This window comes from Aythya fuligula, chromosome 2 (genome assembly GCF_009819795.1).
Source record: "Aythya fuligula isolate bAytFul2 chromosome 2, bAytFul2.pri, whole genome shotgun sequence".
Classification (NCBI taxonomy): domain Eukaryota; kingdom Metazoa; phylum Chordata; class Aves; order Anseriformes; family Anatidae; genus Aythya; species Aythya fuligula.
The window spans coordinates 136,907,606-137,178,681 of NC_045560.1; the positions used below are offsets into that span (position 1 = coordinate 136,907,606).

Below are 271,076 nucleotides of genomic sequence, written 5' to 3' on the forward strand. Positions count from 1 at the left end.
GCTTCTTTGCAGAGATTTCAGGCAATGGGTTTGTTTCCAATCTGTGGCTTTATCCATTCATTCAGTTAGTTTTGATTAAATCACTTAAGCTCTCCTGAGGAAAACAACCAGAAAAGCTCCTTAAATGGGAGATTAGGAGCTAGTCAGATAGGAGCTTGGCTGAGTTACACTGGGGGACAGAAATGGGCTTCTAAAGAAACACAGAAAGCAAAAATTAAGCCATCGCATCTTCAGGCTCTGGACAGGATAACTGCTTGTTTATCTAGAGAGCTCATGTGATCCTCTACCTTCTATCTGAAGCATTGGGATGTTGGTCAGCTGGGCTTGAAAATGTCCAAAGCCCTGAAAATTTCTGTAAGAGATGAGGCTTGGGGGGCAGTTCTTGTACCACCTGCTACAGCAGAGAGTTTTGTCCTGCTGTTACGTAGAAGAAATTGGATTGATTCTTGGTTCCAGTGTGCCTGGTGGTCCTACCATCAGTGAGATGCATGAGGAGAGAAGAGAACAAGACAACAAGCAGCAGAGGAGGCTGGGGAGTGAGCTTCCAGCAGACAAGGAGGTATTATACCTAATGGACATAAGCAGCAGCAAAGTTGACTGCAGAGAGACAAATGAGGATACAGACTCTCAGTATGATTAATGTATTTGAAAATGGAAGGAACATGTAATTACAGGAAAGAAACTGAAGTTAAATCAATGCTCTCCTGCTTTGCTATATAAACAGTACCTGTGTTAGCTACAGGGATGTTATTTGGATTCAGCCAGAGGTGAGCTGGGATATGGGAGAGGCTGAGGTGGCAAGGACAGTCATCTTCAGTCAGATGATGGTATAACACCGCAAAATAGGAAACTTTGCCTTATAACAAGAAATGTGTTGTTCGTGTGTGCGGTCCAACTTGAAGTACCAGTTTCTCTGATCACAACTCCAGTGAGTCCTCTGTAAATACTGGAGCTAGCTGAAGCCGCATATACATAGGTACACTGAAGGGGAAAAAAAAAAAAAAAAAAAAAAAGCTCCAATATTTCATGGCTATGTAAATTGCTGCAGACTATTTTTACAGTGTTACGTAATTATTCTCTGGAGTCTAAGCTTACATTAAAAAAAAAAAAAAAAAAAAAAAAGTTTCTAGGCAATTTGGGTTATGGTTGCAAAAAAAAATCAAAAAAAAAAAATCTTTAAAGTGGAACTGGAGTGTAAACTGCCGCAGTGATATTTGCCCAGTCTAGAGAGAGTTGAAACAATAGCTCAGAGGGAAGTGTGAATGGACCCATTCTTCTAACTGGAGCGCTAAACTGGAAGTCTGCTGACAATTTAAGTGTCAACATCAGCTACTTCAAGGCGGATCATTTTAGCAGAAACACCAGGCTAATGTTCTTATTTGTCATCCTCAATTTGCACTTGTTGGATAGCAGATCCTGGGGAGAGGAGGAAAAGCAGCAACTGGTTGTCAAAGGTTGCTGGTCTGAGGAAAGCTCTCCCATTCCTCCATCACCTACAGTCACATCTGCTCCAGCTCAAAATGGGGAGAAAAGAGGCTGGCACTTCCCCAGGCCAGGGTCTGAAACCTTCTCTGATGGCCACGAGCCACAGTGGTCCCCACCAGGCTGGCAGTGACCTATGCAGTATGGTCCTCCACTGCCAAAAAATGCACAAACTGGTAAGAGATCGAAAAGGAATCCGAGGGGAGTGGGAGGAAGGGAGCAGCCCAAAATATCTCTTGGGGATAGTTCTCGTTGTTTTGCTTCATTCTCGTTGGGTCGCTGCCTAAAATACAAATGTGACTGTGGTTTTCTCTTGCATAAGAAAGCTATTGGAACAGGTTTTCTGTAATGCTGTCTACGTGGAGCCCTTGTTGAATTGCTTTTGAAATTGATCTAGCAGTGATGGATCGCTGTTCTGCACTGGGTCCAGACATGCCCACTCTGTCTAAACACTCCAGGGGCCCTTATGGCATGCTTTATTTATTAAAATCTCAGATTGTCTTGCATATATAAGAGCTCAAAGTTACTCAGATGAATTCAACCTTTCTTTAGGTTTTAAGCCAGCCCTAATAGGAAAGTAAACAGCATTTTAGAAGCTATTTCTGCTCAGTTACAACCGTCCATTAGTAAAACCAACTCAGTATGTGCATAGGTCCCTGTACTTGTGCATTGCAGATTTCAGGCTGCAAGTGATACTGAAGTGATGGGCATAAAGGTTCTAAATCCCTTGGGACCGATGCTCAAGGTAGTCTGAGGAAATGTTCCATGGGGTGGAAGCAGAAGGCAGGATCTGTGGGATGTTGTGACTGAGAGCATCATTTCCAGCCTTCAGTAGAGCTCAGCTGTGCTCCAAGCTTCTGCTCAGAGTTGAATTCTCTTTGAGAGTCCTTCCATGCAGGTGTCTCCTCTGCCTGGTGAGCAGCTAGAATAAACTAGAGCCACTGCGATGCCACACACAAAAAATATGAGTTGTTTTCAGTGGGCTCCACAATATGTTAACAAGACAGCACAGCAGTGATCTGGCCTTGGAGTGAGACAGGGTCATAGCACCAGGGATAATGCACAATGTGTGATCTCCTGCATGTGTATCTTCAGGTTTTGTCCTGATTTTGTGGGGAATTTGGGGTAACTCAAGAAATACCTCAGGGAAAATATCTTTAGAAAGGTGACCTGTCTTGCTATTGCTGTCTCTGTCTTTACCCCAGGCAAAGGCAAAGAGCAGTACAGGTTTGTGTCTGGATGGTGGCTAATCCGCATCAAATCAAGCCAGGACTGAACCACAACTTTCACCAGCTCTCTCCACAGCAGACCTGTGAAGAAGGAATAGATGCTGCCTGAGTTGGTAGCATTGCTACAAAATCTCAAGGATTTTTAAACCGAGCCATGTGCAGGACGGCAGTCTTTGACAGCTCCCATTCTGTTGCCAGTCATTTTGGGGTAGGAGAGAAAGGGTTGCACAGCCTGGGAAATGACATTCAATTTCTCTGTTGACTCTCACCAACCACTTGGGTTACTTCCGAGCAATGAGCACTTCTAAGTGCAAGAGACTATTGTGGGTTTTAGTTGCACGACTTTGCTTCCTTGGATGCTGTATTTCTATCTGATATTCCTTGGCCAACCATGGGTCTCTGTTAACAGAAGATGGTGTTACCCTGTTGGGTCACAAGGCTAGTCAGACTGCAGTGGTTACTTTGTTGACCTCAGGTCCAGGCGATCTGGGAAGGTCTTGATTCCTGCATCTCCCAGAATTTTGGCTTGTCTGATACTGAGACCGCATGAACCAACAGGGCCATCATGCTTCAGTTTCCTACCTCTGGTTGCCTTAGGCTCTTTCAGTCACCCATGGATAACTTGACCTGACACCTGGGTCATTTCGGGCATGCAGTGCACTTGGGTGTCTGAAGAGCTTTTGCAAGAAAGCTTACACTTCATCACTGTAGATGAACTACATTCTTAGCTAAGAAGAGAACACATCCTTCACTGTTGGGTTTTGGTCATAGCTACAAAGACACCTTAAGCCAGAAAATGATAGAGCTTATGGTTTCTTCTTCTGTCAAATAGGAAAGCAGCCCTTCCTCCAGGGTACATAGGTGTTCCTACACCCATCCGCTCTCCACTGTGAAGACAGAGCCCTGATGATGGGAAGTTCACTTCTGGGATGGGTGGTCTCAGCTGGGTAAAAAAGGAGAAAGTCTAGCCCTTGGCTTTGACCTGCTGCTCAGAGGACATTGCTATCAGCAGAAAATGTATAAAACTTGTTCAGGATAATCAGAAATGTTTCTGAGTCAATTGTCCACCAGAAGGCTTTTGCTGTGTCAGTTAGTGTGTGTAAGGTGGTACCTGGAGACCTGAGCCTATGAGCTGGGGTATCTGCCCAGTGCAGGTACATGGTGCAGTATTAGCATAGGACATCTTCTGTAAGATGTGGGCAGACAGTCCACTGGTTTTTACAAGCATCTTTCATCCCCAGCACCTTTACAAGTCCATGGTGTGAGTATGTCCCACTCCAGATGTTGTCAATTACTGGAAGTTACTTTCCATCCTGAAGTCTACAAATGTACGAAAAACAGGAGTCCTGGAATCAAGATGTACATTACAGACCTTGGAGAAGGCTTTTGTCCTTCCTTTCTGGATGGTGGATCAGTGGGAGATTTGTAGACTTTAGACATTTTCATTTTTGCCTTTTAAACCCTACCAATTTAGGCTTAATCCTGATCCTTTTAGAATCAATGGCAAAGTTCCCACTGACTTCAAAAGACATGGCCTGAGCGCTCAAATACTTTAAAGAACAATTTAAAACAAACAAACCTAAGATGTATAAGAACTGCATTTTCTCTCTCTATTAGGCATGCAACTTATTTTCTCCAAATGTAAACGTTACCTGGAGAGCTAAGCAGTGATGTGTTTTTTATTATTTCTTTAGGAGGCTACAGTACCCAAAGTATATTCCATACATACTTCTTCATTTAGGAGCCAAACATAGCTATGTAAAGTGAGCAGCTTGTTTACAGTAGGCCCTTATGGCTTGCTATCAAATTAGTGGCAAATCAGGACTGTAGTAAACAGAGGTCAAAGATCAAACCCACAATTTCACATAAAATTCCAGACCATGTACACAAAATTTAAAATGCAAAATCTTCAAATCACAAGACCATCAACTGCTCTTAAAACTAATCAAAAGCAGGATAAGGACTGGAGGAAATGAAATTTAAACATGATTTTAATCCAAATTTTAATGGAACAGCTACATCGTGGATATCTTTTAAACCATGACAGCTGACTCCATGCTACTTATTCTCACTTGCCATGAAACAAGGTTTTGGTACATCTCACTCACTCTTCATACATGTTGTTTGCTTCTTTTTCTCCAATTTGAAATAAAGATAAAATATGTGAGAAGTGTTTCTGCCTAAGAGCTTACAGTGTCTGTTCCTGCTCATGCCCATGGTAGTTTTGCATCACTTGGTTTTAGTGCAGTGGTTCTCCATGTTCAGAAATGGCATGATGCCATTTGCTCCATTTTGTGCTGGAATGACTGTGTCTGAAGGCGAGCAGGTCCCATGTTGGTGCTGCCTTCCTCACCGGGTGGCCAGTGCCCACGTAAGTTTCTCACAAAAAATCCAGGACTATGCCAGTCCTGTAGGTGTGCATGAGACTAATCCCCAACCTGAAACCATCTGAGAGGAATCCTTGCTTTCCTGACCCAACTGAATGAAAATAAGAATGCGCACTCTTTCAAGCCAAAACTTATTTGTTTAATAAAGATTTGGTTACTGAATGCCACCAGATGTCAGCATACACTATATGATTGAAAGCAAGTGTCTAAGACCTCTTAGAAAGGAGCAGTGATAAAACTGCCTTCTGTCTCGTGAAAATGATGTACCGGGTGTACAGCTTTGCTGTGGGGAAAATAATGGCTGGGATTAGCTGGAAGAAGTTGTCTGGGAGGTTTTGCTTGAGGATCTGCTCGATTCTTCCTTCCTTAGGGGTGCCCACCCGCCCCACACAGCAGGGTGTTGGTCCTGCCTTCCCTCACCCCTTCTCCCCAGCTGCGGGCCTACGACAGGTTAGTCCCATCTTCAGGCCCATCCACCATCTACAACTCTTCCCAGGGTTTCCCAGCACAGCTCCAAAAACCTGCATTTTCCTCAGATCCAGGGCAAAGGGAGGAACTTGCTGTGGATCCAGAGAATTGGTTTTTGTACCCATTGTGAAGATCCACCTCAGCCCTGAATACCACAGCAGTATCTGTGCTGGCCCTGTAGGAACACAAGAGCCCACCAAGGAGGTGGGAACAGAGAGTGACGAGTGACAGCTTAGGGAAAAAAATAGGAGTAGCAGGAAAATTGCGCTGTGATTTTTTTTCCCCTGACATACTCTTTCCAACTCTGGCAAGTGCCAGTAAACCAAAGCTGTCCTCTGCATCATCCGGTTTAATGCCTGAGCAGAACAAGTTATGCTAGTTTTAGACTCTAATTTTTGTATATGAGGGCTTTATTTTCTCCTACTGAAATCAACACCAAAGCTCTTCAGAGTAAGGGCAAACCCTCGGGAACCTTCAGCCATGCTTCTTCTGTGTCTTTTTCTTGCCTGTCTTATGACAAGACCTGTAATAAAAACAAATGTGCCCAGTCTATGTCCTGATGACTTGACGATTTAGATTTCTATGCATTTTTTTAATGAAGACGTACAGAGCTGAAGCTATTTTTCTGCCACCTTAGATTTTGCCCTCACTCTGCCATTGACCACACACGTCCCAAGCAGTCAGAACACTGATCTATCCAAATGCACAAGTCCAGATAACATAGCCAGAGCCCAGGGGGCAGCTGAGCAAGGTTCATCTGGACTTGGCAGTCATAATGCCATACAGCTGGGCTTCCCAGGACGTAGCCTCTTTTTCTCTCTTGGAGATAAAATTTAGTTGTGAGGATTTTCCTGTGTTTGGCTGATTTTCTGGGTGTGCAGCAGCTTCAGCTGAAGGCCAGTACAAAAACCCCAAGAGCATTGGCACCCCTCCAGACTTTGCAGCCGTGGCTACCGTGCTGCAGCAGATAAATCCTGCCGCAGGCACATGCTGTTGTCACCATGCACCGCCACAGCAGGTCTGAAGCTTTGGGGCAGCTTAGAGGTTGCACGTTTGTAGGGAAGGCACGAAAAGCACGGTGCTTCTGGACACTATCACCACTGTTGCCTACGTGCTGTTCAGCTGCTTTGCTCCTGCTCAGTCTGGTGCATCCCAGAAGCATCAGATGTCCATAGCAGAGGCATGTGTATGCAGACCATCTGTGCAGCAAGCTCACTGCACGTGTGCAGGCATTTACATCATGGATACTCAAGCAGTCCAAGGGCAAAAGATCCATCAGGTCTTTCAGTCTCACCCACAGCATGAGCTAGAGGAATGTGAGGATGGCTCTGTTCACATCAGTTAAGTCTCACCTGAAGAGGCACATGTTCTGCATATGTCTTATGTTGGTGGCCTCGCAGTAAGGCTAGGGGACATGTAGTCATGAGATTGCCTGTGAGAGCCTCAGCGACTGTTTAAACAGGCTCTAGCTATGGCCTGGGGAATTCCCCCACCTTTGGAGGGGATCAGGCAGGCACCTCGCTTCAAATCAGCAGAATATCCTTAAACAGGATTTGGGTGCCTATGTGCCTTTGAAGATTTAACCTGTGCCTTGGTAACCTTATTCCACTGAATAGCCCATTGACTTCAGAGGAAGGAAACTGCATATTATAAAATCTGTATTCCAAAACCACAGTGAAACCAGCCCTGGAGCCAGATACTTTATATATTATAGCCTTGACAACACTTACATATGGTGGCAGTGAACTGAAACACAGTATGATAAGGTCTGATCTGGATTGGATATATCTGGGGAAAAAAAAAAAAAAAAAAAAAAGGCAATTTAAAAATAAAAATTATAGCATTTTGGTAAATCCATAAAATCCCTGCAATATTAAAGATAAAAAACTAGACTAACCTGAGGCAACCTCCAGGAGAACTGGATAGAGAAAGCACTGGTTTCTTCCCTCCAAGAAATAAATTGTTAACATGAATATCACATATGTATGTACATGTGTGAGTGTGCTGGGAGCACGGGAAGAGTTCAAACGTTTAAAAATGAGTCAATTGATATTGCAAAGCTTGTATATACACAATATTGCTCGTTAAAATATTTGGGGAATTGGAAACAAGCTTTCTTCATAATACAAAGAACAAAATCATTTTATGCCTTTGCATTTTAAATTAAGATTCAATAAGTTGATTTCCTTAGAAGTTCTGATTTCATAAATGTACCATTTTGCCTTGTAAAATTAGATAAGATGTCCCGATTATAAAATAGATTTTTTACATGCCAATGATCAAAGTCCAATGTTTTTTACATTAACTATAGAAATACTCACTGGAGTGTTTTGGAAATGCTGCTTTAATCCTTGTAAAACCATCCAAGCAAACAAAACCTGTACACATCCTCAGAGATGTGGATAAACTCAGATTATTTGGACAGCACAACATTAAATAACAATAAATCACAAGCATGGTGATAGATTTCTTTCTCAGAGAGCATCCTCACCGAGGTGTGTCGACACAGATGTTTCCTGAAAAAGCAAGTAGAGATCCCTGATGCATTTGATGCAGAAGTGTAGATGTTTACTTTGGTGAAGTTTACACCAGGTGTAAGCAAACAGGGCTGTCAGATGTTGCAGGGGTATCTGGGGCTGGGGGGGGGGGGGCTACATTTTCTCCAGGCAAATGATGGATTTTAAGTACTGCACAGAAGAAGAAACTAACTGCATTAGTGCAGAAAATATATATTTTGCCTGGGATTTGGGGTTTCTGTAGACCTAGACAGTTTTATTAAAATATGTATTCACATTCTTAAAAAACAACTTATATAGAAAGTACCTCCATCAGGGCTGCTGTATGAGATTTATCTTCTTTGGGGGAAAGCATTTCTTTTCTTGCCAGAAATATAGGCCTTTATTTAGAGTCTGTAGAGCATTCCTCCTTGTATTTATTACATTTTTACTATATTATAATAATTTTAAGATGAGCAGATCTTTTTTCTTTTTTTGCACCTCAGTCTCTGTGACAGTGTCCCTTTTTCAATGTAGTCATGAGGAATTGATCTTTCTTTTGAAAATAACTTTTTTTTATTATTATTAGAAAGCCATTTGTGATACAGAGTTTACAGACTGTTTATGATAGTTTTGAACATGATGGAAAGAAAAAAGGGACAGTATAAATTGAAATCAAGCTGTACCAGACAAGGAAATGCATTATATAAGGAAAAGATTTACAGGATTTCAATCAAGAGTGGCTTATGTGTGTAACACATGGAGAAGTTTCAGTTTGGTCATTGCAGATCTTCCAATTCCTCATCCAGTCCTTGCACATGTGGAATAAATGGATTCCACCCAAATCTCAAGTCTGCAAGGTTTTCCTTTGCCCTATAATATACTCTCCTAAGCGGAACAGGTTTTGTGGCTTTCTCCTAAAGGTCGGTGATCCAATCCCGCATGCACGTGTGGGTGGAGAGAGCCCATTTCCAGCCCATGGTGGAGCTGTCTTTTCCAACTATTACCAGAGTTTCTTGCAGAAACCCACTCATGCCTTTATAAATCAAATGCAGCAATTTCTGTTGTTTAATAAGCACAGTTTCAAGTGTGCACAGATATCTGTACTTATTACCACAGTTATCTAGGTCAGTGTTGTATCCACTGGTTTGCTAGCTCAGGACGTGTGTAACTGAGCTGTATGGCAGAAACCGTGGTGATTGGCTTTATAAATAGCTGAGATATACATAGAAACTATAAGCCGTGGGGATTTGAGGGCTCTGACATTTTGAGGAATTTTGATTTTTTTCCTTATTTCCTTGAGGGTGATTTAGATTCTCTGTGAGAAATGGTATTTTAGAGTTTGAAGGCTATAACAGGTTTCCTCTAACTTTTTACATCAGATGCAAGCTGCGTTTGCAATTTGTGTAAGGTCTTGTCTCATCCCCCTGACTTTTCCATTTATATATTTCCCTTCAGGATGAATCCTTCATATGAGCATATCCTCCCTTTTCCCCTCTCTCCTGAAACATGGGAATGGTTAGGCAGGGGTTATGCCATTAAGCCTGTGGTGGACTTCTGAGATCACATTTGCTTGACTTGCACAGCTCCTGAGTGTGCTACTTCTGGAAATCTAAATGTAAAGACTGCTAAATAATCCAAATAAAGACTGCTAAATAGAAGAAGAAATAAAAGTATTCTATTTTTTGCTAAAAAGATCACAGGGTTGGCTTGTGAGACAGAAAATCCTGGTGAACAGACAGGCATCAGTGTTGCAGCCCAGCCCAGATACAAATGTCCATCCCTGGTGGTGGGAGGAAGGGGGGTTTGGGGCACGCTGCCTTCCAGCTTCTGCTGCTCTGTCTGCCTGCCACACTGCAGATCTGCACAGCACTGGCAGGGATCAGGGCAGCAGGCTGCTGGGTTTCACCCTAACCTTAGCCGGTTTTGTGGTGCTGCACAGACATTCAGGACAAAGCGGTCTAAAATAACCATCAGCTATTTTTGCCTTACCTACCACTGAAAGTGAATTTCCTACTGTTAGCAGCATTATCACTGAGAGAGCTGCTTGGAAGATGCATATTTGTTCTTTTGCAATTATACTTTGCTTTTTTTAAAACTAAATAAAAAGCACGACTCAACCTCAGTTTTCCAAATGAACATTTGAAAATTGTCCTGTAAAGACAGGTTTGTTACCAAAAAAGAAAGAATAAAGAAAAGCAAACTTTTCATTCGAAAATTTTTGATGGAATATATATTTTTCAGGCATGTTAGCTTTTGTAGGTCACTCATCTGCCTCAGGTACGGCTTGCAAGTATTCCCTGTGTCGACATGTCAGTGTTTTTAAGCAGCATGTTGCAAGCATCAAGCTCTTGCAACAAATGACTTCAGTGCTGGTAGCTCAATCTTATGTTGTCTGGAGATATAAATACAGATTCCACTAATCCCACTGTTTTCAACAATAAAGGGTGTATTTTGTGTGTGCTATTGCTAATAATTTGCATTCTGGTTGTACCTACAGTTCCCCAGCACGAAGACTCCACCATACAAACACAACAAGATGCTAATGCTTTCCCCTAATAATTATTATCACATGGGGAAGAACAGCAACTTCTATTTGCTCCGTGCAGTTTGATTCAATGCTCCAAGGTACTGAAAGCAGCTACTTTGAAATCATGTTAGATCTCCGTGTGCGGCCACATTATAGCCAGTTTGTTTGTTTAGGATTCCCCATGTGTAGCACATGGCCTAGTGGTGCATGCTTAGTTTCCAGCACATGCTGGTGCTGCTGAACTGTCAGAGACAAATTCCTTCCTTTGCAAATGCATCGTTATCTTTGAAGTGGTTCTTTGTGAGCTTCTTCCCAGCAGAATTGTGTGCGAAACTAACCACAAAGGGAACAACACATAGGAATTGAAAGGAAGGTGTTTTTGAATTAAATAAAGAAAAAAGTTTCTCTAAGAGATAGCTTAAATATTGTGTCCCTGCAAGGCCTAAGCTCTTACCCACAGTTTCCTACTTATCATGCCAATGGAGAATAACGATAGACAAAGACTTTCAAGTGGCTAGAAGTTTTGTAAGTTTTCATTCTGCGTAGTTCACATAGAGTCCCAGAGTGTCTGAGGCTGGCAGGGAGCTCTGGAGGCCACCCGGTGCCACCCGTGCCCAAGCAGGGACACCCAGAGCAGGGTGCCCAACACCACGTCCAGGCGGCTGCTGAAGGGCTCCAAGGAGGAGACCCCACAGCCTCTGGGCAGCCTGTGCTCAGCAGTGAGCTATAGCAATGCTGTGTGGGGACCTGGCTTTGTAGGAGCTTTGTACTCTTCGTCTTGAAAATACTGTCACCTCAAGGCACTCCATTCAGATGTTGAGGACTGAAGTCACTCTCTGCTCTCCCTGGGACCTTTAGAGCCACAATGTAGAGTTAAGTGACAGAGGTGTATAGCAAGCCCAAGTGTTGTGCTGCAATAGGAGAGCCTTCTGTCCAATGTGGTCTTCCTGCCATCTCAGAAGTCAAGGCCTTCTGCCCCACATTTACCACTTTCCAATGTCTGAAGGTTTTTCATTCCAAAAACGACCCAGATTTCCTCTGCTCATCTCTTCAAAATCTCCAGGCTTTGTCCTTGAACAAAAGTTGATTCTAAAAGTTGAATCTATCTGACTGAAGACTTTTTATTATTTTATTTTATTTTATTTTATTTTATTTTATTTTATTTTATTTTATTTTATTTTATTTTATTTTATTTTGTTTTGTTTTGTTTTGTTTTGTTTTGTTTTGTTTTGTTTTGTTTTATTTTATTTTATTTTACCAGGTTACTTTTTCTTTTTACAGTTATCCTTACCTTGATGTAAAAAATCTCCTGCTTCACCCTATAAATAATGTACACACCACAGTACACAAAAACAACATGTTACTTCAACTTTGCCCAAGAATCTGTGTGTGAGGTCCCACAACCACCACCCCTCACCAAGGCCCTGCTGGGAGTGATGCAGCACGTGCGCAGGATGCAAGAAGAGAAGTGAACGGGGCCTTTTGCATGGCTTTGGAATGAATAACCTAACCTAAAATACAACCAACTGTCCTCTGGTGTTTACCTTTCCTAGTCCATAATTAAACCATAGGTTCCCAATTAAATTTGAAATTAGCAGTTCATGTAGGTGCTATTTTTATATTTGTCATAGTTGCCTAATGGCAGGGAGACAATGAACCCATGTTGTTTTGGAGCAATTGAGTTTTAAGTAGTGGAGCCGTGAAGCCTGCACAGCATTTTACCACATTTACCATTGCCTAAAAGCACTGACACCCTAATCAGTCACAGAACAGAGCATGCACAGCCTGTTCATCAACACTTTCCTTGGTCGCAGCCTGCCAAAGTTATCAGCAGAAGGTTTTGCTTGCTTCAAGACTGAAAAAAAACACGCCATAAATAAATAAAAATGCATCTAGCTCTCTGAAGGCTATTAAAAAAGAAAAAAAAAAAAAAAAAAAAAAAAGAATAAAAATAAAAGGAAGAAAAAGAAGCTCATAGCCAGCAAACCATACTGAAGAGCATGCCTGCACCATGCTGTTGGGGTGATGCCATGGGCCGGGGCCAGGCGCTGCCCAAGGAGCTCAGGCTGGGGCAGGATCAGCCCAGCCTGCTGGTGCTCGGCCTCCCAACAGCTGTCTCCCAGGCCTTGTTTATGACGGGAAATTACACTGTGGTAGTCACCAGGAGTCCCGAGCAACATGTTCTGACATGATGTAATTTCCCAGTGTAAACCATCCCGCTGGTGTCTCTTTCCAGTTGCAAGGCCAACAAACAGCACTGACACTGGGCTCAGCTGCTAGCGTTGCAGAAATGTCCAAGAATGCCCGTGCAAGGAGGTTACAAGCTCTTTTCTTTCATGCTTCAAATCAAATTTAATGTGACTGTAGGAAACACAGGTGAGACTTCACACCTGTTGTGCATGTACAGGGATGCATGAACTTAATTATGGCAGCTTTGAGTGGATTCCTTTAAACACTTTCTCGGCACCAGGGCTGCAGACTGCCCTTTTGGGTGTAGCTGTTAACACTGAAGGACATGTGAGCACCCCTCCCCTCCAAGCAGTCCAGTGTTTTCTACAACTCAAGTCATCCTGGGTGACTTACAGCAGATACAATTGCTAGTCTAAGCTCTTGATGGGGTTAGGCCACAAAACATGCACCTGTGTCCCTATGAGCAGGCTTTGGGGATGAAAAACAAGGACCCCTACCAAAAGCATCTCTGCCAGCAGCACAGCTGGACTAGACCCTGGAGAGGACATCTGTCTGTGCTGAAGAGAAGCAACTTGTGCTGGGCACACACAGAGGTGCCAGAGTGAGCAGCAGCAGGGACTGCAGCAGCAGAATCTTCCTGCACAGTGGATGTGCTCACACAGTCCCACAGTTTAAGATTTATAACGTGTACATCAACTGATAGTGACATTCCCCCTGGCCCTCTCACTGACCAGGGGTGCTTAATGATTTCCTACAGGCACACGTGGATACTTCAGAGCCATGAAATCTCAGCTTCAGATACAATTCGACATTTACACATGACAAAAAGTGCTCTCAGGACACTGTGGGGAGGGACGGGAGGGCATAGAAGGAAAGGAACATCTCAAAAGGCTTCAATATCCCCAGCACAGAATCACAGGATGGCTCAGGTTGGAAGGGAACTTAAGGATCATCTAAACTCCAACCCCCTGCCATGGGCAGGGATAAAACACTGGAGAATGCGGGCATCGATCCCGCTACCTCTCACATGCTAAGCGAGCGCTCTACCACTTGAGCTAATTCCCCCTCTTTTTACCTAATTTCTCCCATCTCACCACACAGATGCACATTGCAGGAAGAAAAAGGAGATTATGATTATAATCGTAATAATATTTTGCATTTGATGTGTTGCAAGGGCTAAAGCAAGCACAGACCTCTCACGCTGTCAGCAGGGAGACCAAGGAACTTTCTGATCCCGTGGGTCTTGCTCGTGACATTTTTCCTTACATGAAGCTCCCTTGGGCACAACTGCTTTACACCTGAGTAAGTAAAAGCAGAAGCTGTTGTAATGCCCTGCTCCTCAAAGCATAGATGAAAATCTATAGTTAAGAGCCTGGTTTAGGAAGCTTTTCTCTCTCCTAGCTAATTGATGGGAAACCAGCATTTTCTGTCAAAATGAAGTCACAGTAACATGGCAAGAAACATTTGCAGAACTGGACTCCTCCCAAGCTAGATGGATCACCAAGCACATCCTCAGGAGATAAGAAATTAATTTATCCTTCTTCTTTTAGAGCTGGCAGGCAGAGTCACAGCAGCCTGAAATGCTGCATCTCCAGGGAGAGCATGGAGCTCGAATACAGCCATGATCTCAGCTGGAGAACGCAGGAAACCTAAATTGCCATCCTGTAGCATAGACAGCAAGCACAGGAGCCACAGGTGGTGTTTTCCTCTCCAAAGGCACGTTGATACTTCAGAGCTGACAGCAATGATCTCTTTCTTCAGCAGGTATCAGCAGGAGAGAAGGTAAATACACACAGAGGGAAAGTCATCCACCTGCAAAATCCTCGGTGCTTGAATTATGTTTGAAAACCTCTGCACAGAAATGAGTTTCCTCTGTAGAAAGGGCATCTTTTCAACAGCAAAGGCAGTTTTAACACAGCCACTTGCCAGCACACAACCACAATCCACTTAGAACAGCCAGTCCTGTTATCATGAACCTGAGTCTCTCTGGGTGACAGCCTTTAAGATACTGATAATTTAGATTAACTAAACACAAATATATAAATACATGGTAAAATATTGTCTCTGTTTTGCCCCAACAGCAACATGACAATGACAAAAAAGTGCCATTTTTTTGAGAAGAGGATGGATTTAATACTGAAATTATTTGGGCTTTTGGTGGAAACTTTTCTTTTAATCAACTGCCATCCCTGAAAGAGAAGGCATTAGGTGCTGAGTGGCCACAAGTGCACATTAGCATCAAGATCTTCAGCTTGTTTGTGAAATAAACAGCAATTTCTCAGAGCTTAGAAATGTAATGGTATGGTAGCAACCCAAGTGTCCTGTGTAAAGCCACAGATCTCCTCGGGATTTGCCTGTGTACCCACAGAAACAGCACTAAAACTGTACGACGCTGGAGGCTGTGGTGCCCGGGAACAGCATGCACACTGAAGATGGCAAGAGTTGGCTCAGAGTTAAAACAGTGAATTTATATTTATTTTCTTTTATTGCTTACTCATTTACTAAGAGGGAGAGAATTTGTCACTTGCTCAGTTTTTCCAGCACTGCATCGTCTCTCCCTTCCTCTCTTTCTGCACATTCTTCAGCCGGTTTGTGTAGGACTTACGCGCTCTCTCCTACACCCACTTAACTCCCAAGGTCTCTGAAATGCCTACACCCTTTATATCCACAAGAAAGCTTTTTCTTATAAATGACAGGAGAAGTGGAGACCCCACACACAGCATGGGGGAGGCAGAGGTCACTCTGTCTACAAAGAGCACATCCTTCAGCTGCCTCTACAAAGCCTCCCATTTTACCCCATGCTCCGTGCGGACCAAAGGAGCACTGTTAGTGACAACTGCTTTAAAAACCAAATCAGCCCACAGGGAGAGCTCGGTGACATCTACGTTGGTCCAGCACCCAGAAGTCTGGCTGCCCCGGGGCTGTGTGCCAGCAACCTGGGAGGGTCGATCCTGAAGCCAAAACCAACACCATTAAAACAAAGCTTTATGTCTTCATTCTCCCAGAGCTGCAGAGCAGCGGAGGAGAGTGAGACAGCCCTTCTCCTGCCTCCTTGCTCAGCCTCTTTCCTCCCCGGGTGGCAGGCTGTCTGGCAGTGGGTCTTTCCAGATGTCCCTGCCCACACCAGTATCCTCCTGGCCTGAGGATCTCCTTGGATCCTGTACCAGGATCCAGGCAGAATTTGGTGGCAATAGTGCCTTCCCCCAAGGAAATGAAATCTCCCTCCAGCAATAACTATCACATGCACTCAGAGCCATGGAAAGGGCCATTTTCCCATTAGCAATTCCCATCACTTTTTGGGGTACTCCTGGTATTCTCCATGATAGGACCTTATTCATTTATGCTTACTTCTACCTTTACATCGTTTCATTTCCTGCTAGTTTCCCCCTGACAGCCTGCTTTGATTTAACTCCATGTGGCCAGGCAGGATATTATCAGCTGGGAAAATTGAGAGGCTCTTGATATTGATATTGATGTATTGATATTTATGGAGAAAACAAAAGGCATATATATTTTTTTCCTCATTCTTTGCTCAAGCGGTTTCCAAATGGACCTTAACTTATAGCAGTAGCACAGTAAGGAAGGGTCCCAGTGCCAGGAGAGAACAAAGCTGCCCTTTTGCCCTTTCCCTGTCTTTTAGGAAATGGAAACGTAAAAACTTCTGTGATCTTTTGATCAGGTGGAAAGTTAAGGCTGAAGCCTTAGAGGAGTGCTCATTCACTACCTGACACTTTAGTGGCCTCAGGATTCATGAAAATTGGACTGCAATTTTACATGTAAGTCCTTTCTGCTCAAAAATTGCCTTACTTTTAGAAAGAGACATTCCTGCATCTATTTTGTCTTGGTGTGATAGATTTTTCCCTTCCCAAGTCTAGGACTTTGTACTTGCCTTTATTGAATTTCATCTAATTGATTTCAGACCATTTCTTAAATTTATCAAGATCATTTTAAATTCTTCTCCTGGCCTCCACAGAGCCTGCCAGCATGGAGTCATGTGCAGATTTCACAAGCATGTCTCTTCTTCCATCATTCAAGTCATTCATGAAAATACCAAGCCCAGGACAGATTTCTAAGAATTCCCATGCACGCCACTTGTCCAGTTTGTCAGCAAATTCTTGAGAACTTCTTTCTTTTAATTACATTTTCCAACCATTTGTGCGTCCTCCCCACAACAGTTTCAGCTGGACCTGACTGCTGAACCTCTGCATGAGAACATTTTATCCAAAAATGTCAAAAATCTTACCAAAGTCAAGATAGATCACATCTAATTCTGCCTTTTCCATGATGTCCATTTCTTTTCAAAGAGGGAAAGTAGATTGCTTTGACGTGATCTGTTCTTGACAATTGCACGTTCCTGTTTCTTACCATGTATTTTCTGTCTAGTTTCTCCTAAATAAATGCATTTATTTGAATAACTTTAAATCATCACGAAGTTGTCTAAGTTATACATTTCCAGACTCTTCCCCTTCTCCTCACCCCTTTTAAATACAGGCATCTTTTTCTATCTTAACTCTGGGATATTGCCACAATTCAAAGTCAGTTGCTTCTGATTCAAACTTTGGTTTTGATAATTCTTTGTCTCTCAAGCTTTATTAAGCCCTTCTGTGTGAGATGTCTAACCCAACAAAACAGGCTTCTTATGTTTCACCTTGCTTTCTCCCAAGGCACTGTCCTCTTGTTGCTATTAATTACATTGTGCATCTGTTTACAGCTTCTTATTTTCAGTTATTTTTTGGTAGAATTTCCTCACCTGCATCAGGTGCATTCTTCGAACCCTTTTCTTTATGCTCTTTTTTGCTCTTTTTTTTTTTTTTTTCTTCTTTTTTTTTTTTTTCCCTACATCTCTTGCTTTTGGTTACTGCGTTGGGGTTTCTAAGTCCCTCTCATGGTTATTTTGTTCTTATGCTGTAGCTTCTATTCAACTTAGGAGCATGCCCTTGCTTTCTTTGGATTTCCAAGTGAAGAGGAGCTCTCAAGTGCAGTCAGGAGTCTTCCTCCACTGCCAGACTGCCCTGGTGCCTTTGAACAGTGTTTGTTCAGTGCAGAGTGCTCTTTCCTGTGGTTCTTGTTAGAGCTCGTGACCTATTTGCATGGGGAGAAGAACAACAATTTGAGTTGTAAAGTAGTAAAGGGCACATGAAATCCACCTCCTGGAGCTCCCACAGCTGCTGGCCCCCACCCTGCCCAAGACCCTCACCCCTTGAAGAACACGGGGTTATACACAGGCTGCTGCAGGGCACCTAGCATGGGGGCAAGAAGGTGCAGGAACCCCAAAGCAAAGATTTGGGTGAAGCTGGGGAGGGTGATGCTCTGAAGAATGGTCTGATGCTGCCCACAAGAGAACCTGGGTGTGGGAGTTTGGATGGTGGTGGTGGGGAAAGTTGCTGGGTCAGGAAGGACAACTTTTGGGGGCCTAGTGATGTCTTTTAAAAAGGAAATTGCAATTCAGGGCTCCTGCAGTGACATGCAGGAGGCTCCAACCATCTATCCAGAGGGGCTGTGGGGTCTCCTCCTTGGAGCCCTTCAGCAGCCGCCTGGACGTGGTGCTGGGCACCCTGCTCTGGGTGTCCCTGCTTGGGCACGGGTGGCACCAGCTGGCTCCAGAGGGCCCTGCCGGCCTCAGCCCCTCTGGGATCCTGCCGATCTCCACCAGTGTTATTTATCCAATCACTCCATTAGGAAAATACAAAACTTGGTCTGGATCAGGGAACTGATCCGGTGGAAGCAAAAGCATACTTTTGCAGAGCCTTTCCTCATTTTCACTGATCTAGTTGAGAGCACAAGTACACAAAACACTGAGCCAGTGCCACAGAGGCAGCAGTAGCGTAGCTGGAGGCAGGGAACAGCAGGAACCTCTTAACTCCCTTCCCCGGTGGGGACAGGCCAGCTCTGAAGGGGAGACCAACTTGCAGATCTGAAGCAAGCGCCAGCAAAATGCCATGCGGAGCAGAGCTGGTCAGGATTTTTTTTCGCTTTAATTACTTTTCCCCACACACACACAGCACACAAAAGTTTACGTTGCAGCTTTTGGCAGGAAGAGGGCAATGGCCAGAAACCTTCTTTTTGTAATGTTTTGTAAATAATTGAAATAGGATAGTTCAAGGGGTTTTGGTTCAAAGCCAGCTTTTTTCAATTGTAAGTTAATTTATAATTTTAAAAATATGATATCAACATCAGAGCTATTTCTAGATTATTAGCTAGACTGTGCAGATGAAGGGGGCTCTGTGGATTAATGGCTGTTCCCTGAAAAAAGCAGCGCGGTGCCTTTAGGATGGAGTTTCCATCTTCTTCTTCCTTCCCCAAACACTAAATATTTATCCCGTTTTGAGGAGGAAACGTAGGACAGGAAGGAGTGATTGCTGTGGGGCACAAAATGCAGCAGGGTGAGCTGGATCAGACTCCAGGAGCTAAACCTTGCTTCTCTGGGCTGCACCCTGATGAAGTGGGAAACCTTCTGCTGGTCGGTGATTTTGAGATGAATAATAATAAAAGCTTTAACTCCAGGCAAGGCTGCCTAAACTTGATGCAGCAGAGAAGGGGACCGAAGTAGAACTGATCAGCTGAGGGGGCTGAGCAATTGGTGACTTACCCTCGCAAAAAAGCGAATTATAAATACACAAGGTAGGTGTTCTGGTGAACAGCATCCTAGATGGGGACAGTGAAGGTTTACATGTGTCCTATGTAGCATCAGAAGGCTCAGCAAACTCCTCAGATACGTGCCAGAGAAGGAAAGCAGGGTCTGGCCCTGCTGGAATGTGATGACTTTTAAGAAGTATAAAAGTCAAACGCATTGTTGGTAGTGAAGATATCTTCCCAAGATGTAATCATGGAAAATTCCTTTCAAGAGCTGGTGTTTAGACCTCAGAAAATGCACAGCAAATTGCATTGTGATTTATTTGTCAGTGTCTTTATAGGTTGGGCGTTACTTTACCCCACAGCTGGAGTCAATTTTTAATATTTAAAAGTGGAAAGAAAGCAAAACCTAAACACATACAGATCTGTCTGTTTTAGATTGTACTTTTCCCAAACATTACTGTTTAGAATTGAACCCTGAATAGATTTCTGCAGAGGCCAGCTGGCAACACAGAATTAAAATAACTGGGATTGGGTAGACTATAGAAAGACCTCCTAAACTGCAGTTAGCTGATCTGGTATTCATAGTCACTCCAGGAATAAATCTAATCTTTCCCTTTTTCTGATAAAGGACACGGGATTTTTTTTTTCTTTAAAAGGTTTTTAGCTCCATCTCTCTCTCCCTTTGTCTGCCTTTCTATCTTTCTGCCTTTTTCTTTCTCTCTCTCCCTCTTCCATAGCAAAGCACTGTGCAGAGTAGGTGTGGTGCAGCGCATTCTTTAAATACAGTAGTTGCTGGTTACCATGAGAGCCTGCTGAGGAAACAGATAAATAGAGTGAGGTGGCAGTGATGATTTACATCACTCTTGAATCACACACATTCGGAGCAATTAATGGAGAAATACACGATGAAGAAATTTTCCGGTGCCCATCAGCTTTTCCTCCTTTAGCCAGGAAAGGCTAACAAAATAGCAGCTGCAGTAAGAAGCAGATCCTATTTCAAAGCCCGTACTGTACCTACACGGGAAAATTCAGTCTGCTGTGCTTCATGCTCAAGCTTTGTTACAACCCTGCGCCTGTTTTGCTGCAACGTTAAATGAACAATGCTCAGAGCGCAGCTCTGAGGACCAGGATTTGGGAATTGTATTGCCTGTCCTGCCAGGTGATTTCAAAGCTTAGATGCAAAAGTGAGCTTCTGCGATGTAGCAGATAGCCAAGCCACCTGTCCATGAGGTTGTAACCTCAAACTCTACCTCCGAAGACAGATCAAAACACATACACATACGTTACCGTCAGCCTTGTTACAGTCTCAGAGACTCTCAGAGTCACGGACATGTTCCTGTCACTTTATTATTAAATGTGGATCCACCGTATAAAGAACCCAAAAGTCTGGGTCTGTTCCCCACTTCTCTGCTTTGTTCAGGGTGAGGTACCTGTGGAAGGACCATGGTGCAGGCTGCTTCCAGCTGCTGAGAGTCTGTGCTCTGTGGCAGTGCACAGATGGAAACGAGAGCATCTTTGCATGGCATGTTGGACTTCATGCACAATTTCAGTCTCAAAGTTGCTGGTGAGTGGCCCTGGCACCCCTGCAGGGAGCCATGGATATGTTTACCAACAAAAGGGCTCTGTAATATGCAACATATGGAGATAGGAAAAACAACTCTAATTGGGAAAGGCACAATCCCATTTGGTAACATTGTTGTACCTCCTAATAGTATTTTATTTATTCTCTCTTCCCTACTGAGTCATGGCGGATGCCAAAAGCCAGGACCACCAAGCAAAGCTGGCCCCTTCCCAAAAATATGCCTTGCCTGAGTGGATTTTCTCTGTGAAGGATTGCAGGGAGATGTTCTCCTTCAAAGATTTTTATATGATTGGAAGGGATGTTGTGAGATAGGCAAAGAATGCTTCCAGCTGAGAAAGGTTTTAGCTTCCTGCCTGTCTAGTCCAGAGCAAGAAACTTTTTGGCTGTTTTCATGGAGCTGCTGTCTGCAGACCACAAGGCTCTTGGTTCAAGCCTCAGCTGTGAAAACGTGCACAAAAGGAGCATTTATTCAGCAGATGGGGGACATGGCTGCTTGAGGAAGGCAGCTTATTCTGCGTCTGGCCAGCAGCTGGCAGTCCTGGCAAGTGATCCATTTTTTTAAAATATCGGCTCTCGTGGCTTGTCGTCTCCACCATGAATTTTCACGTTGCTTCTTTGAAGATCAGCGCAATTACAAAAGGTTTCCATTACAGGATCAGAAGGGATCCCGAGAGCCACTCCTTGCTCCTAAGGGCATCTGGTCTGAACTGGCCAGGCTCCCTCATGATGGGATTAGTTTTTCATCCAGAAATCTGCAGGAGGCGAGAAAGGTAATACAGATTGCTGTAGTGGCTAATAGGAAACACCAGTGAGCAGGGCTCGTTGCTTCTTATCTCAGACTAATAAAGTGTATTCTTTGAAAAGAAGCATCTCACCACCTCTTGGGGCTGCCTGCAGTCATAGGAAACATGGCATAGTTTTCCCAACAGAACTATACTTGATGACCAAATCTTTTTTTTTTTTTTTTTTTTTAATCTTTTTTTCAAGCTTCCACCAAACTGAACAAGCAAAACCCAGCCTCAGGTGGAGCTGCCTGCTTCCCAGCCTCACAGCCCAGTCCCTGAGGACTGAGACAAGCCCCGGCATTTCTGTCTATGGGACACATAGTAGGGTGGGACTGATGCAGCTCCCGAACTTAAGTAGGAAAGACAGAAAAAAAAAAAAAAAAAAAAAAAGATTTCAGGCCAGTTTGGCCCAAGCCAATTTATTTTACAAGCTTTTCTCAGATCAGGCACTCTGGTTTTGGACCACCTCTAGTGACACAACGAAACTCACATGTTATAATGGCTCGCAGCACTGAAGTGGGGAATCTTGTCCAAATTGAAGAGGCCACCTAAAGGAGGCCATCTCCTTCCCTGGCATACATGCACTGTTATTATGGGCTGTGTTTGAATCTTACACACATGAATTACATGTTCAGCTATCTGAATGGAAATGAATAGATTTGTACTAGATTTGCCTTGGTGCAAGAATGATCCAGTACTTACCCAGCCTTTGCAAAATCTTCATGTCTGTACAAATACTCTCAAAATCAGGGAAACTAAAGAAAAATACTTTGAGATATGTTATTAGAACTCAGGAGAAATAAAAGAGAAATATTTAATATACAAGGAAAAACACACACGCACAAAAAAAAAGTCAGACATAGAAGGGTTCTCTCTTTTAGATTCCAACCCATTTGATCCACTGTGAGCACATTAATTTTCTTCACATATTCAAACCATCTTTATCTTTGGGGTAAAGAAAACACAGAAGTGGAGTCCGGGGATAGAAGGATACCTGAAAATCATGTAACTGGATCTCTTGTCACACAGACAATACCTGGGCTGATGTCTGCATCATTTCTCAAACTTCTCATTGAACACATCCATACCCAGACTTGACCAACAGAGAACCTGACACATCCCTAAATAAACTGATCCAATGTTAAATTTTTCTCAGTAGTAAAAATGCATGCTGTCAGGTATTGCTACTCTGCACGTATTCTGCTAGTGAGGGGATCTGTTTGAAAAGTTATGTGACAAAGGAAGAGATTTAAAGGAAGTTACCAAGTTTTGGTCAAGATTCAGCTATAATGACATTCTCAGCCAGTTGGGGTCTGAGGAGGTTTGGCCTGGGTACGTTTCTCCAGTGAAACCAGATGTGTTTAGATGGCTTTGCATAGCCCCAGGGCTGAGTGCAGGACACTGTAAATGTAAGCCAGGACACCATAACCCTGCCCATGTTTCCTCTGTTCAGTGTCACTTGAATGCGATGGTCTGTCTTGCTGTAGTCACCTCAGTATCTTAGCCATTCTGGTGTCCATGGTGTTGACATGTCTCTAAGCTGAAGAAAGCAGTCTCAGAAAATCCACTTCTATATCCTGTGGTGAGACCTCACTTGCCAGGATCATGTATACTGATGGAAAGGAGAGAGAATTTCCCTTCATCCTGTTCTAAGCAAAGCACTTCTTAACCCTGAGAAGGTACTACCACCAGTGACTACAAAATCAGTGTGCAGGTAAGCTCTGCCCAGTCTGAGGAACTTTTACAGAGGCCCTCTGAAAAGATCTCAGGGCAAGAAGCTATGGACAAGAAGACAAGAACAGTCTTGTCCTCCCGACAAAGTGCTCAGACAGATCAACAAAAAATGTGATTTATAGGAAAAACCTTAATGGAGGCTCCTGTTGGCTTTACCCCCGGTTGTAAATACCTGCCATGTGGCACAGGTGATCCTCTCCAACAGGCAAAAGACATCTCTGTACAAGAGAAGGCATCCCCCAAAATATGTCCTCATCAGCACAGATGATTCAACAGCATGCAGGGTGGGAGCAATTCCAGCAGAAGCAGTGAAATCAGCCTTCCTAGTCCTGGCAAAATATGACTGAACTACTCTCCAGAGCGGCTTCTCCAAGCAGTACAGCACTGCACTGTTGTTGGGCATGAAGGAAAGAACATTAGCCTTCAGAAACAAATCCTTCTGCTTCTCTGTGTCAGATTTTTATAGCACAAATGAGGAACATGCCCGAAGGGTCTTAGCAACACTCTGATACTCCCTTTCAACAGTTTGTTTTTAAATATGCCCAAACAAGCTGTTGTCCAGCTCTCTGAGTTGTCAGGAAAGGAAGCTATAATGCTGTAACACTTAAATTCCTGGGTGAAATCTTGGCCACACTTAGTCATTGAGGTATTTGCTATTTACTTCAACAGGGTGAGAACTGCACAGCTCTTACTTGCCTGAAACCACAGAGAGGGACTATCTGCAAAGTTGGCTGCAGGAGGCTTTCACAGAGCCATTTCATGGGATTTTGAGATTGCTGCCCCAGGAGATGGATTCTTTATGGTTTCTCATTTGGCAATTTTGTGCTGCTTTTAAATTCTGCTATCAGATACACAGGAGTAATCTCCAAAGTGTGAGTTGTGAGCGTGTACCCTGGGGCAGAAATTGCTTTTTTTGATTAAAAAAAAAAAAATTACACACGTTTTACGTGAATTCCTGGACTTGAGAGTACTTTTGAGCATCTTGGTACACACCCAAGTTATGTTCCCCTTCTATACTTGGGCAAGGCCTTCTTACAGATGATTCCTGCATCCCCCAGAAGGACACAGAAAAGGGACTAGGCAGAACCCAGAGTGTGCCGTCAGGTACCTGGTGTGGGTAATCAGTGACTATATCTGAGTTATATCACAGAGCCTCTTAGGTAACGCATGCATAGATGACCGGTGATGCTCCTTTGCACTTTGCCATTTCATTATTATTTATGTCTCAATCTATGGGGCACCTCACGTGAATGCAGATGTGGTCTGCAGAGCCTTCAAAAGCGAGAGGTCCATTTTTCTACAGTATGAGTTATTGATTTACTTTTGGACTGAGTTGGTAGTTATTGATAAAGAAAATAACTCGTAGCTTGCATATAGAACACTCCAACAATTTATCTCAAAATGTTTCATGAAGTTACACAAATCCCTTTTATTTCTGTTTTCCTATGGTATCTCCATGTTCCTAATTTAGCTCAATCCTTTACACAACCTGATACATCTCAGGAAGAAAAGGCAAATGGGGAGGCCTTTACTTGCTGCTGTTATCCAAGAGAATGTCACTGGTGCTACACATGCAAGGAGAACCTGCAAGAAAGGGTAGGTGCAAACAGGTTAGTGCAGAGGGAGCCAGCAGCCCCAGGGTCTTAGCCCCACACTCACGCACAGCTGCACTGAAATTGGCCTCATCTTTGAGCAAGCGTAGAAAAAACGCTAGTCTAAATGTCACCTATCTCCTTATGGCAGTGGGAGAGCCTCAGGGAGTGAGTCATAGGACCTGAAGGAGGCAGCAAGCAGGCAGCTGCCTGGAGCTGGTCACCAGGAACACGAGGCACAGCAAATGCAGATGAAGTTTAGCCCCAGTGGTCTAATACAAGAGATCTGCCAGGGACCAACCCACTGCTTGGGTGGTTCTTCGAATGGCAGTTTGTGGTTTTGGTTATTACTTTCAGCAAAAGAATGAGGATAATAAAGATTTTTGAGTCTAAATTAATCTTACGAGGCTTGTAAAAGTTATATACTGTACCAGCATTGTGTTAGGCACAGCCCAGTGGCTTCTATTTGCCTGAATGTCCTCAGCTTCTGAAATGTGCACAGTACATAGAGACACCACATTCAGCAAGAAACACAAGGATGAAATTCATATTTATTCTGCATTGAAACACTCGGTGTTGAATGTCAGAGGCCTGTCAGGAGAAAGTGTTTCTTGCAAACAAAACACCTCAGATAGAGTAGAAGCAAAGTTTTACCAAGAATTTAGAATCAGATGCTGTATTTTCAAAAAAAAAAATAAATAACTATGCTCACATGACTAACAAATAGGCCAGAACAAAATGGGTGTTTTTAGATAAATTATGCTCTTATGCCAGCTATTGTGAAACTCTGAAAACCTACGCATGCTTGTAAATAGATCACACTTACAGGGAAGGAGATCTCTAAATACACTGTGATTCATGCAGTTTGAATATACACGGGTGGATCGTACATTGCATAGTGTTGGAGTTTCTTTCAGCATTATGTATTACCAGACTTGTGGTATGCAGCATTACAAGGAAGAGCTCTGCGGAATGAGAGTGGCTGTTTACCTGGCAGATTCTGAGGAAGAAAAGTCTGACCATCATTTTGCTTTCCCTCTCAGTAACTACTCATCATCCTAATAATTACCAAAAGGATGTTGTAAAAACTTTGGAAGGTCTCATTTCACTCAACGAGGAAGGAAAATATATGGCCATCTGCAGAGCATTGTACTGCAGGCTTACGAGTATGCTCACCAATGTAATATAGGACTTTTTTTCTTTCTTTCTTTCTTTTTTTTTTTTTTTTTTGATTCCTTATAGTTATGAACACTCAGAAATGAATTGCTTACAGGCTTGAAGTTAAGTGCATGCTAAGTGCTTTGCTGGACTGCTGCTTTGCTTAAGTGCTTTGCTACATTCTCAGTAGACTGTGGGCTCAAATCCTCATCTGTCTTCCCTGTGATTTTGGCATTTAACCTCACCCTCTATGCCTGTGAGGCTCCACAGGATGATGGATTCAGCAGCCTGTGCACCTCCAAGTCACCCGATGGTCGTGGTGACCCCCAGCCAACTCGGTCTGCAGGACCTCCTGATGGTGGGTCAGTGTGCAGCTCTAGCTGGACACATTTCCCACATCTCCTGGTGTGTGTGTGCGGGCTGTGCCAAGGAGGGTAGGAGCAAGGGTGGCTGGCACAGCCCCTCCTGATGGGGGTCCTGAGGCTGCTGTTCGGAGACAGCCGAGACTCAGTCCAAGACACGCAGATCTTGATTTGAAGCTTGTTTGAGCAGGGAGGAATCTGTCCATGGCCTTCTGAGCACTCCGAGTCTCAAATGAGCTCCGCTTGTCAAAAACAAAGGCTCAAAGACAGCACTGACATGTTTTATACATTTTTCACATTATTCCGCAGTAATGAGGACTATAAACATCCTTTATTCAGAACTGAAAGATGAGATTTTGGAACGTAAATCTTTGGCAAATTTGGTAAGGAAGTTGCCTGGAGCACTGACTTTGGCTGATGAGTGTACTTGCAGGGTTGTGAGCCAGAACGGGGCAGCGTCAGCAAACACAAGAGGGAAAAGCACAGAGCTCAGCTTCGCACACATCTACCCTGGGAACCTGCTTTCGGCCCCGTCCATCGATCAGCACATGCTTGAATGCTTCCTTTGACTGGTGCACTGAAACAACGCAAACCATGTGCTCCAAGGGAGGAAAGGAACTCCTGAGACTTCTGCAGCCTGAGTTTTGGGCATCAAACACTAACATCATTAATTGCTTCCAACCGAGCTCGCAAAGCCAGAGCGATGCACAGACATCTGTGCCTGAGCAGCTCACATTGAATGCATTTAGGAACACTGGGGCAAGTCTCTTTGGAAGGCCAGCAACATTCGCTAGGCAAATCAGCCGCCACCAATTATTCAGCGTGCTGTAATTCAGAACACCGTCCTTATGTTACAGATTTCATGATTGTGGCCCCAGTTCAGAAAGCCTTAGAAGCACAACGCACTCTGCTTATGGGCTCTGGCTTCTGCACGGGGTTTCTGCATGTGAAGGACACCTATTTTCATTGGAAGAGACTCGCCAGCAGCAACTGTCAAATTTTGGCCCCGTGAATTTTATTTGTGAAAGGAAAATTTTAAATCCATTCTTTGACTTGGAAAACAACTGAGTCTGAGTTTGTGATTCATCTTGCCATTTGAAGAGACAAATTAATGAACCCTAGAAATACATTAGTACAATCACCTCCTTTCTCCTGTTGAAAAATAATAATTAAAAAATAATAATAAAAAAGATGATAAAGAAAGAGGTTAAAAAATGTTGTCTTCCTGAGTTTCTTGAGTTATGAGGTGCATACATTATGAGCCTGCAGGGATGCAGATTTCTGAGTGCATTTCGATGCCTTCCATTCTCTTTGCCATTGAGATGTTTGCTGACAACCTAAAAGGGTGGAGGCACCTCTGCAGTTCTCTCTGGGGGCTTTTAAGGTTTATTTTATGTTTGTGTTGTATTCCAGGCTCACAGATGTAATTTTTCTACTGTCCATTTGATATTATTTCTGGCCATGAGTTCATTTCCTTACCCAAACAGGCTCAGACCTGTTTGTAGCCACCCCATTCCCTCACCACATTTAATGCCTGAAGAGGGATCCCACAGCCAGTGTCTGTGTGGGAAACGCTCCCCCAGCAGCCCCACTTTCCCCTTGTCATGGACAACTGTCCTCTATAACCCCAGGAGGACCATGCAGTCCAGGGACAGTGGTGATAGCACTTAGAGATGAGAAATGTGCCTGAGAGGCAAGCAGGACCACCACCATCTTCTCACATGGAAGGAAAGCTCCAAAAGACTCTCTTAGCCCAGGCTGTCCACTCAGCCCTTTCCCACTCTCACTTTTCTCCATCCCCAAGGTCTGATGTGAGCTCCCAGCACACCACATGTGCACCAGAGAGGGTACAAGGAGGAACCAAATTTGGTTGGGTTTGGCTTCAGCGAGGGCCACAGCCAAAGCAGCCACACCCTGGCCTGCATTCAGCTGGCATGGACCTTCTCCCAGCCACCCATAAACACAGATGATAGCTTGAAAACAGCAGGCAAGCAAAGCCTAACATCCCTTTCACCTGGGCTGGTGGGAATGTCCACTACAACGCAGCTCCCTAACTCAGTTTCTCATTTATTTCCACCTGGTATCTTGCCAAAGTATCTGAATAGCCCAAAGCTGTCGAACACTCAGGAGAAATGTCTACAAAACATAAATCATGAAGCTTGTGTAAGACAATCATGAAGTTAGTTTATGACATTTTTTAACAGATCAATCAATGCCTTCACTATTTTTTCTCCCTGTCTTCTGAGGCATTAGGAAGTGTGTGCATCATATTTTGAGTGAGTTTTTCTTCTACTGCCCTTCCTTCTTTAAATATACCCTAAGTTTCTCACTCAATTACTTTTCTCCACAGCTCTAAGAAAAAAACCATAAATAAGATGACACTTGTGTTAAAATCAGTGTTGGCAGCACTGTTTCTCAAGCTGAGTTTTCCCATGGCAGAACATAACTTTGCCCAGAACATGGAGCTACGTATAGTTGAGTACAAGAATCACAGTCGGGTAGCCAACTGCCCCTTAACCTAGGGTTTTGTAATAGTAGTAGATAAGTTCCTCTGGCAAGTTGGTTGTCATAGATGAAGAAACCAAACCATGTGCACAGCTCATGTGAAGAGATAAGCCATCAGCAGACATCAGCATCAGGTAAGAACCTGTTGTGACCCCTCCAAACCTCTCCCACAGCCCTCACATCACACTCCCAGCTGAAGAAAAGCTCTCAGCACTCATCAGAGTGCTTCTGCTCAGAGCTGAGGTCCCAGAAGAAGTAGCATGTTGAATTCATGCATACATAAATATCCTGTACTGTTATCATGTAGGTAACTCATCCTCTACTGAGGACAACATTCAAGGCTGAATGTCCTCTGTCAAAACCAGTAATTTCAGACTTACTATGAGGGGGGAATATTTTGAATTCCCCAGTCTTTGCCAACAGAGAGATAACCAGCCATGGTGTAAAATATCCATACTTTAATGGTACCTATTTTATATTCAGGCCCAGGACTTAGAATAATTGAGTTAGTGTGGTTTCTGTTTATGGCTGGTTTTTGCTCAATTTCCTCTCCTGCTTTTCCCGCAGTAACTCAGCGTGGCGGGGCTTGGGCTGTAGACTGTGCAGGAAGATGGTTATATCCAAGTTAAAATCTGTGTCACTAAAAATACACTCGCAGTTCATACAAACCTATTTATTGATCCCATTTTCAGAAAACTTTACCTGTGACCTAACTGAACTTAACTACAACCCTCTAAGCTTTTGATGATATGAATTTTCCCAGATATTCCTTACTGTCTGTTTCTAATTCATATGCATGTTCCTGATCTATGACAACTGGCTGGTTTATTTTTAATATCATTTCTGCACATGAGCAATAAAGGGTGACACTTCTTCAGAAACCCACAAACTCGCAATGAGCTTCTTCAGTTACAAAGGAAAAAAAGCAGAGCCCAACCATCAAGGAGAAAACACTAAATCTGGGGGAGAAGTTGCAAAGAGGAGGAAAAGGTCCTCATGTGATTTGCAACCCACATACATTTTTTTGGCCACTCATATATTTTATTTTTATTTTTTGCAATTGCCAGTCAAATATAATGCAGGAAATTCCAGCTCCACTGGTGCTATCAGAGCTGCTCCAGCTCTCTGAAGTTAATCTAAAGCTGCCCTATGTATTCAGGTGTGTTTTTCCCCATCCCTGGGGAAGGATAGAGAAGGTCACCAAATGGTCACCTGCAGGGCTACCATAGCCTGTCTAAGGCTCCCTGGCTCTTGGGAAGGCATTTCACACGGAAGAATCAAAGTGGATTTTCAGAAGAGGCAACCACTGGTGAGAAAGGGGCTCACCAGTGATCTGGTGATCGTGGGGCTAAGCAGACACTTGGAGGACAGCACCAGACTGGCCTAAAAAAGCCATTTTTCTTCCTCTTCTCTACCTGAAATGAATGTAACTACAAGCTTTGTCCCCAGTAGCACCACCTCTCCAGCCTGTTGAATCTGACTGGAACGAGCAACACGAGTCTGAAAGCTATCAGAGTTGTTCTTGGATGAGCTGTGGAGGGAGAAGCTGAGCCCTCACACTTCCCTTTTCTAGGTCTGATCATGGTTTATTCAGGGAGTTCATAAATACACACTGGTAAAGATCAGTTTTTTCCCAACAACCCTACTTTATTTTTCTGACAGCATCACATCTTTGCTTGGTAAAGGCAAATCTGTGTAAATAATGCATTTCCACCTCTGCAACGTACCAGACCTAGTGTTACACAATGCTTTGATAAAAGCGTTAGAAGATATCAATAAAGTGAGCATTAAGCTGATGAGGAACTGACATATCATAATGACAGCTATTATCAAATCAGGCTGGCTTTATTAAGGCTCTGTCAGGGTGGGTGCTGAGCCTGGCACTGCTTGATATCTTCACCAGTGATCTAGAAGCAGAAAATCATTGCTAATAAGATATTTGGTAACAGAAAGGTAAATAATTGCAAAGGCCGGACAGTTATGCAAGACTGAGACTCTGCACTGATTCTAAATACCTTTAATACAGGTAAATTCTACATGATATATTACTGAACAAGGAATGGAGACCAAATCTTTGCAGAGGGAGGGGATTTTAGCCTTGGATGGGTGACTTGGACTACAATGTAGGGGTCCCAGTAAACAAATACCTTACTGGAAGCTCCCCGTGCAACAACATAGAGGAACTCATGGAGAGCAAAACTAAATGAAATCTGCCACTGAGTATGAGCATTAAAACCATGGTACTGTATATCAGCAGCATGTTCTTTCTCAAGCTTTTTAGAAGGCTTTTGGGAAACTAAAGATGAAGCAAAGACAGAGAAATACTAGAGGACTGGTGAAAAGATCTTATTTTGGTATATTTAAAGAGCTCAGTTTGCTAAATTGGTTTTAAAAAAATAGATAAAGAACTAATCTGTAACCACCTTAATGAAATATCTGATTTGAAGGGGTACTTTGTTTTCATGGAGAAAAGCATAACAAGAACCATGGATGAGAGATGAAGCCAAATGAATTCACATTGGAAATAAAGTACAGATTCTTAGCAGCGAGAACAATTAACCACTGGGAAAAAAAGTTGGAAGGAATATATTTTCCATAATTTTCTCATAATGTCCCCTGTTCAAGTCTGGATGCCTTTCTGCATGCTAAATTTTAGTTAAAAAGCAAAAAAAAACAAACAAAAAAAGGAACTATCTGTTGGACTCAGAAGCAATGGGAAGTAATTGAATAGCTGGAGATACGCAGGAGGCTGGGCTCAGCTGGCAGTCCCTCCTGGGCTTAAAAATCCCCTGAATCTACGAGCTGTGTTTCTGAAAATTTGCCTCATCTCATAACAAGTGTAATAGGCAGAGAAATGTTCTTGGAATGGGTAACCGTCAGCTTTGATTGGCCAGTGATACATATCACTTAATGAAATCTAAAACGAGGTGACAGATACTATCAAAAACATCACTGATAGAAATTGTTCAGATGTTTGTTGTAAGCCTCTGTTGTTGTATTTCTTTGTTTGTACATTTGCCGAAGGATTTCTTGGCCTGCAGAGGTGATTATGTGCCTTATTGTACGGATGGGAAGAAAGCACTCTTTTCATGTGGATGATGCAGACCATATTGATTGCAGTAGTCAATTTATTAGAGAAGCAAGCTCCAAAATGCATACCATTTAGTTGCTTGGGGATTATAGTCAGTTGCAATTTTTCTGCTAATTTAAGTTATTGTAGAAATAAAAATATTTCCATGTTGATTTTATTTCAATAGCAATGAGATTGCATGTCTAGTGCGCAGCTTTATTTGACAGAGAAACTTGCATCTGTATTATATCACTGACAGCTAGAGCATTTGCCTGCAGAATACTACGGAAAGGTCATGATTACCAAGAGAAGCATAAATGTGTATGCACTTACTAGCTTATTTGACTTGGAAGCTTACAGCTAGATGTAGCTGAACAGAGTACTGCTATAGGTAGGGATATTTCTCAGAGAAGGGTGTAATCAATTCGTAATTTTTAAAGAAAGCCATGAATGTGCAGTCAATCTACTGTTCTTGCCTTCAATGGGCTTGTTGGTCTGTGTTACATTATTTTAAGCAGCAGCTGCCTATTACAAGATTTGTGAAGGTCCTGCTGATTCTGAAAGAGCAGGTTTCATGCAGACAGATTGAATAATAATACTGTGTTAGGTACTTTGCTTCCCACTCTGGTTGTGATCAATTTAAATTCTTCAGGAAAAGAACATGTTCTTGTCTGTTGGTATCTCGTGCCTCTCTCCTCCCTCCGTGGATAATAACAAATATTTCCCCAAAGCTGGCTTTGTTTAGATTTTCAGAAGATGTAGCAGTGATTGCACTGAAAGGCTAAAGCTCTGGAGAGGGGGAAAGTTCACCTCCCTTGGTAAAACTCAGCACGCCTCTGAAATCATCCAGGCTCCCAGCTCAAACTGCCTTTCTCTCCCCCACATCACAAAAATAGCCCTTGAGTTCAAAACGATCACATACTCATCTTACATAAATGCACGGGTTCCCAAAGAAGCTTGTGTCCTATTTGCTGAGGTGTTTACAGAATGATTTCAATCCCTGCACATGATGGAAAAATTCAGGGCTTGTGCTACTGTTTCATAGCTAATACATGGCTGGTGATGATGAAAGAAGGAATATTATAAATAATAAAGGGAGCAGTACTCTTACTGGTTGTCCTTCGAAAATAAGACTGACAAAATTAATATCTATTTCAAAAGAAATCTGGAAGCGTAGGTTTTATGCCTATATTGCTCACCAAGTCTGATTATAATACTGTGTTTTGGGCCCAAATCACATGCCATATAGATAGCCTGGACAGATACCTCTTCTCAAGTATGAGCTTTACGCAATCAGTGGAGAGCATTTGGAGCTGTCCTGTCTTTGAGTGTGTGGGTCACACGTGAATGCCTGAAACATGTCCATTACTGTACATTTATCCCAAAACTGTATCCCATAGCTGGCACCAGGTGGAAGCTCTGTGAATAACCTTTCCTTTCAGCTTGCAGGGAGCATTAGAGGGAAATCCAAATCCATCCTTTTCTGCCCCGCTCCCTAGTAACTCCCTAGCAAGCTGAAAATGGCCTGGTTGGGCAGTGCTGACCCTTGAGGGTGGAAATCACATATTTTGCTCATGTTGGTAAAGAAAGTGAAGAGAACAAGCCACGGTGAAAGGTAACACCTGAGCCTTCACGCATCGTCTTCAAACACTCCAGGTCTCTAATTTTTTATGTGTCCCAGGACGCCAGAACATCTCTCTTTATTCATGAGCACAGGATTTGCCATCAGATTAGACTTCCCAGTCTGTCTTCTGCTGGTAAAGGTGCTCCTGCAAAACACCTTGGACCAGGGCACTGCTGGTCACTTAGCTGCATGGGGCATGGAGGAAACCTGTCCCTGCAGTGGTTGTCTTCTCTTCTGCCTGGTCAGGGTGAGCTGCTAATCCTAGCTCTACCAGAAGGCATCTCAGCCAAGAGCCTGGCTCTGTGGTACAGCTCCTGGAGAATGCTCAAGGAGCCCACAGAAGGCCCGGTGATGATGGGCAGCACACTGTTTGACGGCACTCTTTTGGTGGCATACCGTGTGGTTGTGGCTCAAAACCATCAGGGTTTTCAGGGTTAGGACCTCCTGGTTCAGCTTTTCCAACTCACCAGCTACAGGCAGTGCCTGACCCCAGGTGCCAGCTGGCTCAAAGCCTGTGTCTATCTGTCCAGGCAGGCAGGCATTGCCATTGCTCTGCATCCACCCTGGTTTTAGGAAGCTGATGCTAAGTTCCAGCAAGCATTTCTACCTTTCTTGCAACTTTCCCAGAGGACTAAGGTATCTGCAAAATTAGACTGAGCTGTGGACTTTGTTCTGGGGCTGGGTTCTCCAAAGGACTTGGATACACAGGTCCTGCCTGTATGGATCAGCCAAAGCTAGAGCACAAAGTATGGTTCACAAAGTCTCCTTGATGGCCTTTCTGGAGACCAGGTGATTTTCCAGCTCCAACCCAAGTTAGTACCCTGGAGAGGCATTTGTCAGTCACAGACTGAGACTAAACACAGCTCCCATCTGTTGATAGCATTATAGGTTTTTCAAATTTTCCAAGGGAAGGAAAATCCCCAAAGCCTAATAACCAATGCAATGTGCATTAAATGCAACACACTGAAGTCCCCCTAATTTAACCAGGAGAGACAGTGTCAGTGCCCTGATGTGGTTCGGGAATTTATCCCAGTATGTCCTAGCAGGAGGCTGTTTAATCAGCAGGGCCCAAACTCAGAGTTTGCAAACAGACCTTTAAATAAAAAATGTAGAAGTGGGTTAAACTGAACAGGCGGCTTGGCATTCCTTAACACAGAGGCAATTTGTTTTCATAACTTCGGTAACTACAGCCTCTTGCCCCTAGGCACATAAGCACCAATCAACCTGCAGGGAATCATTAGCTTAAAACAATTACCAGCAGATTTCTTTCAGGTCTTGGGAGTCCTGAGGACTGTAAAGCTTATCATTTGGCATTCACTGCATCCTTAACCTTTCTGCAGGCAGCTAGAGAGAGCAGAAACCAACAGAGAGCCTTTCAAAAATCTTTTAATAGCTGCTTTCTCCGTTTGTGTTTATAGCGACCATAGCTGTTGCAAAAAGCTTTCTAAAGCACTCCAGGCCTCCCTGGAGCAAAGTCTGGCTGGTGCTGGGCATTGTAATAGCAGCACATTGTTTTGCAGGTGCAAAGTCACTCTAAACCCTTCCCTTTTCCTCTCTCCAGAGACTTGAGCTAGCCATAATTTTCCACGCCAAGCTGTCCAAGTCTGGTGTCATTACTGCAGATGTGGTTTCGGCACAGTGCGTGGGGCTGGGAATTGCACTGGCAGCTCACTAACCCAGTGCCTCTGCACTGGGGACCCTCTGGAATCACCATGCTGACTGAGGAGTAACATCCTAATGACTTTTGCAGTTCAACTTTATTCAAACCATGGGTGGCTTTACCCTTTTAAACGTTGCACTTAGGTACGTGGCTTGGTGAAACTGATGCTTTGTGCCTTTATAAGCACAGTCATTGAGAACATTTTTCTCATGAACAGAAAAGTCCAGATCCTCCAAAGCAGCTGAGACTGCTTAGTGAAACTGAGGAGCAAGGACAGCAGAGACTAGTTAGTGACTTCTAATCGTCTGTTGTACTCTGGCTTCAAACTGAGTTGGAGGAGCTTAGTACCATTTAATGCTTTTAGCTCTTAATGGATTCACTGCAAGACAGAGCACTCCATCTATTCCCTTACCCTAGTACACTTATTCCTAATAAAGGCTTAGGTGGAGAATAAAGCTGAAAATCTGGTTCCTAAAAGTATTGGAAATATGATTTCTGCACTGTTATTCCCATGCTCTACAAGAACCAGGGCCTCTGTACAACATTTATGCTTCCTGTGCCAAAGATGAACAATTCCTGATCTCTCCATTCCTCAACAGGTGGATAGGTAGCTACTGCTGTCTTTGGTATGTGTGTTTTACATGAGGCTGACAAAATCACCAATAATCTCCATTCACAAAAGTAATTTCTTCAGACTGCAGCCCTTACCATGGGAAGCATCCTTACAAAAAGCAGTGACACCTAGGAACAAAGCAAAGAGAGGTCCATGAGTCACTGAGGCTTTTGCATCCATATATTTCTTTATATACCTGCTATTTTTCCCTGTATTTTATTTCTAAAACATGACTTTTATAAGGGATTTCGCATGCTGCTTTGTGTCTGTTAAGAACTGTTATTAGAGAAACAGCCCCTGACCCAGACCTCCTGAGGACTCTTCCTAGGGTATGATCAGCCCCATGGGTTATGAGCAGCAATGGAAGGGCTCTCCAGTACACCTTATAGTCTGAGGGGGTGGTATGGGAATTATTTGGGGATGTTTAGAAGGACCACAGGTAGGGAAATGACGTGACAGAGGTTGTCTTGGAGGGATAAACATGGGAAAAGAGAGGGACAAGGAAACAAAAGAGGCTGCTTGCATGCAAACACATGGCTGGTCAGTGTGTTTACTTGGCTATGGCTTGTGCCTGGTCAGCTCAGTCTGTCCTGTCTTCTCATTAACCCCCATCTCTATTTTGCAGCGTGAATGGACTCTCTTCTTGGCATGTATGAGTGTGTGTGGAGGTCTAAGTGCCAGCAACTGGGTTTGGACCACAAGCCATAAGGGACTACATGCTTGGGGGGCCAGCGGCTGGGTAGGTTAGTGGCTGGGTAGGTTGGGTGCCTGACCTTGCTGGGGATCCACAGTGTGCTTTGGGGAACGTGTGTCTGTGAGTGATGGAGTCTGTAGACCCTTGGGATTGGCCTTGGGGGCTCATATATCCAGCTGCCAGCAGCTGGGGAAACCTGGGATCTGTGACCCAGCTACCAGAAAGACAGAGAGTCTCAGGCCAGCTACTGGGGGGATCCATATCGTGTATATATTTGTGTTTGCCACCAGAGGACTTTTATCTTGATCAACCAGTGAAGGGGAACTGGATAGGCTTTTGGTGCTGTTTCTGTTTCTGTAAGTGCTGAGAACTTCTGCCTGTGTTAATCTATGTTAATATATCCTTGTGTCGGGGTGTGGGTGTGTATGTGTTGCATATGTGTGTTTGTGTGTGTGCCTGTTGAGAATACGTGTTCAGCCCAGCAGCTGGCAGGACATGGTAACAGGGAGCTGTGGTAAATTTGTCTCCATCAGCCTGCTGCGTTCAGTCACTCTTCAAGGGGTCTTTCAGGGTCCTGGCTCCCAATCCTGCCTTTTGCTGCCTTGTCTTGCCACTTCTTTCTTGTTTCCTTCCTAGGTCTTGCTCCAGGATTGCCTGATCCTGAGGCCCTGCCATGCTGTTTGGACTCCATGGTGCTGACCTTTGCTCTAAACCTTGGCTTACACTCTATCCTGTCCCTTGCTGCCTTGCTGTGTATAAAGCATCATCCATGTAAGTAAATTAAAAAGCACCAGAGACCGTTCCTAGGCACTGAACTCTTTCACAGTAACTGTAAGGTTGTAAGAACAGCCCTTGTCATGCCTTGGGGATGTGCCAAGAAACACTCCTAAACAGTTCAAAGGCGTGATTTGGGATGTAGATCAAGTCAGGGATTGCACGCACTCATCCTTTTTTGGAAGCTAAGCGAGCTAACAGGCATAAATAAGGCCCATCCTGTGCCAGTTAACATCAGTGCCAGAGATTCAGCCTGCGTGCTTTAATTTACTGAGTTGTCAGTGCAGAACCCTTCATTAGGTCCTGTGCCCTCTACTTGACCACTGAGCACGGTCCCCCTGTACGGAAAATCTCCTGGCTTCTCCCATCCTTGATATCATCCTGCCTGGGCTATGGCTGCTGGCCCTGCTCCCTACCCAGCTCTCTGCTGGATCAAACACTAGGTCCTACCACGCATCCCTCACACTCAGCCTTGGCCCACACCTCTCCACCCACACCACCCCTTTTGAATACCATCATTGGTTCTCCTGGTGTAGAAGTTCAAGATTTGTCTTTACTATCTAACAGTTTTTCTTACTCAAGATACAGATCTAGATCAAGACCAAGGTATATCCCTGTACCCTGCTCAACCTGAAAGCCCTCTTTGCAAACCCTCTGCCCCAAAGCCTATGCTTGCAGCAGGTAGGCAACTAACAGGCTGAGACTACCATTGGACAGGTTGACCAAGACTGTTTTATTGTTTTGTTGTGCTTTCCCCACCCTGTCCACCATCTGTATCCAGCTCATACTGTACTATAATGACATAGTTTCCTCCCCCAGACTCTTAAAACAGGGGGCACTTTAAAAGTATCACAGGCCAAAGCCTCTAGAGCAGCAAGGCAGGAACCTGCTGTTGGCAAGCCATTTCTACTCTTCCAAATGATCTTTTGGGATATTGTCCAGGGAGAATTGGGCCTTTTTCCCACAGATCTTTGCCCACTAGTGACCCATTGTAAGGGTACAGGAATTGAGGGAGGTCAAGTGTCTCTTCACAAAGCAGAGAATAAGAAAGCAGAAAATGAAGTAGCAGAGAAAACCAAGAGCACTGAAAGACTTGAACTCTGCCCCTAAGATAACGGGCAAGAAGAGATTGGCAAGATGTTGAGATATCTTTCTCCTGGAAATAAATGAGTTCTTGACATGCTTTTCTCAGAAATGACGGAATTCAGAGAAATGAAATGTCCAACAGCAAAATGGAAAGCTTGCATGGTATTTCTCCTCATAACTGCATCAGTGATGTTAATCCCCACATGCAAGATCTCAGCAATTCCCATCATTGCCTTCTCTGCACTGACCTGTATGACTGAGCCACAGCAACAGCCTGCTGTGGAGCAACAAGGATAAGAGTTGAGGTGCAGCACCTCCTGTTCCCTAATACTGCCTTCGGAGACCAGGTTTCTGCAGTCATATTGCATTGCAGGTCCAACCACAATGTGCAAAGGACATTGGCTCTGCTGGAGATGACATTTTAACCACGAGTCTTCCTCCTCTCTGCACCCTCCTTGATCAGTCACAATTTGTTTCTCATAATATGTCAATGACAATCTCGTTCCTCTTCCTACAAATTCAAGGCCTTCCTAAGCAGATGGATTAAATATTTGCTTGTAAGAGGCAGATGATAGCCAGCATGGAAGAGCAACTGAATGGTCATCATGACGCATATATTACACTCTTAAGGGACTGGATTAGTAAATACAATGGGATTAATGCATTCAATAAGCAGTGGGGAGCACAGGAAAATACCATACTGGTGGAAAAGGGAATGCATGCCCTATCACGAGTGATGGTGCATTTGCTTAGCATCAATGTGAAAGTCATGCCGGAGAGTCAATAAAGACTGAATTTTGTAAAAAAATATATATATATGATCACTCCTTTCTTATTAATTTACAGGACCAAAAGATGAAGGGAATGAAGACCAGCCTACAGCCAGTTCTGAGAAAAGCCTCAGCTACAAAACATGCCTTGAAAATGAATGCAAGTTGGCTGGGAAGTTAGCACTGTCACAGAGATTGAACACAGGCTGTGAGTCCATAAACAAAGAGGGATGAAAGATAAATATAAAGAGCCGATGGGAGAGTATCTGGGGCATGGATTGGGTGTGGGGAGGGGAGGGGAAGAGGGCTAGAAATCTGCTCTAAGTCTGGTTTTATTTAATGTCTATTAATGATCTGGAAGGAAGCAGTAAACACCACATTCATTCAATTTATATTTGATGTAACGACTCCTATGAATTAGAGAGGTGTTGTGTAAACCAATGGGGACAGACACAAAACACAAAGAAACCTAGACAGGCTGGAAATAGCAAAGTGAGAGCCAAGTGGATGGGCAAAAGCAATGGTCTGCAGGAGGAAGCACAGCCTCAAATACAGACATGAAGCGGAGAAATGTGCTTAAGGAAGGGAGACAGAAGGTCTTAATAATGGCAGAGACCAACAAACTGGCTGTGAGCTTGTGGAACAGACTCATCCCAAAGGAAGCGAGAGGGTAAGTATCTGGACCTATTGATTTATGAGGAATTAAGACAATGAGATGAGTTTGGCTGCTTGACAGCTGAGCAAAGAGATCAGAGTGTGCTCAGGCGTTAATGCTGAGACAATCTGCCGGAGGTGAGGAACCACCCCGGGGACCTCTATCTATTTGGACAGTGTAAACACCACAAAAGAGGAGGAGGACTGATTTATGGAGTGGGGAGGAACAAGGGTTAGGAACAAGCTAAAAGAATTATAGGCTAGCTCAGTGACAGTGTGAGCTGTAGTGCCCCATGAGACAGCTACCTGCAAAGGGGTCTGACATTTCTTCTTTCTGAATCCCTTAAAACTAGGCTGCACAAAGACACATGAGAGAATGTGCTTTAGCAAACAGAGCTTTGTCTTTGGGAGGATGGACTGAATGAATATACAGGGCAATGGCAGCAAGGGTGACTGCAGTCCAGATAAAAGGGTTTGTGTACAAATGCATCTCATCTGTTGTAAAACCCTTAGAAGTAAGCCTTTCTCTCCCCTAAACTGTCCACACAGCACAGTTGTCTGGGAAGGCAAAAATAATAAAACCTGTGGACAACTAATGAAAACACAAGGATGAGAGAGAGGCCAAGGAACTAAAGCGCCAACAGGTAGCACCGAGAAAAAAAGTCAGGTTCAGATCAGAGACTTTGACACCTCAAACCCAGGGGCTGGACTATTCACACAGAATCAGAGAATCACAGAATTTCACTGGGGACATGGGAGCCCTGAGATCATTCCCCCTTTCACCAGGCTGAATTTGAGCCCACATCTCACAGCTCCTCAGAGTGTCCTCACCACTCAGCCTAGCAGAAGGAATGATGGTTACCATCCCTTCCATTGATGCTTGTATCCCCTTGAGGGTTTACTGGATGAGAAATGAAAATGATGTTCTCATCATGCAGGAGGCCACCGGTCTGGCTTTCAGTCCCAATAAAAATATTCCATCATTCAGCAGGAGAGACTGCTCTAACAGCAGAGCTAGAAGAAAGCATTCACACCATCTCTTCTTCAGGAGAAGGAAGGAGGCATGAAAAACCTTAAAGAGAAGAAAAGGCAGGGTGGCAAGAGTAGATTGTGAACTTCCAAGCTGGCTACTCAGTGTAATACAGGTTTGGATGGCTCTGGAGGCAGGACCAGAAGCAGATGATTGAGAGAAACTTGGCTGACAGACATGCAGATGGCTCAGGAATTTAGGCAATCTGAGGGTGAAGTGGAAAGGGCATGGGAATTTTGAGGTTTAGTTTTACTTATGGTGTAGGTTAATCTAGTACTAATATCTTACAGGATCAGTGTTTTAAGACATTAAACCTCTTACGTGCACCACAAGAATGTTCAGAATATACTGGAAAATTGCCCTTCATTGAGATAACTCCTTTCCCCAGACAAGCAGCTATAATGCATTATAAAATGAGATCTCATGCTCTGTGCTGAAGGGAAGGGAAAGTAGAAAATAAAAGAAGAAATCCATTGAAAATAATGTCTTCAAGCATAAGACACTGGGAACAGGCTTCCCAGCTGTCTGAGGAAGATAAGGACAAAAGCGAAAGTGAGGAACATTTTAATGTGTCACTGGTGATAGGAGCATTAGACTTGGCAGCAAGCTGTATTTCTTTACTTTAGCAATACTTAATGTTTTTGAAAAAGTACACAGGGATGGAAATTAATTTTAAAAAAATAAATAAAAAATTACGCCTTTCTGCAGAGAGCTGGGAAGGCACCCAAACTCCAGATCCTCATGAGCAAGGGAGGAGTCTCACCGTATAGATTCATAAAAGGCATTCAAACATTAAGTATCTCTACTTTGATTCTCCTTAATGTACAGGCTGCCCATGAGTGAAACACCTGTCTCCAAGAACAGCTTCTCAATACCTTCAGTTCCTGGGAGGAACTGCTCACACAGGCTCGTGCTTTCTATACACTGCTGTAGTCACCAAACCATGCAGTGGCTGAGGCTGGCAGGTACCTGTTCACCTACTCAATCCCTGCCCAAAGCATGGTCAGCTACAGCAGATTGCCCAGGGTCATGTCCTGTCAGGTTTGAATGTCTCCAAGGATGGAGACTCCTCAACTTCTTTGGGCTAGTAGTTGACAACCTTTGCACTGAAGATATATTTTCTGATTTCTCAGTGGAATTTCCTGTGTTTCAGTTTGTCCCCAAGGGCATTGCTGAGAAGAGACTGGTCCTATCTGCTTCACAACCCCCTCCCTCAAATATTTATACACGTTGATGAGCTCCCTCCTTCAGGCTAAACACTCCCAGCTCTCTCAGTGCATGCTCTTACATCAGGTGCTTGAGTCCCTTAAACGTTTTAATGGCCCTTCACTGGATAAACTCTATTATTGCCAGGTCTTTCTTATACTTGGGAGCCCAGAGCTTGGCACAGCACTCTGTATGTGTCCCCTCAGTGCTGAGCAGAGGGGAAGGATCCCCTCCCTCAACCTGCTAGCCATGTGCCACCTAGCACAGCCCAGATCTGGGTCTGGATGGGCCTTTTCTGCCAAGCTGCTCTCCAGGCAGTCAGCCCCCAGCCTGAGCTGTTGCAGACCATTGGTCTGGGGCAATATTTAAAACCCATTGGAAATAAAGGAAGAATCTCATTTCTTCGCCCTTTTACATGTAGACGGTGAGGCTGTTCCATAGGGAAACCTTCTTCCCTCTCCCCCGAGGACTGGGCAAGCAGCAGAGGAGATTACAGCTAGCTGCTGGAAAAGTACTTTTAATGGTAAAGAAAGTAAAGCAATGGAAAATCATGCAAGGAGATTATTAAAATACTGTCACTTAGACAAGTACCTAACAGGAATGTATTAAGCCTAAATGATACTGCTCTCAAGCAGAGGACTGGATTAAATGAACTTTCAAAGCCTTGCCATGGATCTCAGCTAATTCTCTATATGAAAATAATGGCCTGAATATTTGAAAACAAAACAAACAAAAAACAACCCAACCCAAAACACTGTTATTCTAAGTATGGCACCTATCATCTGACACAGCACTGAAACTCAGCTACTTATTCCCCAAAAGTCATTTTATGGTCTTCTCCTCTGCAGTATCCCAGTGTTCTGCAAACACTGATCATTTATCTTCCCAGGGCTCCTGAATACAAGGAGGAAACATTAACTTCCTTGTTTACCCATGGTAGCTGAGGTGTAAAGAAATAAAAGTCAAAATTGTTAAAAGAAACCATAACTTTGGTTTCTGACTTGAGGTGCTTAAAAGAAGAGATTTTTTTTTTTCAGGATCTACAACATATCTTCAAAGCACAGCTCCCATAACAGTGAGAATTCGCCATATCCCAAACCAGGTTCCAGCTGACAGGGTTTCCAGAAAATCAGTTAACATCTGTGAAAAGTTTTGAGTTAAGTGACTAGCCCAGCATTTCATAGGAATGATGTTCAAGATAATAACAACAAAATCCATAATAGCAACAAAATCCAATACCAGGACAACGCTCAGTTTCCCAAACCACAGTACAATCCTTTCCTATCTTGAAATCCTCTGCCATCACCCTCCAAATTCCAGTTTCTGCTATGAGGTAACCATGATTCATCCCACAGCAGGTCCATCCTGTGCAGTGAGGAAAGAAAAAAAAAAAAAAAAGAAAAGAAAAGAAAAGAAAAAAAAATAACAGGCTGTGGTCATGCATTTAGAAATTGGAAGACAATGCACAGAGTGGACCTGAATTATAGCAACTTTAGTTCTGGCATTCTCTGTCTTGGCTTGACAATTATGGTGTTCTTTTATGGGCTTATTTTTTTACTGTTTCAAGTAGTTTCTTAGGTTTTTACAAAACCTAACTGGAAAGACAAATTCGTCATATGGAACCAGCTGATCCACAGCTGGGTAAACAGCAGAACTGAACCTTTTCTATCCTCCATGCTGCTCAGTGGTCTGTGGAGATACACTGGCAGAGCTGCTAATAACGATAGGCTGTTATCTTCAGATGGTTTTTGCATTTGCATATTTTCAGGTGTGGCTTTGGCATTCCAGAAGGAACTAGTGATATGTCTTCTTTTCTTGAAAAATATTCCTCCAAAAAGTTTACATCTCCTTCTGTCACTCCAGATTCTTTCCTTCAGGTTTTGTTAATTTTGTAGGTATAATGGTATGCTGGCTGCCCTGCAGTTATAAAAAAAAATCAGAGCCGTATTGTTAAAAGAAGGTCAGTTGGCACATTTGTCTGTATCAATGTCAGGGACAGAAAACACACTGTGGACTTCTAACTGGGTAGGAAACCTTGTTACCTTCCTCCTGAAGCTGCGCATAGTTCCTGTGCTGATTTTTGAACCCAAAGAAAAGTTGACAGCATAGATCTCACTTCTGATCTTCCACAAGTTTTATATACATCCAATTACACTGACTCCTGTATAGTTGTTTCCAGATAAGTAACACCAGCAAGTAACGATAGTGTTATATAAATACATTTTATCATTTAAGTGTGACTGCTTTCCCATGTTAAAAATTCAAGAATGATCTAGTACATATGTCTACACATAAAGGCGCAATTAATTTCTTCTTGGCAATGGAAATCTCTTACCTCAATCAAAGTCAACATAGAGGCACTAATAAAACAATTAGATTTGAAGTACCTCTGATTGTTTAATAACTTTAGACCTGCATACAAATGAGTCTTCCAGCTTTAAATGTATAGAATGACTGAAAAAGTCTAATGCATTTCCCTGCAGAGGAAAAGAAGCCAAGGCTGGAAGGATTGCATTTGGGATGTAGAAGCAAGAACCATGGAACCACTCATCCAAATTAAATGACATTGTTATTAATATCACTCAGAAGCTGTGTGAAAGAAGACAAGCTGAAAGGATATATTTAAACATGCCAAATGTGTTAGAGATATCTTACATGCATTTCACTGTCCTCAGGTATGCACTAATTGGCTTGTATTTAGGGCTAGCTGACCTGCAAAACACTTTAGTCAGTACACTGGGAAGCCAGAAGAATATATCAGAGAAAAAAAGGACATATTTTTGCCATGATCAGTGCTACTTACAAACGCAGTGACTTACAGCATAAATCTGGGGAATATTAGATTGCTACTATTAGATTAGTTTCTTTCTAATGACTGGGCAAAATCCCCAAATGACACAACTCTTCAGGAAGTCTTTGAGCCAAGCTGAGCTGATGTAGCCCGTGAAAGAGCAACAACAAGCAAAGGGGCCAAAATCGAATGTCATTGATAAGGCTCAGTGATAGGGCAGGAACATCAGTACTTGACCAGTAGTAAATAAAGCACAGCCAATTTGTATTTGAAACGCATCCCTACTAGCTGATAGCCATGCGATGTACCTTTGTTCACGTATATAATATCAAACATGCTAGTTCTGTTGTTCCACTAATGATGCTTGATCTGTAATTTAGGCTTAATGTTTGTCTGCTCAACAAAAGAGCAAAAGCCCCAACTCTCAGCCTTTCCTCCTGTGTCAGGTACTCCAGTCCTTTAAACATCCTAATGGCCCTTCACTGAACTGGTTGTAGTTATGTCCACATCCCTGGTACTGGGGAGCCCAGACCTGCCTGACTGCTCCCCTTAGGAAAACTTTGCTGTCCTGGTCTGTTCCGTCCTGTTCCAGGTCATTCTCACTCATTCTGCACCCAGCCAAACACAAAATTAATGTCTTTGACTTTGGGAAATAGTTAGCTTCTTCTACATGTTTACGTTTTATTCCTTTCACAGGTAGAGAGTTGTAAATCTTTCTGAAAATCACCGTGTGGGATAAATTCCCTTGCAAAAGAGAAGGCCAAAGCAACATACCTGTGTTGAAGGTAGGCATGCCAGCTGATTGTAGTTGAGCTGATGTTAGCTTTAACGAGTGGTCACAGCACTGTGGTCACATTTACATGGATTTGAGTATAAAACAGCAGTTTAAGTACTGTTCTGGGAATGTATACGAGTTGCCAACATATGCTGAAGTCCAGCCCGGTCTGTATGCTGTCATTATCCATAAGAGCCAGAGGACAGTGTGGGAAGGCCTCTCTGCACAGTAATCCCATGTCCATTTGGCTGTGTAGGCAAGCTCCTTGTGTCTTATTTCTTCTTCTGACCTATACTCTTGGGAAAACCTCCAGGAAAAGCCCATGTCCTGCACAGGGAAGCCTCACCGCTGTTGTCCCTCCATCTTTCCAAGGTTGTGTCTCTGATACAAATCTACCCAGATTAACACAGGAATTTAGCGAGGGGAAATGGATCTGTAGATAAGAGAAATTTTCCTGGCTTAGCTATTTGGCTACATTGCAGTAAGAATACCTATCTAGAAAGCGTTTCCTGTTACTAAAGGCATCATTGAGGAATGTTTAATTCTTAGCAGAACTGCAGTTCTTGTTCTACACAATCCAGATGATATAAATAAATAAACCATGAAATGTTCAGAGAAGACAAATCACCAGTCCATCAAAATGCCTGATAAATTAGTTCAGCAGACTGGACTACAGGCATGTTCAATGAATCATCATCACCGAGAGTAAATAAATTCAGATTAAGAAAAACTTGATTGAATCATGCTGAAGTTTGGCACTTAACAAAATAGATCAGTCTGAAGTCTTGCATTAGGAACACATAATCTCTTAAGATTTATGAGTGTTATTGCACACCACATATGTTTCTAGGTTACTGTTTGCTGTGTTGAGAACTGGATGCTCTGAGCATTTGCCTGCTATTACACATCTTAAACTCCAAGAAACTGTTCTCCTTGCTCTCCTCTTTGGGGTACAGAATGAACTTTTACAGTAGTAAACTTCCTGATTGCTTCCTTTCCCCCAGTCAAATTCCCAGTCTCTCCCAGACAATTTTTGGTTCCATCTGATTATTTAATGCTGTTTGCTAACAAATCTGCAGTGTGTTGCCACATAGCCAAAATGTGAATGGACTGCAAGCTGAACTCAGTCACTTTGGTTCAGCCAGTGGAAAGAATCCTCAGCTTTTTTAATCCAGTGACACAATTCCCAGACACTGGTCATTTCATTAATCTTTTTTTGGTAGCTGTATATTAGGAACAACACATGTCCATGGAAATCTTCTAAACCACAAATCAAGACAAGAAATGTCCACTTTTTTATCAATAATTACTTTTGTTTAATGTTTATGTTATGGCAATATCCAGAGGTCACAATCGGGGTGGAAATCCAGATGTGCTGACTGCTGTGGAGATGGGAAGGTAAAGCCCTTTACAAAGCAAATTTAAAAATCATAAACACTTGCAAATCTGATGGCAAGTTTTTCTTTGGTGTAATAGCATACAAACCTCAAATATCTTTGCATTTAAGGTTTTCATTGTGCTGCAGATACTGGCTGGGGATAGAGTTAGTATTATCAGCCTTATTATATGTACCAAGAGGTATGATATGCAGTTTGAGTTACAGACTAACACTGTGGGGGACTCTCCTCTCAGCCTTGGATAACAATCATATTTTACAGAATGCTTGAAAGAGCAAACTGGGATTTACAGCTAGCATTAGGGATTGTAGGTTGACATTGTCAGAAGTTGATATTTATAACCTGAGTGTTATCACACAGGCAACAAAGCCTCATGTCTTTATCCAAGTAACCAGGTGCATTTTCATCTGGAAATACTGATCTTCCCCATACCCTCCAACTCACATTTTAGTGAAGGAAGTGACAGAGTCTTTGGAGGGCCCAAAACTGCATTCCAAGAGGATGCAGGATAACATGGCAGAATTTTAAGTATGTTCAGTGCAAATCAAAGTGTGATCAGCGTAAGCAACCTCTAAAGCTACAGAAATAAACAAAAACTCATAAATACTAATTTTGTACCAAAGCCCTGTCCTAAAGACTAATTAATATTGATGGATACCATAAACATTGCAGATACACACATACACATATACACAGATGCATGCACACTAATAATATTTGTCGTATTATGACCCGCTTCTGAAATGAGTTTCTTCTGAAATACAAAAGTAATATTCACCAAAGCAAACATTTCCTTGGTTACCCTGATGCTCCAGCCCATTTGTAGGGCAGACAGGACCGCTGTACAAAGCAGCCTCTTCTGCAGGCTGCAGGATATGGCTCAGTCAGATGTTCTCTGTCTACTGACATGATCTGTGTGATGCTCAGTTAACACTTTAAATCAACTCCAACAACACTGAGAGCTACCCTAACTACCCTGCTACTGAGCACTAACCCTACTACCATGCCTTGGCTGGCTGAGGTACATCTAAGCAAATATTTTGTCCAAGGAACTGCAGAGAAACAATCTGCAGAGCATGAATCTATGACAAGTTCTCTGTGGAAAATGTGGCCTAAGGTGGGACACGCAAAAGGAAGCATGGCTAGTGTGTGCACTTGGCAGGGGGACTGGGGAAAAGTGAAGGGAAGAACAAGGAGCAAACTGGAAGGGAAGAAGAACCCCTGTAAGAGCATAACAAGTACCGCTGCATCTCAAACAGCTCTCATTCCCAGACACAGCAGCAATTTATCTGCTCTACTTGGGGCAGATTGTGTGAGTCACAAATAGGATTTCACAGCCAGCAGCAAACTTGTGAGCCATAAAACCTACTCCCTACAATTACAAAGCGATCACCTCACAGTGATGTTGTAAGGCCTGATCAACTTATATTTATATAGCACTTGGAGATCCTCAGATGAAAGTCGCTATAAAAAGCTAAGGATTTTTCATAGTGTTCATAGACCACCTGCTCAGACCAGAAGCATTCACTTTTAACATTGCTTGAGCCAGCTACCAATCTGATATCTCCACGGGAATTTCCTAAAACAGATGTGGCTGTCACATTTAATCTCTCTTTTACTAGGAACTCTGAGAAAAAGGAACTCCTGGAAAAGGAAATAAAACAAATCGCATTAAAACTGATGGTGAGAAGAAGCCCCGTAATTCTGTTCCCACAGCTCATGGATTCTCCATCTGTACCTTTCAGAAAGCTGCCATTAGTGACTAACTCCACTAGCTCCACAAATTAGACCTGACCTAGATTCACTGAAGTCTTTGTTCAGCAGCTGGTTAGTGTAATGTTCTGACTGCAGCAAAGTTCAGAATTGCTCTACAAAGCAGTGGTTTGAAAAGAAAAACAAATAAAATGGAATTCATGTTTCCCTGCGCTCACAACACGCTAGCCCCACTCGACTTTATACCAAATGTATGTCAGTGAGCTGAGTGGTGAGGTTTAAATGACTGCAGTATTCTCATAACTCCATAGCATGCTCTTGAAAAAAAAAAATACTGCATTATTTCCTCTTACTCTTTATTATAGAAATAACAAACTCCAGGAGACCAAAGAAAAGCATGGTTCTGAAAACCAGAGGTGGTTATAATTAAGCATATCGTTAAGTGCTTTGTTGAATTAAGGTTAAAAAATCTGAAGTTTAAAATCATGTTAGCAAAGGATAAAACAGTTCAGAGGGTTTTTTAAAATCTGATCTGAACCATATGAAACTTTTCTGAGCATGGATCTGGACTGGCATCCCTTCAAAATAAGGTTTCCCATGATGTTTTGGACTTTCTGCATTGTGTGTAGAAACTGAGCACAGATGTCCCGACATGTTTCAGAGACTTTAAAACCTTTTGTTTCACGATAACAGTGGGAAACATTAATTAGAATCTTATTTAGTGATCCAGTTTGGTGGTGTTTTTGTTTTGTTTTCTTTTTGAATTGGCTTGCTCTTATTTTAAATATAATCCAAAAATATCAAAATGAATCCAAAGGAAATAGCTTCTTGATCCTTCATCCACTAGTGAGAGATTTCTTAAATATTCTTTGGGATATTTGGAGAGATAGAAGAATGTGCAAACTCCCAATCACACCCTCAGATGGGCAAGTCAAACCTTTAGGATAAATGACAGCCCAAACTGCATTTGAGATACATTTCAGGAAAGGCACTACCATGGTAGAGTTACAGGGGGTGAATCAGAGATGGACCACTGCTGCAAACAGTTCAGTATCATTATTGAAGGGGCAGGGGGTGCTGTCCCATTCGATATGGTCACATAAGCTTTAAGCAGGCTATGGAAAAGTTTTTAAATTCTGTTTGCTGTGTAGGCAGTTATTAGAAAGTAAATGTTTGAAGTTGACTCTGTTTTCCACTAAGCAGATTTTTTTAATAGTCTGTAGCAATCGCAATATGGCTCTGTGTGTCACGAAATATTTCTCTTTCTGCTTTAGTCTGTTACTAAAAGAGGAGCAATCGCTGAAGGCAATACCATTAGAGAAACATATCTTGTTGGCTGAGCACAATGGTTACTTATCTCCTAGACAGTGCCCTTCCAGGCTGTGTGCTACAGACAGCTCAGGGAGAGAGAGATTTGTCTTAAATTGCCAGCTGGCAAATTTTGCACGTGGTGGTTTATGAGGCAGTGGTGAATGGTCCACAGGACAGAAACTGGGAGAGAGTATTCACAGCAGCTGTCCTGGGAAGCTTCAGGAAGCTGGCATGCATGACAAGCCTTTCACTCACTCCCTTTTGGCAAGGCTGGGCAGTGAGGATGTACATGTCCCTTTCTTGTCAGGCAGTTACTTCTTTAGTCACCCAAGGCCCTTCACCTTCTTCACTGTCAGGATGATTTTGGAGGCTACCTTTGCTCTTCTCTTGGTGGAGCAGCTGGTGCAACCTAAATAGAGACTGAAGAACTGTGAACTCCAGAGGCCATGATGTACCAGCTCAATTCCTTTCAAGGAATATGAAGATAAAGCAAAGTCTCTGATTCTGGGTAGCTTCATAAAGAGCAGACAATGATGGGGTTTCATACTGAATAAGCTGAGAGCCATGCGCAGGAGACAGGAACCAGCAACTTCTGATTCTGTGCTGAGATGGACAAAGGTTAGAGGTAGAAGTGCAGGAGCCTCTGATGGTCCTCTGTGATCAGAGCTGGGTCCCAACACTTGTTATCTCCCAAAAATCTTTCTACCCAAATCTCTATGACCTCAACCACAGAGGCATCCAAGGGCCTAGGTGAGCATTCTCTCAAGGCAGCATTTGGTCTCTCCTTCTTTCCTAGGAAACAGAATTGACCTACAAGAGCCCATCTGACACCACACAAAATGGGCAGCTCTTCTACTGTGTCTGTCTTGAGATAACTCCTCCTGTTCATGGGAATTAATGATGCTACAGAGGACAGAAAGCATTTGTCTTTGGGGCTATACAGTGGATAATGTAGTGGGCCACTTAAGGCACTCAGAAGGAAACAGTGCCTCAGTCCAGGAACATTGCACCCCTATCTGCCTTGCTCCATCCATATGGGGCAGAAATTACAGGCTGCTCACAATCGTTTACCTTCTTTGTTTCCAAAATTGCAGCTTTCAGGTGGCACCTAGTCAAAATAAAAACACAACGTGAGTCACTGACAGGAAATAACAGTGCAGGGGAATGCAGATTTTGCCAGGTTTTATGTGGCAGATTAAAGAGTAGCTCTGGAACTTCCAGCAGGCAGAGGTTAGGGAGCATCAGGCCGTTGGGGTAGCTAGTGAGGGATCATGGTGGCAACCCAGGTGTGGCACATGTATTTTCTGCTCTCCCTCTGCAGAAACACTTTTGCAACGTGCAGGGAATGTCACGCGTGTGCCTGCTTTCCATATCCGTTCTATCATAGAACGGAGTCATACCATAGAACGGCTTGGGTTGGAAGGGACCTTAAAATCCATTTAGTTCCAGCCCCCTGCCATGGGCAGGGACACCTCCCACCAGCTCAGGTTGCCCAAAGCCCCATCCAGCCTGGCCTTGAGCACCTCCAGGGATGGGGCATCCACAGCTTCTCTGGGCCGCCTGTGCCAGGGCCTCACCACCCTCTGAGTGAAAAGTTTCCTCCTAACATCTAATCTAAATCTTGGACTTCTTCCAGTGCAACATCTTAAATCTAAACCTGCAGTCCTGAAAACCCTTTTTCCCTGTTGCTTATTGCTACTGGAAATGGTTTGCAGTTCCAAAGTACAACCATGTCTCTCCTTTAACATAGAATACCTATGGTACAGATACCTACACCTGAGCTAGGCATTGGTTATATATACACTCACAACTGGTGTGGCTCATTCAGAGCAGCTCAATAAAATGAAAAAACTTGGTGCTGAGGATATTATGTGCAAGCCATAGATGAATCAGGGTTTAGTTGGAGTAGCTCTAGGTTAGTCTTGTGGACTGAATATTCATTTGTTTTGGACTGCATTAGACATACTCCTGCAGCTTAGCTTTCGGGACATTTTTATCCAAAAGGAGTACAGTTCTCAGCCTCAGTGTAAACCAAATCACAGCACTGGCGCCAATCAGGAGGATGACTTCAAAAGCACAACCCTAATCCCAAGCAGAATGCTCACGTAAACATACCCACTGCAGCTCCTCTAATATTTTTCAGTTGGGTTTGTAGGCTTGGTTCATTCAACCCATCTCAGACTCCAGTTTTCAGTAGGGTACAAAAAGCTGAAATTCCACAGTCTGTACTAAGTGGAAGCCAGAGATCCTTTCTTGCCTTGCACACCATGACTCTGGGGTATGGTGATTTCCCCAAGGAAGACAGCGCTGCCTGCCCACAGGGCTTGCAAAGGTAAATATTATCAAGTGTCCCTTGTAGTCAAGCATCAGGTGCTGCAGGCACAGCGGTGACTAAGCAGGTCAAGTCTCAACAAAAGGCAGGGGACAGCAGAGTCATCACAGCAAACCTTCATTGCTCATGCAGTCTGAGCACCGCAAATGATCAGGATTTGCCACTGTAGAGCCACTGTCAGGCAAAATGAAATGCAGGCTGCGTGGTTCATTTCCTTTGGCAGCCAGATGGCCTTTCTGTGGTCCACAGGAGTTTCACTTTGTCACATCAGAGGTTTGTTTTCAGACATCACTGCCACTGCCTTGTGAACTTCGAGCTTAGTAATGCATTTGACTCACCTCCCTCCCCAGCTTTATACTGCAAGTGCCACAACAGCTCGCAGAAAGCCTTTGCCTCCCAAGGAAAGCAGGACTGCCTGTCAGGACACTTACATAATGAGCAGGTTCATGAGCAAATGGCACTGCACTTCTGCCCAGGGTTACAGGAGGGAGGTTTGACATCGTTCTTCCAAGAACAGCTGAAAGATCTTACAGATGGGCTAGACTTGGCTTCTTTAAAACTTCAGTTCAAAAAAGCTGGCCACAGATAATCAGCAGCTAAAAGTTATGAGATTGACCACCTTGCTGACATGAGAGGGTAAGAGCAAGGCAGATTTGGACCAAACCCTCCTCTTCATACCTCCTGTCAGATGGGGGCTCTGCCAATTCTGGCTGTACTCACATCATCTGTGTAAGCATCCAGAGAGGGATGAAATTCTTTAAATCCCTCATCAACTTATTCATTCTTTTTGACTTGGCAATATTCTGTAACACTCCTTTTCCAGTATTTAAATGAGCATTATGTGCAAAAATATATGCGTAAATAAATATTTATAAATATATTTACCAGTTGGCCACAGTCAATGGTTGAGGTAGGAGGAATGATGTCAAGAAAAGATCTTAGCTTTGCTCCCAGCTGTCTGTGAGGCTTTGCAAAGAAAATCAGATTGTGTCTATTGATCTTTAATACATCAAGACTCCAGGATTTTCCAATCTATCTGGTGCAAAAGGAACTGGTCAGCAAGAACGTAAGTTTCAGTCTGGTTCCAGGACCAAAGGGGGATGATCTTCCAGTAAATCTTAATTTCAGACTTCCCACCTCCAGCCTAATAGATGTTTGTGGCCTTACGTCCAAAGTGAATCTATCCACCAGCCAGTGGAAGTGCTGATTAAAACACTGACTTAGGTCCAATATCTTCATTTAGATCCTATTCAATATTTAATTAAGGCTGCAGAAGGAGCCATTTCACTTCTTCCAAAGCTGACAAGGCACCCAGGTTATCAGTGCCACACGCCCCTGTCAGCATTAAACTCCCTGCAGGGTAGTGCAGGTGTGGGGCTGCCAACAGGGCCGGACGGGGACATGGGCAATGTGTCCAGGTGGCAGTTTCTTACCCCCAGTTTGTTGCCAGCATGGCAATAATTCCCCATTTTGTCACAGTTTGGGTAACTACAAGTCCAAGGCAGGGCATATAGCCATAGGAAGCATGCCACAGGTGTCCCAGCCAGGCACCAGCACCTTCACGCCTTCACATAGCGCTGGCATTTTTCTCATGTTCCTTAAATAACATGGTACCATGTGTATCAATAAAACAGACCCCGTCCCTCTCACATGGTCTCAAACAGCTTATGCCAAGTCAAAGCCATTTTTTGTATTTATTTGATTTATTACTAGTCCTTCCTGAACATCACTCTTTTCCGATTCATCACTAGCTCATCTTCAGAAAAAAAAATGACATATCTGCTTCCTTTTGACGTACCAACCTAGATCATTTGCCTTAGATTCCACCAATGTGAGCGTGTCTGCAGTGATTTGTCCTGTTCTTAGGGCTGGAAAAGGCAAAAGCACTGTGTCAGCGATAGCGGGTGGCTGTGGAGCAGAGTGCATGCCTTGCAGGAACGTTCAGATCAATTTTGGATTACTACCTTGGGTGCTAGCAGCATCTTAGCCTTATTATGAAAATGCTCCGGCTGAGCCAATTAGCCCTAATTACAGGAGCGGCTATATTAGCCTTGGAGGAGTTGTAGCCTTACACAGTGATATTACTTTGCTGTTTAAGTTATTTCCAGCATCTCTGCATGAACTTCTCTGTGCCATTTAATGAGAAAATACAGAAATATCCCAGGTTAGAAATGGAGAGTGACCAGTGACTTTTCCAGGGAAAGGATAAGAACAGAGGTGGATAAATGCACTTCCTGAAATGAGTATGAGGCTGCCTACATATATATATATTTAATTTTTTTTGTAGCCAAGTAGCTTGAAAGGAGAGGACACTGCAAAAGCTTGAAAATCCTTTAAGCATATCTCCACTCAATTTCTTCTAAAGCAGCATTAGGGGGCAAAAAATCTAATTTAAAACTAAGAAAGAAAGTAATGAAAAATACATCTTTTTCAAATTCAATATGTTTCAAGCCCCGCGAGATATCTAGGATAGTGCAGAGCTGGTGAAAAGACGTTGCTTGAATGCACTGTCAGCAGTAGCTCACTATTCCTTGCAACATCACTAAGGAACATGAGTTATTTTTGTTCTAATGGTGAGTGGGAAACTGAAGCAGAGAAGTTCTGTGATTTAGCCAAGCCCTGGGGAGCAAGGGGGGGACATCCAGCTCAGAAAGCCCGACATGGTGGTTCCCAGCCCTGTGTCCTGCCATCCCTGCTCCTGGGCATTAAGAGCCGGTATAATCAGTGCTTCCCCAGTGATGGGTTAATCAGCCCTGAGACGAGGAGGCTGTCACACACGGACTTAACTGTGCAGCTGATGGGAAGCAGGAGAGGTTCGTGAAACGCCACCGGGCATGCGGTGAAGCCTGCTAGGACCCAGAGCCCAGCCTTGGGGCATCTACAGCAAAAGGAGGGACACCCAGGGGAGAGGGGGGTCAGCAGGACAGCCTCCATCCCAGGCACCCACCAGCAGGAGAGCCAAACATCAGCCAGCAGAAGGCAAGCAGGGGCAGTGCCTGCAAGAAGCAACATCCCTGGGGGGCTGAGGGTGCTATGGCCCTGTGGGAGTGTCCCCTGAGGCATGAGTCTCCAGCCACATACAGTGTCAGTGGGACATGGTAGGGTGCTGATGGCACCCCATGTAGGAGGTCCGAACAGGCTCTGGAGAGGCAACTGATGGTAGACACCATCACTGACCTGTCCCACCCCATATGTTTGAAGTTAATTGGGCTCTTACAGGGCTGTGCTTTAATACCAAGGGGTGTCTTGCGGGTGGGGCTCAAGGGAATGGCCTCATATTGTGCCAGGGGAGGTTCAGGGTGGAAATGAGGAGACATTTCTGTCAGAAGGAGCAGTGAGGTGTTAGGACGGGTTGCCCAGGGAGGTGGTGGAGTCCCCGTCCCTGGGGGTGCTCAAGGAGAGGTTGGACGTGGTGCTTGGGGACACGGTTCAGTGGTGACACTGGTGTTAGGGTGATGGTTGCACCAAGTGACCTCGGAGATCTCCCCAGCCTCAATGACCGATCCCAATGCCTCCTGGGGCTGAGCTCCAACCCCAGCCACAGGCGGTGGGCGGCGGCCAGGGGCGGCGAGGCACACCCGTACCCCAAGGCATTGGGGGTGTGTGTGTGTGTGTAGGGACGGGGGTGGGGGGGGGAGGCTGCAGAAGACCTCCCCCCGTCCCCACAGCCGGCCAGGCAGCCTCACAGCCACCCCCCGCCCAGGGGCGGCTGCGCCATGCCGCCCCTCCCCAGGCGGTGAGGTCGGAGCGGCGGGGAAGAAGGGAGGAGAGGGCGGCCCCCGCGGGGGGTCGTCGCCATGACGAGAGGCAGCGCCGCCGCCGCCGCTGTCCCTTCAGCACCGCGGCGGGAGGAGGAGGCGGCGATGGCGGGACGCGGGCGGGGGCCGTCAGGGCGCCGCGGCCGCTGAGGGAGCACGGTAGGGAGGGAGCCCCCATAATGGGGTTAATGGGGGCGGTGGGGACCGGGGGGGGAAGGAGAGGTGCGGGGGGTGAGGAGGGAGAGGGAGGTGTGGGGGGAAAGGGGGTGGTAGGGGAAAGGGGCTGCGAGAGAGCGGGGCGCGGAGACAAAGGGGGAGCCCCGGGGGGCTTCGGTGGGAGAGGGAAGGGGAAGGGGAGGGAAGGGGGAGAGGGGGGGAAAGGGAAGGGGAAGGAGAGGGAGGAAAAAAAGGGAAATGCAAGGGGAGAAAGAGAGGGATGAATGAGAGAGAGACGGGGGGAGATGGAAGGAAGAGATGAAAGAAAAAGAGAAGGAGATGAAAGACAGATGAAAGAGGAGGAAAGAAGGAAGGAAGGAAAGAAAGATGGAGATGAAAGGAGAGGAAAAAGATAAAGATGAAAGGGAAGAAAGAAAAAGATGAAAGAAAGAAAGAAAAAAGATGAAAGAAAGAAAGAGAAAGAAAAAATGAAAGAAAGGAATGAAATGGAAGGAAGGAAGGAAGGAAGGAAGGAAGGAAGGAAGGAAGGAAGGAAGGAAGGAAGGAAGGAAGGAAGGAAGGAAGGAAATTAAAGAAAAAAGAAAAGGAAAGAAAGAAAAATAAAAGGAAAGAAAGAAAGAAAGAAAGAAAGAGAGAGAGAGAGAAAGAAAATAATAAGAGAGAAAGAAAATATCTGAGAAAGAAAGGAAGAATAAAAGAGAAAGTCAATGGGTGAACATGCTGTAGATTTGCCCATTCTGCTGATTTTTTTGTGCAATTGTATCCTAGGTTTTTACTCCCTGTACACCCCTGGAAGGAGCTCACTATGACAGGGCAGAGTCTGAAGGCTTTATCTGAGGCAAATTTCGAAGACAATGAGATCAGCATCAACGTTGGAGGCTTTAAGAAAAAGATGAGATCCAACACATTGCTAAGGTTCCCCGAGACCAGACTGGGCAAACTGCTGAGCTGCCACTCGAAGGAGTCGATACTGGAGCTCTGCGACGACTATGATGACACCAAGAACGAATTTTATTTTGACAGGAACCCTGAGCTCTTCCCTTACGTGTTACACTTTTATAACACTGGCAAGCTCCATGTGATGGGTGAACTCTGTGTGTTTTCTTTCAGCCAGGAGATTGAATACTGGGGAATCAATGAATTCTTTATAGACTCATGCTGCAGTTACAGCTACCATGGGAGGAAAATGGAGCCAGACCAAGAGAAATGGGAGGAACAAAGTGACCAGGAAAGTACCACATCGTCTTTTGATGAGATCTTGGCATTCTACAATGATGCCTCAAAGTTTGACAAACAACCCTTTGGAAACATCAGGAGGCAGCTCTGGCTGGCTTTGGATAACCCTGGCTACTCAGTCTTAAGCCGAATCTTCAGTGTCCTTTCAATAGTGGTGGTGCTGGGCTCCATCGTGACCATGTGCCTGAACAGCCTCCCAGACTTTCAGATTGTTGACAGCAACGGGACCCCCGAGGAGGACCCTCGCTTTGAAATCGTGGAACACTTTGGTATTGCATGGTTCACTTTTGAACTGGTGGCGAGATTTGCAGTAGCTCCTGACTTTTTAAAATTTTTCAAGCATGCCCTGAATTTGATTGACCTAATGTCTATCCTACCGTTTTATATTACCTTAATTGTCAACTTGGTGGTGGAAAGTAGTCCGACCTTGGCAAATTTAGGCAGGGTTGCACAAGTCCTGAGACTCATGAGGATCTTTCGCATCTTAAAGCTTGCTAGACACTCAACAGGTCTCAGGTCTCTTGGAGCCACCCTGAAGTATAGCTACAGAGAGGTAGGGCTTCTTTTACTTTACCTCTCTGTTGGCATCTCCATTTTCTCAGTCGTGGCTTACACCATTGAAAAAGAAGAGAACGAGGGGTTAGCCACCATCCCTGCTTGCTGGTGGTGGGCTACGGTTAGCATGACCACGGTTGGCTACGGGGATGTTGTGCCAGGGAGCACTGCTGGCAAGTTGACGGCATCTGCATGCATCCTAGCCGGCATCCTAGTGGTAGTGCTTCCCATTACACTGATCTTCAATAAATTCTCCCACTTCTACAGGCGTCAGAAGCAGTTAGAGAGTGCCATGAGAAGCTGTGATTTTGGCGATGGCATGAAAGAAGTTCCATCGGTCAATTTAAGGGACTACTATGCTTATAAAGTTAAATCCCTTATGGCCAGTCTTACCAATATGAGCAGGAGTACCCCCAGTGAGCTGAGCCTGAACGATTCACTGCATTAGTGTACAAGTTTGACAGCAGTTTGCATGAGAGCTATCAAGAGCTATGTTTATGAATGTTTTCCTATTTGTCCTTTTTTTTTTTTTTTTTTTTCCCTAGAGGGTAATGTTGCTGACACTGCACTAACTTTGCACTTGAGAAACTAAAGAAATTTATATTACAAGTTGACAGTTTGCACATCCTCATCCTGTTGCATCGGTACTGAATGCTGACCTTTTCATACAAGTGTTACCACTGCCATGGCATTAGTGCTAGCAGTATAGTGATGATTTGCTACTTTGTGCACTTCCTCATTTGAGCAGAGAAATGAGCGTACCCAAGTGGAATAAAAATTCTCAGCTGTGAAACTAGGGATGAACAAATCACCTATCACCTATACTGGTATCTGTACTAGTTCAAGACCATCACGAGGAAAGTGCAGGACTTCTGATGCATTTTATAACCATTTTTAAAGAACCACCTGTGAATCACTGACATGGGAACACTTTTCCCCTTCTTTCTGACTGGTAATTCTGCTCGTCATGTGTCTGAACACACCTCTGAGCTTCACATTTCAGTGGAAGTTTGCTTACTCTTTAGCACACGTGTTAAAAACTGGGTGTTCTTGTTTTGAAATGCTGTGTACAGTAGTACTTTTTAGAAGCTCCTCAGCATAGACCTACCTCTGTTTCCAACATTAGGTCAACACCGAGCCCTCTGGAGAAGCCCAACCCTCATTTTCAGATAGCTGCATATTCAAAGACTTCCTCAAGTGACTGTAGGTGCGGAGGGGCATGAAGACATCTCAGGTTTCTCTTTTCAGAGGGCATGTGCTCACCACTTGGTTCCAGTGAAATGCTCTGCGTTTCAGCCCATCAAAATGGTTCTGAGATTAGCCACACAAAAACGTGGGTTTTCAACAATTAGGAGCTCCAGTGGAAAATCTGGATTTGTTTAATGAAGAGAAATATTCCCACATGAACAGTACAGGCAGCATTTTAGGAACTGACATTCATATACTGCAAAAAGACTAATTATAAAGTTGCCATATGTGATGCCGAGATACAAAATCTAATTTTATCAGGAAAGCTTGAAAGCAGGTGTTGATGGCAGCCAATTCCATTACGCTTTCTGCCAAGGAAACTCTAAGGGGGAAAAAAAATACCCTGCAAGTCACATTTTCCCTCTGAAAAGAACTCACAAGTTACAGCTAAGACTGTAAGGGCCTAAGAAAAGAACAGATACAGAAAAAGAGCTTAATACTGCACTCACTGTGGGCAGATCCTCCCACCCGGTTTTGTGACGTAGCCGGTTTAAATCCTCTCAAGGGCTGGCCTGTACTTTTTCAAGTCTTTTTCTTCTAAGAGAGCAGATCGTCTGGGTTCTCAAGAGTAACCATGAATCTGCATAAACTTATTTTTTGAGTGATCAGCCTTTTCCCTTACGTAATTGTACAGAGATCAAACACTTGTAGCCAGCGGGTAGAGCCTTCAGATTGCTGGTATGAGCTCTGCTATGAAACAAACTCCTGGCACTCAGAGGGCAGAGCGGCATTTCTTTTCAAGTCCTGCAATTTTTCTGCCTCATTTATTACACATTTTGCTACTTTTTTATTTATATTTTTTCTTGTGAAGACTAGAGATGTTCAGAAAAATTAAAACTGGTTAGGACAGAAAATACTAGAGCTAAATTAGTCCTGTTTGGAAGCCTGTGCTTACATACCATAACAAGGAGTGGCACCCAAATTAAAGCCACCCAACTGGCAGAATAAAGCAAATATGGTATGGATACATCCTTTTTTTTGGACTGTTAAAGGTTGCTGTCTGGTCTGGATCTTTTGGTGGTGGTCTTGTATCAGCTCCACCTAAAACCAAAAAGCCAAGCACCCAGGATCAGATTCCAGTGATCTGTCAAAGGATACGCAATGGGAAATAACTTACACCTCACCCTTCTCTCCCCCAAAAATTCCCTTTGAACACCCTCCCTGGAGGTCAGCAAGCCAGGAATTGTGAGGAAAACAGGTCCCTTCTAGACTTAACAAAATAAAATGTGAACAGATTTCAGCACAGCCTGTACAAGCCGTGAAGTCAGTAGGCAAAAAGTTGCTCGGTATCTCCAAACGTCAAAAAGCCTTATACATGGCCCTGAAGATTGACTTGGATAACACAAATTAGGCATTCAAACTTGAGGTTTTTGGCTAAGATTTCTTACTTCTGGAAGGCTGGTTCAAGTTCTGTACTGGGTCTTCACAGGCACAAATACAATTGTCTCGTCCCTTCTTCGTATTGCATGAGTCTAAACTATCATACACCTACAAATACCCACCCAAAACATGGCACAGCACCTGTTGGATTGAAACTCTGTGAAAGAAACAAGAGAAGGAAGAGAAGGGTTTGTGTAGCACATCCACCCACTCCAGGCAGGTTAAATACTGCCAGGGAGGCAAAATCTCCCATTGGTGTTGAGACCAACACGGCCCCCATCGGGTCTGTTGCTTCGGGGCCTGCAGAGAACCTCACTAAGGTTCTCTAAACCCTAAGCAGTGGGTTTATCTCAGTTTCACGAGCAGTAGATTCACGGAGTCCAAAACCAGTGACTTTCAGGGAAGTTATTTGAGGAGACCTGTAAACTTGCCAAAGAGTCACAAATTTCCTCAGCTGTTGTGAGTTTAGCATTGCACAGGTTGATTCCAAATTTTGCAACACATCATTTCAATAACCTATAGCTTATCTTATGTTCTAGATTTATTACTCGTAGGGCTGATGCTCTGTCATTTCTGCAAGTATTGAATGGAATGTGTCCAAATTGCGTTTTACTAAAGAAAATGAAATACCCCAAGGAATTATGACTTTTATTGTACCGGTTGAAAGGAATTTTCATTATTGCTTTTTTATATAAGTGCTTTGGATCAAAGACACTAAATAAATAAAGTACTGAAATTTAATATGTTCTCATTATCATGACAATGACTTTATGCAGGACGCAGGAATTCCCTTCATAAACTTAACCAGCTCCATGTTAGAAGTAGTCAGACGTCGCTCCCATTACTCTGGAAGTGCATTCCAGAGCCGTGCTGCTCTCCAAGGCTTGTGCAACTTTTAGCATAATTTTATTAAGAGCTGCTTTATATGAGGCCTTTCTCATGCCAGCACTCTTCTGTAGCTTAAATAATTCCTCTTCCTCCTAGTGGTTGCACGCGTGATGTATAGATAGACAGCCATCAGATGCACTTACAGGCTTATTTTCTGGGGGTGATACCTGCCAAGATCCTTTTAGCTTTCTTTTTGCAAGCCTCCTTCCTCTGATTATCCTAGGGGATGTAGCTTTTTTTTTTTTTTTTTTTTTTTTTTTTTTTTTTTTTTTTTTTTTTTTTTTTCTGCCTTACTTCTGCTTAGATTTAATCTGAGCTGGCACTGCACAGCATTGTATCTTGAATGAGATCACTTTATACACCACTATCAATATTTGCTTAGGCTAACAGATTTTTTTCACTGAGGAGGATGACAATTATTCTGAGTAAAGTAATGTCGTTGTCTTAACTCACCAAAATTACCTAGGTGCTAGGTCCAAAATTATGAGGCCCATCCTTCCTGCCATTTTATGAATTAACCTATTGCCAGTGCTTAGTCCAGTCTGTGGTGGAAGTCTTCATTTCTTATTAAACAGAAAAATTTTTATATTTTAAGGAAGACTTCAATATCTCAAAAGCTTTTATGAGAAGAGGAGTGCTTTTTGAGTAACCAGTACTTGCCCCAGGCATTTTAAATCACTGGTTTGTAAGAGCAGGGCATGTTCAGGTATAAAACTACAGGTCAGAATCAAAGTATTGGTGGACTAATTGGCAACTTTCTCCAGTATCTGAAACTTGAACATCATTGTGGTCAACAACCCGCTTACTGTGGGTGTGCAGTTTAGTGAAAACGTTGCTCGTGGCTTGTGCTCCTCCTGCCTGTTGATGGTCACCTGCCTGGCAGCAGTGAAAGTGCTACTACTGCTCTCCTTGGGCTGAAAGTCCCGAAGTGCTTAAATGAGGATTATGGTAATATTCCAAATGAAGACACTTACTTTATTGCCAGGAATGAACTGTTAGAGAATCTTGATTTCTCGTACAAACCTAGGCTATCATTCAGAGATGTCCCCGAGAAGCAATATGTTGCGTTATTTTCCCGAGATGTAAAATCTATACATAGATTGTGATTAAGCTTTTTATGTGTGTTCGGATTTTGTATTACTGCCTGTTTTACGATTCACATACTTCCATCACTTGCAAATTCTCTCTCCCTGCAGACTACCTTACCCACTTTGAAAGCAGACTGTCTTTTCTTCACATAGCACAGCATGGTCTACTTCACAAGGAAAACTTAAGAACAAAGAACTTTGCATTTAATTTTCCAACTTGAATACCTTCGGTATGGGTACCCATTTTTTTGTACAGGACTTTATGAGATGGCAGCAAACTACAGTATCTGGTGCTCTTTGTACTGCGTTTCTTGTCCCCCTAGTGTGCTACTCACTTGAGATCTCAGCATTGTGCCACCACATGGAAATTAAATGCAAAAAATATGTATATTAACACAGAGATGAAGACTTTATTTACATTTCAGGACATTGTTAGTATATATTATAATAAAAGAGAAGCCTTCATTTTCTTGTTTTCAGGTTTATTTTAAATACAGACATCAAGCTAAATTTCTACTTCATAAATGCAGTAAATTGGGGGGAGGGAGGGGATTGAAACACATTTTTTAGATGAGCAAATAGCACGAGCTTCTTGCTCTCTACCTCACAGATTAGGGACTAAGCAGCATACCAACAGCACTTGTAGGTGCTAAATCAATTTGACACGACCTTTCAACTCTTCCAAACCAAGCCCTGTCCTCGGAGGCCCCAGCTGTGCACATACAAGCAGGAGGAAGCCCCTGGAGTAACTGCTCTTGCTCGTATCCTGTGGTGAGGTGTTGTACCAAAACTAGTCTTTTCTTATAATTTTCATTTTTTTGTTTTTGTTTTCTCCCCAATTTATGCACCTGGCTTCCTCCTTAGTTACACCAGAAATTAATTTTAACTCCTGTAACTTATTTTTAAGCTGCCCCACTATTTAGGCAGAGCTAGAACAGTATTCCTATCTGGTTTCTGAAGCATCTTTTACAGATTCTGCCTTTTCCTTTTGGGGAAAAAAAATAATAATAATAAAAAAAAAAGATAAATAAAAGCACTAAGCTTTTCACCTGAGAATAATCAACAGGGTTTCCAGTGCCACAAGAGGCAATACATTACTCAAAGCACCAGTTCTCCACCCACTTGATTCGCGGTCATAATGGATTTGCAACTGAGCAACTGCTGAGCTTGTATCGCCCTCATCAAGGTTTGTTAATCCCTTCACCTCTCGTGCATAAAGGGATGGGTCATCAGCTGGAAGAGGCAACCTCCAAGCAGTCTCAAAAGTATTTCCCAAAATAGCGCGATGCTGCTGGCCAAGGTCTGGCTCTGGTGCTTATTTCTGCTCCTAGTACAGCAAATGGGGAATCATCTCAGCCTCTGGTTGAGAGTCAGACTGACCTCCCACTAGACAAGGAGCAATTTGTTTGCCTGACATCATCTCACCCCTTTCACACAACCCTAAATCATGGAAGTCTTCGCTTTGATAAACGCATGCAGCTGGCTGGAGGAGGCAGCGGCACGCAGCCAACCCTTCAACTTCACAGAAGCGTGGAAGAAACATCAGCACCTCCAGCTCTTCTTCCTTCCAAGGTACAAGCGGGGTTTGGCTTCTCACTGAACCCTATTCAGAGATAAACAGGGCTCAGTTGTTTTTTTTTCAGGGATTTGACAAATTCTGCTACAAACCTGCTGATTTGTTCTACTAAGAGTGCTGCTCACTTGCAGATACCCAGGCCAGTATCTCTTGGTGGTCACCACCAGTGCAGGTGCTCTGCGTGGTGCACGAGTCTGTATTTCTGAGCAGACTGATCCACCGCTCGCACTGCTGGCCTTCAGAGGAATTGTAATCACATTTGGAAGGTTGGTGATGCTCTAAAGTCACGGTTGGCTTACCAGCAGCCACTGCTCTCCCCACTGTAAGCCCTGCCCTCTGGATTCACCCTCTCTATCCGTGACGTGGCCGTGCCTGCAGCCCCCCGGCGTGTGACAGAGGGGTGATGTGGTGGGGTCAGGTCAAAGCACAGCAAAGCGAGTGGTCAGAGCTCCTGATTTAGGAATACGAATCCCTCCAACTTCCAGTGGAAATCCTCCTCCTACATTACCGTGCTATTTTTGAAACTCACAGCCTGTCCCATTCCAGGTCATGTTCTGAACATTTATAACTCAGCACAGACCCGTTAATGACCAGCCTTTTAATTACCAAGTACGTTCTAATTCGTTTCCATTGTACCAGCACCTAAGCACCCCAGATCTTGAGCCAATGCTCCTGTACGTTGGGTTTTCCAAGCATGGCAAAAGATCACACACCGAAAACATAATTTACTTTTAGGAAAAGCCCATTCATTGTGTTGCTTTACTCTTCCTTCTTCCCAAAGCAAGGCACAGCTTCTGACTGTCGGTACAGACCTTTCTGAACTTCTTGATGCCCACCTGAAAGGGGCCCCAGATGCGTTTTACCCTGGTGCAGTGCTGTATTCATTGCAGGAGCACGCCTTGCAGAAAGCTGAAAGCTGGAAAGAGGCTGGCGATGCTCGCATGCACCTGCAGGAAGAGCGGGGTCATTGCCACCTGATTCCCCCACTACGATGCCCTCTTGCAGCACCAGCCAACAGGAAAGGCCTGCACCACCACAAAAACATCGCAAACTGCCCAAATCACCAACCCCCTACGTTCAGCCAGAAGGTGAGCTACCTACGGGGCTGGACAATTGCTTTTATACTCCTTGAGGGTGAGGACCTCTGACAGACACAGACCATGTAGCAGCAGCACCCCCAACTCCTGCAGCTCCTCTGTGGGCATGGTCCAGAGCCCTGAGCCCTGGACCATCCATCCTATACATTGAAAATAAAAAATAAAAAGAAAGAAAAAAAAAAGAAAGAAAAAAAAAAAGAAAGAAAAAAAAAAAAGAAGAAGAAAAAAAGAAAAAAAAAAAAAGAAAGAAAAAGAAGAAGAAAAAAAAAAGAAAATAAACCTGAATGGAAGCAGCTTGAGGAGGGTTTGGTCTTTCCCTACTAGGTGCACGGGACAGCTGTGTCTCACAATTTAATTCAAAGATCTGGATACAAACATCCGAGACCAGCTTTCTGAAATTTAGGATCCCACATGTGAAAGCAGAGCCAGAGGTGCAAGGATACCCTTCCCTCGCTCATGCCAGCAACAGGGAGCTCTAAACGTGAAGGTGGCAGCCTCACAATATTTTGGGGGAGGCAAGTTAGCCTCTGTTGCTCGCTGTGATGAGGGAACCCAGTAGTTTGGGGGGTCTGCAGCACTGCACACGTTCAATCCTGAGCAGCCTCGTTTCCACTGAACAGTACAGAAGGCGGAAGATGGCTCAGGAACACGAGAGTAATCTCTTCTTAAACATGACTTAATCACCGATCCTTGTTCTGGAGCAAAGAGCTGAACTAAACACTTCGTCTCAGCACGTCTGTCTACAAAATAAATTATTAGTCAAACACTTTGCTAATAAGACTCCCTCCTACTTCAGCGGCACGGTAAGGCCTAACTATTGTGCTTTTTGTGGAGGCAGTAGCTGAAGATAAGTGCTATGAGATGTATAAAAATTATGTCAGTCGATAGGCTGAATAAATCAATGTTAACCACATTTGAAAGGCTTTGAAATTGTACTCGCTCTTGGATAAATTTGCATTAAGTCTTGGGATGTGGGGCTACTGGTCCTATGATTGGAGAAATTCTCAGTCCTTTATTTATCCCAATAATCATATACTTGAGGGCTGCTTAAACAAAACACAACTACACTAAACAGGAGACATAGGTTGCTTGAATCAAACACAACATTATTGCCATTGATTTCAGACACACGAAATTGTGGACTACAAATGACCCCAAAAGCTAATGGGCTTGTATGAAAGCCGAGCAGTCGGTGCTGGCTGCGCTTCCTTGGCAGTAAGAGGTTGCTGAAAAAACCCAAGAGATGCGGAGTCCACCAGCCCTTTCTAGCACAAACCCATAGGGGGCTACCAAATCCCTTCTGGATGCATTAGGGTTTCTAATGGGATCAAAGGGATTCTTGGAATACGAGCAGCATTTCAGAAGTACAGCTGTATTTATTGAAATACAGCACCAGTACTTACTGCATCCGAGACTTCTGCTTACTTTTCAGAGGTAAATCAGATTTGGGTTATAATTAATTAGATGTGTGCATAAATCAGTACAGCGTTGAATATTCATCCAGTCACCCTGCTATTTTCTGGAGGCTCTCAAGAACTTTATTCTGCAAAGATCAACTAACAGAAAAAAGAATAAAACAGGATTTTAAGAGACTCAGAAGTTATTTTATTGACTGCATTTATAAGTACAGAGTTTGGTTTGTTTCTGCGTTTTTTAATGCAAAGCACTTGAGAAAATCCGTCCTTCTTCCACAGTTTCAGCAGGGAAAGGGTATGTGGCAAATAAATACGACTTATCTACAAGCCGAATTAAGGCCCACATTTTAAAAAGAATCGCATGCTTTTGGATATGGTTGCTAAGAAAAATGGTAACTCTACTTAATCCTTCTTCAAATAATCTCTGACCTACATAATCTCTGGACTATGACACCTGTTTTCATGTGCTGTGAGAGATCAAAAGGACACCTCTTGCTGTTAAGTCTGTATACCCAATTGTACTGTAATAAAAATGAAATATCAATTGATGCATCACACTAAAGGCTTAGCGTCAGATAAATCAAATCAAAAGCTTTTGGTCTTCCTCTTTGATGTATTTGCTGTGCGTTTTTCCTTAACAGTAACCATGCAGGCTTTGGAAGTCCAGGAGAAGTGCAAAGCAGCAGAAAAATCTCAAGAGGGAAAGGCGTCGAGCCGTAAATATCCAAGGGCCAGAGACGTGGAGTGACCAGAAGCGAGCGAAGGAATGAGCTGGGGGCAGAGGGTGTGTGTTTGTGTGTGTGTGTGTGTGTGCACACCTGTGTACAGAGAGAGAAGGGTTACATCGATTACACCGGGCAGCTCCAAATATTGTCTTTGAGGGGAGAAACGTGATTAGGGGGCTGTGTTTCCCTTTGGGAGAGAAACACGTTGTAGGGTAGGGTAAGGAACTGATCCGTACTTGATTCACAAGGAACTTTTCCCTTTCCAAAGATTAAACATCATTTTCTAACACCTTTGACAATCATGTGGGCTTACCGACATCTGCACCAGGCCAGGTTGAAGCCCGGCCACCAAAATTGCATCAAAAGCCACTTGCCACCACAGCAGGGATGTGCTCACCCTAGGATGGTGAGCTGGCTCTTACAAGGCCTCCCTGACCACGGCATTGGGTTTGAACACAGAGAGAGAGAAAGAAAGGAAGAGCAAGAACCATCCCTTCAGTGCCTTCAATTGTTCTTCTGTTTTGTTCCCCCCCCCCCCCCCCCACGGTTTATTTACTTGCCATCGTTATGGCGTGTTTTCATTTATAAATTAAAACCAAAAAACAACACTATCTGTACAAGTGGCAACTGAATAATAAAACACAGACACAAAAAAACCAACAAACATTAATGGAAGCAAGTCAGAGGTGAAACACTGATGTGGAGCAGCAAGTTACATAGATGCTGATGTCGGCCAATGTTTTCTTTTTCCTAATATCCATAGTTAGCCTTGGAAGAAACCTGGCCAGGTGCAAATGCCATATGCTTTTTCTTCTGTCCCCAAATAATTTTTTTTCTTCCCATTTTTATGACAAATCGAGTTATCTCCTCTAACCTGGAAGACTCTCTAAGGCTTGAAGAAACTAACAATGAGTCTACACAGAGGAATTTGTAAAGCAAACAACGGAAAGAAGCACTTAGTGCCTATTCAGTCTGGGACTAACAAATACTCTTAAAAAAAGAGTCTTGATTAGGATCTGAACACACCACATTTTCATAATGGGAAAATAGGGCAGCTGAGATTTTGCTTCAATGATCTCTGGTCAATAAGGAAAAGCATAAATGTTGTTGCTGGCATTGGTGGGACAACATCCCAAAAACAGTAACACCCACACTTGTCTTCCTGAGCAGGGGGAAGGGGAGAAGCAAACCAGGAGGAATTAATGAGTACTTTAAGTACTCTAACAAAGGAAAACAAGAAACAGATGAGGCACACCATGTAAATAGGAATCCCTTTCCATGTGGAATACACTAAAACAATAAAAAGAAAACAGGTTTGTGAAGAAAACGTATTTTACAACAAACTTAACGGGGCAAATCGCCGTGTACAACATAACGCCCTTACACTGGGCCATCGCTGTAATTTTGCCTTTCCCAAAGAGGATTGCAATGCTACAACACCTGGTACAAAGCACTGGCAGGAAACATCACCTGCTAGCCAGGACTTGTCCCCTCCAAGGTTTTCATTGGCAATAGCGGACATAACCCTGTCACACCACAGCCTGGCACAGAAAATGCCCTAAACCAATTTCCCGACTCGCTGTACATTAGATAACACCCATTTTGCCTTCTGAAGTACAGAAAGAAACACCACAGTAAGACGGAGCCCTGAATATTTACAAATGCAAAGAAATAAAGGCTTCCACATGTTATAAGGTCTTTTTAATTAGTTTTATAACCAGGAGTACAATTTAAAAAAGAAAACGCAACCTTCATCATTTGATAAAACAGCGTGCACACGAAGTGCTGTACAGGGTTTGTACAGAATACATTCCACTTAGAAGCACCAATGCCTGTTAATAGTGACTAATGCTATCTCGTGGACCTGTGCATTGATTCATTCATCATCAGCCACTCCTGTATTTGGAAGTTCAACACCGTGCAGATGGACACAGCCTGAGCCACTGTACGCTCCCCTCTGAATAGACCTGGGCAAATACAGGCAAGCTAGTATTTACTGTGGATCAACAACTATAATATCCAATAACCACCAGATTAATTACGATTAGCAGTAGAATTTTGTCACTTCAAAGATAGTGTGGCTGTCCAAGGAGTTTTATTCACGAGTCCCTTATACTAAAGGGTCTTTTGGGGCAAATTCTCGGAGAAGAATAATTAAAGAAAAAAATCAGAAAAGACATAGGGTATGGAATCAAAATTGAGTTATTGAATGTTGTAGCTTTCCCCAGTTAAAAAACTATTCATCAGCTATTATTCTCATTACCCTAGAAAATCAAACCTCCAAGTAAAAGATGTCTACAAATACCTCCAACATATTAGGGTCTCTCTGGATTAGGCCATTAGGATGTGGAGATGGCAGAGAGACACCTCCACGAACAACTGAGGATTTCTGTCCTTAGATTGGCCTAATGCTCTTCCACTGAGATCCTCCTAGACTTTGCAGCAATGTCTGGAGCTGGAAAAATCCTTTCCGGAGCTAACTTTGAGAGATGGGGTTTTCTGTGAGTATAACAGAAGTACACTGTGAATAATATAGAAAGGAGACAGAAGTATGAGAGATGGCCATGTAAATGAACATTAACGGTTACCACTAACGTTACCTTCAGTTAGAATGAACAACAAGACAACATTATACATGAAAAATTAGCCTTTATTACAAATGTTTAGTAGTAAGTAAATATTCTTCTTTTTTTTTTTTCTTTTTTTGTTTTCCTTCCTAAACCTAAACAAAGTCAGAAACAAACAAGAAATCGCTCGATTAAAATCTCACTGAAGGTTAACTTGTCAGTAGTTCTACCAGATTTCCTCCAACTCCTGCTTTTAAGATGTCCTGTTTATTGTGCTATCTGCTTTCCTTTAGGAAGATGCTCACCCTCCAGCAGAGATGTGTAGCTATCAACATGGATGATTTGATTCATTTGTATGAAGAGAGGGAAGAAAAAATAAGTTGTGTCCGTCTCTTTATATGAAACCTATTTCTACATATTATGCTTGCACATCATTCAGAGTCTGATACTCTGGCCTTTGAAGCCAATGACAGCTTTGACACTGACTGCAGTGTGCACATCCCAGAAGGGCAACATCAATAATTTCATATTCATTGGTGGAAGTGTTCTTTGGTCACAAGCTTCCTATATCTACCCAGGTTACAGTGTCTCAGAAGCTTTTTTTTTTTTTTTTTTTTTTTAACCTTTAAGTGGCTTGTTTCTTTCTTTTTTATTTTTTTTTCCATGGCTTTCAGATTTTTCTCCTGCATGTGTGTATGCAAGTGCACAAAGTTTACACGAATTTTTTCTATGCAGACAGATCAGGAGTGAAGAGAGGACGTACTTTATCTTCTGATACCTTTCAGATGTCAGACTGCAACACCTCTAGTCTAAAATGGCCTTTTATTGGAGTCCTGCTGGACAGTTAATTCATATTTAGCGCACTGCATTAAAAAGCTTTCACTGCATTAAAAAGCTTTCAGAATACACAAAATATGAAAATTGTGATCATTATATTACATTATACATTACACTGTAAAGACATTATTCAAAATCAAAGCCCTTTCTTGCTGGGAAAAGTTTCAGAGAATAAGGGGAAAGAAATCCGCTAATGATGCGAGCAAGAGTGTCTGGACAATGACACTTTGCTTAAAAGGCACACCAACAAAAGGCAGGTGAGGTTCCTCTCCTGATAGTTTAAATCTTCCTGTTCCAGATTTCTGCTTATATATGGATGCGTGTCTGTCTGTATATATGTATACACACACACACACCAGAAAGTTGAAGAATTAACAAGTTTTAAATAAATAAGAACCACACAAATGAGGAGGTTGCCGCTGTTATTTTTTTCCTGCATTATGATTATAATCTAATTATATGATGATATTATTATGCTATTTTTTTACTTTATATCATTTCATTGTATAAATGTGAGGCATAAGAATACAAGGTGCATTTATCTTGCCTAAAGGAATTTTTATGGATCTTCTGTGTTCTTGCTTCTTCATAAGGGACGGTCTTTATTTCAAGAAATATAAAAAGAGCTGAGGGTAAGGATGTTCTAACAATCACAATTAAAATTTATTTGACTCTAGGGTTTACAAATTAAGAGCGTGGCATGCACGCAAACACACACACACAGAATGACAGTGACAACAATGGCTGTGATACAGCTCAAACCAAATACTGGTCCCAGCACGGCTGTAATATGCTGATCTTGTAGTATCTATTGTTTTCCTTTTGCATATAAGCTGTGTGATCTAATGCACCATTTCCAAAACCTGCACTGTTCTGTCTAAATGGTCCACGGATGATGACAGTAAATGTTAAGAGGTATGAGATGATTACTAACTTCCAGAAAACATTCAACAGAAGATGCCCGTACAGTAGTCACCATTAAAAGTTTAACAGCTGGAGGTTGAAAGTAAAGGTCTTTTCCGCTGTACTGTTTAAAAAAGTATGACTATCACAGTAAAGTTAATTACACAAAAGGCAACAATTGTAAAGATTGCAATAGAGAACACAGTAGATTGTTCGGAAAGTGGATCACATTTTCAGCTAAGTCTGAAATAGTTCTTGCAACGTTGTAAATTCTACCTACTAGAGATCACACAATATAAATCAGACAGAAGTTGTAAAAAGGTATTAAGAGCTTGGTCCTGCATTTCTGATTCCCCAAAATCTACCACAGAAGACTACAGGAATTTTGCATGTTCCGTGACTGCAGGACAGAACCCTCAGAGGACTGCAAGATGTTGCTTCTTTTCATGTGTAAGTATTCAATTGATTTTCTTTGGCTTTTAAATTACTATCCCTTAATGTCTATAATGTGAAACCAAACCAAACCCAAACCACTAACAACTCCCCTCTCCCCTCAAAATAGTGCTATAAAATTAAATGAACCAAAACAAATAATAATAATCCCACATATCCAGAAAGTGTAGCTGTTACTTCATTATAAAACTACGGTGCAAAACAGGGGTTTATACTGGTCAGAATTGCGATAGCAATTGAAAATTTACACTGCAGGAGTGACTGCAAGCATTGCTTCTCCTGAACAATAGAAAAATCAAAACCAATTAGGCACTTGTTTTCTTGTTTAGTGAGAGATCGTTTGGTGTGCGTAAAAATGATAGAAATATTAGTTAAAAGAATGGTCTCGAGTGTAGCAATTGTATTGCTCAACTACAGCTACAATCCCTGATTCAGAACAGAAAAACATGTGCTTATTATTTAGCTTACGCTTAAAGTTGTACTGATAGGAATGGACTGGACACATGTTCAGGTGCTGTCCTGAATTGGGACGATTGCTGAAACTGGAGTTTTAAAAGACAATATGGTGGTGAGCTTCTTTTCATTACACTACAATACTAATTTTATCTTATCTGGCTCTGCTCTCCACAATATTATCCTAACATTTCCTAATAAAAAGAAAACAGGCATAAAATAAATAGGATAACCAAAGATTACATAATAAATATGCTACTAAGTGGGAGGAAAATATATTGCAACATAAGGCTCTGTAGTGTTGCACAATCAAGAAATAGTTCCAGGTGCTCCAAAACACAACTCCTAATGTACAACACAAAGTTACCACGATACACCTGAAAAAGATTGGGAAGTAACAGATTAAACTTCTATTACATTAAACAGTTGAAAACAGAGCGAGTGGTAATGTGTTTCACTGCCTTTGGAGAACACCACGTGTTCTTTCACTGCTCCAATTGTCATCAGTTGTGAAGGAAAATTGAAAAAGATTGGATTTTTAAAACTCTCATAATAAAATTCCTTCAGACTTATAAAGTTACCAGTGTCCACATTGACTCGTAGCATTATCTCTGAAAGTAAAACAAACTCAGAAATTTTGTTGTCTCCGCTTCTTGGCATCCATTGCATCTAGGATAGGCTGCCTCTTTGCAGTGTACCTCTGACGGAGCTCTTCAATTTCTCGTTCCATCATAGGGTCCAAAGCCTTTAGTCTCATCTGTAATTCTTCTAAACTTAGATTCTTTAACTGTAAAAGAACCAAACAGGCAAACAAACAAAAACAGGTTAAAAACGTATTATGATAAAAATGAAAAACGCTTTTCATAACCTTTTAATTTACAGTTGCAGTGTCATTTTTCATACTGTGTGTGTACATACCTATATCACTGTTTATGCAGTCAGAAGCCTGAGTATGCTCCACAGTAAATAATTTAACAGCATATGAAAACACACATGTATGCGGTACAGTTAATAAAAAGAAAAAGCAGCAAACGCTTCTCATATCTTGTAAATAAACTGTGAATAGATATAGGCCTAGAGTTAAACTCCTTAGGCTGAAAAAAATGCATGCCATGCTGTACAAGATGATATTCACATCCATACATTATACTGATTAATCAAATACTTCTTCACTGAATTCAGCCTTCCGTAGGAGCCTTAAGAAATAGAGAACTGCTGGAAGGAACAGCCTGGAAGATTTGGAGGTACTTTCTGATAAGAATGAGAAGACACCTGCGTTCCTCTACAGACCACTGCCAGTGGTTAAATAATGCACAAAGCAACCTCCTGAATTCGTGGGAGGGAGTTACCTTGCCCGTTCCCTTTTCTCACAGCGTTCATCAGTTCATTACATTTCATTCATTAAGAGCAATGGGTCATACAACAAAGTAAATCCCTCCTCTGGCCACCTGGCTGCTGCAAGTAAAGGCTGGGATCTCGGCAAGTACCAGGGCACGTCAGGTGTCACTGCCCCATCTGCTCTCACAGGGCAGGATCTACATTTAAAATATCTTCCTTTGGTTAGCCTGTGTAGGTTTTTTTTTTTTTTTTTTTTTTTTCCTAAGCAAGTGGAGTGCCTCTGCATTTCTCTCTCTTGTCGGAATTGCCTATGTGTCAATTACTCTTCAGTCAGCGATCAGCGTGGCACACATCAACGGATTGCAAACAGCACAGAAGTTCACCCCAGGAAAGAGGCAGTCTATATTTTGTTTGCAAATATGCTGGCATTGCAAACAAGCACACCACCTAACGCAGCGGAAAAAAAGACAACATTTTCTGAATCAACCTACTAATGAGTCAATGCTTCGTTTATGAATCTAGGGCAGTCTTCCATCAACACCGTCTGATCTGCTTTCCCTGACAAATGAAATGCTACTTTTGATCTTTATTTTTATCAGCTTCTGAGGCATGTAAATTAGCAGCACATATTGCTACATACGGTCCAAACCCCGGTGCTATGACTTCCACCAATACACGACGGTGTGCATAGTAAACAAATAACTTCAAGTCATAATCCACAGGGAGTGGAGCCCAGAAAATCATACGAAAACACAGAGGAAAAGACACCCGTTTTCATTCAGTGTCGTTTAAACAATAAGACTCCTGTGAAAGAGAGAATTAAAAGCCAGAAGTCAAAATCTCTTCCAGGACCAAAGATCCTCAGACCAGCAGCAGCTTCAGACACCCCAGATGTGCTCAGCAGCTCATCATCGCAAGGACAAATGGCACCTTTCACTTCTTAGGAGGGAAGGAGTTGCCTCCCAAATAATTAAATACCCATATAATTAAACAGTCTGGTTTACTACACTTCTCCCATCTGATAAATGCAAGGAAGGACAGGAGAAAGGAATCATAATGTCTCGGTCACCAAGACACTTACAGGAAAACACCTTTCCACTTTCAGAGAAAGAAGAGATTAAAAAAAAAGTTCTCTTTTTTAGCCACTTGGTAAATGCAACCAACACATTACAGACACTTTTCAGTGAGGATACTCTTTAGAGAAGTGAGGAACTTGTAGTATTATAAAATGACGTAACGGCACTGATTCCCCTTTAACCGACTGCAATCAGCACAGATGAGAGACGCAATAAAACCATGTTTTTTAGCATGTCTGGGAGGAAAAAGTCTATGATTCGATGATATGTAGCTTCATGGACTAGCAAATGGAGTAAGGAAAGCATCATCAATAACCACTCGTGTGTTTGTGACAAGTGTCACTGATGAAGTCTCCCGTCTGGTCTGGGTCAGCCACTTACTCCCTCTGAATCACTGCTGTAGACATCAGGCTTGCACTGCACGCAGTAGACTCGAATTCATGTGATCACATAATTATTCTGTGCTGAAAGACATACATATTTTTTTAAAATAAATTGTCAGAGAGGAATATGACGGGTACGCTTTTATTTAAATTTCAGTCAGGAAGCAGAGCCAGCAAACAGAATTAAATAATCTTTAAGGATCACAGACAGCTGGGCTGGAAATTAAAATACGAGGAGAATGAATTTTTAAATCCAGAGAATGAGAATTGTGCAGAGTGATCTCAGTCACGTCACACAGGGGACCCAGGGAACTGCAGTCCTCATCTGTATAAACGGATGATGCTTGGGACACTCAGAGGAAGTAAATGACAGAAAACAGGGAAATGAAGGATCTGAAAACAGAGTTATGAATCTCATCTATCTGGCTTCAGATGCTGGAATAGACAGGAGTGGTCAGAGAGCTCTACGTATCATAGAAAACCACTTAATCTCATCTAAAAGCTGCAGCTCATTTTGGGATGTGTGTGTTTGTCTGCACGCATGTCTACGTCTCTTCAGCAAATTGCAGAATATTTTTTCTTGACTTCTGTGTTATGGATATTACCTCTTGAACCCGAAAGCTTGCAAAAGAGCAAACACTGAATGCAACAGCAAACGTTAAATGAGATGCGCAGAAACAACTCAAACAGGAAATATAATTATCCCTATGCAATTTATTCCCCTGCATGATGAATATTTTGATTCGATTTCTTAAAGTGATGGAGCTTGGCACTCCCGTTTACTTTCACCTGCAATCAGCCTGCAATTTAAGCAGCCAGAACTGATTTCCCCGTGTAGTTTGTTGTTACAGGGGCAGCCTTCAGCGAATGGAGCTTCTGGAATGCAAATGGAGCATCTGCCTTCACTGGGACCCTTCGTATCACCTGGGAATCACTTTGGGAAAGCAACGGTCCCAGCTGAGCCTTAGAGCACCATGAACCTATCCATTATATACAACAATACATAAATACATAATATTCAGAAAAGTGCATCTGTTTTATACACTGACTCTTTTAGAGTGACGATGGATACTCAGATTTCCAGCAGAAAAACTAGGTGTGTAGAGAAAAAAAAATCTTTTTCTTCTATAAGGTGTATTTCTTAGCCAAAGGAACTTAAAATGTGTAAGGGAGGGGCAAGGAGAAAGATACAAAGCAAAGCCAGGTAACACAAGCTAAAAGATTCTCAAGACACCATTCCATCCGAAGAAGCCCCAGTGAAACTCTATTAAAGGATGTTGACTGCCTACAAAGAGACCAGCTAGAAGTTTAGAATTATTGTTTTCAGTTGCTAAAATTATTGTTTTCAGTCGCACAACACCACCACACACTGTGCACTCTCCTCTTAGAAGACAGAAGTGTGGAAACCTGGTGTACCTCATCTTACGATTTTAGAAAGTAGGACACCAATTGTCTGCCTCTTCCTGGCTCACTCTTCAACTTAATCATAATTGGGTCATTTTTCCAAGAAAGGCTACATGTAGAATTCAAAAAGCAGCAGAATGGATTCAGAACCATTATCTGGGTTTTTAAGAAGTGGTCATAAGCGCTGTAGCTAAAGAAAAACTAATATGTGGTATAATGCAAGGTAGCTGGATTGCAGTGCAGTTTACCATTTCATCAGAGGATGATTTTCTAGAAGAAAACATTCTTATTCTGGTCAATATTGGCTTCAGGTAGATTGATTTTTATTACAAGTCTTCAAACAAAGCCATTTTCTCCTCCGATACCAATGTGATCATCTCTTAGAACTGAAGTCCAGCAAGAGAAGTACAACAAATTTTATTTTTATTTTTTTCAGTCTAACTTCTTACATCTCAAATGGACAAGCTTCATTTGGATTGGCATTTTCAGCAAAGCATAATTACTTGCAGTCAATACTTCTGCCTGCAGGAGGACCTACAACACACCTTACATATCCTGTCTGCAATCCTGGTCAAATCATATTGATGAAGATTCAGGTCAAAATGGTCAATTGGAAAACATACATGTGTTGCTGTCTAAATACCAAAGCTCTCTGGTAATACAGTGAGAAGGAAGGAGATGGTGTACAACCAAAAGTGGATTCTCAGAAGTCATCAAGTCCAGGAGCACAATGCAAATCCTGACTACCTGTGTCCAGCACAGGAGTCAGGAGGAAGGAAAAGTATCTGAGATACTTGGTGGTGCCTGCAGACCACAGATTGCAGTGAAGGGGTCTGGGAAAGAGTCTGGAATTCATTAACTAGTCTTGGCCAGCACATATCCGTAGCCATCCAAACGTTTCAGGGGGCGAAATCCAAAGTTTTGGTGGATGTAGCACACTATAATCTTAATCCACCCTTGACAGCTAACAGAGGTAAATAAAAGCTCTAGGCCTGTGATGTTTTCAATATGATAAAATTAGATTTCATTAGTAATTCCATAATGCATGAATTGCCATTACAAACCTCCACTCTATCAAACTAAATTATGGAATACTGCCATTAAGCTGGTGCAACGAAAACAAGCAAATGTATTTTCAGGGTCTAAATTGTTAAGAAAATAGATATTCAATCAAAAAGTAATCTGTATCAAGTTTGTTGTGTTTACTTGAAAAAACAAATTCTTCCTAGCAACTGCTTAAATGAATCTTACAGATGCAACATGCCTTATTAGAGGCCTTTGATTAAAAAAATATGGATTGTTAATACTGTATTCTGAGTCATCTATTTTCCCATCTGCTAGTAATTCCTACAATATGAACTATCAACAGAATGGCTAACAACAATAATTTTCTATGGCAATTGCAAAAGTGGGTTGCCTATAGCACTTTCTAAGATTTAACCAGTGCATGCCTCGGATTGTTTTGTGTTGTTAGTGGCCTCGGGTAAGAGAAACTCTCTCTCCGCTGTAGCTGTTCCGTTACCTTTGCTGAGCAGCTTTCTTCTCTCTTTTGGAATGAGGTCCACTGGTGAGTTCAAAATCCTTTTTACCAATGTAAAAAGTTAGGCTAGGGTCAGGATGCAATTCAAGGTGAATTACAAAGATAAAAGGTGGGTCTCTCCAAATCATTTTTCTGGTCTCTGAATTTATACCCCAAACCCAAAAGCTCACTTATGTGGTTGTTTGGTTTTTTTTTGGATAGCTTTTTTTCCTACATGCAAGGAAATATGCCACGGTTACTGTCAGCTGCTCCCGTGCAGTGACAAGGGGAGAACTGCTGTGCATATATATCAAAACATACTGACCTGGTAGTAGCATTGTCGAGCAATGACCTACTTGAAACACCCACTAGCCACACATCAGAGCTCTGAGCTGCTCTCTCTGCATGCCTGTTGTTGCTAGAACAGGCAAATCAGTCACAAGAAAAAAAACTTGGACAGGGAAGAGCATTTATTTTGGTACGTTTGAGAAACGAGCATCTTTGATGCAAAACAGAAAATATGGGGTTATATAAAAAAACATAACAAATATAAAAAAGAACTTAATTTACTGTCACTGTTTTTGACAATTTACGGGAGGGAAGAACCAGTAGCCTAATATATAATTTTCTTTTATTCCGCAGGACTACCTTAAGCATTTTGAGGGTTAAAATAAGCACATGACATTAAGAGAAAATTAAACAGGGACAGCTTCAATTAATTTTTAAAAGTCCTTTTAGGAATAAAATTGCATATAAATGTTCCATGATTAATTCCTGTCTTCACTACTAGAACCCTTTCTGTTCATACATTAAAACTGTGTATCATTTTAACAACACAAAGCTTAATCTCAGTTACTATCACCAGCATTTCTCAGCTCCATACAAAGTTATATGGAAATAGCAAATCATCACCAATAAAAAATTGGTTTTCTGTAACATTAGTGCATGCTATCATTTGCATACCTTTGTTGCATACTACTCAGGGCTTTTCCTTTAAGTACAGTAAGTGCTGCCAATCCTAAAATTCAAGAATTACGAGCTGGGTCCTTAACCTTCATTAAACTACCAATAAAAAATTAGATTCATAAAATGACAATTCCTTGGAGGGGGGAGGTGTCTTTTTACTTCCCTTTTTATTTCTGAGTCACGAGGAGGCAGCTAGAATCAAAGCATTTCTGCAATTGTAACGGCAAAATAGTTCAGGGGAAAAAAAATCTAGGAGCCTAAAACTTTAATGAGCTACCTTGACTACAGGAATTGAAATCTAAGGAAAAACACAAGTCATCATGAAAAGCAGTGTAAAAACGATACTGAAACTCTTGCGTATTGCAATTTTACAGTCCCTGACAACACTCGTCATGTAGTATGTGTTTATGCTTTATCATATCCTAAGCAGTTTAAATATCATTTACATTGTTTTTACTACTAAAGCCGCTGATGTTCATGTGGTTGGGGGTTAAGAATTTTCACTAAAAGGGATAAAACAACATAAATACAGAACCTGAACATAGGGAAACAAACGGCAAGCAAGGTATCCCAGAAAATCTGGTATAAAAGATCTATTAATAGGTAACTTTGAGATCAATTCTTCACTATCTGATAGATAAAAGAAAAAAAAAAAAAAAAAAAAAGCCTACCAGTCTCTCTTGCTTCTGTCATTTAGAAAGTGTATTCTTACATTATACACTTACAACTGAGTCTCATGAAGCACAATATTTTAATTTGCTTTTGCCCTCTCTCTAGAATTGCATCATCCATCACAGACATTTTTCAAAATGACTTTTGGAGTATCACAAGCAAAAAAAATCACCATTTGAAATGCCTTAGAGGGAGACCTTAGTGGTTTTCTTTTTTTCAAATACTATGATTTTCCATATCGGGCATCTCAAGCTACAGTTAGCCACGAAATATACTATGAATGTTTAGTGGAGTTCCCAACAGAGTAAATAATCTAAAGCTTAGGAAAAGATACTCCATCTGGGTATTTATGATGATATTTAAGCTGGGTGGCAAATATCACACGCTGCTGATAGCAGAGCAGCTGCCACACCTGATCTAAAAGCACACAGAATCTCCCTCTGTCTCTTTCTGATTGTAGGGGGGAATTAAAAAAAAAAAAAAAAAAAAGTTTTTCAAATATAACCCACATAGATATCAAGTTTTAAAACACAAAAATAATTCTGCAGCTAGAGTTTTTAATGTACTAGATACGTAGTACCTAAAAGTTGGCATTTTATATTTATTAATGTGTGGATACCCAGGGCAAGCACTTTTAGTTGTCCTTCATAATTAAGGCTCAGCTATCAGCAGGTACATCACAGCGCACTGAAGGCTACAAGAACTCCGTATCCCATTTCAGCAAATTGCAATCATCATTCAGCTATAAAATGCAGACGTTACTTCAAAGTTTTTTCAAGCTAAGGCACTGCCTCTTGACATTTGATTCTTCCACGATATAATTACTTACAAAATGCTCAGAAAACAACATTTTTATATGCAAATGCAAATTACACTAACTACTGAGATACAAAAGATTTGGGATCAGAACCATTTAAAAAATAAAATTCATTCAGCTAAGGACCCCCAAACATAGCAAAGATATAATAAAATATGAAGTCCCATTTTTGCTACAATATTTTGTAAATGCAAACCTATATTTGGAAGTAAAGGCATTAAAGTATGACGTAAGTAAGTCCTGAAGTTAAGAAGAATTAAACAGCATTAAAACCTGCAAACTCCTGAAATACATGATGATATCATTTAAAGCTATTTTACTTTAACAGTTCAATTTAAGATATGAAATTTTAAGATATTTAAGATATGAAAAAGAAATGAAACACATTAAATAATCAGGATCGCTGTAAGGCACACAGAATACATACATGCAAAGTTAAAGCCAGACAAAGAAAAACATTTAACCTGAAGAGCAATGGAAGAGGCTTGAAGAATTTTAAACTAAACCTTAAACCTCAGTGTCCTAGTGGATCAACCTGGGCGGATCTCAAACCTCTTAGAAATACAGAATGTCCGTGCCCCAAACTAAAACAAAAACAAATATAGCAAAACTAAGTTTTCCTGACACGGAAAGTCTGCGGGAGAACGGCCTCCCCCCCAGCCCTAAATGCACACACAAATTCTTATCTTGTTTGCCGACGAACCCTGACTCGGTTATATTCTTTATAAGGAAGAAAGCTCAGTTCGGTTTGAAATAGCCTGTTCAGAAAGGATTGAGGAAAATAACATATCATCTTTAATAAATGGAAAAATGATAGACATACTGTTTGCTGGTTTTCATTTCATGCAGAAAGCATTCTAGCAGTCACGTCTGACAACGTATAGGTTTCAAGTGCTTTGGGTACAAGACGGACAGGAAAAATCTTATGTCGAGAAATTTAGGGTAATTTATAGGCAATAACAGCCAGGTTTCTTTTTCTCTATGGGAAGGAAGAAAATACAGCAAAGACAACAAAACGACAGCGAAAGGGAGACATCATTTGATAGAGGCCTGAGATACACCAGAAAGGGCCGAAGCTGAACGCAACAACTGGGCAAAGCCAGGGCTGAGAGGAGAAGTTTAACCCAGCTGTTAGTCACAGCAGGGAGAAAAAGAGACCCCTGCCCCACAAAAACCACACAGATTAATGCCCTGGGGACAGGGGAGATGGAATGGAGGACAGCCAAACCCAGCTGAGGGGGGCACAGACACAGGGCCTGCGGATGCTGCACAGGGCCCTGCAGCAGGGGAACAAGGCCCAGTCCCACATCGCTGCCCTGCAACGACAGCTCTGGTAGTAGGAAAACCGATCGAAATCCATCAGGAAACTTTCTTAACATCTTCAAGAGCTCCGAAGATTTTTGGAAATCTCTTTACAAGCCGAAGGGACGCTCTAATTCTTCCTAACAACACAGCTGTTTCACTGAAGTCTTATCTACAGATCGGCCAGACGCTGCGGAGTTTCAGCAGGCTCACTGAAGTAGAATCAGTTTTTCTTTCGATGAAATGCACCAGCCCCACGTTTATGAAACACAATTTTAATTAAAAAAACACCGAGCGTCAAATAATCTTTAGCCAACCTGGCGAAATCCACATTCCAATGGACTAAATGTCAGACTAAAAGACAGACTCGCTGCTGTCTTGCTTCTAGTCCAGACTAGATTAGAGATCTAAAATAAATTAACAAATACAGAAATCGATAACACAACACCACTAAGCTTGCAGGTTTTCAGTGATACACAGTCTTATCCTTTAAAAACAAGTAGTACACTACTCTTACTACAAGTAACATACTAAGAAATATCCTGAAAGTATGAAAATATAGAACAAGATACTAATTAAAACACATGAATCAAAAGGCCCATGAACCAAAACACACGAGCAATATTAAATAACAATAAAAAGCACCATCATTGTAATGAACAAGAAATGCAGGCTATTTCAACACTGACACACAATCTAATTCGATTGTCTAAAACACAATCCACCCTGTGAAAAGTGTGATGCTTGCTGTATTATTAGTGTAGAAACCTCGTTTATTTACTGAACAAGATAAAATGACTCAGTGGCATATTCACTTACTGAGTCCCAGAATTGCCAAAATCACTTGCCAGAGAAATATTTTATTATCAAATATTTTGTCTATGACTCAAACATTCATGTGATTAAGCCAAAAATGAGCTTTCTTACCTTCACAGTATTATCTCCTAGGAAGGTCTACAGCATTCGATCTACTTGCTTTGCCACAGAGTGCAGAACATTAGTTTGTTTAATCAGTTTTTTTTGATTACAGTTTGCAGATATAGTTGTGGTTTATTACGATGAGGGAAAAACATTAGACAGAGCCAACCTCAATGCAAACAGGTACTGTGGAAGCTTTTGTGACAACACTGTCAATTAATCCCAGTCCCAATTCATAGCACTCACTATTCCACTTCCGCATCTCTGGAGCAAATTACATCAATTATACAGCCCACAGCAAGGGAATGGTACAAGCTCTGCAAACCCTCCGGCCGTATGATGTGACCCCAGTCTCAGTAGAATCCTTCTGGCCTCTCTACCCACTGCTGTTTTTCAATTCATTTTACTGATTATCTACATTTTGGTTGTGTTTCAAAAAAAAAAACACAATCAGTCAAGGAAAAAAAACACACCATAAAATCTTATTAATTGTACAGTATCAGTAAAAAAAAAAGGAAAATAATAATAAAATCTTATTAATTACATAGTGCATCAACAACGAATTTACTACATGTACTGCACTTGAAGTTGAGATGGCTGTAACTTCAAATCTAAGTCCTTCTCCTGAAAAACATTGTTGGAAATCGAATCTAGGTTTTAAACCTGGTTAGCATTCATACTTTGGAAACTGAAGTAAAACCAAGGGCCTTGTCTGCATTATTTCCAACTCTAACCATCAGGGCAGGAAATATTGAAGAGCTCCTATCAAGCTCCAACTCACGCCAAACAATCCATCCAGCACATTCCTAGACTGTATAAAAAGGATAAGGAAAATGTGAGCCAGACAAATGCACTTCTCAAATGCAAGGTGTCAGTACTCAGACAAAATCTGTGCTCAATTCAGTCAACTATTATGCAGTTCACAGGCTCATCTTTAAATAAAATTATGTTTCACAACTGCACTTTCAGAAGTAATTAAAAGCTGATTTCAATTTACATTGCCTTGTAAAAGCAGTTCAACTGTCAAGACCGTCTTCAGGGTAGTGCTTTTCCAAAGTACAGACAAAAATATAAATGTTAGAGTTATTAAATGCTCTTGCAATTTATTTAAAATGCATCACTGGGTTTTCTGCTCGCAGCACATCTATCCCTCAGTATGAATGGCATGCTGTATTCAGAGACATAACACTGAGCACACACAAGGTACAAATTAATGGCTCTGATCGCCTATTAAGTGTCATTGCTCAGAGCCTGAAGAACAGAGAGGGTGTGAACAACTCCCTCATCTCCAACAGATCTAATGCATATGCATGAGTGCAAACGCAGGGAGACACAGGGTTAGTGTCAGACAGACTGCGTATCTGTCCTAGACTTTCTGTATTAAATATGAATTTAGCAACACACATGGATTGCTTCTTGATACAGTTATTGCACATATCTGGGTTCAGACATTAGGACTTACTACTGAAGAAAAATTTCTCAGAAAAAAACAAACACACACTACACATTCTCGAGTTGATGCTAATGAAATTCACCTTATGTGGCAGAAGGTTGCAATAAAAAAGCATCAGTATCTTTAAAAGGTAAACATATTAAATGTCACAAGTACAGCGCCTTATCAAGTAGTTTAAAAACTGGTTTTAAAATACAGGAATAAATTTTAAGAACTGTAGAAATGCAATAACTGAAGGAGTTCCCAACACTGGTCTCCTCTCCCCTTTCCATCTGTATAAATGAGAGGGATATTTCCATTTGTAAGCTCGAATGATTTTCCAAGTAGAATCTACAGGTGACAGAAAAATGGATTTTGGCTTTAAGCCACTATCTTCAGAAAAGCTATTAGGGTTTGAATGCAAACTGCCTTGTTGAACTGCCACACATATCGAATAGTGGACCAACTAGCTAATCCTCTTCTTCCAGAAGAAAAAAGCTGCCAGATCTGGTTTGGATGGGTGAAAAATTATACCTCCTTCTCTACTTACTGTCTTTGAGACTTGCACTGCTGCTGACACAGCTGAAGACCTTGCATTCTTATGGTCTGAAATCACAACGTAATCAAAGCCTAGATGTCCCAGCATCCTATCATCAGAGAAGTTACACTAACAATTTAAGAACGCTATGCACGTGGATAAGGCAATGACAGGTTTTTTTGACGCCACTGAGAAGGTAAGGTTTTCATTATAATATTCCTAGTTAATCCTATCCACATACGTGCACACAGTTCAGATTACACATACCATATACTTTCTGAGAATTCACAATGTTGTAAAGTGAAATGTTTTAGAGAAAAAAATTATTTTGGCAAATTATTGTTACAGGTGAATGTCAAATTCACCAAAGGCTTTATTAAAAGGCACCATCAATACAAACAATGACTTCAAAATATTTTTAAAATTTCAGCCATATCAGGAGATACTTTAAAGTTGCAACACAGTATATTGTATAAAAAATGGGCTTCTTTAACTTTTAATTTTTAAAAATAATTAATTTGATAGTTTTCACTCTCACTAATGATTCTGACTTTAAGCCCTCATTTGCAGAAGAATTGGTTTCTTGCAGCCCTCAACCATTTTGAACTCAAACCACATTCCTCTTTGCCCCATCAGTATTTCCTCTTGCTTTAAACACAATCTTCTGTTGGTTTTGACATTAATATGTCCAAATATCTTCCATTCTGGGAGCTTGTGCTTACGCCATCTGATGTTCTGTATCACACAGGGAACTCTGGTAATTGGGAACCACACACCTACTAGCCTGGCTGATGAGGATGTTGCTAGAATTAACAACATTTACCAGATCTTGGCCATTAGTGTAACAATAGCAAATGAGAACTTTCAATAATTTAATGATTCTTTTTTTCCCCACAAATGGATTCTATTAATACTCTCCCAAATAGCATCTCAGTGCATAACCCCTTGTCTAGGAGCTGCAACATCAAAAAAAAAAAAAACAAAAAACAAAAAACAAGATAATTTAACTTAATCATATTAATTTGCTAAACTATGCTGAACATATTTCATCTCTTGCTTAGCAATTAATATCACAATATTTTAAAAAGTAGCCACACTGCTTGAAAATTGACAGATTTGCTATTTATTGTTGCTATAACAACCATAGACAACTGTATAAGAAAATACCAAGCAATAAAGGATAAAACGCCATAGAAACAGATAAGAATAGAACAAGTTGTGTCAGCAGTAGCCTGAAGGAAAATTTTACGCACAAACAAGTTCATGGATAGACTTATAAAAAGGTGGGCAAACAGAAAAGGGCAGTTAAAAGGTGGGGAAACCAAAAAGGTAGTTACATGGAATATTACCAGTGTTCTCCAACAGAGATTACATGCAGATTAGTTGAAACCTCTGAGAAAACTAAAACACATTAGATGAAATTTTTTGAGAAAACATCCAGCAGAGATAATGATACAAACTCATTTCAGATTTTTTTTTTAAATCCCTTGCTTATAATACTAGCGCTGCAGTGTCACACTATATAAATAGTTAAAAGCCCTCAAAACCAGAATACAGTAATAGCTAAATTGCTGCCAGTTCTACATGGTTTGCTAAAATTCCCTCCAGCAGAAGGAACTAACAATTGACTTAGGAAGTTACAAAGGAATTCAAATGTAGGGATCTATTTTCCTGTAGGTCAACCCACTACTGCACTGTATAATAAATGTAAACATGAAATGATATCATTTCATCTCTGCTCCTCACCTTTCCAACGACCTTTCCGAGAAAACATCCTGAAGCCTGAATTTTGTTTGACATGGAAGTCATACAGGCTGGATAATATGACATTCCTACCTACAAGCAAAACACCTTTAATGCATTAATTTCTCCCAAAATAAAAATGAATGTTAAACAGATACCTCTATATCAAAGCTAGAATCAACGCGCAGACCAGTCAAAAAATCAAAGTTTGGATACAGTAGAAGAAATAATGCATTTACGGCTCTTTGTTCAAAGAATTAACAAAGCCAAAATTGAACTTCCATCTAGTGAAACTCATTTCTGGATGTCATCCACTGACTCGCATTGAGAGCACAGTCAAGAAAAAAAAAAAAAAAAAAAAAAAAAAAAAAAAACACTTTCTTTTCACATATCTCTTGTTTCAAAGAAGGACAAAAAAGCAGATGGGATTAAAATGGAGCTTGAACCAAAGATGGTGAGTTTAGATTTGATTCAGCAGACATATGGAAACCATTACATAAAGAAGGGAATTCATGCATTAAAAAGTTACTTCAGGTGAGATGCAACTAAACCACAGATGAATCTGAACAGAAAGGACGTCTCGATTTGCTGATAATAAAACAGCAGTAGATTTGGGGAGCTGTCTGAAAAAGGGTAGAGATTAAGGAAACAGCTTCATTTTACACTTAATCTGATCTAATGACAGGAGGTAGCCAAAAGGGTCAGTCCTACTGTGTGAAAGCCTCAGGCTCCTGACTGCTTCCTTCCACGAGCTCTACCAATTTGCAACTGTGGGGTGAGCTGGGATTGAGGGCACGGCACGGGGAGGCAGATGTTTGGTGAGCAAGATGGGCTGGCTCACCTCACTGGCTTCTGATCAACACAGGGAGAGTCACAGAAACCAGCAGTTTTCTGCCCTGCCTCTCACCCCATAACCCCATTTCATCTGTGCATGAGGGTAAGGTGTCCCCATCTATCCCTGCTTCCAAGCTACTGGGTTGAGCATTGGCCCACAAGCAGGCCTCAGACCACAACCCACACCTCACCACAGGTATTAATCTGTGTGCCTCTTCTCAGACACCAATTATTTCATTTTATTTAAGAAACTTACAGCAAATTAACTTCCTTCAACACCTCCACCTTAGTTGAATTTGGACAATAATGCTCCAAAGTTACTAGGACAAACAACACCATTGTGGAAGTCTCATTTCTTCAGGAAACAGACCAAAAATAATACACGGCTAGATTGCAAAAGATTTTTCTCTAACAGGGCAATTAAAAATTAGAAACACCAACATGATTAAATGTTAACAGAAAACACAAAGTAAAACTGAATATCCCATTTGGGATAAGTATAAGTTGGGGGGGCAGTCAGAAAAACTTACGAAAGATGGTCATGCTTTCATGACAAAGTGAGTAAAATTGATTTGATACACTACAACTACTAAAGAATTAATCGTATAAAATATTTCCCCCAAAGCTTTGGCAACGGGATTGGTAGTTTCCTCAGACTCAGTCTGCAAGGAGAACTGCAAGCAAGTAACCTAAATACGGCAGCAAGGGATTCTGCAGAAGGGTGGGAATCAAAACAGAGGCTTTTCGCTCGTTCTGGTATTCACATCCCTTTCGAAGAAACGCAGGGATGGTGTATTCTCCACACATTTTGGGATTCATGTTACATTTGACAGTGGAATAACAAGACTGCCCTACATATACCAAAAATAGCAGGGGATCTCAGAACCAGTCAAGCGGTAGGTGAAAATGTAATGCAAGCAGGCAAAGCTTTTGTACCAATTATTTCTTGTGGCTTTCTAGGTGCTACTAAACTTGTTACTTACTTGAACAATATTTTTTAAAATGCAAGATACACACAGTAAATGCTGTGGTATCAATAGACTGTACAATGCCTGCTTTTGGCAACTGCTTTTTAAAATTCCATCTTACAAAGTAAGCCACTGCAGTAATTTCTTACATTTTTATGTATCTTGATAATAAACTACAAATGTCATGAGCAAAATGAAAAGAGAATAAAGGCAGAAGAACAAGAGTCTAGGACCAGATTATTTTATTCTCTACAAATTTGCTCTTCTCCCATTACAAAAAGAATGCAAATTATGCCTTAATAGTGGATGTAAATTGGAATCCAACCAAACACTGCAGTTGTCACATAGCAATACATTTTCAAACATGATCTAACTCATCGAATGTCTTTCTAAAAAGCCTTCACACCCCTGAAGAGGAAGAAATACTGACTTTGAAGAAAAAGCCTAAGGTGTCACTGGGAGTCCACTGACAGCCTGTCCTTTATGTCGTGTTATCTCTGAAGTCCTGCCCTGCTTTCAATTAACTGCTTGGGCAGCCCATGGCTTAATTTGGAAGCATTCAAAAGGTTTTTGAGAAGTCTTCAGTGATTTGGCATCACATCTCCTCACCACTGTGCAAAAGCACCACTTTGCCTTTGCATTTTCATCAGAGCTATCACAAGAACTGCAGCTCTGCTATTCACACACTGCTTTTAAGTATGGGATGTTTCTGGCAGTCTTAACTCTTCAAAAAATGTTTCAGTTTAAATATTTCAGCAAGGAAACTACTATTTCACCTTTTACTATACATTTTGCTTGATCATTAAAAACGCAACTAATTAGAATAAAAGCTTAAGTCACAACCACAATGTCACTAGGAAACATTTCACCAGAAAATGCATGTTTATTATGAAATTCTCTCTCCTATAATTAAATAATAATTTAAAATTAAATAATAAAAGGCATTTGTGGACATACTTATTTACATATATGTAGATAAATATACATACATATATATGAGCAGGGAAAAAATCCATATTACAAAGTAAGCTACTTCATAGCCTACTACAACTTTCCAAATACTGAGATTTTACACCACCACAAGAAAAACGTATCTTACTCCTGAAGTAATTACTGTTTTTACTGGTAATGACTGAAACACTTCATACTATGAAACTTGTAACACTGAGGTCAAAAGGTGTTACTAAAATGACATGCTAGGGCTATTCCCAGCCGAAAGTGGCAAACCCAAGCCAACAGGGAGGCTTTTACTCACTGCCATCCAGGCCAGCATGTGTCCAGGACCACGGGATGAGCTCTAGCAATACCTAAGCCATAAGGCTGATGGCTTTTAATGAAGAAAAGATTGAAGTGCAGTCAAACTGAATGTAGATTCCATATAGCACATCATCATCACACATCAATTTAAAGGATTTGACTAATTTCAGGTGACTACTTAAAATTTCCAAATCAGAACAAAATTTCAAAATCTGAGATGGCTCCTATCAATGACAAGGCTCTGACTGAGCACGTTGCTGTTTAACCTTAAAATACATACACTCTGAAAGGAAGTATTTCTTAACATAAGCTTCCCACAAACAAGAAATGAAAGCCCTTTTACACTCAATTCTGAAGTCACCTAGTAATTCTACTCAAGAAGGAAGGAATATAAAGGAAAACTTTGAGAGCAAAGACAGGAAGCTCCCTATTCAAGATTTACACAATTGTCCACCCAGATATTAACTTCCTAAAGCATCAGCGCAGCATGAGACTTCCTACTGTAACATCACTGTAGGTGATCTGCATTCACTAAAAATCATTAACAAAACAAGAGCAGCAACACAGCAGACTTCACAATTTCCATAAAATAAAATGCAGCACCGTGTTATCGTTGTTTACGTTAACTTGCAGATCACGTTTAACAATCTAAGACATTTACCAACCTCCTGAGATGTTTCCTGTAGGCCTCCCTAAACTGATGTAAAGTCCTGCTGTATTTACAGCAAAATTCTCTCTCTTGCCTGCTTCACAAACAGACACGTCTGCTGTTAACAGCATTTTTACTTTGCGTTTTCCCACAAATCAACATATGCTTTTTTTTTCTATTGTACAAATGTCGAAAAGATTCAACAGCAACCACCAGAGCAAGGAGAAAAACTCCCTTGGAGAACGCACTGGGAACGAACATCCTGCAGAGAAGTATGTAAGACATTACACATACATAAAGATGTATATTGCATGTCCACAAATGTATCAAACACAGCAATTCAAGTTAAATTTCACCAAAGGTCAGTTGTGATCACAGACTGCTTGGCTCTAAGCACCATGTATTTAGAGGAGCACAAGCCGACCAAAGCATGAAGTTTGCTGGCACAGTCAGATCAAAATTAATATTAAAACATATGGATAAGCCAGCCAGCTTTCACTTGAATACCTGACACATACTCAACTGATAACCACCTGCATTCAAAGTCCTTGGCAGCTTTGAAATGTCTTTTTTTTTCCTTCCTCTCTTTGCTTCTTTCCTTTTTTTTTTTCCTCCCTTTTAAAGAATAAATATCAAGCACAAACATGCTTTCATTTAACTTCAGGAATGGAATGTGTCTTATTTTGATCTTTCACCTTTGTTCAGTTACAGAAACTTGTATTGCTGATAATAAGAGGCAAACCAGATCTTACTTAAAATATGATTTATGTGATGTGTTTGTATATTCTCAGGGACACTGCTTTCCAAATTGATAATTACTTACTTTAAAAAAAAAAAAAAAAAAAAAAAAAATGTTTTACATGTAGTCAGTCCTGCAAAGACAACTGGCAGGATTGCCAGCCTCCTGAGTCAGTAGTTTCATACATCAGGCACTCATTTATTTTAATTTCTAGCTGAAAAATTCTAGCAAGCTTCCAATAAATCATTGCCTGGTAATAGACAGGGGCATTCCTGTGACTCTGGCACCAACATGCACTTTCACAAAGGGGACTGCGTATTCCCAGACAGGGAATACAGGAGCTGTACAGTTACAGACCCTGTATGTATAGCTGTAGGCGTGTGTATGCAGACTCTACTTCAATGCCTCATGAATCCCAGCAAAGAAAAGTGTGTGTGTGTGTACACACTTCTAGATGGACACTTACAGGATTATCATGTAATGAGAAACCAGGGCAATGGTTTGGCTGTAGGTTCCACAAAATACATACTTTTGCAGATCCAAGGTTGTCAAGACAAACTGAAAAAGGAATGAACATTTTACAGTAGAAAATAAGATCAAGATTAAAAAAAAAAACACAAGTAATGGGAAAAGAGAATTAGTAATGTAACAGTAAACAAGAGGAAAGCAAAGCCATGAAGAGAAATAATTTAGAAACACATGCAGTAATCTGACGTGAAAGTAATTTCAAACATCATTATATTCCCATAACTGCAACTAAAACAGCCCAGAAATACCACGGCTATCCCTCCTCCTCACCTGGGTGTTTAACAAGCCTGAGATGCAAAAGAAACAACAAAATACAAACAGTAGACAAGATACAAATAGAAGACTACGAATTGTTCTCTCATGCTAACCCACACTCTTGACAGCTTCTAGGCTTGTTGCACTTCTGGTCCTACCTCTGCAAGAAGAGGAATGGCAAAATGAACTTTGCAATTATTTTGAGCTCCGTGAAATTTCTGAGAAATTACAGCCTAAGTATGAGGTTCAGCAACTCCTTTCTGTTGACTGCATTTCTACAGGACTGAAAGAACAACTTCACCACTCCTGATGGTCCTTTGGCAGCACCTCTCTTCAAGTCGTGGTTGCCTTTAAACGGGGTGAAGATGTTGATACAAACTGGGAAGAAAAGGGACCTCTCCCTGAAAAGCACTTCCGAATGCATTAGCATTCTGAAGAAAACGTGCAACTCTAAACAATCCAGTTTTTATAATTTTAAGTACACAGAGATATTAAAAATATAAAGGCCCATGAAAGCAAGGTATAGGTCTTCCTTGTTTCACCTAAATTCATTGAGGCCAATTTACAGTGCCTCCAAGTGACCGATTTTAGAGCATGGACTTGATTTTCTAAAAACACCGACAGGTTGATCTCCAGTGGTATTTTCCAAAAAATCACTTGTTACTTCTGTAAATAGCAGCTTAAACTTCGCACACCCCTGTAAACTCTGGCCTATTTACAATTTTGAAGACAAATTTAAGGGATTTCACTTGCATATATGAAATCTAAGAAGCTAAGCCCTTGACTTAGCTTTTCCCAAAATGCAGTACCAAAAAAAAAAAAAAAAAAAAAAAAGGTCTCCCTGGTTGTACTGACTTCTGCTGGCTCTGCTCAGGGCGGGTCAGACCCCACTCCAGCTGCACGGGGCCCTCAGGAGAAGTTCAAGTGGGTCAGAGGTGCAGAAGCAATGGAGATCACCACTGATGAATAAATTCTGTACTTGCTTACTGTGTGTCAAATGGCAACTTTCCACCCCTGTACTACACAGGGCATTTACAGAGCAAGAAATCCAACCCACGAACACAGAAGTAGCCCCTGCAGCTTCCGATATTATTTCTCCTGCTTTGAATCAGTTGCTCGGTACTGCGGCTATCACTGGAAGTGCACCTTAATAACATTTTGCAGAGTGTCTCCTACTACTTTCTTCTTTTTTCTTTTTCTTTTTTTTTTTTTTTTTAATCTATGCCATAAAATTATGCCTCACATATATTTTATTTCCCTCCAAATTCAGCACTCGGCATGGGAACATACTTCTACGCTACAGGTACTTTTGTAAAAATCTGTGAGTAGTTTAATTTAAAAGCCATGGACAGCAACCTAAAGCAATTTTTAACCATGCAAAATGTTTTATAAATAGTTCCATGTGCTCTGTTCATCTGGAGTCTCACTAGAGACGAATAATGACCTTGTATTTCGTTCTCATTTACTCTGAATTAGCCAAACCTTGTGTTTTTAATTACATACTTAATACACCTGGCATGGTCTAATTACAGAAAACAAAACATCATTTAAACAAAAGGTGACCTTGAACTTAGTCTATCAAAATACCGGTTAACTTGAAGTTTTCAGTTTTTAACGAACTGCCAAGACATGCAATAGCAATTTTCCAAATGTGATCATATGCCTTTAGAGCACCAGACTTACTGCATTAGGAAACATCTGTACACACTCTTTATGGCTTTCTTCATTATTAATGCAAATCCCTCTTAGATTTCAATAGTGCTATAAACAGTTCTATAGGTAAACACCAAGTTCACACTACCGATATTTTTAATGTGTTAGACTATACTAAATCTAGATCTGACAACCAGCAGCCTGTTGGAGCTGGAGCAATGTTTTTCAGAAAGCAGTGATTTTTGCATAAGTATCACAGCCATAGGAACAAAGGGAATATGAAACTGTAGCAATGAAAATACCCTGCAGAAGAGGCAAAGGGCTCTGACATAAGAAACTATTTTAAAAGCCATGTTTATTTTAAGCACATTAGTTATCCTACTGCTGTAACGTGGTTACTTACAGCTTGAAATCGAGTACGTACTTAAATTCCTTCTTCAGTTGAAGAGTTTTAGTGAAAATTTGTTTTTATAAGAATGCTTCGGTGAACAGCCTTCATGTATTTGATGCACATTTTTTACTCCTATTTGTGTCCAAGTAACACTGAGAAATTAGGCACAGCATATTTAATAAAGCATCTGGGATTTAAAGTCAACAGAATGTAATGCCTGTACAAAATTCAATAACGCCTAGAATTTCTGTAACGTAACCAGAGCACATATCATTTTACGTTATGTACTTTTTTGACACTGCAAATTCATTTTAATAAAGGAATCACTGAAGTACACGTTCTCCTCAACAGATTTCCAGTCATTTCCTTATTTTTGTGAATTTGGTCACCGTTACAGCTCGAATCCTCAACATGCCAGAACACTGAACATACGGTGCGTGCGAGGTAAAGCACCTCAATAACAGCAGTAGGGAAAGGCAGGAATTTAAATTTAAACACACTCAAGGATCGACCAAACTACTGGCTAATTAATTCATAAACACCTGGCTTTACAAATGCATACTCTCAGAATATTTTCCTATGTTCTGTATCACTGGCCATTGCATACTTCTAAAACAAAATACTTCTGTGCACAAGGGGTGCAGAAACTGGCTATTAGAAATTTTGACAGTGTTTCTGCATGAGAACAGACTGCTATCCCCACTGACATATCCAATGTTTTGAACAGAGGTGATCAAGTTGGAAAGAGTGTTTTACATATTCAGTAGGGGTCGGTGCTTGTTGGGAAAAATGATTCTTAACCCATTTTTTGGTTACACAATTCACGTGAAAGTAAGCTATGTGGATAAGCAAATATATTCAAGGCTCTCATGAACGTTGACAAACACCCAGGACTTGATTTGGCTGACAAAATGAGGAGAATAGTGATCGTCTAAAGGAGAAATGAACCCCATGTTTTAACACCCAACAGACAGAATTCAATATATCGAAAAAGAGGAAATAGTAGGAAAATGGTCTGTAACACACATCATATATGTAATAGATGTTGATTAAATGTTGAAATACATTACTCATTATTTATTTGAGCTGCAACAGCATCTGAAGCAAGACTCCATTACATGGCATTTCCAAGTAGTAGTCCTGGCATTTCCAACAAAGCAGTAGTTCACTTCATCTGGAAGTGAAGGTGAGCTACATGACAGTAGGAGGTGTTTACCCTTCACATAAGGCCTAAAGTCCAAACTCCTGCATCTTACGGCAGCTGTGCTGTCAGCTTATCTTGGAAACGCTCATTTTCTGTTTCTGTGTCACCGTTTTCCTGGTGATAACAATTTATTCATTTCTGCTTTATACAAGGCAACAAAAGGCTGGTGAATAAACACTCGGATCTGAATCCTTTCAGTGTTGTCTGGCAACAAAATGGTCCCTGCCAGTGCAATTACATTGCTTTAGCTATCAGAAAATCCTATTTCTGCAACATAGGCTAGACCAAACACACAGATACTGTTCCCACTAAAGCATATAAGTGGCCAGAGCTAGCACCCTTCCCCTCAGAAGAGTCTTCCCTTCATCCCTGCTTATCCATCACTCTCAACTGTCTCCTGTTCAGCCAACACCCTGACATGACCTGGTTAGACAGCACAACAGAGTTTCAGAAGGGTGACAACCTGAAGGCATTTTTGTTTAATATATTAAATCTCTTCTATCATTTTGCACACTGAAAAACTACGTGGATTTATGATGTAGTATATTGCTGAATAAAAACAAGTCTCCCTAAAAGCCACGGTATTTGAATCTTACAATTACTGTCTTGTTTTCGAAAACTGCAATTCATATACCAGGAAAATCATTCCTCAGAGGTTCAAGAAGTGTTTCATTCCCTTAAGCTCTGGCACAGCTACGCTAGTTTGAAAGGAAAAGAACGCTGTCTGTCAAACCATGCTAGCGACACAAACACAGCCTGGAGCAAAATGGGTGCGTTACATCAGCACAGAGGAGTAAAATCAGAACCAGCGGTTAAAAAGATAATCTGGGAAAAACACCTTGAGACCATGCAGGACAAAATGCTCTGAGTGCTCATGACCTCTGAAATGAATGGGCACAAAGAGTTAAAACACAGTTCATCCGTGAATCAAAAACCCTAAGAGTTTTCTTGATGAGTCGTATCCTAAATAAACAAGGGAAAAAAAAAGTCCCCATTTCACAATCACAACAGTAGCAAATTAATATAATTTTGTGTTCAATTAAATCTGATCCAAATAAACTGACGTTATTTATAGTCTCTCAATTGTTCAAAGCACATTTCTATAGCAGGAATCACAGCACAATAAACTTGTCAAAATATTGCAAGAAGGCAAACCTATAGTGAAAATCAGGAGACAATCCTAAAAATCAGTCCACATTTATTCTTTTTTATTTATCTACTGAACTATTTATTGATCAAGATGCAATCTAACAGTTTCAAAGACCATTTCCTTATGCTGGAATTCATATTTCTAGTAATGAACTTAATTAACCTTTCTTAATATACTGTACAGTAAAAGATATGGTCTTCTTTCAAGCCCTTAATACCAGCTATAAAGCATCTCAATAAAGTCCACTCACTCTAAAAAAAACACTCCTACAAACTGCTGGATTACATGAATGAAATACTGAGACTGAAGATAATGGCTGCATCCACACTTTCTACACTGCACAACTATTTTAATAACCCTGGCAGCATCCCTGAGGACAAATTCCTTGCTGTCTACCACTTGCTAGCCTCTTCCTTCTGTGAAACCAATAATTTATTTACATGATATCCGAAAACAGCTCACGCAGGAAACAACAGTGTATCTTATTTATTTATTTTTCATTTGACAGCGTTTTGTCTCAGTGCCCGGAAGGAAAGATTTTGAGTTCAAAAATCTTTTCTCTGAGTCTTTCTACAGTTAGTTTAATAGCAAGCAGCTCCTTTAGGAAGATGGCATACAGACTAACTCCCCCCTTCCTCCGCTTGCACAGCCTTGCTGCTGCCAAGGGGTTGCAAGGCACTTAGTGTATTTTTTCCTGTGCTGCTGTTCCAGAACCAAAGACAGACTGTCACAACTTCAAACCAGTGCCCCGCTGACAGATGCCCCTATTCCTGAAGAACAAGCTATTCCCACCTGTGGATGCTCAAGATGCAAGTACAGAACTGACACATGGGGGAACTGATCGGATTCTTGGCAGCTACCGACAGCTTGGTTGTGCTCCAGAGCCCTTCAAAGTAGAAACGAACTCCAAATCTTCATCTTAATTCCTGGGGTGGGTATTTATACACTCGCACATATATCATTTTATTTGTGCAATGTTCTCCCTGAGAAGGGAAGGGAAAATTTAATAACCCATACAAATTGAGAAAGTTCTTACTCCTTAGAGGAACAAGAATTGCTAAAAATTGTTCTAAGAGCTACAGATAGGCATAACATCCTAAAATTTTTAACTGAAAAAAAAAAAAATCCCTTAGTGGCCTGATCTATAAAACTGTGATGCAGTCTCACAGGGAAAGCGATGAAAGTAACTTCAATTCAGACTTGTTAAACTACTCTGCATTCAGTAGCACAGTGTTGGGTCAACCTACTTTAGCAGGGATACAGAAAAGATCATTTAGTGAGTAATTTTAATCTCTCGGTTTTTGGATTAATGGTGGTTTGGAAGAAGAACTACCTCACTAAATAAAAAAATAATTCAGTAACACGGAGGAAAAGAAAATGTTGGAATCATTATTTAGTCGCTAATCTACTTTAGGATGACTTCTGCTTGCACTCATACTTGAATTACCAGGTCCACACATCTCAAGTATAAGTTCAGAAACCACTGGAAGAATAAAACATCATTCCAGTTACTTTAACAGATATTATCAGTGGATTCGTGTGGTTTTGTAATTCAATGCTTTCTTCCATTTAGGTGTTCATTTAAACATAAAGTGAAACTCAAGTTTATCTGAATTTCAAAATTTTGAAAGGCCAAGAAAAACACATAACAGTCTACAGAAGTCACCCTTACTTTATACCCTTTTCAAGAATACCTTATACTTACAATATTTTAGACCTATCTGCTTTTGATTCCAAGGAGAAAAATGACTTGTAGAATTCTTCCCCAAAAACTTAAGGGACTCAGAATTATCCAGATTATTTATGACAAACACAAAAAACTAAGATCAGAAGTGGCGATGCTCAAGAAGCGGTGCATTTAGGTACAACATACCTTCAGAGAAATTCTGCCTGCCCAAAGAACTAAGAGCAAAAGCAAATTTTCCTCAAATACAAGGTGTCTTCAAGGTAATCCTGTCTACCCACAAGTTAGTGGCAGATGCAAACTACTATTGAGACCATCCAGATTTTCTCACGTAATTGCTTTAATTTTTCTTGTTTATAGCACCTGTCAAACTACTAGATACTCTGCAGAAAACATGTAGGAGATAGACTCCTGAGACTAAAGAACTGGTAGTATAAGCACAAATTGGAAACTACAGCTTAAGTAACACAAGTCAGTCAATAGCATACTAAATCTGAGGTAAAAGCTGGTATTTGCAAAGAAAAGGAGTGAGAGGGTCAAAGGGGGTCAGTACAAATTCTCAGAGGGGCAAACACAGTGACTGACAAATATGTTGCAGAGATAAGAAAGCTTTTGCTAACTACAAATTACCGGTGACAAAATCTAACTAAATCAAAATTAAGTTTATACATTTTCCCACTTCATACAAAAACCTCCTGTGTAACCTGTGATATGTCACACGTATGATTAATTCATCACAAATTCTTTGATTTAGCCTTTCAGTAACTGTTATCACAGTATTGTAACTCATCATTTATAGCAACTGGAAAGGTGGAAGGAGAAAACAGAACAAGGTAAGCGTTTGTATAAAAGAAACTGGATGCAATTCAAAAAATTAGAAAAAGCATCTAAAACAAGGGTAGCAGATACTATCATCAGTCTTATAACATATAAAATAATTTTTGACTCAGATCAGTGATTGCATTCACTAGTTTAGCTTTTTATAAATTAGCATTTTAAATTCTGAATTATAAGATACAAACCATTTAAAAAATACAGGGCAACACAAATTTCAGAAAGTAAAAGAGTTGGGGTCTGCAAATACTCTAAATGGTACCTGTCCACACCAACAATTTTAACAGAAACTGAATAAAATTCTCAGTGACAGCTATCATTAAGTGCCTTGCTATGGTGTGGTTATCAGATGATGGGGGTTTTATGTCTATTACAACAGAAACAAGGCAGCAGCTCAAAAAAAAACACAACACTTTCCTCCCAATTAAAAAAGCTACTTTCTGCTTTATATTTTATTACTTTTAATATTTTCCATACTATATTGATATCCAAAGAATTACAGCTTGAACTGGAATAGCAGTAAGTGCTGAAATAAAACAATTTGAATGTCTTCTATAGTCATATTAACATACAAAAGTGTAACTCAATAGACTGCACTAGCTGTTTACCTCCACAACTCTGCTTCTCTAATATGGTTATAATTAGATTGTATTGTCATGGACAATAACCACAGTTCAAGCTTTCTTCTGATTTTGGTTGCTCCTAAAGCTTTTCCCTTCATCTTTGTCCCAGAATGCCTTCCGCCTGAAAAAAATCCCAGTTCTTCTAAATGCCCAGATAGGAAATCAAAAACATAAACCTGGCAGTGAAAAAGAACAAGCATTAAACATTTTCCAGTCTTAGCAGAAGACTTGTAGCCTGATGGCAGTTTCATTATTTTAGTTTTTTTTGGAAATGTGTGAAGTTAACAATCCCAAAACTCAAATGAGTAGTTGTTAGGTAAGAAACTACACATTTAGACATAGGATCCTTCAAGGAGAAAATTAAATAAGCATAGTCCACCCTGACATTATCTCATCTTTAAGTTATTTACCCTTTTCCCTCTCATAAACATATCTAACTGCATCCTTGCTTATATACTAAATCATCCTCTAGTTGTGTCCCCCTCTAAATGCTCCCCATATTAAGTTCCCTTTTTAAAACCTGTTTTGTTTCCTTTTCCTGTTTCTTTCCAATTTCTACTATTTTTCTTGCTCAGTAAGAGTTTTTTGATTGTTTTTGTTTGTTTGTTTACTTTTTTTTTTTTTTTGTGGTGATTGTTTTACATTTTTAAGATGTTTTTATCAATTTTGTTACGTTTTGGTATCCCGTAATTCCACTTGTCTAATTGAACTAGTGGGTTTTGAACCATACTCCCTTGAAGCATGCTCCCTATTTAATTCCCAAATGGCTTTTTGCTTCTTTGTAAATACGACAATACAGCACCAGCTTAAAAAATGTTACTGAGGTTATTGAGTAGTAACTAGAAAGCCTTTGAAATGTATTGCCCTTATGCATGATCCCAGTATTCATCTGCAAAGGAACTCAAGGCTCTGCTGAGGAGCTTGCACACACGAGGTACCAACCGGTGCATGCGCATCCTCACATCTTCATATCTACAATCCCACACAAATTTTAACAGTATTTGAAAAGTATTTTGTAGTACTAGAAGAATCAGAATAGCGAAGAAGTGAACGTGTAGCCACAAGGTCATAGAGATGATCCGCAAGGGGATGTAAAGATAACACTAAAGTCTCAATAAAATAAAAATGGTTCATTAAATCAGCCAGAAAACTCCTTTTAAGCTATTGAGAAATTTTACTGAAGAATGTCATGAAAAGATTTCTAAGAGGTAAGAGCATTCTAAAGAGTGCCTAAAGACCAGCTGCTACTTTTGGTTTCCAAAACTGATCTGGAGTCAGTGAGGGAGACCTCATCCTCAAAACACAGTAGAAGAAAACAAAGCTGGACAGGCCTACTGAAACATATCGCAGGTCCTACAGAAATGGCTTGAACATCATCCTAAAGATTACTCCCTCACAGGTCTCCAGTCTCCATTGCCCAATATTAATAGGGATGTCAAGAAACAAGTCAATATATGAGTCTGACACTAGATGGATTAATTCCAAATATCTTCTTTTTTGTAGAGCACCAAGATCTGACGCTTCCTTGTGTGTTTATACAAACTATCATCCTGGTGTGCTCTTGGGATTCTTGAGGTACAGAAGCTTAGATTGCTCCTAATACTCTACTGCCACAGGGGCTGTATCTGTACAAAGCACGTGTCTGCCTGATGAAGTTCACCAGCTCTAAGACTTCAAATGTTGTTCCCTAGTACAGCTACTTGCAATCAGCTAGATGTTGCAAAACACCACCAGCTCTGAGCCAGCTCTGACTTGATCACAATTCTGAGGACAGCTAGTCACTCCAGAGACAAGCCAAGAAATTCATTCAGGCCACCCTGAAGTCCTTATACAGAAGACAAGACCTTCTTAGAAGTTTCAGAGAAAGCTGCTGACTTTAATGAGGAGGAATTTGGAAGCAGTACTTCTGTACACATGATACGGGGCAATCTGAGGACAGTTCTGTAAAAAGAAGTTACAGAGGCTGATTTTACTAGAAATTACTAGACTGATTCTCTGTGTCTGGCAAGTGTGAGCAGTTACGTAGAAACCCACTGAAGTGATCTTAACTGTAGGACAGATGGTATTTGTGCTTCAGATCACTGAGGGGGAACCAGACCTGGCGCTCCTTCCAACCAAGCAAGCATCTGCAGTGATGCTAGTTACTGAGCTGTGGCCGCACGACAGAAGTACTGTGTCACAAAAAGATAAAGAAGAGCTGTTACGGGCCACAAAACTGCTCCCATATGCTTATGTCAGAGATGGAGATGAACTTCTAGCCAAGGAAGACGGCTGAAATGAATGTTAGTGGGTGGGATGGGTTAACTTTGGCTAACCCAGCTGCTCTCTCACTCCCCCTCCTCAGCAGCGCAGGGGGAGAAAAAGGGGGAGAAAGCTTGTGGCTCACGGTAAAGTCTGGGAGATCACTTACTGATTACCATCACAGGCTAAACATACTTGATGTGGGGAAATTTAATTTATTGCCAATTAAAATAGGATTGGGTAGTGAGAAACAAAAAGACAAGCATTAAAGCAACCCTTTCTTTCCCCCTTCCTCAAGCTCAGCTTCACTCCACTTTCTCCACAGGCGTCCACCTGCCACCACCACACCCAGGGCAGAGCTGGGGAGATGCAGGGCCAGCCGTTACGGTCCACGTGTAACAGTTCCTTGCTGCCAGTCTTTCCTCCTCACATTCTTCCTCTGCTCCAGCACAGGCTCTCCACAGACAGCATTTTTTTCACAAGTATCTATCTGCTCCAGTGTGGGTCCTCCACACGCTGCAGCAGCGCGGCCTTCTGCTCTGCCACGGGGCGCTTCCTCCTCTGCCCCCTTTGGCTTTGGTCTTCCCTCTGTTGTCTCTCACTCTTTCTGTTTCCACCTCCTTGGCCCAACTGGTGGTTTTTCCCTTTCTTAAACGTGCTCTCTCAGAGGTACCACCAACCTGGCTGATGGGCTCAGCTCCATCCTGCAGCAGGGCTGTTGTGGTGCCACAGGGCAGCACCTCACCTCTTCCCCCTGCTACCGAAACCTCGCCGCAGACACCCTGCACCGGGAAGCAAAGAGCTCTGCTGTATTTCACAAGGTGGAAATTTGCTCAAAATGGAATAAGGATGAAATTTAGTATCGTGACATCAAACCTTTTTTATGGAGAAAGTTCAGTAAACAAGAACTGAAGCAAACCTGATCCAGAAGTCCAAACAAATACAACGTCTTTCAGAGTGATATATCTGAAGCAATTCTTGATACTTCTCACAACTGGAGACTTAACTTCTTTATAAATAGAAATTTCTCGAGTATGTTTTCTCCTCATCAAACTAAAACCAAGAATAACTATTGCGTTCAGAACAAATGGCTTAAGCAATTGTTGGCCAAAAACATTGGAACAAAAGAACTTAAATGAAATCCAAGTAAGGAACAAAATAATAGAATGACTCTGAAAAGGACCAGAAAAAAAAAATAGAAAAAAGAAAAATACGTTCAAACACAGAAAAGGAAGACCAAATGAAACATACTTCAAAGAGCAATTAAAAAAAATTGGAATAGCTTAGAAATGAGAGCCCAGTGTCATACAGCCCAATCCCCTCTCCGGGGGTGTGCCAAAGGACCATGGAAACCTCCAGAGTAAGTGTTCAAAATTCCCACCACCACCTGTGAACATGCCTATGGGTGCATTATTAGGAGGGGAGACTAAGGAAAGAATGCGGGCCAGCCTCTCCCGAGAACCTTCAGAAGTCAAATCACAAAGTCCATCATGTGGCAACACCCTGATTAAAGCAGATGACTTCTTTGATAGGATTCTTTGTTATGCCTGTTCAGGATGGTTGCAAACGTGTGGGTTTTCTTTTTCCTAATTATAAAAAAATGTCTCTAAGTCAGTAACCAAAACAGATAGTTCAGTATAATCTTCAACATACAGTTAGCATCAGTTCTAACACCCTCACCATTACTTTTTGATACAAAAAGAATATTTACAGAAAATTATCGTTCTTATCAGTATCATTTCATACCTGAATTTGTACACTTCTCTTAAACTACTTATTGCAATGTTAGTATGTTATACAAAGCTACAGAAGAAAGTGATCTGTAGCTCTTTTGCAGGTCTAGGAGTTCTTTCATAATTGAGCGTTTGTTCAAACTAAAACCACATAAAAACATTGACTTTTACAAAAGCAGTTGGCATTAGTTTAGGGATCAAACAACATGGGCACTTTGCAATATCACAGCCACACCTAATCAGAACCAAAACATTTCAAGCAATGTGGTTTAACGGGCAACCAGCAAAGCTTGCATATGTATACAGCTCTGACTCATGACTTTGGGTAAACTCCCTTTTATGGCATTTCTGTATGAAGCAACAAAAATGCAGTGGGGAAAAAAAGCCCTTCAAGACAAAAGGCAAGTACTAAATATAAAAAGAATGAAATCTGACATTTTTAATCAGTCTCAAGTACTTCCATGGCAGGCATTTCACTCCACTCAACCTAAGTTACTGGAAAACTTCATGCCTCAAAAACATTCCTCCAAGGCATGTTTTCCAAACCTCCGTAGGGCCAGACCCTTTACACACCACCGTTTATTCGGAGTCGTGTCAAAGGCAATAGTGTACTTTTAGGTACGACGTGAAATTTTTGTAAAATGTGTGATCCCTCTCCAAAAGATAAGAGGTGTGTACCGATACACATACACAACACAGGAATACATGCCCGTTGGCTTACATACACAGGTGAACATCTGCATGACTGAAACAACTTTATTAAACAAAGTTAATTATATATTAAATAAAACTACTTCAAGTCACGTATGTACTGCTAGATGACTACATAGTGTATTATCGGTGGAACTGAAGATGGTGAATACTTCAAAGTTCCTGAAGTATTTTGAATATCTGTTATGTTCACGATCCTTTCTAGTGTTTTTGAGAATCATTCTCTGCATTAGACATAGCTCAGATTAAATGCTTTGTGAGAATTATCTGACTAGACACAAAATTCAAATAGGTAGGAGCATCATTCTTTCTGGAATGTGTGCAACACTCACAGATGCAAAATCTTTGAAGGCCAACAAATAACTCACAATAAATGGAATATGGTGACAACTAGAAATGCTTACACAGACGCCCACAAGAGGAAAAGGTATGTCTATTTGCATACCTTCACACACTCCAGTACACTGAGATAACTGGAAGCAATATGACCAGCTAGTGCCGTATCATGACCAAACCAGTACACTTGGCCTCTGAGCAGCACAATGTCAGTCAGGATATAGCTGGTCTGCACTCACCTGTAACACATTAGATACACATTCCAAGAAGCAAGAAGAATAACACAGAGAGGAGCAACAAGCTATAAGCAGCAGAGGGTCTAAACTAGTTCATTCAGGTTTTTGGATAGTTTTCTCCATTGTTTTAACTGAGATATCTCTATTTGTGTCAAAGAGCTTTCATACTTCAATTCATAGTTAGTCTCAGCTTGTAGTCTTTATAGCAGGCTTAGGTCACCAGTGGCCTAAGTTTGTATTGGATTTTTTCTGCATATACATGTATGTATGTATATATGCATGTTATTTAAATATGCATCAAAGAAAACTCAAGTTTATCACTGATCTCATCATTTTCCATTTCAGCATAAGAGGTCTTTTTGGCATGCACAGCAGTGATGACTCATGTACCACACACCTTAACACGTTGCACAGCTCTGGGCCTACCAACTTTGAACTTGCTGTTCAAACGAAGTGACTGGATTTGCATTACTATTGCCCTACCACACACAAAACCTTTCTCCCTGATTATTAAGAAAATTTTGAATCACTTGGTACATCCTACTAAGACATAAAGGAGTGATCCTGAATAGATGTAGCATTGCTTCAGTGAAGCAAAAAATTCTCTTAAGTCTCTGCTTAAAGAAAAACCTTACCAGACTCAGCCTGCATGGATGACAACTTCATCTAAAATTGTGGAAATAAAAATTTAATTTATAAAGCTGCTGAAAGGTAAGTAGTAGATTTTCAAATATATATGGTGAAAGGAAAAAGTGTAGTTTTTCTTTTCTTTTACGAAGGCAAACATTATGAAAAATGTTGTACAAGTCACAATCAGTGTAGTGTGAGAGTGTTCATATACTGAACTGGATTGCCCAGAAGTTGTGGAGTCTCTACCCTCAGACAATTTCAGAATTCAGATATAAATAAAACAACTATGTATCTTCCTTTCCAATTAGCCCTCAACACCTTTTGATAAGTTTTATGGTCAGAAGAGAACATTAAGAAGTCTAGACATGCCAACAAAACTCTTAACTTCAGTATTAAATATGAAATTATGAATGATTTGAGATAATACATAACACATCAGAAAGTTATCTAATCTAAGTATTTGCAATGCTTCCTCTGTTTCCTTTAGCAAACATTATGTACTGGGTAAACTGAAAATGCCTGGGGTTTATGAATGAACAACTGCTTCATTGTGCAAAATTCTATTCAGCTTCTTCTGGGATATAAACTATTTATAATTGACAATTTTCTTCTAGCACGTTTCACAAGAACTTACTGATAGCAGGTTAAAAAAATGTATAAGCATTCTGAGGCTAGTTCCATTTCTCATGGAAGCAGAAATAACTGACACCTGCACTCTCAAGTCTTACCTAATCAGCTCCTATCTCATCTCACAACACGCATTTTAATACACTCAAGTGGCAACTGTTACATATGCACTATTGCACTGAAGGCTGGGTTGGGCTGACTCTGCCACAATGACTAAGGCTCAAAGCTGCTCGTTCAGAGAAAAACCTCTGTGGGACCAGCTCAGATTAATCCAATCCCATGAGCAGGGATTGGAAAAACTAAGCATGATCTTCCTTATTTCCTTCTCTTCCCTGTCCCTTCCACCCAGGCTCACAGTACTTTATTCCTCTTTTTGATTTCCTCCCTCTACCAGTCAATATACTCAGCATCTGAAGACACTGATCTGGATCAGTGTCTAAACACAGTTGTTTGTTTTTTAACACTTTCTTCATTTAATGACATTACTTCAGTTGACAATCATTCACAATTGTGACATTGTTTGTCTGTGCTGTTTGCTTTTTGCTAACTGGGAAAAACAGCACTCTACTATTTATGCTTATAAGCTGCTTGCTAGAGGTGGATGCAGGTTTTCAATCCATGGCTCTACACGGGCAAGCCTGAAATTTGAAAGATTTGAAAAAAAGCAGCTAGTATTCTTTCTTTTCCTAGCTCCCCGTCAGTAAAACAGAGGCTCTAGGATTACTGCAGTTAAGATGTTTTGTTGGACTCCCAACCACTCCTGGTTATCCAAATTGTAGTTACGACTAGGTCTCTTCTTAAAATTTGTGCTTGGCAAGAATGCCTTTTCCTTTCAGACATGGATCATGCTACAGTTGCTTTTCTCACTCCATAATAAAAAAAAAAAAAAGCCATAAATTGAAAATTGGATTACACTTCTACTGAACAAACATTTCTGTTAGCATACTGTCTTGTTGTCCACTTACTCAGTGACTGTTTTCACAATACGCTCAGTACCCTCCAGATGTCAGGTGAAGTTCACTGCACTGATTTTCAATTTAAAGCTGTAAAATAGTTTTTTGAATTGGCCATCTGCAAAATCTTCTCTCCCCCATATGTTACAATGGCAACTGCCAGCAGCAGAGGCATTTCAGATAGCAATTCACTGATTAAAACTGTCAGGCTATTTTTCAATGAAGGCATCTCAGCTCTGGAATTAATTTCTCCCTAACCCATGGTCAAACACAGCTTACATTTGCTGACTTCCATAACACGGGACATGGAATTGCAGAACAATGATCCTGGTGTTTGGTGACAGGGACAGCTTGAGGACCACAGGATATGGTAACTACTGTTCTTTGGTGGTGAGCTATTTCGGGAAGCAGGCGGTAAGAGGGAGATGAACAAAGGAAGAATGAGTTGAAATCAAGCTAGATTAGCAAACTGCTCCATTAGGATTTAGGTAACATTTTCTCCTGTATCTGTGCTAGGTCTGGGGTAGCAGTAGTATGTGTAAAAGCTGTGGGCAGGGACCACACCTCGGTGTTGGAAGCGAAACACCCCCTCCACACGCCCATGACTGCCAACCTCAAACGCGGCAGCGCTCGTCCTCTGCGAGCTGCTGTTGCCGTGGCAACAGCTCTTTAAAACATGGAAAACAGGTCAGGTAGTTTCAAACTATGCTGTTCCCAGTGTGTTTTCCCCTGGAGTTTCGAATTAGCCCACCTCGGAGGTGATCAGTGGGCGGCTGCTGTAGTGTCACCAGCCATGAGGAGAAGGCCGCGGAGGCGCTCAGTAACGCCAGGCCTGGCACACCCACCACTCCTTCCCCACATCCTTCACAATTCCTCTTCAGAAGCAACCCCTCTTTCCGTTTCCTTTTCCCTGCAAACTTATTTTTTGTTGTTTTGTTTGTTTGCTTTGCTGTTCCTTAACAAAAGGGTGCTGTACGATTTGAATCCTGTAAACCACCAAGTGAAAGGAGCAATATTTGGCCGTACCCTCATTCCTTCAAAGGGCTCTGGACCGCAGTACCACTCAAACCTGCTGTGCTTTGACGTAGGGAAAACCAATCACAGCAAACCAGGCCTGCTTGAAACCCATAAAAAGGAAAGTTAACTGGCTCAAGAGACAACACATAAAACAGTAGAGCAAAAGGATGAGCAAAAGTAGAGCACAAGATTACACAGGGAGAGATATCTCAAGCTGTGAGGTGACGAACACATTCCTACCACTTTCTCCTCTGTTTCTCTCAAGTAACACTGCTGGTGGAGTGCGCACAGGTGTTCACATCTCAGTGAATAATTAATTACAGACAAAATCCCAAAGGACCAGCATTAACTTCATTTTTTAAATTTAATGCCTTTAATTGAATTTGCCTGAATATAAGGCTTACTTACATCAGACTCTATCTTGACTCAGAGTAGTATTCTGTGAGTTAAAGGAAACTCTTCAGGAAGATAGAAATAGCCACAAAAATTCTATAGTTTGCAAAAGCAAACTAAAAAGCCCATTCCATCTTATACACGCACATCACAAGCACCACGGAGCTACCACTGGTCTATGACCAGGCATGGTATCTGGATACTAATTCTTATCTTTAGTTCTTATCTGTCTTGTAGAGATGCATGTTCACACGTATGGATGACAATCATGAAGCACAATAAATTTGAACTAAAAATAAACAGCCTTTCTGTGAAAGTAATGACAACCAACACTGCAGCTATGTGGACATTGTCCTATGCTCCGTTCTTAACATTAAGCTTTGCACTTTATATACACCAAACTTATAGTACTTTGAGTAAAAAAGAAAGGAAAAAAAAGCTCTTCAGAATGAGTCCAAACCTACTCTAAGAAGAGAGTCCTAAGTACACAGACTTTTGACATCATTTCACTTTGTCCCTCAGAATTTTAATGGGAATAAGTTCAACATAAATCCAATCCTGTTCACAGAGTACACATAAATTTTCTTTCCTTTATTAGTGCTTATTTTGGTTGTTACCTTTCATAAATTTTCCTTTTTCATACTGCAGAAAAAGAATGTTTGCTTTAGAAACACACGAACCGCCTTCAGAAAATTAAGTACCTCCCCCCCTACAGGTTCCAGTGGGACTGATGCCTAAGGAACTCCCATTAAGATAGCCTCCGCTTCCATTCATACACTTGTTAAAGTAATTCCTTATGCCAAAAAGCACAATCTTCAACGAGGATACAACAAAAGAAATGAGAAAGTAATTTTGGGACTAACAGAAAGTTTTGGATCCAAGAGAACTTTCTGGGGTGATGGGGAAGTCTGGTCTGAAAGCATCTTCAAAGAACATTTTTTTTCCATTCTTTCTTGAAAGAAGAACATCCAAATATAAAAAAACATCTAAATATATTGGCCTGTAGTGACACCATGAGGGAAAAAAAAATCAAACATGTTTATAAAAAGTTCAAACTAATTCACATCTATAAGCACTACAACATGCTGATGATAACATCATGCACTCAAGGCTTCAGTTTGCAAAATTCTTGCTTCACAGTTACCAGAGCCGTAGCCCATGACCCTGGTCTGCTCTAATGTAAATAAAATGAGTTAAATTCTTCAAAATAGTTAAAACTAACTTCTTTTAGTTCTCACTATGGCACACTGAAAGCTGTCAGGAAACATTGTTAGAGTTCTCAGCATCAAAAAGCTTTTTGAAACAGCTATAAACCATGTTACTCTAACTTCAGAGCTTCCCTAGAGCACTATTTTGTCCTCATGCTATTTTGGACTATTTTGTCCTCTTACTTACATTAAGAAACTAAGTTTTCTTACTAACATTCTTATGTCTGTATAAGTCCTACTCTCAACACAAATATAAGCATCAGTAATACAAAGATCTTGAAGTAGATGCTACTTAAGTGCTAGTTCTTCAGGTATTTACTTCCTAGGAACCAGGCACACGTACTCTAAACTAAGTAACACTAAGAGAAACCTTACAAGCTGTGTAATTTCCAACCGTAGATCCAAATGCAGTTTCACATTTAGGCAAACAAATTAAAGTGATTTCTCTCAAACACTCTGGACATCTAAGTTAACATGGCTGTCAATAGGAACTTTGTCACTGACTTTAGCAAGTATGAGATTAACCCTTCAAGAGAGGGTTTGTCAATAGCTACAGCTTCCCATACTGGGCGTGCCTGGTTTTATTTTTGAATTGTTACTCATACAACACTAGAAAATAAGTACAAGAACTTTCCAATTTCATTCTGTATTTTTTTACCCTCTACTTGGGTGACTTTATATCATGTTTTTCACCTTACTAGGGACCGGTGTTGTCCACGAAGTACACTTTTTATCCAGATACAATTGACAACAATGAATAGGAAAAAAAAAGATCAACTGTCCAAACAATCACCTTCTGGCTTTACACATCTCTATAAAAACCCTCACTTTCTTTTTTCTTTAACCAAAATTAAATTGACTAACACATAGCAATGGTACAACTCAAAACAAACAAAAGTAAATATGGGCTATGAGGTATCTCTAGGCAGAGTTCAAGGGTAAAAGAATGACATTTAGATGACTTTAATTTATACATTTCACACATGAATAAAATACAAGCAAATCAGAATTTTTATAGGAATCATTTTATGGAATATAAGAACAGTCTCGCAGAAAGATTTTGTTTTCAAGCTTCATAGGAATTACCTTTTTTCTCCTCTGAATTATGCAAATCATAAGAAAAGAATTAAAACTTACATGTAAAACAAAATATTCTGGGCAATCCCTGTTTTTGGCACGTGTGTGCGAAGTCCAGTCTAATCAGATATCTATTGACGTTAATTCCAAATAACAAAGAACTCCAAGTATTAAGAGTCCTCTATTTGGATGTCTTAATGCAAAAAGTCTTCCTTCAAATTCCACGTTACTTGCAAACAAAAACCACATAGAATTTTTTCAGTTCTTCATAAAGCTCAATAGTATTAAATATCAGACATTTAATTTCTAGTATTTTGTTTATGAAATATTGTTATCATCTATGCTTAATATGTAGTCTACACATGGTACTTATTGGCTGCCTATCAAAACACAAGGCACAGAAATCTAATACAAGCTTCTTGATTATTGAGAGTTGGCCACAGATACTGAACTAATCCAACATTTTACTCTTAAATTGCTAGGATGCTATCTGACAAGTTCTCATGCTCCTATTTGAGTCCAGTAAAATAAACAAACAAACAAAACAAAAATGCTTAACTGAAGAAAAGAAAAAAAATACCCCATGCTCTTTACCAAACCACATAATGAGGAAACCCTCTTCAAAACTAAGGAGGTACAAAAAATTAACTTAAAACAGTCTTGCAAAATTCCAGTCGCCCACTCTCCTGAGGCAAGTTTTATTTTTACCCCTTTTCATTATCATTAATCATCATACCAAAGAGTAGGAGAACAGATTTTGTTTCTTGGTGGTAAGTGTGCATGATGCTTTTATAGAGATGGTTTTAAGGAACTCAGCTGAATCCCACAAAGCGACACGTGCATCCCTCGGTGTCAGCACTCGCTCTGGGGATCAGACATTACCCACAACGGTGCAGTACGCTGTGCTCTCATTAATAGTCATTTATGCAACATGGAAAGTATTTGGATTAAATACCACCACCACCACCCCTTTTCTTTTTTTTTGTGAGAGAGAAAACAGAACTACAGAGATCAGAAACCGAATTGTTTCGATGTACAAAAAAGCATTTTCTAAAACTTATCCAACCATAACTGTTTTTCCCCAGGTATTGCAAAGCTCTTTCTAGGCTGTGCCCATTACCAGGCCATCCCAAGGGTCTCGGAGAGGCACAAGCAGTTGGTTATTATGGAAACAAGCGCTCCTTTAACCAGCACTGCTGCCCCAGCTCATCGGATTCACTCATTCCTTTCATTTGTTCTCTTCAAACCATGCATAAAGTACAGGCATACTGTATAACTAAATATATATACTATAACTACACTTCAGACTCTATTTGAGCTAATGAGGGGGAGAAAAAAAGGAAGTTAGACCTTTTTAGGTTTTTAAATTTAGACTCTGGAGTAAAGCAGTTTCATTCTTAACTCTAAATGAAGAATTTGAAAATTGGTTGAAAAATAAATTTTGTAGTGTGTTGTCAACTAGAAGCTATTTTATAATTAAAAAAAAATACATTGCACACTGAACCTATTTGACATGATAAAAAGATGAAGATAGCAGGAATGCTTTAAGCTTTCAGGTTAAGTTTTAAGTTTTAAACCCTGTTCAGTTTTACTCGCTGAATCTTGGCTGAAATTTTCCAGAGGCAGACTCATGTTTGGAAACACTAGTTGACTGCTAATTGCAAAAATTGTCAAGGTTACCCAAGGTCTAGATCCTCCAAAATACTGAGACTCCTAATAAACAGATTAGGTATGCGACTATTTTTGAAAGCTTGAGCTTGTAGTGACCTATGTGTTCTCAATTTTTTTTATGATTATAAAGTTCAGCCACCAGCAGTAGCTTAAATCCTCATAGGATTTAAGACTGCTGGAGACATTTACAGGAGAAGGTCATCTGCAACAGTCGTCTGCTCCAAGCATGATTAACTCCACCAAAACTATTCCTGACATGTTTATCTGACCAGGTCTTTAACAGGCAATAGCGACAACTCCTGCAACCCTCTGAGGCAACCTACTGTAGCAGTTTGTTATTCCATCAGACGTTCTTCTCGCTGCTTAGCTTCAAAATACACTGCTGCAATTTAAGCCTTCGAGTTCCTGTCTCATCCTCAGAAGATGTGTGAATGAGAAGTAAAAATACATAATCCTGTTATTCACATGGAAGAATGCCAACAAGCTTTTTGTTCCAGAGAGGTGTCTTCTGTTCACTTTTAGGATACAAAATTCACATTCACCTCCTAAAACTGCAGAAGTACAGTGCCAGCACTTTGGCATGAATGATTTAGTGATCAAAGTAGCAACTTTAAAATAATGCTAGAAGTTAAGACAAACAGAAAGGATGGGTTCTGTTTACAGCCTAAATAATTCATTCATGTGTAAGACCAAATTATTAGGCTTGATTTTCCATTATTTACATCTAGAATAATTAGGAGCATTTTCAAAGAGAAAAGATCGTGTATTCAATATCACTCAGAGAAACACTTTGCTCATGTAGTATTCTCCTCCACTTCCTTCTAATAATAATTCCCTGTCTGTTGTTAGAATATATAAACAGGATTTAACTAAATCAGTCGGTATTTGACTTGCAGAATTAAAAAACAAAAATTAAAAGTTTAATAGGTCGGTCTGTTCTCTTTGCCTAAGGGGGGAAAAAAAACAATACATTTTTAGTTTATATGTCAGGCCAGCACAACCTCCCCCACTGCCCGCCCGCACAGCCGAATAAACCACGGCCGCGGCTTGCAAGCTGTCCACACTGAACTCCTAGCACCAACAGCACTCCCACTCAATTACCCCCACACCTTTTATTATTTCAAATCACCACTCAACACACGAGAAGCAGAAAATCTCCACTGCTGAAGTTCACACTGTCCTCACACAATGATCTCGATAAAGCGCTTTATATTCATTATACTCATTTCACAGTCTCATCTTTGAGGTGTCTCTGACCAGAAGTGAATGGAATTCTGCACACAGACTAATTGCTGACACCAATTCATAATTATTTTGTTAACAATATGACACTGTAAGTAGTCTTCTACTTATCTCATCTGCATACACACCACATGAACCCAGAAACCTAAGTTTCTTATTTCCTCAGTTAAGAAAACACGACACAGATATCTCTATTTTCTGATGTTCTTCCTGTCAGCATCTGGAAATGCTTCATGATATACAACTAAGTAAAAATAAAGCAGAATGAATCTATGTTAATACTTCATTTAAATTTTTCATATGACTTCGAGAAGGTTCTGAAATGGTTGAAATTAAATGAATTACATTCACTCACACTAATTAGAAAGAAGACTGTATCAACAAACTCATCTGCTGCTTAAATAAAATCAGACTAAATACAGCCAAGATTTTGGATAAAGGAGCATTTCCAATGAAGATCAGGCTAGGCTAGATCTGCCTGGCTTCATTAATAAAGTTTTCATTATATTTTGTACAGCTTTCAAGTATTTTACAGTATTGAATTTTTAGTGAATAATTTGTCACATTGTACATTTGTAAATGATAACTAAAATACTCAGTATTTGCAATATTATTATTTCACAATGATTATACTCTGAAGAATTTCATCTGGTTAAGACTCAGGGAAATATTCTGCCTAGGGTAACAGATGGCTTTTCAAATTTTTGTTGCCGTTCCAGAATCTTTAAGTCACCCAAAATGCATCTACTTAAACATGATACTGTAGTTACTGGAAAACATGATCTACATGTTCACTGTTTAATATTTAACAATCTGGATACCATTCCTGTTTGGAAATAATTCTACTAACGACAGAAATCATTACCCTAGCATTGCTATAGTAAATAGATTTGCCTTTTAACATTTTATCATCAACATTTTAAAAATAAAAAGTAAGTATTTTTCTCAATCCAAATGAAATTATACATTGAATTGGTGCAAATTAAGTTTTGCACCTCATTCTAAGTAGTGTCCACACACAGGTTACCATCAATTAGATATCACTTCATTGTAATGCGTGTAAATCCTTTGCTAACATTCTGTCCCACACTAACACACATCAGGAGGTTTTACACAGCAATTTCATATCTTCATGACAGGTTAGATGTTATGATACAGTAAAAATGTAAAAAGCATGTCAATTTACAAAACATAAATATAGAAGATTATTCTTGCAAGCTAAATTTTAACTGTTTTTCCCCAAATGATGGAAGTTGCAAACATTTTTTTGCTTATTAAAAGTTCACTGTATTTTTTGGTGAAAACTTTCATATAAGGCACATTAAAAAAATGACAATAGCTATATACAAAACACCACAACATCTTGAACTGAGAAAAGCAAAAGGATAAATCTGAGCAAGCTGCTTCCAAGACACCTTAGTTATACTGCTCATTTAATACACCCTTCTCTCCAGCATCAACATATCTGATGGAAAACTACCATCATAATAGCAATAGGGTTATTCAAATGCCCAACACCTATAATAAAAACATCTGTTCCTAAAAGGACTGGTCGCTTAGGCAGTCAGAACAAGCACCACATCATTCAGTCTAGGTTGGTATGCTGTTCCAAACAACTGTCTTGTGAGCTGTGAGGCAAAACGACTAGAAGTAGGCCCGTTAAATAATTAAGCCTCATTATGAAAAGCTGCTTATATCACACATCATTAACATTTCCGTGAATATCATTAGTACTTCTTCAGAGACATTATGCCACTTCTCCTCACAAGGAGTAGTATATTGTTGACATCAAGGTTTGCTGTGAATAAAACATCACTTAACCCCAAATAAAACTGAACAGATTAGGGTTTAAAATACTGCTTTATTTTTGTCATTTGCTGCATGCCTCAAAAATAAGGGAGCATGTAAATAAAATGAATGCCTATAGTCAGAAGTAATCACTGAAAACTAAAACCCAGTGATGTTTGAGCATGAAGTATATATTCAAATTTTAATAAAGCCTGATGTTTCAACAAGCACTAGTCTCTTTTTGTAAGATTTATAGCTTGATTTATACCTTGAGCACTCCCCTTTTCTAAATGCTGAAGTGATACGTACAAGTATTTCAACAGAAATGCATGGACCTGAGATTCGCTGTCATCAAAGAGCCATATTTTGAGGTTTTCAGAATTTACCCTGAGACACCAAATGTAGACCATACAATAACTGAATGCCATGATTCAAAAATCCAACCCTACAACCCTATACAAATTCCTGGTCACAGAAAAGACAACACTGAAGAATGCTTTTTTTTTTTTTTTCTTTTTTCTTTTTTAAAGCAAGAAGAAATGTAGTAAACAACACCAACACCAAACCCCACCTGTTGTTCATGGAAAACAACATCCATGTCCCGAAGCATACACGACGAGGTGTATTTGGAAGAACCTAATATTCCAGGTGACCGTACAGTTTCAGAATTAAGCATAGTAAGAAGTTATTTTATAATGTACCTGATTCAGTACTTGAAACAAAACTTGAAGGTCTGCAGTGGCAACTTTTTCTTATCAATTCACGGAAAATGACTTCAGTAACTAGCACGGACTGATCAAGAAACCGAGGGCCATCAGGACCAACAGTCAACAGGAGAGAGAGGGATCTCGAACTTCCATATGGCGTATCAGTTAAAAAATAGCAAGAGCAGCTTTTGATTTTCAAAGCAGATGGACTTGAAACAGTGAAAAACAAAGTGTAAATACGTACTTTCAGAAGAAAAAAATGCTGCTAGCTTTATTTTTTTTTAAAGCTCAGATTGGTGACCAGAGCATCTTATTTTCTTGGAAAAGTCTCCTGTTTTCATTGGCAAGTAGTTCTTAAAACATTTACGTCAGAACAGAAAACCACGCACACAAAAACTTTCAAACCAGACTCAGTGCTAAATTCATTTTGCATCATTTTATACATTCATTTATCTACTTTACAAGAAGAATTTCCTGTATCATTTATTTACATTATCTAAAAACATTAGCAAGTGCGTAAGGCTAACTGCCATTTCTGCATTGTATGTCTGTTTTAGCAAAATTAAATAACCGTTTATTGTTTTAATAAAACAGTAGAATATACTAGTAATTCTAATAGGATAAAGTATCACTGAGACCTAGAGCAAACCTACTGTTTGCCCAGAAGAATTGTCTCCCAGTTCTGCAGGTTTATACACAGAAAGAAGCAAACTGATTATTTGCAAGGAATGATAAGGATCATTTCTTCACCCTGTTACCTTCTCCCAACTACGAGTCTCTCTGTATTATTTTTCTTCTCCATTTTATGCTGTAAGAGACCTATCCACTAATAAGCTTCAAAGTCTTTCTATGTGATACACTCAAATACCTCTTCTCAGCATGGCACTGTCTCACTCCAGGCTCTCAAGTAAAGTGTTTGCTGGCTGCCAGCTCTGGCACGTGATGTGTGGCTTACAAGGGTATATGGTTAAGAAAGCTTTCAGTGGATAACAGTACATTCAGCAAACAAGTTTGGTTACCTCCAACTTACAGACAACCCCCTTCTATACAGAAAGATAGAGTACAATGAGAGTATACTACCAGTAAGTTAGATTTTATTCATTTATACCTTCATTCCATTGTGTTAATCCCTTTAAATAAAATGATGACTGTCAGCATTTAATGTCAGGATCCCTTTCTAGATCCCATTAAAGCCAGCTCCAACCAAAATAGAACAGAATGATTTAGTACAAAAAGTTTTCATTATTTATCCCTTTCAAGAATTGTTTAAAGACTTCATGTCAGCAACTTAAAACATTCATGATGATCTTATAAGAAGTAGACAATATATTATGCATGCTGCCCACTGACTTGGCCTTTCAGAAACTCTCTCGCAGGCCACTTACCAATATTGCCACTCACTGTCTAGAAGATAAAGGGAAGTCCTTCTAAAATGTATAAATAAATAATAATTGCCTATGGTTCAAACCAGCAGGCTGTTAAAACCAGTATCCTGCGTCACATCAGCTGCTACCAGATGCTTCTGAGAAATGTATTCCTTTAGTGGGCTACTCTGAACAGTGCATCCATTATTGATAAGTTTTTCCTAAACTCTTTCTTAGGCTGGTTTACCCATCAAAATATTTGGCTTTTGTTGTGCTTAAAACCAAATCTCCCCCAAAACTAAGTAACGTACATTGCCCACGTGAATAGCTATTCATTTTTAAAAATCCTAATTGTTCTTTGATCAGAATCATTTGTAGCAACAAATCTTACAGCATTGCCTGCCTTTTTAGGAACTCGAGGACAAACTGTAGATCGTGTAGCTTCTAAAGCCTTGCACATGCCAGTCACACTAACACGATCAGCAAGGTTCGCCTACCACACAACAGCATTGTTGCTTCTGAAGATCAGACCTCCCCCAGCTTTGGTTCTAGGACAAACTCTTACTTCAGGAGGAAAACTCACATGTACAAGCAGTATCAACAAGCTCCACAGGATTATTCATGTGCAAAGTATTCATGAATAAGCACTTACAGAATCGGGATCTTTAGCATTTACAAAAAAAGAAACATTTTTGCTTGCATTTCTTAGCAAGTGATGGAAAAGATAGAATGAATTTTCAATCATTTTAAGGGCAATTTTATTGCTACTATAATAAACCCACTTAACGAACAGCCAGTTATTTTCCAATGAATAATGCAAGTAATTATTTTGTTAGTCAATTATCAGGATGACTATTACATCTAATGGTCAAAAAAAAAGGCCTAAAAAAAATACCCAAACTAAAATCCAGCTTAATCAAAACTCTGTCAGCAACAGCTTGTACTGTGCTGTTAAACTGGCTTTACTCCAGCAGCTTAAAATTTAAGAGTCAGCTTTATGTAGAAATGCAGTAAGTGAAAACTGGAAAAAAAAAATCCCACACCTACAGCTGTCACCTAAAATTAAACACAATGTTTTTCTCCAAATCCCAAGTGTACTTTCAAAAAGGTGCCATGTGATCATATTTAGCTACTGCACTGCAGTGAGGAACATGTTTAAGCTACAGCAGATAAACTAAATTCTTTCATTCAATAATGTTAAAAAAATGGCAAGAGTAAAAACCAGGTGTAATTATCTGCAAGTTTCTTAACAAGAGATACTTATGCCACTTTGAGAGCATCCTAAAATTAATATACACATATTAAAGCTTAGAAATTTTTTTTTTATGCCCCTGCTATAACTTGCAATGTAGGCAAAAAGAAACAAACTACACATATTCTGGAGGGGAAAAAAACATTCTAAACAGATAGACTGGTGTTAGATATAATAATTCTACATAGAGAGATACATGCTCTTGGAATAATATCACTGTTTTGCACAAGCCAGGTTGTTAAGTGATCTTAACCATCTCCAAGGATATTGATTAGATGTCTCCATCCCGTTTAAAACGTTTATCATCTCACTGGGATACTCACTAAACATGACAATATTACACACCTGCAGCAATTTTTCTTTAATGGACCTGGGTCAAATGTGAAAGTTCTTGGAACATAAGTTATAAAGAACCAAAAATACTTTTTCAAAAAACCTGTAGTTAGAAAGAAGTATATTTATAATGTCACATGGCACCCCTTATTAAAAAGGTCCTGCATAAAGCAAATGAACTTATTTCACAGCCAGTATGAGACATTAAGATTAGGTAATTGGGTACTATTCTTGAAAGATTACTTATTTTGCTTGTAATTAACACAATTTTAGAATGGAATTAACTATTTTGGCAAATATAAAACAAACAGCACATGTGAACGTATAAAAATGTACTTACAAAATCAAAGTCTCCATCTTGAGGGACTTTCCAGTTATCAGGGAAAACATTTTTGGATATGTGATAAGGTTCGTGCATGTTCTGATTACAATTTTCAGGGCTTTTATTCTTGGAATCTTGTTTATCAAAGTAGTCCATGAAAGAAGGTCTTTGAACTTGCGGTGAAGTAGCATTTCCTTAGTTGAAAGAAAAAAAAAAAAAAAAAGAAAAGAAAAAAATTAAAGATGTAAGATTTACTGCACTGTAAAATAAGCTCAATTTTTTAATTTTCTACAAGTTTGCAGAAACTAATACAGTCATCTGTACGTGGTGCATGCCTCCATTTGTCCCCTGAGGATCTTTTGCATAAAAGCTCATAGCCGAAGAATGATAATTTTGTAGCAAGACACAATGTGGAGAAATGTTCAACACATTTCAGAGTTGCACACGAATAATATTAGAAGTTACTTCATGCGATATCTATTTGTTGTTATAGAAACTGAATAACACAAGGTGCTAAGCATCCCTTTGGGTGCTGAATGCCCTTAACTTTAAGGCCTGGTCCTCATACACATGGAGGAAAGCAACAAAGTTCCAGTAGTTTCACGCAAGGTATGACTTAAAAAGTTATTTAGAACTTGAGGGGAAAAAAAAACACTAAACATGCAAGGCATGTCTAAATGCTACTCCATCAAATTCACTGCCAGTTCAGGATTCTCAGCGTATTATGGGATCACACTCTACAGATGGCTACAAAGCGCCCATCTCCATGGAGTGGAAATCCTGGGGGATTTTTGTCATCATTTATGCAGCTGCAAGAGCTTTACGAATCAGATCAAGATCAGTGCAAACTCCCATTCTAATATCCTTTTCATGGAACTAAATTTTAAGAAAATATCTACAACCCTGAATGACTGAAATTTGCTTTTATTTCACAATGAGTTATTTACTAAACAGAACAATAAATAAAATGTTTTAATAGTTCTCCATAGCTGTCTCCTCAGAGCCTATATTCTGCATAGCATTATGCTTCATGAAACACACATTCGCTTACAGTGTAACACATCCCACAGAGAAATGAAATACATTTCTCCAAGTAAAATATGAAACAGGATGGGAAATATAAATAACCAGCTGAAAAAAAATTGCAGGTAGGACTGCAATTATAAATATTTACAAAAATTTTCAATTATAAATATAATAAAAGAATTAGGATTTCTTTTATAGAAACCACTTATTTTAAAAAGTGAAAAGACACTGGAAATATCTTTTTGAGCCTGTTTCATGATCACTAGACCTTGCTATCTCCACATCTGGCCTTATGTTTGCTTTTATTAATTCATTAGTTGTTTTATTATTATTATTATTATTCCTTTCACCTCTTATTTCACCATCTATTCCTATGATGACCCTATTCTCTGTCCTGAGCTTTTTTTTATTTGTTCTATTTTTTCTGCCTGATTAATACATATCTTTTTTTTTTTTTTTAATTAAACCTTATTTCTGCACTACCCTCTTTTATAGCATGTTGATTTATTTATTCTTTTCCTTCTTCTTTTTTCTATATCATTCTGTATGAGTACAATTTCTCCTGGGTTTTTGAATGTGTTTTTCTGCCTTTATCATTAATCTAAGTTTTACTGTACAGGAGTCCCTTTACTTCTCTTCTGCTTCAGGACGATTCCCCCATTCATTCTGCCATGTTTTCATACAGACTTTCTTCGCTCATTTTTTTAAACAGTTTTTCCTTCCATTGTAGTCATATTATTTTCTAATCCCAGATCTTAATTATCTCACTGGTCTATCATTTATTTAATGACAACTGTTGACCATACAGAAATATTCAGGGAACTAAACTCCAGGTTGAATGTAGCAGACCACACAGCAGATATCCCAGGCATTTCTTGATCACTTGAGTATGGAGCAGCAGAAGGGATGAAAAGGAAGCAGCAGCGATGCCACACAACACAGAAATAAGCACTGAAGAGTGAAAATAGAAGAACTTACACTTCAACAAAGCATAAGTTCAGAAAACTTATCCAAGAGAAGGTAGTAGTATGCAGGGGAAGAGGAGGGTAAAAACAGAACACAATGCATTGTTTTAATAATAAAATAATCTTTTTCATTATTATTATTTTTTATTTCTTGCTGATGACTGCACAAAACCCATAAAACTATTCATATGAAAGAGATAGGACACCACGCTGATGACCTTTCACATCCAATTTTTTTCTCCTGCTCAGACTGCTGCACTCAAGTTTCATCCTTGAGACATACATATAAACAGGATTAGCAATGTCTCTATAAGAAACGGTGAACTACCACCGTATTGCCCATTACAGGACAGTCTCCCTCCTCTCATGTAACAGAAAATACTAAATATTTCCAAGCATTACGTTTTAGAGCTAGTTATAACTATATTCCCTACCTATGCAACAGAAGAATGCCTACATATGTAAAACAACAACAACAATAACAACAACAAAAAAACCTCCAATTTCCTTGTTATCAAATGCATACTAAGGAAAGTGGGTCAGCAGGATTAGAAAATTAAATTTCCCTGAAATGAACAAAGCATATTTAATTTACACTTTCAGGACTTGTTTTACTTGACAAAAAAGAATTTAGGACTTGCTTCTGATTCTACTTTAGTACTCAATTAGTTAACCTACTTAATGGAACAAAAGCTGCTTTCATCCACTGCAAATACAAAAACTCCCATGCAAAACCCGAAATATTACTCCTGAAAAATGAGGTGTTTCAAAGTTTGTTTTTTTTTTCCAGTGGGAGGAAAAAAATAGAAATTTATTTTAAGATTAAGGTTTTATTTTATTGTTACAAGTAATTCAAAGCAAGGAGTGATTCCTTTTGATGTGCAGCTAACCCAACCTGAACATGTTTAGTTAGCATTTCATGGAAAATAGGACAGGTTGGCAGCTACTTGTTTAAAGACCCACCAAAGGCTCTTTTGTGTTGACTTTACAGAAGACTCAGATTCCTTATGCCACAGTAAAGCAACATAGGCTGTATACTGTGAAACTGCTTGCAAGTCATGGAATGCAGCGACTACCACGGACGCTGGAAAAATGTCTTCTACCTCTGTGATACCACTGATAGGAACACAATGAATTTGGCTGTCCCCAAAGACAGTATAACAAGATTTCCCCCAAAACATATGTTGGATAAAACAAATGTGGCAATGACTTATGTAACACAACACCAGCTCTGTTACCTTTTTTTCATAAAATACCGTAATTAAAAGAACTGTAACAGGGAAAATTAATTCTAAATAGACATTTCAAAATAAGAAAGAATACACGTTCCATTCTAACGTATATTTTGATCAAATTCAATTTACGTTATCTATAAATGATGATCTTCAAGGCCCCTTCCAATCCAAACCATTCTGTGATTCTATGATAAAGAAAAATGCCTTCGTAGTGATGCATTTCCAACAGTAAAATATTAGTGTTAAATTGATTTAAAATCCTTTTAGAAGTCGTTCAATAAACTTCTATTATTCCTTTCTATGAGGAAAATCTGTGCAAAGAAGAGATTTGTACAGAATGTATAGGTAGAGCCTGAACTATTAAAAAACACAAAGTATTAAAGTACATGCTTATATTATCTATAAAATGTAGTTAAGAGGTTTTAGGGCAACAATAAAAAAATAAATCGGGTTGGAAGGAACGACAATATTATCACTATACCTCTGCACAACTGGACATTGAAGAGTTCCTCTGGTCAGCCTGTTCAAACACTGAGCTACCCTCATGAGGAAATAATTTATCTTGATATCAAGCTAGAACCTCTTTTGTTTCAATTTATAATTTTCTGACTTGTCCTGCCATGCACCAGCAAACAGCCCAGCTTCACAACCTTCTCACAGATACTGAAAGGCTGCTTTTAGGTCCCCTGAAGCCGACGTTCTCCAGCCCCAGCTATTTAGGTAATCCTACCCTGAACTCCTTCAACTGGTATTTTTCCAGTTTCAGGGAGTCAAAACTGGACACTACTCTAGATGTGGTCTCACAAGTGCTGAGCAAAGGACAACCACTTTGCTTGATATGCCGGCCCTGCTCTCATACAGCCCAGGTGCTCCTGGCCACCTGTACTCCTCCAGTGCACTGCTGGCTCATGCCCACAAAGACCCCCACGACCTTTTCAGCCAAGTTCCCCAGGCCGTAGCATTACTGGGGTTCTTTCTTCTCGGGTGCAGGACTTCGCCCTTGTCCTTGGTGAACTTCCTCAGGTTCCTTCCTTGGGTTCGTGTCAGTCCATTCTTCCAGCCTGTCTAGGTCTGTCTGGATAGCAACCCTGCCCTCAAACACATCAACCACATCCTCATTCTGGCATTCTGGGGGTTTTATCTCAACACAAAGGGGAGTTCGTCTACATTTTGCTAATGGAAGGCTCGAAGGTTTCCCCAGGTAAGGCATTCCCTCACTCCATTACCACCAGGGCACTGGACCTCTTCTGCAGCTGTAAAGCTACAGAGCAAAGCTTTCCTCCTTTTGCCAAAAGCCACAATCTTCCTCCATCCTTCCCCATCCTGGGGATCCCCCTCTGCCGCTCAGCTGACTTACATTTTCAGGTGCTGCCCCATTTGTGAAGTCAGGAGATTGGGCTCTCCTAGCTGCAGTGCTTCTGCGAAGCTCCTGTCAGTATCTTTATTTCCTCTGAATAAATTGTTTTGTCACTATGAGCATGAGACAAAGTGGGCACATGTGAACCTCTTGAGGTTCAACAAGGCCACATGCACGGCGCTGCACCTAGGTTGGGGCAATCCCTAGACATTAGGACAGATTTGAAGAACACATTGAGAGCTGCCCTGCAGAGAAGGACTTGGAGATTATGGTGGACAAAAAGCATGGCACAAGCCAGCTGTGTGTGCTTGCAGCCCCCAAAGGCCAACTGTATCCTGGCTGCATCAAAGAGGAGTAGGCAGCAGGTCAAGGGAAGGGATTGTCCCCCTCTGCTCTGCCCTTGTGAGGCCTCACCTGGAGTGCTGCGTCCAGGTCTGGGGCCCCCAGCACAAGAAGGATGTGGGGCTGTTAGAGCAGGGTCCAGAGGAAGGCCAGAAAGTTGTTCAGAGGGCTGCAGCACCTCTCCTGTGAAGAAAGTCTGACAGAGCTGGGGCTGTTCAGCCTGGAGAAGAAAAGGCTTACGGGGGTGACCTTATTGCTGGTTTTCAATACTTAAAGGAGGCTTATAAAAAAGATGGGGAGGAACTTTTTGCTCAGTCAATGACATAATAAAGATAAATGGTTTTAAACTAAAAGAAGAAAGATTTTGATTACAGGTTAGGGAGACGGGTGGTGAGGCCCTGGCACAGGCTGCCCAGAGAAGCTGTGGATGCCCCATCCCTGGAGGTGCTCAAGGCCAGGCTGGATGGGGCTTTGGGCAACCTGGGCTGGTGGGAGGTATCCCTGCCCATGGCAGGGGGCTGGAACTGGGTGGGCTTTAAGGTCCCTTCCAACTCGAGCCGTTGTATGGTTCAGCCATATTCTAAACAGGTTGCGTCTGCATTTCATGAGCAGGCCAGTTCTGCCAGTACGTATCAGGCACGTTTTATGAATGCCCATTAGGCAACCACCTCAGAGGCTTCAGGGTCAGTCCGCAGAGTTTCTGAATCACGAGGAAGTATCAGCAGAAACTTGACCGCCATTTACTTACACCAGAGCAGGCGGAAACCTACCAGAGGACTTAGAAACGTATCTAGGAAATGTTTGACTACAGATATCTGCCTAATAAAGTAGCTACTGATTATTGATTTTGCAGTTGTTGTATCAGTATGACTTACACACCCACATCTTTATTCAAACCCAGGCCTCATTCAGTGTTTGGGGCAGATATGCAAGAGGCAAAAATGAAAGTATAGAACTTTATTATACTATTGAAAACTCTATTATACAAGATTTTTGTTTCATAACATACCTATTTATCAGAAATAATTGCAACTTGCATTTAAGTGGAAAATTCTGATATTTTTCAACCAGAGGAAACTTTCAAATTTTGAGGAGTCTGTGAACTCAACTTTAGAGGCTTTTTACAGAAAAAGTTTCCTGCACAAAGTATTTCTTTGCTTCCTGAAAATGAGACTTGTAAAACTAGTTTAACAATTTTTTTTTATATTTTTCCAAAAATATAATATGAAAATTCAATGACACTACTGTCATAAACTCATTACTCTGTTCCAGCTGAGGCACGCTTTATTTCTGCAAAACAAAGAAATCCACGTTAAGCCAGTATTTTGCAACAGCTCTTGAACCAGAACTGCCAACACTATTTTTCTTTCAAAAAAAAAATAAATCCCATTTGTAAAACATACTCCTACTTGTGACATAAATGTACGACTTGATCACCAGTCACAGGCAAGGTCTCAAGTCTTGGAAAAGGCTTGGGAACACCTACCGTGCGTCCTTTCTGTACAATCAGGGGAAAAACATTAGTACACCTGCACGTGGCATCGAGCAAACTGTCCTAACATGAGCACAGTAAGCATGCTTAAACAAAACTACATCAATGAAATACCAATGCCCAGGCTAAAGCACTGCTGAAACCAGACCATAATTAAGTTTCCTTGCTGAGTTCCTATAAATTCGTAATTACACTATTCAAGCTAAGACATCCTAATTGCCAAAAAGGGAAGACAATTTTAAAGAATTGTTTTAAATTACAAGAGAGATGTAAAATCCAAAGAACTCTGTGTCTGAGTCTCTTTTACAGAAGCAATGTAGTCTCAAGAGATTGGAAGCTAAGTGCTGAAGAGATCATTAGAGAAGTATTGTCTGAATTAGGTTGCTGGGTAATTTTAAAAGCCATTTATGTGAACATTTAGGAAACCAACATGGAATAATTAACAGTGCTACAGGAAAAAAGTCACACCTTACTTACTTCTATTAGCACAGCTATTCTATTCTATTACAATAGTAATGCACAAGGGGTATATACTGACACTGGATGACTGGATTTTCTCAAAGTGATAAAATTTTGCATTACAGAACATAGCATGCATTACAAACCAGCACCATAAATGGAGCATTCATTCATTCTTATAAATTATGAAAGAAATGCATAAACAGTAAACCTCCCCAATTCAGAAATGACTTCCAAAGAAACCTTGATTGAAAAGAACAATCTCTGAGACTCGTTTACGGTATGTATGAATTCAGTGACAGCATGTAATGAAGAGGACCATAAGGAACTTGTCCATAAACAGGAAAAAGGCAAATGGCTTTCAAATTCTGAGGTATCACTTTCATTACAGCACTTCTTTTTTCTCCAGATACAAAGCACTGATAAGAGTATTCCATTTATTTTTATGATCAACAAGAGGGGAAAATATCACAGAATGTACAAAAACTAATGGACACCAAGATCAGTAATATTTGTTTGATTAGAAAAGGTATCTAAGTAGATCTTATTTAAAGGGTTGTATTCAGAGCAAGAAAATTGAATGCCCTAAGAATACTGGTATCAAGTTAAGGGTCTGAAAAATAAATCTCATCCTCAAAGGAAAAAATACAATGAAATCAAAAACTACACTCCAAAATGTTTACTTCACTCAAGCAAAGCTAGCTATTTATTCTGCCCTTCTTTCGCCTCTTCTTAACATTGATCATCAACTCTTTTGCCCCATCCCATAAACATGTGTGTCCAGCAAGCTAACACTCGGAAGTGTTAGCTGAAGGCTAACTAAGTGTAGGCTTCTTGCTGAAGTCTATAGGTTGCACATGTGCCTGGTCCATGCCAAGGCTGTTACAGGACCTAGGACATAGGTTGTTAGGAAAAAAAATTCTTTATCTTTAGAGTTGAAAGTCCAGCTGTGGGACCTTCCTAAGAAGTACGTATTTCAGAGCTACCCAAGCCCCCACCTCCTCGTACAGAGGACACTGATTGAACTCTGTCCTCCCACCTATGTGTGCTCTGCATTTTCTTCCCTCCTGTTACATACCGCAGAATCTCTGCTCAGAGCATGTACAGGCATACTAAGCAAGAAAGCACAAATGTGGTTTATTGCTGGGCTGTGTATGGTTTGTAGGGTTGGGATGACAGCCCTCTTTGTTCCAAATCCCAGTTTTATTTGGGCACAATTCACTATTTGTGAAAAAAAAATATATAGATGGTTTTAATTATTTTCTGTCATGGCTCCCAGAGGCCTCTAAGTATGGGCACTTATAAATAAAAACTTATTATTGTTTCTTATTTTGTCCTTGAGCAGGGAAACAAAAGGCAGAGGGAAACAAATGTGAAACTAAACAAGAGCATTACAAAAATGTTTGTCATAAATATTTTGTGTCTCTAGGAAGGAAATAAAAGCCCTCTTCCCTAGTTAACTAAGCTTGTTTCTCCATGCTGCTTGCAAGTGTTGTTCAGAAGCATCAGAGAGCACTTTTAAGCTACCTGGTTAAGCTATCTGATTTATTACTATCAAGTCATGCAAACATGCACGAAGTGCCCATCTTGCCTATACAGGTTGGAAACAGCAACCTGTCTCTAAAATCTTGTCTTTTTCAAGCAGAAAGGAGCACAAATCTGCATCTGCCTCTGAAGGAGACCAACGATTTGTACATCCATTCCCGGCGACATTTATTTAGGACACCTGCTAGTGCTCCTGCTTAACCCCTAACTCATGAATCACAAAACCAAAGGAAGAACAGCTGAAGTAAACATATATTTGAAGTAAACATATATATAAAACTTACATTTTCAGCTGAGAGATGTGGAGGCCCCATTCTTGAATTAGTTCTAACTTTTAAGCAGTGAGCACCTAATGCAAAACACAGTAAAGTTCACTGCACAAATGCAGGAACACAAACCTGTCCCCTGCCAGTCAAATGAAACCATCACTGTTATCAGGCTGCTTCCAGGGTGCTGGCTTTCCTTTGCTGGGGTTACAGGTGTCAAGACAGTCAGCTATGGGGGGAGGAAGCCTGCCGTCCCAGGGACTGCATTCTTCTGTCCGATAAGAGGGAAGAACAGCTTTAACAACTACACTGACAAAACACCAAGGTATAGAAAGGTAATTCCTTATTACAGATCGCTACTAGAATCAATTCAAACTGAAAGTGACAGTATTTTTAAAAAACAAACAAACAAAAAAAAACAAACAGTGTCTTCAGCAACATAAGAAACAAACATAAGAGATTTCAGTGCATATGTAAGGAAACTTTTTTGATCAGTTTGGTATAACTTCCACCACAAGAATTATTTTATTATCCTTTACTCTAAATTTGCTTGTAGTATATTTTCAGGGCTTTTTGCATCACTAATCTTTTCCTTAACTTGTTGAAATGTGTTAGTTTAAGATCACTTATTCTAACCTTCCATTATCCTCTCAGTTTAATAGGCAAACACTGTTTCAGCATGAAAACAAATTAAAGCATGTACAGAGTGCTTTCATGATGTGAATCATCCTACTTAAACTAATCACTAATCAAGAGGTATGTTTATTGCGAAGAACACTAAAAAAAAAGGAAAAATATCAATCAACAAATCACCCTTTCCTGCCCATTTGCTATAGACTGAACCAAAAAGAAAACAGACCTGATTTGCACTTGGAACCCATCTTTCCAGTCAAATTTCAGCAGGTGTACACATGCAAACAGAAATGCAACCTGATAGTTGCATTCAGCAAACATATTTAAATAATAGCCTGGAATTACACCTTACATTGTGCCTCATGGAATCAGGCATCTAGAGTTAGACTCACCTATTGATGCTGCCCATTCAAAGAAATAATTCTGTTTAATTCAGTGGGCCTAATTCTGCAGCAATCTTCAGCCAAACAATGAACACATCAAAAAGTAAACATGTAAATTTGCTGTTTAACAAATACACATTATGCATATCTCAGTGTAATTTATAATTTTATACCTTGAAACTTTTTTCCTCGTTGTTATATAATCAGTTATGCTGCTGAAGTCAATTTAGATTTTATTTAGATTTTGTAATTTTTTGATCATTCCTTTAAATCAAGCATTACTGAAATAAATTTCAACTAACATTCAAATAATAATGCTCTCTTCCAAGAGAAAAATCTGCTAGCTAATCACGAAATACAAAAAAACTTTGCAGCAAGATCTGCAGTGATTGCTGCACCCATAGAGAGTCATGATGAGTTCCCATGAACACTGACACCGAAGCAGCAGCTTCCCACACAATCACACCATTTCACTTTAGCTCCAAGGAACTGGTGCAAATGTATGTGGGACAGGAGGCAAAAAGCAAGAGGCAAGTAATAGAAAGGAGAATTCATGAAAGGCTAATTTCAGAGTCCTCCAGAGAGGCTTGCAAAGCACCAAAACTAGGTTTCTGCTTTGAATCTCCTACTATAGCAGTGCCAAATACCCCTCTTTCCAGTTTTTAACCACAGAATTTGACACATAAAGGACACTGATGACACAACATTCTCATGCTGGAAACATTTATTATTAATAGGATTAAGTATTAATAGAAAAGGGAAGTAAAAGAACAACATACTTTTCATGGTCCCATCTTCCTCTTCATCATCATCACTATTTATTACCATGGTCCCCAAGTCCGACTCTAACATGGTACTGTTGTGTTCAATCATCGTCTGAGCACCTTCACTCATCGTGCTTGTAGCCCTCATGGTACCAGCACTCTCTGAACTCGTTTTCACCATGGTGTGCGAGTCCAGCTCATCTTCATCCTAGCAAGAAAAGTTTGGCAAAATTCAGCAGAGCATTTCAAAACAAAGTTAAGCAGCAATCTGGATGCTTATTCGTTGGTTTTTGTATCTTCACATGACCTAGTTGTACTACTAGACTTTCAGACTTAAAAATATTTCACAAAACATAAAATAAAAAAAAAATACATAAAGGAAGAATTAAAAACTTTCTTCTTTCTGCCAGCCGTATGGCAGGATGGATTTACCAGAAGTGTGTCCCACAAACCCACTTTCCATCAGCACCCAGCTTTGAACGTCTCACTGGTTTTCAAGACCCCTTATACTTCTTTGGGATCCAAGATCAGTACCACATGTCTTAGAACGTGATTTGGTTGTTTTGTAGCAGACCATCACCAAGGATTTGTGCTGATCACCCCTAAATAAATACCATGCCCTGCATTTTGTATCACACAGCACCCAGATGACAGTTCAAACAAGTATTAAACAACCTTCTGAAAGTTTTGGTAGCTTGGCTTACTTCAAGTATTATTTTTCTTTTAAATAACACTTTCAAAAGAGCAAGCAAAACCATTTATACAGTGTAGAAAAATGTCTAAGAAGCCCATACTTAATAACCAAGGGTAGGAGTGAGGGAAGAGCTAACATTATGAAGAGATAAAATAGTATTTTCAATCAATGACAGTAATGTGCCAGGAACATAAAACAGAGAAATAATGACAATACAGTTAATGAATTATAAAATCTATATGGAATACTAATATTTGAAAACACTACTGGGAAATTCCAGTAAAATCAAACTTCTGAAGTTTGATTTTGAGGATATGCATGACAGTACAGGATTTCAGAAATAACGTGGTGGGCTATATACATTTTCTACAAGTAAATTTTATTACTCAACAACGACAGTAGTAAAAACAACTTAGTAAGTGTTTCCATAATTAATAGTGCAAGAAATAATAGCCCTCTTCATGAAGACATTGTATGCTTTTTTTTTTTTTTTTTAATTTTCTGTATAAATGCTACTTTCATTGATTTTATAACCTTCCTAGACAAGGCAGAAAAAAGATCTGTATGTGCATGAATTCCCTCTGCTATGGCAAAACTTAATTTGCATTCTAAACAAACTCTATCCCTGATTAGCAAATTATTCTAACTACACAGCTCATCTTGAAAAAATATCATCTAACACTTTATTATTTACCAGTTACAAATAACTCATTGCAATATGTAATGTTGAAACAAGACTTGTCTTGTTTCTTCTAATTCTGTGAATGATTCTACTAAAATTCTGTGATTGTAAATAATTCTGTGAATTTTTAGTAGTGAAAATTGTTTCACTAATTTTCCCTTTTGCTTACATCTTTCTATTGCTTTATATATTTGATGTTTTAACTATGAAGCGACCTGCACAAAGAAAAAAGATCCCTAGTCCCCAAACCCTTCAGTTCTGGAACTTGCTGTTTCTTACTGAACTAGTTCCTTTCCTTTCCTGGTATTCTCTAACATAGCAGGGATTTGCCTGCAGTACAGATGTAATTTGAAGAGCCAGCTATGTTACACGAGTGCTTGTTTCGCCAATCGTTGGTCAGAGCAAATCCAGAGAGCTGCAGTTAGTAGCAATACCAACAGACCAGCTCCTGAAAAGAACCCTGCTACGTCTCAACCCTGAGACACAAAAATAGATCTAATTTCAATTCAGAGAGTCTAGCTGACTGCATAACATACTGAAACCGGGATACAGATCTAAATCTGTGAATAAAATTTCAAATGTCAGAAGAATCATCCTTTTCCAGATTATAATTTCTAAAAATATTAATTCATTTGCATTTTTTAAGCTGCATTCTAAAACACTCTTTTTAGCACCCTACCTTAAAAAAGTATGATATTCCCAAAGATAGAGACAGTTTACAGATACAGCACTAGAGGACTGTGCCCTTAAATAAATAAGGATATTTTAGTAGTGCTCCTCCTGGTGGCAACTTTCATTTTCTTTACTACTTTTATTTTTCCTGAACGTTCTTGCTGACCCCGCTGGTTTCTGTAAGTTATCTTTTACCTTTCCTAAGAAGTACTTCCTTTGGAAAATGAAGTCCTTTCATCCAATATTCTCTCTTTTTTTTTTTTCTGTGGCATTTTAAAAGTGCCAAAGGTAAGTGTTTATGAGTGTTTTTCAGTACAGCACTACAGTGCCTAACTTAGTCGTGACATCAGGCTGCTTCTCCTACTGAAGGCTACAAATGAAGCATCTCTAACATACAGGCAAATCCCTGAGTTTAAAACACAGTAGCATCTGATTTACAGGTTGGCTCGACTAGTATTAACATCCGCATACTAAACTTACTAAAGTTGAAAGCAGAAATGAAAAACCATTTTCCTGAAGTTTCAATTCTTATTTTACAAGTGGGGGAAAAAAGTGATGGCCAGCAATATGATCAAATATGAAACGGATTCATAAGTGAACCATTTTCATACCTTCCGCTTCATTAAAAATACTGAGTTTATAGTTCTTGAGTCAAATCAAGTATCTGATTTTTTTCAAAGAACAGCATTTTATTTTCCAATCCAAGAGTGACAAAAGTGTTTGTCTTATTATTATCTCTCAGCAGAGAACAGTTATCATCCAGTATCTAAAAGACTGGGGACCACAGAAGCCAACCTCAGTACTAACAGAGTAGTTGCCCCAAAAACGGAAGCACACCACAATTTTGATCAGCAGCGTTTTCTCTAGATCGGGAATGAAATACCGAAAGAGAGCAATATCAAGGTTTTTTTTCAGGGCCTGTGCCTACAAAAAAGTAATCAATTTTGTGGAGTAAGCCCAGTTGCTTCCAGATTTGTCATCCCAGTATTTCTCACAAATGTGAGATTTAGCTAATACTGCAGAAGAGCAGAGTGGACCTGAAAAAGTAACAGGATATTTTTTTTTAATATAAAATTAGGTAAGTGAATGTTTATATGACAGATGAAAGTGATTCCTTGAACAAATTACGATTCATACTTGAGAGTTCATAAATATTGATGTAGAACTTCTGATCTGTTATTAAAACAGGTAAACTCCCTGATTAAATAAAAAACAAACATAATATCAATTTTAATGAGGAAAGAATATAAGGTCTTAAAAGCTGAAGTGTCATGTTCTCATACTGTTTACAAAAACAGATCCAAAAATCAAGTAATAGAAACAGCTAGCTATGGTTTTAAACTGTTTGCCATTCTCTTGTGTACAAGTGACAAGCATCAAACTTTTATTTCTAATTTGCCAGTATACAGCAACTGGAAGTGTGCACAAGCAAGACAGCTAACATCTCGTGAGATGCTAACAAGATTACAATCAGCCACAGAAACTCCAAATAACGTTATATCCTAAAGAAAGAATAAGTAAAAGATTGCCAATATCCTGCAACCTTATGGGACTAATTCTTTGGATCTCCTTATCTACCATAGTAAGTTAGAAGATTAACAAAGCAAACCCTTAAAGCACAAAAACATAATCGTGGAGACTCAATTACCAGGAGAGCAAATTGAAGAACAATTCAGTAGCAACATGCAAGACTCTAAAAATATGCTTCTTACATAGAAGATAGCATCAACACACAAGAAAAGTATTCTCATGAAAAATGAGCTTACATATCACACGCGAACCTACATTAGAATATAATCAAGTGAGAAGTGATGAAGATTTGTGGATTGTTTCCTGCTGTTTTTAAGATTCATAGGAAAAGAAAGGGGTCGGAGACATGTTAAAAAAAAAAAAAAAAAAAAAAAAAAAAAGACAAGGAAATATAGCGTCTTGCCTTTGAAATCTCTTTAACAGTGGTTTGTGTGAATAAAAAAACACTAGATGGCACCAAAGACAGCGACTAGACTGCAATGCATTAAAGGAAGATTTACATGCTGGCAAAATTTAGTATCCTGTAAAATAATTTCATTTACTATTAACACCTCATCATCACCCTTGAAAAACGTGGCTGTAGTCACAGTTATCTTTTTGTAAAAGCACTATAGTAGCTACATAAACACATACTACAGTTTGGGCATGAACAAGGATTTTTAAAAGTTCCTAACACCTATAAAGCCCAACTACAACCTGAGTACATGCTTAATGCTGAGCACACACTGAAGTTTAAACACATCAGCAAAAAACACAAAGACTTGACTTGCAGCACACGCTCAAATCCCAGCAAATTCCAAGAGACCTATACATTCAGACTAAATTTAGTCATGAAAACAAGATTTAAACTTATTTTCTACATACTTTTAACCGATAAACCTAAACAATGACTTGTTGCTTACACCTACCATAATTTTTAGTCATCCTTTTGGTTCTAAATTGCTGAGGACTTGAGCAATATGCTCCTGAAAAGCTGTTGGTGCCCCTCAGATAGGTGTATTTCAAGGGACAAAATAACCGCTAGGTATTTCTTACTTAATTTCAGGACATTTAGAGGACTGTAGTCAAGATCAATTGCTATATATAACACATGTCCTTTGACTTAAGACGAAAAATGCTATGAGAACAAAGTTTTAACACTATATTTGTCCTGCAAAGCTACACGTATCATCTATAGATAGATAAACAGATGTAGCACATCATACACACAAGCACATACGCACAAAGACGCATTAAAGTAAATATAAAAACCGCTAAAAATACAATCTGGTGTATCAGATTTAAAATACAGAATAACTTAAATGACTCAGTAGTCTTTCAAACAATGATTTGAAGACTATAAACATATAAAAAGGATATAAACATATAAAGGAATAAGAACAACAATTATTTCCTAAGGTCTCAAAAGGCAGAAGATGTTTCATAACTAATATATGATTAATCAGAACTTTTGAATGAATAAGCCTTAACATAGGAATAACTGATAACTGGGAGTTGTCTAAGTCACTGGTAGTTGCCAGCTGATAGTCGCCTAAGAAAAAAGCAAAAATGGCTTACTGGAGCAGTAATTATTTGAGTACCCTAAAATAATTAAAAATTCCTCACATAATAGAGACATTAAAATGCAAAAGAAAACATACAGGAAGAGCTGCTTAATAGCTCATTCCTTTAAAGATCCACAGAAATAAATATTTAGACATGTTTCCTGTGGGCTGCCAGGCAACAAGTGGGTTTGCATTCCCACATCACAGCTGCCCAACCTCAGAACCAAACTCGCATCACACTTCAAAAAACGCACAAGAGAAGAGCTTGGTCATGTTTAGCAATGCCTAAACTAACATTTAAACTTTGATATTGGGATTAACCTTCTGTAGAATACACCACTTGCAATTTTTGCTTAATTAAAAAAATCTGTACAATTATCTCAGCACCTATCAAAACATGTCAGTTTGTCAGAAAGCATTCTCATCACTCAAGCAGCTCTTGTAACAGGCATGAAGTCCATTCAGAGCATGCTATTTTTAATGATATTATATATCTCTGGGAGGATATAGACATAAAGACTGTATTTACACACAGCCGTTTATGTACAGCCGTATATTACAAAGTTTTGAAGAGCAAAAACTATTCTCATTATGATTGACAACTTCCTGTACTACAAAGCATTCACAGCAAGTGGTAAAGCCAAGAAGTAGAAAGTGGTTTTAGTGATGTGACTCTTCCTCGTTTGAAGGATAACAAACTGAATTGATCCTGAAAATTAAGTACTTCATTGTGAAACCATAAATCGTAAAGGTTGGAAGAGATCTCCAAGATCACCTGGTCCAACCATCCCCCTACCACCAAATGTCACCCACTAAACCATGTCCCCAAGCACCACATCCAACCTCTCCTTGAACACCCACAGGGAAATTCTTCAAAATCACCCATTCCTTCTCATTCCACTTTTCATTATCTATGTCCCTTATAACTTGGGTGTCCATTACAATACATATGTAACTAAGAGGGAATTAAATATCCATGCACGTATGCAAATACAGTTGCTAGGGCTAAATCCTGTTTCCTCCCTAAAAGAACATCACACTGCAAGTATTTTACACCTTCCTTCCTGAGGGGTCCCAACACCTGTACCAGTGAGCAATTAGCACGACTGCTCGAGCTTCGCATAGGAAATTCTTGGGGTTTAAGAGCAATAAATTCAAGCCCCAGATAGGTTAACTCAAACCATTCTTTTTCAACAGTGTATGGACTCAAGTCACTGCCCATGAGAGACCTTTAACACCCATAGACTGTCTGCTTACCATTAACACCAATACTTGCCCTTGCTGCTAGGTGTTACTACACGCACGTTTCTCAGGCCTGAGTCTGCCTTAGCACCTCCAGGTTAGGCCTTCACAGCCCTATTACTGGGACAAATCCACTTTTAAGGTATTGTTTTGCAGAATTTATGCGCTGGGTGGCTGCTACCTTCCAACTGAACAGTGATTCCGATTCCACGTACAATCTGAGAACATGTGTAGATACTAAAAGATGAAGAAATGGACTTGTAACTTCCCATCACTACACAAAGAATACACGGGGACTGCCACAGCTCTTTGCAGAACTCCAGCCATCAGGGCACATTGGCTAACCAAAACCTATACTGTCATTTGAGCTGCTTGATCATGTAAAGAGCACCCAAGTCTACCTGTATTTTTCAGGATTGTAGTTTCCTAAAACCACCTGCGGCCTCATTCATTGATATCTGCCTAGTAAGCTTTAAAAACTAAAATCTGCACTGTCCAGAATTTCACTTGATTAGGGTCTCACACCTACATGGTGCTCCAGTCTTCCAACATGCATCATGTTGCATTGTGAACACATGAATAACACACATTCAGGAAACACTGTACAGAAAACTCCAGTTAAATCAAAATGTAATAGCTTGTCCCACTGTTCAGCACAATCTCTTATTTTTGTGCTTTCAGCTGTTCAGAATCTTTAACAAGTGCAACTGAAGATGTTGGCGTCATCTCTCAAATCCATCTGGAATTTCTTACAACGACATATTGCACTAAAACTCAGTGGCAAGATTTGGGAAGTCAGTGTCACAACTGAGTGATTATTAAAACCACTTTTTAACAAGATGAGTCATGCATTGTGACAGTATGAAAACTATTTGCAGGTCACTGCCTAACATGGACTTTCAACAAACTGTACTTGTCAATAAAGAAATCCCTCCTCCTTACCTCACCATCAGTAATCTTCATTTTACTCACCTATAACTTCACTTTTTCTATGGAATTAAGTATTTACAAAATTCTATTTCTATGAAATTAAGTATTTCCAAACTTTTTTCACCCAAGGCTTACCAAACATTACAAAATGAATGTAGACATATGTTTACTGATAGCAAAGATCATGCCTACTAACAAATATCATATTAACAATACTAACAAAAATAAAATTAGGTACTAATCACAGCTTTACAATCCTTATCACAGATTTTTAGAACCACAAAACCATATGAAGACATAAGGAATGCATCTCTCTACAGCACAGAAGAACATAAACCACAATATTTAACAAAACAGGATTAAAAACTCTTTTAACTAATCTTTTGGTAAATGCAAACTTTTGAAGAACTATTCAATATAAATCTTACAGAAAAAATACCTGGACACCCTTTCATTTATTACATGGTATTTCTGCTGTAGTAAATAGCTTATGGTAGCTTTTAGGTTTCCTTTGATAAATCTGATGGAGCTAAAAAGGAAAAAGGCACAGAACCTCTCCAGAACAGTTACCACCCAGAAATAATTAAATTTATTTATCCATCAACATGGGAGGGGGGGATTTTCACATTGACAAGTGTCATTTCCCACTCTGCCAGCAGCACCAGCTACTACGTCCTTTGTTCACTCCACTTCACTATGATATCTTCTTCTTACATTTTCATGTGGTCTTCTACATCTGAAACTTTCCCCCAATCTCAAAGGAGATCTGTTCCTTCCCCACTAAAGGTTACAAAAATGACACAGACTAACTCAAAAAAAAAAATAAATCCATTTATCTACCACAAGCAATGTTGGCTTTTGCTGGAAAATTACACAGTAAAGCTCACAACCACACTACCCTGGTAATGCAAACACATCTTATGAATTACAATAGCTTCAAAAGCATACAAAGGTCTGTAATAAATATAAGGTAGCCTCATTTACCTTAGCCCACAATGAATTTGACTTCAGACTATTTGTGTAGCTTAGTCTACTGCTGTACTTCTCCACTTCTGTGTTTCATTATCATAAAGTCATACTTCGGTTCTAATTTTTCGACTGCCTTCCTTTTCTGAGTTGATGAGGCTCATTAAGACTTCTTTGTGGCCTTCTCCCGTTCTGTTATTTCATTCTCTCCTCAGAAGTCAACTCCACCTCAAATTGGTCTCTTCCATGACTCACTTAACAACTGAGCTAACAAAGTAAAGGTGAACGCCTTTATCTTTTCCTCAGGTCCCCTGCTACTACTGGCAGGATTGACTCCAGCCCTCTGTGAGACTGTCATTATTGTCCTTTACAACTCCTCTATGGCATGATCCTGAAAACAATGGAGCAAAGAAAGCTAACACCAGAGCTTCCCATGCTGACTCATCTGCATCTCCTCTGTCTGTGCCTCCCAAACCACAGAAGGACATGGGAAAATTCCTATCTAGTGCAACGTAACAGAGGCAAGACTCCTGCTCAACCCCTATATTTGAGGTTTCCTTATACTAAATTTTGGGGTTAATCAATAAAGCATCAACAATGCCCAAATGTTTGAGGTCTACAATTCATAAGGCAATAGTACTGAGGAAAGCATGCTAGTAATGACATTAACTTTTCACATCTGTAATAATCAGTCTCTTCAGATGTCAACTATTCTGTATATTAAGCAATGAACATCAACACTGCATGTCAAGTCACACATCTCACAAGTAGCATTTCCTAACGTAGAAAAATAATCCCCAACCTTCCCTGGTTGATTTATTGCTAAGCAAACACTATCCAGGGTAAACCAACTTTAAAAAAGACAAGCTATATATATTTTCTTAGAATATACCCTTAGAACAACCAGACATCCAGCAAACCAAAGCTCATACTGTAAATCAGGATACAAAATACTGCATGGTATTTGTTTTAAAAGTATTCCCACATATAGATCACCACCTAACACCCCTTAATATAGAAAGATTCTGTGTGATTTGGGATAGGGCAGAGTGCATCGCTGCCCTGCTCTCTTTTGTTTACTCAAAGCTGTAAGATTTCTACTGACATTCCAGTCTCCATCTTTCCTCTGTGTTATTCCTCAATGACCTTGGCTCTCATTGTGCGTGTGGCAATAGGCTTCTTTGAAGCACATAGCGCTGCATTGCACAAGACTGCCCTAAAATAAATCATGTAGGGAGAGAAATAATGCTAGGAACACTGACTTATTGCCAACACTGCCATATAATTACAAATACAACCTATTTATCACATGATCTGCTTCTCACCTCAAACCTATGCTAACAACAGCATCTGAGGAATTAAATGTTTTTGCCATTTTCACTTTATATGCACAACTTGATTTAAACTGTATCGTAATAGCTATTTACTGTGCTTCATAGATAACTATTTTGTGTATTAGATGTTACAAAAAAGCTAAGTAGTCTGAACTTCTGAAAACTATAGCATTTTCTGAAAAGCCCATGTGTGAATATGGGAGCCCAACAGTATTTATTTTTTTAATGTTAGTCTGAACAGCTGAAGTTGACATGGTTTCTTTTCCCACCTCCTAAAACTTAGTAGGGCACCACATGAAATAGTGCTGAAAGGTGGCTCATACAGCATTACTCACAGAAGCATTATTCATTATGAATAAGAGTAGAACACTCAGACCTCACAGGCTAAAGAACTGGTAGAAACAGTAAAGAAAAGTATTTAAACATATAAGGACAAGAAGCAGGCAAAAAAGAACAGTAATTTGTCTATCAAACATGGATAGTTCTAGGGGAAGGAAAAAAAATCACTGACCGAATTTTCTTCTTCCTCTTCTAGTTCCCTCTGTTGCTCCTCATGTCGTTTTGCCTTTATCTCCATAGCTTCAGTGATCAGGTCCCTTAAAATTGAAACAGGCTTTGCATTCTTTATAAACGTGTGCTAGACAAAAAAAAAAAAAAAAGAAAATTATATAACATCATTACAATAGATAGGGTTCAGATTTAACTACATGTATTATTCAACACCACAGACTTCAGTGATAAATGTGTGATAAACTTCACATCACACAGTAATTAAAATCTGCACTAACACAACTTGTGATAACTTTCAGCTGCTTCCTAACTAAGATTTTACTTTTACTTACCTTATATTAAAAAAAAAAAAAAAAAAAAAAAAAAAAGAGGAAAAAATCAGCAAGCCTTGGGAAATGCAATCATAAAACAACTGCTTTATAGTTAAGGACATAATTGTCCAAAGGAAATGTGCATTAAGTAGTAAATAAATAGAGTGGTGATTGTCTGACATAGAAAAACAAACTTTTTCAGATATTCAGTTACAGCATTTAATTAATCTTAACAAGCTGACAGCATAAATTAGAGGCTGTAAGCAGAGCAACTGTGGCTGTTGCTTACTTCAACAAACCTGTACTTTAATATGTCATAAAACATTTCTTCATCTAGGATGCTGAAACGTGGAACAAGCAAAACAAAATCCATTACTTTTAGCAGGAAGATTAATTCTAATTCAAGGCCATTTAAAGCATCAGTTCCTCCTTTAAGACAACCTGTGGACAATACCATTTACAGTCATTTTACTCTCTAGTAAACACCTGCTGTTAGTAAAATCCTGGTTTTGTATCATCGTATGAAAACACGATCAAGGCAAAAAGGAGCTCTCAGAGCTTCAGAAATGTACTATTAAACATTAAAATATTGTTCCATGAAGAACATAACTGACGAATCCAGTCATCCTGTACCTATTTACCTATCTTCTCCTTTGATATAGTAATCCAGTTACCCTCCTTTTTCCTCTGTGACCTTGCCCCACAAGCAGTACTTTTGTTCCTGCTCGTGTCCCTTAAACACGCCCACAGCACCTCCAGCTCCATCACGCACACTCCACGTTCCAGCTGGGGAAGAAGCAACACCTACCCGTGATGAATGCAGTACTTGGTTCACCGGCCAGTAAGTATTTGGAAAGAGTATCACTGATGCTTTTTTATTACTCGTGAGCACTAATGCAAGTCTCTTTTATCCAGCTGACAGCCATCAGTTAACCATGTGAATTTCTAATCTTCAAGGTCTCAAATACTGGTTCAGTCATCATACTAAAAATCATAAAGTTCCAGTTTTTGCTGTCCTTCCACTCTACATGGTGTTCTCAGGGTATGAAATATAAAATACTTCATACTATATAAATATACATATATTTATTTATAAATATAAAATACTTCATACTTTGACTTATGGAAACTAGCTTAAAAACTTTTTGTTATCCTCATAGCGGAGTTGACTGATCTAAATTTAAAAAGAGCAACTTCCAACTTAAAGACAGAATAAATTTATCACAATTGTCTTAAAAGCAGAAGTTTCAGAAAATCAGATTCTTACATAGAATGGTAATGAAAATTAAAAATAATATTTACCAATAGCAGTGAAAAGTGTTAAGGAAGAAGCTTAATGAATTAGTAGTCGGGCAAGTAAAAGGAGCAACATTTTTCACTTGCCTTATTAGCAAAAAAAGCTTATTTACAGGAAATTTTAGATTCCATTTCAATCATCAAGGAACCTACTATAGTTTTTCTAGAAATGGACATACCTCGTTGTTTTTGTTTTTTTTTTTTGTTAGTGATGGATTTTTTTTCTTCCCGAATAATTACCTTTGTTTTACAACATCCAGACAGACATGCTTTCCCTTAGTTATTTGAAGGCTGACTGTGGCAGCACTTGAAGGCAGGGGATAACACAAATAAGGGGCCAAAGGAGGAAACTTTCTTCATTTTTTTCTCTGTCCCACGTGCACCAAAATTATGTCTATTTCACAATACTAAATCCTTCTTGATAGATCAATCCATCCTGTTTCATTTCTGTAGTCCTTAGAAACTTTTCTGTTTTATTTATACTTTAGTGCCAAAACAAAACAAACAAAACAAAACAACTGTTAAATTTCCAAGCACTAAGCAGCTCCACAAGTGACCTGGCGCATAGGTCCGCACTGCCTACTGTGGCTCCAATTTAAAAGCTGGGGTAACTCAGCCCAAGAACAAATCCCTTATACTGTCCATCTGCATCAGACCCTTCTAGGGCACAGAACAACCTGTCTTGTTTAATTTGACATGACCAAAAGGGCAGATTGAGTATACTCCATGGGTGGTCCACACCGAGGGGTCACCTGGGCTCAGTTCCTTTACTTAACACGTGCCTAAACCCTGAGATCTACTGAAGGCCTTTACCCACCAAACAAGAATACAATTTTGATAGCAAGAACCAGCCCTAAACGGCATAATAAGCAATTCATTGTTTAGAAGCAACAAAGGAAAAATAAACTGATGAAGGAGCTGAAAGGAAAGGCTAAGAAACAGAAAAGAAATAAGGCACAATAGCTAAAAGGCTTGCTTTTAGAAAATTTCAGTTCTGATTTAAGACCAGGGGGGAAAAACACTGTAAAACTTGCATTTCCTCAGAAACTTAAATACTGACCTGTAGCAGCTGTGTTGCTGTAGCTCTTTGTTCAGGATTTTTCACTAAGCATTTCTTCACAAAATCTGTGAATTCATCAGACCAGAGCTCTGGCTTCCGAAAGGTTGGAGGAGGATTTGTAGGAATCATAAAAATAGCCTAGATAAAAAGCAAACAATAGCAAGTTAAACAAAACACATCAGCACAGCACCGAAGCCAAGGGAATAAATTGCTTTATCCACCTTCCTTATCAGGTTAAGAATCTGGAAGACAAATTTTAAGTAGGCTAGGATTTCCACTCAGATTGAGATTCAGGAAGCAAATCCATCTGCTACTAATGTAGCTACTTCCCATTAGATTTTTCCATTTAATCTGTATCCCACTAAGCACATCACTCTCCATTTTATCTATTTCTGTTTATCAGTCTCGAGAGATGATTCTGTTCTTTTGAAATTTCTTAGTGGAAATAACGGCACTGCTCATTGAAACAGACACAAGAAAATTACCATGAAAAGACAAGTTCACCTTCTCAACTCTTAGCTACATTTCTTTTTATATGAGAATTGCTCAGGAGGGTTGGCAGGACTACTATTCACTCCTGCATTCATGATTAGTCAGTTGTAGTTTTAAAACTTGCTTTTCCTAATATGATTTTGAAACAAGTGCTGTAAGAGTTAAGGCCTAAATGATGAGAAAAATAATCAAGCAGCTTGCCTATTAGCAATTATATTTTATTTGAATTTGAAAAGGCAGCATTTTAACTATAAATAAAAATACATGCTGTTGAGAACCATACCCAAATTCTTCAATTAGAAAAAAATGATTTATTATAAATATATGTGTGTGTGTATATATTTATATAAATATATATATATATATATATATAAAAATATATAAAAAGGTAATTGTACCATTTGTTTTTATGAGAGACCACTGTAAGATAACTGGAAATTCTGAACGTCCATCTGTAATACCAAACGCATACAGCATCACTTCTGAAGATTTACACATGACAGCAAGACACCTCTTGAAAACCAGGTCTGCTGACAGAAACAAACATTTTCTCCTCCTCCTAACAGCAGGCACAGTTTCGTCACTTTTTCAAAAGTGAAAGGAAGTGGAAGTTCTGTAAGCCTGCAGTCCTTCATCTGTTTCTCTCTACAAGCACAGACAGAATTACGTACTCAGTGGAAAAGTGAAAAGTGCAAAAAAATGAAATATGCACACCATTAACATAGCAGAGGCAGCAGAAGATTCAAACCATTTGAAACATGGGGAGAAGGAGGAGGAAAACTTCCCAATGATGTACCCATTGCTTCTTGAGAAGCTTGACTGGTCTTGAAAGAGTTTAACTTTTTTCAAAATCCTTATTCTAAAATTCTTGCATGTGCTGAAGGAAGGCAGGACCCATACAGAATGATACAATTATTTATTGTATCTTAATGATAAATTATTTCAGTATCGAACACTTTATTTTAATTCAAATACTTAAACGTACAGAACTTATTTCACTATCTAACACTGCCCAATACAAACATTACAGGACCAAATTCAGGCATTTTGTGTAATAAATTAAGATGCATGCTCCAATAGCTTCCTATTATCAGTGGACAGCCTTGCCAAGTCAGTGAATGAACCCAGAAGTAGCACTCCTTTACCTTGTCATTGGCCATAATTACTTATCCATGATACGAGGAGTGCCAGCACAAATGAAGTGCTCCTGGTAAAGCAGCGTAGAACAAATTCAGCTGCTCCTGTCCTTGAAAGTAATTATTTCCCTGAACTCTGAACCAATGATTTTAATCTTATCTATAGCTACTCCTAACAGCTAGCTCTGCTAGCTATTCAGTAGCTATTGAAAGCACACAGCTATGACAAAACTGGTGACTTCTGTTTGTGGGGCATCAAATGTACACCTCCTATTTGACAACAAACATTGACCTTCCTCAGCATGTAAGAAGAGTAGCTCTGGAGTTGTATTGAGCTCAACTGTGCAGAAAGTTTTCCAGAAAAGTATTTTGATCTACTGCACAGCAGCAAAGAACTGTAACAAATAACTGATTTCTTAATACCTTACAAAGGACAATGACAAGTCAGAAAAAATGAATCATTCTTTTATGGCAAGCAATACAAGTTATAAAGGGAGATACTCAAAGCTGGTGTCCTAAAACAACACTTATGTTTTGTACATTTGCTCTAAGTGCCTAATGCAGAAACATGTAGACTTATTTAATGCTTAAACTGCAGACTTCTAAAAATCTTCATATGTGATATAAGCTGTGTTATCTTAAAAAAATGGATTACATTAAAATTTTGTAATACAAAAAAAGCATAGAAACTAGTTCTTCCGAATGCGTAGTCCAACTTGTTAATTAGGTCATGCACTTGCTAGTGCAAACTTCTCTCATTGCTCCCCTTTCTTAACCAGCCCGAAATGCTGGACATCATATTCGATCCCACCTTGCCTCTTTACTTCCTAATATTGGTTTACATGTTTCTGTGCATAAAAATTAAGCTTCCTTTCTCCTTCAAAACCATCTACAATTTAGCTTATATTTATTTCTGCTTCTTTCCAAGAAACTTGCAAAGGAATCACCAGAGGATTATAAAGCTAGTCCCAGACCTCCTGGAATAAAACCAAAATTCTTATCTTACAGGAATTCATTCCTTACTTTTTGCTTTAACTTCTTGTCAAATATATCTTCTTTTTTTTTTTTTTTTTTTTTTTTTAATCCTAACAGAACTCCATCCTATTTTAAAATAAAAGATATTTCACTTCTTTCTTACATTCTTCTTTCATCTTATCCTACGTTTCTCTGCTTCCTTTGCTCTCCTAACATGCTACCTGTAGCAATTTCTTGCTTCCATTCAACTTATGATTTTCTCTAAAAGTTTCCTACAGCTATTATTAGTTAAGTACTTAATGCTCTAAAAATAAATAAATAAATAGATGTCACTGCTACAGCACCAGTTAGCACTTAATGCATGCTTCCATCCACTTCTGGCAGCACCACATCACCCACTGCAGGACACATCAAGGGAAATTGTTCCACAGACAGGGCTCTGACATACTAAGAAACAAACAGGGTTAATTCTCTCCTACATTCAATATCGCCTTCCACATTTCCCTGTGTATCTAAGACAGGCTGGCAAGCCTTACTCAAGTAATGCATCAAATATCATCAAGGCAGTGGGATTGAAAAAGTCTCAATCTTCAGTTTTAACCCTTTACTCATCCTTTAAATAAATCTCTAAGCTGTGGGATGTCAAATCTCAGGCCTTAGGGACCCTGATAGCTTTACCTGTGTTCATCTTTGCCTGTCTAACAGAGACCACGTGCTCTATCTGTCCTGAACTGCCCTTGCCACTCCTAAGCCTCGAGCACAACTCCATTCTGCATCGTCTTTACCATGGGCCTCTGAGACGAATTCTACGCCCCTCGGTGAAACCAGATGAACACAATATATACAACAATATAATATTTGACAAGATAATAGGGCCGGAGGGACATTGGAAGTGCTGTGCTGAAGAAAAGAGTCATTATCTAGGTCAGCTTTCAGTGGCCAGCTCTGGGCACTAGGCAACGTAACCCAGTTTCTACCAGAGCTATTGCCCAACTTACTCTGGAAGCACTTATCTGCCCACTAACCAGCTGCTGCTGCAGTTAAGCTGAATGTTGGACAGAGGGCCAAGTCCCTAGTGAGAGCAGAAATGAGCGAGTCAGCATATAATTTTCTTTTTTTTATTATCATTATTAAAGGGCCCAGAGTTTTAAAATAAAGCCAGGCTGCAAACATTTCATTCATTAAGGTTCTCTTATGGACAATTTTTATTGGCGTGAAAATGTAATGAGATGAATTAGGAAATGCCAAAAGAAAAATGAGATCCTCACACACTGCACTTGGAAATCCCCAATCAGAAAACCCTTGCAGCTCGTTCCTCCTGTCAGTCAGTCAGGGTAACCCATCTGTATTTCGCACAGCCCAAAAACACATTAAGTAATCAACAGTAATTGATCTACCAATCGTGGTAGAAGTATATATATATATATATATATATATATATATATATATATATATATTTATTTTTAATAAAAAAGCTCCTAGAATAACTTTTCTCTATCACATATTTAAATGACTTGTAATAAAGGCTTTTTATTTCTTGCTGCTTGTTATTTGTTCTGTTTCATTTATGTTACTGAAGGATAAGCAAACTTTTTTAGATTGCAGCGATTTCATTATTTTCATGGTGTGACATAGTATAGCTAGTATTTGCAATGATTTTTTATTATTATTTATTCATTTACTTTTTAATAAATAGGGTAAGGATAGGATACAAGACATCCATTGGTGGTTTGTGAATCCATAGATTTTGGCACCACACTTATACAAGGTTATCAGTCTCACGCACAACACAGACTCCAACATACATTTAAACACAGTAGTACATTTCAGATTACAGAACACCATTGAAGGCTGAGGAGGTGATCAGATATTGAATGATGCAACATTTTGTTGGTTTTAGAAACACAATCAGCTGGGAAAAAAAATATCTTCTTTTCTGATTTACATCCTAGAACTTGCTTCTCCTCTTGAACAGGCTTCACAAAGGCTACCAAAACCTGACTAATTATTCAATTGTACACCTCAACAACTGCCTGTAAATGAACCAACAGCATGGACAAGAAGGAAGAGGTATTTGCAGATCCTGTGTGGGTTTTGCTTTGCTCAAATAGCTTCTCTATTTGTTTTGGCAAAAACTTGGCAACAGTGAAAAACAAGTTTACTGAACAACCCATTGTGTGTTTAACAACAAGGAAGTTGGTTCCTGTTCTGTTTCAGTGCAAGTTTAATGTATTTATTAGAAGCATCCTAATTACTGCCCTCCTTCAGCCCACAAACGCAGTTGGTGGAGACCTAGCATACTCATCCTCTTTTGCCCAGGATTACAAATAGGTCTTGTTCCCTGATAGATGATCCAAACAGGTTTTCAGTATCCCCAAATTTTGATAAAATCCTTAACTGGGATCTGAATGTGTGATTGATTCCAAGTGTTTGAAAAGCTTATCTTTGTGTAAAGTACCCCAGTAGTTTAGTACCCCATTGCAACTTTTACCTTTTATCCTCAGCCACATACCAATTCTCACTCATCCAATTACACACACACCCTCCTGAGTGCTGCTATTTATTGACCTCAGTGGCAACAGAGAAGTGTTAACTAGAGACTGAGATAAACTACTCAAATCAAACTTGTGCATCCACTGGCTCATGTAATGTCATTTTCTACATTTTCACTGCCTCACTTACTTCTAACAGACATTGCTTGAAGAATTACACTGCAATAAAGTATTCGCTTCAGTTTTGTGCAAGAAAAGCTGACCAATTTGCCCTGAATTAAAGGGCAGAGAAATGCTAAAGCTATCAAATTAAGAAAATTAAATTCACTTATCACTAACACTTATCCAAAACTGTGTCATAAAAAGCATCTTCTGAATACACTCCAGACTGATCCATCCACCCAATGGATAACTACTTTTTCAATATCTTTGCCAAAACACACCCTTGTTTTAGGCTATCAAAGAAGCTGTTCTCCATTTATAAATATATATATTTTTTTTCTCATTAGAGTTGAACATATCAGTAAAAAAAAAAAAAAAAAAAAAAAAAGGGTTCCCTATTAAAATCAGACTTGGTCTTGATCATCATTGGTTTGGCATGGTGGTACACATATGTAAAAAATTAATTTTGCAAATTAGCATGCAAGTCTGTATGTTCACCTCCACTCAGAAAACTGACACGTAGATGGCCCCACTATGCAGGACATCAATAACTTGAGAGAGAGACCTTCACCCAGGTCCCCTGCTTGTTTCTGAATTGTTTAGCCATTGTCTTTGCTGGACAGCAAAAAAGAACAAAGACCACAGCCTGAAGACGCCAACAGTTTGTTGAGGTTTTGTTTTTTTTTTTCCTAGAAACACAGCAGAACTTGCAAAAATTAAGCTATTATACATCTGAATACCAGCTCATTGAGCCTCAAGCAGCTATTAGCCACAAATTAATAACAGCTACACGACTGTAGTAGCAACGCTTCTGGTACTTCGAGACACTCATGTCTCCACAGAGCTAAACAGAGCGCTTGCCACCTGCCAGCCTGTCCCAGTGACAATCCTTGAAGCAGATCACTGAGACCTCCTGGGAATACCCTTCATAGGCTCCTCAAGTCGAGGTAGCCCCTGAAGGTCCAAGTAGAAGTAAATCCTGAAGGTTCAGCTCTAGTTTCCTCTGCTAGCTCAGGCTGTGCCACTCTATGTTGTGACTCCATGTCCCTCTTCTACAGACACGGTTGTGCCCACCCTGAGCTCAACTCCACACGCGGCCTAGCACCTCCGCACCATTCCCAACTTCTAGCAGGGTAGAGAACACCTTCTAGGATGTCACATCATCTTTATTTGCAGATCCTTGCTGTGAAATATCAACTTATTCTGGATTTTGTTGCTTGCCGTTTTCATGATTTTTCTCAGGTCGTCAAACTCTCGCCTGTGCTCACTGTGGGCCTGCAGCCTGAAGCAGACAGACAGGAGCTAACAGGCCACATTCTGCTGGGATCTTGCTGGTGGAGTCCTCCTACATCTCACATTTTCTTAATAGTATATTTTGAGGTCTCACTTGCTCTGCTGAACTGGCTGAAAATTAATAAAGCAAGGAAAAAGCACTAAAAATGAAATGGGAGAACTGTTACTAATGTGTGATATTTCAGAGTACTGATACGTGAATTGGTCCACCTACCAAACAAAAAATACAGTAAGCTATCTTTCAGTCAACATTAATAATGAAGTACCGAAAGAAAAATGTTTTGAAATCCCATCTGAAATAAACAGCACTTAAATTCTTCTGAAAGCTGGACCATTGTAACGGAAAGGAAAGTTCTCCCCTTTCACAAAGCTTGAAAAAGGGACAGTGCCAAATGTTTAAAAAAAAAAAAAAAAAAAAAAAAATACTTCCAGCAAGATTGCAATTCCAACATTAAGCAAGAACTTGAAGATTTCTATCACTATTCATTCAAAAAGTCCCTTTCTTCACAGAGTTAGCAGTGGCAATTCATCAAACTGAAGAAGAAACGCGTAACGGGGTGCTGGCATACCCGCCTGCCTCTCCAAGCTCCCAGTGAAGCAGAATTATGAACACAGTCCTCAAGGAGGTGAGGTGTAGGTGGAGATTTAGTCCAGAGACCTTCTGGACAAACAATAATACAGATTTTTTAATACTAAATGGTGGGAAATCTAACATATGGAACACTTAACATTTATATTAGCCACCGTACAGAACATTCAACAGCACACAGTGAAAACGATATTCCATTTATTTTATGAAAACATGACAGACACCTCACATATTAACACCAGTAGCATTATTAATGCAAACAAAAAAATGAAAACTGAGGGGAAAAAGAAAAAATGAACACACCACAGCTGTTACCAGTGGTTTAATAGCCGTTCACTGGAATGGCTTCTCTGCAAAGATGACCTTTGCTGTTCAAAGCAAAGTATGATGCATTTCAGATGTAAAGCAATAAAGTAATAAACACAGCGAGAAGACAGATAATGGAAAGAATAATCAAATGATTAACAACAAAGATGGGTTACTGAAAGATAAGACACACATTGACCTGTATATTTATTATTGCTAGTAAGTTCATAACATTTTGACAGCGTTACAATAGGTCAAGAATGTAAAGATACCGATCTCAAACATTTTGCAATAGCAGGTGCAATTGTAAACCCACTGCAGAGAATCAGCCTTCACCTTGATAACATCATCCCACAACAGCTGCTGCAAAAGACTCTACATCTAAAATAAATTCTTTCTACTTGAAGGTGACACTTAAAAAAATTTGCTTTCAGTTTGGAAAGAATACTACAGATAATTTCTTTGGTGACAACTCGACAGTCACCACTGTAAAAACCACAGGTTAATCCAGACCAGGGGTAAATTCTTTTGTTTGTAAACAAGCTCACTCATACAAGCGATTTTTTATTTTATTTTTTTTGAAGTTATGACATGTCATGGAATTTAATTTTAGCATATCCTGAGACAAACCTGCATCAGGGTGCTTGAAAGGCAGCAATTATTGCACTGGCTGTTATCCAATTAGCAGTAACAAGAGGAAGTTCCCACTGCTAATTCACATAAAGGACTGTGCCACCTACATGTGTGCCCATTATTCAAATCCCTTTTTATGCTGAGTAATAAAAACATTTATCACCACCAATCCTTCCCCAGAAATATCCCTCCTGCTTACTGTGCAACTGTCAGTTAAGTCACTAATTTATCCATTTTTTTTTTGTCATTCTTTTTTGTTGTTTTTGTTTTTAATTTTTGATCTCTCTTAAATTATCACTTTTACCATCCAAAGAGATCTGGAAGCAACTCAATGAAGTACTTAACCAGGCTGCCGAGAAACAACTTGCGTTAATCTCCAGTGGCCTTATTTTGTTGCTTGATTATTATTCTTACTCTCCGTTCAAGTCCAGCAGACCTATCCAGGTCTTTTCTCCAGGCAATGCAGTTAAATATTTCCTCATGATCTGGGGAAGTTTTCATGACTTTTGCCTGCAGGTTTTTCAGCCATTATCCTGTCCCAACTTTCCATCTTATTTTAAAATGGCATAAAGATTTTTTCCATCCAATTCAGCAGGGTTCAATTTCCTGAACCCAACTCTTCAGTACAAAATATTCTTGAAATCTGCCCTTCACATGAATTTCATCCTCCCGTTCCCTTTCTTTTTTTTAGAGAAATAACATTAAGTCTCCATTTCATCTGCAATGCTACAAACTCACTGAAGGCAGTAAAGTTGCAACAGAAGAAAGCAATCTAACCCTCAATGTTCATCCCAGCAAGGTGAGATAGCAAGTCTGTAAAGCAGTGCAATAAAAGTCTTTTCAAAGCTTGTACAAATGAAAAATAAAGCATCAAAATATCCATAATCTAATGAAGGTTTCTGACTACATACTAACACTTGGTTGTGGATTTTTGTTTGTTTTTAAATAAACCAAATTACACAACTTTTAAAATAGAGGCATTCACTGAAAACAAAATCATTCCAGGCTACTCAAGATTTTTTTGCTTAAACTACCCCAGGCAGCTAGAGGTTTAGAATATATATAAAAAACACCATGTAAAGGATTTTTCAGAAAAATATAACTAACTCGTGAATAATTCAAAAGTAAGTACAAAACCACATAACTACTTAACATTTTATTGATTTTTTTTATTGACACATTTTACTGAAAGATTATAGCACCAGTAATTACAAATCCACACATTTTTGCAGTGTGCAGGGACAAAAAACTCACCGTGATTTAAAATAATAATAATAATAATAATAAGCTGAACACTACCACAAAACACGACAAAAAAAAAGTAAGTCATGCAAAAGCCCTCAGGAGTTTCAATCACTTGAAAGAAGCTGAAGCATTCAGGCACCATCTATGAGAAGATTCAATAGCATGTCCAACAATTCCACTCACCAAAAGGAAAACTCAAAATGAGCCACAAACTAATTCATTATCATCATTCTGAGTACACTGCATCAACACTGACCAAGAAAGATACACTTAACTAGCAGCAGCAGGAGGGAGGATGTACGTGCTTTTAGAGGTCTTTTCAAGGGTGGGAAGAGGGGTTTGGTCAGTTGGTTGTGGTGGTTGTTGTTCCTCTCTTGATGGAAACATCTTGCTATCACTTAAATTCCAATTTGCACGGAATTTGAGAGGTCTAGAACATGAGCACGGAACATTACCAAGTAGTTTTGTTCGGCAATGAACCTGAACAACTTGTTTCTTATCAGTCGCAAAACATGGGAATTGTTCTCAAAGTACAAGAGACTCAATCCAGGGAATATTCTTTCAATTAATTTGTTGTTCTTTCACTATAGTTTCCTTCTACTGCTGATTCAGTAGTATTTTGAAGTTCACAGACATAGCGTTATTGCCTATAATGCATTGCCTTAAAGGCATTACATCAATTCTGTTATCCAGCCTAAGAAACTTACTTTCCATCCAAGAAAACCACAACAATATAGTTTACTTTAATAACAGAATCTTTTCTTTTCTTCCCACAGTCTTTTCCATAGTTTCCCAGAAAATGAGGCAGTGATTACATCCAGAAATACATTAACATTCACTAAGACATGAAGTGGAAAAACTGCATTTGCAGTTTTATTTACTAATAGAGGAGTCAAAAAGTGAGTAACTTATATTTGTGAGAAAAAGCTGCACTAAATTGCCTGGCCAGTAAACGTGAAACTTCTGCCATAACCACACACAGTAGTAACAACAGAAGACATTCAAGAAATATGCAGTAGTTGTTCTTTGTTTAAGACACGTTAGACCTCCAGCAGTAGTATTGTGTTCAGTTTTAGGCATCACACTTCTGGAGAGATGCTCACCAACTGAACGTGGTCCAAAAGAGAGCCACTAGAATGCATGGATATTTAAAAAACCACAATCTGCAAGTAAAGCTTGAACGAATTAGGATTGCTTAGACTAAAGAGGAGGTGACTATAGTGTGAAACATGATAATGTCTCCAACATGTTAAATGCCACTTTAAAGGGTGAAAAACAATATTCTTCAAGTCTATAAGGAACAGAACAAAGAGCTAATGAGTTTAAGTTTCAGCAAAGAATATTCAGATTAGAAAGTAGGAAAGTCTCAAACGAACTGAAATTAACTCTATTCTACCAAAAATCACACACAAAACAGCTTCAGAATGGCACAATGAAAATTTGTGCATGATTGGAAAAATCTTTGCCACCATCACCTTCCCATTCTCCCAGTCGCACAAACCATCCGTACACATTCCCTAAACGTTCACCCAACAAAGCCTGAAGAGGCATGGTATTTTCCCCACATCTAACTTACAAATTCAGCAGAATGGCACATTACACAACGATGAAATGAAAGAACGAAGTCTTCCCAACGCTCCATGTTGTCCTTCATATTGTTTTCTCTCCCTGGAACAGCTCCTTGGCTTCTGATTTTTTGTGGATTACGTTAGGACCTAGATCTTAGATCTAAGAGTCAATACTTAAGAAGTTACACATAACACAGAAGAAAGCAGTCACTGAAACTAGCCACGTCACAACCAGTACAGAACCTTGCTAGAAAAATGATCTCCACACCGTGACTGTAAAAGCTACAGTGGCTGACTGCTCACGGGGATCTCCAAAGGTGATGTTGTTAACAGCAAAGGAAAATCATCACGTTAGGGCAACCCACGTAGGCAAACAGAACGACCACACCCACCAAAAGAAACATAAAACACTAAGGAGCAATTCTTGAAACAACATTCGCTGTTTCCTACTTGATTCACGAATGGCAACCAACAGGAGTTTGGGATAGATTTTTGCTTTATCTCAAGGTGAAATGACTCATTCCTTTGCGGTGTTCCAACTACGAACAAAAATTTAACTACAAGATTCCAGATATTGAACACCCACAATCCACTGAAATAATCAAGGTGTGTAATTGATTACAGAAGATTTTCTAAGTCTATGACTAGACCACTAGTAACTGAACACTGTCTCAAAAGCTTCCATCTTCCTTCAAGCAAAGGTGGAAAGCACTGTCTCCTGCCTGTGCCCCACTAACACACAGTATTAGGGGAACACAAGACTCAGAAGTTAAGTGGTCTTTCCAGATACCAGGTATGTACAGAGAACAACATCATTCCCCTTACCTACTGGGGAGAGCATTGGAACCCTTAGCTAGTTTCTCAGAAATACCCTTTCCACTGTAGCCCCTTAATTTTATTTTTACATTACTGTAAATGTTATCTACATCCCTTCCTGTAAGGGAATGCAGTTGCTAGTGCAAATCTAGCTTTTTTTCCCCTCCTACTCTGTAGGCCATGATGCAGATACAAGCTGTAGGAGGACTAATGAAGTACAGTCTGGACATTTGAATCACCAAATGAAAAGAGAAGTAGAACCATAATACAATATTACTTACACAATGACACTAATCTTGCATTTTAAAATATCACCTTTTAAAGCCAAACTGAATAATACAACTAAAAGAGCAAAGGCAAAGTTAAAAATTCAAATATACCATTGGAACTGATACTCGATGGCACTTGGTTATTTTGGATGCAAGCACTGCAGCAAGAATGAACCATGTAACAGCAATCAAAATTGATACTACCAAATCAGTCCCAACAGAGGTAAAATAAAACACCAAATCCTAGACAGTAATCAAAAAAGTTATCTTTCTGAAATGGCAATGCCTCTAATGAAATCTGAATTGGTAATGATTGGTCGTGATTTAATAACTCACAGGCAATACAACCTAAGGAAGATTCTCCCAGAGGGGCCAAAGTTCCAAAGAGAAAACACACACAAAATCCAAATGCCATTTTTTATTTCTAAGAGGTAAGACACTAACAGGTAAAGTGAACTGTGAGCCAAAAGTTGGCTCCCCATATTTTCAGTTTTATTTATCAAACTGGAAAAATCTTTCCAACTTTCTCTTTTCCTGTATAAGACCAAAACTATGAGATGTTCTGTTTGTATTACAATTACACTAATTCAATGCAGGTCACTTGCTTTTTACTGAGTCCAGATGACATTTAGTAAACTAAACATTGGCCAATTAGCTTAAAAAAAAAGGGGGGGGGGGGGGCTCTGATTGCCGCTGGGTAGGTCATACAGTGGCTACAGAATACAATTGCTTGAATTACATTTTGACTAACATCAAAACATAGAACTGAAGCTAAAAACTACTTATTTTTCCTGCACGCCTTCTGGATTTCTCACATTTGGATGTACTCATTTAAAAGCTATCTCTTCCTGCCATCCCAGTAGGTGATAGACAGGAACAGACTCACCAGAAGTTTGCTGTTTCCTCTTTCTCTACATATTTTTTTTTTTTAATGTGTTTTTATTATTATAAAAACTACAAACAATGTAGTTTCCACTTCGTTTTTAATATCCCAAGTGGCTAACTAACCTTCTCAAGCCTGCTCATTTGAACATACCGCAGTAAAAAAGAAAAACATAGCCCTGGAGATTTGGTGAACACTAAAAATAATAATTGTCTAAGCCTCTTCTATTTCTGCAATAACATTTGTATTCTTAAATCAACCTGAACTGACATGTAATTAGCCATACAATAACCTTTACTGATAATGCAGAGAAACTAGTTCCAGAGGGGTAGGAAAATCCTCAAACTTATCTCCAAAAAGCAAATAAACAATATGTCTTTGTTAATGTCTTATTCATGATCAAAGGCAGAGATTATTCTGACAAAACCACTAGCTATAAAATAACTAAAACGTGCACTACTAAATAAAACAGCAAGCTAGACCTACTGTAACTGACTGTAAATCTATCATTGATATTGTTTCTACCCATTTCTGGATTTGACATGCTTTTTTCAAAAGTTTTACACTTCTAAAATAGTAGTATCAACTGTTAAAAGTAGTAAGTATTTTAGAATAGTAGCCCAGTTAGTAGCTTATTCTACTCTGCATTGAATGATGTGAGTTTTGTTATTATTTGCAACATCTCAAGGTGTTTCTATCCATCTTTACTTTTTCCCAACGTGACCCACTTACTTTTTAACAAACTTCACCAAATACAGAAAACAGACCATAACACAATACACACTAATTAGATGGCATTACTGATCTCCAAACCTGGTCATTATCTTCACAGTACCCTACATCCTAAGGGAAATAACAGAGTTCAAGCAGATGAACTCCTTAGTTGCATGCACATGATGTCACTCTAAAGTATTAAAAAAAAAAAGTGAATTAAGAAAAATTTGTAAAAATTTCATCAAGAAAAAAAATCCAAAATTTAAAATGTAAAATTTTGAACCTAGAAAGATACAGATACTGAGATAAAAGGTTCGTAGTAGTAGGAATTGACCTCCAAGTTTCTTTGCTTAAACCAAGTTTTAAACAAATATGAAGGCAGAACATAAAAAAAATAAAATGCAGGCATCTATTAAGATTCCCGAATTACTTAACCTAGAATGTTTCATTTCAACAGGGACAAAGTTTTATAGGTTTTGGTTCTGGTCCATGCTCAGTGTTGTACTGCCTCCAAGCACTCTACTTATTAATCTCATTTTCTTAACTTTTCTAAGGGTCTCATTTAGCCTGTTGCATTTTGTTCCATTCAAAGACGCTTATCATAGCTTCCATAAGGAGATACTAAGGAGAAAAAAAATCAAAAGCAAAGCTCCATAACTGTAGGTAGAGACAGAAATAACATTCCTTCACAAAGAAGCTTAGGGAGCAAAAATTTACAACTTGTTACTGGAAAAATTTCAGTTCAGTGATGCGGCTGTTGTAATCACTCAAGTATGCAAACAATACAGCAATGGCTCAACCAGTGACTAGAAACACTGGTATCATATAAATGGGCCATATCATACCCTTAATTCCTAGCAGCTTGTCCCAGGTTTCTACAAAAAGGCCTCAAGGCAGAAAGGCTAGGGAAGAAATCTCAACTGCAGAGGTTCTTCAAGACATGGCAGCTGTATACAGTTACATATAAATGCCTTCCTTCATCCTTGAACAGATATGTTGATATTCATACTCCCGGCTCTTCCAGAAATAACGATCAACTTCCAGTCAGCTACACAGTTCACATGAAAAGCAGCTCAAAGAGCACCTTGTCAAGAGTTACCTCACTTGAGCAGCCTCTGAATAGCATCATGTTTTGCAACAAATTCACGGATCTATCAAGCAAAGGTTTTGCAGATCTGAGAAAGACATGCTTTGAAAATGCTGAAGATCTCACCTCTCTCTTTCTCTCTAATTGTATGTATTCATTCATTCCACTCAAACAGCTTCACAGAAATGCATCTATCCAACACGATGGTCCTCAGCTTCAGAAAACAGTATTTAAAGAGCTCCCTAGAGCAGAGACAATAGAAGCAAAAGAACTTGACAGGCAAATAGAAAAATAAAGCACGCCTGACATCTACAATGTTAGCTGTGGGATGTTCTGGAAAAACATCAGCTGGTTAACTTCCCAATGTAAGAAAACAGCTTAATCCTAATGAAAGACGGCAGCAAGAGTAAGAAAATTAACTGAAATGTTGCATTCCTTTTTGCAGATCAAAGGTCAACAAAAAGGAGGATTATATTAGAAGGTGTAGATGGAAGCAAATGGCTACAAACTCAAAAGAATTTCTGAGAGACACCACAGAATCACGGAGTGGCTGTGGCTGGCAGGAATCTCTGGAAGCTGTCTGGTCCCACCCAAAGGAAGGTGCCCAGGACTACGTCCAGCTGCCTTCTGAAAGTCTCCAAGGAGGAAGACTCCACGACCTCTTAACAACCTGTTGTACCAATGCTCTGTCACTTACACAGTTTAAAAAAATAAAAATTGAGTCCTTATGTTCAGAGAGAGCCTTCTAATTTCCAGTTTTGCCCACCGCCTCTTGTCCTGGCACTAAGAAGAGCCTGGCTCCATCCTCACTGCACTCTCCCTTCAGGTATTTATAAACAGTGATGAGATCCCCACTGAGCCTCTTCTCCAAGCTGAGCAGTCCCAGCTCTCTCAGCCTCTCCTCATATGAAAGATCACGGAATGGTTTGGGTTGGAAGGGACCTTAAAGCCCACCCAGTTCCAGCCCCCTGCCATGGGCAGGGACACCTCCCACCAGCCCAGGCTGCCCAAAGCCCCATCCAGCTTGGCCTTGAGCACCTCCAGGGATGGGGCATCCACAGCTTCTCTGGGCAGCCTGTGCCAGGGCCTCACCACCCTCACAGTGAAGAATTTCCTCCTAATATTTAATCTACATCTCCCCTCTTTTAGTTTAAAGCCATTCCCTCTTTCCCTGCCACTACAGCCCTTGACACAGAGTCCCTCCCCAGCTTTCCTGTAGCCCCCTTTAGGCACTGGCAGGCCGCTGTAAGGTCTGCCCAGGGACTTCTCTTCTCCAGGCTGAACACCCCCAGCTCCCTCAGCCTGTGTAGGAGAGGGGCTCCAGCCCTGTGAGCATCCCCATAGCCCTCCTCTGGGCTCACTCCATGAACTCAAATTTATGTCCTCTTTGTGCTGAGGGCCCCGGGGCTGAACAAAGGGCTCCAGGTGGGGTCTCACGAGAGCAGAGCAGAGGGGAACAATCACCTGCCTCGCCCTGCTGGCCATGCTGCTTTTGGTGCAGCCCAGGGTATGGTTGGCTTTCTGGGCTGCAAGCACACGTTGCTGGCTCATGTCAAGCTTCTTGTCTACCACCACCCCCTGGTCCTTCTCCTCAGGGCTGCTCTCAACCTATTCTCCTCCCAACCTGTATTTGTGCTTGGGATTGCCCTGGGTCCCAATACAGGACCTTGCACTTGGCCTTGTTGAGCCTCATAAGGCTCACACAGGCCCACCTCTCAGGCCTGCCCAGGTCCCTCTGGATGGCAGCCATTCCCTCCAGCATGTTGACCACACCACACAGCTTGGTGTCATTAGCAGACTCGCTGAGCATGTGTTCAATCTCATTGTTCACATCACCAACAAAGGTGTCAGTGGCTCATGTTCAACTTGGTGTCCACAAGGATCCCCAGGCCCTTTCCTGCCAAGCTGCTTTCCAGCTGCGCAGGTCCTACCCTGTACTGGAGCACGTGGCTGTTCCTGCCCTGGTGCCTTCAACATCAGCCTTTGATGCTACTGCAGAGCAGAATCTCTCAGTACAAGAAAAAGAAGTTTACTGTACTCTTAACTCTAATTGTGATTGGGGACAAGACACAAGATACCCTCTCCACTTGCAAAACTGAAATTTTTCACCTGCCACATCACAAAGGTTAAATAAGAAACAACTTTCCTTATTTCAGCACTCTAGAACTGGGGAATTGGGGATATATTCATGAAGAATACAGAAAAATCTTGTACTTTCAGCATCAAGAAGACAACGGGTACAGGCTCCTCAGGAGTATCTGAAGCAGAACCATGCATATGCTACCCCTGTGAATCTGAATCACATTTCAGAAGGATACACTGATCTATGAACTTCAGCAAACGGATCCAGAACATAAGGCCAAGACCACCTACCTGCACTGACAGAATCCAAGCAGACTGGGGAGGTAAGGGAATATCTCGGGTATGTTCCAGCACACTTCTTAGCTGACCAGGACTCCTAGCACTCAAACACAGCATGACGACTGAATTAAAACACTACCTCAGGGGAACCAATAAAGGGAGAAGAGATAAAAATCTAAAAAGAAGGCCTGACACAGAATAGGGAAAATTGTTGCTTTCTTTGCTTTTCTCCAGTGGAAAAAAAACAAAAACAAACAAAAAAAAACCATACTATGGCAAGTCCCTAGTCTCAAAGGGTCAGTCTTGAAGCATTGCCTCAGATCTACTGTCTGAAAACTGTCAGAAGCTGATCCTGAGAAATATTACGTTACTGTATAAATCTGAGATGAAAAGATAGAAAGTAAGCATAGTGGCCCCACACTTCCATAGTGACTTGAACCTCCTTTGACTTCTTGCGTCTTTCTTTTGGCAACATTCCTCTCATAAAAGAGATCATATGTACATCTGACCAACAAGAGCGATGTCCTCAGGCCACAGCCGAGCTCTGATGTTGACAGTTTCTGGTGTTGTTGATGGGAGATGGAAGATAGTGGCATCCTTTTGCAAGGACAGGAATAGCACAGTGTACATGTGGATTCCAGACATCCAGTGCACTCATCCATACCAAAACAATACACTGATATAAACCAGAAGTCATCACACAACTTTGCATTAGGAGTGCCATGACTGTACCTACAATATCTACATCTTTCTTGGCCCTTAAAAATTTCTGGAACAGTCTTTCCTCTATCCCTGTTTTTTGAGCCATATACAGACTCGTATCTTCCTTCTGGAATCCTACGTGTGTAGCCTAACATCAGGATGTAAACTGCAATTTTACAAACCCATTTCAAGGCAGAGTAAGGAGAGCAACAGGATCAGAGGACGGAAAGCTGATGAGGACTACTGGCTCAAACTTCAGGGAGAGAAAGTCTGGGTGCTCTACCTGAAGATATGGCAGTCAGCCAAAAAGCACCAAGCACAAGTAATAAAGCAAGAGTTTCTCCAGAACAGGCAGCAAGACCAGAAAGCACAGAGCGTGACCGATATCTTGACGATTCCTCTTGCATTTTCTCTTAGCTCCTTACATGGAGCTACACAGGGCAATGTTCTAAAACAATGACTCAGAACCAGCATAGCATACCCCAACATGCCTTTCTGGTGCCATTGCCCAAGCCACTGCACAACTAAGGCACCAACAAACCAAATGGTTTTGGTGAATTAGCTTCGTTGTCTAAAAATGGATACAACCACTGAAGAAAGAAAGAAGCCTTTCTCAGTTAACTGGAACACAAAAACTCAGCTAGGAATGCTGTAAGGATGATTAAATAAGCTATCCGAGAAGAATAAAGAGCACTACCTTGGATCAAAGACAGTGAAGATCTCACTTATAAAAGCCTTTATTTCAAGCAGGAGCGAATTCTGAAGACAATCCTAACCCAACTGACATACGAAAGTAAAAGGGAGATACGAGATTACTACAGCCTTCCTCTACATGCAGGAAGCTAGAAAGAGCATGCCTGTTACAGATTGCTAGGCTGAAATATCTTACTGAGTTAGGCTGACAAAAGCACTTGAATGAAGAGAAAACTCCATGAAGAGAAAAGCAAGGCAAATAATGCAGTAGCATGAGTTGAAACTCAGAGATTCATCTAAAAATCTTGATTTTACATACATGCAAACTATGTAGCCGACCAGGACTAAATCCATACAGAGGTTCAATGCCTGTAATTATATTTTTGATATAACAATATCCAACAACTGGAAAACAAAAGTTAAGAACTGTGAATTTGTGTAGCCAGATTAATACGTAATGATTTACCAGGAACTCCGGTGAATTGTGCTCCAAAGGAAATAGTTGGCATCCAATAAATGTTGGGAATGCGTAACTAGAAAGACCATGTAAACAATGAGTATCCTTTACATACTAGTTTAGCATTCCTGAGACACTCCATTCTTAGTAATAAAACAGACAGAGCCTCAGTTTAGATGGAGGTTTAAGTTAATTGTAGGTGTTAGGCACAAACATTTGGTAACAGCTATACAGACAGTTCACAGTCTTGGTCAGTAACAAGACAGCATGCACATTATTGAACAAATTAGCATTAGTAAGCACAGAAATTTAAAAGAATTTTTTTTTTTTTTTTTTTTTTTAATAAAAACTGCAATTCTTGTCCACCTGAAAATGCCCATTATGGGGCATCTGGTATAGTTACTGTAGTGTGTCACCAAAAAAATAATATTTATGTATGCATATAACACGTGTACATGAGTAGATACACATATGTAATATATGCTTATATTTAGTGTGTATATACATATGTATCTATACACACAAATTTCACAAAAAATTCATTGTTTTCTTCTCCTTCACTGAAAGGAGACAGGATTCCCCTTGTTTCAAAGTAGCTTGTAACCATGGGAAAGAAATGATCAAGTACACAACACTCATCCTTCTCTGAAAACCCTGAGGCCCCTGACCATCCAGATATCTCCTAGAGCTAGTTTTTGAAATTCACTGGCTTGCTTCCAAATAAGACTTACACACATTTGTCTATCGAAGCTGCCTGAATCTGAGTTGAAGATACTCAGAAGAACATACACACAAGGTACAGCAGTTAAGAAAGGGTGAGGTCTTACAGTGTAAGAACTACATCACCTGATATACTTACACGCACACCCTAACCTTACAGCAACTGCTTGCTTTTTTTTTTTTTTTCTTTAGGAAGCTGGCATGCAGTAACAATAAAATACAGCTGAAGCACATAAAACTGAAAAATTTGGTAGTAGAGGTTCCTGCAGTGAAGGATATCACCAGGGCTGGATTCTCATATTCACTGAAGATCCTAACACAATGTATGATTATTTCATGGAAAAAAAAAAAAAAAAAGTATAATTAGAGGCAGGTGTAGAATGTGTTCTCCCTGTAATATGCAAGCTTCATATATACATAAAGACCAAAACTTTTTCTGTGGTTCAAGAGTCATTCAAACAATGAATGACATTCAAATACAGACATGCACACGTTGTTTTCACAGACATTGATAAAGAAACTATGAAACAGAGCAGCAATCCTACAGGAAAGACACGTTGGTTGCGATAGCCCCATCCTCTGACTTCACCTCTTCTCTATTGCCTCCCTTTGCATATCCAGAGAACCAGGGAAAAGAGAGGAGGTGAATGCGTGGAAAATCCACGTGGAAATCATTGAAACAGCCAGAAGTTCTGTGCCGATCTTGCCCGACTAACACAGACCAAGTATCAGAGTCTGGCCTTAAATTATGGTGCAGGACCAGCCAAGCTTCAACTCAGCCATTACCCTTCAAAGCAGGCTGTTTTGAAGGACTTGCTATGCCCATCAAAATACAACCTTCTTTTGAGAAACACTGTTCTATGGATTAAATACAGTGATTAAAAGTCACAAGTCAAGCATACATTTTTGAATTTTCTATAACAGCAAGTCACCTTCGTTTTTCACAATGGGTATTCATCCAGTGTCCTTAATTAAATTATAAATACACTTAACGATGAATTCAAGAAGCAATTACAAACAAACTTATCTTAGAAACCTGTCAGTTTCCATGAAGAACAGCATCTCAAAACACCACACATTGCCTTCACATGCCACTCAGCATTAGGTTTCTCTGCCATTTGGACTTAATAACACCTCATACATATAAATGACTCTCTAAAGGAAGGAAAAGCCATCTTTGGTTGACTATCATTTGAATGGTTATTTGAACCCAGTAATCACACAATTCTTTCAAATTCTTATCGTATTACCAAAATTTTATCGGAAACAGATGTTAGCAGCACAACTTAGTCAGAATTATTGAACAACTTTTCTTTCACTTTCATAACAAATTAGGCAATGCTTAGTTGATGCATCTGAAAAAAAGTTACAGAATCACAAGCCCTCAGGCCAAGGACTGGGTGTCATAATTTAAACCATCACCAATTGAAATGCAAAGGCATAAGAACCATAACATATTACTTAGTAGAACAAATTTCTCTTGCAGATGATGATCTTCATTTCTGAATAAATTCTGAATTCTGAACAGCAACCAAAAGCCAATATTTTAGTGTCAAAAGCCTAGCAGAATTCTTACAAACTAACAGAAAATTCCCTGCATCTCTACAAATAAGCACACAAACACATAATTAAATACACAAGGACTCCTGTAATTTACTGTTAGGCATGGGAAAGGGGGGGAGAGAATAGCAGGATCACAAAAAAATAAAGAACAAGCAAATTCCTGTAATATTCTGTTAATACTTTTAAATGCTCCAGAATAATCCTACCACCTAGCTAGCTGTCGAAGTCCAGAAGACCTAATTAGCAGCAAGAAGACGTAAAATAATTCAGAATTGGGAGAGTAGAAAACAGAACCATTTGTTATTCTTCTTTGGCAGAAGCAATCTTGGGGCATGGAAGGGAAATGTAACTAACTATTTTGATTCTTAGAAGCATCCGCAAATATGCAGAGTCCTCCTACCCATAGATAAAATAGAAGGATATAATGAAAGCCACAAGAAAAATACATATGTATTTAACACTGAGATGCACCACTGTCATTTCAGGACAAAACTGTATTAATACAGTTTACACCAGAGTTATCTCTGATGGAAACAAAAAAAATCTACAGCATTATTACTCACAGGTAACACCTAGTACAAGTTAACACCTTGTTTCTTTGCAAGTGGAATCTATTTATTAACCAATTAGTCTGGAGTTAAATATTCAGAAAGAATAACAGTTACACAGTTAGTTTTGTGATAGCACCTCTAAAGTTGCTCTGCAAGGCTATTTATAAAAGCATAATTGTAAAAGGAAATGAAAGAAGGGAGAGCATTCATCAGTCACCAAAATCCTGGAGTGCCAAGTCTACAAAATAAGTTTTTTGTAGCACGCACCTTTTGATCAAAGTAATGTTATAAAAGGAACAGGGAAAAAAAAAAAAAAAAAAAAAAAAAAAAAAAAAAAAAAAAAGGTTGCTACACAATTGCCAGAGTTACCAGTCTACAGTCATCGCAACTCTTCTGATAGTTATGAGTTATTTATGTTACAAACGTAATTATGGCATTCCCTGTAAAATGTTTTTCTTCCGTTAACAGCAAGTATTAACTTCATAGAAAACAAGTTCCCTTAAGATTTGAAAGAAAAATGAGAAAAGTGAGCCAACCATGTTTTTATTGTGTGCATACAGGTAAGTAAGCAAGGTAACACTAACCGGACTATCAAGCAGCAGTGGTGGAAAACAAACTCACCCAGTACATACAGTAGCACCTGAAGTATAAGCACAGTCATTAATGGCTTGTGAAAATGAACATTATACCTGACTGACTTAATCCATAATAAAAAGAAAATACCAAAGCTCAAGAACTAGTCTACAAAAAAAAAAAAAAAAAAAAAAAGCCAACGAGTGAAAGTAGCCCCAAAAAAGCCAAAATATGTTATAACAAAAATCTATGTAAGGTTTGTCAAAGATGTAAGATCAGAAATGAAGTCCTAACAATTCTTTTAAAAATAATAATGACAAACAACAATAATCAATCTTAAGTTAACACCACAGTTCTAACACCATTATTTAGAAGTGTAATTTTACCACTGCTCTGGAGCTATATTGAAACCTTAATATTTACAAAGAACGAGGTCATAAAGAAAAGGAAACAAATGCAGAACAATTTTCATGAAAACTTTCTTTCCTGTGCATTTGTATGTAACCTAATGTTAAGCATATCCCCAGGGGCACCAAATAGCTGATTACTTTTATCAAATATGAGGAAATTGATTTCTATGATAATATATTTGCTGAATACAAAGCAAGCCTAATGGGATCAAATAGGCTTATTTGAGTCACCTGCCAGCCACTGATATGCACCAAGAATACACCAACAAAACAAAACACTTTCAAGAAGCACATAAATCAGAAGCAGGCAGTTTCGTTGCAAACAGGACACTTTAACTGCAGCATGTTTTGGGATCACAGACAATACAGGACAAACCCAACAACAAAGGGCAACAGTCTGCTTTGACCCCCTTTTACATAAATCAAACGTGCAAATGTGCAAAAGCGGGCCTGATGAGAGAACAGCTTTTGTGAGCAGTGAAAGATGTTAGGTCATTTAAACGTTATGCATGATTCAGAAATAAAGGGTGAGATAGACTGCATCCTCATGGTCTATGTTTAATCTCCTACTCCTTTCTTTGATGGAGCAAAGAACACCAAAAGCTTTTGGTCAAAATGATCAATGCCAATCAAAAGAGGAATCAGAACACTTCTTCCCAAACTTTTTAATTTTTCCACCTAATTCTTTGACTACCAGAAATACAAAAAAGTAACTTCTCCATTCTTTTGGGAGTCATTACTAGTGAGAGCTTAGGTACACCAAACATACTCTATATATGAGTTGTTCATGCATCTCTGGCAACATTCTAAAATAAATCATCTCAATCTAGAAATATTTCAAGACAGAACGACAGCCTGCCTTTGTGGGAGCAGTTGCTCCACAAAATCTCCACCTGCAGACCTTTATGTGCATAGAGTAAATTTCTTCCTCCAGAAAGTTTTTTCAGCCTGTATCACCTCAATTACACAATTTATATTCTCTTTAAAAACAGCTGTCAGCACACCTGAAGTGATACAATTTTGCTGATGTAAGAGATTCTTACCCCTGAAAAGGGAGGCGACTTCTCCCATGCTTCCAAGTCCTGCCTTCCTCCAACTGCATTAAATGAAAGCAATTCATTTTGTAAGAAAATGGCCACAATCTCAAAAAAAGTTTGCTATTAAAATCAGAAATTTACATCAGTGCAGCGATGATAACACACAAGTTTGTCAGCTATGACAAGCCCAAGACATTATAAAACAGCGGGTGCAAAAATCCTTACGCATCTTAGAGCTGTTCCTTTCCATAACAGCTAGCCAGGTTAATTACATTGTACACTTCAAGTTGGAAGAAGAAGGAAGCAAAGACCCAACACAGGTGGCTAGAGTCTGATTATTTTCTCAGTTAGCACTGAGAAAGTTTTTGGGGTTTCTTTTGACAAGATTTGTAAGTGTTCAAAATTTTTCTCTATCCAGTTCAAACTCTGAAAAAATTGTCTTAAGTCAAAGCCGTGCTTTCATTTCATTCAAGTTATCTGAAGAATCCCGGATGACAAAGGTTGCAGCTGAGGGTGTGACTGTGCTCTTTCGGGATAGCTAGAACAGATGGGGACACGTCGTGGCAGTATCAATCTCCTGCATTCATCAGGAAAGCCTGTCCAGGTCCATTGGCCACCTCTCCCATCCTGCCAATTCTACCACAATCATCACTGCTGTCTCACACACACACACACGATAAAACATATCTAGCAGAGATGTGTTTGTCAATATTAGTCACACTTGCACAGTTTAGCCACATTACAGGCACGTTGATCCAGGTGATTTTTAGCAAGGCTCGTTTCAGATGACACCAAAGCCATCTTCAGAATCCTACTGCCAGATAAATACTGCAGAATACTCTTTCCCCTCCAGGCAAGTTATTTAAAACCAGAAATCATCAACTACAGCCCTAGACCCATCAGCTTGCTGTAGGATTTCGAGTCTAGCAAGAACCTACTAGCTACTTTGTACTCAACGTATTTTCCCACCAAAAACCTCACATCACATCCAGTTGCTCCAGTCTCACCATTTGTTCAAACTGAAGTCAAAGGTGACCTAACAATTCACACAAATAAGAGAAGTTTTAAGAAACTTGGCATTGCTTTCTCTACAGGATTCAATTACCTCTCAGTGTTGAGCAGCACGGTATTAAATAAAGTTCAGTTTCTTTTTTCTTAAATTAGGAAGTTGCACACACTCATTTTCACCCCAAAAAATAAGCGTTTACTCTTTCTGAATATGAAAACAGAAGTTTACACAACTGTGTTCCTCTGAATAATAAAGGCAAACAAAACCAAGATAGCGCTAATATTCTACCGTCTCCTGACGTAAAATTAAAGCATTCAAAGTGCTCACTCAGTTGCTCAAACTTTTCTCCAAAAGTGAAAGGACAACACAGGCAATGCTCACTTGTGTCTGCACGTACTCATCCAATGCCCTCTGTCCCCAGGCCAGGGTTCATCATTACAACATTCCTTAAGGAGTCATCTGCTTTAACAGGAAGGGTATTTCAACACATGCATGTTAGTCTCCCCATAAGTCTTGGATTTGCTACCATGTGAGGCTCCAATAATGCAACTACTCAGTGTGCACAAAAAGAAAAAAAGGAAGAAAAAAAGCAGCAGCAGAGAATACTGGGCTTCCACCTCTATTGCCAACTCTACAGTCATGGTTCCAGCACTCCCCAGGTACTGGGAAGTGCTGCAAGGGCCAACACATGTTCCGTAGAACACCTTCAGAATAGATCCCCACCAAAATATTCTTTTCTTCGATCAGATCACTTCATAAACTGTTCTAAATTTCTGGGGAAGAATGAAAAACACCACACACCTGACACTTCCTAGCCTCTCACGTGTTTCCATAATTCTCCCTAAATCAGAAGTTGTCTTGATAGCTCTGATTTGCTCCACGAGAACACATCAGCATGGACGGCACGGAGTGCAGGAGCATGCTTGGCACAGGAGGCTTTTGTTAGCAGAGCTCTTCAGGTAGGCACGCAATAAGCACCACTTCCAAGAGTTAATGCAGTTTTGCTTTTCTAAAACACGGACCGATGCATAAAGCCCATAACACATTAAGATAGATATGGCATTCCAAACACCTCAAACAATCTTCACAATCAATGTGAATTCTCAGACACAGTAAAGACACACAGAAGAAAGCAGAAATCTGGAGGTAACGCTTGTGTTGGCTTGCTTTCTTTCCCAGGGGAACGTCAATAATGGAGAACTCACATCTGGAATAAGAACTTGGATCCATATAGTTTTGAAAACAGATCATGCTAGCTAACAAATGCAAACTTTCATTCCACTTTTGCAGGTAGACAATGCTGCTTTCTGCCATGGGATATTATTGAAAGTATTTCCTATACATTCTCTTATGGCATTTTTAAAATAACCTATAAAAACTGAAATTGATACAGAAAATTTTAATACAAAAAAATCACAAGTTGCATCCCCCGGTCAACGGAGTCAGTTCACAGACCGCTGACTGCGTGTTAGAGCTCTGTTTAAATATTTAGTCAGTAAAATAAAAGGCTGAAATGAAAAAGACAGGCTGGTTTCATTCTTCTCTAAAACCAGGGTGGTCTACGGGCAATTTTTTGATACCACTGGTGTTGCCGGGGAAACAAAATGAAAACAGGTGCCATCAAATACAAATTAAAGATTTAGTTCTATTTTAAACCACCTTAAAACAAAGTTTCCATAAACTTTTTAACTGATACTACTACAAATTTGACAATACTTTATAACAAGAAAAGGATTATAAGTTGTCTTTAGACCATCAAGTTTTAACTGAAACAAATTTAGTCTGATTGGCAACCTTTCCTTTTAAATAAATTTCTTACATTTATTATGCATCATCCTCTTTAAAAGTGACTGAGTGTACATTTTAAGGCAATATAATACCAAGACAGAAACTGGGTACATACAGTCTTAATAAGCTTTATCAATTCCAAATTTTACCTTCCTTTCAATTGAAGCAATTATATATATATATATATATATTTTTTTTTTAAACTAAGTAAACAGTCAGTATAAATTTAAAGAACGACAAAAAAAGAAATCTTACAGTGAGTAGTAATAGAAGCCTAATATTTTACTCCTAATCTGATTGCGGTTTTCTGCCACATAATTCAAAATCAAATATCCCTCTAACCAAAACCCAAGTAAATACACTTCTGCTTTTAAAAAGTGTAATAATGTATTAAGACTTGTGCTATACACTAGTCAAGTCTCCTTGACAAGGACTCTAAGTCTACCAACTACACAGAAATAAAACATTTTAAAGTTTAAGAAAAAAATGAACATATTCACTTGAACGAAGAAGCGTTAATTCAAGCCACCAATGATCTTTTAAAGATTTACCAAGTTCTTTTTTGGCTTAATAAGACACTAGTCACATGCAAAAATTCAAGTGGACCTATTTCAATTAAAAGCAATGCATAAATTCCCTCTTCTATAAAGGTAGCTGCCAGACCTCTGAATAATTAAAAAAAAAAAAAAAATCATCTTTTATGTTTTTTGTTAATCATAGAACTTGAAAGATTATGGAAATAAAAAGAAATTGATGCATGTGCATGTATCATATATGTCCATGTAAGGACATGTATATATTTGTGTGTGTGTATATATGTGCATATATTTATAGCTATTCACTTGAAGTTTTGAAATCCATGCTACACTTTACAATATCCTGCAGGGTACTGTAGAATTTTTAGTAAAAGGACTTCTCTGAAGTCTGTGCATAAATACACTGCCAAATATTTTTCCAAGTCCATTGTGCAAGGTAGAAATGAACTGAACAAACCACCCAGCATACAATTATGCGTACAGATGATGGAAAGGCTTATTCAAGCAGGAATGCTGTAATGTTAATTAATAAACAAGTCTTGTAACATACAACTTGTGATTCTAGTTTCAATGCATCTTGATGATTTACTACTGGTTGTCTATTTCAAATAAAATTTTCTTGAGATCATCAAGTTGCAGAATAGTTTTGCTTCGCACTTTGATCTATGTTTACAGTTTTCCTAACATCACAAATGAGCAGATTTACAGTGATTTAAAACTTCTGAATGAGCTTTTTGGTGGAGGGTTTTGTTTTTGTTTGTTTGTTTATTTCCAGCATTCCTCCAGGGAGAAAGAGGCCAGCTCAGTAGTAGAGAATAACATTAACCCATGCCATGCTAGGTTGGTTCGCTGAATGTATTCCTGGCTTTAACCACAAGAACAGGTCCATCAAACAACTTTTACCAATGCTTTCAGATGTGCGCTGTTCGATGCAACATTCACTGAAGTCATCAAGAATCCTTACACCTATTTCATGGCTTCATTCAGTCCCCACTTACTGTTCCAGTGTCTTTGAAAAGTAGTATTTCCAGGTCAAACATTTCCCTATTAATGTACCTTGCAAATAAATGGGTAGTATCATGGTATGGTCCTTTTTTCAGATTAGCACTTCTAAGAATTCAGATCATACACAGAAGATAGACAGCATTACATGAAACTAACCAACATCAAACTTCCCTTACAGTTATTTTAGTTAAAGTTTCAAGTTAACTCACTTGTGTGTAATTATGAAATTACTGTACTGATCCTCCGCTTACTTTGAAAGTGATTAATCAAAGTCAGAGAAAACCAACCATCAACTCAAATATGTTTCAAATTTCCTATTCAGGGGTAAGTCTAAAAAGATGAACCAATTTAATTTTAATTAAATCCTCATTTAGAAGCATGAAATAAATGTTTTCCATTTAATTCAAATTAAACTCCAGTTCCAGTCCAAATTTCAAATATTCTCCATTTCTGCTACTTTATTACACATGACAGATTAACATTTCCTTTTTGTGCACAGATGCAACCAACAAACCTGGTATCATAAAAAATAAAGAATGCATACTTTTAATAGTGATAAACTTATTTATCCTGCGCCAAATAATTCTATTGATTTGAAAGTGCAAGCAATGCTTGGTATATAGGAACCTTCATTAAAATTCTATGCTAGATATGCCAAAAAGTGGGAAGAAATTATATTTCTTCATCACAAGAAACTGGCCTATACCAAGGATGTATTGTCTGAGTTGACCTCCTCACTCATCAGAACACTCCCAGTAGTCTCCTCCTCTACATTCAGCTCACGGTAGAGTTGGTGACGAGCAAGTAAGCAAATTAAATCCTTTCAAAATCTGCTTCCTCCCTGAATCCTGTAGGCATTAAATATTCAAAAAAAAAGTCATACTTCTTTGGAATTCAACTTTGAAAGAAGAAAGCTATGAACAAAAAAGAAATCAAGATACAAATCCTCGCTCAGTGATGGTATTAGTGTAAGTGCAACAACTGGTTTGAACCACAGAACACTACTACTGCCTTAAAAGCAAATTGCTACATATGCTGTTACTATATAGAATTGCATTTCTCATGGAGATTACGTGGGAAACAACTCCTTTGACATTGGACAAAAAAAGATATAAGGAACATTATTTTCTGTTAGACAGTACCAACTGTGCTCATTTTATTCTCAAAGTTAGTCCACCTATTTGAAATTGGGGTCCTATTTTGCTCCACAGGGGCAAATAGCTCATGAAACAACACTCTTCTTCAGCCACATGCTTGCCTAAGGCCTGCTAGAAGTTTACCTCATGAAGTTCATCTTTAAATACTGTTGCTGAGGTACCGCTCGAAGAGCGGATGAGGTGGGGAAGGAAGGAAGCTTTGCAGAGAACACATCTACCCTTAAAAAGTCTAGAAATCAGTCTCATTTTATTGATAGGCACCACTAGAAAAGTCCAAGAGGACAGGTAAGATGGGCTCCAACCTCATTCTAGCACTATGTATCAGTGAGAACTAATTCTTGTTCTTCGGTCAGTTTCTGAACCAGTTCATCATGTGGCTGCCTAAATGCTGTTTGCAACAGAAATGGCAGGAAGAAAGCCCCTCTGAAGCTTTTTAAGGTCAGTTTAAAGCAAACAAACTCCACACAAAGCTCAGAGACACCTAAAGGTCTCTCAACGGCTCTTTGCAAATTCTAGTCTTCTGCTTCAACCATATCACACCACAGAATTAGGTCACCACATATTAGCATATCTAACATACTATAGATGTACATTATACGGTGTATCACCATTTATTAAGGAACTTAGAATTAATATGGCATTGTGTTGGACAACACACACTGAAATCCTGTCTTGAGGAATCAAGTTTTAAGAAAATGACGAGACACAATGGAAGACCCAGTTCGAAAAGGGGAGCCATTTTGTTGTTGTTGTTCCTTTAACTATATGCATTCATAACCCTACCACTGACAGAACTGCATGTGCTAGGGTCTCATGCTTTTTTCCAAGTCTTATGATTTAACTATTTTAAAATAATCTTAGTACTTCCAGGCACTTGAAAGCACACAGTTTGCCTACAGTTAAATACCCTATCATAACACAGAAGCCACAACAGAAATTCCACAGAATTATGACCTCCCTGAGGAATCCCACTCAGGGAGTCCTACCACAACTCACTGCCTTCTTCCACAAGATTTTGAACAGGTAGTAAAGTAATAAACAGTAATATACAATCAACAATCCATATTTAAATCTCTTTAAATATTAACTCGCTCTATCTAGAAACAGCAGTCAAGATCTTCAGTTATAAATTAACAAGTGCCTCACAGAAAGTTTTTTAAAAGGGAATGACTTTTGGAAGTTACCTCAAACTCTTTTCTAAAGATAAGCAGAAGCACTAAAATAAGAAAATAGTATAATATACTTTTATAATGCTGCTCTAAATTGAAAGCAGTAATGCTAACGTGACCTCTCAAATAAAACAATAGAAACTGATGAGACAATTTCATCTGTTGGAGAAGGGGAAAAAAAGGCAAGCATTCCCCCTATTTGAATTGGTTATATAGAAAATCATCTGATAATGCCAAAAGGTTTTTAGTGTTCCCCCCACCCCCCATCCTCAACTTCTGGCATAAGAAGGTATAGAGGAAACCATTTACTCAATGATTAAAAACCAGTCTAAATCAGACAGTGATGCTCAACAGGACACCTTCCTTGGTTCTTGCAGCTTTACACAGCAATAATTCTCACTTCAAACTCCACTTTTAACACAGTATGCTGAGAATAAATAACTGGGAAATGGTAGATTGTTATAAGATACATCAGGCATAAAAGGTTATTACAAACAGATTAGTCCAGGATGGAAATGACACAGGCTAAGCAGGAGGCATGGATAATCTGGGTAAGTGCCATGGAAAAATAAATATCATGATTGGACTTAAAGCAAATGGAAGCAGTTCAAATTGGCTTCCTCCAATTCACTGTAGAACATGTGATGCCCACATGGTCCATTTCCAACAAACCTCACCAGAAAGAAACAAAGGCCAATACTGTGAAGTGTTGAAAAACGCATCTACCACCAGCTTCTTCCATACTGCAGCAACATGAATTATTGCAGCTGCCTGATAAGCATGAAAGAATTTTTTTTTTTGAGCTACCAGCATTTATCTGAAACGCTCCATCCTGTCAGTAAGTGTTGACCTTGCAAAGAAGAGCAAATTTTATGAAATACAGGCTGCAGTTTTACAGTCGGCCTACAAGGCTCAGTGCATAGCTGTGGCCAGAAGTAGTAACTCCACTCAAACCACTTCCCCCGTCCATCTACGTGCTCCTACAGCTCCTCTTGCTCAGCTCCAGCAGGTTTTCTGTCAGATTAGCTTCCCAGAAGACCAGTTCTTCTGCCCAACTCCTTGTGAGGCCACAAAAACGCCAGTGTTTGCTTACCAGAAAGGTCAGCAGGAGCTCCTAGCTAGGGACAGACATCTTTATAACCTGAAGCCCACACTTGGAGGGGCTTAAGTTGATCATGAAAATCACAGCCTCATGTCAGTAAGTGACCATTGCATTAATATACTGAAAATACATAAGGTAAGGGTGGTGGTCCTAGAGAAAGGGCCTCAAAAGATGCCATTCTTAAGGTGTAAGATAAGCTTTATGGCAAAGTTAGTCTACTTCTTAACAAAAAGAAGCGTCAGCACTACGTAGATGGTGATCAGATAAAAACCCTGCAGCTTAAACAATCTTCCACCAAAAACAACTCATTTACGTAACAAATTTGAGATCACAGCTTGATCAGCAAACACAAAAGATCTATCAAAAGCACGTTACCAACTTGCACCAAAAAACATGATCAGATCTACTGTGGAAAAATAGGGCCAACCTTTGTCTTTCTACCAAAAGAAATAAAAAAAAGAGGCCTTTAGAAACAAACAGACATTAAAGACAGATATTGCAGGAAGAGGAGAGACTACACAAAGCAGTTAATGGTTTGAATTAAATTCAGACAGTGGTAGGAGGAATACTTTATCAGAACAGCCTGCACATATGCTGCAGTCCATAGGAAACACAGGAGCACAGCTGTTAAAGCCTCTCAGTGCAGGTTCAGAGTAGGAGCTTGAGTCTTGCTCTAGACCCACACAGAAGCCCCCTTTAATTAGCTCCACTATAATAAATTCAGAACTGCTCATCCCAGCACAGGAACCAAAGGCAGATGCATACACCGTTACCCACATTAACCCTGGTCATTGCACTGATGACTGCAATCAGACTTCTAGCCCTGTTAGATTATCTAGGTTTCAGTGATTTTTTTTTTTTTTTTTTTTTTTGACTCAACAGCAGACACTGCCATTTCTAGCAACAGTATCACCACAGTTTAGGGTAACCTTGACAATGTCTGAATTTTTTCCCTATCTGAAAAACGCTTCTTTGAGGAAAATTCGGAGAAAACACAGAAGTTTCCCTTGCTAACAAAGCAAACCATTATTACAGCACCAGCAAAAGCACAAAAAGGAACTCTGACACGAAATATGCGAGGCATTCTGTAATTCTTACATGAACAAAGCATTAGACTACCAGGCTTGCAAATGGTCTTGACCTTTGAGCTTCAAACCAAGTACAACAACAGCAGGTTATTTTGAACTCTGATTTGCCCCAGAAACAAGTGAAAATATCACTGATGACACTTACACAGTCAAGTACACTAAGCCACTAATACTTGAACAGAGAGGAACGGATTTTTTTTCCCCCCACACCAAATTCCATTTTGCACCCCCTGCTTCTCATTCTTTCCCAGCTGAAACCAGTGCAACTCCTCAGAGTAGCCAGAGTGTGGTTAAGCAGAGGAAGCTATGCTTGTTTGCATGGAATCTGCTATTTCCTCTCTGCCAAAACACTTGTTTAAAGAAGTCATGTAATATTTCTATTAAGCTGTAAATGCAGTTGACAAGGAAATAGCCTACTGGCAGTGCATTACCTTTGTGGCAGTGCCAACCAGCCTACAGCAAAATAGCGCACATGGTAATTTCAACATGCATTCCCAAGTAACAAAATTGTGCCTTACATAAATACCACAGAACTCCAACAACATCTAGAAAAAGCAATGAAAATTTGCCCAAGCTTTCATGCTTGCCTATATCAATTCTGTGTCATAACTAAAACAAAGTAGGAAAGCATCTACATATGTCCAAATGTCCTGTGAAGCTGTATCATATGACACTGGGAAAACTATTGCAACTTAAATCTGTGTATTTCTTGTTAACCACTGTAACAACTCACTAATAAAAATTAAGAAAAACTCTAGGTATCAAATACATAAAAGACTACTAACTGCATACAAGCCCTTAAAAGCCATAACGTAATTTATTAACAAGAACACATGTTCTATGTAATCCAGAATTGTTGTGTTAAATTACTTTGGCCTTTGATAGCATTCATTTGATTACACGAATTAAACAGATTCACAAGCCTTCAAACTCAAACAGTGACCTTTGATTTATAAGCAGCTATTGTCACGCTTATAAAATCCTCACTGATAATGCAGTCCTCACCTTTCAACAGCTAGTGCAACTACACACAATTATGTCAAATGAACTCAGCTGTAATAAGGACAGCTTCACTGAAAGTACAAGCAAGAAAGCCACCATGATAAAATTCAACTGATTCGTAATCAATAATTCTTCAAATATTTTTCCCCAATATGTCAGTTCATCTGAATTAAATTCCCATTGATATTGAAAACAAGCTACAGAGATGCTTATCCTGGTCTTCTTGGCTTTCATCTGAGTATTTTCAGTTTGGACACTAATTTTAAAATAGTTAGCTACCCAGAAAAAAAAAAAAAAAAAGTGGTGCAAGAAAAACACTAAGTTTTGCAGTTGGAAACATTACATCATTTTGGAAACAAAACACTCACTAGCTTTAGCTGAGCTGCACAGTGGAAAAAAATCAGGAAACATCTCAGGTCCAAAAAGCACAAACAAACAAGAACCCAATAGCACTAAATACACTTGAACTTACAAATGTGCTACCTTACAGTAATCGCATATGAACAGCACCTTCTCCCTGAAGACTGCTGATATACTTTTATCGTGATCCTGATATACGACACATGAGCAAAAGAAAACTGAGTAAGATAATCTAACGTGTATACAATTTTCACAGCAAAGCACAAAGGTGAAAAATAATCTGCTTTTAACATAAAGTTTCTTTTTAGTACCAAATGGGTTTTTATGTGTAAACAATCCAAGAAAGGATTATTTATTGATGCTCAGTGTAGTTATTCTAGTGTTCATTTCAAAAAAGAAAACAAAAGCATGACTACCACTGGCAGCACTTATTCCTAGACAAGCATTTTTCCCTATGAACTTCTCAAGAGCAATTCCTTTATAAATGCTACTTCTCATAGAGTGAGTAATTCTATTTACATTTTTATTTTGCAAGAAGTGAATTGGTTCAGCAACAGACTGTAAGGGCTGGTTAAAAAAAAAAAAAAAAAAAAAAAAAGAGCTGCCAAAGGTTACTAACACCAGTAGTGCTCACACACAGCAATCCTAAATACTCTTCTAGATGACTTTTAAGTCAAAACTTACAAAGGAGGATGGCTTTTTTGTTATGGAACTCTACAAAGTGCAGCTGTAGTCTGAAACTGGCTCTATATGTTGCCTTAAGTCAATTAAGCATTTACTGTTTTAGTTCTCCCTCCATTGGAGATAACACTCAGACACCTTACAAACACATGTCAAAAAACAAACGGCAGCAAATAGGAAGCATCACAGCAAGTAGAAATCCCTTGTCATAAATTTCATCCATGAATGCACTGTTTGATGACTCCACTTTTAAAAAAATACAATTAGAAGTAAATGCTAGGGCATACACTTACCCTCATTGGATGAATATCAGCATATGGAGGCTTTCCTTCAGCCATTTCTATTGACGTGATACCAAGGGACCAGATGTCTGCCACACAGTTATAGCCAATCTCCTGTATTACTTCTGGAGCCATCCAAAATGGAGTTCCTATAACAGTATTACGTTTTGCCATTGTATCCTGTAATTACATTATTTATGCAATTAAAATAGTGATGTTTATTTTCACAAATTCCTTTGATATTAGTTATATATTTAAAAGCTAAAATTAGCTACTCTAAGCTCAAATGGTAATGACAGCAATTAAGACCAAGCAGATTCAGGCCACCAGCCTCTAGAAGCTAAACAGGTGACAACGATCGTAAATCTTTAACGAAGCTTTAAAGCATAATCAGCAACCATTTGAAGTACAATGGGTTATAACAGTAAAAAAATAAAAAATAAAAATAAAAAATAGCCTTCCAATACATGAAATACTCAACCACTAGTTTATTTTCAGACACAAAATTCAAGGCAGAGAAAGAGACAGAAGTATAAATAAAAAAAAAAAAAAGGTTAGCAGCACTAAAGCATTTTTAAATCATCTTTCCACATGTACTTACTGTTAACTGGCCAGCTACACCAAAGTCAGCTAATTTTGCATGCCCTTCAGTGTTAAGAAGGATGTTTCCAGCCTTGATATCTCTATGTATTTTTCTCATAAAGTGCAAATATTCAAGTCCTTTAAGAGTCGATTTCAGAATAGTTGCAATTTCATCTTCTGTTAGCTGCAAGAAAACAAAACCTTTTTCAGGTATATACATGGACTGTTTCTATACATTTAGGCTATTTAAAATATGATCATTTCATAACGTTTATCACACCATGTACATGATGTATTTTATAGACAGGAATAGAGCTTCAAGAGCTTCTCCAAGAACGAACAAAAAACACAAGGGATAAAGGTGTACAGAAAATAGAGAAATAAATATAAATAAACAACTAAATAAATATATTCTTCACAAAGCTTGGTAAAAAAATAGTCATCACAGAGCTTGTTACTCACTATCTGTAGTGAGATAATGGAGATAGTGTAGCTTGCAGAAATACAGGTAGTAATTGTTAGGAAGTTTGTCTGACTAACTGGTTTGCAGGACTCTGCTGAAGCCTGTCTTTTTAGATGTTCTTCTGTTCTTTTTGAGACTGGTCCTTTCATTTTACACAGAATATAAGTAAATGCTCGTTTTTGAAGATAAACATTTCTCACTCTGCCTGTGCTCCAACCTGACACAAAGCTGCAGAACTACACCCACACAGATGTGCCCCTATAACCTTCCCAAAGCCCTACTCAGCCCAGAAAAAGGGCAACTAAGATGTCAGGGTACTTTTATGCCAGAAGGTGCCAGTAACTATTATCACCTGTTCCTTTGATCCGTAGACAATTACAGAAACGACTGAGAATGGATGCCAACCAGATGCTATGCGCTTTTTCTTCCACCATTTTTCTTGCTTGTTGCCATCTGATGCAGAGAACGAATTCTCCTTGAACTTTTGGGTTCTTTTTAAATTACCTACATTATTCAACAATTGTTAGATGACATCCACACAGGAAGATATAACGGATCTTCCATTTCAACCACAAACACTGTGTCCTTTAAAATATCTTCCAAGGATGTTAATTATTTTGCTGTGTATGCGAAAGTTCCCTGTTAGTTCTTTGTGTGTAGATAACCCACAAAAGATATGCTGTGATATACTGGACTACTATTACACTGCAAGATTGTATACCTGAACTAACATGAATCTTACATAGCTAGAGCTGGCCCTGAATAGATTTTATTCAATGATCCACATTTCAGTCATCCCAAGTACCACTATATGATGATAGTGTAACATGTGAGCCCATGGCTTTGAAAGTATTCACAGACATAACTCCTGATCTCCAAAAAATAAAAAATAATTATCCCCTTACGTAACATTTATCAGTTTATAACACTCTGTAGACTCAGCAAGTCTACAGCCATGCTGAAATTTTTAACAGGTCTCTTTGCATTCTTAAGTAGCAGCATGTCCTTCAACTACTTCCGAGAATCCAGGTATGAGAATTGAAGTTCTCTGCTGTTTTAGAGCTGCTGAAGTCAGCAATACAGTCAGCATAGTTGAACTGGCACTCTGTCACGTTTGTTGTTTATTTTTCAGTCAGGATGAATGGAAACGTATTCTCAAATTAGTCACAGTAGCATGAAAGGACACAGTAAGACTGAATACAAGTTGAAAAATGAAAAATTGAAGAATAAGCCAAACAAACCAAAAACTGTCAGCAGTAATATTTATTGAACTCCATGAGCATCACAAAGCAAACACTAGGAACTCTTTTTGCTTGATTTTTTTTTTCAAGCAGACTAGACAAACTTCAGTGTTAAAACTAGAAAAAAAAACATGCAAAAAAGAATCATAATTGATTAAATATCTCCTATAAGTAAAGAAGCAGTATGAAATGCTCAACTGTTTATCTTAATTGCTTTAGATCTGCACAACTGGAACACAACCTCCTGAGAAAGTGCTATCAGAGATCCAGGAAGAGTGAATCTTTTGCAGGTACCAGACCCCTTAAGAACACTTCTTAGATTTTGATCAACATCTTAGAATAAAAGAAAACACACCCATATTTACACGATTCATCCCATGTGATGCAACTTTAAGGAAATACAAAGAAACTGTTCAGTCAACTGAAATGCCATTCAGTTATAGCAGCTTGTTGGTACTTTAATACAAGAACTAAGCAAATAAACTTCCAAGACATGCTTGGAAATGCAAGAAGCTACAGAACCAAAGATGAATATCCTAATTTGGCTGCAACACCAGGTTGTAATTTCCCTCTATTTTCACAATCCTGTCCAGAAATTAAGTTAAGCAATAGCAACTCCTTCCAGTTTCAGTTCTGAAAGTGCTGGTACACATCTGCAGCTCCCTTCCAAAAACAAAACCAAGAACCAAAACCGCTTACAATCCCTCCGCAAGCCAGCAGGATGACTCAACAGAAATGAAAAAATGATGAGTCAGCAAGATGATCTGCACCTGAGTTACTCATAACTAGCTTTAATTATTTAACAAATAGAACCACTTCCCTATTCCTGCTTCACTCCAGCCTCATAAAACCTGGGCGTGGAGCCCAAGGGCACAGTTACACATGCACTCGCTTAGGCTGCAGTGCCAAGCTCCAGTCCCTCCTTTCGCTGAAGCCTACAGCAGTAATTCCTACTGTCAGCCCTTCCACTAAATGACTGGAACTGACCCTAGTTAAAAATAAACCTGCCTGCCAAATTATTTTTCCAACAAATCAGTCCCACAGTTCAATTAACGGCACAGTAAGTCAGCAGGGACGTAGCAGAGTTAGGAGCTGCTCCTTCCAAATAAGTACACGCTACTACACCCAGAGATTTTCAGGGACTTGTATGAGCCTTTCCCGATGCAAGCAGACAACATACTCGATGGTGGGACAAACTCCACGCTCCTCGGCAATTGGTGACCGCCTCCACAGCGCATTATGCATGCCTTGCCTGCCATTTCTCTCCGAGATCTTGCACAGTGATTCTATTCAGTGGCATGCTGCTCAAAGCCTTTTTTTGTGCTGCTTCTTCGTGCTGGCTGCTGCGCTGCTTCAAATGATGTATGCTGTGAGAACCATGAGAACTACAAACCCTGTTGTGTACAGCATCTTTCCTGGCATTGCTCTGTCCCTGGGGGAGTGAAACTGCCTACCTGCTCTGCAATCAAGATAGGACTCCAAAGTCAACTGTAAAGTAAACTGAACTATGGTCAGAAAGATATCTGGAGGAAGAGACAGCCCAGAGTGCACAAGCCAGTAGTTTTCTGGCTAAGTGCAGTAAAATATTATCTGAAGACTCACACTGCATGCAATCCAACTTCTAGCTATTAACAAATTCAGTTAAAGAGTTTATGGTATGCTGAATGTAACACTTTCTGCTGGAGCTTCGCCAAACCTACCCCAGCTCAGAAACAGCATCCCTAGTCTCTGATGACTCCCACGCAATCATGAATATGCATATTAGGAAGACACCACCAACAACGAAAAACAGCACGGACAAACGTACAGTGAGATCATGCAACTCACTGCCTGCTTTCCTCCAGAGTCACATTATGAGGAACTGATTAAAAGTCTCTGAAGGGTAGGTCTCTGTTCAACATGAAGTATTCTTAAGGAAGCAAAGCCCTGCTTGCAGTTCTTGAAATACCAGTGGGCAAATAACATGGAGATCTCGGGGTCACCTCTCTTTTACAACTGCATAGCAAAGTCCAGCTCTCAAAAGAAGGTAGCACAATAGCTGTATCAAAAGCTCGACAAAGAAGCTAAGGATCACGAAACCAGCAAGTGAGAAGAGGGTGTACTGCAGCCTGCTACACCACATAGGTTGTGCAGTGCCTGTGGTATCCTCTTGAATGACTTTTGTCTTGCAATCCACCCACAATAATCCTTGTCACAGCAAACAACTTATCTACTAACTCTAGTTCCAACAGTAGTTTGATGCAGAGATACTAGTGCCATCAATAACCAGCACACAGTACAATTAAAACTAACAAAGCTATTTAATATTTTAATACTGGGAATATGTTACAGTCAGGGTTACTATCCTGGTCCAGATGTGTGGTTCTCATGCTGTACTATTGCTAGATCGAGCCATATGGGTGTCATGTTTCCTGTTAAAACAGTTGATTTATTTGATTCTAAGGTTTTAAACATGCAGCACCATTCTTCTTCAGAGCATAGCATGCTCTGTACATTGCACCTTCGTGCAATTTCACAGTCGTCATCTTTCTGCTTCACTTCTGATTCCCTGTTGTGTCCAGATCCTCATTTATCTCCTTGGTATCTTTGGCTAGCTCTGGTTCTGTGTGCTATGTCTCTCTGATTGCTGGTGCTACCTTCTAAACATGAGTCACCCATGAAACAGCTTCAAATCCATCGTCATCAAAACCACATGCAAGTCACACATTCAGAAGTACGAGAATGAAAAAGGCAAACAACTCCATAGCCTATGTAAAAGCATCAAATAACAAAGGCAATCATTAAAGTGGAAATTTGGGACAAATCAGCTCACAGCACACTCAGGTGTTTCACATCCATTCAGAAGCCAGCTAATCTACGTGTTTCTGTTCAACTGGCTGTGGATGTCACACATGGGAGACTGAAGGGTGCATTTATACAGCCTATCACACACTTCCTAATCCATGCAGCTGTTGAGACAACTCATCTAACCAGGTTCTCTGCTCACAGCCAGTCACTCTTCTTCCTGAGGGCCCCTTAGAAAGCTCAATTGCTTTAACTGCCTATGTCCTTTCCCAGCTGCTCTTTTTACACTAAGTAATACATGCACATTAAGCCTGATGCTTCCAGGAAGTATCACATCACTGCATCTGAGCAGACTGATTAGATCAAGCACACTGGGTTGGTCCCTTTTCACGGCAAATAAAGGGCCCATGGGATAATCATTCCTTCCCCAGAAGAAGCTATGACGCTCAGACATCACCAATCTCATACCACCACTCTTCTTCATTTATGTGAAAATAAGGCTGGACTAACAATGATGCTGAGATGGGGAATGTGAGCAAATAAGCATGAGAATTGAGACACCTTTTCTGCCTGCAACAGTTCATAAATTACCCTTCGAGTAAGGCAGAAAGCTTCAGAGAAAAAAAGTGTTATGGTTGCAGCTCTAGACTGAAGCCAATGTTAAGTTCTGGTTCCTACTCTGACTGCCACAAGCTTTAATGAGATTAGTTTCCCAAAGCCAATAATTATCTGAGTTTCACTTTCAGAGCAATTGCCTTTGAGACTTCTTTTATAAGTAGTTCTGCACACTCTCTGTGAGGACAGTACTCTTCAAACAAATTCACAGCCTGTGTCTTGAGTGAGATACCACATCGTGACATTTAAATTACTTATGCTGACAAGGTGCAGTCAAAGACTGAGTAATTGCTCAAACTAAGGTATATAATCCCTTTTCTCTTCCTATATTATATATAAGAGGACAGCTCAATATTATGGTATTGAAGGGAAAAAGAACTCACTGCCAAAGGAGAATTACTAATTTTACAGAAGTAAAACTTAGGCACAGGATCATATGATAAAGAAAGGGAGGCAGCAAGTATTCTTCCTACTAGACCTAAATCATTTTGCACATAAAATCATATGGAAATTGTGCAGTAATAGACATAGTGCCTATCCACAGCAATAGCACTGCACAGGTGACAGCAAGCTCTTCAGATTCAAGGTTTTGACTATGTAATCCCAGTAGCAGGACTTCTGCAATGTATCTTGAATAAAACATGTAACAGATCCCATTTTCTTAAATTAGGACTTTTCAACCTGGATAGCTGAAAATAGCACTAGGAAAACTGCAGCATGTAGAATTCCAGTTCTACCTGTAGTTCAAAAAAGAGTAGAGCCCAGTAGCAACATAAAGTTATCTAATCATCATCTAATGGCTTATATGGAAAGCTATTTCAGGAAATCTCATCCATCTCCCATGGTCACATGCTCAACAACAGCTGGCTGTAATTAGCAGACAGTGAGATCAAAAACTGATTAGAACAGGGAAGTTGGACTCAGCAGGCCTTATTCTCCACTACCAAGTTTCAGCTTGCTGAAGGACAGCTATGACGTACTCAACAAGTTTAGCAGATATTGATGACAGACTTGGAACTATTACAAAACAACACAAAGCCTCTACAGCACTGTACGAAGTACAGACAACATGGGAAAATGGAGTTTAACTACGATTCAGTATCACAATGTCACACAGAATCACAAAATGGTTGAGGTTGGAAGGGACCTCTGGAGATCATCTGGTCCAACCCCCTACTAAGCAGGACTACCTAGAGCACATTGTGCAGGGTAGCATCCAGGCAGGTTTTGAGTATTTCCAGAGAAGACTCCACACCCTCTCTGGGCAACCTGTCCCAGTGCTCTGTCACCCTCACAGTAAGGAAGTGTTTCCTCATATCCAGCCAGAATTCTGTGTTTCACTTTGTGCCCATTGCCTCTTGGGCTTTTGCTAGGCACCACTGAAAATAGTCCGGCCCCATCTTCTTGACACCAGATATTTGTACACATTGATAAGATCTGCCCTCAGTCTTCTCTTTTCCAGGCTGAACAGGCCCAGCTCTGGGCCTGTCCTCACACGACAGGTGCTCCATTCTCCTGATCTTCTTCATAGCCCTCCTCTGGGCTCACTCCAGCAGCTCCATGTCCCTCTTGTACTGGGGGCCCACAGCTGGACACAGTACTCCAGGTGAGGCCTCACCAGGGCTGAGCAGAGGAGGATCACCTCCCTAATGCATTTTGTCATGACTACACACAGCTGTCATCAGCATCTATTTAATTAGTGTGGTTCTTCAAAGTCATTTTCTGACAAAACACTGTGATGAGAGTCAAGAAGCCCAGTCGAAGCCCTAGACAGAGGCTTCATATAAGAGTATCACCACACGTCTTTCAAGCAGGAGCCACTTACTTGAGCTGTCAATGTTTAAAAGATCTTTACAGTGATATAAAACATACTTGCAAGCAGATCACTTCGCTCACACTCTACACACCTGTTCACAGCACCACCCTTTGCTGCTCACCCACACCAACCCTGAAAACGTTATCAAGAGAAACCTCGAGTCACCCATGTGAAGTGAACAAGGGGCAACATGACGGTTTTCTTGCTCCTGCCAGGGCAGGGGAAGGCCTTGAGCAGAAGCAAGTGCATCTGCCGATCACCACCCTTCAGCATGCCTGATAACACCAGCAGAGCATTAGGGTTTTTATCACCACAGGAACATCAGAGGATTGCTGGGGAAAAAGAGGATCTACCTCACAAAACAGGCCAATGGTGTCCTTGCTAAAAAGCTTGCTAACCTAGTACACAGCTGCAGAGCCAAAGTGTTGCTGGAATTAGAGACATGACAGGGTAACTCACACAACCAGCTCACTTTGAAAGATGAGTACAGGCACCTCACACAATGTAAGTGGGACTGGGCAGGGGAGGGTTGAGCTCTACACAGACACACAGTTTAAAGGCACGTAGCTCCGCTATGGGACACCCCAGAGCTCGCAAGTCAAAAAAAAACAGAAGGGTAGCCCAAAAGGTGAATGTCATCATGCTGTTTGAAAAAAAAAAAAAAAAAAAAAAAAACACACACAAAGAGAAAACGTGAAGCCATCCCCATCCACAGCCCTGGAAGAAGCATCCCTAATTACAAGCTATTGTTCTGATGAGGGGGGATTCAACCACCTCAATACCTCTTGATAGGGCAACACAGCAGAGTAGAAAAAATTTCAGGTGTGCACAGGAATAATTGTCACTGCAGGCACTGTACAGGCCCACAACGGGAGGTGTTCCACTGGCTCAGCTGCTCATAAGCAAGGATAACTCACCAGGCATGTCAGCATCTGCAGTAGCTTTGGCAGTGACGATGAGATGGCAAGCGTTATGATACAGAGGCAAGTGACAGAAGCAAGTAGCAGAACCAGATTTCTAGATAGCAAACCCTGGCTTGCTAAATAAATTAGTAGGTGGGATCCCAGCACATGCTGCCCTGAAGGGTGATGGAACCTTGGAGAGCTGGTTGAACATCAAGGGCAACCTCCTCAAAGCGCAAAAACAGTCCATCCTGATGGGCAAGACAGTGAGCAAGTATAGCAGGAGGTTATTTTGATTGAACAGTGAACAAATTTTGGCCTTCTGCCAAATGAGGTGGTCAATCTGTTAGCAAAGATGCAGAAAAAGTTCCTATCCATCTTTTTTTGTCTCCATTAATTTTGACTCCATTTATTAAGGTTTACTCTGGATCTTAGGTCTCTCTGCCTAGCAGCATGTTGGAATGAGTTAGAAACGAGTCAGGAAGCCCTTCTGTGCTGTGCGGATGACGCAGCCCTGGCACAGGCTGCCCAGAGGCTGTGGGGTCTCCTCCTTGGAGCCCTTCAGCAGCCGCCTGGACGTGGTGCTGGGCACCCTGCTCTGGGTGTCCCTGCTTGGGCATGGGTGGCACTGGGTGGCTCCAGAGGGCCCTGCCAGCCTCAGCATCTCTGGGATTCTGCAATTCTTGTAGTAAAATGAACAAAAGCAATTCCATGGGAGCAGATGAGATGCATCCAGAGATGCCGAGGTACTGGCTAGTGCTAACCTAAAGGCTACTTTTTATCATCTTTAAGAATCTAGAACAACTAGGTGACATCCCTCAAAACACCATATTCAAAAAGTGCAAGAATGACGATGCGAGTAATTACAGGCTGGTCAGTTTGTCCTCACTCCCTGAGACATTATGGAGCCAATCCTTGCAGAAGCTGTTTTCTACACACAAAAAGGATAAAAAGGAGATTAGAAACAACCAGCACAAGTTTACCTGAGAGATGTCATGCCAAATTAACCTGGTCACCTTCTCAGAAGGATGAAAAGAGAACAGTGGATATCATTAACTTGGACTTTAGGAAGGCTGTTGAAAATCTCTATCTTTTTTTCATCCAAACTAGGGACTCAGAGCAGATGAGGATGAACAACTGGTTCAACTGCTGGGCACAGTGGTGGTTCAAAGTGTAACCAACAACCAGCTGTAAGGGCTATTTCTTAGGGGTTGATTATAGGGTAAATACTCCAACATCCTCATCAACAACCTGGACAGCAAGCTAGGACGTACATGTACCCTCATAAAGCTGGTGGGCAACACAAAACAGAAGCTGTCACTACACTAAAACGCAGGGCTGTCACTCAGAGGAACCTCAACAAGATGGAGGAAATAAATTGACAGCATGTCAGGTTGAACTCATGAAGTTCAACCAAGGTGAAGCCCTATACCTGGGACACACAAACCCCATACCATGCAGCAGTGTGGGCTGCTGCTCAGTGGGGCAGGTAGCATCACTGCAGGAAATGTCTGGGGTGGGGAAGGTCCCAAGAGAAGCTGAATGTGAGCCAGCAATACACCCAAGCAGCAGTGAAGGCTCACCATATATCAGTCGTCACTAGGAAAGCAGTCAGCAAGTTAAGGCACATAAATATTCCCCTTTATTCAGCACTTATGAAGCCAGATCTGGAACATCATGCCTGGTTGTAGGCTACTGTAAAGAAACACTGACAAACTGGAAGGAGAGTGGCAGCGGACCACTAAACTCTCTGGGACTAGAGCACGTCAGTTGAGAGGATATTTCAATGCCATTTCTAACTAAGTAACGTGAGGATTTAAAAGAAAAACAAAAACACCACACTACAACAAAACCCACACACAGAAGAGGCAGACACTCCTCAGAATTGCAAAGAAAAAGCAGAATAGGCAGCAGTCACAAGTTGCCACAAGGAAAACTCCAGTTAGATCCAAGAAGAAATAAATCCAGAGAGAGATAAGAACTGTTGAACCTCCACCTTCACAGATTTTTCAGAACTCAAATAGACAAGGTCAATCTAATCAAACTTCAAAGTTTACTCTCCCTGAAGCAAGAGATTGGATTAGGTGACTTCCAGAAGGCCCTTCCAAATTACTATTTGTTTCAAATCAGTGGCACGCTGTTCTCCTTTGTCACCATCTTTAAAACATCCAGAGGATGCTACACAACCAGTCTTCATACCAAAATTTCTCATTTTCTGAATACTTGTTTTGCAGTCATATTCACATATAGTATAGGAATAGTTACTTTGGAAACAGGTAACAGTAGCTCTAACTTGTCCTTCTTTTGTACCAATTGACCAATATATAATACTCATCTCACTTCTGGCACACACATAACAAACACTTGTTTTCCAAGAGACGAACACTAATTTTCTGCTATGAACAAGTTTCCAAGCAAATTGATACTGTTTTATTGCAATGTCTCAAAAAAGGTCTATCAGTTTGAGATTCAGACAACAACCCATTTCTGAAGGGACTTACAATGCTATTCTAAAGAGCTAAGCAAGAATAATTCCTAAAATCAGGATAATGCCACCCAGAAGTTACAAACCAGCCACTTGATCAGAGCCATAAAAAGGATTTTGCTAGACAAGCACCTAATAGGCTGCAAGCCACACTGCAGAAGCTAGTAAAGGCTATTTTGGTTTATAAGGTTAAACATTGAAAGGGATAACCAAGACATCTAGGATCAACCCCTTGCATGCTATAGACAACTCATTTTGGTCTCCAGACCAGATGGGATTAGGATGACCCAGTTAATCACGAGCAGCCAATGAGTAAGGGCATCCGCAGTTATTAGTACAGAGGCAGGGCTGCTGGTGTGTCAACAGCCTCCCCACCACCACCCCAGGATGTTCACAGCAGCCAGCAGGACACAGTATTGCTTCACACTGTAATTATCTCCTCCCATTGCCAGCTGCCATTGAGAAGACAGTCCCATTCCTTCTTTTCCCTCCCTTTCCCCACTGCTCACTCTTAATGCCTCCCTGGCATCAGATTTGCCACTGTGCTGCCACAGCGAGTCTCGAATTGGCTCATAGGAGTGAAGGCACAGACTAGAAAGGAAGAAGTTCCCCCATCAGACCTTCAAGCTTGTCCAAGATCACCCCATAACCACCCAATCACTATATCTGAGGTATGGAAATGGCATGAACACAGCAGCCAGGTTGGAGGATAGCAGGGGAACCACCCTTTTGGCAACAACCCACTGCCTGACATATCAGATAAATGAACCGCCCGAATCAGCCACAGAGAAAAGCAGACGAAATGAGATACACAGCTCTGGACTGGTAAATGCCACACCTCGGATGAGCTAGCAGGCATCATGAGCTTGCTCCAGTGCTGCTCATCTGCCTGGCACACTCGAAAAACAAAACCCAAACAAGCAGAATTATAAAGGTTGAATTAGCTTCTGAAGCAGCAGCTCGGGCTTCTCAGATGAGATGCTGCTCCTGTGAAGTTGAACACTTCTGAATACAAACAGGCCAGCAACAGTCATCAGTCAGAGCTTAACTTTGTAGTCTGCTTCCTTCATTTTTTATCCAGTAGAGTAAAGTGCAGGACCATTCACTTTCTAGCAAAAGAACAGAACTGCTGAAGTATGGAAAACACAGCTACAAAAAAGGGAAGATCTTCAGGTTCTTAATTCAACTCTCTTTTCCTCAGTTTCTTTTTCCTTAAACATGGGGAAACAGGAAAAACTTTTCTTTGGCCCAACTGCAATCTTCATTTGATAACTCAAGAAAATTAAGCAACCTCTAAAACTCTTGGTGTTGGGGGCTATTCAGTACACATTTAACAAAGTAAGAATCAATTCCCTCCTCACTTCCAAGTGAGGACATCTGTGTTTACTTGTGAAAAAATACAAGTACAGTGAAACCACTTCTTGTTTACATTAAAAAAAATACATAGAGGTAAGCAATAGAAAGCTGAAGTACTGCAAGCAACATCATTCAAATAAGTCAATCCTTCCATCGCAGAGTAGTCCAGGTAATCAGATCAGCGTTTCACAAAATGAAGTTCTGTTGTTTTTCAGTCATCATTAAAAAACTCATTCATTCATTTATTTTATAAATTATAGGAACAACTAAGGGAATGTGCACCAATTTCAGGTTACTAAGGTTAACTTTTTCATGCGGAGTTTCAATATCAACAGTTAATTTTAGTAGAATTCTAATCAAACTGTACAGAGCTTTATTAAATTATTTAGAGCTCTTTCAGACAGCCTAGAATTATACTCAGGGAGAATAAATGGAATTGAAAAGGGGAGACTAATTTCAGAAGAACACATTCTTAAAATAAGGTAATTTCAGCAAATCAGAGCAATTACTTCTGTTTCACTAACTAGACACCATAGGAAGCAATCTTTTTTCATTTTTAAGTTTAATCGGTAGAAGAATAGATACTTTTAAAAAATATACCAATTGCAAAAGTCAAATTCTTGTTCTCCCTTTACAAGGGGAGATAACAGTATATTTATACAATGACTGATGAAGACCACCACCCCGCATGCTTGCCAGGGAAGACTTCGAACCACTTCACGTTGTCTGTTTTTGTGGCAGAAGAATATTTTCCACAAGCTTACAATACCAGAGGCTTGTAAAGACATATGCAAATTCAAGCTCATTTGGAGGTTTTAAATGCAGTGCATAGACAATAACAATTGTCAGTCTGAACTGTCTCACGCAGACAGAACACTGAATAGCTTCCATATTTAACGATAAAACAAAGGAGACTGGATGGCAACCCTCACCAGTATCTACAAATTAAGTACTCAGTCATATTCAACTTCCAGAATTTCAGCATCATATGATGCAGGGAGATGTTAAAATTATGAAACATTTTTGGGGGGTAGAGCAGAAGAATTCAAGTGAGTTCACAGCCCCTGACTAACTCCTCCAAAATTTGTGAGACATAGGCAAACAAAGTGGAAAATAGAGGATTTTGCTTGACTTTTTTTTTTATTATTATTATTATTATTATTATTATATACACCACAACACCCCCTATTCTCTGGGAGAGTAACAGTTCCATGTAGCCTGATAGTCTACCTTCATCAGTGACCTGTAGCAGGCAACTAGAGAAGACCATAAGAACACATCAAGTAAACAGTGATAGCTCTCTGCTTCACCCTCCCATAAGCAATCTATAGGATATTGGATTTCCTGCTGCAGATATTAAATATTTGCATTCAGCAGCAGTTATTTTTTCTTGGTCTGGTTCAATTCCTTCTAAAAATAAAATCTATAGAATCTTCTGTAACTATACAGTGGACACATGGAGAAGGATTTCCACATGGGTAGAAAACATATTTTTTGCTTTCAATCTAATACAAGTGATAACTTAAAAAAAAAAAAAAAAAAAAAAAAAAAAATCAACAGCACAAAAGCACATCTTACTGACTTCATGCCACTCATGTTTTTCTAAACCTTCCACTATGCCTCCCCCGTTACCTCTGTTCCACACAACTATCCTAATATATTTAGTACATCCTTATTGAGAAGAATTCCTTATTTCTGATCATTCCTGTCAATACTCTTTTCTGTGATGTCCTTGACACTATTTTACTCTTTGGCAATTCTTAATATTAAGCTCAAGTGCTCTTGAACCTATATAAGAGATTTTGCCCACTACCACCACCAACCTAAATGCATGTCTTCACATTTACTTAAGCTTACTTTCTCAGTCACATGCACTCAGTTTCACAAAGCCTCTCAAGTCTTTCAGTGTGTTTCTCGTAGTAAAAACAGTATCTCATCAGTATTTCTACCCTCTTTCCCAAAGAGGATAGCACAGACTCATGTTGATTTCCCAAAATGACTTCTTCCTTGCTTCCCTCCTTCCTATTTTTAAAAGGGTTATCCACCTGTGACAGAACTTTCCATTCACTCCACTACAGGTATATTGATTGAAGAGCCTCTGGTGTGGAAGTCTGTCCAAAAATCTTTTGACACCAAGCACATCCACACCAGCCAGCATTATTCACATGCCCAGTAACTCCTTTACAAAATTCTACCAGCCATGCACAGCATGATTTGCTTTTACAAAAGGTATGCTGACTTTTCCCTCGCAACATGTATCCATCTACTTACTGATTTTATTTCTTAGAATTTATGCTATTTAATCACATCAACTTGAACCACAAGAGTTGGTTTCTCTAATCATTGGTACATATTTGCTCTGAGACTAAAACATCTTTCCCTTAAATCTCTAATATCCTTAGTCTGTTAATAACCTAAAACAGATATGAGAAGCAAGATTGCCTGCTTTTTTTTTTTTTTGTGTGTGTGTTTGCATTTTTATTAAAAAAAAAAAAAAAGCTTCATTTGAAATAAAGAATTCTAGCATTTTAAATAGGTGTACACACAGGTTTAGTCCCCTCCATATTCTGTTTTAAATTGACTTTTTCTTTTTTTTTTTTAAGTTGTGGTTTAGCTTGCACTATTTCTTACTGGAGCTACTAAACCTTCTCAGTGGATATTGTCTGCCTGGAATTCAGTAAGGCCTTTGACACCATCTCCCACGGGAACCTCAGCTGCTAACACATGAGCTGGATGAGTAGAAGAGCACAAGACCTAGTTGTGGGCTAGTACTAGCCACGTACCCCAAGGGTTAGCCTTAATTAACATCTTCATTAATGATCTGGATGATGGGGTAGAGCACAGTCAGCAAGTTTGCAGAGGACACAAAGCTGGGAGAAATGGCTGATACACCTGAGGGCCGTGCTGCCACCCAGAGGGACCTGGACAGGCTGGAGAAATTGGCTGACAGGAACTTCACCACATTGAAAAGGGAGAAATGCAAAGTCTTGCACCTGGGCAGGAACAACCCCAGGCACCAGCACAGGCTGGGGGCCTCCCAGCTGGGAAGCAGCTCTGAAGAAACACTGCCAGGGGTGCTGGTGGGCACCAAGCTGAGCAGGAGTCAGTGACATGCCTTTGCTGCTAAACCACCTAACAATATTCTTGGCTGCAAAGTATCACCAGCAGGTAAAGGGAGGTCATCAGTTTAACATCACAGTAGCCCTGAGGCATGCCACCTTTTCTTTAGAGGCTCCCCCTACACTGGGCATTACCCTACTTCCTAATAAGTCTAACTCCACCTTCCCTTACTTGTTTTTTCTCCCCTAGGCCTAAACATTATTTTTCCTCTCCTCTCTCTGCCCCCACTCACGTGTGGTACAAATATTTCAGAGTACCATGACAAAGCGTAGAAAGCTAGCAAGCAGAGTGCCATCTCACAGTACTTGTTAGTCAAATGTTTGTCTTATATTATAGGCCACCACTAGAGACAATGTCCTCAAAGGATCAAAAGATTGTTGGATATCTACAAAAAGTCTTACTTTAGCAGATTCTATGAAAAAATATCAAAGCCTGTTTCCTACAGGTTTGCATCTTCCCCTACATTACTGCAACTATCACCACTCTGCAACTCCTCCCTGCAAATCTCCCTTTCAGTTCCCTCTCACATTCCCTAATTGGCATCCCTTTCCCTTCTCAGCCCTTGAATAATACCCAATTACTTTCCATGCTCCCTAATTACCGAGTAGAAGCAAGACAATTCTGTGCCTGCTTTCAAGTCATGCATATACTAAACGGCCTGCTAATAGGCCGTCAGGTGGAAGAAGCCACACACAGTTCTACATTTCACAAGGTAGTAATTTTTAAGAAACTTACAGGACCTTCACATTTCAAGATGCATGTTCCACTTCTCATGATTACATCAGGGAAGAATGGATAAATACTTTCCAAAAATACACAGTTTTGCACTGGTTGTGCAGTTGCTAAGTCCCATCACATCAAAGGTCTCATCTCGCAACTCTGACAGCTTCTAGTCTTAATTCATGGTTTATTTTAAATACGTGTTACATGCATTTCTGGAAGAAAACTCACCGTTTTGTTACGAAGTCTAATTATGTCCGAAACAGAGCCAGCTCCACAGTATTCCATAACAATCCACAGATCAGTGTTCTTAAAATAGCTGCCATAGTACTTGACAACATAGGGACTGGATGGGGAGAAAAATAATTAAATAGATGAACTCTTAAGAAAATCAGTACAAGTGCTGTTAAAAAACAAAACAGTTTGACAGACACTAACACAACCAGAGAGCAAATTTAACTAAATACATTTTAAAACTGTAGTTAGCACAACCAATGCTTTGTTGAAACAATAACGTTTGGCTGATTAAGAAAATGATAAAATACACTACTAAACATATCACAAGTTTTCAGTGATCTTCATATAGACACAGTTTTCCCAAGCATTAGTCTTCTGATATAAAGCTTGGTTTTCTCCTAACTCTAAGGACTTTCTAACATTTTTTTTTTCTTTTTAACTCCTCTCAAAAAGCTACTGGATGTTTTCCTTCTTTCACCAGTGCCTTAAAAACAAGTAATCTTGTTTTCTTCTCTTAGTACTGAGCAAAAACATGGAGACTCCCAAATGTTTGGTTTTTTTTTTTTTTAGGCATGAACTTACTAAGTTCAGATCTAGGCTACTTTATGGAAACAATCTAGTGTTGGTTTGAACTGGACTTATGGATCTACAAAGGTATTTTCATATTGAAGCAGCTCAAGTTTATGACAGTACTGTATCCTCACATTACACATTCATTTCATACTCTGTCACATGAGGCATGCTGCCTCTGAGGCGCATGCAAAGGAAAGGCATAAACAGATGTGGTAAAGATGTAACAAGGATCTTCCTCCACAAGAGTGATCAGATGCTGTATTTATTGAAGAAAATAAATTTTTCCCAGGAACTTAAGCAAAGGAGGTTACAGTTAGATTGCAATCAGTCTCCTATAAGGACAGCAAGTAAGATACTGAGACCTCAGTAGCTTCTGGTCAGAACACCCACAGCATCAGGTAGAACTGAACAGTTTTTTCTATCATGGAATTATTTTTTTGGATGGGCATATCTGACAGCAACTTGTCATTAGAAAACCAGTATTATAAAGAGTTGTTTGACTCCTGCAACTTAATGCTCTCTTTCTATACATTGATCAAAACCAACAGAAAACTACTTCAGTAAAGAGCAACTGTTAATGCTATAGGAACTTGCCTTTACAGGAGGCAAGGTGGGCCCATTCCCTCCTCATCATTATTCCCAAGAACACAAGTACTACACACTGATCTTGCTCCTGGGAAATTCTTGATGTGAGGAAAATCACTATTATTTCTACGGAAAACCCACTGATTTTTGTGACCATCTCTTGTGAGACTTTCACTGTACTAGTATTCCCAGCAGAACTTATGGTTTCATACAAATCAAGGCAAGATAGTGCTATGCAATCTCAAAACATTGTTCACATTTACTTAACGCTTTGTCCCATGTAGCTAAATGGGACAGCTTTTTCCATATCAACTGCTTGTCTTAGAATACGCATTTTTCCCCTAGAAACTATACAGCACAATCAGTGTAGCTAGTTCTAGAAGCAGGCATGGGGGAGAAAGAAACAGTGTTATGATTTGGGTATTTTATTTGAGATGCTGCAACAACAGTGCTTTCCTATAACATCTGTTGAATCATCCCACATGAAAAAGAGAGCCCTAAGACTTTCTGTTGTGCACAGTCCCTTCCTCCCACCAGGGCTACACATTACTGTCTCTGCACTGAGGAACAGGACACAGAAGCAACCACATGGTGTAGAGCTGCAGCCCAGATCTCCTTTTCAAACAGAATAGCTGCATCTCATCCGGTGCAGGAAGAGCTTGTGTTCTATAATTCTAAATCCTTATTCCAAAATACAAGAATTATACGATAGTACATGTACTACTACTAACAAAATGCTCTATGTTGCTCAAGGAGAAGCAGGGAACAAAGAGGAAAAGCAAAGAAGAAAGGAGCAGGACAAGGGATATGAGGCAGAGATGAGTAGGCTCACCTAGGAACAAGAATGAAACCTGCACAAGAAACATAGTACAAAAAGAAAGCTGAAAATTTGAAAAGATCATCAAGTATCACTACTTTTTTTTTTTGTCATAGCATGCTGTATTTCACAGACACTGTATTTCAATACTGATCGCAAACTAATGGCCACTGCTTCCCATCAGCTCACAAGGCACAAGCCTGTGCAGAGCCTAACAGCTGCTGTCCTAGCACTGACCCCTGACAGGACACCTATTTCTGAGAATTCACGAGGTGCTATTTTTCTACTCATTCAATACCTTCCTTTAAACAAGAGGAAAGACATGAAGCAGTTGGAAGATGGAATTAGGAGCACAGCAATGAGAACAATCCACGTAATTGTATTTTCTCTTTTCAGTATACAGGAAAAGCTGAGGATCTACTCTGGGAATCTTATCTAGTTCCACCATAAAGCAGACAAACAAGACCACTGCTTTCCTTTTTAGTATATGCCTGTTACAGAGCTTCGACTGTCCAAACAGATGAAGTCTCACAGGGACAAAAAGGATTAAGAGGCGCCTCAAACAATACTCAAGGGTCCCAAACCATCTTAATATCACCTGAAATAACCATTTTACACATCTTTGTGGACAGTGGGGAAAAAACATGAATCTTTTCCTTTTCCTTCCATTCCTCTGCCCGCAGATTTAACATGCTTCTTGCGGTTCAAAGCAGTCAAGACCAGAAGGGAATGGATTAAGGTTTTATGTATATATAGGCTGCAGATACCAAGGGCTTGGATCAGGGCTTGCAGGCAGAGGTGCTAAAGAAGTCTGAAGAGCAGCCCATTCTCACGTGCTACTGCCAAACAAGGTCAAATTTTTCATTTAAAGACCATTTCAACAGCACAAAAGCATAACCACAACTGAGAAATAATAGACCTCTTGCTATAATACAATTCACCAAGATAATAAACTACAGCAATCAATATTTTAAACAAAGTTTCTTCCAACTTGAATTAGGCTTCGAGTTGCAAACAATTTTTTTTTTTTTTTTTTTTTTTTTTAACCAATGAGCAGACTAAAATCTCCTCCTAGCAATTCTTAAGATTGTGTTTATAACCTCTCAGCCAGATTATTCCAAAAAATTAGGGGAAAAAAAAATCCTACTTCAGAGAGAGGGAAGAAACAAGAAAGTTTCTGCATCTCTGAAGGCATTTTCTCTTCAGGCTTCCATTCCTACAATACTAAAAATCTTAAGATTTATTACTTGTGAGCCAGGGTAAGGTAACAGTCCTTCAGAACTACTCGAAGATTGCTCACTTTTCAAAAGGTACGTTCTTGCATGAAAAAGACTAACAATGGCAGACTGTTTTGGAAGTTAACAGCGAGCCATTAACCTCGTGCCAGAAACATTTTTATTGATCTTCTGAAACGGGTAATTCAGAATTCGCATTGCCTAAGAGCATAGACAGGAAATATTAACCTTTTGGGCTTGCTAATGCAAGAACAGTGAAGCAAGCATGGGGAATTGTAAGCAGATGCAAGTACTTATTCTTTCAACGGTTTCTATGATGTACACTGCTGGTCCTTCCTTCAATCCAAGGTAAGGATAGGAGTCGGTCCTCAAAGCGGTTGCTTTATGTAGATAGTCCAACATAAACTGTTTTAAGTTTCCATATAAAAGTTTGCAGCTGCCTATATTTCAACTATATTACCAAAACATTACAAGTACAAATACATTTTCACAGAAGTCTTAGAAACGAAGCAGAATTGTTATACCTACCTGTCACATTGTTGCATTATAGAGATCTCTTTAATTATTTCTTGAAGATCTGACTCCACAGGGACCTGCTTAATTGCTACAACTTGTCCAGATTCTTTGTGTATTGCTTTAAACACGCTACCATAAGACCTAAAAGAGGGAATCAAAGTGTTATCCTTCTTACAATATAAATTGCCTCTCACTTCTAGCATGAAGAAAGTCATAAAAGCCATATGTTCAACTAGAATTTTGAGGCTTTTGTCAGGCTGCAAAAATTTCAGTTCCATCAGGACCTCAGCAAAGTTGTGACTCTGAATAATGAATCTTTGTCAAGATGTAGCACATCTCATTTCCACGCAGGCACAAACCATTGCTACCTCAATAACTGAGGGATGTCAAAAGCACATAAATAGATTTGGGGAAGCATGGAAGCTTATTGACGCATGCATTTGCTTTATTATTAAAAGTTGCCTAGAGAAGCATTCCTTAGGACACTTACTCTCTCTGTAACTTAATATTCCAACACATGCTTTATATACTGCCTCCCTCTGATCCCATCCCCTCATAAATAGCTGCACTTACCCTTCACCAAGTTTCTCCAAAACATCAAAGACTTCTTCAGGCTGCTTAGTTAAACTATCTTCACTGAGCTTTTTCAGTTTGCTAGAAGAAAGACAAAGATTTTTGTTTATTTTTTTTTGCAGGGGAGAGACACAGAACTCAAACAACTTTTTCATACAAGCACACAGACAGAGGAAAATGACTATAAAGAAAAACATTGCAATGAAAATAAGATGTCTAATTAAAACGCAGTAAGATAATTTTATCAACCACCATACAACTTAGAGGAAGTTATGACAGTTTTTGTCATTATCACTTTCTCTCTAATTTTTGCTCAACTCAAAGCAGCATGGGACAAATTCACTGTCTAAACCACTTCCTCTGCTAAAGCAGAAACAGCCAGAGAGCACAGTAAGGCACACCTTTCATCAAAAAGCAGCCATCGTGCAAACACATGGTCATTACTGACTAGAGTACCCTACGTCATCATTATCTGAGAGTATAAACCAGCCCTTCATCCATCTGAAGGGCTGGGATAATGAATTACATCAAGTTAAAAGGCAGAACCCAGAGTCAGGATGACCCTAGCAGCGTAGGGTGGCACCTCAGCCACACAAATGGCAGCAAAGCACTTCATTTCCATGAGATAAGTACTCTAAGAGTTGTTGGTAGAGTCCTTTCCCCATCTTGGTGTATATACACAGGGACAGGTGCAACAAAATCTCTGGTTAAACACCACTGTGATTAATTTTTCCTCCTCCAGTCTTCTGTCAGTTGACAATCACTCCATATCACTCTTATTTCCCCCAGCATCTTCAGCTCACTCTCACTACTTACCCTCTACCCCTTCCAACCAGCCCTAGTCTCTCCCCAGATGCCTCGCAGATCCGAGAACACAACCTGGCTGCAAGCTTTTGATGAAGCTGACTCCGAACACTGAGCAGGGAAATAGAACCACCCACATGGTGCTGCGAGGCCGTGTGGCTGCAATGTGTAAATCCCTCGCCCCGACAGATACAGGGGGCTCTGCTACAGGACTGGAATCACAAGTTAACTCTATGTGGTAGCCAGGGGTGCTAGTAAAGGAGGAGATGAGCCGAAGAATAATAGCTGGTGCTGTAGGGTTAGATAGATCCGATGTATTCCATATGCAAGAGGAAAAAACGGGGCACGAGGGGAAGGCTTTGAAGCACTGCAGATCATTGAGACCTTATGGAAAATACGTTATCCTGTGACACTTTCCTGGAAATGAATACGAAACAGGGGAAGGGAAGGAGGCACGGACAGAAGAGATTGACAGATCTAACATTAGAACAGCAGCACTGAAGAGCAATGCCTTCATATTAAAAATATATATTTGTGTGATAAACAGAATTAAAAGAATAAATAAATCAACAGGTGAAGTGCTTGATGAGGCAATTCCTGAGCCAAAAGTGATTTGTAACTGCTTACCATCTAAGTAAAGACAGAAATGTAAAGAAAGTGGCTAAGTGCACAGGTCATACAGACTGGTGTTAAGGAAAGCAAGCAGCGTTGGAGTGCTTACACGCCTGCATTTACACATCAAATACCTATGTGACAGATGTAGCAGTGGTTTGAGTGTGAAATTCATCCGTGATCACTAATGCAAAGTGTAGGAACTGCTCCAAAGACCATGCAGTTGGCTAAACTGAACAGGCAGGAATCTGGAAAACCTGCATGTTTAAGGGGGGATAAAAATCTCCAGAGCCAAGGAAATTCAGAACCCATGAACACAGCCAAAGCAGCTGAAAACTCAGATGAGAGCAGCTAAAGAATGTCTGCACAAGCAGCCTACAAATCAAACACAGGAACACACAACAATCTACTTTCTTTTTTGCCCTCTCTCTGCTCGTTAGAAACTAAAAAGATGGAACTTAAAGTCTTGCAGGAAAGTGCAGATTTTGTTACCGAATGAGTAAGTCATAAATAATAAGAAATGGAGGGAGGAAGACTTTGCACACAGGTATTAAAGAAACAAGTCATTTATTTTGATTCTTTTGTTCCAATTTTTTCCTGCCCCTCTCTGAACAGGTTGCCTGCATCCTTAAAGGCAGCAGTCACAGAAGGAAAGTTACTGCAGTCAGTCCCTGCTTGCCACCAGCAGAAAGCGTTCGCAGAATGTTTGCAATGCCAGTAGAGCCTCAAAAAAAAATAGAAAGCATGACCGCTTGCTGAGTCTGTCACTCGACTGAAGAGCTGCATAACAAAAACATACTGAGCAGCACAGTCCAGAGACTGAACTTGTTAGCAGCTGGAAGAAAACCCTGTGAGCTCTCCCATAACAGGGGACACTTCCACCTGCTCTAAAGAACAGTGCTTGCTAAAACAAGGGGGGCAGGAATCTGTTCTTAACGTCTCTTCAAAATGTGCTTCAAGTTCTCACTTCTAGATCTGTCTTCTGAGCAACTTTGCTTCAGGAAAGAGAGCTTTGGATTATGCTTAATACCAAAGGAGTTTCAACAGCACCATTAATGCCAGGGTGTTTGGGCTGCTTGAGAAGAGCTAGGGAAGAAATTGTGACCAGCCATGAAATGAACAACACCAACATCCCTGTCAAATAAGAAATGACCTGGACTATTCAAGAAGCAGCCTAAAGACAAAAAATAAATAAAAAAAGCATACTGCCATTAAAATTATTTTCCCATTACTCAACTCTGACAAACACATCATGAGACCAACACTGAGCACTAGCACAGCTAAGCACTAAGCCTCTTTCAGGAAGGAAGATATGCCAGCCTCAGGAACTTTATCACACACACTGCTCAAAGTACTCCACGCTGCTTTACAAAGATACAGTAAGAGTACAGATGCTAGGTCCGGAGTTCAGAGGACACTATTAGTTAGCACTGCAGTTCTTTGGGCTGCGGGAAGATCCTCGTGGCTCAGGCTGCTTAAAGCTGGGGATTCTGTTAACCTTCTGGAAACAAAAATCATCAAACAACAGCACTTGATATGGCCTGAAAGGGTTGCAATGGAGAAAGCCCTTAGTGAGAAGCAAAGCACTAAGTGGAATAGAAAAAAGGAACGTGGATATCAACATCAAATGTTATTATCACTGTTCTTAAAAAGAAGCAGCTGGAAATAGGGACAGGAGAACACATCTAAGACTTCAGAATCAGCACGTGAGTGTGGCCATTCCCCAGCACCTGTCCATCCTGCCAGCCTCACCTCCTGAGCACAAATATACAGGCACACATTCAAAAGCATCACTGCTTTTTCTTAAGCATGACGGTGTTCTGCATTAGAAATTAATGTTATCAGACAGCTCCAAAGCAGTTTAACACAGGATCCAACTGCCATGTATAAACATAACCATAAGAAAGTCTAAAGAAGTGGAGAAGTTAACCATATAAACCCTGGGGAAAAAGTCATTCTGTTTGTTTGCTCCAGAAGGGATGCCCAGAGCATCAGGTAGTGACTGTGGGCAATTTCAAGCTGTCCAGAAGGAGAAGCCTTCCTACAAGCACGACAACCAACTGAACTACACATCTGGGACAACAATTTTGTCATTCCAAGCAGGTTTGACTTGCTGCATAAGACCTAATTCCTTAAAAACAGAAAATACACCCTAACAAAGAAGTTCACTTTCCTAAGTCCAGCTGATGGGAGACAACATCCATACTTATTAGTATAACTGGAACCTTACACATCATTGAAGTATGCCAACAAAACTAAGTACACAGAAAAAAATAATAGTTTTAGAAACAGTGAAAGGCACCCAAGAGTACCAATCCCAGCATGAAGACCATAGAAATCTGAATTGGGACCTAAAAGAACAAGAGATTCCCCTGCACACCTCCAACCTATAAAGAAGAACGAGTTTAGTGTCCTATGGTCATTATGTACAAATTTTACAAAATAAATCTGGGATGTGTTAAGAGAGGTAGGTATTAAGAAACAAGAAAGTTATCAAATAAATAAATAAATAAAGCAGGACTAAAGAATACAGCTCCAACAATTACTGTCATGAGTTATGGAAAACTGGAGACTACTCCATGAAACTCGAATGTGTGGTTTATTTTGCAGAAGAACTGGCACACTGAAACATTTAAAAAGAATGGCTGGGATCAATTATAACGATGCACTAAAAGTGAATCTAGCAAGAGAAGTCCCTGTAGTCATCAGAAATAGAAGTGGCACATGAAAACCTTGAGACATTTACACTGGTTTACCCAGTTGACACAAGGAGACTCAAGTTTAAGAGTTTACATTATTATATCGTGTGCTTATTCTATTATGTACTTCCATTTAGCTTTCTACCAATAAGACCCAAGCAAACCTACACCTGCATCCTACCATTTTTCAGGAAGAACTTGACAGTTGCCATCCACATGATGTTACACACCCATTCACACGAACATTAGCAACTGGGCATTTTTCAGACAGTTCTGGTTACTTTCCCTTGCATGCAGTCTATTTCCTTATATGTGCAGGTTAATTTAAACAGGAAAATGCAACAATAATAGCAGGGACAAATCACTAACAACTCAAAGGCAGACTTTGTAGCTGAAGCAACTGTCAATCACTTGTAAGTGACTACAGAAAGGATATTCACTCTTGATATGAGGAACTATAAATAAAACACATCTAAAACAGAAATTCAGATGCAAGAAAATTCGTTTTGTCAATCACCGTGACAAGAGTTGACTATGAAACCAGAACACCTACTCTAAATGATTAAAAAGTAAACAATTATTCTGAAAAGAATTGCTCAGATGGCTTTTCTTACTGTTGCTTTATTGGGCAAACACTAAAAGCTTCTGATGCCATTCCCATTTTAAAAGCTGCAGTGGCCTGGCCTGTCACTTGAACAGCATCTCTGCTCTCTGAAGGGCTGTTTTAAGACTTGCAAGCTTCTACACAAAGAATTTTTGTGTGTTCATTTACATGGAACTGGGAAATGAGTCCTACACCTGTAAGAAAACATAGATTTTAAGGTGCCTGTGTAGTTTTGCAGTGTTCATGTGCCATTCTTGCTACCTCTGGATGAATGTCTTATGTGAGACCTACTGCACGGGCCCTGTTGCTGCAGTAACTCCTCCCGTGGACAGCGGGCACCAACGTAAAGCAGCCTGATCCCATCCCTTCTGCCAAGAAAACACGTTTATCCAGCCCAAGTCACCACTGCTTCCCAGGCAGACATCGAAAACTCAGCCCACGAAATCAGGGAACAAAAGCAACCTGTACTCCTACGCTCGCAGAAGGGGGTGGCCCAGCAGAGCAAGAACTGTTGGGAACAGCAAGCGAACTGTGAAAACAAACAGATCAAGAGGATATACATGCACAGACCACAGACTTCAGTATCTCATAAAAAAAAAAAAAAAAAGCCTTCCCTCGCATTACAGAAACAAACCTACCACAGTCTCGTGACATTTAAGTTCCCAGACATAAAACATCAAAAAAAATCTGAGAAGCGTAAGAAGTGGCCAGAATTTAAGAGTTCCTTCATCAGCTTTCTAGTTCCTCCTGACTCAAAACTACGGATTTAGATAGCTCCCCAACATCTGCTGGGCTAGCCAGACTTACAGCTGGGTAATAAAGTTAGAGCAAAGCCTAGATCTTCAAAACAAACATCAAAAAAGGAACAAGCAGACAAGACTCGCACACAACCCTGTAGGATATGCTAGCTTCGAGTTTTATTTTCAGTCCTTTGGTATCACCAGAGCCCAAGCTTTGCAGCAGTGCCTGTAACATTGATTACTTCTCAGACACTCCCATTTCTCCTAAATGCTTACTGCTGCCTCTTCTATTCCCTTTATTCGAGGCATGAAGCACTGTCAGTCCCAAACTACACTGCAGGCCTCTCCTTTCTCCCCCAACCTCATACCCTAAATTCATTTAAGCTTCATGCAGAGAAGTGGCTGAAGCCTGCTCTTCTAAGTCTCATAACTAAGCACCCTTACACCCCTCCAAAATAAAAGAGATTGCAGAAAACGTATTTGTGGGAAATCTTGTTAACAACGCCAGTACCACTCCAGGAATGAATTCAGCCAGAATCCCACCTGGCGGCCTCCACGCATTCAAGATCCTCTTGGTAATTTCGGTGCTACCCATCCACCCAAATATGTTGGGTCAAACCCAGGACGAGGGGCTTCACCCCAAAGCAGAGTCGAACTCTACGTAGAGTCAAAGGCTCATCACTGATCCTCACATCAAATTAAGCCCATCGTGGTGGCTTCTTCTGAGACATTCGGTTTGGGGACAGACTGACCCTGAATTTGGTGCAGCTTCTGCAGCAGCCAAACCTTCAGCTTGGGCTCTGGGAGCACGATAAAGGCACTAATCTGCCTAATAACCACTAATCAGTTCCTCGTTAAACTTTTCAGGAGTAGATACTGCCACTCCACTTACTGCTGGAGAAAGACCGATAAAAGCTCACAGCTGCACTTTCCCCAACTCCTGTCATCCCACAGGAAGTCGCTTTAAGGAATTTTAAGGGCCCTGAACCCAAACAGACGTGCTTAAAGGGCAAAAAAATTATTTGTTATCTTCTGGACCAAGTTTACATGGAGCAGTTCCTATATTTTTCGTTACATTAACAGGAAGCGGGAGCAAAGCACTTGCAGCTCCCACACAAGGGCTGGGTAACTGCGATCTGGACAGCACACAGCCGCTTCCCATATAGGATAAGGGCATCCCAGTGAGTAGTGCTCCACTTTAAGCATTTCCCATATAGGATCAGGGCATCCCAGCCAGTCCTGCTCCACTGTAAGCACTTTCCCTATAGGATAAGGGCATCCCAGAGAGTACTGCTCCCCTTTAAGCACTCCCCATATAGGGTAAGGGCATCTCAGTGGGTACTGCTCCACTGTAAGCACTTTCCCTATAGGATAAGGGCATCCCAGAGAGTACTGCTCTACTTTAAGCACTCCCCATATAGGATAAGGGCATCCCAGCCAGTCCTGCTCCACTGTAAGCACTCTCCATATAGGATAAGGACATCCCAGGCAGTACAGCTCCACTTTAAGCACTTTCCCTATAGGATAAGAGCATCCCAGTGAGTCCTGCTCCCCTTTAAGCAGTTCCCATACAGGATAAGGGCATCCCAGCGGGTACAGCTCCACTGTAAGCACTTTCCCTATAGGATAAGGGCATCCCAGCCAGCCCTGCTCCCCTTTCAGCGTGCCCATTTGCAAAGTAGTTCCTCGCCCTGCGCTGACCGCCACGTTTAAAGCAGGTTTCACCACGTTACACCGGGACAGCAGGCAAAGGCCGGAGGCTTAAATTAATAAAAATAAAGAGGGATTGGGGCGACCAGGCGGGTCAACACCGGGGCCAAGCGGGGTGCTGCGGGCACGGAGCTGGGTGCGGGCGGGCAGCCCCCACCCCGCCGCCCGCAAAGCGCAGAGCTCCGGGCCAAAAATAATAATAATAAAATAATAAAAATTAATTAAAAATAAAATTAAAATTAAAATAAAAACGCGCCCGCTCCCACCCAGCCAGCCCCAGCCCCAAAAGGCCTCCGCTCGCTTCCGGGAGGGGCAGGAGCCCCCCGGCCGTTACCTCTTGGGCGCTGCCTGCTCCATGCCGCCGCCGCCTCCGGCCCCCCCCGGCCCCGCCGCCACGCTGCGGAGCGGCCCCGGGCAGCCCCCGGCCGGCGGCCGCCCCGACCCCGACCCCGCGGCGTGCGCGCTGCGGGCCCTTTAAGCGCAGCTCGCGCCCTCCCCCGGCTGCCGCCACTGCCGCTACCTCCGCGGGGTGGGAGGGGCGGGGGGCGGTGGCGCGCGCGCTCATTGGTGGGACGCCGCGGGGTGGGGAGCGCTGGTTGGTCAGAGGGGAAGTCGATCAAATGAGGCCCCGCCCGGCGCGCCACGGGAAGAGCGGGAGGGAGGGGGGAGAGGGGGAGAAAATGGAGGTCGGCCCGCGGCGCTTCGCTCCCGGCGCGCTCTGTGCGGCGGGGCCCCGCGGGGAATGCTGGGAGTTGTAGTCCTGCCCAGGGGCCAGGCCCCGCGGCCTCCAGCCCCCCCAAAAAAATGAAAAAAAATAAATAAAGCCCCCTCAGTGGGCAAACAGCTCCAGAGCAGAGGAAAGCTGTGTTAATTAATCATGGCTGTGTTAATCACGGAGCTGCTTTCCTAAGCTGAGGTGGAAAGCGCAGGCAGCCGGCGCCTGGCTGCTTCTGGTGCCAAAGCAGGCAATTACCCCGCGAAGCCATAGGAAGCTGGCACTTAATTACTCAAACAGCATTTTTTAAGGCTGATGACTGCCGTGGGACAGTTATCTGCAGTTTCTCCACAGTATAACTCCCAACTTTGGGGCTGTTTATGCAGCAATGTGACTGGCTGACTGACAGTGCATCCAAGTAGGGCCAGCCAAGTCAACATAAGAAAAGTTGGATGTGTCAGCCAACATCCACAGCCGTCCCTGAAAGCTGGTCTATTTGCTTAACTAATAGGGGTTCAAGGTAGTAAAACACTTGGGTAAGACCCATAAAAATACAGAGATGCCCAAGTTCCGCTTTCAAGCTGGTTGTAGATTCACAACAATCACTCAAATAAATAAATAAATAAATAAATAAAAATCCATGTACCACACCTAATGTGATTTCCCTGGTGTGCGTTAGCAAGGGAATGCTGAATGACTGAAGTCCCGCTGCTGTGAAAGTTGTCTGCTTCGCCTGAAGTCAATCCAGTCCAGTTGACTCACTGTGGTCAGCCTGAATACACAATGGCAATATTGAATGAGCCATGAAGCAAATCACACACCACCATATGACCTTTGGGGTTTCTTTGTTTTTTTCTGAGTCATGGAAAAACTGCAAGGAAGTCTTCCTTCGCACAACAGATCAACGCAGAGCTCTTCAAGTATCATCCCATAAACCAGAGTGGCTTACCAAGCAGTACTGCCAGAGTTGTCTATGGTATGGATAACTGCCTGTAGGAGATGCCAAAATAAACACCCAGGAGAAGAAGCCAGCAGATACCTCAGAGCCAGTGTAGTATGAGTGCATTAGATAATGGTGGGGAGGAACCCTGCAAGACTTCCCATCTCCCTGTTCTAGGAATAGTGAGGTCAGGCAGGTAGAAGATGCCATATGGCTATTTTCCAACATTGTTATACAGGATATTTGGCTGATACACTGACCAATTATTATTTTCATCAGTATTATTATTTACATTTCACCAGTTTCAGCAAGCAAAGGGCCGCCTCATATTTGGCCGTGTCACTCCTGGAATGCAGAGACTGCCTCCACATCCTTTAACACAAGACTTGAAGACAATATTTTGTTCAAGTTATTTCACAGGAGGAAGTTTTTTTCCAGTTTCTTCTCTTAACCTACAACTGTGATAAACAGCATATTCCAGCATAAAAAAAGCAGTCTTAGAAAAAGACAGGTACTATATTTTAGTCATAACACCAAGGCAAAGAAAGGGAGCCAAGAAATACTGCATCTCCCCATTCACACAAATCTCTCTCTCTTTTTTTTTGGGGGGGGAGGGGAGAGGAAGGTTAAACAGCCTAATCTGCCACTCTTCCCCCCACATTAAAAACAGAAACAGTTGAAGAGAATAAGACTTAAGAAAACTTGTCTTAGAATAGCAGATTGAGCCTTCATCCAAAGTGATTTAATACCACAAACCTCACTACCCAAAAGTATCCTAACCACCAGATAATTGATGAAGAAAGGTATGGTGCTGCCTTCTATCTCTACCACTGAAGCAAGAAGAACGTGAAAGAATTCAGGACATCTGAAACAGAATGAGTTAGGTAACCCAGCTTTATAACCTGGTGAGGTGGGCAGTGCCAAAAATACAGACCAATTCCATGCCTTACTCACAGAAGATTCAGTTGCGCCTTATGAACTGCCAGAATACTTTCTAAGTACATTTCTGCTGAAAATAAAATGTCAGTAGGAAGATAATATATATAACATGGTATTTTTCAATATCACTTTATTATCTCTTCTCCTTTCAAGTGGTATTTTTACATCTGTAACACTAGAATAAATAACACCATCTCAGTTTTTCCCTGCAATGTGAATTTGGGAACCTTGCAGTGAAATATGACACTGACTTGGTATTCATTACAAAACTGTACCTAGCCACTAGCAAAGAAGGAATTTTGAAAGGGAAAACAGACTCCCTCTGTTCCTACTGCCTAATTCAGGCTTTCCAGTAAAGGGAAGTCTAAATGTTCTGGAGGCATGAATATATACTATGAGGTTGCTGGTGTCTAGACAACATGGAGATGAGGAAGTTGCAGACAATCTACAGGACTATTCCCATCATTTCTTCCAAGAGTGGAACTACATAACACTACTGAGAATGTAGGGGAGTAAGAAAATTCTTAATGTAGCCCAATCTTAAAAATATAGGAGAAAACTAACTGAGCTGTTCATTTTCCTCTGAAGTATTTCATCCATTTCACCAATTTAACGGCATGCATTAGGACTCCCTTCTCTGCAGAACTGGCATCAACATCAAATACAAGTCCTTAGACCAAAGGATGGATGAAGACCATACTTAGCTTTTGAGTACTATAATTATTTTATATTGAAATGTCATTTTGTAATCAAATAAAACAATTTACATTATAATCACTTATTCTACAATAGAATTAGAAATCATGACGGCATGGCCAAGAATTAGGTGGTGTATAACCACAAGCTAAGACAGTCCCTGAGACCCTAAATGTATAAACCAATATGTTCCAAGTTGTCCCTCCTGCCTCAGTTGTACAGAATTCACAGGAAAGCTGAGAAAGATAAAAACTACCTGGAAAGCTCACATCTGAGTTTCTAACAGGTTCCAAAACTAAGTTCCAAACTTAGTTCCAAAACTAAGATTTAAATTACAAATATGTACTTCAAAGTAATATTCCTAAGCACCATGTAAATAAATTCTGTATGCTATAGGAAGGACCTTATCTAGTTCCTTTGATAGCAAATAAAAGAAACATTCACTTCAAAAGGTATTTGATTGGGCTCATTTAAATAACATGCATTTTAACTAAAACACGGTAGTCTTAGGAAAACAAAAACAGAATTAATACTACATGTTTTCTTACTGATTGGTGTCACAAACACCTCATGCTCTTCGTACACAATATACATAGTCTTTCATCACATCCATGGTGCCATTCACAGCCCAGCTTCTTCCTCCATGTGTTTTCTACCCATTCACCACACAGGACCCCCAATTCTTTGCAAGGGCCCTCAATGTCCAATGTCTCCCGTATCATCTTAAAATGGCTCCATTCACTTCTGCATCCCAAACCCCACGATACCCTTAGTACCCTCGTAGACCCCCAGGAACTCCCTCCCCCAGCTCTGTTTTTCCTCCAACCCCTCCACATCACCAAATATCTCATATTGCCTTGACCCACCCTGACATTACCCCAAAGAGCTATGAGATGGCACATTCCATGTCTGCAGTACAACTCCATGTTTAACTCACAGGGAAGGGCTGGCAGGTTGGTCCGCAGCATGGTGGCAAATCCAGCAGCCAAACCCATAACTTCCCTTACTGTGGGGTGGGCAGCCCCACAAGCAGGGCATGCTCTCCTCTACCCATCACCTGTGGGTTTGGTGCAGGTAGGAACTCGGTATCATTACAGACCTGCAGCTTTCCATCAGACTTGATTAGTATGATGAAAGAGTCTGAAATTATTGTGAAGGGTTAATAAAGGAAAAAAATTATATGTGAAGGAGTAATAAAGGAAAGGCTCAGCAGCAAGCACATAGGTAGAATGAAAGCAGGAGCCTTATTTCCTCAGGAACCTGATTCATAAATTCAGTAGACAAATAGTCAACAACAACATGTTTGCATGTCTGTCCGGGTGACTGCCTGATAGTGATCTGGTATGCTGAAAGTTAAGGGAAAGGCCTTGAATGAAATACCAGCTTGTTTATAAAGAAGATAAGAAAAACTGACTTCTGCCTGTTGTTTTTTTTTCCCCTACCTATCATGTCCAATGTGAAGTAACCTTGAAGGCTTATCTAAGAATTTGTTATATACTTTCCTAACCCTGTCAGTCATAAAATAGTTATAAATAAAATAAAAAGAACAGCATATTCTCAAGTTTGGACTAAAACTTACATTCTAAAAGCGAGTTTTTATGAAGGTTAGGAATGAAAAACAACTGAATTTGATTTCTTTTCCTGATCTACTCACAACTTAATAGGTAATTAATGTTGCATAAAGGGAAATTCACATTTTGGTAGTCCAGCAAAAGAAAGGTGCAGAAAATAAATAGTCAGGAAACAGAGGTACAGATTCTGCCATCTGTATTCACTCCGGCAAAATCAGTGATTCAGAAAGTTCCTAAAACATGGAATAATAAAATATTAGTTGTACTGCTACAGCTGTTCTCACTACCTCCTATACATCATTTTAGTATCCAAAATAGCCTCGCTAGACCTAAAGCCACTTGTTGATTAGGCTAGGATTTTTCTGTTGACTGACCATTTAGCTCGCAGTCTTAGTACCAGGCTATATATAGCCTTACCATTTGCTATTTTCCCTATTATAGCACACTATGGTAAAAATAAGCCATGGATACCGAGTTGCTATTTACAGTTAACCACAAAAGATATCCCAGTGCGTAGTACAGCTGCATTGATTGTGCTCATGGGATCTAAGGATTAGCATCCACTTGAAAAAAAAAAAAAAGACTCCTTTTTGGTTTGTAGAGGAATTACTGCTGCTGTGGTAATACCCCGAGTGACTCTGATTCCCATCTACATGAAAATATCCCCCCTCTTTCTAGAGGCAGCCATCTGCTCTCCAGTCTGCAAAGACATGTGCTCAGACACTGGAGAATAAATGATAATCATCTAGCCAGGCTTGATGCCCGCATTAGGAATGGAAACTAATATCAATAACTAGTGAATGATCGAATCCTCATGACTTGACTAAACAAGTCCTACATGAAACAAGCTTCAGCTGTGTGACTGCACACAACTTCATGCCCAAGGCTTTTCCCCACTGTGAAGGCTGCAGATTGTCTTTCTTTAGCTCCTGCACTGAGAGCTGATGGGACAGAATATGACAGAATATGGGACAGAAGTGTTTAGGGATCCATTCTTTCAGCTTCAAAGAAGGGAACTTTCATTGTCCTTGTGGCCCTTTCACAGAAGTGCGTGAAGAAAAGCATAAAAAGCACAAGTACAGACCAACAAAGTACAAATAAGGAGAACACAGTACTGCTGGAAAGAACCCCTTGAGTACTGAGGGCTATAAAACCTATGCCATGATATGCTCACAGCTTATTCCAGTAACAACTTTTCTCTATTTTTTTTTTTTAGTAAAACCCTATCTATGTATTTCTGAAGTTTATCTCCAACTTCTTCACAGCTACAAAGCAATGAAGCTGTTAGTATGTGAAAAAAATAAAATAAAATTAAATTAAATTAAAATCACTCATTCTAATGACTTCACAATGAAGAAGCCATCAAATTTCAGTTTTCTACTTTTTTTCCTTCCAACCTCTCCCAATCAAAACATGTCCGAAGATCATAATTCAAGTCCAAATAAGCTGCTCATGTACAGTCACTTTAAAAAAAAAAAAACACCTAAATACATTTCTAGTCTTAAAACTTCACAAAAAATGTTCAGTTCCATGGCATAACAACCATTTCATGACTGCCTCTGAAGTAACGGGTCTGATTACAAGATAAGATACCGTGGAAAGCAGGAATATATTCAAAACAAGAAAAAGATTAGGATTTGCACTTACATTCCCATTCTGCTCTTAAAAGCAGCAGGAAGCCTTCCTCACAGTGACCCATAAAATATAACTTTAAAAAAAAGGTACCAAAAAAAGGCAACACAACAGCAAAGCACCAAATAATGATGTTTTACAGGCTTGCTTTATGCAGTGCACTGATTGAAGCCCCTACTAATCTGGCTCAGTTTGGTTCAGTGTGGGAGCATTTCTGGCAGCCTCCCCTCTACCTAAGATGAGTCCTTTTGAGTCCTGTCACTGTGCAGTGACACAGGCACTTTCTGCAAAAAAAGAAAGCTTTGAAATGACTGAGTATACATAGGTCAGGCTATAAAAACACAGCAAAACATATAGCAAGTTACTATCTAGAGAGCTTACGCACCCCGAGCTAAGCTTTTCCCGTTATTCCTTCACTAAATAATACATGTTCTTAATTCTTAAGTTGCAAGCAGGGAAAGAGTGAAAGATTAATGGAATTATTGAATAGCAAAAAAGGGTTTATCAACAGCCATCAGCACTGCCCATTTTTAAGCAGACTGGGTTTTGAAAAGAAAAAAAAAAAAAAAGAGAAAAAAGAAAGAAAGAAAAAAAAAGAAGAAAGCACTTTTCTGGTGGCACAATTTTCTCTTCAGAGCAGAAGAGACCGATTCCATATGCTTGGAACTTTCTTAATGGAAACAGTTAATTTACCACATGAGGAATATCGCATGCATACCACTTCCACCTAAAATGAATCACTCCTTCCAGTTGAGAAAACTGAGGTCTTTTATCTTCCTCGGGGTGGAGTCCATCTCCTGCCCAAGATCCCTACAGAGCAAAGCTGCTAATCGTTTTAAGATTTAAAGACATTGCTTCTTTTGTGTTCATATATCACATTTCAATGTCTTCTAAACAAGAGAGAGTTTAATGTTTTCTGTAACCTTGAACTGGCTGATACACGGCTTTTATTGCTTCATCCTTGAGCTCCTCTGTAGTTCCATGATCTAATTTGTTACACTGGTGGTATTAAGCTGCTCTTACCGGATTAACAATGCCCATTTTAAATTCCTTAAAGCTAATTTCTAAACGAATGTGCTAATTTGAATACTAGGCAATACAGTGAAAAACTGAAACAGGAGGAAAAAAAAGCCAAACTAGATGTTTTAATATATTGTGTCTCTCGGTAAGATGAATAGATAGAAAGTTCCTGCTTTATACAGTTCAGCCTAGGCAGAATATCTGTAGGACCTGATCCAAAATCTATTAGCATCAATGACATCTTTCTTTCAGACATACTCCTTTGGGGTCAGTTCTCAAAGGATTGTCCTGCCTAATTTGCTCACGGGAGTGTGAGCATAAACGCAGGCTTTTGCTTGACTGGTGTTTCCACCCTCAGCCCGATTCATCTTCCAAGAGGATGGAGGAAAGGTCAAAATCAGAGGCAGATCACATTAGACACAACCATTTCTTTGACATAACCTCTGAATAATGTGTCATAGGTTCATTTGATTAGAAATGATGCGGTCCAAGGAGATAAAATAGGCAACGTAAAAGCAGCCTCCTTATCACTGAATAGATTCTAAGAATTTGAAATTTTAGACAGTGGAAAAAAGTGCTCTTCTGAGTCACGGGGACACTTACACAATGCTGCGTTGGCTTTTTATATGGTAATTTTAACTAAAAAAGTGTGTTGGGAGATTAAAATCACATAAAGGAGTTAGAAAAAGTACCCACAGAAATGCATGCTACTAGTTGCACACTAAGCAACAGGAACAACACATTTTAAACACAAATGCTTGTTTTTGTGCTCTATTTTTGGCATTTATATTGAAGTTTCAGAATAATCTTTCAAAAAACAAGTACCTCATTTTGTGACGTGCGTAGGATACTCAACAGCTCCTAATTAAATGTCCCAAATGCAGGATTTAAAGCTGCACTCTAACATATATTGAATTAGGCTCTGCAAGACCAGTTTTTGGCACCTGTTCTTAAAATGAGGAAAAAAAAAAAAAAAAACACTGTACCAAGATTATGAATTATTTTCCAGGAATCCAGCAATTTCTTGGAGAGATTACATTTACTGCAGCTTTGAAATAAGAGGGTTGCTGCAAATCCTGGATGGTTGAGCATCTCTGCAGGGCTGGTAACAGCTAGGCCAGGAGGGCTCTGAGGATTTTATCATAGCCAACCCATCCTCCTGTTCTGTTCCTACTTTTACATGCAAAAGAAAATGTTTGTGCTTAACACAATATTTATAGCCATAAGTAATAGCCAGTTCCTTTCTGGTTTTACTGTACCAGCATGTACAAGAAATACATAAAACTACATATATTATTGCTACTACTTTGCAAGATGTTGTATATATTGTAAAGCTGGCTCCCTAATAGAAGGCAGCTAAAGACCTCTGCACTTAAATCTGCCAAAGCTGATACAGCAATCACAAACATGTGTTGTTACACTTCTTGTGGCTCATCTCCACATGGTGCAGCTGTTGTGTTGGCTAAAGAAAATGCAGACCCAAGGGAAACAAATTTAATTCAGCTGGGGTGACTTCCACTAAAAACAAAAGTGTTTTAAGGAGAACAGGTGCCTTATAGTAAGGGGGATTGTTTGTGGGGGTTTCCCCCAAACTTGCTGTGCTTCTAGGAAGTCTGTTCTAAAGCGGTGAGCCTGCGGTAATGATCTTTTGCAGAATAATTTTTAAATAACTTCCTGCAGAAAGGCGATGGGTTCCAGAAATGCTGTTTTTGTTTGTTTGTCCTAGCTGCAGGACGGGAAGACCAGCGCAAGACCTTATCGCATGAGCTAGAAGCTGGAGGCAGCCTGGGCAGTGTTGTTTGGATTCCTCAGCCTTAGGAAAGGTTTCGTCAACCAAGGGCTCTGCTGGGGCAACCCGCAGCCGGTGTAAGTCAGCAGCGGACACCCCCGGAGCTGTGCTCATTTATACCAGCTGGCAATCTGTCTGTGTGATGTTTTCAGCTTCACTTTCACCTAACGCCAATTCAATATAGCATCCTTCTAAATCAGTCATTATTTATGCAATAAATAAATAAATAAACTAAGCTAAAGTAACACTTAGTCTAATAAAATATTATTAAGTGGGTGACTTGTTTCTTTTCCAGAAGGATGTCATATGTTGCACACCATGATACCTCCTTTAGTTTCGTTTCACCTGCCTGCCTCAGACATTGCAGCAGCCACCAAACCTTCCTCTTCCTGTTGTCAACCCTCTTTCCAAAAAGAAAAAAATGTTACTCCAGGCAATACTCTCTTGTGTCGGTGTTTACATACTTCAGTTTCCAGTTTGGGGCCTGTTTTTTCTTTCTGCCCCCCACAAGGTCAAAATTCCTTCCCTTTGGTGAAGCAGGAGCCCAAATGAAAGATTTGTCCACACAGACCCTTGTCCTGCATTCCTACAGCACTGGTTCTTCTACAAGATATATAGAAGCCACTCTTGGCTCTTCTTTCTCAGGTCTCATCCAAATAAAAGATATTATGGTAAACTTGTGGTTTTTTTCTTTTTACAACATTCAGCTAGTTAGCTATTGTGTCAGTCTTTATTGCTCATATGGTGAGTCCTCAGAGTGTCTTATGCAGAACTTGGTCAGAATTTTTTTAGGCTTCTTCTGAAGTTTCTAAATTGCAGACCCAGCACCCTCACCAAATTCCTCCTTTTGAATAAAATCCAGGTCTCACCAAGGTCAATGGCAAAATCCAGGAGATTTTGTCTTCTGTGTGTGTCTGCACATAAAGACCTGCAACACATCTTGCATTTTCATAGACTTCTCCTTACCCAGGAAAAGAAAATTGTTTCATCCTTGCCACCTTTCTCAGCAGGAATTGTTACAAAGCCCCTGAGTCTCACTGGTTGAGGAGACGATGGACGCAGCTGTGCCTGCACTCACTCTGGCCTAATGTCAAAAGCCAGGAATAGATGGAGCAGGGGGTTGGACCAGAGGTCCTTCAGAGGTCCTTTCTGACCCCAACCATCCCGGGACCTGGAATATGCCACAGCGAGGGAGAACATGATCAAGGTTAACAAAATGAGGAGAAGCAACTATAAAATGAAAATCATGTTCACGGTGAAGCTGTCATTGGGACATTCACTCTTTATTGAGTCTATGTGCAAGTAGCATCTTTTCTAAACACTGAAAAAAAGAAATTATTTTGCGAGTGAGTTCAGTTCAGCATGATGTCCAAGTGTCACCGAGGAAGCCGGTTAACGTGGTATCTGAATTTGAGAGTAACCTCTTGCTTTTCATGACATTGGAGTATGTGCTTGTCAGGGAAGTTTTATGTTTGAGGTTCAGGGAGAAGGTGATGGCCATCTCCTCTGAACGCTTTCAGATGCCTCGTTTTCAGACCGCCGCTGGCACTCTTCCAGGAGGAGGCCTGGCCATTAGATAAGCTTAATATTACGGGGGCCATTTGCAAAGCAGATGAGAGCAGAAATAGCAAGAGGAAATGAGAAACCTAAGAAACCTGCTGAAACTCCTTTCAAATAAAGATCCGACCTTAGAAGGAAAAGGCTGAAAGAAAAAAAAATTAATGGTGAGCATAAGTTTTCATCTGCTAAAGCTGTAACCGCTATCACGAGGGAGATAAAAGCACTGGTCAAAGAAAGACCACCGCAAGTGCCAGCCTCAGGAAACCTAGGAAACATTGCACTTGTTTCTTTGTGAGAGTCTGCACTGAAGTTTCCAGGTATTTCCAGATAGACTCTGCTTGCATCTGCTTTCAGGTCACCTTTTAATGATGAAATCCATGGCCACCCTGGTGAAGAATCCTGTTCAATAATCCCTTTTTTTTTTGCCAGTATTTAAAGAGTGGCATTACGCCACTCGGCGACTTGACAGATGCCACTTGGCAGACCCTGGCTGAGGCCCATTCGTTGTTTTTTTTTTGTTTTGTTCCTATTTTAATAGCTGACGTCTCCTTTGCACGAGCAGTTGGGAATGTTGTGAGCAGCGCCCCTTGGTTACGGTGTTTTCACTATCAGGGTTTCACATGGAAATGTGGTGGAAACGGGAACGGGGCTCTCTCCACTGATCATTTCCTGGCAGAGAGAAAATATTAAGTCATCTTTTTTTTTAATCAAACAGTCTCACCTGAGTAAATATTCTAGCAATTCCAATTTTTAATTTTATTATCATAGCCCATTGCTCAAGCTGTGTTTTCTGACTTTGTGGCCGTAATAGAGCTATGAGCGCACGAATGTTTCTCAAACTGGCATTGTATTCGGGTCCTTTTACATTTCCACACATAATCTGCATAACATTATTAAATCTTTCCTGTACATTATTTAGCCTCTGGGATCAAATGAAATCATACATAACTGGAACTCTTTGGGCTTTGACAGATGTCCTCTGGCAGATTTTTTTTGCAGAGGTTTAACTTCTTACCGCTCTCGGCTATTTTCTTGGCCTTTTCCTGGAATGGGGACATAGCTGCTCTGCTGGAAAATGGTATTGTCTTAGCTGTTAAAGATGATAAAAGTGGGCTTGAGTTACTGTGCCAGACTGAACTTGGAAAGGTTGAAGTAAAGGTTTGGTCCTTTTCACCAGCTCACCTGTGGGAAGAGATGGAGATGCAGCCATGGAGCTGCCCGGAGCAGCTCTCACTGATTTGGGAGGGCTCAATCCTTGGAGAAATACTTATAGCATCTAGCATCTATATAGATGCTAGGTCCATTTTCCATAGGAGAGCACAGAGAAGCTGGGTATTCTCTTCAAGCAGCGAAGGTCAACAAAAACACTTAACTTTTGGAGCTCCTTTCTGTAAACATACAGATCCTTGGGCAATCTGCCTGCTGCCTCCTACTAGGGTTCATGAAGGCACCCAAAGTAACACCATACCTAGATGGTAGAGGGTTTGCTTGCTTTCATCTATACACCTGCACAAGACTTTTTTATCTGAGGGAGAGCTCTTTTTTCTTCTTTTGTATTATCTAAACAACCTCTTTACTAATGAGAACCCTGGGCTTCAGGTCTCTACCTCTGCATAAGTTACTACCCTTTTTGTAGATTTGGGCTGAATACAAACAGTCATTCCAACATCCCCATTTTTTTTAAACCCCTATATCAACCATTTAACAGGAAAAAAAAAAAAAAAAAAAAAAAAAAAGACTTCTAAATGCCATCACGTTTTAATGAGCTCAGGCATTTTTTTTTTTTTTGAACAACCGAGCGTTCAAATCTGCGAATAAACCTAAGAATGTGTCAGTGCCTTCAAGAAGCGTGCTTTAGTTGTAAGAAACCACAGCTGCAACAATAAGATGGAAATTTGACACACGCTAGGTTGAAGGTGGCAAGGATTAAAGGTATGGAATTAGGAAAGGGAAAAAAAAAAAAAAAAAACCTTGCCGTGTTGAACAGAATACAGCCCATAAATCAATGCCTAACTTTGGCTGAGCTTCGCGCTGTGGAAGTATGCAGCGCTGCAGCCTCGCAGTTATCAGTATTTGTCATCTCGAGTATCAGTACACATGCCAGATGCAAAAGAGGGGCCCGGAGAGAATATGGGGGATGAGGAAAAGAAAATTAATAATTTCAGTGACAATGTACGCTATTTTGATGCGAAACAGAACTTCTGTAATATTTCAAGGGACTTATATATATATATGTATGGGCAAAAGCTGTTGGAAATAAGCCTCCGACTTCAAAATGCCTGATTAAAAAGAATCCTGATAAGCACTGAGAAGCGACCAGCTGGAACTTTGATTGCAGCTATGTTTTCTTCTAGATGTTTATTTCTAGATCACTCTTGCAGCTGCTTTTATCTGTTCCTTAGAAGTTCTCGTAGATTTGAGGAACCATTAGCTGTAAAAGTAAACATCAGCTCTGCTCTGTTTTTCTACATCATCTTGAAACCGTTGGGGAGAGGGGGGAGATAACATTAGACTAATGCTGAACTAGATCAGACATAAGTGGTGCTTTGAACAGCTTCTTAGCGTTTCAGGCTCCACCTGTAGCTCTAGCCGTAAGTTATTTCTAATATTCTCATTTACCAAGCACATGTAATAGCTCTAGGAATGACAATGTTTCTGAGAAGCTGAAATTCATGTCTCGCTGTGTTTCAAGGGACAGGCACTTTCAAGTGTGCCTCCACTGTCTGGGTGTAGGCACGGTCCCGAAAACCGATTCCACTGCCTTTCAGTATCTGTCGTCTATAAATATTATGCTTTGAACAAAACAGATCTGCAGTTTTGGCTCCACTTCACTCTGTTTTGTTACTGGGGTTGTTTAAGTGTTCCTTAATAACTGCGGTTTTGTATTTGCTCAAGAGCTGTCTGCTTGGAGACTGGAGAAAGGTCAGGGTTAGCCCTGCTTAACCTGCTGCTGACCCTTGGTGGTGGTCCCCTTCGCAGAGCTCGGGAGTGCCTGCTCTGGCCACAGGCTGCCTCTCCCCTTACCATGCCTCTCTCTCATGGTAAAATGCCATGTTACGTGTGCTTGTCCCTTCTTCCCAGCAGATGTTCTCACCGTGCCACCTTGGGCAAAGCCCTCTGGCCAAAGTCACGGCGACTTCTCCACCTTCAGGTCCTGCACAAGATGCTTCTTGTCCAAAGCACCTTCCAGGTGGCACCATGAGCCTTCCTGTGGGGCCTTTCTCAGACTCAGAAGATGCTTTTTCATTTACTGTAAGCTTTGATTTCTCCATCATTTCGATTTCTGCCAACGATGGAGGCTTCCCCTCGACTTTCCATGGGCACAGTCCCGGGCTTCCCGAGAGTTTGGGCTCCTCGCTGCCCTCATAGCTGGGGGCTCTCACTCCAAAGCATTTTTTGTTCCAGAGCCTCTGCTGCTCCCCTTCATGCCTGAAACAGCCTGAAGCAGAGCTGTGCCTACGCGGGCAGCCTCTGACAAGTGCAGCGGGGGAATTCAACAGCCCTGGCTGTATTTGAGCAATCAGCAACCAGCAGGACAAATGAAGTGGAAAAGGGGAACGCGCACTGCCCTTGGAAGGCTGTGGTGTGGCTGACAGTATCTCCTGCCTTTCTTCATCGATCTGCGAAGCTGAAAATAGCAGCCTGGAGGCACTGCTGTTTCTGCTGCAGCGCAGTGGTCCGGGCTTTCAGCACTTCTCTTGTGGCTAAAATAAGTTCTGTTGTTGAAATGAATGGGCTTTGTATTTTTCTTGGAAGCTGTTCCCAATGGGGCGTTTGGACGAGCACTATAACCAGCTAATAAGTTTCCCCAGCCTATCGCGAGGGAGCAGGTCAAATAAATGAAGCTGGCAGCGCAAACGAGGCAGATGTGCCGTAACTGCTGATGCTCTTTACCAGCCGTACCACGCCGCCTGGCACGGCCAAAATGGGGAAAACGTCTGCTCACTGGTTTTCATCCTCCTGCTTACCAACTGGGGTGGGTCCCTCAGTTACTTTTGAGGGGTCTGGGGAAGGAAATTAAGGACAGGAAGGTGAATGCCAGTCCTCTGAGCAGGGATCTGTGCCACTCGGGAACAGAAAGCAGGGTTTGTGAGCAAAGGAGGTGGGAACACAACACTTGGTCTCAGCTCAGCTCTGTCCTGGATTTTCCTGCTTTCTGGCAGATCCATTCCCAAGCCGATCCATCCTCCTCCTCAGCCACTGCTTTGACCACGCAGCCTTTCTGCGCCCCAGCCTGACCTTGCCCAGGTCTCTCCCAGGTGGCTGTGGACACTTAATTCCCTCAGAGATCGGGGCAAAATGTCTCTTTTTCCCATGCCACGGACTAGATCCAAACCTCCCTGCTCTGAACAATCTCGGGGCACACCAGCATCCTGCCTGCAGGCTTCATGGAGCAGCAGCTGTCCTGCTGCCCGCCAGGCCAGCGCCTGTGCTGCTGCTCTTGAACCTTGTCTGGAATGGTAGCTGCTCTTTTTTGTTGTTGTTGTTTGCTTCTTTGTTTTTGTTTTGTTTTGTTTGTTTTTGTTTGAAATAAACTTCTTTTCATGTCTTTCTTTTGGTGAGGATCTAACTAGTAATGGCCCTGGCTCAGAAGATCTTTAAGAAAACAGTGAAATAGGTGCTGAGCGTGGGACTTTGCCACACAGAGAAGTTGAAGCACCTGCTTAGGTACTGTCCTGGGTGTTGTGATGAACTTAAGCACACACTTAAGTGCTTTTCTGGCTCATATCCAATAGATACACAGGGTAGCGTTCAGCCTTAGACAATCCTCATCTTTTAGATGCTTCACATGCCTTTCCGGGGTAAATTTTCCCTCAATGTCCTCATCTTTCAGAAACCTTCAATCCCCCCTTTTTTTTTTTTAATTATTATTTCTTTTTTTTTTTTTTTTTTTCTAATTTGGTTTCACCAGAAAGGTTCGTCCGCCCATCGTGGGGGCGAGCCTGCCCAGGAACAATGGGTACTTATTCAGGATCTCCCGTTATTGTGCTTTTCTTCGAACGAGATGCCACAAACAGTTGGGAAAGCACGCCGAGATTAATGCAGGCAGCGCGCACATCTGTAAGTGATGATTTGCATATGCTCGCACCGTGCTCGTAGCACTCGGGAACTATCCGAAATGCTCCGTAGCACCCTGCTTCCTAACATATCCCTCGCCATGGCTTGGACACGGAGAACGTGGGCTGCAAAGGGGAAATGCACATGGGGAGGGTAGGTAAAAGGGGGTTGCGGCGCAGAAGTATTCGATGGTATAGCCCCGGGTTTGTGCTGGCATAAACAAATCCCTGCTCAGCCCGCAGATGTATCCAATGACCACGTGTAATAAAGAAAATACTCCAGAGGAGAGCGAGTTATTTAATGTAAGGCACGGGACGAGACCTACGGGCCCCGTTCTCTGCCCCCCTCCGGGTTCTCCCGTCCTAGGTGAGTTACGAGGCACGAGCCCGAAACCACAGCCGCCTCCCTGAAAACAATTTATTCCGTTTATACGATATTTCCCCCGCATTTCCCCGATAACACTCGGCTCTGGGACTGCACACCTCGCCACCCTCTCAGCTTGGGGCAGCTGCTCACGCTGGTGGGTTCCCGACCCCCTGGGATCCCCCGATCCCCTTGGGATCCCCCGGCTCCCTGCCGGAGGCTGCGGGCAGCCCCGACGTGCGGCACCGGGCTCCGAAAGAGGGGAGAAAGGGGCTGCGGTGCCCCCCCTACACACACACACACCGGGCAGGGGCTGGGGCCGTCGGGCGGGGACCGCCGGGGGTGGAGGCCGTGGGCGAGGGGTGGCAGAGGCTGAGCCTCCGCAGGAGGCACGGGGGTGCAGCCGCTGCGAATTCCCCTTGCCTCGTTTCCAGCTCATCCCGGCGATGTTTTACCGGGGAATTAGTTTTTTTTTTTAGGGGGTGATGCTGCGAGGGGAATTTATTTTCGGGAGGGTGATGCTGCGAGGGGATCGCCCCCGCCGTGTCCCCCTCCTGCCGCTCACGCGTGGGTGTTGAACGCCGGCAGCTCGGGGCTGTCGTGTTAAAAGCGTCAATAAAAACATCAGCAAAAAAAAACAGCAAGAAAAACAACAACAAAACAGAATAAAGCCGAGGGAAGTAGGTGCTGGCTCGATCACCAAGAAACACCGGCGGAATCGGGCGCCACATAGACGGGCGGTCACTTTTTCTCCTCAAAAGAATAAAAAGAAAAATAAAAAAGAAAGAAAAAGCAAGAAAAAATATAATGACAAATTTTAAAAAAATAGAAGGAAAACGAACTAAGTCCAGGGTGCTCGCTCCGAGCCGTTTAAGGCACCGGCCTGACCCGAGGGGGGACCCGACCACCGCCCGGTGCCGGGGGTCGGCGGGGGGACCCCGGCGAGGAGCCGCGGAGCCCCGGGGGGGGCCCGGCGATGCTGTCGCTGCCCCCGGGCTCGTAGCACCCTCGGGGAACCGTCGGGGCGGCTCCCGAAGCGGGCAGCACCGAGGCGGCAGAGCCACCGAGAGCCCCCCGAGGTGTCCCCGGTGTCGCCGGTGCCGCAGCATCCCCGGCTGCGCTCCCGGAGCCCCTTTCCCCGACGGCTCGGCCCCGCATCCCAACCGGGTGTTTTTTTCCCAAGTTGCGGGTTTGGATTTGGGGAAAAACAATAATAATAATAATAATGCAATAAATCCGAATGAAGAAAGACAAGCGAGAAAAACGAGGGGACTGCGGCTCTGCCCGACGGCACACGCTGCCGGCAGCCGCCGCCGCCCCGGGGCCGGGGCCGAGCCGAGCCGAGCCGTGCCGAGCCGAGCCGGGGGGGGGCGGCGTGAGCCCAGGAGCCCCCCAGGGGGCGCTGCAGCACCGCGGGCCGGGTGCGGGGCTCCCGGGCCCCCGCCGCACCGCCCGGCACCGCCCCGGGCACGGCGCGGCCGCGGGCTGTGCTGAGCTGCAGCAGCCTCAGGAGGAGGAGGAGGAGGAGGAGGAGTGGAAGGAGGAAGGCACCTGCTCGGGACAGCAGCCCCGAGCCCCACAAGCCGCCGCGGCCGCTGCCGTCGGGGCCAGCCGGGCACCGCCGTCGGGAGGGGCGCGGAGGGGTCGGGGTCCGACGGGTCCCCCCCCAGGGGCTCCCCGGCGGTTGTCGCCGAGCACCTGCTGGCTGGGGACAGCGGGGGACAGCCGGCCCGAGCTGCCCGCGGGGTTCCCCGCTCTCCCGGACCGGCCTCGGACCGCCAGCCGTCTGCGGAGCCAGCGGCCCGGGGATTTTTTCGTTCCCCTCTCCCGTTTTTGGGTCCGGAGGCTTTTTTTCGTTTGGCCGGCCGGCTGGGCGCTTCCCGAGCTCGGGCTTTTGTTTGTTTGATTTTTTGTCTTTTTTTTTTTATTTATTTTTTTTTTCCAACAAGTGCGGCTTTTCTTTGCCTCGCTGGAAAGGCGAGAAACGAAGGTGGAGGAGAAAGAACCCCCTCCGGCCTTTCTGTCGACGGGGAGGGGTCCCCACGGCCCCCCGAAAGGCTCCAGCGCGGGTTGGGAAAGGCGAATCCAAACTCCCGTGGCCGCTTCGTTCTCGACCAGCCGGCCCCGGAGCAGGATGCGACCCCTCGGGGACCCGGCCCCCCCACCGCACCGCACCGCTGGCCCCGGCCCGGCCCCGTTCCCCGCGCCCCGTCCCGCACCCAGCCCCGCAGCGGGCTCCGGGGGTCCCCGCTTCGGGCCCCCCAAAAGTGGAGCCTCCCCCGCCGGCGTTTTCGGGTCGAGGAGCCCAAATGCCGTTTGTTTATGGGGCCGGGGTTTACAGCCGCGCGTTCCTTTAGGATCAAGAGCCTGCGCTCCTGTCCCCGGCGCGGGGACACGTCCAAAGCTGCCCCTTGCCCACCCCAAGTTGGGATATTTTTTTCTCCTATATATTAAAAAGAGAAAAAATTCCCAATGCAAACGTCGCTTGCGTCCTTTTCTCTTCAGCGGGCTTGAGTTGAACGCCACACAGCCTACCTTGAGCCATTTTCAGAGCTCTTCGCACACGCCATTTCTCCTCAAATCTTTTTACACTCAGAGCCTCGGATCTGCCGGCCAGGTTGTACAAAAAATCCCTCCCCCGCTTGGGATTTCAGCAATGTATAGAGAAAGATAACCTTCTTATTAAAACTCCCCAGAAACCCGGCCCGAAGCGGTGCGGAGCGAGGAGCGCAGCGCTTTTTGGAGCCGAGCAATCCGGAGTGAGGCCGAATCCAGCCCCAACTCCCCGGGCACGAAAACCGAAACCGCTCCCCAAGTTCCCTGCCTGCCCCAGGTGCGGGGCTGCGCGGGGGCACCCCGCACACCGATGCGTCCCCCCCCGTACACACAGAGGGATTTTTTTCCGCTGCTTTTCGCCCGGTGGCTTGCTGCGGGCAAGCCCAGGAGCTTCCAGGAGGTGGTGGCCCGGAGGGCGACCTGCCATGGCGGCCGCGGAGCCCTTTGGACGTGAGCGCTACCTGCGCCTCCCGGTCCTGCCGGGCCCCCTCTCTGCTCTGGGGGAGTTTGGGATTTATTTTTTTTTTAGGTTATTTCACACCCGGTGCTGAATAGGGCACAGGGTTGCGGGGAGCCCAACGGGGCCGGCAGCGGGGTGCGCGCCCCCGAACCTCCCCTGGCTGCGGCGCTGCGAGGAGGGAAGGAGGGGGGGGGGGACACGAGTCACCTTAGGTAACGCCGTGCTGGGAGGGGGGGGACAAGGAAAAGGGGGGCCGATCCTGCCCCTTTAAAGCCCAGTTGCTACCCAAACACGAGTAAACAGCGGGGCCGGCGCGGCGGGGCGGGCCGGGGGCGGGCCGGGGCGGGTGCGCGGCCCCGAGCGCGGGGCTGTGCGCGCCGCGGGGTGGGCCGGCGGCTGGGCGGGCGGGCGGGGACAGCGGCTCCTCGCCACCACTCACCGCTGAAATGTGATGGACCGGGCAGGGGGCGGCTCACACTCGCGCCGAGCCTCGCCGGGCTCGAAGGCAGGAGGCGGCTTTACAGCGGGACACGCGCGGACCCCCCCCTCTCACCACCACCACCACCGCCGCCGCCGCCCCGCGACCCCCAGCTGCAGCCCCCCAGGTCCCCACCATGCCGGCCGCCGCCGGGTCCCGGCCCCGCTGAGCTTCTCCCCACCCCTCCAAGCTGTGGATGTAATGGCTCCGTGAAGGTGCCGCCTCGCTTTTGCCCCGGGAGGCCCGGCAGGAGCAGCCCGCTGCGGTAGGTAAGCGCTGCCCGGTGCCGTCGGTGGGAGGGGAGGGGAGAGGAGAGGAGAGGAGCGGAGGGGGGCGGCTCGGCCGTGGGGTCCCCGAGTGCCACCCTTTGGGCACCCCCTTTTTCCCTCTCGCACCCCACCCCGTTAAGCTGGGTGGTGGTGTTCACGCCAAAATCCTACCGGGGAGAGTTATTTTTATATATTTATTTTTTTATTAATATTTTTTTTTCCCCGGGGTCTCACTGGAGAAGCCCCGTGGAAATAGCCGGGGGTGGCCGCGGGGGGCTGGAGGTGATCCCGGGGAGCTCCGGGGCCGTTCCCCGGCCCTAAATCGGAGCAGGAGGAAGGGGAACGGCGGCTCGGGTAGGGTCGGGGGCAGGCAGGTAGCGAGGGGCTCGCCGCGGAGACAGCAGGCGTCGTTCAACGAAGCGCCCTGGATGGGAAGGGAAAAGGAAGTGCCAAGGTTTAAGTAACATCCGTTTTTGGTTGACTTTCCCCCCTTCACCTTGGTGGAAAGTGGCCTTACAAGCCGGCACGGGGACGCTCGGCGGTGGGATTTTTTTTTTTCGATAAGTTTTCATGGGTTCCCCCCCCCCCCTCCCCCCCCCCCCGCCCCGAGAAAGAGCAGCGCCAGGGGTAGCGCGGTTGGGGCAAGGGGGGCGCGTGGAAAAATTGGGGTTAAAAATGGGGGGTTTCGGCGCTGGGCGCGCTCCTTTCGCCGAGATTTGCGGGGTCCCTTGGCGGTGCCAAACGAGCCCCGGAGCTCGCCGAGGCCGGGAGGGTTTTTCCCCTCTCCGCGGTGTTCCCTGGCGGAGTGGGAGCAAGGAGCCGCCGCTGCGAGGTCTTTAAAAATAAGGGGTTTCCACGCGACCACCTCCCCGAAAAAAAAAAATATATATTTATATAAAAAGATAAGAAATAAAAACGTCGCCGTGTGCGCGGGGTCACCCCCATAACGCTGCGGGAGCAAACGGGGGGAGCCGGGCAGCGGCGAGCCGCGGCCCGAAGAAAACGAAAATGGGAGCGGGGAGCGCTCGGGGATGCCCCCCGAGAGGTTTCTCCGCGTTTCTTCTCCGCGGGGCCAGCCCGGAGCGCTGCAGGGGCTGGGGGCGAAGGGGTTTCGAAACCCATCCGAGGGGCCGAGGCTGCGGGGAGCCGGCGGGGCAGCCCCAGCCCTGCGGCGGCCTGGAGGGCTCCGTGCGGGGCCAGCTCGGCGGCCTCGACCTTCCCTTTTACTCCTTATTTTCTAATTGCTGTTTTTTTTTTTTTTTTATGAACGTGGTGACCTATATAATTTTTTTATTTTTTAAGGATAAGGCTGTTTTTTTATTATTATTATTATGATTTATATATATATTTTTAATATTTTCTATTTTTGGAAAGCACGCCTTGCCCGCCCCTGCTCATAAACCCCAAGAGGAGCTGGCTCAACCGCGGCCCTCCCAAAATCCCAGTGCGGGCCAGGAGCCCCTTTCCCCTGCTTGGGCTCCCGGTACCGAAGCAGGGCGGTGGGACCGGAGCTTTCCCCCGGCCTGGAGGGAGCTGAGCGGCTCCGGGGGTCCCGCTGCAGGCCGCTCCCCGACGGTTTCGAGCTGCAGCGGGACGAGCGAAAGCCACCGACGGCCGGGGAGGCCTCGGGGCCGGCCGCAGCCGGGGTGGCTCGGCTGGGCTGTGTGGGGCCATCTGGAAGGGATCTGAGCGCAAAGTGGATTTATTTAGGACCGGCAGCTCGGGGAAGAGGGGGGGAGGTGTGCGTGTAGGGGGGGGGGGGGCGGGGGTAAGGAGGTGTGCGTGTGGGGGGCAGGAGGCACTCCGCTCTCCCTCGATTATCTTGATAAATGGGTTGGTGTTGAAGGAAGAAAAATAAGCAGCCGAGCGGGGATTTAAAAAAAATAAAATAAAATAAAATAAAAAGCCGCCCCCCACCACCCCGGGCCCTGCCTGGGCTCCGCGCTCGCACCCTGCGCCTTCCCGGGGGGGGTCCCGGCCAAGGAGGGCTCGGGGTCGGGGCCTCCGCGCCCCGGGGGCTGCGGGAGGCCGAGCCGAGGCTGGCAGCGAGGCCGGAGGCCGGCTCGGGGCAAGGGAGGGAGAAGGGGGAGACCCCGGGGAGACCCCGAGGTGGCCGCGCTGGGACCGCGGGGACCCCGCGGAGCGGCCCCGGCTGCGCGTCCCGGGCGCGTTTCTCCGCGGTTTGTCTGATGGGAGCCAGGCTTTTATTTTTATTTTTTTTTTCTATTTTTTTTTTTAAATAATATTTTAAGTTTCGGTTGAAGGAGGGCTTCTGGGAGGGCTATTTTGATCCATGTTGTTATGTTTTTTGTTTTTTTTTCACGCTTTCGTTTCTGCGGGCGCAGCCATCGCGCCGGTGGCGGCCGCCGGCGGGACGGGGAGCGGGGGCAGGAACACGGCAGCGGCCCCGGCTGCTCGCCTCGGCCCCGAGGGGGGGAAAAAAACCCCACGGCGCTTTCAGTAAAAGTCTCTCTCCCCTCCTTTTCCCCTTTGCTTTCTCCCTAGGATTTCGTCCCCGTCTCCAAAGGCCAGCAGAGGCACCAGCTCCGCCGCCCCGGGAAGATGGGAAGCAAGGCGCTGCCGGCCCCCATCCCGCTGCACCCATCCCTGCAACTCACCAACTACTCCTTCCTCCAGGCTGTGAACACCTTCCCTGCAGCTGTGGACCAGCTGCAAGGTCTGTACGGACTCAGCGCCGTGCAAACCATGCACATGAACCACTGGACATTGGGTTACCCCAATGTGCACGAAATCACCCGCTCCACCATCACGGAGATGGCGGCCGCCCAGGGCCTGGTGGACTCCCGCTTCCCTTTCCCCGCTCTCCCCTTCGCCACGCACCTCTTCCACCCCAAGCAAGGGGCCATCGCCCACGTCCTCCCGGCCTTGCACAAGGACAGGCCCCGCTTTGACTTTGCCAACCTGGCCGTGGCCGCCACGCAGGAGGATCCCCCAAAAGTGGGCGAGCTGGCCAAGCTGAGCCCCGGACTGGCGTCCCCCCTGTCGGGGATCAGCAAGCTGTCCCCGGACAGAAAGCCTTCCCGGGGCCGCCTGCCCTCCAAGACGAAAAAGGAATTCATCTGCAAGTTCTGCGGCAGGCACTTCACCAAGTCCTACAACCTCCTCATCCACGAGCGGACCCACACGGACGAGCGGCCCTACACCTGCGACATCTGCCACAAGGCTTTCCGGAGGCAGGACCACCTGCGGGACCACCGGTGAGGGGCAGGAGCAGAGGGGGAGGGTGGGCTTCGCTGAGCCGAGCTGAGAGGGAAAGCAGCAGGGACCCCCCCTACAAAAAAAAAAAATAAACCCAAATCACCCAAAAGCTGAGCCCTGCGGGGTCCCGCGCTCTGCTCCGAGGGGGGTGGCCGGGGTGAAGGCGTCGAGGGGGCTGCTCGGAGACCCCTTTGCGAAGCGGGGTCCTGCTGGGGGTGGGGGGGCGAGGCGGGGACCCCCCCGGCTTTGCCGCCGGGCAGAGGGACGGGGCTGGGGCTGCGCTGCCGCCGGCGGGGCTCCCCCGGCCGTGCCCCGCGGAGCGGCTGCGGATCGCCGGCAACGCTGTGAGCCGATGGGGTTCGCCGTAAAAAAAAAAAAAAAAGGCAAAAAAAAAAAAAAAATAGGGGAGAGGGGTTTGGGGGAGGGTGCCGCGTTGCCTGTCCCGGCAGCGCCGCTCACCCCCGCGGTTGCCTCCCTTTGCAGGTACATCCATTCCAAAGAGAAACCCTTCAAGTGCCAGGAGTGCGGGAAGGGCTTCTGCCAGTCCAGGACCCTGGCGGTCCACAAAACCCTCCACATGCAGGTGAGCCCGGCGCTGCCCTCCCTTTTTCCTCCGCTCGTGTGCCGCCGGCACGGCTCGGCACGGCTCGGGGCTGCCACGGGGACGGGGCTGCGGCAACCGGGGCGGCGAGAGCCGGGGCTTCAACTCCGCGGCCGCTCCGGGCTGGTTGGAGGCGGTGGGGAGCGAGCTTCGCTTTTGTTTTTATCCTCGCAGCCCTTTTGGGGCTTTTTTCGTTGACGGCGGGGGCTGCGCGGGGGCTGCGCGGGGCCGGGGCTGCGTTTGGGGGAGGCGTGGGGGGCGCCGGAGCCCCCGAGGCGCGGGGCAGGACGCGGCCGATGTCGCCGTGTGTCCCCCCCCCCGTCCTACCTCGGGCGGCCGTGCCGCTTTTCCCGACTTTTTCAAGCGTTTTTGCTAACGAAAAGCGCAGGCGATACGCGAAAGGCAGGTAGTTTGTGAAGGATTAATCCTTTGCTTGCTTCAAATCTGAACAGGAATCTCCACACAAATGCCCCACATGTGGAAGAACCTTTAATCAGAGAAGTAACCTGAAAACTCACCTTCTTACCCATACAGACATCAAGCCCTACAACTGTGAGCAGTGCGGCAAAGTGTTCAGGCGAAACTGTGATCTACGGCGGCACAGCCTAACTCACACCCCCCGGCAGGACTTCTAGAGCAGCCCGGGACCCCGCACCCGCGCCCGCAGCTCCGAGTTGCTCATTTTACTCAAGGACTGTATGGCAGAAAGTCACAGGCGTGCACCCTCACACACACACACACACACACAACGCAGGGCAGGCTCAGGGGCCAACCTTTCCTAGCACGCGTCTGCAAAACTCGTTTAAGAGAGCGTGGACTGCAGGATCGGGCCCCTCTCCAAGCCACACCGAGGCGTAAAGCTACTCCTTGTAGATACTCGCGGCTCATTTTAGAGCTCTGTACAGAAATGTGGTTTTCGTTGTTTGTTCGTTTCGTGTTGTCATGTCAGATGCACGGCGATAACAAATCCGGGAGTCAAAGTATCTCTTAAAAAAAAAAAAAATTAAAAAAAAAAAAAGTGTATTTCAAAATAAATCCTTTTTTTTTTCCAAATACCTCCTGCCTGGTTGTATTATTCTCTGAACGTTTGGGCTTTTTTTTCCTGCTGTGTCGATGCAATGGTAAAGCATATTGAATAAATTTCCTAGTCGGGTAATTGTACTGTCACAACAATTTTGGTGATCGCTTTTGTTTGGCCTGTTTCACTGTTGCTTTTGTGTTATCTATTGTTAAGTAAAATGAAAGTGCCGTATTTGAGAGTTTATAGCTCTATTACTTAATACTACGAATGTCTAAATATTAACTTCTGTACTTTTATTATTTTCCCGAACGAAGTAATTTTTTTTTTTTTTTTTTTTTTTTTTTTCTAAAAAGAAGAGAAAGAAAGAAATACTCGCAAATAAACAAGATCTTAGGAAATAATGTATAGAGCCCTTCTTACGCCAAAGCGGCTTATTAGTAACTTATTTGCAATCAGCCCATGTACTGTAAAAGTCATCCCTTTCGTGGAGATTGCAGGAGATAGTCCCCTGCCATTAGACTTTGGCCATGGGCAATTCACCCGCGTAGACAGGGACTTTATCCCGCAGAAGACGATTCCTTCCCCACCGCTCGGCGAGCAAACAGCGAGCCCCGAGCACCACCCCGGGACCCCGCAGACCCCTCCAGGGCCGGGGGCGCTGGCAGCTCCCCCTTATGTCCCCCCCCATATCCTTCACTTCATTCCCACTGCCAAGCATGGGGTGGGTGGGAGGAAAGGGACCCCCGTGCTGGCTGCTCACCCCCTCGGGAGACCCTCATCCCCTCCATTCCCTCCTTCCCTTCCCTGGGGGACCCTGCTCGCAGGTAGCAGGGTGGAGGCACGGAGCTCCCCCCCTTCTCACCCTCACCAGTGCCTCCTGCCACCCCCGTGTTGTTCCCTCCCATTACCGTAGGGAGATTTGGAGGTGCACCCCCTCCTCTGCAACCCTCGTTGCTCCCAGCACACTCCTCCCCATAATTTAGCACCCCCAAGTTCATCTTTTCTAGGCTGGGACACCCATCCTGCCCCCCTCCTCTCCCAAAATCTGGTCCAGATGAGGAGAAATCTCCCCCCCTACCCCAGCAAGCTCTGACCCTGCGGGGCACCCCCCTGGGCCCAGCTCAATAAGGGGGGCTCCACTCCTGTGCCCCATCACGGTGGGTGCCAGGCTCTGGGATGTGCCCTTCTTCGGGGACATGTCCCACCAGGTGTAGGTCAGCAGATGCTGATTGGGGTGGGGTGGCTGCGGTGTCCCCATCCCTGTCCCTCACCGGTCCTGCAGCAGGGAACCCGAACCCTGTTAACGAGCAGCAAGCCAAAACCAGCAGTGCCTGAGCCGTGGTTGGTGCTGAAAGGGCTGCGTTGCTGCTTCCTACCCCACGTAGGGCTGCGGACCCCCGAGCCAGCCCCGCTCTGCCCCAGGCTGAGGCAGCCAGGTGGATTTCCACAGATGGGGCAGGCGAGGCCATCTCAAACCCAGCCAAAATTTCTTAGGTGGACGAGGCCTATCTCCCCGCCTGCTCCTGTGCAGCAAGACGGGGAGGGAAAGAAATGCCTCTGCAGTCAGAGATACTGCTCTGCTGGCTGTAGGACAGCTTCCCTCATCTAAGTTTGTTTAAGGGCCATCTGCTCTGTTCACCCGCCTTGACTGGCACCCCTTCCCTTGCTATCGCACCCCAGGGGCACCCTTGGTCCCCCCAGGGCTGGCAGCTTGTCCTCCCTCCCAGCACACCCCCCTACCCCAACCTCTCTCTGCAGACATCCCTTGCTCTCTCTCTGCGGGCATCTTCGCAATATCTGATTTCTTCCTGTCTGACTGATTTTTCTATTCCCAGTGCATTCCCATTCTCCCAGTAGGTTATTTCCTCTAAGCTTCTCTACCCTTATTGTTCTCCGAGTTCCTGTCCCCAGGCCCTTTTGTGTCCCCAGTTTCTTGTTCTCAGAACCGAGTGTGCACAGCAAGGCTGGGATAGCTCTGCTCGAGTAAACACCCCTGTCAGGATACATATGGGCTTATTCTGCTCCTAGGCCAGGCTCGACGCGCAGTTTGTTTGGAAAGAACTTAATCAGATGAACCATATCAAAGGACTAAATTAAAGCGATCGCATATAGCTAAGGTTTTATTTAATTGTTTGGGGTTTCTTGTTTAACAGTCTTCCCACTGAGCAGACACAGACTGTAAATTTATCTTCTCGGGATTTCATAAGTTCAGCGGACGGAACAAAGACCAAAGAGCTGAATAGGGGCAGCGACAAGTATCTCCACCAGTCGGTCCCTTGGCTGTACTTTAAATCTAAACCAGTAGCTATAATCTTAAAACGTCAGGGGTTGATTTAGTGTTTCTCTTTGACATCAATATACTTTCCAATGGCACTGACATGCTCCATTCACTTTTAAAAGATTATCTCTTGTTGGGAAACTTCGGAGGCAGCTATAAAAGACACGTTACAATATATATGTGGTTCATTGTGTTTAGCCCTGTTTGGAAGAGAAACAGGTTCTGTAAAGCTATCTGTGGGGCAGGGCTCGTTTTCTTACAGCCATAAAGTGCCATCCTGAATTTCCCAATGCAAACACTAAACGCAGTAATATCCCCGTTACTGCCATTTGTTTCTGTACAAAGTACTTTTCTCCCCCCCTGGAGCTCTGCTCCAGCACACGGCGCACAGCTACGTGCTCCTGGTGCTTCCCAAAGCACCTGCCTCTCGCTTCTGCCTGCTCCTCTGTCCCTTGTTGTCCCTTCATTTCCCACACTGCAGCTCCTGCTCCTGCGCTGGCACTGCTCGTTGAGTGCCTTCGGCTGCGTTACAGACAGCAGACAGCTGTGGTGGGCAGCAGGCAGAAGGGCTGGCCGCGCTGGGGACAAGGCGCAGCAGATAATAGGATACTGCAGCCACAGTCTCCATTCTGGGGGGCCAAATCAGACCAAAAAAAAAAAAAAAATCATGGTCCTTGAAGTTACATCTACTAACTGAGCTCTTTGTACATGAGTTTCTGGAGTGAGTGCTGTCACGGCTGATGGTGGAGCAGCTCAGTTCAGCTGCGTGCGCACAACGCTTTGCTATGAAGGCTTCTTCTGCTCAGCACCTGGAGCCCACGCTGTTCCACACAGGCACTCCCAGTGCCACAGCAGCTTTGCTGAAAACACCATCCTCAGTGCCAGTCCCACCCCAGGACTACAGAATCACAGAGTGCCAGAGTGGCTGAGTCTGGCAGGGCCCTCTGGAGCCAGCCGGTGCCACCTGTGCCCAAGCAGGGACACCCAGAGCAGGCAGCACCCAGGGCCGTGGCATGGACATGTGGTGCTCTGGGTCCCACTATTTGAATCCATTTGAGTAAAATGCATCCAGATTTTTAATTACTTGAACTTTTTCTCCCTCCCAACTCCTTCCCTTTCTGAACCTGTCCTTTCCAGCTTCCACTTGTTGCCTCCTCCAGCTACAAGCTCACATGAGCTCCCCTCTCTTCACTAACCCACACCTCGCTTTCCCTGCCTGGTACCTCTCACACTCTGCCAGTCCTTCCTTGCCCTCCCCAGCAAGGACAGATGCCACATCCCCATGTTGCTCAGGTGTGCGTGCAGGTGCCACAGGCAGACCCAGGCCACTTTAGTGACACCAGGTCTGGCACAAAGCCACCAGCGTTGCCCTGGGAGCCCCGAGGTCAAAAGGTTTGTGGTGAACAAGAAAATCCCCAAAATGCCAGGAGAGAGTCAGTCAGCTGAGCTGTCAGTCAACCTCCACCAGCTCTCTGCTCATCGTTCTGTAACTGCATAGAGGCTCTTCGTGTAGAAGGGCGACTTTGTTTTACTAAACTATGTTACACAAGCATATGTAGCTTTTATATTAATATGTTTCCAGCTCAAAATTCCCTCCTCATAGCATCTCTTTTCCTCCCTGATTACAGAAGCTCTTGTATCTTCTTTTTCTTATTTACAGAAGTATAATTATGGCAGACACAGGGTACCTATTAGCCAAAAAAGTTATTTTTGTTGAAGTTATTAAGTGCTTAGATTAAAAAACATTTGTTTACTTTCAAAATAAAAGCATGGCATCTGCATAAAGCATTAATTTAAAACTCTATTTAAAAATAAAAAATCCAGATGCAGCTGTTTATTTATGAAACTTTGACTGAAATCTTCTAGGAGAAGAAACGAGAAATGCAAAAATCTTTATGCCAAGGGCAGCAAAATTTTTTCCTAAATCTGCGGAATTAAGGAAATGGGAGGTATAGGCTTCCCCCCCCCCCCCCCCCCCCCCCCCCCAAGCCTCTCCCAGGAGGCTGAGCACTGCTCGCAGGGTGCAATTTTCAGCCACAGCTTGTAGCCAGGCAGGAATTTCTGATGATTGGAGCAAGACCCGAAAATGTTTGGTCCCCAGTGCTGGGATGTCACACCTCCATCCCCACATGGCTGAGCTGGAGCTGTGCATGGCACAGCGCTGCCAGTGGGACACTGTCTTTCCTTTTTCCCAGGACAGGGATTAAATTTTGCATTGCAGATTGGCTTGAGACAGCAATTTAAAACTTTAAAAGCATGAGGAAGGTGCCGGGCAGTCCCCTGGCTGCATGAGAGCAAATGAGTCAGTCTCCAGGCCTTGGTGGCCCATCCACCACCACCTTGCTCCTGGCAGGACCGGGGCAGCAGCAGGACTTCTCCTTCCCTGAAATTCTCCTCAGATCCAGAGAGTGGCTCCATCGCCTCACAGGGCTGTGGGCTGAGCCTGGGAGAAGGCTGCAAACCCCAGTCCTTGCAGCTTCCCCTCTGTGCAAGAAAAAATCCCCTGGACTTCTGGCTTTGCAGAGGAGGAACTTCACCTGGTGCAGGCGCCGAGCACCCTGCCGGCGCTGCGCCTTGCCGCAGGCACTGCTGAGCCTCCCGCTCCTTGGCAGCACGTCAGACCGCAGCTCCCTTGAGAGGGCTATTCTGCACGTCGGGGCATTTTGGAGACCTGCTCATTCATCTGGGGGGGAAGGAGACATTGATTGATTGATTGATTGGTTTTCTTTTTTTTTTTTTTTCAAGCGTAAGAGGAAGCAAGATTTTTTTTTTCTTTCCCCTTTTTCCTCTGAGCTTATTTACGAGGCATTGTCTCCGATACTGCCAGCTGACATCCTTTGGCACCACCACCACTCAGTGCACTGAAGATGCCTCGAGGTGTGTCAGTCGTGCTTCACGTCAGCGTGCCTTGATGCACCTCCTTGGCTGGGATTGAAAGGTACAGTTTCTAAATCTCCCGGTGACCCATTTTGCATGGATCACTGGTGTGCTAGAATGTAGCTGCTCCTTCCCATCGTGTTAATGCAAGTTCGCCCGTGTTCAAAGCAGGCACGTGCCATGCTGCGCACACGGGGAGAGCTCGTGCTCAAATCTCTGTGCGAAACCAGCACAGCCGCCCCAGGTTCGGTATTTTCAGCACAAGTTATGTGCATTAGGTGCTTTTTATTTAAACCTTGTAAATGCTCTGACGTGATAAACAGACTCAGACAGCTGGCCTCTGTTCATCTGAGACTCGCTGGGGGTTCAGCAGCCAGAAAAATGCTCCCAGGCTTGTGGGCACCCCTCCTGCTGGGGGCCCCGCTAGGTTATGATGGGTGGCGATGCCCACCGCTTGGTGTGTGAGCAGGAAAAAGGCGATGGTGCCTGCAAACTCAGCACCACCTAATGTCACAGGCTGCCTGCTGGCCTGCCCCTGAGGTCTGACCCGGGGACGGCAATAATTAGCACTTCCAGAAAAACCCTGAGGCACCTGTGATGTGCAGGCACAACCCTGAGGCTGTGCAGGCCTGTCTGTCTCTTCGTGGGGCTGGTAAGGAGGGCAGCGGGAAGGCAAACTCTCAGGGGTATTTCTAGAAGGCTCCAAAGCCTGACTGTGATGGCGGATGGGATTCAGAGGCGGCTCCAGCCTCAGGGCCTGCTGAGGCTGCCTATGGGGCAATGCAGAGGCGGCTCACCCGCAGGCTGCCCCTGGTTTTCGGCTCAAATTTAAGTCCGCCTGACTGGGGTATAATGTAAACACCTCCCAGATCCAAGCCAGGAGCTGGTTCTGCTGGGGTGAATCATGCCACCATGCAAGCACCCCGTGCCTCTGCCTCCTATTTCCATGCTGTGGACTCCTTCTTCCATTCCATGGCAGAAGTGGTGGCAGCCAAGAGGCCTGGCCCCATCCTGCAGAGCAAGGGCATGGACTGCCACAGAGAAACCCTAGGAAAACATGGAATCTTCCAAGATTTCATTTACAGAGATGGCAAAATGAGTCTGGGTGGACAAGTTAGATCCTTCTCTTCTTTCATGATGTGCACATTATTCTTTAATTCTCTTCCAAAGAGTAGGTCTTGAAATGAATGTTGCGTTAAGAGGCATGTGGTGTCTCATGCCATCACTTCATGTTCTTGCTAAGCTACAACTGTGTCTTTGTCATGATTTAAAAAAAAAAACAAAACAACAACTATCTAACTGAACAGTTCTTCACTGATTCAGCTATGGGCAACTCAAATGTTTCTGAGTCTCATTTGTCTAGCTAAATAAAAACAAACAAACAAACTCTAGAAACACAAGGTTTTTAATGGAAAATTACATAGTGCTGTAGTCGCATGGTCCTGTCCTTTCCTGGGGGCACAATTGGCTCACTTCCCTAAAATAACACAATAAATGACAAATGAGCTGTGATTATGATGCAGGAGCTTGGGCTGGAGCTGGAGACCTTGCAGCCTTCGCTGAAGACTGGCCCTAGAGATGCAGCATTCAATTTGCTTGCTTAAAGAGTGTTTTCCAACTGGGAAGTGAGGATATGGGCAGATGAACAAGTTACTGCAGGGAAAACAGGGGGTGTGAAAGTTCAGCATCTCAACTACTGCCAAGAAACTGCTCTTGTGTATTCTTTAACCCCCTCATAAACACGAATTAACTTTCCCTCTCCCACCCAAAGGATAAGATGTCTGGCTTTTGCTACCAGGTCCTGCCGCCTACAAGAGTGCATGTGGACACTTGCCACCCAAGAGCTACCCAGCTGCAGGCTGCCGCTACTTTGCCTTGCAGAAAGTTGTTCGTGCCCCAAACTCTGGGGTACAACCAGTTAACTTCCCCAGAAGTCCCCCAGCAACATCCTGATCCAGGTGAGAGAGCAGCACAGGCGCTTCCCAGCTCCCTGGCCTTTGCCCTGCAGCCACTTGCGCACAGCAACGCGGCCTGACTGAAATTCTTCAAGTTTCAGCAACAGGAAATTGCAGATGAGAGAAAGCACTGTAAAGTGCAGTTATACGGTTTCAGTCGCAAGCTGTGAAAAGTAGCAGCTCCCCAAGCTCTCAACCTTAACACTGCTATTAATGCTGTAATATTCTAACAGCACCGAGATCGATGGAGGATCAGGGCCTCGATGAAGTCGACACTTTACCAGAACTGCTTGAGAACCCCCTGTCCTACCCTCACATAGTTTGTAGCCAAAGTGTGCCAGCAAGTCGCTGAGCATGCTGCAATGCCCTAGTCACAATAAAGAGGGTGAGAAAGACTATTTTGTTTTAAAACTTGCTTTTCAGAAGCTATTTTTGCCAGGTAGCAGCTGAGGCGCTCTGGAACGCTCCTCACTGGCAGCGCGGGATGTTGGTCAGGGGCCATAGGAGGAGAAATTGAGTTTTTGACTGGGGTATTTTCTTCTCCTTGGGGAGACTGTGCTCATACGTGTGTGGTTGAAGCACAGGTGGGGAGAAGGCCCCTGCCTCTAAATCAGGTGGGCTTTCCACTGACTTGAACCTGGTGTTGGACCAGAGGTCCTCCAGATGTCCCTTCTAACCAAAACCGCTCTGTGATTTCTGGGGGACTTGACAGCACTCTGTTTCCCACAATTCGGACAGCCTGCGGCAGCACAAAGGCTGGTCAAGATGTTTGACAACCCCTAGGTGAGGGACGGAGGAGCAGGGCCAGCTGGTTTCTCCACGGGCATGGTGTTGACCCCAGGGGTAACAGGCTCCATCCTGGGAGCGGACTGGCTTCTATACGGGACTCGCCATCTTGATCCAGTTTGGATGGGTCAAGACATGTAGAGACATGCCCTTTCAATATGCTGCATTTTATTAAAAACAAAGTAGCTGTGGGCCAGATTGTAAAACTAGGTGGGCCTCATTTGTCTGTCCCTACTGTAAGCCAATGAAACCTTCAACATATCCAAACTCTCACCTTTTTACCCATTTGAATGAAAAAGCATCACTAATAAAAGAAAATGACTCACCTAATGCTAAACCTGAGCTCTGCAGATCAGCTTTGATCAAATTCACTGACATTTGGATAACTGCGTTATTATAACTAAAACATCTTTTAAAGTTTTTTTTTTTTTTTTTTTTTTTTTCCAGACGCTCATTCTTTAAACTTTGCTTTGATCACTACGCATATCCTTTTCAGCAGAAATTTGTCCACAGAGGGTGAAGTTTTTTCATTTGTTTTTCATATGGATTCTCTTTCCTTTGTTCGTATTTTAAATCAGTGAAGCTACCCTTCGAGCTAACCCTTATAATAAAAATGCAGCTACTGTGTGGCTTTTAACAACTCATTTAACCCATCTGTGTCTCAGTATCCATGTTGCCAGCCCAGGGAAACTAACATTTATGTAATGAAGTTGATCACAGGGCTTAATTAGATATTTTTTGTAGGATAAAGTAAACATTTCAGAAGGGCTGAGTTAAGTGGTAGTATTCTCTTACGGTAGTCTAACACCACCAATTTGCAATATGTTACTACAGCAGTGTTGCAGAATACTGTATAAAAGATTTTTTCTTTCAGAAACTACTTCTGAATTAGCCTAAGCGCTCCAGTTTCCAAATACTAGTCGCAATCTGAGATGATTAAAATAAATGGAAGCAGGAATGTGTCAAGGCAATTACAAACGAAAAGATTGAAATCTCTGGAGCTGGAAGGGCAAAAATCCATCTGTGTGTAAATATATATCCCTATATCAGGCTCAGCTTTAAATGCCAAAGAAGATAAAATTAGACTTTTCTTTTTTTTCTACAGAAAAAAAATTCACACATCTAGCTGTAAAGTTTTTAGGCAATACAATTCAGGTCGATATTAGGAAAATGCATTTATAACTGATTCTTCCCTCTCGAGCAAGAAGAAAGACTATAACAATTTTAATTTGCTAATTGTTATTTAGTGTTATTTAATTATCCAGCTGGGCGAAGTCGACACGGGTCATTCATTCCCAAGGTGGGCAGCTACCAGGCCCTTGAGTCAAGGCAGTTCTTAGTGGTGTTTTTTTACAGCATGGGCAGAGTTCTTGTTATAGCTTGCAATAGTGATAGATTAGCAGCAAATAATCTTCAAAACTTTCAAGTCTAAAGCTGCATCACCTTTTACTCTAGTCTAGAAACGAGTGAGAGTGTTCAGATAACATTTGCTGGTGAGATTCTTCCTCCGTCTTGCACCAAAGTGCCGTTTTTAAGGCTCAGACGGCTGCCTGCACGGCCATTTTGCAAACACGTTTGCGTGTCATCTGACGGGGTGAGCTGTTAAACTCTGCAAAGCTTCTGTCACAAATAAAACTATTTATGAGCGCACACATTTGCAAAGATCAGGCCCTGTGAACATGAGCTCCACATCAAGCTTCTTATGGATTGTTTTCCCAAAACACTTTAGGCTTAGGATCTCTATTAATATAAATCTGCTTTAAACAGGAGATAGTCATTTTTTAACACAGACATCCTCTAATATTTTCATGATGTGGCTCATACCTTAATAGATAGCAGTTGCGATGCAGATCTAGCCATGCAGCCCACAGTTGCAAAACATATTTGCGGTAAAGAGAACCCTTGCCGACATGGAAAATTAATATTAAGAAAATTAATATAAGGAAAATCTTTAATGGGTTTTTGTCTGTGTCTAACACAATTTAGCAGTTAGCAGAAGGAAGAAATTTAATACCAGGTGAGTAGCCAGCTCCTCAGAAACCATGCCTGGTTGACCACGTTTGAAGACCTGCTGTTTTGACCTACTGCGTCAGGAGGAATATCTGCTTCGTAAACTACAGCACGAAGCGTCTCACGCAGGAACCAGCCTGACAATCTCAGCTGTCAGAACCTTCCTCACAAAAAAAAAGGTCCCTTGTCATGAAAGATTTTTGTGTCAATGCTCTTTCTATCAGTGGAAGTGTTTTCTAAGAAGTTGTAGGCAGGAGAGCAGATTCCTACTCCGACCCACCTACAAGTGACGGAGAGGAAAGAAACATTATATTGACAATGGCATTTGTCAAGTCCTCTGGAAAAGCAGAAGTAGCAGCTATTCCAATTAGAATGGCTGTTCCTCTTATTCATTGTGCTTTTAAGAAGCGTACTGCTGTAGCAAAGGGCGTTACGTAGCAGCTCAACACAACATGGCTGGAAACCCCGGGTGGGAGAAAACCTTCTCTGCCCCAGCCCCTTGCTGCTGCCACCACATCGCAGAAGTGTCCTCCTGGCAGATAATTCTGCATTGGCTATTGGCTTCTGTTAAATGGGTTAGCACTTAGCTGCTTTTTGTCAGTACACTGTATTTCTCTTGAATCATGTATAAAGAAAATCTGGTGTGTTTTTCCCCATTTTGCCCATAGGAAGGTGCATACTACCCCTCTTCATTTCCTGGGGACTGTGGGTATTTCATATGGTGGAGGCACAAGGTATCTGAGATGACAGGACAGACATCAAGGAGGCAGAGAATTCTTGGAAGAAATTCCCCCTCCTTTTTTTTTTTTTTTTTTTATTCTTTATTTAGACAGCTTGAAATAGTGGTTTTGTTTTGTTTAGCTCCTACCTAAATTCCTTGAAAACAATACTTAGAGAGAGGGAGGGCTTTCTTGGTAAACACTGTGTATTGTCTGCTTCTTTTCAAGGACAAGGCAGACTCCAAACAAGCCTTCTGAGTCCTCCCGAAGAGACATCAATTACAAGAGGAATGGTAGTATTTGATTAATAAGAAACATTTTTTTTGTGTGTGTGCAAATAAAAATAGCAGCATATCCGATTCCTTTCTCTCTCTTTCTTCATCTACACCAGATCGCTTTTAGCATTGGACCCCATCCTGCAGCTGCTGTTTTGAGGCAGGTCTCACTGATACCAGGGGTGGTTGCTGACATGCTCTGGGTACAGAATCAGGCCCCATCTTTCCAAATCCTTCCATTTCACCCTTTCATTCCTACAGCCCAAAGGAAGTGAAAAAATGAAAGTCAATTGTTTTCTGCACTTGTTTAAAGCAAAACTGAAACAGATGCCAGAAGTCCCCTGAAAGTGAAAGATAATTATTATTTTCTATTGCATTGACATGATCTTTTTTTGACAAAGCCTCTACCATTCATCTCTTCATTACTGGATGTGCATGTAAACACAGAAGATAAGGCTTATTTTATCATGCATTACAAGAAGGAGCAGTATCAGGGAATTTATTATCATCATGGAAATCCCAATCCAGAAATTTTGATAAGAATAAGGATGTTTCAGGGTTTGGCTAGCTAGTTTTACCTCTGTCAGAAATAATCTCTTCTGCGTAACTAATTCAGAGAATCTTTAGAACAGATCTATTGGCAAGGTGTTAATATATATCATTGTCTCAAATATTGGCATTAGCTTGATCGGATTGTTCAAAACCAACAGACTTGTAAAAACATAAATACTGGTGTCCATTGTGTGCTCTGCATGCCCATCTCAAATGTTTGCATCCCCAAATATTTAAGATAACATCATTTTGCAATATGTAGATGATTAGTTCATAACCAGTTCATATTTAAAAAAAGAAACCTTTTTTTTTTTTTTTTTTTTTCCCTTGGAAAACTGATACCATTAAAATCAACTTATGTTGTTGATGTATTTTTATATACAGTAAATAATACATGGATATTTGGACATTGCCTCCCCGATACATATGTTGTTTAGTGACTAAAACAGTTGCATTCATCATCAATAACAGCAAAACACGAACTCAGTCCAGTCGCATTACAGTGTTCTGTCACATAAATACAGTAAAGAAATGTTAATATTGTATATAATTATACTCACCATACTACTGAAGAAAGTTCTCTTCCTAGCTTTCGAACTCTCTACTGATCTCCCCTAGAAATCTACTCTATTTTATCTTGCTTAAGCTGTTTCTTTTCCTTCAGAGAACTGCTGCTCGTATTCTCATAAAACATTCGGCAGACCCATAAAGATAAAAATGTGCACAACAAATAGATGACAAAAGTTTATATAAAACATTATATATTGAAGAGAAGAGAATCCATTTCCTTTTTGCTACCTCTACCCATATTTTAACATTAATCAAATTATTATTATTTCATTACTACTAGCCGCAAACCACTCATATTCATTTTCTTCTAATTTAAAATAATATTAAAAAAAATACTTAATCATCACTATATCAAAATAATATGTCGATAAACATTTTTAAAAGCTGATAAAATAGCACATTTCAACTTTTAGTCCTTTAGTGAATCTGAAAAGAAAAACACATCAAAAGAGAAGAAAAGCTAAAAATTCAATTAATCTAAGTCAGAAGTTCAAGCAATGAGAATATCGAAGAAACTTCATAATACCTAATATTCCCTGAAAATGTTTAAAATCCACATGTGAACATAAAATAGCCTCTAGCTTTACATCTTTGACACAGAATTGTCAGTGGAATAAAAAGCTCAGTAACTCCTACAGGTAGTAGAGTGTGATTTGCTCTGATTTCAGCTTAAGTTATCTATTTATCGATTTCTGCCCTTTGTCTCTTTCAGAAAGCAGAGAGGATTTGTTCGTTCATGGTTTTTAAAAACACTGTCTTATTTTCATTAAGCTAAGCCCACTGCTGATGTAATTCTTGCATTACAAAGGTCTTAATTTAAACCATGACATAAATGCTTTTCATCAGTTGATTTTTTGTTCTTTGTGCCAAATTTCTTGCATTTTTAAAATAAAGAATATGGTGTATAATAACTGCTGCGGGACAGGCTGCTTTATTCTTCAATATGAAAGACAAATGGGGTGTGACATGCATACGTTTCAACATGCAGCACTTACTTCTTTAGGACCTTACTTTTTCCACTGTTTTCTCAGTAGACTATTTGACTTCCTTTGAATCGGGCCTAACGATAACACTGGATTTGAAGCACGGTTCTCGGCGCTGATCGCACTGACGGGACCAAGAGGTGAAAAGTGCTTCTAATCTCTCCTCTCTCTCCCCTCCTCTGCTCTCTGCCTCCCTCTTACTCCTTCCCCCCTCCACTCAAGGATTTGGGGTCTGCAGATGATAATTTGCAGAGCGTTGTGGAAGAAGGGTGGGGATGCATTCCTAACACCCCAAATCCTGGTTTGCATTACACATTAGGGATTTCAAAGCACACCAAGATTTAATCATAATCAGAAAGTAGGGAAATCATTTCTACAACATTCAGCAGCGTCGATTCTCCTTTTTTTTTTTTTTTTTTTTTTTTCCTTTTGCTTTGTATCACTGTAACTACTAGAGCAAAATCGTATCGTCATCGTCATACTATCATTGCAATGATTGATGAGCTATGTTAATGCATCCTGGAAAACTGCATAAGTTGCTTAGTTTGGGTAATATTTTGAGCTTAGGAGCTTGGTTAATTTTCAGACGGAGACAAAAGACACCAGCTGTTTTTCTACTTAAATGTGAAAGTACAGGAGAAATTTTTCTTGATTAACATTGCTAGAAACCGAATCAAGATTACAATGGGATGCACGCAAATATTTTATTTAAGCCGAACTTTCAGTGTGATCTAGCTGTAGTATGCTAACACCAAACCGCAGCATTATTTCACTGATCTCTGCAAGATAATGTTATCAGATACAGAACAGATTTAGAAAATCTTGCATGCATTTTTAGAAACAATAAAATCTTTTCATTTACTCTGCATCTTCTGCATTTTAGTAGACACTGACCTGGTTTTACACTCTGTCCTTAAACAAACACTCTGAAAAATTGCCAAAGACGGGATACAGTGACAGATTGATCTTTGGACTGTCAACTTTCTTGTATTATGTAAGACGTTTAATTCAATGGAAAAAGTTTTTTTTTTTTTTTTTTAATTCAGATTAGGTATCTGTAATGAATTCATTTTTACTTGATGTATATTAACTTAAATAGCTATGCTATATTTCTTTTCAGTAAAATTGAAGCTGAGGAAATACATATTTTTCTATTAAATGCTCAGGACTACAACATGTAGCCTATGTTTAAATTGCAGAGTGTATCTGTAATGTTGTTGATTCTTTGCTTTGTTATTTTATCTTTTCTCTTTTATTCATATTATTTTATGTACAAAATTCTTTGATATGGACCAGAGAAGAACAAGAGGAAAGCAGGGCTGTTCTTTAAGGGCGTGTTCATCTTTACATTTTTTAAACCTTTTTTGATAGATTTATATCAAGGCTGAAGTAATTCATCCTGGGATGAAACTTGGCATCAAAACTTTTAAATACAAGCACATTTATTTTTCTTTTGATTTTTTTTTTTTAAAAAAGAAAATTTAAAAATCAGTCGGCATGTTCTTAAAGGCGAAGGTTTAAGTCCTGATCCATTTGAAGTCCATGGGAGTTTTGCCATTGACTTCAGTGGAGCCAGGACTTCCTTCAAATGACAGAAAACAATTACACTTAGTATTTTCAGATGGAAAATTTGTGCTTGTATAAATGAAAATTGTCTCTTTTTTTTTTTTTTTGGGGGGGGGGGGACACAAAAGGGGGAGTGGTTACATATTGTATAATCCGTAGCGTGAACTCATCCCTAGATATCTTTTTGTTAAGTGACTATCTTTTTTTCATTAAGATAAGTAACAGTTCAACATATGTGGTTACTTAAGAAATTCCTAAAGATCTTTAGTGGAGTCTTTTGGGATAAGATGTGAAATCAGCCGTTGTCATTCATGACAAAGATCCCACATAATTTTTCCTAGGAGTTAGGCATGCCAACTTGAGTGGATAAGTCTGGGTGATTATATTCTGCCCAGGCACTCTCCATCTGAAGTTTTGATCTGAGGTGGGAGTTTTGCCTTTCCTGCTCTCAGCTGCTCACCAGTATTACTTTGTATTCAACACATTTAGTATCCTGCACCTCTAGCCAGGCCAGGAGAGATGCATGAACTTAATTAAATGGCTTTACTTCACAAGAAGGACTGGCTTATCATTGGCAAACTGCTGCTAGCTTTAATCAAAGGACTAAACTCGACTCCCAGAGAAGTTATTTGGGATGACTTAGATGAGGCATGCAGCCGGCACCTGCAGGATGAGACCCAAGAACCAGCCGCTCTCCCTCCCAGGTAAAGCTTTTCAAAGGAGATTAATTGTAAAGCAAACCTGGAATTTCCAGCTCCAGTTGTGTCAATCTATTTCTGGTACTAAAGCTATCAGAAGCAAATTGTACAATGGTGGAGTCACCACCACTGGAGGTCTTTAAAAGACGTTTAGATGTTGAACTTAGTGATATGGTTTAGTGGAGGACTTGTTAGTGTTAGGTCAGAAGTTGGACTCGATGATCTTGAGGTCTCTTCCAACCTAGACAATTCTGTGATTCTGTGAATTTCTATACAAGGAACAGGTGGTTCAACCAAGCCCAGCACAAATTCCTTACCTCAGTTCATCTGACCATTGGTGCTTCCATCCCCATGGGTTTAATCCCACCCATGGGACCTTTGGGAAGAGGGAGGCTGCTGTAGAAACAGCTGCTCCTTTCTCATGTCTGCAGAGTGGGACAGTGCTCAGGTCTGCCAGCTGGACCAGTATCACACAGGTATTTCAGGAGGTTAGAAACTGGAAAAGGTGTATTGTCATAATTTGCTCTGAGAGGTGAGCCAGCATTTAAGTTTTTTTGGGGGTGTTTCCTTTGGATGGGAGATTGATGGTGCAGTTCTGTTTATTTAAATAGAATAAACAGAGATTCTGCTTTCCCAGACCAGAGAGAGAACCGATAGTGTCATGCCACTTCTTTGCTCAGCCTTTCCAAAGAGTTTTCTGCTTTCGGTTTTTCTCCAGCTCTGCTTTCTGGTTTTCTATCTGGGCTCTGCAATCAGTACTTTACCAGCTTCATCTCAGCTGTTTTCTTTCTTAGGACAGAGATTTTGTAGGCCTTTCTCCCCACTGCCTGTGCACCTTGCAACTTTTGCATCGCTCCAGGAGTGTGGGTCATGCAGCCCCACAGCCTGGCAGACCTGGACTTCCAGACATCTCTCTGCTCCCCCAAAATGCTTCAAACCTCAACAAACTGGGTCAGAAACATCATGTTACTATCATGCCCTCCCATCCTGGGCATGGCTACACCATTACTGTCTGTGGTGTGGGTACCCAGCAGCCTGCCCTTCCCAAATGCTCCTCAGAAATTTGAGCGACAAGTGTCAGCTAACTGAATAAACAGCTAGTTCTGCTAGATTAACATGCACCGTGGCCTTCTGTGCTCAAGTCTATATCCTAGTGTGCTTGTGGTGAACAGACACTATCCCAAAGGTTCAGAACAAGCTGACAGTAAGCAGTGAGAAGAGGCTGAGCAGTGTCGGACTCAGCTGAAGTCAGCAATTGCTCTGTGACAAACAAAGAAACAGAGCCAAGATAGTGAAACATTCAGCTTTTATCCCTTCCTCCATGAATCACGTCCTCTCTCATCAAAAAACTTTCTGAAAATGGAGTCCTGGTACCTCATGGTGGTTCTCTGTGTGCAAATGTACCATCACAGTGGGTTGCTGCCTCCACACATACACTTTCATCATTATATTCCTTTTATCTTTCTTCTGGGAATAGCTATTCTGCTTGTTAATACTATCAATAGCTTGCACTATGTTAGCATGCAGTTATGCTCCCATAAAATCTAATCATAATTATATTATATGTTTGAATTTACATAGGTGTGACCAAGCACCATTATTTGCTGTTTAGACAAAGCATTTTCTGAGATTTTATTATTTTTTTTATAATATCAACATATTGTACAAAGCCTAAAACAGATCCCACAGCAGCTAGATGTTGCAGGGACTGCCAGGCAGCTCTATGGGATTATGATGTTGCCTTGTCCTGCTGTTTTTTTGTGTTATAACATTAATATTACCTGGTTGTTAATTGTAGTATTTCTTCCACACCTGCCTCTGCAGAGAGCTATCTTCCCACCTTCTGTCTCCACTTTAATGATATGCTGTGTTTTTTATGACCAAATACATCTGGTTGATGTATTTGCAGTTTCTGTTAAATATAAAAGGTGTTTCATAGTGTGATGAGAACTTGTAATTCCAATTTTTATACAGAACTAACATGCTTCTGCATTATTCTCTTATATTTAAAATATCGTAGCCCTTTTAATTTGTTGTTCAGAGTAACCACTGGCCTCTGTATGTCCACCCTTATCTCTGTCCAGTATTCTGAAGCAGCAAGCAGTAGTAAAGGTGGGGCTTCAGACATCAAACGTACTCATACGTCTTGGAACTAAGCACTGTGCTAAACTGCCTTTAATGCTTCTGTGGGAAAGTGTCTCCGTATGTCATCCCATGTATTTTCTTTGCTATTTAAAGGAGTGCTTAATAGCACACTAAGCTGGTGGAAAACTATTTGCTTCCTTGGGTTAGTTCTACTCTGGCTTAACACAGGGCTGGGTGAGCACGAGCGCCGGGGCATGGGAGCCGGGGTGGGAGGAAGAGGAATGGGGCACCCTGCAGACAGTGGGACTTATAGCTCAGGGAAGTGGTTATCAGCCCAGCTTAGGGGAGCCAAGCCTTCTCCCGGCTGGGAGGTGCTGAGGTTGGGATGTAACTGGACTCTCACTCCATGGCCATGGCACAAACTCCCCGTAAGTGAGGTCTGTTTCTGGGAACTATTTCCAGACCTCTCTCATCCTTGAGTCTCACTCCTTTCAGACTGTCCTTTCAACTTCATGCCTCCACTTTCTTCTCCCCCACAATTAGAGCCTTCTCCTGCAGCCTTGTCCTCTTGTTTCTTGTCTGCTCTCTGCCTTCTAGTGCTTCTTCCATCTCTGCAATCGCTCTTGTAACATGTCCTTTGGAAACTCCTTCTTACGCTCCCCTACAGATTTTCAGCAAGGTGTTTTGGGTTTGACTCTGACCTCCTTCCCCAGTTTCTCTACACTGCACTTCTGGACCATCTCATCCAGAAACATGATGTAGAAGTCATTATCATGCTAACAGCTCACAGACCTATTGTGCATCTCCTGCCTCTTCCTCCTGCCTTTTACTTGCATAGTCCACTTTCAAACAAAACAAAATAAAGAAAGAAACAAACAAATAAAAAAGCCATGTTTTCCTATTTCTTAGATCTGGGCAGCCATACAGCCAGGAATGCAGAACTCACAAGACCAAAAGGACAGTCACAGCCTTCTCCTTTCATCCAGCTGTTTCTCCGGACTTTTATGCCAACTTCTTCTATAATCTCTATTGTTTAATTTTGGGTTTATTGTCATTCTCCCCCAAATTCCCATTCTTATCTACGGATCATGCAAGATCTTTTACTTCTTACGAGTATTATTTCTTTTCCTTTCCAGAAAACAGTGACAGACCTTTGGAGAGGCAGCATCCAAAGGATTAAAGGATTCCCTCATGGTCAGATGGTCAGCCCTCTGATACATGGCCAAAGGGTCATCCTTTTGGCACCATTTGGGCTACTGTGCTTTCTTGGCTCCTTCCCATTCTCCTGAAAGGCTCCCTGAGCAGGAGATCAGGTTGAGAGGTGGGTCCTCCAGAAAGAACGTAAGACTGGTAAGACCATCTTTCAATGCACAGTCTAGTTATCATTACATTAACAATTTTATCTATTTATCCATGTTATGACAGTAGTCAGCAGCACCACTCTTGCACGAAGACTGCTGTTCAATGAGAGAGTGTTAGAGTAATAAAAGTTTTTGTAGCCAAGCTCTTCAGTTTACCCCCAGATCTCTCTTCTCTGCTCTCTTCTCTGTCTTCCTACAATATGTGATCAAGGGGGGTGAGGCTGTTTGCAGGACTGCACTTGGTGAGTCCCTGCCTGCGCGTTGCAGTGTTATGTGATTTACCCTAGCTGCCTCACTCAACCCCACATGCATGTTTTTATCGCAGTATCCCAGGAATAAAAGTTAGAAGCTTTCAAAGAATATTTTTATGAGAATGAAGATGATTTTTCAAAGATGACTTTTAAATAGAAGATAGAAAATTTCAAGGCTTCTACTAGTGTTTACCTGTAATATATCATTGACATGGATGCTAAATTATCAAATGGAAATGAACATGATGTTCAATCCTAAGGGGCACATGTGGCTAGCAGTTACAGTTCTTCTGATGGTTTTGTTTTGTTTTTGTTTGTTTTATTTTGCTTTTGTTGCTTTGTTTTGTTTTGTTTGTTGCTTTGTTTGTTTTTCAACTGCAATATTTTCCAAAGACTTGCACTTATGGAAAAGTATTTTTGACCATATACAAACCGAGTGCTCTCTATCTGTTACCCAAAGGATCTCATAGCAATGGAGTCTGAAAAGTTAGCTTTCACAATTCCTCACGAGACAGGCTGATATTTTGATATAAGAACTGTTTTGTATTTGGGAAGATTGAAGAAGAAGGGATTTGACAAGGCTAATTGTGTACATTCAAATCTAGAAAAATGATTGTCCATAAATTAAAAATGTTCAGAGAAATCAAATTCTACTTTCACTTTGTTGGAAGTGCAACATTCTTTCTAGCCGAAGAGATGAGACTTTTGATTCCTTTACAATCAGTTTTCTGATTTCAAAATTGCAAGTGCAAGAGAAAGAGTATCTCTGATTCCTCTATCGAGGGACCTTTTTCCTGCACTGATCTGAGCAGGGCTGCTCCAGTACGCGTGTGGATAGTACTTGACTTGACCCTTGTGTTCGTGCTTATGTTATTGCCCCTGTTCACTGAGTGGAAACTTGCTGGATTTTTTCCATTAGGAGGAGAAATTGATGATAGGAGTCAGGAATGTCTTCGGTTTATTTACAAAGCATGTACTCAGAATCTTGTTTCTCTGAACGCAGCAGAAACAAACAACAGTCACTTTTCTTACTCAGAGTTTCCAAGCTTGTTTCTGGTGCGGAGTGTGTTCCCCGCAGAGCCGTGCCGCTCTGATTTGGTCCCCTTGCAGGATGTCTCCTCTGACCGCTGTTACTTATGGACAGGCACACACAGACAGACACACACGACACCCAACCAGTCACCTTCCCAGCCTCCGCACGTCCCAGCTGACTCTCGTCGAGAGTAGCCTGCGTCCATATGGGCTTTGCTGTGATTTGGGTGGCACTGGCATCTTTCATCATCTCCAGGCTCCTGTGCATGAAGGGACTAAGCTGCTCTTTTCATTCAGCTTGAAGGATGGACACCTGCATTAGCTTTGCTGAAGTATGTGGCTGTAGATTAAAAAAATGCACTGCCGTGCAAATTCCATATAGACACAACCTGCATTCGCACACAGCCTCCTAGACTTAGGAACAGCTGAGCAACTTGTAGTATGGCAGAATTACTAAACTGTTACAGAGATCTCTAAATAATGTACTATTCCCAGTTCCCTTATTGTAGGCAAACTTTCACACTAGCTTTACAACACCACAGTTCATCTCAAATCTGTGGCAGGAACTTTTGTCAGAGGAAAATCAATAAATGACGGCAAAAGATTTTGACAGTTAAGTATCATTTCTGAATGCTTGCAACAAGACAATGTTCTCGTATTTCTAACAAGAGCTAATTTTTACTGTGTTGAGTAAGTCCTTTCTTAGCTCTACTAATCACATTTTAATAAGAAGGTGCAGCATATAATGTCAAAAAGAGATTTTTCTCCCAGAGAGAAAATTTCCACCATATTTCAAACTAAAAAAGGTGGAGGATAAGGGTAGACACACTTGCACTGCATTGTATATTTCAGCTCACTGTCTTAAAACTCTTTTCCAAGTCAAGTAATATTTGCTTGTGGCAAAGAATATTGCAATAGTGTTTGCTGCAAGTGAAGCTGAAAGCAGCCTCTTGCAGAACCCACCATGCAAAAACTGGAGAGCTGCTGGCAACAGTGTCCTCACAGAGCTGTATCTTTGTGTGGTTTCCATGCCTTCTTCACAGGACACACTGCTGAAGTACACAAAGGTTCACTTTTTCTCTGACCTCTGTAATTCCCTGATCGCTGCAATTTAAGTGTTTTCATATGGGAAAATGATCCGATTGGTTCCATTTTAGGTACATATACGCCTCTTTAAAACAATTCAAAAAGTATTAATAAGCTGTGATAAGCATTAAATTTATCACATTTACATCAAATAACAGAAAAGCTAGTAGTTTATGAAACTGATTCTTTGAACTCAGTATAGGCCGATAAGAAAGAGATGTTTTCAGTGATTCATTTCACATGTTTATTGGATGCACACATTGCTTGTATTTGTCAATAACATTGAAAGCTAGGACTAGATAGGGAAAAATAAACATTTTTAAACATGAACAGACTGCATTAGTAGCAGTGGAATGCATCTAGTTAACTAAAGACATTGTCCTCAGGCACTAAAGAGATCATAATTACAGTTGCAACTCCACCTTCTGGCTTATTTTGCTCTGAGGAGTCCAAGAGTTTGGATTCTTTATTTTGAATAAATGTGGATACTTCCTTCAGGGTCTGAAAAAGGAAAAATTGACAGCTACATTCCAAAGAAAGCTTAGCTGGATGGAAAATGACTGCTTGCAATACTAATGTGCTCTTTGTTTAGTGGCGCAAATCAGTATCATCTCTTTAAAAGTGTGTAACTAGAATAAATATTGGATAGGAGACCAAAGAGTTCTTTTTATTTCATGAGTTAAAGATTTCCATATGAAAATAAGTGAATATGTGTGAAATCTTTTTTTGAAAAACCTTCAACAAATTTGTGGGAAAAAATACAGTGGAAAGCTCTTCTAGCTAGTGGTGTTTGGGCTGCTTCAAAGAAACACCGTGGGAGCACTAACATAAATGAATCAGATGGAGATGGAGAGTAAAAAAGCAGCTACATCCTTGACTAATTTTTCTCAGTGATATCAAAAAGCCTCAATTTTTCCACAGTTCTCTCCTTATTTGTCAAGCTAGGGTACTGCCACAGACAGTCTTCTGTACTAAAGAGAGTATTTTTAGCATTTAATATTTCTCTTTGCCACACCTATCTGTAGCAATTAATTTTCAATTTAGTCTCAGTGGCTTCGTAATAACATCCAAACTTTTATGCACTTGGGCAGAAGGGTTTGAATCACGTAGCTTTTTTATTTTTTCGCAAATAACACTGATCTGGTTATAAACAACTTTCTGCATCCTTAGAAATCAATAGAGACTGACTGCTAGTCAGACATGGGATTTAATGGAAAAAAAGTTATAATCTTGTATAAAGACAAACACCAGCAGTGCAGCAGTGATAAATGAAGCTGCTCAGGCTCCCTGGCATGTAGATTCTGTAGAGTACATTTACTGAAACAGTTTCCATATCATGTTTGGCCTCGTGAATGTTCAGTGATAGAGGCCAAATCCTGTCCTCAATCAAATCTCTGCAATTCCCTTCAACTACGTTGCAGCTTTCATCTGTTTTCTTGCATCAGATTCCTTCACGGGAGTTCAGCCTTGCCAAGCATCTTGAAGTTGTATTACGAAGAATGTTTCAAGCACAAATCTCTTAGCCTCATCACCGAAGGGCCTTTGCCCAAGTGCAGAAAGTCTTGTTTTACCCTAAATCCAAGGAAAAACTGGCAGTTTTGGACCATTTCAGGCTGTGATCTTGGCCTTTAAAGTTGTAGCATAAGCAGAGGCGTTAAAGCAAAGTAGGTTTTGGACTTTGGGAGAGGAATCAGCGTTGGTAGGAATCTGTGAGACATTTCCAGGTGAAAAGAGCAGCCTCCACTGTGTCCCAGACCAGCCTGTCTGCAGGGCTTGGGAAAGACAGCTTCTTAATTTTCTCTACTACAACCCACATTTGGAGGCTGAAATCATAGCTGTGCCTTGGGATGATCACCATTTCCCCCCCACCTCCCCGGGGTGTCTACCCTTTCTTCCTTCCTTCTGAGCAGAAATGAATGGGGAGCGGTGAAGCTTTTGTTAGTCTTGGCTCAGGGCTTGGCTGGGGCACTGATGGGCTAACCAAAGCATCAGGGCCTCCCCAGAGGAGAAAAGACAAATGGAAAAAATAAAAATAAAAATAACAACACATGAGAGCAAAGGCAAAAAAGGGCAGGAGCACAGGGGTTGAGGGTTCACAGGCAGATCTGGAAAGTATTGGGGGGCCCCACTGAGTGGGAGATCCTTGAAAACGCCCACCAGGCTTCAGGTACCTAGGCCACCCCTCAGTCCTTCACATTTCCTTAGCTACACCTGGGCAAAAAGCCTTCCCTGCCATCGTCACCCGTGTCCCCTTTACTCACTGTGGCAATCTGCAAGTGCCTGAGGGGTGTCTCCCTTCCTCCTGTGCTGCTGCCCAGTTTGCTCCAGTGAGGGCTGCTTTCTTCTCCCTGGTAGCCAGCCCCAGGGCAGCCTGCATCTGAAAATGGCCCTGACAGAAATTGAGGGAGGAGAGAAGATTTTGTAGCAAGCTTTTGCAGTGCTGCCATGTTATAAATCCTAGTGTAGACCAGCCAATGCAGGGATAATGCCCTGCTGGCACTGGGAGGCTTACAGGGGCATGGATTGACTTTTGGGGTGCTCAAGCATGTCCCTAGGTGAGTGCTCTTCTGGGAGAGGCTTCAGGCTGGACATGGGAATGGGAGGAGGAGGGAAGGGGAGAAGGTGAGGAGAAAAGACAGCAGATGGCCAGCAGGAACAAGGAGATGAGAAAGGAGCTGTCTCTTTCCCTGCTGAAATTGGGACCGCTCATTTGAAAAGGGATCATCTGAGAAATAATTTTAAAATACTGCCTCAAAACAGCTCTGACTAGCAGACATCAGTCAGGGGAAATCTGTCTTTAACTTCCAGTCACTGGAACTGTATTTCTATTGTGTTTAAACCAATTCAGTCAACCCCACTTAATTTCCATTGTTGAGGAAATCTAAATGAGGCAGAAAAGAAGGAAAGAAAGAAAAAAAATGTCTACTGGAGAGATATGCTGAGGAAGAAAAGAACATTTTGAGAGGAGGAAGAAAAAGTGAAGAAGAATTGAAGTATAGAAAATGTAGCCAACGTAATTTTTTTTTTTTTTTTTCACTATGGAGATATTGTCATTAGACTATCATAACTATCCACCTGTAGAGTAACTATAACACACAGAGTGGACATAACAACCTCACCTGCCTACGTTTCTTTGCGTCACCTCCATGGGGAAAATGCCAGAAGAGAAATTTATCTGACATGTTGTCATATCTCTTTGTGTTTTAAACCTGTCCAAAATGAAAAAGTGAAGCAGTTTGTTTGACTTGCAGAAGGGGTTTTGGCTTACTCCCCATGAAAATATGATTATAAATTCCTCCTGCATTTACTGTTGGCATATTATAAACAATTGAGTCCACTGATTACTGGGTTATATAAGAATTCTTGTGTTATTTGAGACTTAATACATCAGACGTTGTATAAAAGTGACATACCTATTTTTTAACTTCTGAAATCCAAACTAAAGAGAACTTTTTCTGTTCTGCGGGATTTTTATTGCTGCTTGGGGGAGGAGGAAAGAAAACTGTGGGAGTTATTGCCTCATAGTCCCAAGCTGATGCTTTCAGTGCAACTTTTACCCATTTGCAGCTGGGCTGTGAGTATTCCTTCTCAGTAACAGCGATGTCTACATCCAGATATTCAAAATTGCCAGTGTCCTTATTTAAACCTCTGGGGTTCAGCCTCTGTATTTGATTCAAGATTTTGAAAGTCCTGGCATCTGTCCTGATGCTTCTTGATGAATTGTAGGGCATGAAAGAAACTGCATTTTGACCATCCCATTTTACCTGAGCTGTGGCATGCCACATTATCTGTCACAGATGGGAAAAACACATGTGAATGAATGTAATCCATTTATTGGTTTATGGGCACAAAGTCCTCAAGGGAGTGTTCCAAATCCAGAATGACGGATTTGGTATTTCAGTGAGTTAGCAGAAAGATATAACTTCGTATTCAGTGTATGTCCAGCAGTTTTTGGTAAACTCGTCAGAGGTGAAGAACAATCACATATAAAAGTATTCTTACCAGATTTTGTTTTGATAAAAAAATTGATTTAAACAAACAAACAAACAAACAAACAAACTACAATTTTTTGAGATCTTCAAAATGAAGTTGTAATAGAGTTTATCTGGTCAGGGATGACACAGCTGAAGAACACGTTTTCAGGAAAGAATGCTATCCCATAGCACAGAATAAACACTTCCATGTATTCTATTGCATTTTATGCATGTTCTATAGTATTTGTCCTATTTTGTTGCATTCTTACAAACTGTGTATTTTTTACTGTTACTGACACATCAGGGCAAACCTGAATCCTAGATATTTGGTAAGTGAGAGTGGGTGTTATATATTTGATTTTTTTTCTGCAAGTTGCTCATAGGTTAAAAGCTCTCCTTAAAGAAAAATATATGAACAGCAAAATGCACTTACGTTGTCTCTTACGTGTGCTTCCATTTGATCATGGAAGGAACACTGTTATTAGTAGACATAATCTGAGTGAACTAGCAGTCTTCATTATTTCAGTTTGGCTTGTCAATTGTGGAACAATTTTGTCTGACATAGGGACATTTTCCTAATCAGAAAACTGTGGAGACTACCACATTCTTCTTCTGGAGTCACCGAGCATCCAGCAGTGTTTGGGTATCTCCAGGTCACACTGGGTTCCCAACATATTCTAAACCCGCAAGGTGTTTAGAATGGATCATAGATCCCACTTGATAAAATGTGCAAGTAAGGCATAATGTGTAACTTATTAAACTGATAGCTCAGGAATTGATTACTCATTGGCAAGAAGCTCATACAGCAAAGTAAGAACATAGTGAAGAAAAATAGTATTAAATGGATTTCTACAGGCAGGCTGTGTGGTCCTCGACATTAAAAGAAGAAACAGGAAGTCCTCTGCTCCACTCTTGATCCCACTATTAGCTATTTAACAGCATTGTTTGTTCATATCATCACAATTTGTCCAACAGTATCACTTTAAAGTTTTAAATATGGGACCCCAGCTGAGTCATTTCATCTCCAGGGTTCAGTTTCTCGATCTCATCATCATATTTAAGAACCATATTGTTAGGATGACTTGGCAATGTTTGCTGAGCACTTTAAAGAAATGAAGCAATGTATTAAGGTATAAGGAGGGTTGTTATTTCAGAAAAACTTCATTATTTTTCAAAAGCAAACAATTTTGGCAAGATAATAAAGGGAAGAAAGAAAGAGGGAGTGTAGGACTGAAGTCAGTATGCTCATTTCCTTCTTACCAAACAGTAAGCTCTTTAGGAATACTATATTCTTTCATTCTCATTGTTCCATCACCCAGCCTCTTGCACTCAAGAGCAGTCATTTCATATCTGTATTTACACTTCTTAAGCCATACTCTGTGCTCATGCTTTTCAGCACTTTATACATTTATTTAAGGATCAACTTGGAGCACTTATTCCTCTTATTAGGAAAACACATTACATTCACACATCACAGCCAACTTTGCAGCCCAACTGCAAAGCTATTATAAATCATAAGATATCACCGACACCCCCCTTTCATCTTCTCAGAGATGCAATGCTCTTTTCAGGGTTTTTGCTTTCACTCAGGTTGCTTTGCTACTTCCTCCTGGGGATTGAAATAAATAGTCTTTCATTTTCTTCCTCAGCCAATGGCTTTCTTCCTCCTGATAGTGTAACGGCATGACTGCTAGTTGTTGGTGAATACAGGTCAATCTATGCATCTTTGCCAATCATGCATTTTTGGCAATCAGACAACCCCATCACCAAAAGGCATTGCCCATATCAAATCCATTATTCTAATTTTCTTGTGCTCAAATTATTATGTAACACCCACCACCAGTAATATATTTACTGTACATTTGCCTTTCTAAATAACAGTTTAGGGATGAAAGCAAGGAAGATCAGCTCAAGATGTGACATTTTCATGCTGTGAAAAATTGGATAAAATGTTGACTTTGCTTTTAGTAGTTTTATGCTAAATTCAAGTAGTATAAACTAGGTAAATACCCAGTGAGAAGAATAAGTAACTCAGAGGAATTACACAGAGGAATTCAGAGAGGAATAAGCTAAAAGAAAAGGTCGTAACACAGAAGAGACAATGTCAAGAATGGAAGAAAGCTGTTAGAGGAAATCACAGTGGGAGAGTGTTGTAGGCAGCCAGAAGAGGGAAAAGATCTGGAGGATGTGATAGCAGAGATGCAGTTGGGACTATTCAAAATTAACAAAACCCAAAGAAGATATTATCCGCTTTGAGCCATGCTGGTAGTTCTGTAGCATACTTAAACTTCATCCACAAGTTGCTGCTTGTCAGCTCATTAAGTCAATCGACTTGCTTTTTTATTGCTGATGATAAGCATGTAAATGTTTGGGGTGACATCTCCATCATGTAAGATATGACCTAGCTCTGAGGAGATTAGTGAGACTCTACAGTTCTTTTGAAATTCTTTTTCTGAACAAGACTATAATGTCTAAAAATATGCTATTTTCTCAAGAACATTGAAAAAAAAAGAAAAAAAAACAATAAACAATCTGATCTGGACAGTTCACATAAGTTTAACTAGTGTGAATCAGTGGCTAGCATGACACAACAAGCTACATGGTATTCTGACAAGTTTCTTTGCATTTTCTGCTTAAAGTCACTGTGAAGTCCATTGCTTGTTTTAGTTATCTGATTTTTGGAAATTGTGCGTTAGCTAAAAAGTCTGATGTGTTCTGTGAAGCTGGTCACAAGATACTGACCTGACTGTGCGTTAAAAACACGCTGGAGATAAGCTGTTTGTCCGATGTTCTTCCAACCAATGCAAGGTCCAACACTGTGAATTTAACTTAGCCAATCTATCTGGAGTTGGAATTTAAGTTGGTTTTAAAAGCCACTTTCAGAAAAGATTCATTTCCTAATTTATAAAGGGGAAATGGGCTCTTTTTGGATTAGAAAACATTATCTTCCTCGGGCTTTGCAGGATTATGTCTCCATCGCGTGAACCTAGTATCCACACAGGATTGTGTAATGGGAAAAGTATTTGGCTGGAACAGCCAGCTTTATGATTGACTGGTGATATTCTACTGGAGAAGATCTAAGTGAAGATAACATTTTCAAAAGAAAAATATTGCTGGCACTTGACTACCTGTTCTGTACAGCATTTATTCGCACTTGTCAACTAACCAAAATAAAACCTTTAATGCTGCCAATTTGTGACCTTCTTTGCTGTAAAATATTCTGTTACTAAATCAGCACTTCTCTGCTGTCTGTGTTTGTCTTAAACCTTTTTGTGAAACAGTATCTACCTCCTTAGAGCCATTTACTGCCCTCGCTGTGTACGCAACGAGAGTTCTGTGCAAAGATCAAGGGGACATTAGGTGTAGTTACATCCAGGTGATAGTGATGTAGGGTTTACTTTAGGGTTGCTCATTTATAAGGATACATTTTGTGTGTTCTTACTGAAGGACAACTCAGCGGTATTGGAGCCTGAACTCATTGTTCTCAGCATTTAAATGCTTTTTACACCGAATAGTTAGGATGAGCTGAGTAAATGTTTTGAGGTTTTTTAAGGTAATGAGTTAAAGACACATGAAACTGCAGTTATGTTTTACCAGCTTAATACAGCCATAGCTGTAATGCCTGATTTATCCTGATGAAATAATGAGAAGATGTTAACATTTCTCAGAATAATCTGTGATGAATAGGAAGTGGTTTTGCCTATGGCTATATTGTGCTAGGGTCTGATTATATCAGAGTTCATAAATTAGAAAGTCAGAAGGGACCACTGTGATCATCTGGCTTGGCCTCTTTTATAATACAAGCCATGGGACTTCCCTGAATTAATTCCTGTTTGAACTGGAGCACAAAGTTTAGAGAAGCAGCCAATCTCAATTAAAATATTTCCAGTGATGAAGAGCCCACAGCAACACTTAGTGAATTGTTTCAAGGAACAACTATTCTTGCCCTTACATTTTTGTGCCTTATTTTTATTTTGATTTTGTCTTGATTCAGCTTCCAGCAATTAAATCTTGTTAAGCCTTTGTTTGCTGGACTAACGCTCATTTATCAAAATAATATCCCTGCCATAGATACTTATGGACTGTGATCATCTCATCTCTTAGCCTCCTCTTTCTTAAAATAACAGATTAAACTCCTTGAGTCCATTGCTATAAAACATGTTTTCACGTCCTGTAATGAGTCCCATGGCTCTTCTCCATAGTCTGAGTAATCTATCAGCATCCTTTATGGATGTTGCACATCAGGAATGGACTCTAGGCCATCACGAGTCCTACCAAAGCTAAATTGAGCAGTCACATCATCTTCCTCACTCTTCATAAGTGCTCTTGGCTGATCCCTTAGGATCCCTTTTGGCTGCAGTGCCCATTGAGAGGTTGCATTCAGCAAGTTATTGACTCTTACCTCAAATTCATTTTCAGAATGAAAATAAAAATGAATGAAAAGGAATTTCAGAATGAAAATGAATTTCAGAACTTTTTAATAGCACAAACTTTCCATCTTATAGGCTATATTTTAATTCCTGACTATGTAACTTTCATACAAGAAAAACAGTCTGATTTCTTTTTTATTATTATTATTTTTGTTTGTTTGTCTTTGGTTGTTGCATTTTTGTTGTTGTTATTGTTTTCAAACAGGAGTCATCCTTGTCTGTCTGTCTCTTCATTATTTACCATTTCTGTATGCAAATTTTTAACTCTCATGTGAAAGTTTAACTAACACTGATTTAAAGTTATCTGCCAGAATTGGATGGTCAGTACAAACCTCAGTTACTAGGTTTAGTGATAACAGCAATAACAGCAATGAAATGAAAATGAAGATTTATACTTTCAGCATTTAGTTGCAGGTAAAAAAAAAACTATTGGGGGAACTGTCTTGGATTACATGTAAAAGTAAAAAAAGAGATATTCAGAGGTTTAGTAATATTTTTAAATGTTATGAGTAATATATAAGTAAAAAAAAAATATATAATAAATTTTCACTTCTTTACATAGGACTCTACTATATCCAGACTGGACACAGCTGGACTTTGGTTCAGGAAGGAATTGCCCTCACTGCCTGAATCCCTCATACACATCCAGGTAGGTGGTTCTGTGGTTAGTGTGGTACAAGAGAGACCTTCACGTGCTCCAGTGCAGAGCAAACCAGCTGCAGGAAGGAAGGGAAGACAGAAATCAGTGGCTCCACTCAGACACACGCCAGCAGCAGAATTTGCTCCCCACCTGTCCATGGTGCAGCAGAGCTGGGCCAGGAGGAGGGATGTCCTCTGGCATCTCTTCCCTGGGCACCACCGATCCCAGGAGATTGTAAGGAGCACATGGGGAGGCAAGAGGATGCCTGAAGGTGGATTTCTGCAAGTCCACAAGGCAATGAGAGCCTGGATCATTCAGTTTTCAAGCAAGGGTGGAGAGAGAGTCTAGACAATTCAATAGCCTGGCTGTGTTCCTTCAGCCTTGCATGGTGTCTGCTCTGACCAAGCACCTCGTCAGTCATTCTGGAGTACAAGTAAGCATCCTCACACCACTTCAGGCAGTGTCATCAACAATTTGTGACTTGCATGGGTTCCTATGTAAACCAGTCACTCATCCCTGGCAGATTAGTGAAGCTTTTGCTGAACCTTGTTGCTGTGCACAGTCACTGTTGTTGCATGAGCTATTTAGATTAAAGGCGGCATAGCTATTGCTCCAGATGCTGTCATTGTATTTACTGCAGCAACATAGATGGACCTTCACAGATATTACTGATATCAGCCAACATTTTTTTTATGGTAAATTATTCCATGATAATGCTCCCATAGCAAATGTATGTATATTGATGTCCCATTTACTGCATTTCTTTGACGTACCAAAATTAAGTGCAATAGCATGGCCAACTTATGTGCATAGCAGTGTTACACGCCTTTGAAGTCTTAACGTCTCTAGCATCATACATATTTTAACACTTTTAACATCATCTCTCTCTCTTTTTCTTCCCTTAACTGTGTGTGGGATCTAAGGTATTTTCCTCAGGGCTTGGCGAGTTGTTGCTCCACACTGTGCTGTAGCACAGGGTCCTGGATATTCCCCGTAGGAGTTTAATGAGTGTTTATCTTCTAATAGTGCCAAGAGGCTGTCTCGCACTCAGTCCTTCCGGTGGCTGTAGTTTCTCAATGTAGTGCTGATGCAAATGTCCTGATGTTGTAATAATAATGTCTCAGAGAAATACATGATTGCCCACTGCTGTGTTATATCAACAGGAATTTACTTTTTCAATGCCCGGAGTTTTTTCAAGATCACAGTTTGTCCTGGGGAGGTACCCAATTACAACATAGCTGAGGCTATGGATGTAGAAGTATGCAGGCTGCGTTGTCTGCAGCCTCAGGATGCTGTTCAGGGTCTTGGTACACTTATTCCTTTATTCAGGAATGGCTGACTACATATTTTATTTGCTTTTTGCAGAGATACAGGTCATGCTGTGTTCAGGTGATTGCAGCTGCCCACGTTAACACACCCCTGCATTAGGTTACTGCCTCGCACTTGAGAGAGTCTCAACTCACTACACACAGCACAAAAGCAAAGTCACGTGAGTGAAATTTACAGTCAGCTGTGACAGCACTTTAACTTTGCATTTGCAAAAGATGCATGAATGTGTACTGGGTAAGCAACTGCCAGCTCAAAATTGTAACTTCTGGTGCATTTGCTCCCAAGGTCCATTCCTGTGGTGCTCCGAGGCCCGCTAGGGATGCTGCAGTCTTTCAGTCTCTTGTGCTGCTTGGACCACATTTCCCCACATGCCTCACATCTGCTCACCAGGTTCCTGGATATCCTTGATGTAGTTGGCCTGTATGCTCTGTGTCTGCCTCTCCAGATACAGACTTCTATTCCAAAATGCCTCTGCTTTACTCTCAAAAGTTTCTATTTTTGTTCATCCAGCTGCCCTTACACACACTACCCCCTCTGCCCAACTTATCCACATAGCCCCAATATTCTTGAGAGGCAAGCAAAGATTTTCTCTGACGTGTGTCTACTCTATCAGAAAGCTGGACACAAGCAGTTGCAAATCTTTGTCTTGAAAAGTTTGTTTTCAGATATTTTCCAAATCTCTGCCTTGAAATTGGCCATATAAGAATAAAACAAGGAAAAATTGTCACTTCATACATACATTGGTCAGAGGCTCACCTTTTCTTTATTTCTTTTATGTAAAAAACAAACAAACAAAAAAACAAACTCCAGTTAAAAATGGCATATAGCTGGATTTTCTCTCTGTCAGAGTGCTCCTTGCCCTTTTTTTTTTTTTTTTTTTGTATTTTTTTTTTTTTTTGTATTTTCATGCTACAGCACAGCTCTGGCTAAAATTCCATGTATACAGAGTCAGTCTGATTTTGCAGTGTCAGAGGTTTGGGTTGAAAGTTGTTTATGACTTTCTGTCCTTAAACATACACCATGTCACAAGACACTCTTCCCAGTGTGTGTTTTTATCCAGTTGGTAAGGGTGACCTTGACAGAAAAGGATGTTTCTGTCAGCAGTGCAATGTCTCAATCCTGTTTCAGTGGCGTATTATATCCTTGCCTATTGGATAGGGTCATTACATTTAAAGTTGTGAGATATGTTCCCTGATAGGTGTAATGACAGGATCATGTCAAAGTTGTTTTTTTCCTGTAGTTTCTTTCTCCAGTAGCTGCACCAAGGGTTTCCCATGCATTTGAGTCTCAAAGACAAATGTCAATTGACATTTATCATAATCTAGTAAAGGAGAGAAGAGAAAACAGTGTGGAAAAAAACATAAGCAATAAAAACATATGTAAATAAGATGATGAGAATGTAAAATGAGAAGGCCATAAAAACATGGCAGCAGCCAGCCTTCCTTCCCTGTGCTGCATCTCCTCCTCATGCCCTCTGCCGCGCCCTGGCAGACAGATGCTGCTCAGCACTGTCTCCATGTGGAGCACAGCAGCGATGCCCAAACTAGCAGCGAGCCACGTCAGCAAGCTGGCATGCTACATACAGATCACTGCCGTGCAAATGAGCTAGACAGGGTCTGGCAGCTGGATGGCGTAAGGCAGAACCCGTTCGTTCAGGCACCTTGCTCCTGCTTATCAACCCACGCCGGCTCAGGCAGAAGTTTCTTCATCTGCAAGGTAGACGTGTCCTAGGTTCCTGGACATTATTTAATGCTGAAGACTAAACAATGCTTTTATGGGGCCTTCTGTGAGTTCAGGCTTCAGGGGCATTGTGTGCACCTGCTTCTTCACACACGTAATAGGGGAGGAAGCAGCTACTACATGCAGGGTTTGAACAAAGGCAATGCCCAGCTCTCAAGGAAAACCACTGGACAAGGGTCTGTCCTGTGGCATAACTGGCATGCAGGTGAAACAGCCTGGAAGGTGTTTGCCGTAGGAGAAATTAGGTGGCTATCAAAAGGATGTGATAACATTTTATGCAAATAATAACTAGATGTTTAGAAGGTGGCTGATATTTTTGTCTGAAGTGATACAAACCTTTAATTGATGGTCTAATCCGATTGCTACCAATGACCAGTTGTAGCTGGCTGTAAGACAAGCAATGGGTCTCAGAGTTGGTGTCTGTCTCCTACTTTCTACTCCTCCTTTATCTGTAAGACAAGAAACACTGTGAGGTTCCTGGTGCACAGATAAGGTGCAAACCTTTCAATATTGCTTGCTGACAGGCTGGCAAGGTCACCACTCAACTGCTGGACCTGGAAGCATTTAGGGTTTTCTGAAATGAGGCAAGCAACATATCCGCATAGGAACCCCATGTTAAGTTTGACTCTCATTACACATCACTTTCCTCCTCAGCTCCACCATACTTGGGTTTGCATCAAAAAGAAGCTAGGGCACCCTATCCAGAAGAGATCTGCCTTGTGTGTTAATCAGATCCACAGTTCTGATCCAAGGAAACAAGACCAAACACACAGCCACCAAAACATTTCATTGCAGTCTGGAGAACTAAATAGTACTTTTTTTTTTTTTTTCTTGTAAAAATTTCCCATCAAAGGAGCAAGCTAGATTGGTATTGGGTTGTGAGGAGAGCCTGAGAGCAGCTTGAAGGCTGAAGGCAGCCCTGGATCACACAGTTTTTCTGTGTCGTGGAGGCACTGAAAGGGGAAAGAGCAGGGCAGCAACAGGCAGCTCGGATACACTTCACTCAGATCCTGGTTTTAAGCACATGAGCAATCAACAAGGGAAAGTCTCATGGGAGCTGAGAGGGTGTTGGCAAGGGGCACGTCGCAGAGGCCAAGAGTCACAACTCTGAAGGGCTCTTGGCACAGTACACACCAAAACACTTCCTCCAGATCCTCACTGAGTAGCTGGTATGTGCCACATGCTGAGGGGCCAGTCAGACTGAACTGTGACCTCTGTGGGTGCTTGCCTTTCCCTCCCGCACAATGTAGGTGGAAGGAGGTAGCTGTAATATCAGCTGGTATCTCCAGTGCCAGAAGTGCTCTGCTGACCTTCAGCACTTTAGGTAGATTGCAAAAGCTTCTCCCAGCAAAAGGCTGGGATCTCCTTATTGTCTTTCTCTTTCTTGGTGGGCAAGAGGAGGGGACATTACCTGGAGAAATGTAAAATATTTTCACCCAAGTCCTAACAAAATTAGACTCGTTGAAGAGTGTCTGAGCCTTTTTGTGTCACTTAGCCCCCAAGAAGGGTTGGTAGCCCTGTATCGTTTACACAGTTTTTAGTCAAATAAGAGTCAATAGTTATGTTTGTCCTTCCTTGCAGTGCTTTAGGGAACCTCACTTCTGTCATGAAACTGCTCTTATCCTGAGGACATTCTTTTTTATTTACAATATTCTGAATTTCTAGTTCCTTCTCTGACATGCCTGAGGGAAAATACAAAAGCATAAAACCAAGAACGACAGAAGTAATCTATAAATACTGTCCTCTGAAAAGTCAAAGCAGCTTTTTCCTAAGATCAAGTAAAGATACTGGACTAGGCTAGTTGCTTAGTGAGCTGCTACCAAAATCCTACTTTTCAAAATGAAGATGTCCCTTGCCCTTTTCAGGTATATATATTTAGTATATATACATATACTAAAACCAATAAAGAGAAAACCAGGAGAGCTTTTCCAAACTGGAGGAACAAACTCACTCCCTCACAATGCTCCCCCAACTACTTTCAGCTTAGCTGACACCTAATCACTCAAAACCTGAACCCTTTTTATTTGAAAGGCTCTGAGGATGGAACAAACAGGGAAGAAGAAAACACATGAGAAGGAGGTTCGGTGCATATGTGGAAAAATGATCTAGAAGAAAGTGGGGGTACATGTGCTGAAGAAAGGTTGAACATGTGTTGCAGTGGGAGGTTGCATTACAACTCCCACATAAACTGGTTCTGGCACCGAGCCTGTGAGCAGGGTTTGAATAGATTTGTGGAGCTTGCATGTATGAACACATATTGGGGAAATCTTCATATATCCACATACTCATTTTAGTTCTGAAGTGCTGGCGCAATGCATGATCATAGGAGAGTGCGTGCAAGTGAAAGAGAAGGAGGCTGTTTCTGTGAATATGCCAGCAGAGTATAAATACATAATTTGTAGCGTGGGAAGAAGCTAGCATAGAAGACCTCTATGGTGATGAAAGTATGATGAAACATCTGGGTTAAAAGATGAACACAAAGAAAGCCCACAAAGAGTCAGACTGGCGAACACAGGAAAGAGAAAGAGCAATAGGAGTGATCCAGAGAGAAAGGGTGAGACCGCACAAAAAAAAGGCAGAGGAGAAGAGCAGGCGAAAGCAACTCCTGCACACTGTAAGAGGAAACATCTCAAAAGAGAAAAAGAAATGTAAAGGTGAAGAAAAACTGTGAAGACACTGAAGAAACACAAAGAACATAGAGTCAATTTTTTAAATCGCTTTTGGTAAGTTGGAGTTTCCTGGGGTGAGGACTTTTTGTCCAGGGGTTATTTCTCTTTTGGTGTAAAATGTGCTGTGGAAACAAATGTGCTTACAGCCAGTTTTGGTTGCTTCTTACCTCTCTCATAATTTTATCTTTTTAAAAATTTGGACAATTATTTTTTTCATTGTCTTGACAAGCCAACTCAAAAAGGGGCTTTTTGTAGCTGTATGTGTGCATCACTGCTACTGGCATGTATTCAGACTGCCCTGTTTACTTACCTAAAGTTTCCTGTCTCTTAAAAGTTTCACATTAAGGGATTTTGCCACATTAAGGGAAATTCTCTGCCCTTCCTTGTGTAGTTGATACATTGCACAGCTGCTTCAGGGAAACACGAGAAATGTAGGATAAGATTCCCTGAGAGATTTCCATGCCATTCAGTTGGGATTTCCAAGTACAGGTGGACTATAACCACAGAGGGTGCAGAGATCCAGCTAGAAAAGGGGATGGGGAAGCTGGGGGGAGAAAGGTCTGGAGGTGAGTGACACAGCGAGGGCAACTGGCTGCCCAAAGTGAAATGAGGAATAATGAAGAATATGGAAAATGAAAGAATAAGGAAAATGAAGCATATGGAACAGGAAGATCTTTCTAGGTAGAGAAAAGAAGGTGACATGCAAACTGAAAGTGGTGTAAAAACAGAATTTAAAGAGGAAAAACAGTAGGTAAATGGAAATATGACAAAAAGTGGTGGGAAAAAATAAAGAAAATTTTAGGGCAAGGCAAAGGAAAGTAGAAAAAATTAAATAAGTAGAAGAAAAAACAAAAAGTAAGGCACTGCATAGTTTTTTAAGGAGTGATGATTCACTGAAGTCAGTGTTTATTTATTTATAGGTATTATTAGGGAAGAGATGCACTATATCTTTACGTAAAGCCTGTGAGGTTGGAAATAAATGTTTAGACAGGCACTCCTGCTGGAAGACAGATTTTTGTTTTCCTTAGGCCTTTTATTAACACACAGTTAGACCTCTGTAGCTAATTACACCACCGCATTACTGATCGTGTTATGCAGAGCATATTGACATTTAGAGGGGGTGGACAAGAGCACAATGGGTTCAGTGAGGTGTGTGTAAGCATTTCTAGCTACACCCATGCTGGAAAACGTCCCAACTCTCTTCACTCAGAAAACAAGGCAAGACCTCAGAGAAAGTAAGCAGGAGAGATGGGCCCAAGCAGCGAGATATTTAATCCTGCAACACGATAGAAGGGGATGCTGTGGAAATTAGAAACTGGGCATGGTTTTTCAGACCCCACTTCTAGGGGGGTCATTTATTTTATCACAGTGGTGCAGATCTTTGGGTTTTGCTTGGATCCAGGTTGAGTCAGAACAGTGTCCACTTGTTCCATACACTTTTGACCCCAGTTTTGCAACATTATCTGTACTAGTAAGCACTTAATATTAAGTATTAGTAAGCATATACCCATTGAGTCTGCTTGATTGTGTGCAAGGGCTGACCATTCCTAATAAGGCCTTCAAAATGACTTAATTCACAGAATAAATTATTCTTTTGGTGTGAAACCATACTTTTTATTGGTTAAACACAAGCAGATGGCCAGACTTTTTATGCATTTTAGGAAGGACAGCAAAAGCGCCCTTTTGTTTTACATTTACTTTGCTTAGATTGTACCCTCATTCCTTCTATTTCCTATTTACAGTATTTAATGTAGATAGTTTAAAATGCTTATAAGAGCAAGGCAGGGAACAGTTTAACCTCTGACAAGGGCAGCATTTTTAAATTTCACTGTAAGCACTTAGTTAAGAAAAAATCTGTTTCCACTTTACTGATGGGATACCTTTAAACAAAATGTAGGTTAACTACATGCAGCAAAGCCATGGTTTTGGCCTTGCCAGAAAAGGCCACATCCTGCAGCTCCCTAGTCACACAAGCGGTCCTTAAAATAGTGAGTTTTTTTTTTTGTTTTTTTTTTTTTTTTTTTTTTTTTCAAGCAAGCAGCAATACTCCTGTGATTTTAGGATTTGCAGAATTTGGCCTCCAGCTAACCACTTGGCAATACTTGTGCCTCCATAGTATTTGTAGTCCAGGGTAAAACCTCCTAAGTGGTTTTTGATTCCTTCTTAGTGTCAAACTCCTTCAGAGAAAAAAAAAAAAAAAAAAAAAAAAAAAAAAAGACTGCCAGGGGATGAACTTTCCTGGGATTCAGAATGTTTGCTGAAATGATAACAAACCAAGTCCCTAAAAGCTGAGTCATGGAATTTAGAAAAACAAATCTTTACGATGGGGTAACCTAGGGACTAATGACTTCATCTTACTTCCTCTGTGGATTTACACGAATGTAAACAAGAAAAAGAATATGGCCTGGAAAAGCTGATTGAAAATTGAAGGATAATCTAGTTATTTTTAATGGGCCAAGCTTCTTAGCTTTATTAGAGCAAAATTCCCAATGTTGCCGTTTGATGTTGAAGGACCTGTTGCCTGACTCAGGGCTGTAGAACATGGCTGTGCAGCAGCAGATGCATATCTACAAGGGCTAGTTGTTTTATTCCCTTCCGTAAGTATTTGCAGAAGCCAAGCCAAGCCATTCCTTTCCCTTGTTGAAAGCAGAGCAGGGTTTCTCTTTCTCTTTCTCATCCTATATGATGAGCAGTGCTCTGCCACACCGTTGTTTCTTCTTGCCTGGTGCAATGAGGATGTCTCCTTCTTCTTCAGCCAACTTTGTTCAGTAGATATCTGAGGGCAGTGTGTGCTAATGTCTCCAGCAGTCCTCCTGTGGCCACCAATGTCACTTCACATGGCTTCATCACATCGCAAAGCATTCAGTAATCCTACCAGGAAGGAGCAGATAAAGCCCACAGAGCAAGCATTCCTCAAGCAAGGTTCACAGTGGAAAAAAAAATAAAACAGAGCTACTGTGGGTTCACAGCAGAAATACAACTGTTCACAAGTCCACGGCATCTCTATCCAATTATCCAAAAGGATTTGGCAAATGTCCAGAGGGAATGATATGGCTGTCTACTCCTGTGGGAAGAAACAAACTGCATAAAGTTCATTTCTTTCAATGACAGACATCTGTGACTTTTTACAGTGTTTGCCAATAAAGTCAGCTCCAAAATGCTGGGGGTAAAAATAAAGTCCTGGAGAAGCCCCTTGCACAAGGGATGCAGTCTATGGTCCGAGGCAACAGAGAGATGTGCTTGTAAGTAATGCACCCCCCCCCCCCCCCAAACTGAGCACAGTAACACCCTTCTCCTACCTGTCCTTATTCTTTCTTGGGACCCTTCTATTTAACATCTAAATGGTAAATATGATTTTATTCTGAGGACATTTTCAAATCTGTCTTCTACAATCAGGCTGCTGATTTTACAAGAGTCCAATTAGACAACCCAGAAGAAAATGTTTTACAATTTAAGAATCGTCTAAAATGACCCCAAAATAGCTGTTCCATATTTAACAATTCTGTAATTTGTCATTCTGTTCTCTCTGAAACCCTCCCTCTCCTGCACTGTTCTCCCCACTGAATCTATCCCAGATGCAATGCTAAATATCACTTTATCCAAGACCTGTGCTTGTTCCACCTCTGAAGTGGAAAGGAAAACTTCATCTGGCAATTTGTATTTCTAGTTATTTGGCTCTTAATGAATTTCAGGCTTCTTCAAATTAGTCTCAGAGGCCTTGATGGCACACAGAACAGAAGGCAGGTGAGACAGTTGATGATAAATTAAATTTATCTCATGAATATCAGTGCCTCATTTGTGTATATGTGTGTTTTCCCCGTTGCTGAGTTAATTATTCTGGGTAATAATACTGAGTCAGACACCCGAATGTATCATTGCAGACAAACCCATGTTATTTATGCATTTTCACTAAACTAATCCTTGCCACAGGCAAGATTTTAACCTTGTAAGGGGTTGCAACTGCTCATGCATGTGGTTGCTCTTCCCAGGCTGTGAGCAAACTGCGACTCGTAGCCCCAGTTCGTGCCTCGCTCTCCCTCTCCTGTGGGGAGGAGGAAGAGCCACAAACACTTTAAATCCCCTTGAGATCACGGTGAAGTTTTGTGCAGAGTTCATTTAGGCAGAGGAAGACCTCTTTCTCCAAGTGACCGTCAACTCTTTGTTAGGGACGGGAAGAAAGAAAAACACCCACTCTTGCTCATGAGGGAGATTGCGGCTACCACTCAGCCTCACGGGAGAGCCAGGCACTGTTTGCTCCAGTCCCTAATTCCAGGGTACACCTCGTCTCTGCTGGCATCCCCACTCACAGCCCCTTGTTCCCACAAGCCGGGCAGCTCCCCTCTTTCCTCTTGGCCAGCAGGGAAGGGCGGCAGCCTGGTGATGCTGGGGCAGAGCAGTGGGAGCCCAGCTCCAGCGGCCAGGCAGAGCCAGCTGCCGCGTGCAGCCCAGAGCTGAGCGCTGGGGGCTTAAGGCAGGCTACGGTCAGCAAAGCTGTACATTAACGCACCCACCTGCACTCAACGTGACCGTTCCCGTGGATCCTGCAATTAGAGCTGCTGGCTTTCCTGACCTGAAGCCTGATTTTACTGTTGTTAGCACTGCGGAGCCAGGGAGCCCTGGGAAGGTGAGCTGGCTTCTATTTTGCTTTGCACATCATCAACAAAATTGTCAGCTGATTGCCTATTGCAGAATCTTTATTGCCTATGAGGCAGAGTGAGTATTTTTTACTTTCAAATCTCAGG

The 271,076-nt window shown here is 41.4% G+C and overlaps 3 protein-coding genes and 1 non-coding gene across 6 annotated transcripts; 2 read left to right on the forward strand and 2 right to left on the reverse strand.

The window, feature by feature from the left end:
• Nucleotides 1-13,773: 13,773 nt before the first annotated feature.
• TRNAA-AGC lies at nucleotides 13,774-13,846 on the reverse strand. Its single transcript has one exon. It is a non-coding gene; the product is annotated as a tRNA-Ala (tRNA).
• Nucleotides 13,847-56,226: 42,380 nt separating this feature from the next.
• On the forward strand, nucleotides 56,227-58,813 carry KCNS2 (potassium voltage-gated channel modifier subfamily S member 2). Its single transcript, XM_032181796.1, has 2 exons — nucleotides 56,227-56,492; nucleotides 57,279-58,813. The coding sequence occupies exon 2, from the start codon at nucleotides 57,316-57,318 to the stop codon at nucleotides 58,747-58,749; it is 1,434 nt and encodes a 477-aa protein (XP_032037687.1). The 5' UTR covers nucleotides 56,227-56,492; nucleotides 57,279-57,315; the 3' UTR covers nucleotides 58,750-58,813.
• Nucleotides 58,814-70,643: 11,830 nt separating this feature from the next.
• STK3 (serine/threonine kinase 3) lies at nucleotides 70,644-205,958 on the reverse strand. The gene is made up of 11 exons (XM_032180826.1): nucleotides 205,916-205,958; nucleotides 198,413-198,493; nucleotides 197,852-197,980; nucleotides 194,108-194,222; nucleotides 178,394-178,558; nucleotides 177,805-177,972; nucleotides 142,888-143,025; nucleotides 140,222-140,347; nucleotides 130,132-130,324; nucleotides 119,668-119,843; nucleotides 70,644-73,718 (listed from the first exon to the last, which is right to left on the reverse strand). Exons 1-11 carry the CDS (start codon nucleotides 205,936-205,938, stop codon nucleotides 73,560-73,562), a joined length of 1,473 nt encoding a protein of 490 aa, XP_032036717.1. The 5' UTR covers nucleotides 205,939-205,958; the 3' UTR covers nucleotides 70,644-73,559.
• Nucleotides 205,959-225,522: 19,564 nt separating this feature from the next.
• Nucleotides 225,523-230,451, forward strand: OSR2 (odd-skipped related transciption factor 2). Of its 3 annotated transcripts, none has more exons than XM_032181949.1 (4): nucleotides 225,523-225,627; nucleotides 228,133-228,845; nucleotides 229,330-229,429; nucleotides 229,900-230,451. In XM_032181949.1, exons 2-4 carry the CDS (start codon nucleotides 228,190-228,192, stop codon nucleotides 230,080-230,082), a joined length of 939 nt encoding a protein of 312 aa, XP_032037840.1. In that variant the 5' UTR covers nucleotides 225,523-225,627; nucleotides 228,133-228,189; the 3' UTR covers nucleotides 230,083-230,451. The 3 variants fall into 3 exon arrangements, with proteins under 3 accessions (XP_032037840.1, XP_032037839.1, XP_032037841.1); XM_032181948.1 differs by having other exon boundaries at nucleotides 225,523-225,623; XM_032181950.1 differs by having other exon boundaries at nucleotides 225,523-225,623; nucleotides 229,982-230,451.
• Nucleotides 230,452-271,076: the final 40,625 nt, after the last annotated feature.

Excerpts from the sequence above, each read along its gene's own strand:
- KCNS2 (XM_032181796.1), top strand. The coding sequence starts at position 57,316 with ATGACAGGGCAGAGTCTGAAGGCTTTATCTGAGGCAAATTTCGAAGAC.
- STK3 (XM_032180826.1), bottom strand. The coding sequence starts at position 205,938 with ATGGAGCAGGCAGCGCCCAAGAG. Across the intron at positions 177,973-178,393 it reads GTGTAGCTGGCCAGTTAACA|GATACAATGGCAAAACGTAA; the intron begins GTAAGTACATGT and ends ATGTAATTACAG. Across the intron at positions 73,719-119,667 it reads AAGATGGAGACTTTGATTTT|TTAAAGAATCTAAGTTTAGA; the intron begins GTAAGTACATTT and ends GTTCTTTTACAG.
- OSR2 (XM_032181949.1), top strand. The coding sequence starts at position 228,190 with ATGGGAAGCAAGGCGCTGCCGGCCCCCATCCCGCTGCACCCATCCCTG. Across the intron at positions 228,846-229,329 it reads GACCACCTGCGGGACCACCG|GTACATCCATTCCAAAGAGA; the intron begins GTGAGGGGCAGG and ends CTCCCTTTGCAG. Across the intron at positions 229,430-229,899 it reads ACAAAACCCTCCACATGCAG|GAATCTCCACACAAATGCCC; the intron begins GTGAGCCCGGCG and ends AAATCTGAACAG.